The sequence below is a fragment of the Bos javanicus genome, chromosome 6 (assembly GCF_032452875.1).
Source record: "Bos javanicus breed banteng chromosome 6, ARS-OSU_banteng_1.0, whole genome shotgun sequence".
In the NCBI taxonomy this organism is placed as follows: Eukaryota; Metazoa; Chordata; class Mammalia; order Artiodactyla; family Bovidae; genus Bos; species Bos javanicus.
In genome coordinates this window covers 44,919,277-45,160,950 of record NC_083873.1, presented here as the reverse complement: position 1 = coordinate 45,160,950, position 241,674 = coordinate 44,919,277, and the positions used below count along the sequence as shown (strand labels likewise).

The 241,674-nt window shown below is 40.8% G+C and overlaps 2 protein-coding genes, 1 long non-coding RNA gene and 1 other non-coding gene across 8 annotated transcripts; 2 read left to right on the top strand and 2 right to left on the bottom strand.

Annotated features, from left to right (window-relative positions):
- Positions 1 to 17,191: 17,191 nt before the first annotated feature.
- On the bottom strand, positions 17,192 to 120,193 carry PI4K2B (phosphatidylinositol 4-kinase type 2 beta). 3 transcript variants are annotated; one of them, XM_061419828.1, is made up of 10 exons: positions 120,074 to 120,193; positions 37,419 to 37,555; positions 35,488 to 35,688; positions 33,994 to 34,125; positions 31,667 to 31,820; positions 29,769 to 29,830; positions 25,465 to 25,564; positions 22,004 to 22,137; positions 21,384 to 21,443; positions 17,192 to 19,637 (listed from the first exon to the last, which is right to left on the bottom strand). In XM_061419828.1, exons 1-10 carry the CDS (start codon positions 120,156 to 120,158, stop codon positions 19,464 to 19,466), a joined length of 1,239 nt encoding a protein of 412 aa, XP_061275812.1. In that variant the 5' UTR covers positions 120,159 to 120,193; the 3' UTR covers positions 17,192 to 19,463. The 3 variants fall into 3 exon arrangements, with proteins under 3 accessions (XP_061275812.1, XP_061275810.1, XP_061275811.1); XM_061419826.1 differs by lacking the exon at positions 120,074 to 120,193 and adding an exon at positions 52,880 to 53,362; XM_061419827.1 differs by lacking the exon at positions 120,074 to 120,193 and adding an exon at positions 47,331 to 47,751.
- A 1,445-nt stretch (positions 120,194 to 121,638) lies between these two features.
- On the top strand, positions 121,639 to 162,147 carry SEPSECS (Sep (O-phosphoserine) tRNA:Sec (selenocysteine) tRNA synthase). 3 transcript variants are annotated; one of them, XR_009736942.1, is made up of 12 exons: positions 121,639 to 122,044; positions 123,608 to 123,762; positions 125,519 to 125,637; positions 125,952 to 126,110; positions 128,570 to 128,723; positions 132,854 to 132,956; positions 142,108 to 142,237; positions 142,368 to 142,459; positions 154,789 to 154,882; positions 156,335 to 156,425; positions 157,140 to 157,273; positions 157,778 to 157,865. XR_009736942.1 is itself a non-coding variant. In XM_061419825.1 (11 exons), the coding sequence occupies exons 1-11, from the start codon at positions 121,880 to 121,882 to the stop codon at positions 158,079 to 158,081; spliced, it is 1,566 nt and encodes a 521-aa protein (XP_061275809.1). In that variant the 5' UTR covers positions 121,646 to 121,879; the 3' UTR covers positions 158,082 to 162,147. The 3 variants fall into 3 exon arrangements, 2 of the variants coding, with proteins under 2 accessions (XP_061275809.1, XP_061275808.1); XM_061419825.1 differs by lacking the exon at positions 157,140 to 157,273 and having other exon boundaries at positions 121,646 to 122,044; positions 157,778 to 162,147; XM_061419824.1 differs by lacking the exon at positions 157,140 to 157,273 and having other exon boundaries at positions 121,978 to 122,239; positions 157,778 to 162,147.
- LOC133249415 (uncharacterized) lies at positions 149,884 to 164,840 on the bottom strand. The gene is made up of 3 exons (XR_009736943.1): positions 164,752 to 164,840; positions 153,335 to 153,548; positions 149,884 to 150,392 (listed from the first exon to the last, which is right to left on the bottom strand). It is a non-coding gene; the product is annotated as an uncharacterized LOC133249415 (long non-coding RNA).
- Positions 164,841 to 174,116: 9,276 nt separating this feature from the next.
- TRNAW-CCA (transfer RNA tryptophan (anticodon CCA)) lies at positions 174,117 to 174,188 on the top strand. The gene has a single exon. It is a non-coding gene; the product is annotated as a tRNA-Trp (tRNA).
- The last annotated feature ends 67,486 nt before the right edge of the window (positions 174,189 to 241,674 follow it).

Sequence of the window (241,674 nt, the reverse complement as noted above, 5' to 3'; positions counted from 1 at the left end):
GCTCCACAAGAGAAGCCGCCACAGTGAAAAACCTAAGCACCATAACTACAGAATAGCCCCCACTCAGCTGCAACTGGAGAAAGCCTGAGCAGCAATGAAGACCTAGCACAAGCAAAAACAAAGAAATAAATAAAATTATTTTATAAAAAAATAAAGCAAGCATGTACACCTGACAGCTACATTATCATGTAACAGTGTGGTCATGCCAAGCACGTACATGTGAAATATATACTGTATTGTAAGTAACTGTCCTTTTAAAACATTTTGTACACTTTATTAAAAATTAGGTGTTTAGTTAGATTGCCTCATCTATGAATTTCATTTGGAGGGAGTCAAGGGGGTTGGAAAAGTATTTTTATGAAAAGAGGACAAAGGGGAAAGGTTGGGACCATAGAGGTAATCCAACGCATACAGCTTAGCCTGGTGAGGGTGGGTCACTGAACCACACAGAGCCCCCTTTGAATCCTGCTCCACCGTTCACAAATTAATTATGCCACCCACTTCAGGCAAGGTGCTCAGCATCTTGAGTCTTCCTCAGGTTTACTATATGTAATAATACATGTGGCTTCTGAATCGTGGCAAGAATGAAATGAAAGCACATGTGCAACATTCGGATCCTGGCTGGAAACAGATGGCACAATCACGTGGGGTAACTGAAGGAAGTCTTGTAAGGGGACTGTTTACCAGGTTGCGGGCAGAGTTAAGGTGAACTACCCAGGGAAAGTGTGTTCCCATAGGTCTATTAATAGCTGGAAGTTATTTCCACACCAGGTCTACAGGGCCAAGGAAGTTACTGGAAACCCAAAGAGAATAATTATGTGGAAGGAACAGCCCTGCAGAGCGATGGCTTTCAGCAGAGGGCCTCAGCCAGCCATGACAGGCCCACAGGGAAGAAGCTGGGGGAATAAATATCCAACCTCACTTTCTTCCTTTGGCTCTCAGATCTTTCATCTTTTCATCCCCTATGGGCAAAAAAAAAAAAAAAAAAAAGAAAGATAACAAACAAAAAACACAGAAGTGAGATGTGGAGATGCCTGCTGATGGTGTCCATGAAGGTCAGCCTCCCAGAACATAGAGCAGAGGGGGGAAGGTGGAGAGTAGATACGGAGGAGCAAACAGATGTTTACACAGCACAAAAAACATGCAACATAGTACACGGCTGAGTAAGAAATTTCATAAGTGGCAGCACATTAATTAAATAAGTGAACAAACACACACACATACCCACGTATAGTGTATATATATTATATACATATTACATACATGAGAAACTCAACCTCCCCAAAGTATGAATAGAAACTCCACTAGAATCTAGTTCATCTTGTAGGGAAAGAAAAAGAAAAAAGTCTTTTCCTCTACTCACCTTGTGTTCTCTGGCTGAGGCCCTACAAATTAAACTAAAAAAAAAAAAAACCTAGGTTAATAAGATAAAACAAGCAGACATTTATGAACATTTTTTGTCAACCATACACATGGGAACATTAGAAGTGAGTCTTTCACAGAGTTGGTTAGAACCTTGGCTTATATTCAATCTCTTGACAAAAGAACAGTATTATGTTTAGAGACATAAGATATGAGAAGTACTTTGAGCTCCTGTGGATGGCAAATTTCAGGAAGGCAAGGAGATGGTGAAACTAATGGTAAACAAGGATCTAGAATTATCTCTAGTGGTTTATTTCTGTTCTTGATAGAGAAGGGAGGTGGGGGGCGGGGATCAAGGGAGGGAAGGGGGCATCTTTACAAGTTATCTTTACAGAGTATGTCCCCCTTTTAGGTAAATAAGAGGACAGTGAGCTTTTCTTATATCTGCTGATTCTCAATTGCCTTAAGCTCCAAATCATGCTTAAGCCAAAGTGGCATATTCTGTTACTTTCCATCTATTTATTCAGAGTCAAAGACTTTTTCCTACTGCATTCCTCTATATATCAAATTTCCACATCAGCAATGACAACTTGCCCGCTTTGAACCACAGACTTTTGAACTTTTAAAATAAAAAATAGTAATATTTGCCCTCAAAACATAGGGTGGATGATGTCCCAGTAAATGAGCAGCATTTAGGCTAGAGATTGATGAAATTGTGCGTTTGCAATTCCTCACCTGCAGCATGGCGAGCCAGTGTAGCTGAATGTTAAACTGCTTAAACACTGTGCCAGAGTGGTGGTGACCTTGGTTTAAACCAGTGCCTTGGTTGAAAGGCAGTTCCTGATTACCTGTAAGTGTCACAACTTAAAATAAACACTCGAAGGGTAGAGCAGCTTTCTGGATAGTTCCCAAAGCCCCACTGAAATTAAAGACAGGCTTCTACACCCAGACAGGCATTTCTGCACAAGCCTCACTGAATCTGGTTAAACCAGTTCCAGCTGCCAGGGGATCAGCCCTAAATGTTTACACAACTTTCTGACTCTTGCAGAAGGCAAAGCTACCTGGTTTTTCTACTTTCTGAAAGCTTCAGTAGTTTCAGAAGCCTTAACAGTCAGGTGGGGGTTGTGTATCCAGAGCTGAGGAGCAGCCAGGGTTCCTGGAGTCAAAGGAAAAATAAACACATCTTTTTGCATACAGAGTAGATTAGAGGCTCCTTTTTGATATCATGTGCTTTCAATTTTTGGATCTTAAAAAACCCCACAAGGCGACCTGCAGAAGTACCAGCCACCAACTGCCAGGTTAGCATTTCACTGGCTGGAAAGGAGTGTCAGGATTCTGAGCAAATACCTTTTGAAATGCCATTTAATTTCTAGGGAGTCAGGTTTGCATAAAGCTCTCAGTGTTACCCAGTGACCTCAGGTGACTTTTCCTCTCAACCCCAGATCAACCCCAGGTGTCACACAACAGAAAACTTTAAAATAGCCTTTGATTCCCAATCTGTCACCATGCTCCAGGAAACATGATATTCAATCCAGAAATGTATGCAATAATCCAAATCCATAAACACAGATGTGTGCTTTATCATCTGAAACCTAAAATCCAAAAGTGCCATTAATACACACAGACAGCTGCTCGGATAGAAACCAAATCTATAACAAAATTTGTACTGCACTTTTCACAAAATACATATATGTTATGTTTCATCCTCGTTGCAAACTCTGAAGTTAGCATTAGCTCTTGTAATTTACATATGGAGAGAAGTTGTTCTGAGAGGTTGCCCGATCTGCCCAGGGGCACAGAGCTAATGAAAGATGGAGCCGGGACTTAAATACAGGTCTCTCTCAACCTCAGACTCTCAGTCCAAAGAGAACTATGGCCTGCCTTTTAATTATTGAAGATAAGCAATATTAGAATATAAATTTAGTGTATTTCAAAATGACAAAAGTTACATCTGTTGTATTAGTATTAGAACAAAAACTTCAAGCCTAAGGATTTATTTCTCATCAAAAAACTTTTTACATGTGTTCTGAAGCAGTTTTGTTGTTCAGTCACTCAGTTGTGTCCAACTCTTTGTGACCACATGGACTGCAGCAGGCCAGGCTTCCCTGTCCATCATCTTCCAGAGCTTGCTCAAACTCATGTCCATCAAGTCGGTGATGCCATACAACTATCTCATCCTTTGTCATCCCCTTCTCCTCCTGACTTCAATCTTACCCAGCATCACGGTATTTTCTAATAAGTCAGCTCTTTGCATCAGGTGACCAAAATATTGGAGCTTCAGCTTCAGCTGAAGCAGGTCAAAACTTACTGAAAACAAAGTGACACTGATGAATAATGCACTGGTGGCTCAGAGGATAAAACATCTGCCTGCAATGCAGGAGACCTGGGTTCGATCCCTGAGTTGGGAAGATCCCCTGGAGAAGGAAATGGCAACCCACTCCAGTATTCTTGCCTGGAGAATCCCATGGACAGAGGAGCCTAGCGGGCTACAGTCCACAGGGTCACAGAGTCGGACACGACTGAGCGACTTCACTTTCACTTTCACTTTTGCTTAGATACATTTATTTGTGTTATATACTTTCACAGTTCAATCCATGAGCACACTTAACATTTAGGGATCTTCATATAAGAAGCACTGAGTAAAGCAAAATAGCTCCCAGCAATGGATAAATGCAGCAAAAGTTAAACACGACTTTGTTCCAAGTTATGTATTTTGTTCCTGAGATTTTATGCTTAATTACTACCATTCATGAAAATATTCTTTTGATATCATGACAGATTAGAACATTTGTTTGATGGAAATCAACTCATCATCATTATCATCAAAAAAGAAAGCTAAATAAGTAAATCTCATTGATAAAAAAAAAAAAAAAGATGGGACAAGAATTAAGTTTTCAAATAAATGGGAGTGGAAGGAGATCTAGCCATGCTCCATAGACAAGAATATATTTTGATTTGTGAAAACAGTTCTTGCTGCCATGGCTCTCTGGCTTTTTTGGGATTTTCTGTCCTACCATGATGAATTTGTTGATAAAAAATAGTTGGAGAAATATACCATGTTCATGGATCAGCAGAATCAATATAGTGAAAATGAGTAGACTACCCAAAGCAATCTATAGATTCAATGCAATCCCTATCAAGTTACCAACAGTATTTTCCACAGAACTAGAACAAATAATTTCACAATTTGTGTGGAAATACAAAAAACCTCAAATAGCCAAAGCAATCTTGAGAAAGAAAAATGGAACTGGAGGAATCAACCTGCTTGACTTCAGACTATACTACAAAGCTACAGTCATCAAGACAGTATGGTACTGGCACAAAGACAGAAATATAGATCAATGGAACAAAGTAGAAAGCCCAAAGATAAATCCACGCACCTATGGTCACCTTGGAGAAGGAAATGGTAACCCACTCCAGTGTTCTTGCCTGGAGAATCCCAGGGACGGTGGAGCCTGGTGGGTTGCCATCTATGGGGTGGCACAGAGTCGGACGCGACTGAAGCGACTTAGCAGCAGCAGCAGCATGGTCACCTTATCTTTGACAAAGGAGGCAAAAAAATATACAATGGAGAAAAGACAATCTCTTTAACAAGTGGTGCTGGGAAAACTGGTCAACCACCTGTAAAAGAATGAAACTAGAGCACTTTCTAACACCATACACAAAAATAAACTCAAAATGGATTAAAGATCTAAATATAAGACCAGAAACTATAGAACTCTTAGAGGAAAACCTAGGCAAAACACTCTCTGATGTAAATCACAGCAAGATCCTCTATGACCCACCTCCCAGAGTAATGGAAATAAAAGCAAAAATAAACAAATGGGACCTAATTAAACTTAAAAGCTTTTGCACAACAAAGGAAACTATAAGCAAGGTGAAAAGACAGCCTTCAGAGTGGGAGAAAATAATAGCAAATGAAGCAACTGACAAAGAAGTAATCTCAAAAATATACAAGCAGCTCATGCAGCTCTGCTGCTGCTGCTAAGTCGTTTCAGTCGTGTCCCACTCTGTGCGACCCCATAGATGGCAGCCCACCAGGCTCCCCTGTCCCTGGGATTCTCCAGGCAAGAATACTGGAGTGGGTTGCCATTTCCTTCTCCAGTGCCTGAAAGTGAAAGTGAAGTTGCTCAGTCGTGTCCAACTCCTAGCAACCCCATGGACTGCAGCCTACCAGGCTCCTCTGCCCATGGGATTTTCCAGGCAAGAGTACTGGAGTGGGTTGCCATTCATGCAGCTCAATACCATAAAAATAAACAACCCAATCAAAAAATGGGCCAAAGAACTAAACAGACATTTCTCCAAAGAAGACATATAGATGGCTAACAAACACATGAAAAGATGCTCAACATCACTCATTATCAGAGAAATGCAAATCAAAACCACAGCGAGGTACCATCTCATGGTGGTCAGAGTGGCTGCTATCAAAAAGTCTACAAGCAATAAATGCTGGAGAGGGTGTGGAGAAAAGGGAACCCTCTTACACTGTTGGTGGGAATGCAAACTAGTACAGCCACCATGGAGAACAGTGTGGAGATTCCTTTAAAAACTGAAAATAGAACTGCCATACAACCCAGCAATCCCACTGCTGGGCATACATAGTGAGGAAACCAGAATTGAAAGAAACATGTGTACCCCAAGGTTCATTTCAGCACTGTTTACAATAGCTAGGACATGGAAGCAACCTAGATGTCCATCAGTAGATGAATGGATAAGAAAGTTGTAGTACATATACACAATGGAGTATTACTCAGCTATTAAAAAGAACACATTTGAATCAGTTCTAATGAGGTGGATGAAATTAGAGCCTATTATACAGAATGAAGTAAGTCAAGAAGAAAAACACCAATACAGTATATTAACACATATATATAGAATTTAGAAAAATGGTAACAATAACCCTATATGAGAGACAGCAAAAGAGACACAGATATAAAGAACAGACTTTTGGACTCTGGGAAAAGGATAGGGTGGGATGATTTGAGATGATAGCATTGAAACATGTATATGACCATATGTGAAATAGATCACCAGTCCAAGTTCGATGCATGAAACAGTACACTCAAAGCTGGTGCACTGGGACAGCCCAGAGGGATGGGATGGGGAGGGAGGTGAGAGGGGGGTTCAGGATGGGGGACATATGTACACCCATGGCCGATTCATGTCAATGTGTGGCAAAAACCACTACAATATTGAAAAGTAATTAGCTTCCAATTAAATTAATTTAAAAATTAAATCTCTCTTATCTAATTCCTGATATAAATGCATTATGAAGTATGCAGGATAACTTGGGAAATATTGCCAAAAATGTTTAACCTGAACCTATTTAAGCTTTCAGATCTCACTTTCAGTTTAGAGGAAATACAGGGGATAGAGAATCAAGTGGAACACTAAGAGGAAATAATTAGACAAATCCAGAATGGGGGATATCCCAAAAATTAAAGTCATGGGGAAAGTTAAGGGACTGTTCTGGATGAAAAGATACAAAAGACAAATGTAATGTATGAAGTTTGATTGGATCTCAATTCAAAGAAACCCAGCTATAAAATATACACTTGGTGAATAATTGAAGATATTTGAATATGGTGTATATAATAAATAGGAATTTTTTTTTGTTAATTTTCTTAGTAGCAACAACCTTGTGGTAAGTAGAATGACCTTTATCTGCTTCTCTTTCAACATGATCTTTCCACATGATTAGCTTAGGCTTCTTCACAGCATGGTGGACTCTGGGTAGTTGAACTTCTTTACATGGCAGCTGACTTCCAAGGGTAAGTGGAGGCTGCCAGGCTTTTTAAAGTTAAGCCCAAAGCTGGCATTGCTATACTTTTGTTACATTCTGATGATCAAAGCAAGTTGCAAGGCCAGGTCAGATAGAAATGGGGGAGGGGTAGACTCCACTTCCTGATGGATGGAAAAGCACATGCTTGCAAAGAGGGAAGGGAGTGATGACAGCCATCTTTGGAGACTATCTACACCCTTCCATCCAAAAAACGGATTAAATATATCCATTGAATGAAATCCACACTCTCCACAGTACAAATCTAGATGTTGAGTAGATGCTCCTATTATAAATAAGAAAAATGTTGAGTGCTCAAATCAAATCCAGTGAAGCACTTTGTTTACAAAGCATTTCATTCCCCCCACCTTGTATGCATAGAACGCACAATTTAAGAAGCAAAGATAGAAATGTGCACACACAATCAAAGATGAAAACATTATTCCCTAGAAAACACTTTTAGATCTAACCATTTTCTGGTTTTCTTTCTGCCTTTGAGCAGTATCTGACAAACTCATTGTTCTCCGTCATGTCTGACTCTTTGCTATCTCATTGACTGTGGCCCACCAGGTTCCTCTGTCCTTGGAATTTTCCTGGTAAGAATACTGGAGTGGGTTGCCATTTCTTTCTCCGGTGAATCTTCATGACCACATCTCCTGAGTCTCCTGCAGTGACATGCGGATTCTTCACCAGCTGTGACACCTGGGGAGTCCTAGAAGTACATAAAGAGTGATTCCAAGGGCTGAAACTGCTACTGATTTCTGTCTTCCTCCTGCCTGTTGGAGAATCTGGCACACGTTAATACCCATGAATGCTTGTTGAAATCCATGTGTGACATATCATACAAACTGTTGTCCATGAAGGAATTGGAATTTTAGCAAATGAGAAAGAGTAAAGCAAATCCATGTATGTGCCATGTTTGAGAAACAAGCTGGTCTGGTTCACAACTATGTAGAACAGAACCAGGAGGCCAGCAGTAAGCAAGACATTTATTTCAGTTGTCAAAATACTTATAAATCCAAAGGTCAAAAGAGTCCCACATGTTATGAAGAGGAAAGTTTCTCAATCTTCACTTCAGAAAATATTTACAGATGAGTGTTCCTATTATTTCAGTCTTCCACTGAGGATTATGACTAAGCAGGTGGCTGGAACTGCAGCAGTGGCCAAGGGAGAGGCTGATCATGGCCACTTTCAGAGAGACTAATGCATATGGAGGTGCCTAATAATTTTTGGTTTGGATAGGGCTATCAGCTGAATTGTGTCCCTGCATCAAATTCATACGCTGAAGCTCTAGCCTCCATGTGACTATATTTGGAGGCACAACTTTTCAAGAGTTAATTAAGATTAAATAAGTTGGGGGCATACAGGATGAATTCAGAGATTGGGATTGACACATAAACGCTATTGATACGATGTATAAAATAGACAATGAGAACCTACAGTATAGCACAAGGAACTCTAGTCAGTGCTCTCCGATGGCCTAAACGTGAAGGAAATCCCAAGACGGGATGTATGTACATGTGCAGTTGGTTCACTTTGCTGTACAGTAGAAACTAACACAACACTGTATAGCAACTATACTCCAATAAAAAGTAATTAAACATTAAAAAACAGAACAAAAAATTAAATGAGATAGGCCCTAATTCAATAGAACTGGTGTTCTTAAAATAAGAAGAGACATCAGGGACATAAGTGCAAGAAGAAAAGGCCGTGTGAGGATACAGTGGCAAGGCAGCCACATACAAGGCAGGAGAAAGCCCTCACCAGGAAACAAGCTGGCTGGCACCTTGACCTTGGGCTCCCAGCCCTTCCGAACTCTGAGAACATTTATTTCCATTGTTTAAGCCACTCTGTGGTATTTTTTTCATGTCAGCCTAGAAAATTAAGAAAGGTGGTATACAAAGCATTCACATAAATGTTCCCAAATAAAAACTTATTTTAAAAAATGAAATAATTGAAACATATGGAAAACAGAGAATATTTAAAAGCACACCTAAAATCTGCTGCCCAGATTTTAACATATGTGGACATCTGGTCATACTTGTTTCAGATTAAAAAATTTTTTTTTATTTTTAATTTTTTTTACATTCATATGAAAGAAATCTGTTTATTGATCTTCCTTTGCAATTTAACAAGAAAAAAGTTGAGATAATGTTACAAAACAATTAGGCCCTTGTCTTAGAACTCTGTACAAACATTCCAGCCAGAAGCATCTCCTTTGCAAACAGAGCAAACAACAGATTGTTTTTAAAGAAACAAAATGTTCATACTTAAAATTGGTACCCTTTAGATCTGCTTCCATTTCCTCCTCAGATCAGATCAGATCAGATCAGTCGCTCAGTTGTGTCTGACTCTTTGCGACCCCATGAATCCCAGCACACCAGGCCTCCCTGTCCATCACCAACTCCTGGAGTTCACTCAGACTCATGTCCATCGAGTCAGTGATGCCATCCAGCCATCTCATCCTCTGTCACCCCCTTCTCCTCCTGCCCCCAGTCCCTCCCAGCATCAGAGTCTTTTCCAATGAGTCAACTCTTCGCATGATGTGGCCAAAGTACTGGAGTTTCAGCTGTAGCATCATTCCTTCCAAAGAAATCCCAGGGCTGATCTCCTTCAGAATGGACTGGTTGGATCTCCTTGCAGTCCAAGGGACTCTCAAGAGTCTTCTCCAACACCACAGTTCAAAAGCATCGATTCTTCAGCGCTCAGCCTTCTTCACAGTCCAACTCTCACATCCACACATGACCACAGGAAAAACCATAGCCTTGACTAGACGAACCTTTGTTGGCAAAGTAATGTCTCTGCTTTTGAATATGCTATGTAGGTTGGTCATAACTTTCCTTTCAAGGAGTAAGGGTCTTTTAATTTCATGGCTGCAGTCACCATCCGCAGTGATTTTGGAGCCCAGAAAAATAAAGTCTGAGACTGTTGCCACTGTTTCCCCATCTATTTCCCATGAAGTGATGGGACCAGATGCCATGATCTTCGTTTTCTGAATGTTGAGCTTTAAGCCAACTTTTTCACTCTCCACTTTCACTTTCATCAAGAGGCTTTTGAGTTCCTCTTCACTTTCTGCCATAAAGGTGGTGTCATCTGCATATCTGAGGTTATTGAGATTTCTCTTGGCAATCTTGATTCCAGCTTGTGTTTCTTCCTGTCCAGCGTTTCTCATGATGTACTCTGCATATAAGTTAAATAAACAGGGTGACAATATACAGCCTTGACGAACTCCATTTCCTATTTAGCCCTGAGGTAACAACTCTTTCTAAGTTGGAGGCCAATTTGTATGTTTCCTGTTGACTTTTTAATATATTATACTAGATGTATGCATATATCAAAAAGCAACCATAAGAAAGTACCATCAATCTGCTTTATATTTACATAAATGTGTAAATACTTTTGCAACTTAACATTTTTTCCTTCAACATTGTTTTGAAGTTTATGTGTACATTTTGATACATGTGGCTAACATTCAATTATTTTTAGTGCGCTGTGGTCTTCTATTGTATGGGTATACCACAATTTACTTATCCATTTTCCTACTAATACTCAGGTTGTTCTCAATTTTTCAGTATTATAAACACTACAGCATTGACCAATCTTGTATATGTTTCCTTGAATGCATATACTACCAGCAAACTTGTATCTTCAATTTTACAAGAGATTGATCTCAAAAATGATTGTACCAAGCTACAGGCTTTTACTTCTCCCAAATCTGATAGGTTTACAGTAGTAATTCAGTTTTTTGTTTCATGAAGAATACTTTACTTACAATGAGTTGTGTGATTTGATGATCTTTGACGAATGTATTCACCTATGAAATCAGGACCACACTAAAGACACAAAGTATTACCATCATCCCTCAAAATTTCCTCAGGCCCCTGTGCAAACCATCCACCCTCCCACCCCATACCCGACCAATCTCAGTCTCCAAGTAATCACTGGACTGTTTTTTTTAGCAATGAACTAGTTTTCATTTTTAAAAAATTTATGTAAATGGAATCAGATGGTATGTTCTGTTTGTGCCTGGCAGATTATTTTGGCTTGTTGTTCAGTCGTTCAGTCATATCCAATTCTTTGCGACCTCATGGACTGCAGCACACCAGGCTTCCCTGTTCATCACCATCTCCCAGAGCTTGCTTAAACTGATGTCCATCGAGTCGGTGATGCCATCCAACCATCTCATCCTGTCGTCCCTTTCTCCTCCTGCCTTCAATCGTTCCCAGCATCAGAGTCTTTCTAATGAGTTGGCTCTTTGTATCAGGTGGCCAAAGGATTGGAGTTTCAGCTTCAGCATCGGTCCTTCCAATGAACAGCCAGGACTGATTTCCTTTAGGATGAACTGGTTGGATCTTCTTGCAGTCCAAGGGACTCTCAAGAGTCTTCTCCAACACCACAGTTCAAAAGCATCAATTCTTCAGTGCTCAGTTTTCTTTATGGTCCAACTCACCTTTATACATTACTACTGGAAAAACCAAAGCTTTGACTAGATGGACCTTTGCTGGCAAAGTAATGTCTCTGCTTTTTAATATGAAATATAGGTTGGTCATAGCTTTTTTTTCCAAGGAGCAAGCGTCTTTTAATTTCATGGCTACAGTCACCATCTGCAGTGATTTTTGGAGCCCAAGAAAATAAAGTCTCTCACTGTTTCCCTTGTTTCCCCATCTATTTGCCATGAAGTGATGGGACCAGATGCCATGATCTTCGTTTTTTTCAATGTTGAGTTTTAAGCCAGCTTTTCCCCTCTCCTCTATCAAATTCATCAAGAGGCACTTTAGTTCATCTTCGCTGTCATGAGAGTGGTGTCATCTGTATATCTAAGGTTATTGATATTTTACCTGGTAATCTTGATTCCAGCTTGTGCTTCATCCAGCCCAGAATTTCGCATGATGTACTCTGCGTATAAATTAAATAAGCATCCTGAACCCTCCTCCCTCCTCCCTCCCCATACCATCCCACTGGGTCATCCCAGTGCACCAGCCCCAAGCATCCAGTATCATGCATCAAACTTGGACTGGCGACTCGTTTCATATATGATGTTATACATGTTTCAATGCCATTCTCCCAAATCATCCCACCCCCTCCCTCTCCCAAAGTCCAAAGGACTATTCTATACATCAGTGTCTCTTTTGCTGTCTCATAAACAGGGTTATTGTTACCATCTTTCTAAATTCCATATATATGCGTTAGTATACTGTATTGGTGTTTTTCTTTCTGGCTTACTTCACTCTGTATAATAGGCTCCAGTTTCATCCACCTCATTAGAACTGATTCAAATGTATTCTTTTTAATGGTTGAGTAATACTCCATTGTGTATATGTACCATAGCTTTCTTATCCATTCATCTGCTGATGGACATCTAGGTTGCTTCCATGTCCTGGCTATTATAAACAGTGCTGTGATGAACATTGGGGTACATGTGTCTCTCAATTCTGGTTTCCTCAGTGTGTATGCCCAGCAGTGGGATTGCTGGGTCGTATGGCAGTTGTGGTGGATTCATTTTGATATATGGCAAAACCAATACAATATTGTAAAGTTTAAAAATAAAATAAAATTTAAAAAATTAAAAAAAATAAAATAAATTAAAAATAAAGAAATAAAAGGCAAGATAAAAAAAAATTAAATAAGCAGGGTGACGATATACAGCCTTGGCATACTTTTCCAATTTGGAACGAGTCCATTGTTCCATATCCGGTTCTAACAATTTCTTCTTGACCTGCATACACATTTCTCAGAAGGCAGGTATGGTGGTCTGGTATTTCCATCTCTTTAAGAATTTCCTACAGTTTGTTGTGATCCACATAGTCAAAGGCTTTAGCATAGTCAACAAAGCAGAGAAGATTTTTTCTGGAATTCTCTTTCTTTTTCTATGATCCAGCAGATGATGACAATTTGATCTCTGGTTCCTCTGGCTTTTCTAAATCCAGCTTAAACATCTGGAAGTTCTTGTTTCCTGTACTATTGAAGCCTAGTTTGGAGAATTTTGAGCATTACTTTGCTAGCATGTGGAATGAGTGTAACACTGCAGTAATTCTTTCAGTTAGCATAATGATTTTGAAGTTCATCCATGTTGCTGGGTCTATCAGTTTATCTTTTCCTTTTTATTTTATAAATGTATTTTTTGCTTATCCATTCACCTGTTGGCAAATTTAGGTTCTACCTAGCCATTTGCTTTCATTTGTCCTGGGTTAGTAAAAGAAGAGTGCCTGGGTGTTATGATAGGTGTAAGTTTAACTTTATTCATTGTGGGTTTTATTTGTATTTCCCTGGTGATAATGTCAAGCTTCTTTTCATGTACTTACTGGCCATTCATCTTATTTTGTGAAGTGTCTATGTAAAATCTTTTGTTCATCTCTTAAATAAGTTATCTTCTTATTCTTGAGTTGTGCAATCTCTTTATATACTTTGGAATTCTTTATCAGATATATTTGTCAAATATTTTCTCCCTGTTTGTGACTAGAAATTTTAACTTCTGAAGTATCTTTTGAAGAGCAAGATGTTTTAGCTTTGATCAAGACCAATTTATCAATTTTTTCTCTAATGGTTTGTGCCATTTGTGCTCTAAGAAATCTTTATGAAAACAAAGTCAGAAAGATTTTCTCCTGTTTTCTTCTGTAAATTTTAGCTCTCATACTTAGGTCTTTGTATGGGGTTAAGGTGAAAGTTCTGTGAGTGTGTGTTTATGTGTCTAGTTATTGCAGCACCATTTTTTGAAAAGACTACCCTTTTCATTGAAATGCCTTGGCATCTTTGTTGAAAATTAGTTTACTATGTATAACTAATATTTACACTTTTTTTTTCTGGATTCCCTATTCAGTTTCATTGATCCATGTGCCTGCTAAGTTGATTCAGTCATGTCCAGCTCTTTGTGACTTCATGGACTGTAGCCCACCAGGCTCCTCTCTCCATGGGATTCTTCAGGCAAGAATACTGGAGTGGGTTGCCATGCCCTCTTCCAGGGGATCTTCCTGACCCAGGGTCGGAGCCTGTCTCTCTTTAAGTTTCCTGCATTGGCAGGGTTCTTTACCTCTAGCACCACCTGGGAAGCCCTTCATGTCTATCTTCATCCCAATTATCACTGTCTTGATTGTGTAGCTTTGTAAGTTCTGAGACCAAGTAGCCTTTAAGTCCTCCACCTCATAGTTCAGCTAAAACATTTCCATACACCTTTTAGAATTAGCTTGTCAAATTAAAAAAAAAGCCCTGATGGCATTTTGACTGTGTATAGACAAACTTGGGAGCATCAACATCTTAATATTATTTATACATAATCATGGCATTGCTCTCCACTTATTTAAATCTAATGTTTCTCATTTTTTTAAAAATAGCTGGTGTAGAGGGCTTGCTTATATGTCTTTGGTTGAACTTATCCCTAGGAACCTGGTATCTTTTGCTGCTACTGGTATCTTTGAAGATTTTCTAACTGATGTTGCTGGGATATAAACGTTCCAAAATTCACTTATCAATTCTAATATAGTTATTGGTAGATTCTTTTAAAATTTCTATGTGCATAATTATGACAACTGTAAATAATGACAATTTTCTTTCCAATCCTAATTCCTTTTAATTCTTCCCTGCCTTTACTGCACTGGTTAAGCTCTCCAGTACGATACTGAATACAGATTGTGAAAGCAGACATCCTTGTCATATTATTGATCTCAGAGAGAAAGTACTTAAGTCAGAATTCTGGCCCCCAAAGATGCCCATGTTCTAGCATCCAGAATTTGTGAATATATTACACGGCCAAGGGGAATTAAAGTTGAAGACGGAACTGAGATGTAAGCAAGCCTTAAGACAGGGAGATTAGATCAGCTGGGTGGGCCCAGTGTAATAACAAGGGTCCTTAAAAGTGCAAGAAGGAAGCAGAAGGGTCAGTGTCAGAATGATATGATGAGAAAAGCATTCAACCCACTGTTGCTGGATTTGGAGATGGAGGAAGAGGGCTACAACCCAAGGAATATCTAAGGTTCATAGACACAAGAAAGGACAAGCAGATTCCTTCCTAGAGCCCCCAGAAAGAAACAGCTCTTTGACGCTTGTATCAGCCTTCTCATCTGCACAGCTGTCAGATATGGAAGAGTTTGTGTTGTTTGAAGACACTAATGTTTGTGACTATTTATTACAGCAGCAACAGAAAACAAATACAGGAAACTTCAGGTTTTCCAGCACTAAGTATGTTTGCTGCAGAGTTTCTATGGATATGTTGTCTGTTTGCTCTTGGGTTCCTTCTAGTGTTTTTCTTACACATGGTTTCAACTCTAATGTTTCTTCTGATTTCTGTCAACATTTTATTTCCTACTGCTTACCCATCAAATTTTTCTTTATTTTAATGTAGATAATCAACCTCTTTTTTTTCCCATCTAATTTGAGCTTTTCTGATTTTGATGTTGTATTGTTCTTTCTTGGCTTCTATCATTTCTTGAATTTCTTCAGCATTTTAACAAATATTACTGTTTTCCTCTGCTTTGTAAATGTTTCTAGGATATCTTCATTTTCTGTAGGTATGTTATCCTGTCTTCTTAAAGCATGCCTTACCATGTGGTCATATTTAAAATGGGATGAACTTTGTCATACTTTGCTCCTTTATTTTCAGAAGATTTCAGTGAAGGTGGTGAGGTGGGCCTGGAATTTCCTGGTTTTGTGGTTCTAGGCTTCCCTCTTCTGCAGTTACTACAAATCATTAGATAACATTTTTTTTAAAATAACATTTTTAAATTATTATTTTTATTTTTTATCTTTTTGACAGTGCTTCACAACTTGTGGGACCTTAGTTCCACCTAGGGATTGAGCCCAGGTCCTGGGAATGAAAGCACCAAGTCCTAACCAGTGGACCAGGGAATTTCCAGATGATGTGGGGTTTTGTTTTTTTTTTTTTTGCTGTTTTTTTATTGTGGTAAAAGCCACATAATATAAAACATACTATTTTAACCACATTTAACTGTACAGTGGCACTAGGTATATTCCCAGATGACATGGCTTTTTAGGTACCTTCTTAGTACCGTCTGAATTGTCTTATCTGGTCCCCTGTTCCAAATGTATCAGGGCCTTTCTCTCCTTTATCCCCAGGGTCCTCTCCTTGTTGATGTCTGTTTTGTTCCTAGTAGTTTCTCTCAGGGTAGGCCTCTGTGCTCTCACCAGATATTTCTGAGAATGCTCATTACCTCCCTGCAGGCTCCTTTTATAGCTGCCACTTGAATGCTGACAGCCCTCTTCCAATTCTGATTGTGCTTTTGAATGCAACAGTTGATACTGCCTGACAACTGGGGCTCCTCCTTCTGGGGCTGAGGACATGTGGGCAGGTTCTGGGATCTTTAGCTCTTAAGACCATCACAAGACCCGCTCCCTTTCTCTCTGCTCACTCCTCCAACGCTGTTGTTCCCATTTGATCCTACTAGTTTCTTGGGTCCAGAGGGATATTCTTCCACCTAAATTTACTGAAGATGGTGTCACTGTGACTTTTCTTTTGCTATCTCAGTTGCTCTATGAGGATCTGACATTAAATACTCACTGTGGCTGCCATCTAGCCTTTTGTAATTGGTTTTTAATTTTAAAATGTTTTATATTTTTCTATTTATACTGTAACACCTAGGATAGGACAGACTATGGTAAGTTTTAACAAATAAATGCAAAATCTTAGTGACTCAAGCCCTTATTTCTTGCACATGTCACAGTCCAGTGCAGTTGGCATGCTCTACTGGTAGGTTTCCAAGCAGTGACTCACATGCCCTGGGTACTTCCACTTTGCAAATTCTTTGTTTATAGCCAAAGGAGAAGATGGGAGACTGGTCAGTGGTGACCACTGGTGTGATGCAGTGAGTTTTATTGCCAGATATGGAGGTCACGTAACATCCTTGGCCGGACTCCGTCACATGACTCCAAACTAACCACAAGAAAGGACTGGAAACAAAACCACACCGAGAACCTCTTCCTCAACTCTGTACAGCTGCCCAAGCAATTTCGGGAAAGAAAGTGAACTATAAACAGTACCCATCTCTTTGTATATCTGTAAAATGATTTAAGATGTAATCTAATCAAAGAACTAGTCACCACTGTTTTTAATAAGGTTTTAATTCCATTAGTACAAAACTTAAAAAAAATTTGGGAATCAAGTCATTTTCAAGACTACAAAAAAAACATGCCTCCATGTTTGCTGACAAATTTGGAGAATAAGGCAGCTTACATTTAAATAAAAATAAAAATGCCTCTAATTACAAAGATTCCAGTTAAATATCTTTTGGAATGATAACATATTAAATTGTACTAACATATAAAGTAAGAAAATGGTGGTTTGGCATCATTCATAAACATAAACATATTCACATTCTAAATATTCAATATACATACTTCAGGAGAAATATAGAAATCAATCCGTTTTATTACCTTTAGTCTATAGGTTTAACACTACAAATATACTCACTGAAAAAAATTAACGATATTTTTAAAAAAACGAAGTTTATGAAAATTTACAAAACACAACCAATGTATTCTGACTTGTAATCTTATCTTAAATATTTCAGCTTTATTTTTCTGACCTGGTCAGATCATTTAAAAATATATTCACACTATTTAATTTTAGTAGTAGCAACTTACTAAGTTTATGTTATAAAAATTATCTTGCCAGTGGAATCTGTATTATAACAAGAGACTTATGGGTATAAAAAGTAAATCTCATAGCAGAAAAAAAAAATTAATATAGCAATTATCAAAATACTGAAAAAACTGTCTTATGAGGGCAGTATCCAGATCATAAAAACTTATTTCATTAAGAAAACATCTTCAAAAGGCACATTTTAATTACTGGTGTTTATTTAAAGATAGTAGCTTGAGTTTTGAATTTCCAGTCAGTTTTTCATTATCTCAATACGAGGATCATGGAGGGCTGGAGAAGGTAAGAGAACACAGGTTTCCAATGGACATCACCAGGACAGCAGTATTCTTACTCGTCACATCCACAAAGAACAAAAGAAAGATGTAGAGGAAGGGAGGACTTTTGTTCTAATTCAACCTTCAGGAAATACTTTTTACATAAAAATAACTTAGTTTAAAAGATTACAGGACAGAAAGCTTGAAAAACACAAGGCCAAGACCACAGACTGCCCAGTTTAGTCTGAGTGGTGATGTTACTTGTTTGGAGCCTAAGAAGAGAAAGAAGCTTCTGCTTGCTTCTCTGGGATCAAATCTTCATATGGAGCTCATCTCAATTTAAACTACTCAGTGAGTTAAAAGTACTACAAATTCCCAGCATGTCAGACATATTGGTGTTTAAAATAAAATAAAAATGATATTATGGTTATCTCTGTCATGTTCCCCTTTAATTGGGGCTGATATTCTAGAGTTGACTGTAATTATAACATCAGTAATTCAAGTACTCTACAAAACTACTATTATTTTTAAGAGGTTATGTCCTAGGACCTCAAAATGCCATCCAATATACAGTTTGAGTTATGTTTTACTTTTCACTGAAGATTAATACTAATTGAAGTACTAAATTGAACCAGTACTCGGAAGTACTAACTGATTAAGTACTGATCCCATGCAAGAAACAGAAGGGATTTTTTTAATGCTATTTTGGAATTTCAGAATACTGGGGATCCATCTTCATTTCATATTATTTCCCTCAAGTCTCAATTGAGTGTTTCCATTTTTCTTTTTAAAGGTGGGAGACATCATTAGATTTTTTTTTCCTCACTGTAAACAAAATAATTGACAAAAATATTCTGAAGTATGAAAAAAAATGGTCATCAGTTACTTATACAAAATATAATTTTCTGGTCCCTAATAATGGTCACGTTAGGAGTATTTATTCAAGTTCTAAAATAGCAGCTTTTTAAATTAAGGCAACATTGCTTTATTCTTACCTATTTCTTATTAACTACTCTATTATAGCTCATAAGAGCACTTTTATCCTCAAAAGCTTTTTATAATGTAAGAAGAATTAACATGACCATTCTTGTCAATGTTTAAAAAGTATATAAAAAGTTACTGTATTCAAAGTCAACAAACACCTTATTTTTCTGTTTGGAATTCAAGAGTAATTATACTCATTTTAGAATGTGTAAACTGTGAAATTACCTTAAACTAACATCAACAACATAAAATACAATTTTTCTACAAAAATATGATATAAGAAATATATCACTTCTTCCCTGAAATAGAAATTTAATATTTGGACAAAAAACTGTAAACTCTGATTACATTCAAAAGATAGCCTTTTAGAAACTTATATTATTTGAGGCTCTGGCAGCTGGAGCTCTTACCAGCAGATTTATGTGACAGTATGTTTTAACCACACAAGGCCAAACAGTTGTTTCTCTCACAGCTGCTACCAGGAGGAAAAAAATGGCTTCCTGCAGTGGACAGTCTGGGTGAATGAATTGCTGAGCTGGATGATCCGACCCTGCCCTCCACCCTGACTGCGCTCCACAACCACACAAGGCATCTGCACCAGCTGGACAGGAGTCTTCCTGTCTCTCAGTGCCTGAGTGAGGTTTAAGATCTGTGGAAGGAAGAAAGTTTTCATCAGCTCAGAAAAGGTAAAGGCCTCAGTTCACTGATATTATTTTAACTATTCATAACTACAGCTTTTATTTCATCCATTTATGCCCAACAGAGACGGTGATGAGGAGTACCTGCTATCAATACAAATATGTGGAGTTATGTATGCTTGTACCTACACATCCATATATACAAACAAATGCACAAGATTAGAATTAAAAAATTTTTGCCAACCGACAACTCTGAAATATTCTAGAATGCATCTACATCCAGAAGAATTGAATCAGAAATGGAATAAAGTGAATGGTTCCACATACATACTGGTCAATGGTTCCATTGACACTGGTCCTAAACAGATACTGGTCTAAATAGTCTCGTTTTTACTAAATACTTGCCTTACCCACTCACTCAACAAATTTATTGCATGTTCACTGGGATTATTAATAGGACCTAGTATGAAGGCATTTCTTTTAAAATTTGACTAATAATGTTTATTAAGTTAAAACTTTTGAATTTTACATTAAATAGCAGTAGGGTCATGATCAATCTCAAGAAGAGCATTCATTTCCTATTCTGCCTGTGCCTATCTGAAACACTGGACCTCAGAAATACTAATTTACTTGAAATATATTTTTGCACATTATTTGAAAAAAAAAATGGCAGAAATGATGAACAACTACTCCAAGCCCTTCCATGTGGAATCTAAGGCCCTCCAAAATCTGACTCTCTAGCCTGCTTCTCCAACCATTTCACTTACTATTTAAAACTTATGACTCCAACAAAGCCCTGTATAAGCACAACAGTACACCAATAGGCATGCAAACTAATAACCTGTCCTCTTTCCTAGCCCTGGGCCTCATCAGAGCAAGGGCTCCAGGACAGAAGGAACTTGGTTTTACTCACTGCTTTCTCTCAATCACTAGAACAGTTTCTGGCACTGGTTCTGTCAATAAGCAATTGATGAATAAATACAATAGTTATTTAATTATATCCATTTGTTAATGTTGCATAATAAATAGTGCAAAAATAGACTTGTCTTCTTGGTCACAGGTCTGCAGCAGCTACCTTAAATGAAATGCATCTTTTAGAAAGAAAAAATTAATTAGTAAGTCACTGAATGACCATGTTCGCACTATAGTTTATTTTTATTTCAAGTCTTTCTTTTGGAATCTAAATACTAGTAGTAGAGTAGAAGAAGCAGAGTCACCTGTAGGTCAGCCTAGCCTTCAGGTTCATACCAGAAGATGCAATTAATACCCTGTGTTTCTAATTAAAGGAGCTGAAAAGGAATGAGAGGATTGAGTTACAACTAGTACTTTTATGTCCCAAGTAGTGCTCGTCCTTGTTGACATGACTATTTACTGATTGCTCTAGCCAAACATGTTCTCTGAGGAAAATCATCCACAGGGAACAGAACTTGCTATTGAAATATTCAAGCAAGTGGATTTGAGAAGGAGAAAGATACTAATACTCAGGAAAACAGTTATTAAAGTGAGGACAAGAATTAGCAGTAGCAGGAAACTGACTAACCAAATAATACACAACAAAGTAAAAAAAAAATCTAATATGGAAATATGGGGAAAAAAGAGTAATGAAATCAACTTTATTTCTAATCATCTGAACTATTTTGGTTCAGAATAAAGGACAGTACTGAGAGTTGTCTCTGCGTCACAATGGAGGAAAAAAGTTGACTACTGTTTCAGAGAGAGCTATTTTCAATGAACAAGATCTTTAAAAAGTAACCTACCTGACCCCTCATCACAGACATCTGCTTTTCAAAAGTGGCTTTGTCAAAATTCCTGTCCATCTATCACAAACAGAAAAGGAAACATTATTATAAAAATCAAGCTCTTTGAAAAAAACACTTGAAAACAAATGAACTCAACTTAGCACAGAAGATCATTGCAAAGCATTCCTAACAGAAAAAGTTACACAAAAAGATTATTTTTACTTGATGCATTTTTGTGTACCTCTAGAATGACAATAAATACTCTTACACTCCAACTTGTTCCAGAAAGTATTTAAAATGACTTTCTAGCCAACAGCTTTAGGCTCTTTTTAAGAGAATTAAATAATAAGAGATCACCAAACATTTCTTAAAATTCACAGAGTAATTTTGTAAAAGTTCAACTTTTGAAGAAAACAACTTCCCGAATTATAATGTAGTCGCATTTCAAAGAATACTCAAAGTTTAACTTCACAAATTTATGCTCCTATAAAGAAAAATGCTAACTCCTTTCTGTTATGTCAGGTTCTACTGCAAGCAGTGATATCAGAAGCAGTAAACTGCAAATTAGCTCTATTAGGAAAAACTCTTTTAAGATTTATTTCATTTTCTGAAATAGTTAAAACTAAAAATCTATTTACCTTAAAAAGTTCACAAAGATCTTCACATAAATCTTGCACAAAGTTCATGTCTGAAATATATGGCAGAACCAAGTTTTTTATTTCTTCAGAAAAAGGAACTTTTGCTTGAGGAAGCCAAGCCCAGTGAAATGGATCTAAAAAAAAAGTATTCTTATCAGTGAGGGGAAATGGTTTATTTAGACTCACATTTATTCTGTATTTTTCCTCTATAATTCCTGGGTTAACAAAAAGACAGGAGAAGTTATTGGATCACTTATTCTTTGCCATTTAAGTTATTCAAATTTCTAAGTTTAGATGGTTAATTCAGATGGTTTCCTTGGTGGCTCAGAAGGTAAAGAATCTGCCTGCAATGCGGGAGACCCAGATTTGATCCCTGGGTCAAAAAGACCCCCTGGAGAAGAGAATGGCAACCTACTCCAGTATTCTTGCCTGGAGAATTCCATGGACAGAGGAGTCTGGCAGGCTCCAGTCCATGCAGTCGCAAAAAGCTGGACAGGACTGAGCAACTAACACTTTCACTTTCAGATGGTAAAGCACAGTAAGGTATTTACCTGAGCTGGTTAGGTTTCTGAGTTTTAAACAGGAAAATAGTAAGTTTTGATAATGAGTATATCTCCAACAGCCCTATATCATATCTGAATGTCTGGCTGCTGTGTTTGGAAATTGAGCGGTACCTATAATTTGTTCACAACCCCAGATATCATGGCTGAGGTCTCCCTGCAGTTTCAGCCACAAATGGTCAGGAACTGATGACTCATTGGTGTGTGTATATGTGTCTGTGCTTAAAATTTTAAATCACTCGTAGGTCAATAGGTGGGCTTCCCTGATAGCTCAGTTGGTAAAGAATCCGCCTGCAATGCAGGAGACCCCAATTCGATTCCTGGGTTGGGAAGATCTGCTGGAGAAGGGATAGGCTACCCACTCCAGTATTCTTGGGCTTCCCTTGTGGCTCAGCTGGTAAAGAATCTGCCTGCAATGAGGGAGACCTGGGTTTGACTCCTGGGTTGGGAAGATCTCCTGGAAGAGGGAAAGGCTACACCCACTCTAGTATTCTTCTGGCCTGGAGAATTCCATGGACTGTATAGTCCATGGGGTGGCAAAGAGTCGGACACAACTGAGCAACTTTCACTTTCAGGTCATTAGGTAAGCCACTTTGAGAGAGCAAAGATTCATGATTTGGGGCTAACTCTAGTTCTCACCCAAGAAGACCATTAAATATACACAGTGCCAGGACTAGAAAGATTCATAAAGTAGTGAGATAATCTAGATAAAGGGTGCATATTCAGATTCTTACAAGAAAAGGTAAGGTTTATGACAGTATGATCCCGTACAGAACTACAGTTCATTCAAGGAGAATCTCTAGCTCTTTCCACTCAGAAAGCCCCGAGGAAAAAAACTTTGCCTTTAGAGTCATTTCTTCTGAATTCTCCTTTATCTATCTCTTTGAATACTATGGAAAGTACAGTCCATTCCAAAGAAAGCCTTCCCCTGACCAATTATGTAAAAGAAAAGCTCTGATTCTCTGCCTGTCTCTAATTCCAATCCCTGCCCCTCAACTTCTTTTATCACCGTTCACACTCTCCCCTAAGGCCACCAGTCATCTCCTAAGGCTCTTTCCAAAAGTCCGTGTGCAGTCCTCATGCTACTTCGAGTGTCTTTGCAGCAAGCAGCACTGTTCTCTATTATCTCCCTCTGTGAAATGCTCCCCTATGTGGTTTTTGGTGCTACCACTGTCTCAAACTTTACCTTTTGTCTTTTAAGCCATTTCTCTTTTGCTGGCTTTTTTTCCTGGTTTCAACACCACCATTGCCAGACTCTACACTTCGTCTTTTCTCTCCTTCACTTACTAAACATTCATGAAATGTCTATTGAGTACCTACATATCTCACATTGCCCCAGTGATGGCATTTGTTCACCATGATTTTCCCAGGTGCAACACCACCATGGCTTCCACTTACCAAGGTGACAGTTTAAAAATGACATCCTCAATACCAGTATTCCAACCTAGGGACGAATCCAGATCTCCCGCATTGCAGACAGATTCTTTACTGACTGAGCTACCAGGGAAGCCCAAGAATACTGGAGTGGGAAGCCTATCCCTTCTCCAGGAGATCTTCCTGACCCAGGAATCAAACTGGAGTCTCCTGCATTGCAGGCAGATTCTTTACCAGCTGAGCTACCAGAGGAGCCCCACCAAACATTCATGAAATGTTTATTGAGTATCTATGTATCTCACATTGCCCTAGTGATGGCATTTGTTCACTATGGTTTTCCCAGGTGATAGCAACACCGCCATGGCTTCCACTTACCAAAGTAACAGTTTAAAAAAATTACATCCTCAATACCAATTACTCTTTCAAGTTCTAGATCCTTATTTTTTGGTGTTTGTGTTTGGTAAAATTTTCCAGGTGTATTGCAGGCATCTTAAACTTGACACCATTAAAAGGCAATTTATATATAGATTCCAAACCATTAGAGGTAAAAAAAAAAAAAAGAACAAAGACATCTTAAGTCAGTTCAACCAAAGATAGGAAAGGAAAAAAAGAAAAAAACTGAAATTCATGGTAAATAGGAAAAAAAAAGATGGTAGGAAAAGTTCAAACACATCAGGAGTTTATTGAGACAAATTACAGAGTTAAGTGTAGCTATTAAAAGGATCTCAGATTAGGCAAAAAATCTTCAGCTAGGAGCTATTTCTATGTCATGTACTTAAAACAAAATGATGGAACTTGAAAATAAAAGTATAGAATAATACAGGTAAATACTAGTAAAAAGAAATGAGGCATAGCAATATTACAACAGACGAAATAAGAAATGCGAAAAACACTATGAGGGATAAAGAGGGATATATTTTACACTAACAAAAAGAACAAGTCACCCCAGCAAGATAAAACACTGGGACTCTGAGTGTGAAATACAAAGCAAAAAGTGCATAGAAATACAAAAAGAAATTGACAAAATCGCAATCACAGTGAACTCTGTCTCTCAAAAATTAGCAGATTAAGCGGTTAAAAAATGGGTCAAGAATATGATTTGACTACCAAGTTTTCATTAGAAGACAGACTTGGTGCTCAACCACATTCTTCTCAAAAATAATCCTTTAAATTGGCCATAGATCAAGTTAGCAAAGAATGACTAACAAATTTCAAATTTGGAAAGCTATCAAATTTATTTTACAAGGCTAACACAAGCCAAGAAATCAAAATCAGACATAGTCACTCAAAAATAAGGAATGAACCATGGCAAGGCTCACAGAGTGTGTTACACATCTTTGCATCCCAAGTGCCTAGAACTGAGCCCGAATGACTGTAATAGACCCAGCTTTTCCTCTGCTATTTTGATATGCATAAATTTCATTCCCATCCTATTCTGAAAAAGGGGTCACACAGAGTCGGACACGACTGAAGTGACTTAGCAGCTTAGCAGCAGCAGAGATTCTATAAAAATTTCTAAATACTCACATGCTCTCCACTCATCAGGATGTTTAAAAGGAAAAGCTAGACCGTTATCAATTGCAGCTATTTTAATAAGTGTTTCTTTATCATCAGTCCATTTTGTATCCTAAAAGGGAGAAAATAATTGATACAACAATTTACATGCATATTTCCAAAAGAAAAATGTATAATAATTATTGAGCTTTAAAGACATTTTATCTGAAGAGTCTATAAAAATAAAGTTACCAAAAAGTACCAATTTACCATTGAAGGGAAGACAGGGTCTTAAGAACCAGTAAAAACTTCATAATCACTACTTTTTAAATTTGCTATTACAAAGTTATACAGTAATAGTTTCATTCTTTTCATCTTTGGGGAAGTAGGCTTGACATTATTAAGACTTCAGAATGTGTAGTTCTGTATAACAGGCTCTAGGTTCATCCACCTCACTGCAACTGACTCAAATCCGTTCCTTTTTATGCCAAGTAATATTCCATTGTATTACACACACCACATCTTCTTTATTGGCTCACCTGTTTATGGACATCTAGGTTGCTTCCATGTCCTGGCTATTGTTAAACAGTGCTGCAATGAACCCTGGGGAACATGTGTCTTTTAGAATTGTGGTTTTTCTCAGGGTATATGCCCAGTAGTGGGACAGCTGGGTTATATGGTAGTTTTGTATAGAGTGAGGTAAGTCAGAAAGAGAAAAACAAATATATTAACGCATATATATGAAATCTAGAAAAATGGTACTGATGAACCCATTTGCAGTGAGGAATGGAGATGCAGATGTAGAGAAAGGACTTATGGACACAGCTGGGTAAGGAAAGGGCGGGATGAACTGAGAAGGTAGCACTGACATGTATACACTATTATGTGTAAAATAGAAAACTAGAGGAAAGTTGCTATATAACACAGGAAGTCCAGCCTGGTGCTCTGTAATGACCTAGAGGTGAGATGCAGGGGAGGGGAGCGAGGCTCAAGAGGGAGAGGATAGACATATAATTATGATTGATTTGCGTTGTTGCATTGCAGAAACCAACACAACATTGTAAAGCAACATCCCTCCAATTAAAAATTTTTTTGAAAATAAATGTTATGACCATGTATACCAAAAAATGTTAATTATGTGATGGGACGGAGGTGTTAGCTAACCATACTGTGATGGTCATTTCACAATATATACTTATATCAAATCATCATATTATACACCTTAAAACTGCATGCATGTCAATAATACCTCAATAAAGTTGGGGAGAAAAATAAATAAAATGTGTAGTTCTGGATAATTTACTGTTAGATGTGTTGCTTAAATGGATGTGTGCGTGTTAGTTTCTCAGTTGTGTCTGACTCTGTGACCCCCATGGACTGTAACCTGCCAGGTTCCTTTGTCCATGGGATTCTCCAGACAAGAATACAGGAGTGGGTTGCCATTTCCTTCCCTAGGGGATCTTCCCTACCCAGGGATCAAACCTGGGTCTCCGGCATTGGCAGGCTGATTCCTTCCTGACTGAGCCACCAGGGCGTAAATGTATGGCATTTGCAAAATACTGGTATGTTTAAGATAATGATTTACCTTACTAAAATAAAGTCTTTCCTAGGGTCTCATAGAAATAATTAGTTCAAATACAAAATGTTTCTAAATAAAACTCTCCAACAACCATGGCTAAATGTAATAAGGTCCAGTAGAAGGAACCTCAAGATACTCTTGATTACAGAATGTAGGCCATTTCTAACTTCTTCATTCTCCTGTAATGGAAATGCAAGCCTCAGAAGCAAGAAAGTTTTCATGTTGAAGAGTACTTCTTATTATCTAAAAATAGACATTGTCATTATTAAGTGGTCTAGATTTTAAAAAGGTGAAAAAGATAATTTTTAAATTAAAAGTATTAGAGTGAAGGTACAGGTGATACATGCCAGAGTTGTTTCTGTTAGTTTATATCAAATATCTTATCTCAATGAGAATGCACAAAATACTTCAGAGCAAAAGAATAAGGTTTTCAGTAAAATCCAGTTGCTTTAGATATACCAATAAAATATATTTAGAAACTATTATAAGCATGTATATTTTTATATATGTATTTTTAAACCCATTTCTGCTATAACTGTCATTTATTTTTATTTCTATTTTTTCTATTTACAACTTCATTGAGGTATAATTTACACACAATAAACTTTACACATTAAAGTGTACAAGTTGATAAGCACTGAAAGATATGAAACCACCCAGATGTTTCCCTGTGTCCTTTAGTAGTCTCCTCCCTCCCTCTATCCCACCCCAGGCAAGCATCGTCTGCTTTCTGTCCCTAGGGATTAGTTTACACTTTCTAGATCTTTATATAAAAGGAATCAGACAGTATCTTCCCTTTTGTTTAGCTTCTTTCACTCAGCAGGGTATTGAGATTCATCCACATTATTGCGTGTATCAAGTGTGTTCTTTCTTTATTGCTGAGTACTTTGAATATGTAATTTCAAAATTCTTTGATGAACTATGAAAACTACAAACTTTTTAAAGTGATGTAACAGCTTTAAATAATCAGAGTCAGTGCAGTTCAGTTCAGTCATTCAGTTGTGTCTGACTCTCTGCAATCCCATGGACTGCATGCAGCACGCCAGGCCTCCCTGTCCATCACCAACTCCCGGAGTTTACTCAAACTCGTGTCCACTGAGTTGGTGATGCCATCCAACCATCTCATCCTCTGTCGTCCCCTTCTCCTCCTGCCCTCAATCTTTCCCAGCATCAGGGTCTTTTCAAATGAGTCAGCTCTGCAAATCAGGTGGCCAAAGTATTGGAGTTTCAGCTTTAGCATCAGTTCCTCCAAAGAACACCCAGGACTGATCTCCTTTAGAATGGACTGGTTGGATCTCCTTGCACTCCAAGGGACTCTCAAGAGTCTTCTCCAACATCACAGTTCAAAAGCATCAATTCTTCAGTGCTCAGCTTTCTTTATACTCTAACTCTCACATCCATATATGACTACTGGAAAAACCATAGCTTGACTAGATGGACCTTTATTGGCAAAGTAATGTCTCTTTTTTTTTTTTGTAAATATTTTGATATTATTTAATATGTAACCCATATTAATGTCATTCATTTACAATTTCTCTAGCCATCTAGGATACAGTTGACCCTCAAGGATAGACTGATGTTTCTCTTTGACTTTATTATGAAAAATGTACAGTATATAATTAACCATATACTCACCACCTAGATATGCTGTTTAGGTTGGTCATAACTTATCTTCCAAGGAGCAAGTGTCTTTTAATTTCATGGCTGCAGTCACTATCTGCAGTGATTTTGGAGCCCCCCAAAATAAAGTCTGACACTGTTTCCCTTGTTTCCCCATCTATTTGCCATGAAGTGATGGGACCGGATGCCATGATCTTAGTTTTCTGCATGTTGAGCTTTAAGCCAACTTTTTCACTCTCTTTTTTCACTTTCATCAAGAAGCTCTTTAGTTCTTCATTTTCTGCCATAAAGGTGGTGTCATCTGCATATCTGAGGTTATTGATATTTCTCCCGGCAATCTTGATTCCAGCTTGTGCTTCTTCCAGCCCAGTGTTTCTCATGATACACTCTGCATATAAGTTAAATAAGCAGGGTGACAATATGTAGCCTTGACGTACTCCTTTCCCGATTTGGAACCAGTCTGTTGTTTCATGTCCAGTTCTATCTGTTGCTTCCTGACCTGCGTACAGATTTCTCAAGAGCCAGGTCAGGTGGTCTGGTATTCTCATCTCTTTCAGAATTTTCTACAGTTTGCTGTGATCCACACAGTCAAAGGCTTTGGCATAGTCAATAAAGCAGAAGTAGATGTATTTCTGGAGCTCTCTTGCTTTTTTGATGATTCAGTGGATGTTGGCAATTTGATCGCTGCTTCCTCTGCCTTTTCTAAATCCAGCTTGAACATATGGAAGTTCACAGTTCATGTACTGTTGAGGCCTGGCTTGGGGAATTTTGAGCATTACTTTACTAGCGTGTGAGATGAGTGCAACTGTGTGGTAGTTTGATCATTCTTTGGCATTGCCTTTCTTTGGGACTGGAATGAAAACTGACCTTTTCCAGTAAAAAGAATATCAGTACTGAGCTGATGTTATTCTTCTATGTTAATACAACATACAAAATAAAATTGCAGAGATTTCAAAAACAGAACAAAAAATGCAACATAAGCAGGCAAAGGAAAGAAATATGATAAAAACAGAAAAAGGAGATAAAAACCAAGGATCAAGGTGAAGGAAATGAGGAAGTGATGAAGAATAACTTCAAGGAATTTTTAATAGACACTAATAGTGTGTTTATATATGCATATATATTAAAATTCCCTCACCGTAATTTCATCTTCATGTGTCTGCTTTTCACATCTGATTAACCAGTTATCATTTCCCCTGTCTTTCAAAACAAATGAAAAATCTATTACTTCATTTTTTATAGATATCATAGCTTAATATCAAGCAGAAAAATCTTGTCACCTCTTTGATTTTGAGACCTTCATTTGTTATCTGTAGCATATTAACACATTAAAGGCTTCAATTTAATACATACAAACTAAAAATACTCATAAATGTTAGTTAACATTTATTGTTTACTCTGTGCCAGACATTGTTAAGTGCTTAACATGTATTAACTCATCAAATTCTTACAAAAACTCTGTGAAGTACGTACAATTACTGTCAAGAACTTTTAAGTCAGCATTATTAGAAAGGATAATTTCTCTTCACCTTAGGGAGAAGAACTATCTACCCCCGTTTCCAAGCAAATTTCTGGATGGGCTCTTACCTAATGTCACAACAAGAGGACTCTAGACACAAATTTTTTAAAAAACTGGAATAGAGTTGATTTATTGAATACAACATTGTGTTAGTTTCAGGTGTACAGCAAAGTGATTCAGGTAAATATACAATTTATCAGATTATTTTCCATTATAGTTATTACAAGATATTGAATATAATTTCCTATGCTATACCATCTCCTTGTTGCTTATTTACGTATAGCAGTTTGTACCTGTTAATCCCATACTCCTAATTTGCCCCTCCTTCCTTCCTTCTCCCCTTGGGTAACTGCAAGTTTCTTTCCTACGGCTGCAAGTCTGTTCTGTTTTGTGTGCAGATTCATTGGTATTACTTTAGATTCCACATATAATTGACCGTATAATTTTTGTCTTTCTCAGACTGATTTACTTCTCTAACATTTTCTAGGTCCATCCACATTGCTGCAAATGGCAATATTTCATTCTTTTTTGTGATTGAGTACTATATTCCATTGGACGCTACACTAATTTTACCATTAATTTAAGACCGCATGATTTCAAGAGGTGAATGTAAAAAGGTATATAATGTTTTTTCAGAAACTAGTATAAATGAGCAAAAATTCTGAACTAGAGTTTTCAAGCTTCAGAGTACATCAGAATTACCTGGTGGGTGGTACTTTGGTCGCTTCAGCCATGTCCAACTCTCTGTGACCCTATGAACTGTAGCCTGCCAGGCTCCTCTGTCCATAGGATCTTCCAGGCAAGAATACTGGAGTGGGTTGCCATTTCCTTCTCCAGGGGATCTTCCTGACTCAGACTGAACCTGGGTCTCCTGCACTGCGGGCAGATTCTTCACTGACTGAGCTACCAGGGAAGCCTCATAAGACCTGTTAAAACACTAACTGCTGGATCTACATTCAGTAGACTGGGATGGGTTCCCAGAAGATGCATTTGGGCCCACATAACACTGATCCTAAAACAGACCAGGGAACCACATTTGGGAATCACTGCTTCAAGTTATCAACAACGTCACTGCTCTCTGCCAGCACAGAAAAAATTAAGAGTCTGTTGTATTTACAGACTGTACCAACAGTCATCTAATGTCAAAATAAGCATCTAAAACAACTTACACAATCAAGTTTTAATTATTCATATTATGCAGATAACATCTCCAATTTCCAGCAGGCTTTGTATTGCTGCCAAGCAACTCCACCTGAGGGACAGGTACTCACCACTATCACTGGGGCAGGAGTCCGCCCTGAGTCAGAATCTCCAGTATGAGGTTAATTCTGCCTGGGAGAGTCAGCACTACATTTCTGCTTTCCAAGGCAGGCAAAGAAAAAAGACTTTGCCTTTTTCAAAAAGTAGCCTTAAGACTACTGCAGCAAAACTTTACATCTTTGACTTGGATAAACAAGAGTTGAATACAGTTTGAAAGTTAAGAAGATGTGAGTAAACAAATGAGAGAACTTCAATACCTGTATTTCTGATGATGTAATCCAAAACAACTAATCTTTCAAACTGTGACTGAAACTGTTTTCTAATATTCTCAGGCAAAGGGTCAGCTTCAAATTTCCTAAGCCAATATTCAGCCTCCTTGTAACCTTCAACAAATAACTGAAAGGAACCAATCTATAATTTTAAGAATTATAGTTAGAAAAGAAAATACAAGAACAAAGGAATTACTTTTAAAATTTCTCAGCAGTACTGTCATAAAATACTTTATATAAACACAATAAAAAAACTGAAATTAACACTAATTTACATAAGCCACATTTATCAAGAAAACTATTCTTATACATTAATTTAAAATAATCACATAAAGAATACATAGCAAATAAAGAATGATCAATCCTAGACTTTTAAGGAGCATAGAAGCTATTTTAGGATAATTGAAAAATAAAATACACACATGTACCCAAGGTAATATTCTCAACGAGAATGCTATTTTCTAAAAATATTTATTAAAATGAATTCAATTATGAAGAGCAAACCTGTACCTCTCTTGGCTATTTAATAATAATGTAATTTTATCTTACTGGAAAAATACATTAAAATTCTTTTTTACAAGAGAAAATAACTTTATTTTTTAAAATGAATGAATTATTTGACTATGCAGTTTAAAGATCCTATAATAAATTTTAAATAATTAATCATAACCTCTACAGTGGTTTTTAAAAAAGTCCTTTCCTTGAAGATATGTCATAATTATAAGGTTTCGTATCACTAAAATTACGAGCTGTTAACATTAAACAATTTTTTTAAAGAAGGAAATACAAATTTAAAAGCATAGAACACATAGATAATGGTAACCTAGCTGGCCTCCTTTGCCCATGGGATTCTCCAGGCAAGAATACTGGAGTGGGTTGCCATCTCCTCCTCCAGGGCATCTTCCCTACTGAGGGATTGAACCCAGGCCTCCCGCCTTGCAGGCAGGTTCTTTACTGCCTGAGCCATCAGGGAAGCTGGCTTCATAAATACAAGCAAATCACTACAAAGAAAATCTATCTCAGGAATTCCCTGGCAGTCCAGTGGTTAGGACTACATGCTTTCACCGCTGAGGGGCTGGGGGTTCGATCCCCGGTTGGGGAATTAAAATCCTACAAGCTGGATGGTGATGCCAACAATAAACATCTCTTACCACTTTATGTGACTTGTTGCCGGCATGAAATTTTAATGATTTCCTAAATGTTTTCTCTAAAGCACTCATAATGAGGTGTTAGTAGTCATAAATAGGGAAATTATTTCAGCATATGCAAGGAGTAACAAGCCTTGTCAATGTTTTCAAAATTTCCTGCTTACTTGGAGTACAATAATAAAGACAAGTTAACCATGTAGTTCTTACTCTAATTCTTTTATATAAATAAATGCATAGCAACAACAAGACAAAAAAATTGCAGATTAAATATATTAAAAAAAATAATAAAAAGTCTAGTGCTTTTTTTAGAATGCTCTTCCCATAACCTTCACTACCCTTGCTGAGCTAGTTGCTAATCATCCCTTAGGTTTATTTAAAACCTATGATAAGGAAAAAACAAAATTTAATATGTAGTGAGTAAACCTGGTTACTACCATTTACTATGTGCCAAGGACTATACCAAGTACCTGAAATAAACTTTATCACTTTATTCTCACAACCCTAGTAGTTTCTGTCATCCTCGATTTATAGAAACTGGAGCTTGGAATTTAAGAGACTCGCCCAAGGTCTCAGAGCTAACTGGTGAAGAGGCTTGGAGTACAGTCTGGGTCTAATTCTAGGCCTATACTTTCAGCTGCAACTTTATAAAGCCTTAGGTGCAATCTCCTCTTGGAAATTCTCCAGCTCTCCAAACTGGATTAAATATCCCTCCTCTACTCACTCTAAGCTCTCTGCACTTAATCATCATTAACAGCTTTATTATATTGTGTTGAGACTGCTTGTTACTACAAGCCCTTGAAGATGAGAAAACCGTTTTTACTAATATATCCACAGCCGACAGCACAGAGCCTACAGAGCTCTGGTGATATGTGATGAAGTTTGTTGAAGTTTGTGTGTGCTTCGCTGTGTCTGACTCTTTGTGACCCCATGGACTGTAGTCTGCCAGGCTCCTCTGTCCATGGGATTCTCCAGGCAAGAATACTGGAGTGGGTTGCCATTTCCTTCTCCAGGGGATCTTCCTGACCCAAGGATTGAACCCGTGTCTCTTGGACTTCCTGCACTGGCAGGCAGATTCTTTACTGTGCCATCTGGGAAGCCCAATATATGATGAATTGCCCGCCCTCCGTTGCACCCCCACCCTTCCCAAAGCTCATCACAGTAACTTACCTTAGGAGGAAGTCCTATCCGATGAAATTTTCTACCTACTTTTGGCACTTTTTCTAAAGCATACTTTTTGCCTCTAGATTTTGCACGGTCAATTGCACTGTAGTTAAACGTCTCACTGACAAGCCAAACCACCTAGAAATGTACAGTTTAGAGAAATGGCTATTAGAATTTGCATTGTAGTATGTCTATTCACATACACCATGGAACTCACACTAATGCTACAAATCAGTGAAGTTTAATGCTATACTAAATGCCCCTGAGAATCTAAAACAGAAAAGCTAAGAGACTTTGCAAATGGCACATATGTATTTCTTTCTGAGAGAGGCAGCCTAAAATTGGCCAGTGGAAGAAAGAAGTATGTAGAATTAGGAAGGAAGATTTAGAGAAATTTAAGTAAAAATGTATAAAGGCCAAAGAGACAAAGACAGGAATCTTCTGAGTATGTTAGTTATCTCTACCTTCAACAGAATTTCTAGATCACTGATTTTTTTCAGCTTTCTAAATGCTGGTTCTTTCTCTTCTTTTTGTCAGCATCATCTCAGCTTACGTGAGAAAGAGATATTCCCTTGGATATTCTGTGCGTCTACACTCATTGGAAAAGATCCTGATGCTGGGAAAGATTGAAGGCAGTAGAAGAAGGCGACAACAGAGGATAGATGGTTGGATGGCATCACTGACTCGATGGACATGAGTTTGAGCAAGCTCCAGGAGTCGGTGATGCACAGGGAGGCCTGGCATGCTGGAGTCCATGGGGTCACAAACAGTCAGACACGACTGAGTGACTGAACCAACTGACTGACACCAGAATCAATTTACTAGTCATATGTGACTCTGGATTACCAACCACAATTTTAGATTCTGTATACTATAAGTCACTACAGATGGTGACTGCAGCCATGAAATTAAAAGACGCTTACTCCTTGGAAGGAAAGTTATGACCAACCTAGATAGCATATTCAAAAGCAGAACATTACTTTGCCAACAAAGGTTTGTCTAGTCAAGGCTATGGTTTTTCCTGTGGTCATGTATGGATGTGAGAGTTGGACTGTGAAGAAGGCTGAGCGCCGAAGAATTGATGCTTTTGAACTGTGGTGTTGGAGAAGACTCTTGAGAGTCCCTTGGACTGCAAGGAGATCCAACCAGTCCATTCTGAAGGAGATCAGCCCTGGGATTTCTTTGGAAGGAATGATGCTAAAGCTGAAACTCCAGTACTTTGGCCACCTCATGCGAAGAGTTGACTCATTGGAAAAGACTCTGATGCTGGGAGGGATTGGGGGCAAGAGGAGAAGGGGACGACAGAGGATGAGATGGCTGGATGGCATCACTGACTTGATGGACGTGAGTCTCAGTGAACTCCAGGAGTTGGTGATGGACAGGGAGGCCTGGCATGCTGCGATTCATGGGGTCGCAAAGAGTCGGACACGACTGAGCGACTGATCTGATCTGATCTGATCTGATCCCAGAAGTACATGATAGAAAGAATGTCTCCTTTACCCTTGTTTTTGGTACAATGCCCAGATGAAGCTTTTCATCCACAAGGTAGGCACCAGCTTCGGAAAGGTATCCCTGGTTAGGAAGCAGGCAGCCCCTGCCAAAGCAGCAAGGGCAGCAGACCTTGTGAACGTATTTGGTCCATTTCGGATTCAGGTGACCGTAAGGCTCTTCTGATTTGGGTTTAAACACACCAATAATTTTCTATATAGGAAGAAAGTAAAGACTTTGTTAGACTTTTAACATAGGGAGATGATAATCCATAACATACATTCTGGTCTTTTTCTACTCTTCCCACCACAGATTTGGGCATAACCCTTAATAATTAAGAGTTTTAATTCCAGTCACAGTTTTACAAGCATTCTCATTCAACAATCTAAAATCAATAATCTTTTGAGATAGTGGTTTTCAAACTGTGCTCTGAGAAACCCTAGAGAAGGTGAGAGGAGAGGGCTCTGAGACCCCATCCTCTGGTTTCACCCATTTTACATAATGGATGCCCTAGTTAAAAAAGAGTTCTGCTGATTTTATTATTTATTTATTTTTTTGCTGATTTTAAAATGTTTGAAAATCAGTGACCTAGGTCAAACAGTGTTATTATTCAATATCTATTAAATTTCAAATTTTATGCTTATTCATTATCTACTTTCCCAGTAGGTGTGCATTCTAAAAGGGCAGGGACTTTCTCTGTGAGGGCTGTATTACCAGTACTCAGAACAGTACCTGGCATATAGTAGGCATTCAAGCGTTTGTTAAATGAATAAATCCAATGACAAAAAGCCATCTCTAAGATACAAAGGAAATGATAGGCTATAGTGACATCTATGCTGCCAGATTCTCCTACTTTTTTCAATTTTTTTATGAACCAATTTTGAATAAATTCTCTCCTCTTAAAAAAACTGCTTATGGATGTCTAAAAGTCTTTCCCCATCAAGCATATATATCCTGTTAGAACTGTCTTTATTATTGGTCTGATAAAATATATTCATATTAAGTTTAGAAGCTGAATTATCCTTAGATAAGAAATAAAAAATCTTATTATAAGTATATAATTGTTTTATAATGCAGTAAAGTCTCAGTCACTAATAAAGAAGTCAACAAGAACAAATCAAGAAATCAAGCTTGGAATAAAGATTGAGACATTGACACTACCTACATATATATATATATATAAAAATCTCAAAAAGACTGTTATAAAAAATTTAACCTCAGTCTTTGAAAAAACATTTGGGTAGAATTATAATCTGTTTCTCCTCCTGAAAAAAGAACTGCTGGCTACGCATCATTCAGAAAGCTTTTAGAAATGACAATACAGATTTTTGAAAAATTCTAAACTGAGTTGAACAAAGTCCATATCAGGTTCTCTTTTCTGCCGAAGGATTATTCTTTGGTTCATTTCATTTTGTCACATTCCAATGCCTTCAAACTTCAAACTGCCCAGGATCCTTCTCTGGTATAATAATGCTGGAAAAAATACTCTGAGGGTAAAAGAAAACTCTGCTTAGTTACTGCAGAGGATGAGATGGTTAGATAGCACTCGACTCAATGGACATGAATTTGAGCAAACTCCAGGAGATAGTGGAGGAAAGATGAGCCTGGCGTGCTGCAGTCCATGGACTCGCAGAGTCAGACACGACTTAGCAACTAAACAACAAGGACTTGTGAATATAAACCCCACAAATCCACAGCTGAATGTTGAGTATTCAATAAATACTTGAAGCCAAGTATTAAAATAATAAAACGGAAATTGTACAAACAGCTCTAGTTTTAAACAAGAGAGTGCTTTAGTTAAAAATAAACTGACCTTTATTTCTGAAAAGAGGGTGCAACCAGATTTATTAGGAAAATATCTTCAGAAACTCACAATGACTTCACATTTAAATTAGTGTTTTCCAAAAGGTCTGTTATATATAGTACGTCTATGAAATTCTCACCCTCTTAGGATCCTTCACAAAGTAACTTCCACTTGAACCTTGAGAGATTCTTTCTGGATAAACTTCAAATTCTATTGCTTGCTCCGCTTTCAATATAACATCGGCAAATTCTGGATCATCCAAAAATGTGTTCATTTCTGAAGAATCAACAATTATTACATTAAGAAAAACATTACTACAGAATGCCAAAAAAGAAGAAAGACCAGCTATGAGAATAGCTGACAACATATGAGCTCACAACATGGACCTGTAATACTAGATTAGGTTACCAGTGTTAAGACATTTAGGCACAGAAAAATGTAGACTTCCCTGGTGGCTCAGACGGGAAAGAATCCACCTGCAATGCGGGAGACCCGGGTTCAGTCCTTGGGATGGGAAGATCCCCTGGAAAAGAGAACGGCTACCCACTCCAGTATTCCGGCCAGGACAGAGGAGCCTGGAGGGCTACAGTCCATAGGGTCACAAAGAGTTGGACACGACTGAGTGACTAAACACTTTTTTTTTTTTTCCCCCATGGAGTACTTCGATGTCTTTTTTTTTTTTTTTTCTTTTTTAACCCCACTTTAAGTATCAAGTTAAGACACAAGGAAAACAGTATTTCCTATGCTGAAAAAAAATCACACAAATTCTGTGTGTTAACTTGAACTCCTCCCTCCCAGTGATTTTGTTCTTCATCCAACCTCAGCCTGCACTAGCAGTCATTCCTCAGATATATCATCACCAATACCTACAACCACATCACACTTAGCATTTCAGTCATCTTCTATTTTCCTAGTTCACTGCCTCTGGCTCCCTGAGTCCAAAAATTCTTCCATCCCACTAGGACCTTTAAAGCACTGATCTACCAAATACTGTTCAAGGGTCTTCACCTGCTTTGTGTCCCTCCTTGGCTAGCATAAATTACGGTTCATCATCACTAAAATCACTCTCTTCTTCCCACTCCTCATCATAGTTACCTGTAAAATCTCAATCCTGGTTACATCCAACTGTCTACTGACTATGCCTCTGCCTGGACAGCTGAACTTGCCAAACACAACGCCTGGTGTCTCCCCTTTAAAAAAAAAACCCCACAAACCTCAGCTGGACTCTTCATGTTGTCTGGGGAGCATACTACATTCCTGTTAAAGACTGAATGCTTGTGTTCCTCTGAAATACATCGAGGCCTTATTCCCCAGTGTGATCATATATGGAGGGGGACTTAGGGGGAAGTAATTAGGCTTAGATGAGGCCATGAGGGTGGGGATCCCACAATAGAGTTAGGCCATGTGAGGACCCAGGGAGAAGGCTGCCATCTGCAAGCCAAGAAGTGAGCCCTTGCCAAGAACCTGATCATGCTGACACCCTGACTTTGGACTTCCCAACCGCCAGAACTGAGCAATAAAGTCTGTTGTTCAAAAGCCACGTAGGCTAGGGTATTTTATCATAACATCCCAAACTAGGACAACTTCCCTGATACACAGACTCGCCCACTCTTCTGGACAACTATCTCATACACTCTCCTCTCTTCATATTCCCAACAAACTCTTTCATCTCAGTAGATGATCTAGTTTCCTATTTCAAGAAGAAAACAGAAGCAAGCAGGAAAAATGATCATCCGCCCTCAGCATCATATTTACCCCTTCACATTCTCTGCCTTCTGCTTATTACTGTACAGAAACAACCCAAAATCTAAGGTTGACTCTTCCACTTTGTATACTAGTCCTATCTCTCTGACTGTGTGCTTAGTTGCTCAGTTGTGCCCGACTTTGTGACCCCAAGGACTGTAGCCTGCCAGGCTCCTCTGTCCACGAGGATTCTCTGGGCAAGAATACTGGAGTGGGTTGCCATGCCCTCCTTCAGGGGATCTTTCTGACCCAGGGATTGAAGCCAGGTCTCCCACATTGCAGGTGGATTCTTTACCATCTGACCCCTACCAGGGAAGTCCTACCTCAGGACATGTCTTCAGCAGTTTTTCCCGAATCAGTATTTCCCTTGCTATTGGATCATTTCCACAAACACATAAAACTTGACTTGACTTCACTTGACTGCCAAGATGCCATTTCTCCAGGTTGTCCTTCCATTTCATCGGCTCCTCTTTTTCAGTCTCTTGTGGGCTCATTCTCATCTCCCTAGCAGCTTAACTTTGGAAAGCCCAGGTTCAGTTCATGGTCCTCTTCTTCCTCATTAGCACTGATGACTTCCAGATTAATATCTCAAGCCTGGACTTCTGCCCTGAACCCCAGACTACTATACCCAGCTTCTCCACTTGTATGTTTAGCAGACAGCTCAAACTTTACTGCCTCAAACTCAATTCATTTTCTCTCGACTGCCACACTCCCAGTATTCCCTGTATTACTGGCAATCCCAAATCTTCTAGGTGCTCTTGTGAAAAGCTTTGGAATCATCCATGACCTCACTCTCTCACCCCCCACATCCAATCCATCAGCAGGTTGTGTAGCTCCACCTTAAATGAACATCCAGAATCTAACCAGTTCTTACAATCTCCATTCTTTCCATGTGATTCAAATCACTATCAACTCTAGCCTAGATTGTCACAAGAGTCTCTTATTGGATCTCCTCTCTATATTCAACAGGGAAGCTACAGAATCCTTCTAAAACCCAAGTCAGTTAATTGCCTGGTGGTCTAGTGGTGAGGACCCAGCACTTTCACTCATGGGGCAGCCCAGTGATTCTCCATCTTATTCAAAAGAAAAAAATCTAAGTTCTAATATTGGCCCCCAAGACTCTACCCAATATCTCCTAACCTCCACTTTACTTTTCTGCTTAGCACTTATCACCTAACCTATCATATAACTTAGCTATTTTGTGAGCTCCAAGAAGACAAGTATTTCTTTCACTGCTACATACCCAACTCTTTATAGTTCCTGGAACATAAGAGGCACTCAATAAATATTTGCAGAATTAATAATTAATCATTTAAAATGGTAGATGTTAAATACTCACATTTTTCTTTGAAAGGCATATAAATGTTATTACATGTAAATCTTATGAAAATTCAAACTATAAACTTTCCTTAATTTAAAACTTGCCTTAATTCAGACATAGAACTATTATTTACTAATTTTTAAAAGCTTACGCTGAGAAAAATATTGCAAAAAGGGCCCTTGGGCATATTTAACCTACTTAAAACAATAAATAATCCACGTATTTAGTCATGTTCATAAAATTGATATACTATTTTCAGATCTAGTCCATGAAAATTCTTAAGAATGAAGAGGTGGTCTTAGGAGGTGGTCCTAAGATGGTGCAGGAATAGGACAGGGAGACCACTTGCTCCCCCACAAATTCATCAAAAGAACATCTGAACGCTGAGTAAATTCCACAAAACAACTTCTAAATGCCGGCAAAGGACATGAGGCACCCAGAAAAGCAGCCCATTGTCTTCGAAAGGAGATGGAGAAGTCTTGAGGCTACTGTAAGAATAAGACTGAAAACTAGAGGCAGGAGGCTTAAGTCCAAATCCTGAGAACACCTGAGAACTCCTGACTCCAGGGAACATTAATCGATAGGAGCTCATCAAATGCCTCCATACCTATACTGAAACCAAGCACCACCCAAGGGCCAACAAGTTCCAGAGCAAGACATACCACACAAATTCTTCAGCAACACAGGAACATAGCCCTGAGCTTCGATATACAGGCTGCCCAAAGTCACTCCAAACCCACTGACATCTCATAACTCATTACTGGACACTGCATTGCACTCCAGAGAGAAATCCAGCTCCACCCACCAGAACACCAACACAAGCTTCCCTAACCAGGAAACCTTGACAAGCCACCCGCCCAACCCCACCCACTGCAAGGAAACTCCACAATAAAGAGAACTCCAAAAACTGCCAGAATACAGAAAGGCCACCCCAAACACAGCAATATAAACAAGATGAAGAGGCAGAGAAATACCCAGCAGGTAAAGGAACAGGATAAATGCCACCAAACCAAACAAAAGAGGAAGAGACAGGGAATCTACCTGATAAAGAATTCCGAATAATGATAGTGAAAATGACCCAAAATCTTGAAAGCAAAATGGAGTTACAGATAAATAGCCTGGAGACAAGGATTGAGAAGATGCAAGAAAGGTTTAACAAGGACCTAGAAGAAATAAAAAAGAGTCAATATATAATGAATAATGCAATAAATGAGATCAAAAACACTCCGGAGGGAACCAACAGTAGAATAAGGGAGGCAGAAGACAGGATAAGCGAGGTAGAAGATAGAATGGTAGAAATAAAGGAAACAGAGAGGAAAAAAGAAAAAAGAATTAAAAGAAATGAGGACAATCTCAGAGACCTCTGGGACAATGTTAAATGCCCCAACATTCAAATCATAGGAGTCCCAGAAGAAGAAGACAAAAAGAAAGACCATGAGAAAATACTTGAGGAGATAATAGTTGAAAACTTCCCTAAAATGAGGAAGGAAATAATCACCCAAGTCCAAGAAACCCAGAGAGTCCCAAACAGGATAAACCCAAGGCAAAACACCCCAAGACATATATTAATCAAATTAATGAAGATCAAACACAAAGAACAAATATAAAAAGCAGCAAAGGAAAAACAACAAATAAAACACAAGGGGATTCCCATAAGGATAACAACTGATCTTTCAATAGAAACTCTTCAGGCCAGGAGGGAATGGCAGGACATACTTAAAGTGATGAAAGAAAATAACCTACAGCCCAGATTACTGTACCCAGCAAGGATCTCATTCAAATATGAATGAGAAATAAAAAGCTTTATAGACAAGCAAAAGCTGAGAGAATTCAGCACTACCAAACCAGCTCTCCAACAAATGCTAAAGGATCTTCTCTAGACAGGAAACAAAAAGCGTGTATAAACTTGAACCCAAAACAATAAAGTAAATGTCAACGGGATCATACTTATCAATAATTACCTTAAATGCCAACAAAGGTCCATCTAGTCAAGGCTATGGTTTTTCCAGTGGTCATGTATGGATGTCAGAGTTGGACTGTGAAGAAGGCTGAGCACCAAAGAATTGCTGCTTTTGAATTGTGGTGTTGGAGAAGACTCTTGAGAGTCCCTTGGACTACAAGGAGATCCAATCAGTCCATTCTAAAGGAGATCAGCCCTGGGTGTTCTTTGGAAGGAATGATGCTAAAGCTGAAACTCCAGTACTTGGGCCACCTCATGCAAAGAGTTGACTCATTGGAAAAGACCCTGATGCTGGGAGGGGTTGGGGGCAGGAGGAAAAGGGGACAACAGAAGATGAGATGGCTGGATGGCATTACCAACTTGATGGACGTGAGTTTGAGTGAGCTCCGGGAGTTTGTGATGGACAGGGAGGCCTGGCGTGCTGCAATTCATGGGGTCACAGAGAGTCAGACACGACTGAACGACTGAACTGAACTGAACTGAAATAGGCTCAATGCCCAAACCAAAAGACAAAGACTGGCTGAATGGATACAAAAACAAGACCCCTATATATGTTGTCTACAAGAGACCCACCTTGAAACAAGGGACACATACAGACTGAAAGTGAAGGGCTGGAAAAAGATATTCCACGTAAATAGAGACCAAAAGAAAGCAGGAGTAGCAATACTCATATCAGATAAAACAGACTTAAAACAAAGGCTGTGAAAAGAGACAAAGAAGGACACTACATAATGATCAAAGGATCAATCCAAGAAGAAGATATAACAATTATATATGCACCCAACATAGGAGCACCGCAATATGTAAGACAAATGCTAACAAGTATGAAAGGGGAAATTAACAGTAACACAATAATCGTGGAAGACTTTAATACCGCACTCACACCTATGGATAGATCAACTAAACAGAAAATTAACAAGGAAACACAAACTTTAAATGATACAATAGACCAGTTAGACCTAATTGATATCTATAGGACATTCACCCCAGAACAATGAATTTCACCTTTTTCTTAAGTGCACGTGGAACCTTCTTCAGGATAGATCACATCCTGGGCCATAAATCTAGCCTTGGTAAATTCAAAAAAATTGAAATCATTCCAAGCATCTTTTCTGACCACAATACAGTAAGATTAGATCTCAATTACAGCAGAAAAACTATTAAAAATTCCAACATATGGAGGCTGAACAACATGCTGCTGAATAACCAACAAATCACATAAGAAATCAAAAAAGAAAGCAAAATATGCATAGAAACGAATGAAAATGAAAACACAACAACCCAAAACCTGTGGGACACTGTAAAAGCAGTGCTAAGGGGAAGGTTCATAGCAATATGGGCATACCTCAAAAAACAAGAGAAAAGTCAAATAAATAACCTAACTCTACATCTAAAGCAACTAGAAAAGGAAGAAATGAAGAACCCCAGGGTTAGAAGGAAAGAAATCTTAAAAATTAGGGCAGAAATAAATGCAAAAGAAACAAAAGAGACCATAGCAAAAATCAATAAAGCCAAAAGCTGGTTCTTTGAGAGGATAAATAAAATTGACAAACCAGTAGCCAGACTCATCAAGAAACAAAGGGAGAAAAATTAAATCAATAAAATTAGAAATGAAAATGGAGAGATCACAACAGACAATACAGAAATACAAAGGATCATAAGAGACTACTATCAGCAATTATATGCCAATAAAATGGACAACTTGGAAGAAATGGACAAATTCTTAGAAAAGTACAACTTTCCAAAACTGAACCAGGAAGAAATAGAAAATCTTAACAGACCCATCACATGCACAGAAATTGAAACTGTAATCAGAAATCTTCCAGCAAACAAAAGCCCAAGACCAGAAAGCTTCACAGCTGAATTCTACCAAAAATTTAGAAAAGAGCTAACACCTATCCTACTCAAACTCTTCCAGAAAATTGCAGAGGGAGGTAAACTTCCAAACTCATTCTATGATACCAAAACCTGACAAAGATGCCACAAAAAAAGAAAACTACAGGCCAATATCACTGATGAACATAGATGCAAAAATCCTTAACAAAATTCTAGCAATCAGAATCCAACAACACATTAAAAAGATCATACATCATGAACAAGTGGGCTTTATCCCAGGAATGAAAGGATTCTTCAATATCTTCAAATCAATCAATGTAATTCACCACATTAACAAATTGAAAAATAAAAGCCATATGATTATCTCAATAGATGCAGAGAAAGCCTTTGACAAAATTCAACATCCATTTATGATAAAAAACCCTTCAGAAAGCAGAAATAGAAGGAACATACCTCAACATAATTAAAGCTATATATGACAAACCCACAGCAAACATTATCCTCAATGGTGAAAAATTGAAAGCATTTCCCCTAAAGTCAGGAGCAAGACAAGGATGCCCACTTTCACCACTACTATTCAACATAGTTTTGGAAGTTTTGGCCACAGGAATCAGAGCAGAAAAAGAAATAAAAGGAATCCAAATTGGAAAAGAAGAAGTAAAACTCTCACTGTTTGCAGATGACATGATCCTCTACATAGAAAACCCTAAAGACGCCACCAGAAATTTACTAGAGCTAATCAGTGAATATAGTAAAGTTGCAGGATATAAAATCAACACACAGAAATCCCTTGCATTCCTATACAGTAACAATGAAAAAACAGAAAGAGAAATTAAGGAAACAATTCCATTCACCACTGCAACGAAAAGAATAAAATACTTAGGAATATATCTACCTAAAGAAACTAAAGACCTATATATAGAAAACTATAAAACACTGGTGAAAGAAATCAAAGAGGACACTAATATATGGAGAAATATACTGTGTTCATGGGTCACAAGAATCAATATAGTGAAAATGAGTAGACTACCCAAAGCAATCTATAGATTCAATGCAATCCCTATCAAGCTACCAATGATATTTTTCACAGAGCTAGAACAAATAATTTCACAATTTGTATGGAAATACAAAAAACGTCAAATAGCCAAAGCATCTTGAGAAAAGAAAATGGAACTGGAGGAATCAACCTGCCTGACTTCAGGCTCTCCTACAAACCCACAGTCATCAAGACAGTATGGTACTGGCACAAAGACAGAAATATAGATCAATGGAACAAAATAGAAATCCCAGAGATAAATCCATGCCCTATGGACACCTTATCTTTGACAAAGGAGGCAAGAATATACAATGGATTAAAGACAATCTCTTTAACAAGTGGTGCTGGGAAAACCTGTCAATCATTTGCAAAAGAATGAAACTAGAACACTTTCTAACACCATACACAAAAATAAACTCAAAATGGATTAAAGATCTAAATGTAAGGCCAGAAACTATAAAACTCCTAGAGGAGAACATAGGCAAAACACACTCTGACATAAATCACAGCAAGATCCTCTATGACCCACCTCCCAGAATATTGGAAGTAAAAGCAAAAATAAACAAATGGGACCTAATTAAACTTAAAAGCTTCTGCACAACAAAGGAAACTATAAGCAAGGTGAAAAGACAGCCTTCAGAATGGGAGAAAATAATAGCAAATGAAGCAACTGACAAAGAATTAATCTCAAAAATAAACAAGCAACTCCTGCAGCTCAATTCCAGAAAAATAAATGACCCAATCAAAAAATGGGCCAAAGAACTAAACAGACATTTCTCCAGAGAAGACATACAGATGGCTAACAAACACATGAGAAGATGCTCAACATCACTCATTATCAGAGAAACACAAATCAAAACCACAATGAGGTACCATTTCATGCCAGTCAGAATGGCTGCGATCCAAAAGTCTGCAAGCAATAAATACTGGAGAGGGTGTGGAGAAAAGGGAACCCTCTTACACTGTTGGTGGGAATGCAAACTAGTACAGCCACTATGGAGAACAGTCTGGCGATTCCTTAAAAATCTGGAAATAGAACTGCCATATGACCCAGCAATCCCACAGCTGGGCATACACACCGAGGAAACCAGAATTGAAAGAGACACGTGTACCCCAAGGTTCATCGCAGCACTGTTTATAATAGCCAGGACATGGAAGCAACCTAGACGTCCATCAGCATTTGAAGGGATAAGAAAGCTGTGGTACATATACACAATGGATTATTACTCAGCCATTAAAAAGAATACATTTGAATCAGTTCTAATGAGGTGGATGAAACTGGAGCCTATTATACAGAGTAAAGTAAGCCAGTAAGAAAAACATCAATACAGTATACTAATGCATATATATGGAATTTAGAAAGATGGTAACAATAACCCTGTATGCGAGACACAAAAGAGACACAGATGTATAGAAGAGTCTTTTGGACTCTGTGGGAGAGGGAGAGGGTGGGATGATTTGGGAGAATGGCATTGAAACATGTAAATTATCATATGTGAAATAAATCACCAGTCCAGATTTGATGCATGATACAGGATGCTCGGGGCTAGTGCACTGGGATGACCCAGAGGGATGGTATGGGGAGGGAAGTGGGAAGGGGGTTCAGGATGGGGAACACATGTAGACCCATGGTAGATTCATGTCAATGTATGGCAAAACGAATACAATATTGTACTTAGCCTCCAATTAAAATAAATAAATTTATATTAAAAAAAAAGAATGAAGGGAGAAACTTTGTCTTTCTCATTCACTGTGTGTCCTAGCACTTGGAAGAAGGATCAGCATTTAGTGGGTTCTTAATAAACACTTAAATGAATAAAGTATTACTTATATGGCAGAATATGCCAATAATTACTACATTAATCAAATGATACTTCTTCTAGGTCAAGGCTTTTAACAAGAAAGAAGTCGGAAAGTTATTTATCTCAATTTTGCTCCCAGTACTGGTATATTTTCTATAATACACCTCCAGCAGGTGGTCTCTGGGCCAATGTTTAAACACTTCCAAAAAGAGATACTCATTTTTTTGTTGTTGATACTTTTTGTGTTTTTTTTTTTTTAAATATAAAACTTTTCTTTTTCAGAAACAGGTCTCCTTGTAGCTTCACCCAAGGTACTAGACTTGCCACCTGGAGCAAAACAAAAGTCTACTTACTCCTCTCTTCCCAGGGAGAGGCCTTCACATAGCTGCAGACCATTTCATGCTCCCCTAAGATTCCTCTATTCTCTGCCTCCTTCCACATGGAAGTGTTCTCAGGTTTTTCAGCATCTGAGTTGCCCTCCAACTTCATGCTTCAGTTTTCCAATGTGCCTTTTAAAAATATGGTCTCCAGAATCGAGCAACCCATTGCGGAGAATAGAGACAGCTCTCAGTCTTGACACTATACCAAAATAAGAAGTACTCTAGTATTACAATCGTTGTTTAGGAGTCCTGTCATACTAATTCACGTTGAACTGGCTAAACTCTTGGGCCACTTTTGGTCTCTCCCATCCTATACTAAAGCAGTTCTTTTGGAAACTATGTGCAGACTTTGACATTACCATTACGTGTTTCAGGTTGCTTTATGGGTTAAGCTTTATGAGTTCATCATAAGAACCTGCCTTTGTGACTCTCATGGAGCCCAGGATCATACTCCGGACACTTAATAATTCAGCTTCAATCCAAACCTGAACCATTCCTATACAGTCAGCCAGCAGGTTTTCAATCCCTTTCTCTTTAGCTTGTCCCTTCCCTGAGCAATTCTTTTGGATAAACGAAACTATCTCCCTACATGAAAACTGGCGTTATTTGAAGATGGTCTGGATATACCATCACAGTCCAGAAAGGCACTTGGAAGACAACTGGTCCTGTCTAATTACTACCGGAAAAGAAAAAAAAGGAACACGATTACATAACAACTTTTCTAAAAATCAAAATAATTATTTTTCAGTAGATTTTTCTGTTTCATAATTCACAATTACATCCTACAACTTTCAGTTACTTAAATGTATATTTAGCCATGAGTTTAACTTGGAGAATACACTCTTAAGTTATACCACTTCAAGATATATGTGCTATGGATATTTGGTTTGAAGGTTTGCTGTCATTGTTTGGTTTGATTGTTAATAGCTGAGGGGCTTAAATAGCTATATTTTCTTTAAATTTTGTTCAGTTAATATTACTTTTACTCCTTCTAAGGAATAAACTGTGAAACTTTGATTTGTCTCTGTACTAGAAAATATTCAGATTTTCTGAGGAGACTGTCAGTGCTACCTCTGTATACTCCCGTTGGGACTCACAAGCTCCAGTCCTATTCAAATTCCTCACTTTTCACAAGGCGTCCAGCCCACCCTCTGAACTTTCACACATGCTGTTTTGATGTACATGCCAAGTTTCTTTCCTATGGCTAATTTTTATCCATCCTTCAGCTCCATCTGACTACTTGTAATGCTGTAACAAAATGATCTTGGTCCCAGGAGGGCAGAAATCTTTGTTCTGTTCTGTGATATACACCAAGTGCTTAAACCTGTGCCTGACACACGGCAGACCTTCAATAATGTGAGAAGTATTTATCAACAAACCCTTAACCACACTTAAGGGCTACAAGTGATCCTTTGGTAAGTAGAAATGAAAATGGATTAAGAGAACCCATTGCATAACCTGTTAACAATTACTTTTATATAGGTATGCATAGCAACTTATCAAGTTCTCATTTTAAATAAGTAAATCAAGATGAACTCTTCCTCACCTAAGGGCTGGGAATATATCTTACCCACTGGCCAGAATATCTTCTAAAATGTAAAGTAGCTGGTTCACAAGTTTGATGATCCAAACTAAACTGGAAACCTCGGGGGTGCCAGTGTTATTCAAGTCTCAAACTGGACGCTATTTCCTCTGCGAAGTCTTCCCTGGCCCCTATACCCAGGGCAGGGCTCCAAGGAACTGTCAGCTTTCCCCATGAAGCACATATATCCTGTTAGAACTGTCCGTTTTAATTGACTGTTTCCTCCATTAAGTTATAAGGTTCCACGAGGACAGGGCTGGTGACTGGACATCCATTTGGTATCTGGTCACCACTGTTTCCCTAAGGGCTGGATTTCCACTGGCGCCCGAAGGCACTGAAACATTTGCTGACTGAATGCTGGATCTCTGCAACAAGTGCATTCTAATTAGTGGTTTGAGGAAAACTCTCCAACACACTGATGCTCACTACTTTTCAAAAGCTCAGTTTTGGAAGATTGTCAAGACCCCTGAGATTATCTATTCTTCTAATACCTTCCTCTAAATTAAGCCAGACTATCAGCATCTGGAATCTAGATCCAGCAATACCGATAACATCACCCACTAGAATTACTTCCACTGAAATGAACTTCAGGGAAGTTGTATGAGACACTCTTATGAAAGTCATCACTTTTATTACCAAGGTATTACTCAGCATATAGTCTCTTCTCCAAGAGAATACCTAACAGTTTATCCTTTGCCAGTTTTGTCTTGTTTCAAATAACTAGTCTGTTTTAACTTTATGGGCACAGTGATTGTGTTTCTCTCAGGCTGCCAGGTCAGTAATCTTAAAAATCAAATTCATGCACTGCCTGCATCAAGTGATGTTAATTTTGTGTAGTCTTGTTCTGGCCTCCATCTTATTTCATTACTCTTACTTCCCATTCTCATAATTTTCCCTACTTTTAAATGACTTTATTATGTTCATACATTTATAAGCCACCATGAATCATTAAATGGCTTATAAACACACACTTTCTTTTACTTTGGTAGCTTGTAAATTCTAACACCATTCTCTAATCACTAGGCTCTCCAACAAAAACTGCTAAGTGCTTCTGGTTTATATCAACTGGAACCTTCGATTCACCTCTGTGCTTCTTTAAAATGAGAATTTTTAAAAAGTGCTAATATCATAGGGTTGGTTATAAATGATATGAAACACATGCACTTGCCCTGCACGTATTGTTTTGTGGGTATTAACTATTATTATCTTTACTACTCTTTAACTCATTGATTAAAATGACAACTAGCAAAGGAATACCACTAATTCTTCTACTTTGACACTGCTCCAACAACCCGATGTTTACGCTGGTTCTAGACTTTGCCACACGCCTTGTTCAAGTAAAGATAACAGAGCTAGGCCAGTCTTCCACTGGTTAAAGTACATAAAGCTCCTATTTACATACACAGAATAGTTAAGCTTGATAAATGATGCTAATATCAATCTAAAGACAAGAATATCTTGGAACTAGAGAGGTGGCTTCATGGAAATTGGATGGTAAAGAACAAAGGAAATGAATGAATTCAAAAAATAATGACTTATCAGTTAAATTAATCAAACTTTTTAGGAGAATGGTTTGAAATTTTAAAAATAGCTTTTGTAGTTCAAAACTATTTTAAAATCCATTAAAAATAAGACCTTGGTAATAAGTAAATAAAGGTAACAATTATTTTATAACAGTTGGGGATCTACAGCAAAGAACTAGGTTCAGTCTGGCTTTTCCACTTTCTGGACCTTGACTTTGGGTTACAGCTGAAGTTCTATCAACTACTAGTCATCGAAGTTTTCATTCATTTCCCATCATAAGTCATACCCAGGATGACTTAACCCAGCTAACTTGCTGTGCTATTCTAAGAATTAATGAAATATTAAAAAAAAAGTGATAGCTGCTCAGTCGTGTCCAACTCTTTGCAACCCCATGGACTGTAGTCCCCAAGCTCCTCTGTCCATGGAATTCTCCAGGCAAGAATACTGGAGTGGGTAGCCATTCCCTTTTCCAGGGGATATTCCTGACCCAGGGATCGAAACCAGGTCTCCTGCATTGCAGGCAGATTCTTCACCATCTGAGCCACCAGGGAAGCCTTGAAGATCTCAGAAAAACATCAATTGAGATATAAATGTTATTGCCATTTAAAAAGGTTAAAATTCTCTTTCCATTTGTATTCCAATATTATACTCTATCCTCGCTTTTACTTTTTCTAGCTTTAATATCAGGAGAAGGCAATGGCACCCCATTCTTGCCTGGAAAATTCCATGGACAGAGGAGCCTGGTAGGCTGCTGTCCATGAGGTCGCTAAGAGTCGGACATGACTGAGCGACTTCACTTTTACTTTTCACTTTCATGCCTTGGAGAAGGAAATGGCAACCCACTCCAGTGTTCTTGCTTGGAGAATCCCAGGGACAGGGGAGCCTGATAGGCTGCTGCCTATGGGGTCATACAGAGTCGGACATGACTGAAGCGACTTAACAGCAGCAGCAGCTTTAATATCACTTGTTTGCAAAACCTTACCTTCATAGAATAAACACATTTTCAAGGTTTTAGTATCTTTTAAAATCTAGCTACACAGTAACTTGGGGTAGAAAATGGCAAGTTTGCCACACAAATCTCAGTGACTTCACAGACAGGTTTCTAGGTAATATATAGCATTATGATCAATGTAGCTGGGTGAATGTGGATCCATTTGTGATCTGGTTCCAAATCCATGTTTGATTGTTCTGTTAAATGTTGTACTGTCGATGCATCCAAAAGTTAACATTATAATGGTAGCTAGCTGACCTGTAAGTCAGACCAGTCTGTTAAAGCTTTCTTCATTAAAGTCTGCTTCCCTCGGGCCTCTTTGATTCATTTACTCTACCATTTGACCATAATTACAACTAGAGTAACCTACTCTATCAAGTGCAGAAGCCCCATTAATGTACCAGTAGCAGAATATGTAAAATCTACCTACTCCACAAAAACTTCAGCAACATAATGCAAACTACATTTTCTGTGTCTTTTCTTTAAGCTGTCATGTGCAGAGCAATATTCCAGGCAGAATGCAAACATTACCTCATTTAAACCATCCTTACCACCACCGATCAAGTGTTATCAGGCTCATTTTACAAAACAAGCCTGTCCCAGCGCTACCTAGGACGCTTACAAGTCTATTCTATTTTTTAAATTAGTCTAATTCAACCCATCTATGCCAAAAAGTTCCATTTACCAACAAATACCCATGCCTGCAGCTTCGTGCCTAAATTTTACTACCTTTCAACATTTCAATTACCCTCTCTTTCATCTGAGGCTGTCAGTCTGCTTAATAGTGAAACGGTTTTTCCTTTTTCTGTATAAAAATAAGAAAGTCTCGAGAAAGAAAACTTTGCAAGAGAGAAAGCAGGTACAGAAGTTCAACTGCTTCTGCCCCCTCTGGCTAATGTCACAATAACAATATTTTAAAAGTTTTTGAAACGTGTCCCAGTGGCAACCGGATATTCTTGCTATCTCTTGACTGTCATCCACCTTGCAAATTCATGAACTTTCTTGGTAGTTCAGGGTTCTTAAGCCAAAACTTTAAAGCCAAACTTGAGCAAACAACTTAGGTCATTTTACAGTGTTAAGACTTCCTGATTCCAAAAGTTTAGGATTAGTCTTAGGGGCGGCCCCAAGGATCGGAGTTTAATGACCACCTCGGGTGTCAGGAGAAGCAGCCTATATAGCCCCTGGAGAAGGTGCGAGTAAACGGGGGACCGGGGATGGGGGAGAAAAAGGCGAGGTGACACAGCTGAACCCTCGGCCGGTGCTCAGGACGAGATCCCTGGAGAACAGTTTTTCCTACTAGGCAAGGGCTAGCGGGCGACCGAGAAAGAAGCCGGGGGCAGGGACCCGAGGAGGGGCTTGAATGCTGAGCGCGGCGGAGAGGGGCACTTTGGCAGGGCGCGGGAGTAGGGAAGAGCCGGGTCGCACCTGAACCCACGGGGCGGTTCCGGTCCAGATTGGTGGGCGAGCTCCGCTGGCGCCCCAAGCCAGGGGAGGAGGAGAAAGACGCATCCCGGGGCAGAAGCGGCAGTTCCCGGTCGCTGGCCTGGCTAGGGGAGGCCGCACCTTCCTCCCCGGCAGCAGTCTCCAGCCTCACAGCGCCCCCCGGAGCGACCTTCCGCCGCTGGGCCCAGGCGATCCGCGGCAGCAGCGGCTCCCGCTCCTCGTCCTCTTCGTCCTCCTCCAGGCTCCCGCTGCCGGCGGACTCTGGCCTCCCGGGCTCGGAGGCCTCCGCCATGGCTTCCCTCTGTGCCTTCCGCGCTGAGACCGACTCAGAGAGGCGAGGCGTTCGGGTCTGGTCTGGGCATCGCGGGGCACCGGAGCCTCTGGGTCAGACCGAAGAAACCTAGCCAGTGCACTGTCCAGCTCTGTGCCCGCCAGGCAGTTGCCCCGCCCGCCGAGCCCCACCTCGCGCCTCCCCCGCGCCTGCGCGGAAGTGCGGGGGCTTTATGCGGGGCCCGGCCGCCACCTGTCTCCCTAAACTGGGGAAGACGCCCGGCGGGGCTAAAGTTACTGCTTGTGGAGCGCGGGGGTGGATGTTAATCTACCTTTGCAGAGGTGCCCCTCTCTAACCCAAATCGGCATCTCCCTCCCCTGCAGAATTCTCTCATGTTTCCCACAATGTATACCTGTGTATTTCTTTGTATGACTAACATGTTTCCCCCACTAGAAGTCCCGGAGAGCCAGGGCCTCGTCATTTTTTCCAAACATTCCTGATATTGTAGTTTGCATTTTTCTCTTTTTAAACACTGGTTAATCTAGCTAGAAGTTTATATAAATTTTTAGTTTTTTTCAAAAAGCCATCTATGGGTCCATTGATTATCTGTTCTCTAGTTCATTGACTTTTTAATAATTTTCTTCCTTTTTCTTTTTTTAATATATGTACCTTGTTTGGGTTTTGTTCGGTTTCTTAATTTGTAAGTTTACCAGATTTGTAAGTCTACCAAATTTGGGGAAATCTCAGCCATTATTTTTTCAAAAAATTTTCTACTCCACTCTCTTCCCTTTCTGTGATTCTTATTACAGGTACTTTAAGCTCTTCAGTATCGTCTTAAAGATTAGTATAGCTCTGTCCATTTTCTCCAATAGTTTTTATCTCTGTTTTTCAGCTGGAATAATTTCTCTTAATCTGTTTTTAAGTTTGCCAATCCTTCAGCCATTTCTAATTAGCTGCTGGACCCACCCAGTGAATTTTTTATTTCAAAATTTTTACTTTTCAGTTCTAGAATTTCCATTCCTCCCTTCTCTTTTTAGAGTTTCTGTATCTCTGCTGAGTTTTTCTGCTAACTCATTATTATGACCATATACTTTTTCATGTCCTTGTACAGTGTATCAGTTCAGTTCAGTTGCTCAGTCGTCTCTGACTCTTTGCAATCCCATGGCTGAAGCACACCAGGCTTCCCTGTCCATCACCAACTCCTGGAGCTTGTTCAAACTCATGTCCATTGAGTCGGTGATGCCATCCAACCATCTTTCCCTCTGTTGTCCCCTTCTTCTCCCACCTAATGTATAATAACTGTTTAAAACTCTTTGCTAGCCATCATGGAGAACGATATAGAGATTCCTTAAGAAACTAAAAATAGAGTTTCAGTATGATCTAGCAATCCCACTCTTGGGCATGTATCCACAGAGGGCATGTATCCACAGAACACTCTAATTCAAAAAGATACATGGACCCCAAAGTTCATGGCAGCACTATTTACAATAGCCAAAACATGAAAGCAACCTAAATGTCCACTGACAGATGAAATGGTTAAAGAAGACACACACACACACACACACACACACACAGATATACACACACACACAGAGTGGAGTATTATTCAGCCATAAAAAAGAATGAAATAATGCCATTTACAGCACCACAGATGGACCTAGAATTTATCATCCTAGGTGGAGTAAGTCAGACAGAGAAAGAGAACTATCATATGATATCATTTATATGTGGAATCAAAAAAATAATACAAATAACTTATTTATTAAATAGAAATAGATGACAGAGGATGAGATGGCTGGATGGCATCACTGACTCAATGGACATGAGTCTGAGTGAACTCTGGGAGTTGGTGATGGACAGGGAGGCCTGGCGTACTGCGATTCATGGGGTCGCAAAGAGTCGGACACAACTGAGCAACTGAACTGAACTGAATAAAACCAGATGTGAGAGTTGGACTGTGAAGAAAGCTGAGCACCAAAGAATTGATGCTTTTGAACTGTAGTGTTGGAGAAGACTCTTGAGAGTCCCTTGGACTGCAAGGAGATCCAACCAGTCCATTCTAATGGAGATTGGTCCTGGGTGTTCTTTGGAAGGAATGATGCTAAAGCTGAAACTCTAGTACTTTGGCCACCTCATGGGAAGAGTTGACTCATTGGAAAAGACTCTGATGCTGGGAGGGATTGGGGGCAGGAGGAGAAGGGGACGACAGAGGATGAGATGGTTGGATGGCATCACCGACTCGATGGACGTGAGTTTGAGTGAACTCCGGGAGTTGGTGATGGACAGGGAGGCCTGGCGTGCTGCAATTCATGGGGTCACAAAGAGTCGGACACGACTGAGTGACTGAACCGAACTGAACAGAAATAGAAAACAAGCTTATGGTTGCCAAAGGGAAAATGTGAGGGAGGGATAAATTGGGAGTTTAACATATACAACTACTAAATAGAAAATAAGTAATAAGGACTTACTGTATAAGACAGGGAGTTACATTCAATATCTTATAAGAATCTATAATGGAAAATAATCTGAAAAGGATATATATATATATATTTATGTATGTAATCACTTTGCTGTGAACCTAAATAACACAACTTTGTAAATCAACTATAATTTTTAAAAAGTCTTTGCTAATTCTTACATCTGAGTCATCTTGGAGTCAGTTTCTATTGATTACCTTCTCTCTAAACTATGAGTCAAACTTTCCTGTTTCTTATATATTTGCTAATTTTTTTATTGTGTACTAGATATTATAGATGTATATATATGCATATTGTAGAGCCTCTAGATGCTGCTATCCTTCCTCTGATAAATGTTGATGTATTCTAGTAGGCAGTTAATTTTTTACCCTATGTACATAGAGTTTAGGAGTCAACCAAGGATTTTGGCTGAGTATATGTGTCAGCTTTGGAGTTCTTTTCCTCTACTACTCTTTCCTTTTCAGGAATTTCATCTTCAATTTCCAGTTGCTCTGGAAGCCCCAGGCTCCATTCTCTAATTCCTTAAGCCATTAATATTGTAGTTTTCTGAGTTCAGCTGCTTTTCACAATGCAGACTGAGCAATGCCCTCAGATAAAAAAGATGTATGAGCATAAAATCACACTCATTATATTTCAATTCTTTGAACAGTAGCCATCCCTTAAAATTCCACCTGCCTGCTTTGGGTTACTTTTCAGCATCTTCAAATAATTGCTTTTATATTTTATCCAAAGTTTATGACTTTATCTATAAAAGGCTTACTCTGATATAACTTCCTATGGCATATTTTTACAGAAATGTATCTTTTAGTGAGGTGAATGGTGCTGGTGCTATTTATTTTTTTTGGTCTGTAGTTCACGTTAGTGGGCTTTCCTGGTGGCTCGGATGGTAAAGAATCTGCCTACAATTCAGGAGACCCACGTTCAATCCCCGGGTTGCAAAGATCCTCTAGAGGAGGAAATGGCAACACACTCCAGTATTCTTGCCACCGAGATAATCCCATGGACAAAGGAGCCTGGCAGGCTATAGTCCACGGGGTCACAAAGAGTCAGACACAACTGAAGTGACTGAACTCACATGCACACGTTAGTAGAGGAATACTAGTTACTGCTAGATAAGACAGGATTCAGCATCAATTCTATTTGTAGATATGAACACTGAGAAAATATGTTCAAATAAATAGATGATTATGGTGAATGCTTTGAAATAGCAATGTCACTCAAATTTTTGATCTTTCAAGATATATGCTAAAAGTCATATAGCGCTCTATCATCAAAAATAATTTTTTATTATCTATCATCAGGCAATTCATTTAGGTCCTCTTTTGTTTGAGTTATTCACTTTCTTTCACGCAAAGAGTTGGACACGACTGAGCGACTGAACTGAACTGAATTCACTCTTTTGGTTATTCAATTTCTGGCAAGTATACCAAAAAGGCTTTTAAAAGACTTATCAGTTATTAGTAATTGTTCTGTAACCCTTTCAAGACGCTATTTTTTTAACTGAGTTGAGAAAATAAAAATATTAACATATCTATAAATTTTGGCAATAAAATATTACTTGTTAAAATGCTTTTATCTTATCATGAGTTTTAAGTATATTTTTGCCAAAACTTTAGGACTACAGATTTGGTTCATTCAATGTATGTTAAAAAAAAAAAGTCTAACTTAAAAGTTAATTGGTAAAGCCAATATCCACTATCAAATCAGTCACCCAGAGCAAGTATTTTTTCAATTCATGATAGCTCAGTTGGTAAAGAATCTGCCTGCAATGCAGGATACCCTGGTTCGATTCCTGGTTGGGGAAGATCCACTAGAGAAGGGACAGGCTACCCACTCCAGTATTCTTGGTCTTCCCTTGTGGCTCAGCTGGTAAAGCATCTGCCTGCAATGCGGGAGCCCTGGGTTTGATCCCTGGGTTGGGAAGATCCCCTGGGAAGGGAAAGGCTACCCACTCTAGTATTCTGCTCTGGAGAATTCCATGGACTGTATAGTCCTTGGGGTTGAAGAGAGTCAGACACGACTGAGTGACTTTCACAACAACAACAAATATGGTAGACCCTGGAGGAGGGCATGGCAACCCACTCCAGTATTCTTGCAGGAGAATCCCATGAACAGAGGACCCTGGCAGGCTACAGCCCATAGGATTGCAAAGAGTCAAACATGACTGAAGCAACTTAGCACAAGCACACAAACATGGTAAAGTATATCCCTGTTTTATCAGCATCTCAGTTTTAAAATTCTGAGGCTCTGCTGCCTCTAGTATTTCTCACAGATATTTCTTAACTTTGTTCCCACAAAACATTTCCTTAGGAGTCCATTCTTTGATAGTAGTTACGGTTTAGAAGATGCAAGATCTTTATTTATTTTTAAATTTTAATTGGAGGCTAATTACTTTACAATACTGTGGTGGTTTTTGCCATGCATTCACATGAATCAGCCATGGGTGTACATATGTTCCCCATCCTGACCCTCCCTCCCACTTCCCTCCCCAAGCCATCCCTCAGGGTCACCCCAGTGTACCAGCCCTGAGCATCCTGTCTCATGCATTGAATCTGGACTGGCGATCTATTTCACATATGATATTGACATATGATAATATACATGTTTCAATGCTATTCTCTCAAATCATCCCACCCTTGCTTTCTCCCACAGAATCCAAAAGTCTGTTCTTTATATCTGTGTCTCTTTTGCTATCTCACATAGAGGGTCATCATTACCATCTTTCTAAATTCCATATATATGCGTTAATATACTGTATTGGTGTTTTGAAGATGAAAGATCTTTAAATGAAACTTGGCATCATTCTTGCAATCTAACTGTACAATACCCATGTATTCAGAACATCCTAACACAGGACTAAATGTACCATGTCCAATGTCACCATCACCTTTAATGCTCCCTTAATAAGAGAAGACATGAAGCACAGTTGCTACTTCATGGGGCATTCATTAATCAAGGCTTTACCAACATCTGTATTTCAAAATCCAATCTTTGTTGTGAGCCTCAGGTTTTTTATACCCCAGCACAAGGAGCCACTGAAAGATTCCGGATACATTTTTCCAGCACCAACTGGAATTCAGTTTACCACTAACCACACAGAGTTAGCACAGATCTTATAAGTTAAAGGGTCAGTCCTCCATGAGACCATCCTTACTTCAGATGTCAGCTACCCTTCAGGGGTCCTCAGGCCACCTCCAGTTATAACCAACTGGCTGTATATTTGGGGGGCCCATCACCTCCTTAGGTTCTGTAATTTGCTAGAACAAGTCACAGAACTCAGCAAAGATCTGAAGGTTTCTGCCTTAATGGAAATTATGATGAAATGGAACTTACAGACAAATAGGCAGTTGCAATACAGTATCCTAAGAGCTTTGTGGAGGAAGTACAGGCTGCTATGAGAGTATATGAGGAAGACCAATCAGGAAAGAGGGCTAAGAAAAAGAATACAGGGGTAGGGAAGAGACTTGGCTGGAGTAAAATCCCACCTGAAATTTCTGATCATGTTTTTCAGCAATCTAGCTGTTGTTTTTTGCTAGTGGTATTGGTTGGGCTCCATCAACAACCCTCCTCTCTCCCAGGTGCCCCAAATGATCTTTATTTTCACCCCTAAGTAGAAAACTATCCTTACTAAGCAAACACAGACTGAAGAAAGTTTCTATTCCTCCATTCCCTTAACAAATAAATTGTATCACGTGCTATTCTAGTGCTGGGGAAAGAAAAGAGAACACACCTCTGCTCTCATGAGGCTTCCATTCTCATGAGGGAGACAAATAATAAAAAGTAGCCAATAGAAAGTTACAATGTGAAATGATGACAAATGTTATGAAAAAGAATAATGCAGGCTGAAGAGTACAGAACGACAGTAGTATAAACAAGTGGTGCTACTGCATAAAAGGTGGTTGTAATGGTTTGGTTGGTGATTTTCCCCAAAGGATATTTCCATGTCAAATCCCTGGAACCTGTAAATATTATTTGGAAAAAAAGTTTTTGAAGATGTAACTAAGTTAAGGACTGGGGGATTGTATCATCCCAGATGACACTAAATCTAATGACAAATGTCCTTATAAAAGAAAGGCAGAGGGAAGTTTAAGACAAAAGAGGAAAAGACACACATAGAGGCAAATGTGAAGATGAGACACAGATGTGGCCACAAGCCAAAGAATCCAAGAAATGCCAACAGTAACAAGAAAATAATACAATAGTCAAACACTCAAAGACAGAATGGACAATGATATGATAGCTATTAGGCTATCTGAGATGAGTGCTCCAAATAGTTACTTCTAAATCCTGTCTATATGAAAATTCTGGAGCTTCTTCTGTGTATTTTCTGGCTCTGTTCTAATTTTTGTGTGTTTTTTAATTAAAAAGTTACATTACAATGATTTTAGTGCACCTAGAAGGTTTTTACAGCAATAAGGGAAAAAAAACAGACTACTGGTTCTAGGTGAATGTATTAATTAGACTAGGTTGATTTTAAGGTTATGATTCAATTGACATGCCATGTGTAACCCCAGAAAACAGAACACTACTAGCCTTTGAGTAAATCTGATAATAGCTGCTTGATCATCTATATTGGCTTTGTTCAGCTAGCTGCAGTGGACTTTTACTTCATGGGGAATCTATTATTGCCTTGAAGAAACACAAAGATCCTCTAGATGAGCCCTCCAATCTTTGTATTCGGCTCCACTTCAATATTTATATGTATATGTTGTGATTTGAATACAGACATATGAAAGAAAAACATAATCCCAGTTTTCTGTCATTTCCCAAATTTATCTCATACTAATATTGGATCCTGCTTTAAGCAGAATCTGTTCCCAAAAACTTACATGCAGATAAAATGCTTCTGAAACAAATGCTGCTTTAATGCAGTGATAATGAAAGCTACAGTTTATTGAGAGCCAGATGCTATTCCACGTGCTTTGAGTTAATTAGCATATATACCCTCACAACAACCCATTGTGGCAGGGTTCTTATTATCCCCTTTACACACGGGGAAACTAAGGCATATACAGGTGAAAGTGATTTGTCCCAGGTCACCCAGATGTAAGTGGAAGAGTTAATGGTCTGGCTCCACCCTTTCAGTCATTCCATTCTACAGCCTCTCTTGGCTTAGGAAACCAAAAGTTTCTTTCTAAATCACGGTTCTGATCGTTGTCACTAACTTCTTTTTTTCTTCAGGAGATCTTTTTTTTCTTTTAATGAAGTATAGTTGATTTACAATGTTGTGTTAGTTTCAGATGTATAGCAAAGTGATTCATTTATATTGTTATTGCTGTTTAGTCATTCAGTTGTGTCTGACTCTGTGACCCCCTGGACTGTAGCTCTCCAGGCTCCTGTGTCCATGGGATTTCCCAAGCAAGAATACTGGAGTGGGTTGTCATTTTCTCCTCCAAGGGAACTTCCCGACCCAGGGATCGAACCTGCATCTCCTGCATTGGCAGGCAGATTTTCTACACTAAGCCACCAGGGAAACCCTATTCAGTATACAATACATATATATATATATATATTCTTTTTCAGATTCTTTTTCATTATAGGTTATTATAAGATATTGAATATCATTCCTTGTGCTATACAGTAGGTCCTGTTGATAATCTATTTAAATGTAGTGGTGTGTATATGTTAATCCCAAACTCCTAATTTATCCCTTCTATCCCTTCCCCCTTTGGTAACCATAAGTTTGTTTTCTGTATCTGTGAGTCTGTTTTTTAAATAAGTTCATTTTCATCATTTTTTTAGATGCCATATATAAGTGATATCATATGATATTTGTCCTCTCTGACTTACTTCACTTAAGATAATAAATTCTAGGTCCATTCATGTTGCTGCAAATGGCATTACTTCATTCTTTTTTGTTGCTGAATACTCCATTATATATATATCTCACATCTCCTTTATCCATTCATTTGTTTAAAGACAGTCACTAGCTTCTAATGCCATCCTCATTGCTCACTTAAAAATGAAAACAGAAGCAAACCTAAAAATTTACCATGGCATGTAATTCCTCCCCAACTGGGCTCTAACCCTTCATATCAACCCCAGCTGCAGCCATCCTGAATGATTTCCTATTTCTAGGACCAGTTATTTCATGTCTCTGTGTCTTTAATCTTCAGTTTAGTCGCTCAGTTGTGTCTGACTCTTTGTGACCCCATGGACTGTAGCACACCGGGCTTCCCTGACCCTGTCTTTAATCTTGCTGACAGGGTATCTCTACCATCTTCTCCACGTGGCCATCATCTACCTCACCTCTAAAACCCCACTTCCCTAAATAGGGATCATCATGTCTCTATCCTATATTCTCCCTAAATCCTTGCTCTGACTTCCTCCAGTGGCACCCCTCCCACTAAAGTTTCATCATTTCTCTATTCAAAGGTGCTGTGAAAGTGCAAGTCCCCTGCAGTAAAGGAGGTGATGTTCTCTCTGTATTTCTCTCTCACTTCCTCCAGTTCCTAGGAAAGTGACTAGAACATAATGTGTGCTTGACAAAGGTTTTATAAATTCATGAACAAATGAACAAATCAGTAAAATTATATTTAAAGGAGTCTGTAAATAAATTCTGTAATGAAAGCCATTAATCCTCAACTTTTCTTTGATAATATTGATATTTGCTTCCCAAATATCACCAAGAAAGCCTGTGTTGAGAGGTCCCCAAGAGCATCCCAGGTTTGATGATTCAGTGGGAGGACTCACAGGACTCAGCGTGTGGTCATATTTATATCTATGACTTATTATAGTGAAAAGATACAAAGCAGAATTAGCAAAGGGAAAAGGCACCTGAGATGAAGTTGAGAGGAAACCAGGCACTCACTTCCAAGAGCCATCTCCCAGTGGAGGCACACAGGACACTCTTACCTCCCTAGACTACAAGTTATGACAACAAGTGTGAAATGCTGTCTACCAGCAAAGCTCAGAGACTCAGTGTTGGAGGTTTTTATTGGGGCTGGTCATGCAGGCATCCTCTGCCTAGCATCAATCAAAATTCCAGATCCCTAGAAACAATGCATGTGTTCAGCGTAAACCATAATGTTTGCAAAAACATTTCAGGCACAGTGAGTCACTCTTATCAGGAATGGTGGGAAACCAGGTTGTCAGTGAGAATCCCAGATGTCAGTCAAGGGCCATGCAACAATAACACTTGCCAAATGAGAAGAAGAGCTCTCAAAGGAAAGAATAACACCTCAGCAAGAAAAGAGGAAAAGGGCTGGCTAGCCCCATTCTCCAGAATGAGATGAAGGACAGAAGCCCAGTTCCTCAGAGGCCATCTCAGAAGAGAGTTAAGCAAAGAATTGCCAGATTTTCTTTTTCAAAATCCTGGTTGGGAATGGCAATGGGTTCATGGTGTACAAAACTGTGATAGTGGTTACAAATATAGGTACTTGATGAAAATACACTGGTACTGCCAGTTTGTGCAGTTTAATATAATTTTTACGAAATATTTAAATTTTTTATAACTGTATCAGTTCAGTTCAGTCGCTGAGTCACATCTGACTCTTTGTGACCCAATGAATCGCAGCACACCAGGCCTCCCTGTCCATCACCAACTCCTGGAGTTCACTCAGACTCATGTCCTTCGAGTCAGTGATGCCATCCAGCCATCTCATCCTCTGTCGTCCCCTTCTCCTCCTGCCCCCAATCCCTCCCAGCATCAGAGTCTTTTCCAATGAGTCAACTCCTCGCATGAGGTGGCCAAAGTACTGGAGTTTCAGCTTTAGCATCATTCCTTCCAAAGAAATCCCAGGGCTGATCTCCTTGAGAATGGACTGGTTGGATCTCCTTGCAGTCCAAGGGACTCTCAAGAGTCTTCTCCAACACCACAGTTCAAAAGCATCAATTCTTCGGCGCTCAGCCTTCTTCACAGTCCAACTCTCACATCCATACATGACCACTGGAAAAACCATAGCCTTGACTAGACGAACCTTTGTTGGCAAAGTAATGTCTGTGCTTTTCAATATGCTATCTAGGTTGGTCATAACTTTTCTTCCAAGGAGAAACTGTCTTTTAATTTCATGGCTGCAGTCACCATCTGCAGTGATTTTGGAGCCCAGAAAAATAAAGTCTGACACTGTTTCCACTGTTTCCCCATCTATTTCCCATGAAGTGATGGGACCAGATACCACGATCTTCGTCTTCTGAATGTTGAGCTTTAAGCCAACTTTTTCACTCTCCTCTTTCACTTTCATCAAGAGGCTTTTTAGTTCCTCTTTACTTTCTGCCATAAAGATGGTGTCATCTGCATATGTGAGGTTATTGATATTTCTCCCGGCAATCTTGATTCCAGCGTGTGCTTCTTCCAGCCCAGCGTTTCTCATGATGTACTCTGCATAGAAGTTAAATAAGCAGGGTGACAATATACAGCCTTGACATACTCCTTTTCCTGTTTGGAACCAGTCTGTTGTTCCATGTCCAGTTCTAACTGTTACCTCCTGACCTGCATATAGGTTTCTCAAGAGGCAGGTCAGGTGGTCTGGTAGTCCCATCTCTTGAAGAATTTTCCACAGTTTATTGTGATCCACACAGTCAAAGGCTTTGGCATAGTCAATAAAGCAGAAATAGATGTTTTTCTGGAACTCTCTTGCTTTTTCCATGATCCAGCGGATGTTGGCAATTTGATCTCTGGTTCCTCTGCCTTTTCTAAAACCAGCTGGAACATCAGGAAGTTCACGGTTCACGTATTGCTGAAGCCTGGCTTGGAGAATTTTGAGCATTACTTTACTAGCGTGTGAGATAAGTGCAATTGTGTGGTAGTTTGAGCATTCTTTGGTATTGCCTTTCTTTGGGATTGGAATGAAAACTGACCTTTCCCAGTCCTGTGGCCACTGCTGAGTTTTCCAAATTTGTTGGCACATTGAGTGCAGCACTTTCACAGCATCATCTTTCAGGATTTGAAATTCAACTGGAATTCCATCACCTCCACTAGCTTTGTTCATAGTGATACTTTCTAAGGCCCACTTGACTTCACATTCCAGGATGTCTGGCTCTAGGTGAGTGATCACACCATAGTGATTATCTTGGTCGTGAAGATCTTTTTGGTACAGTTTTTCTGTGTATTCCTGCCACCTCTTCTTAATATCTTCTGCTTCTGTTAGGTCCATACTATTTCTGTCATTTATTGTGCCCATCTTTGCATGAAATATTCCCTTGGTATCTCTAATTTTCTCAAAGGGATCTCTATCCCATATTGTTTTCCTCTATTTCTTTGCATTGATCACTTTCTTTCCTTTTCTCCTTTGCTTTTCGCTTCTCTTCTTTTCACAGCTATTTGTAAGGCCTCCTCAGACAGCCATTTTGCTTTTTTGCATTTATTTTCCATGGGGATGGTCTTGATCCCTGTCTCCTGTACAATGTCATGAACCTCTGTCCATAGTTCATCAGGCACTCTATCTATCAGATCTAGTCCCTTAAATCCATTTCTCACTTCCACTGTATAATCATAAGGGATTTGATTTAGGTCATACCTGATTGGTCTAGTGGTTTTCCCTACTTTCTTCAATTTAAGTCTGAATTTGGCAATAAGGAGTTCATGATCTGAGCCACAGTCAGCTCCTGGTCTTATTTTTGTGGACTGTATAGAGCTTCTCCATCTTTGCTGTAAAGAATATGATCAATCTGATTTTGGTGTTGACCATCTGGTGATATCCATGTGTAGAGTCTTCTCTTGTGTTGTTGGCAGAGGTATAGAAGTATATAATTCAATTTTTTGTCTTATTTTTATTTCAATAGACAGAAAGCAAAACTAGCCAAGTGCCAATCTAATTGCAGACACTAGATAAATCCAGGGACAAGACAGACTTCAGGAACTGTGGTTTTAACAAGTTTTATATACCTTGTAATTTCCCTGGTATTCTTACTTGTGTGGTTGCCTGTCCACAGTACTTACTGAAAAATCAGTGAAAGCAGAGAAAGGACTGTTAGCTTGTCAGCAAGAAAATGAGGAGCTGGGAAATCGGGTACCACGCTGCTGCTGGGTCTGGGTGAGGGGAGATAAGCAGATGGTGATGTTGTTGAAAGAAAAGGAAAACTGGTCCAATCCTTAAGCCCCTAGGAAAGAGGAAGAACTAGGGCGAGCAAGTGTGGGCCTGCAAGTGGGGCTCAATCTTTGAAACCTGTATTAGTTTCCTAGAACTTCCCTAACAAACCATCAAAAACTGGGTGCTGTGAAACAACAGAATTTATTCTCTCACAGTTCAGGAGGCAAGAAGTTTGAAATCAAGATGTTGGCACAGCCATGCTCTCTCCAAAGGCTCTTGGGGAAAATCATCCTTATTTCTCCCAGCTTCTGGTAGCTCCTGGAAACCCCTGGCCTTGTGGACACATCACTCTAATCTCTGCTCCAATGTCACGTAGCCTGCTCCTCTCTATGTATCTCTGTTTGTTCTCTTCTCTTTTTATAAGGACACCAGTCATTAGATTTAAGGGAGTACCTTAATCCAGTATGACGTGATCTTAACTAATTACATTTGCAATGACCGTATCTCCAAATAAGGTCACATTTTGAGGTTTTGAATGGACGTAGGATTTTTTTCTTTTTATAAAAAGGGGACACTATTCAACCCACACTAAAACCTCATCACAGTAATTTGCACTTGTCATTGTCAGATGAGAGGTCCCCCACCAAAACCTCAGTGTGCCTATTAGTATAGCTTGCCTGGAATCTGTGACTATCAAAAAAGGAAGCCACTGAGAAAACCTAAGAGGACGTCACAAAAAAGATAAGGAAAATTGCTTCCTATGTGTGACCAGACTTAATGTTATTCCATGGATGAAAAGCCCATGATTTCAAAGCTCACAATGAAAGCTCTTGTTGAAGGAAACCTGCTTATGAGACACCATATGGTGAATGTGGTTGCATTAACTCTCTGGGGCATCTTGAATGTGCTCTGATCTTCCTCACAGGGTCCCCTCATCACAGGGTGTGTGACAGGCCCATCTGCAAGGATCCAGGTACATTCAGAGGACAGGATGCACAAGCTTGTAAACATAGCCAGACCTGTCTGAGCCACCCACAAAGACGCTCCAGCTATGCTAAAATAACCTCTGGCCACTCCCTTCTGAAGACTGCTTCTCTGAGGGAAACCTTTATTTGCTTAAGGAACCTCTGGCTTTGAGGAAACACTGGAGAGTGGCTGCTCAGTCAATTCTGCTTCCAGAATTAGACTTATGGACACTGACATAGGTTTAAAAACAAGTGAACAAACTAACTTACATGCTGATACTATTTTTAACTTCTATCACCAAGTTGGTACTGTTGGTAAATGAATGAGATGCAAAAGAACCTCAAAAGTACAGTTGCAATCATTCCTGGTCCACAAGACATTTTCAAATGGCATATTAAGCTATTAAGTAACTTCCATAGACTGTGTTCCCTCAAAATTCATCAATCAAATCTAACCCCCAATATAATGGTATTTTGGAGGAGATTAGGTCGTAAGAGTTGAACTCCCATGAATGGATTTAGTACCCTGACCCCAAAGAGCATTCTTGTCCACTTCTACCAAGTGAGGACATAGTGAAAAGATGGGCATCTATTAATCAGGAAGCAGACCTTCATCAGAAATTAAATCTGCTGGCAGCATAGTCTTGGACATCCCAGCCTCCAGTCAAGTTCTATTGTTTATAAGCCACCAGTATATGGTATTTCTTTTATAGCAGCCCAAATAGACTAAGAGACTCATTGTCAACATGGTGTATGGCATGGCAGGGGCAGTGGTTTAAGTCACTCAGTTGTGTCCAACTCTTTGCGATCCCATGGACTGTACCCACCAGGCTCCTCTGTCCATTGGATTTCCCAGCAAGAATACTGCACTGGGTTGCCATTTCCTTCTCCACGGGATTTTCCAGACCTAGGGATAGAACCCGGGTCTTCCACATTACAGGAAGTCTCCTGCATTGCAGGCAGATTCTTTACCTACTGAACCACCTGGGAAGCTGTATGGCATGGAACTTTTCTAATGATTTAATCTATCCATCCTTTTATTCATCCACTCCTCACTCTATTGATTCTACTTCTACTGAAACTGGTTTAAAAGAAATTCATTATTGTGCTTTGGAGGAAGGCCAACAAGAGGGCGCGTTTGGGAACTTGTTCACTCAGGGGCTCATCATTGTCACCAGAGACCCAGGTTCTTTCCATCCTTTAGCTCGTTCATGCTTAGCTTGTTGGCTTCACTTTCAGGCTGCCACTCTCATGAGTGAACGATGATTGCAGCTGTTGTCAGCAGCTTCATACCAGACATAGCCACAGAAAGGCAAGCAACCCAATACCTTTCTTTCCAGGTCTTCTACCCTAAATCCCTTCTGTAGAGCAGCCAGCGTGATCTTCCCAACTTGCATTTCCAATTATGTTCCTCTTCTGCTTAAAGATTCAGTAGCCTCCCATGATACTTAGAATATAAACCAAAATGTGATCTGGGGTTATAATGCTGTCCAGCTGAATTTGAAGGAAACTTGATCAGGAACTAGGTTCTTCCCTTGCCCCTCAGCAGCAAGAGTTTCTTTTGCTCTTCTCTTGCTATCAGCCACTAACACCTTTCCATCTTTTCATGCCTTCCTGACCTTGTGGCAGCTGTTTGTGAATAACATGCGGTTACTCATGCCTTTTCTTTTGCATGTTTTCAGAGTCTCTTCTTGAACCTAGCAGATTCTTTCTTCGTATTTTCTAGATCTAATTTCTAACCAAGGTACCCTGGTTGGCTTCTTTTCTTAGTATCCTTCCTGTTTGGGTAGAGCTTTCCAACTGGTCTAATTGGTTTGTGATGGAGAAGATGAGGAGGCAGGCAGATCACATGGAAAAGAACATTTCAGAGGCTGTGGTGGAGGCCTTCTTTTCCCACAGTGACCGAAAGGCAGGTATCCAAACTGATCCGTCCAATACAGGAGAAAAAGGATGACCAGAGTTTTTGGATAATAGTCCACAGTGTTATCTCCTGGCAAGGCATAGTGGTATTTTAAAGAGGCTCTGTCTCCCTCATTTCTGGCATATGGTGGCTCTAGACTTTCTTTTTCACACTGGGGCTGGGAGTAAAACACACTGGGGACAGTATGAAAAAAAAAAAATGGGAAAAAAAAGTGTCAAATGGAAAAAAGTAAAATAACCCTAAGATTATAACATTATTTGACTTGGACAATAACAAGTGAATTTAAATGAAGCTAGATCTCAAAGTGATTTCTATGAAAACAGACAGCTAAGTTTTATTTTTCTTCCTTTCTTTTTTTTTTTATATAAAGATTTTAATCTAATCTGGTCAAGTAGAAGAAAATAACTCAATGTTCTGAAAATAAATTTCCCAGAGGAGGCCATTAAGGCAGCCCTTTTGTTTCCTGTCATACTCGGAATCTGTTACAAGGACAAACTCTATTTGTTTGGGTACATTAATTTTGCTCAATGGCCTTTCTATAAAATGAGCATCAAATTGATGGGACTGGACCTCAGCAAAGAAGAAGTTCCAATTTTCTCTGGATGGATTGTTCTGGACGTGCAGTGGAAAATTATTATTAATAGCGATTCATGTTTACTATCCAGTGAACACAAAACAAAGACGGAGTTAGAAATGCAGCTGTAACCAACTAAGCACTCAGCAACACAGGACACATTACAGGGAGTGATGACCCCAATCTTCGGCTCCTGGGTGACTAGGCTATTTGGACCACATGTGGTATGTTGGACCATAGAACCTGAATGTGCTTTGGTTTAAGAACTTCAGGGAACTAAAACAGGTCTTCAACATGATCTTGGTCATTTGAGTTGTGTTTATACCCTGGATGGATCCACCTGTTTATTTCAGTTATTTAGCTGGACACATGGAGATGGGCTGAACACACATTTCCTTCCCTCATGGAGTTGATATTCTATGTGATAAAATCTGGTTCCTAAGGTCTTCCTGATTTGAACTGTTTCTTCAAAGGTCAAACAGAAGCAGAGGCATATGGTGGCTCTAGAGTTTCCTTTTCAGGTTAAGTAGTTAGGGATAAAGCATGCTGAATGAGGGAGTGGAGAAGGAAAACCAAAGAAGTAAAACAACTTCATCTTCTTGGAGCTTAATCAGAATCCAGCTAGACACTGTGATCAGTGGGGTATGGAGAGTTGCTATAATGCTTATTTCTCATACATGTATATGCCTTTGTCATTTGCATTCTGTGTGCTGTGCTCATTCCCAAGTTCATTTCTCTTTGTCTCCTGTGGAAATAAATGAAGACTAACCAAATGAGAACAGGCAAGATGTTTTTATTTAGAGTTTCGTATAGCAAAGGAATAACCCACCATTACTTGCCTTTTGGCAGAGACTGAACCGCAGGCAAAGGAGTGGGAAAGTTTTATAGTAAAACATGGAGAAAGCTTCAGGTATGGGCTGATTGGAGTCTGTTGGGCTTGGAGAAGCCTGGAGGTTGGCTAACTAGAAATACAACATCCTATATGGTGTAAGGGTGTATATTGGTAAGGGTGTATATCGGGCTGTGTCTGATTGGTCCCAAGTTCAAAGTGAGGACAAATATTAGGGAAGTTCAGTTAATCAAGTCCTGGCCTGATCTGGGGGCAACTGCTTCTGTTCAGTCACTCAGTCATGTCCAACTCTTTGCGACCCCATGAATCGCAGCAAGCCAGGCCTCCTTGTCCATCACCAACTCCTGGAGTCCACCCAAACCCATGGCCATTGTGTCGGTGATGCTTTGCCATCCAACCATCTCATCCTCTGTTGTCCCCTTCTCCTCCTGCCCTCAATCTTTCCCAGCATCAGGGTCTTGTCAAATAAGTCAGCTCTTTGTATCAGGTAGCCAAAGTATTGGAGTTTCGACTTCAGCATCAGTCCTTCCAATGCATATTCAGGACTGATTTCCTTTAGGATGGACTGGTTGGATCTCCTTGCAGTCCAAGGGACTCTCAAGAGTCTTCTCCAACACCACAGTTCAAAAGCATCAATGTAGCTTCCTAGGCCATTTGATAGAGATAGTGGTCTGATTTACACAGAAGATTGGCTTTCCAGTCTGCTTACTATAAATAATATCAATAGATTGGTTTCTCAGGCTGCTTTCTACAGTTTGTGGGTCAGAGCTCTGTTTTTATACATGGTCTGACAATTCTCTGTTTGTATATTCAATCTCTCACTTATTATTTTCCCTAAGTTACTTAACCTATTTTAAGTTTTAAATCTTTTACCTTACACATACCTATTAATATCCATTAATTCTGCAACTTTTATGGTACATTTTCAACAAACTTTTAATTATGAAAATAATGCATGTTCACTGAATGAAAAGTTTTAATGTAGAACTAAACAAAAGGAAAAAGAATTTTATAAATTCCCACCAACCACTGACAGTTTGTGGTATGTTCTTTCTATGCATATTCAGTCATCAATATAATCCCATAGCACTTTGCAACTCTCTTGTAAATGGTAGCTGGTGTGTGTTTCTCCCAGTGAAGATTTGCAGAGATGGGGAGTATTTCTTGATCTTAGCCAAAAGGCTGAGAAGTGATGGGGAGTATTTCTTATCCAACTCTTACTCCCCAAGACTTGAACATGGTTAGCATGTTCAAATAAGTATTCACTGAATATTTTTTATTGAGCCACATGAAGCTGCCTTTCTCTGAAGTCAAAATGATCAAATAATGGTAATTTCATATTTGTTAAACATAGTGGATGGATCGATGAGTGGATGGATGACTGGATGAATGAATGGACAGATAGATGATGGATGGAGGAATGATAATGGATGGATGAACTGTAAAGCCTTTTACCATTGTCAGTTCCATTACATATAACCAATGATTTGAGCATCAAAATTCCAGATCAATGTGTTGTGACCTCTTAAAGATGATGGGGAAGATTCTGACTTTTGCTTTTAACTTGGTTATTTCTTCCATTTATTTATGATGGTTATTTAGCCAATTACCAAATGGTAGTGTCAATCCTTTTCATCCATATATGCATCCAACTCTTTTATTAGACTGCAATCTCCCTGTCATGAGTAGATGGATCATTTTCATTTTTCAATTATTTGAGCTTCAGTTTAGGACTTTGGTTAATGATTTTGCAAGACATTGATTGGAGAGCTCTTTGTCTTTCCTGATTAAAACCATGTATGATGTCTTCTCTCCAGCTCTCTTTTATTTGTGCCTAGTAATTGTGGATCTAAATATATGACTATGGTGATCTGTCACACACTATATTATGTGAATTTTTCAGGAAGCAAAATCTTTTTTATTTTTTTAAAAAATCATTTCAGAAGGTTGTCATTAATCAGACTAAGGATTTTGGAAGTAAGTCTTAAGTAAAATGAATTGTTTTCAATGAAACACTATAATAGCAAATCACTGCTGCCAACTCCTATTCAATATTCATCCTATTATAGTATCTTTGTTTAATATCTGGAGAAGAGTTGCTACATAAATTATCTCTAAGGACTTATCCTTGGGGCTTGGTCTCTAAATGCTATAAAAGTTGGTAGTTTAGTATCATGGGTAAAAATAGAAGGTTGGCTGTTTTGATTTCTCTTTCCTTTCAGTTCTGTCTGGCATAATTCTCTTTCTTCAGGCATGTTATCTTCTCTCTTGGAGTCTTGGTTACCTCCTTTGTAAAATGGTTCTATCTATACATGAATGTTTATGACCTTCCCTTCATACATATGTTAAATCTTAACCACCAAGATGACAGAATTAGGAGGTGGGGCCTTTGGAAGGTGATTAGGTCATGAGGGTAGAGCCCTCACAAATGGGAACAGTGCCCTTACAAATGATACCCCTAAGAGCCCCCTCACCTTGTCTGCCATGTGAGGTTACATCGAGAACACTGCCATCTACGAACCACAAAGGGAGACTTCACCAGTCTCTGAATATATCAGTGCCTTAATCTTAGACCTCCCAGCCTCCAGAACTCTGAGAAATAAATGCGTGTTGTTTATAAGCCAGCCAGTCTATGGCATTTTATTATAGCAGCCTGAAAGGACTAAGACAAATGGGGACAATGTTATCTTGGAGGATATAGTCATTCATTCTTTCATTCAACACACACTTACTCATGTGTCCAGGCCCTGCTCTCAGCAGTGCTATTGGTGTCACAATTTCATGTAAAATATGTTCACATAACACAGGTGACCCTTTGAATTTGTGGGCTTTGAATCCTTAGATTCAACCAACTGTGGATTGAAAATGCTTGGGGGGGAAATCCAGGAAGTTCCCCTAAACATTTGAATTTGCTGCTCAAAGGCAACTATTTATATAGCATTTACATTGTATTAGGCATTATAAGTAATCTAGAGATGATCTAAAGTATTTGGGAGGATATGCTTAGGTTAAAAACAAATACTGCATCATTTTATAAAAAGGACTCGAGCATTCTTGGATTTTGGTATCTGTGTGAGTCTTGGAACCAGTCTCCCAAGGATACCAAGAGTCAGCTGTATTTTTACTTTGCTTTCCGGGTCCTGGGGATGCAATGGGAAAGGAGGAACACTCTAGTATCATATCATTGGCTGGTTTCCCTGGTGGTTCAGTGGTAAAGAATCGGCCTGCCAATGCAGGAGACGCTGGTTTGATCCCTGCATTTGGAAGATCAGCTGGAAAAGGAAATGGCAACCCACTCCAGTATTCTTGCCTGGGATATCCCATGGACAGAGGAGCCTGGCAGGCTACAGTCCATGGGTCACAAAGAGTCTGACATGACTTAGCAACTAAACAGACTAAACAACAACAAATTTCACTGGAAACTTAAAGATAGGAGCCAATTCTTGAAACCAACATGTTGTAGTTGGGAAAGGTACCTGGGTTCAACTCTGCTGTTAATTGATCTTGGGAAATTTCTGAACTCTCTCAATTCTCTCCCAGGTAAAATGTAAACAATGTTTTTTTGCCTCACTTACTTCCCAGAACAGTCTCAGTTACACCTGTTAGTACTTTATATGTATTATCATAATTCAATGAGATTATCAAATAAGATTATTTCCATGATGACCCTTGTAAATTGTAAAGACAGAAATAGTAATTAAAATTCTAACTTAAAAAAATAAAAAACCTCAGGTTGGCTTGAAGAAAGCAAAATTTTTCTAGTGTTTTGGTGAGAGAGTTAATCATTCCCAGAGTGGCTTTAGAACTCTTTCCAGCACTTGTGTGTTGTGTGTTAGTTGCTCAGTTGTGTCTGACTCTTTGTGATCCCATGGACTGGAGCCTGCAAGGCTCCTCTGTCCATGAAATTCTCCAAGAAAGAATACTGGAGTGGGTAGCCATTCCCTTCTCCAGAGGAAACGTCCAGACCCAGGGATAAAACCCTGCATAGCAGGCAGATTCTTTACTACCTGAAACACCAAGAAAGCCATTCTAGCACTTGCATGGAGAATTTATCTACAGTATCTCCCAAAGGCATCACTCTTCTCTCTGCTTATTAGCATTAACTGGGAAACATCTTAAAAGTACCTACACCTGGGCCTCACCCTAAAAAATAGATTTCTTATCTCTGGGGGTGGGCATTAAAAAATTCACTCAGGTGATTCTAATGTGCCTCCTGGGCTGAGAACCACAGCCCCAAGAAATGCTTTTCTAATTTAACACCTGCGGTTTTGCCAGAGAAACTCTAAAGCGTTATAATTGTTCTGAGTGGGCAGTGGTGGTTTGCCCAGCCTCCCTCCCACCTCTGGAAGGTGGCAGCTGCACAGACTTGAGTGCTTGGGCAGCTGGTTAGCGGATCTGCCCTCTGACTTTACAAATGGCATGTACAGCATTTAATATGTTTTACAGTAGTAATGAAAGCACTTCTATAATTGAATTGCTTCACAGATTACAGAGTGCTTTCAAATGCATCATCTCATTGAAATGTTTATCTTTTTTTCTGGTGTAAAGGAACATATGCTCATCATAGAAATCTTAAAAAAGTACAGAAAGGTGAAAGAAGACTTTAACAAAATCTCCCAAATCCCATTATCCAAAGACAACCCATTGTTAATATTTTACAAATTCCCTTCTGGTTGTTTTTAATGAATTAAAATCTCGTCATAAAATGCATCTTCATCATAAAAATAAAATACAGGGTTTGTAAAGCAAAAAATGAAAGTTGCTGTCCTCTCCCTAACCCCTCACCCACCCCAACTCCTACCACCACCTTGCCAAATCATTCTTTAGAGGCAGACGTTGTTAGTGTTCTTTTACATGCAAACACTCTTAGGCTTTTTCCTCTACAGACATAAGTTTAAATTTTTTGGTTTTTCATGGCTGTATTCTTAAAGTAAATGCAATTTCTATTCCGTTTTACCCCATTAAACATTATATCATAAGCTTTCTTGGGCATAATTTTTAATGGCTGCATAATTTTTTATTGAATATATATATTATAATTTGCTTAATTATATGCTGTTGAATAATTAGGTTGTTTCCAGTTTTGTTTTTTTTTTTACTATTATAAATTCTACAATGACTATCTTTGTACATAAAGCCTTTTCTGTTCTACTTAGGCAATTTCTATAGGAAAATCTACACTCTAGAAGAGTATTCCTGGGTCACAGTGATAATTTTTTCTATGACTTTGGGAAGTTGGCTATGCAAGTGCCTGCCTATTTTATGGTAACACAGAGAAAGAATCATGAGCTTTGGAATCCGATAAATTTGTATTCAAATCTCAGCTTTGACACTGATTAGCTGTGTGACCTTGGAAAATAACTTAATCTCTCTGAGTCTCATATCTGCAAGATAGCACTGCCCACTTGATAGTGTGATTATGAAGGTTATTTTGTAAGGCACTTAAGGTAATACCTTCCCGAAATGAAGACTGAGTAAAAAATGTTCCATGTATATCCTTTAAAAGAAATAAACTTTTCTGCTCGTTTAAAAAATTGAAGTATAACATATATATAGTAAGGTACACACATTTCAAGTGTGCAGCTTAATTTTTTATGTGTATAAACCAATATGACCATAATTCAGATCAAGATGTAGAACATTTCTTTCACCTCAAGAGATTCTCTCATGTCCCTACTCCTCAATATTTATCTCCCCTTCCCAGAGGTAACCACTGATTTCTATGAATTAGTTGTTTCTGTTTTTGAGCTTTATTTAATGAAAGCAAATAGTATGTACTTGTGTGTATATTGTTTTCCTCAATATTATGTCTGTGAGATTCAACCATGCTATTGTGAATATTAATAGTTTGTTCTTTTATGTTGTATAGCATCCCAAAGCATGAACACTAACATTTATTTGTCTGTTCTGTTGATGAACATTTGAGTTGTTTCCAGTTTGGTGCTACTAGGAACACTTTTTCATATGTCTATTGTAGACACATGGCACTTTTTTTATATATACCTAGCAGTGGAGAGGCTTCCCTGATAGCTCAGTTGGTAAAGAATCCACCTGTAACGCAGGAGACTCCGGTTTGATTCCTGGGTTGGGAAGATACTCTGGAGAAGGGAAACAGCAGTGACTTAGATGTAAAGGGTCTGCTGTAGTGTGGGAGACCCAGGTTTGATCCCTGGGTCAGAAAGATCCCCTGGAGAAGGAAATGGCAACCCACTCCAGGACTCTTGGCTGGAACATTCAATGGGTGGAGGAGCCTGGTGGGCTACAGTCCATGGGATCACAAAGACTCGGACACAACTAAGTGACTTCACTTTCTAGCAGTGGAATCACTAGGTCCAAGAGTAGATGAAGACTAAGTTTTGATGCTGCATGCTTAACTGTTCAGTTGTCTCCGATTCTTTGAGACCCTTTGTACTGTAGCCCGCCAGACTCCTCTATGGGATTTTCCAGGCAAGAATAGTGGAGTGGGTTGCCATTTCCTCCTCCAGTGGATCTTCCCAATCCAGGGATCAAACCTGTGTCTCCCGCAACTCCTGCAGTGGAGGTGGATTCTTCAACCGCTGAGCCATAGGGGAAGCCATAGCTTTGGTAGATATTTCTTTTAACTTTTATGGACAAATTTTGAAGAGTTAAAACATTCATTTATTCATTCAATAGATGTTTGTTAAATGCCTAACAGGGCTGCGTGGCGCTGGAGCAGCGAGTGGTGGCTGCGTGGCGCTGGAGCAGCCGAGAGGAGATACCCCAAGGTAAGAGAAATCCCACTAAGATGGTAGGTGCTGAAAGAGGGCATCAGAGGGTAGACAGACTGAAACCACAATCACAGAAAACTAGCCAGTCTAATCACATGGACCACAGCCTTGTCTAACTAAATGAAACTAAGCCATGCTGTATAGGGCCACCCAAGACAGTCACGTCATGGTGGAGAGTTCTGAAAAAATGTGGTCCACTGGAGAAGGGAATGGCTAACCACTTCAGTATTCTTGCCTTGAGAACCCCATGAACAGTATGAAAAGGCAAAAAGATAGGACAATGAAAGATGAACTCCCCAGGTGGGTAGGTGCCCAATATGCTACTGGAGATCAGTGGAGAAATAACTCCAGAAAGAATGAAGGGATGGAACCAAAGCAAAACAACACCCAGTTGTGGTTGTGACTGGTGATAGAAGCAAGGTCCAATGCTGTAAAGAGCAATATTGCATAGGAACCTGGAATGTTAGGTCCATGAATCAGGGAAAACTGGAAGTGGTCAAACAGGAGACGGCAAGAATGAACATTGACATTCTAGGAATCAGCGAACTAAAATGGACTAGAATGGGTGAATTTAATTCAGATGACCACTATATCTACTGCTGTGGGCAGGAATCCTTTAGAAGAAAAGGAGTAGCCGTCACAGTTAACAAAAGAGTCCGAAATGCAGTACTTGGATGCAATCTCAAAAATGACAGAATGATATCTGTTCATTTCCAAGGCAAACCATTCAATATCACAGTAATCCAAGTCTATGCCCCAACCAGTAATTCTGAAGAAGCTGAAATTGAATGGTTCTATGAAGACCTACAAGACCTTTTAGAACACGCAAAAAAGGTGTCCTTTTCATTACAGGGGACTGGAATGCAAAAGTAGGAAGTCAAGAATCACCTGGGATAACAGGCAAATTTGGCCTTGGAGTACAGAATGAAGCAGGGCAAAGGCTAATAGGGTTTTCCCAAGAGAACGCACTGGTCGTGGCAAACACCCTCTTCCAATAACAAAAGAGAAGACTCTACACATGGACATCACCAGATGGCCAACACCAACATCAGATTGATTATATTCTTTGCAGCCAAAGATGGAGAAGTTCTATACAGTCAGCAAAAGCAAGACTAGGAGCTGACTGTAGCTCAGATTATGAACTTCTTATTGCCAAATTCAGACTTAAATCGAAGAAAGTAGGGAAAACCACTAGACCATTCATGTATGACCTACATCAAATCTCTTATACAGTGGAAGTGAGAAACAGATTTAAGGGACTAGATGTGATAGACAGAGTGCCTGATGAACTATGGATGGAGATTTGTGACATTGTACAGGTGTCAGGGATCAAGACCATCCCCAAGAAAAAGAAATGCAAAAAAGCAAAATGGTGGTCTGAGGAGACCTTACAAATAGATGTGAAAAGAAGAGAAGCAAAAAGCAAAGGAGAGAAGGAGAGATACACCCATTTGAATGCAGAGTTCCAAAGAATAGCAAGGAGATATAAAAAAGCCTTCCTCAGTGATCAATGCAAAGAAATAGAGGAAAGTAATAGAATGGGAAAGACTAGAGATCTCTTCAAGAAAATTAGAGATACCAAGTGAACATTTTATGCAAAGATGGACTCAATAAAGGACAGAAATGGTATGGACCTAACAGAAGCAGAAGATATTAAGAAGAGGTGGCAAGAATACACAGAAGAACTGTACAAAAAATAATCTTCACAACCCAGATAATCACAATGGTGTTATCACTCACCTGGAGCCAGACATCCTGGAATGTGAAGTCAAGTGGGCCTAAGGAAGTATCACTACGAACAAAGCTAGTGGAGGTGACAGAATTCCAGTTGAGCTATTTCAAATCCTAAAAGATGATGCTGTGAAAGTGCTTCACTCAATATGCCAGCAAATTTGGAAAACTCAGCAGTGGCCACAGGACTGGAAAAGGTCAGTTTTCATTCCAATCCCAAAGAAAGGCAATGCCAAAGAATGCTCAAACTACCGCACAATTGCACTCATCTCACACGCTAGTAAAGTAATGCTCAAAATTCTCCAAGCCAGGCTTCAGCAATACGTGAACCGTGAACTTCCAGATGTTCAGGCTTGTTTTAGAGAAGGCAGAGGAACCAGATATCAAATTGCCAACATCCACTGGATCATCAAAAAAGCAAGAGAGTTCCAGAAAAACATCTATTTCTGCTTTATTGACTATGCCAAAGCCTTTGACTGTGTGGATCACAATAAACTGTGGAAAATTCTGAAAGAGATGGGAATACCAGACCACCTGATCTGCCTCTTGAGAAACCTGTATGCAGGTCAGGAAGCAACAGTTAGAACTGGACATGGAACAACAGACTGGTTCCAAATCGGGAAAGGAGTATGTCAAGGCTGCATATTGTCACCCTGATTATTTAACTTATATGCAGAATACATCATGAGATATGCTGGGCTGGATGAAGCACAAGCTGGAATTAAGATTGCTGGGGAAAATTCAATAACCTCAGACATGCAGATGACACCATTCTTATGGCAGAAAGTGAAAAAGTACTATAGAGCCTCTGGATGAAAGTGAAAAAGGAGAGTGAAAAAGTTGGTTTAAAGCTCAACATTCAGAAATGTTGATCATGGCATCCGGTCCCATCAATTCATGGGAAATAGATGGGGAAACAGTGGAAACAGTGTCAGACTTTATTTTTGGGGGCTCCAAAATCCCTGCAGATGGTGACTTCAGCCATGAAATTAAAAGACGCATACTCCTTGGAAGAAAAGCTATGACCAACCTAGACAGCATATTAAAAAGCAGGGACATTACTTTGCCAACAAAGGTCTGTCTAGTCAAGGCTATGGTTTTTCCAGTAGTCATGTATGGATGTAAGAGTTGGACTATAAAGAAAGAAGCATCAAAGAAGAATTAATGCTCTTGAACTGTGGTGTTGAAGACTCTTGAGAGTCCCTTGGACTGCAAGGAGGTCCAACCAGTCCATCCTAAGGGAGATCAGTCCTGAGTGTTCATTGGAAGGACTGATGTTAAAGCTGAAACTCCAATACTTTGCCCACCTGATGCGAAGACCTGACTCATTTGAAAAGGCCCTGATGCTGGGAAAGATTGAGGGCAGGAGAAGAAGGGGATGACAGAAGATGAGAGTGTTGGGTGGCATCACCAATTCAATGGAGATGAATTTGGGTAAACTCTGGGAGTTGATGATGGACAGGTAGGCCTGGCGTGCTGCGGTCCATTGGGTTGCAAAGAGTCGGACATGACTGACCAACTTAACTGAACTGAACTGAACTGAAATGCCTAATATGCACCAAGGGCCATTCTAAGTCTGGAGCTACAGGGATTCCAGAGTTAGTTAAATGAGAAGTTCAAAGATGTCATTAAGGATCATTCTACATTTCCACCATCTTTAGAATGTTTTAGAGTATTTAACTTCATCCTCAGGCTTGTGTCCTCATAGTCTTAAGAAGGCTGTGACTACTCCAGAAATCACATTACAGGACCTTATCCAAAAACAAAAAGTAGGGAGTGCCCTGTGTCATACAGCAAATTCCCAGTGGTGATCTATTTTACATCTGGTAATGTATACGTTCCAATGCTACTCTCTCAAATCAGCCCACCCTCTCCTCCCCCCACTGTGTCCAAATGTCTCTTCTTTATATCTACATCTGTTTTGCTGCCCAGTGCTTTGTTACAACCTAGAGGGAAGGGATGGGGAGGAAGGTTCAAGAGGGAGGAGACATATGTAAACCTACGGCTGATTCTTGTTGATGTATGGCAGAAACCATCAAAATATTGTAATTATCCTCTAATTAAAAATAAAACTAAAAAATAGGGAGAAAGAGGGTTCTTCTTGTGTGTATATATCTTATTTTTTTAATCAGGGACAAAACTTCTGCTAAATCCCCAGCAGACTTTCCTTCAGGTCCTGTTGGCTAGGTTGTATCAAAGCTCAGGCCCTATTAGCAAAGAAGTCTGGGATAAAGTGTATTCAGCATTTTCAACTTCTTTAAGGAGAAGTATGTTCAAACAGCAAAGAAGAAGAAGGAAATATTTATGCACAAGCAATCAACAGCATCTTTTATTTAAACTTGAGTAAATGACTTCCCTTCTTTGAGGCTTTCCCATCAGAAAAATGGGAGCAATGACACCTGATTTAAAGGCTAGGGTTAGCATTCAATGAAATAAAATAACTTATCATGAGAGGGGCACATAATAGGCTCCAAATAAATGGTAATGCCTTTCCTTTATACTATTCTTATGCCCATGCCATTCAATGTTTGTAGAGACTTCATCAAGAACTGTTAAAATGAAAAACTAGTTGAGATAGAAGAAACAAAGAACATATATTTCTTGTTGTGATACTTCTATGTAATTTTAAATTATATGGTGAGAGAAATTGTAGCTTATTACTTGAGGATACAAAAGAGAATGTGGAAATCTGAATCAGTTACAAGGAGATGTATTGCAGTTAACCAAATTTTGTTGCTTCTCAAATACTTGAAAAAATATGATCATGTGAAGGATATTGGATACCAAATGGGCTTTATTTTTAACTGTTGTTTTAATAGCTCATGAAAATATGGTGGTGTTTTTTACAGCTGTAATGAATTTTAGCGATATGAGACTTCACTGCAGCTTTCTAGTACTAAATCTTTTAGTGGAGATAAGATACTCAGTCTGTTGGAGTCTCTCCATGCATCCTGGTGGTCAATTCCTCCTTCCGCTGCTATTCATGCTTTTCTAAAAGTTTAGGGCTATACGTTTGGGTAGACGGGGTGATAATTTCAGCAACTGGTATCTAGGAAATTGGTATCATCCACCATGAGCTTCATTTGCCTTGAAACCATGAAGGACCCTGTAGGGCTCCAGGGTCTAAAAGTGTTTTTGTCCCTCATTTCTTGTGGGCAAGACTCCAGCCTCCATGACTTTCCCTAGGTTCCAAGGAACAGATTTGAACAGTGGCTAATCAAGAGAGAAGCAGCCATGAATCTACCTGAGGCAAAATTAAAGGGACAAGAGAAACTCATCAGGATCAGGACACCTACCACCTGAGACAAGATTAAGGCAATACAGACCCTCTTCACCAAATCCTCATGTGCCGGGACACACAGTTTTTAAGGGCAGAAGCCTGTTGTGTCTACCTTTGCCTGGCAGAGCAAGAAAGCTATTCTTTTCTTCTTCATAAAAAACTCTGTCTCCAAGATTTGACTTGACACTGGTGCAGAGAAGCTGAGCTTTCAGAATCAGCTTTCCTCGGGTTTATTCTCATTTCTCAAATACAAACCTTCTCCCCTTCTTGTGCTGGGGACATGATGGCTTCTTTGGCACTGGAACTTTAAAAAGAGGAAGAGTATATAGGTGTAATAAGACTCTTGGACTTCAATAGCAGAAACCCAACTTCTTTGCCATAAAAAGGTAATTAATTGGCTCACATAACTGAAAAGTCTAGGCTGTACTGACTTCAGGCATGGCTGGATCCAGGAGCTCAAATGCTGTCAAAGGATTAATTTGCATGTCTTGGGTCTTGCCTGCTTTCCTCATAGTGGCTCCATTCTCAGACAGGCTGATCTCTAGTGTTAACAAGATAACTGTCAATATTTTGTCTTCTCTCAAACCCAAAATAAAAAAAAGCATATTCTTTCTTCAGTAGTTCCAAGAGGATGAGGGAGAAGGACAGGGCTGTTCCTTACAGGTGGGACAACAGTTTACCTTTGCCATCAGATTGGGCAGTGCCTATGCTAACCCACTCCAGTGTTCTTGCCTGGAGAATCCCAGGGACGGGGGAGCCTGGTGGGCTGCCGTCTATGGGGTCGCACAGGGTCGGACATGACTGAAGTGACTTAGCAGCAGCATGCTATACCTGCTGCTCACTACTTTGAAGCAAAGAGAAGTGGCAGAGTCATCTGTTGGGCTTTTAATAGATTTTATTTCATTTTAACCATTTTCGTCTTCATTTTTCCTGACTTTTCTTTGCTCCTCCAGTCTCAAGAAGTGAGTGGGTAAGATTTGATCTTGGCTTGGGGGAATGAGTGTGATGTAATTGTAGTAGTGGTGACTGTGAGTTGGAGGAATGGAGCCTGGTTATTCCAGCTCCTATTTTCCACCACAAATCCTTTTGTCTAAGAAGAAAGCAGGAAAAACTTCAGCTGCACTAAGGCAATTACATAAAGTCTCATTCATCATTATGTTTCCAGCACATCTTAGTCTAGTGTCTGAGGTACTTCACAAGTATTCGTCAAGTATTATTTGAATATAGAAAAAAAAAAATCTTGGAAGAAGCTATAGGATTTTTTCTCCTTTATTCATCACACTGTGAACTTCTTTGGAGTGAAGAATGCTCATCAAATAGTTAACATCTGCCATTTTTTGGGGTTTCAGTTCTGCAGAAGGGCTCAAAGATATTGCTAAATGTATCCTGAGGCAGAATCAGGACCCTACCCAAGGCTGCACTAATGATTATTGGCTGCTTCTCCAATGTCTCTGCATCTCCTCCATTCCCTGATCAATAACTGTTCAAATATGCCCTTTGGAACTCATGGAAGGTCACGGAAGCTGGAGTTTATTCCCTACAAACAAGAAATGGGACACAGAAAGGCTTCTGTGCCCAGGAGCCCCAGAGGGGCTCCTGTTTCAGTTTGTGCTGAGCTCCTGCTACATTTCAGTATGTGCTTTTGTTTTTTCTTCTGCTAGGGCCCTGACAATGTTCCAGACATTTACAGCTCTGTCAGCCTGGAGTTAGATGAAGATGATATGCCGAAACAGAGTCCCCACCCAAGCTGTGTAGCCTGAGTGAGAAATAAACTTTATTTTAAATAAAATTCCACTGATTTGGGATTGTTTGTAGGTACAGTGAAACCTAACCCATCTCAACTAACGTAACATGCCACAGGGCCTGGCACATAGCAAACACTCAATAAATATTAGCTACCAAGTTAGTACTATAACATATACACTTCGGTAATACAAGTGCCTATATATACAGATTATCTATAAATCATAACATAATTTACCAATAGTGTCTATCCTTTGTATCTTGGGAGCTAAAAAGCCCTATTTCCAAAAAATGTTCTGTAAACAACAAATTCCCCTTAAGTATTATACTTCACACAATGAAGACAACTGGTCTTTGGAACTGCTGAGGATATAGCATTTCCAGCAGAGTAGGTATTTTCCTAAAATCCTAAACCCCCAACCTCCACCCAAGAAAATATCTGGAGCAGTTCTTTAAAACTGTAATAACATACTCCAGTACTCTTGCCTGGAAAATCCCATGGATGGAGGAGCCTGGTAGGCAGCAGTCCCTGGGGTCACTAAGAGTCGGACACGACTGAGCGACTTCACTTTCACTTTTCACTTTCATGCATTGGAGAAGGAAATGGCAACCCGCTCCAGTGTTCTTGCCTGGAGAATCCCAGGGACGGGGAGCCTGGTGGGCTGCCGTCTATGGGGTCACACAGAGTCGGACACGACTGAAGTGACTTAGCATAGCACACAGAATATAAAACCTACCATCTAACTTGTAAGTGTTTAGTTCAGTAGAGGACAGCATATTCACACTGTTGTGCAACCAACCTCCAGAATCTTTTCATTGTGCAAAACTGAAACTTTATGTTAATTGAACAGTTCCTCATTTCCCCTTCACCCAAGTCCTGGCAACCACTATTCTACTGTTTCTAAGAATTTGACTACTCTAGATACCTCATATTCTTTGTTGTTTAATTGCTAAGTTCTGTCTAACTCTTGAGACCCTATGGACTGTAACCCGCCAGGCTCCTCTGTCCATGGGATTTCCCAGGCAAGAATACTGGAGGGAGTTGCCATTTCCTTCTCCAGGGGATCTTCCCGACCCAGGGATCGAATGCATCTTCTGCACTGCAGGCTGATTCTTTACCACTGAGCCACCAGGGAAGCCTGAGATACCTCATATAAATGGAATCAAATACTATTTGTCTTTTTGTGACTGGCTTAATGTGACTTAGCATAATGTCCTAAGGCTCATCCATGTTGTAGCATGTGTCGGAATTTCCCTCCTTTTTAAGGATGAAAGACTTTCTACCTAATCACATAACATGTTGTTTATACATTTATCTATCAATGGATATCATAATTGCTTCCACCTTTAGACTACTGTGTAGAATACTACTACTATGAACATGAGTATACAAATGCTTCTTTTAGACTCCGATTTTGATTCTTTTGGATACACACACACATATATATACACACATACACATATATACATCATGAGAAATGCTGGGCTGGATGAATTGCTGGGAGATTGCCAGGAGAAATATCAATAACTTCAGATATGCAGATGACACCACCCTCATGGCAGAAAGCGAAGAATTACTAAAGAGCCTCTTGATGAAAGTGAAAGTGGAGAGTGAAAAAGTTGGCTTAAAGCTCAACATTCAGAAAACTAAGATCATGGCATCCAGTCCCATCACTTCAGGACAAATAGATGGGGAAACAGTGGCTGACTTTATTTTTTGGTCTCCAAAATCCCTGCAGATGGTGACTGCAGCCATAAAATTAAAAGACACTTGCTCCTTGGAAGAAAAGCTATGACCAACCTAGACAGCATATTAAAAAGCAGATACATTGTCAACAAAGGTCTGTCTAGTCAAGGCTATGGTTTTTCCAGTAGTCATGTATGGATGTGAGAGTTGGACTATACAGAAAGATGAGCACCAAAGAATTGATGCTTTTGAACTGTGGTGTTGGAGAAGACTCTTGAGAGTCCCTTGGACTGCAAGGAGGTCCAACCAGTTCATCCTAAAGGAGATCAGTCCTGGGTGTTCATTGGAAGGACTGATGTTGAAGCTGAAACTCCAATACTTTGGCCACCTGATGAGAAGAGCTGACTCATGTGAAAAGACACTAATGCTGAGGGCAGGAGGAGAAAGGGATGACAGAGGATGAGATGGTTGGATGGCATTACTGACTCAATGGACATGAGTTTGGGTAGACTCTGGGATTTGGTGATGGACAGGAGGCCTGGTGTGCTGTGGTCCATGGGGTCACAAAGAGTCAGACACGACTGAGCGATTGAACTGAACTGATTGCTGTGTAACAAATTACTGCCACAATTAAAACAATAACCATTTAATTCCATCTCGTGATTTTTCTGGTCATGAATCCAGGCAGGCTGAGTTAGGTGATAATATTCCATCGTGAGTGTCAACTAGGGTCACCTGATGGTGTTTAGCTTGTGGATGACTGCTCTGAAAGGATTCACTAGCTTCTTTGGTTTCTTGGAAGGGATGACTGGAAGGCAGAATCAGCTGGGACCCTCAACTATGGCAGGCTCTCACACAGGGCCTCTCCAGCATGGTGGTCTCAGGGCAGTCAGACTCACATGGCTTAGGGCTCAAGCCTCCTAGAGAATGCTCCAAGGACAGGAAGTAAATGCTGCCATTCTCTTAATGCCTAAGTCCAGGCACAGAATGAGCTTTTGCCATATTCTATTGATGAAAACTGTTACAGAGCCTATCTAAATGGAGAGGGAGGGGACATAGACCCCATCACTTGATTGGAGAAATGTCAAAGAATTCTTAACCATTTTCAGTCTCTCATACTCTTTACATAAGAAAAGACCGGCAAATACTATGATTCAGGTAGAGTTTGAGTTTCATAGTGATCAGGGATAGGAGGATTAAATGACTGTCATAGGTTTAAGCAGAACTAAGATTGAGGTTCCAAAAAGTTAGCTACAGCCAAAATCCCCAAACTGTAAGTGAAAGATTATAGATTAATAAACTAATTAAACATTAAAACTACTGAATAGAAAAAAATAAACAGTATCCAAGGGAAAATAGCTATACGTTTAGTAGATAAAGGGTTACTATCCTTAACATAGAAAATATTTTTTGAATTAATATTAGAAAAATACATTTGGAAATGGAAGGAGTGCAGACTATTCAAAATGACCCTTAAAAAAAAAAAAACTAGTTTGGAGAAACTTATCCTTTCTCATTTCAAAAATTATTACAAAATTGTTTAAATTAAGACTGTCAAAAATAAAGCTACTGGCTAGAGGATAGAATATAGATCAATAAAACAGAATTGAGAATAAACCAATTTATAGTCAATTAATTAAGGTTCCAAGAACAATCCAATGGTAGAAAGGTTAGTGCTAGGGATACTGAATATCCACATACAAAAGAATAAAGTTGGATCCTGCCTCATACCATATACAAAAAATAACTCAAAATGAACCAGAGACCTAAATGTAAGAATTTAAACTACAACACTCATAGAGGCAAATGTTCTTGACCTTAAATTAAGCAATGGTTTCCTAGATATGAAACCTAAAGCACAGCAAGAAATGAAAAAATAGATTAAATAGATTTCTTCAAATTTTACAACTTTGGTGCTTCAAAGGGCACTATTAAGAAGGTGAGAGGACATACAATGGGAGAAAATATTTTCAAGTCATACATCTGATAAGGGATTAGTACTATCCAGATAAGGATCACTTACAACTCAACATTTAAAAGAAAAATTACCTATTAAAAAATGGGCACAGGATTTGAATAGACATTTCTTAAAAGAAGATATACAAAATGGCCAATAAACACATGAGAAGATATTCACAGCATTAGTCACCAAAGAAATGCAAATCAAAACCACAAGGAGATATACTACGTCACATATAGAATAGCTATCAGTCCAGTTCAGTTCAGTCGCTCACTCGTGTCCAATTCTTTGCAACTCCATGAATCGCAGAACACCAGGCCTCCCTGTCCATCACCAACTCCCAGAGTTCACTCAAACTCACGTCCATCGAGTTGGTGATGCCATCCAGCCATCTCATCCTCTGTCATCCCCTTCTCCTCCTGCCCCCAATCCCTCCCAGCATCAGTCTTTTCTAATGAGTCAACTCTTCACATGAGGTGGCCAAAGTACTGGAGTTTCAGCTTTAGCATCATTCCTTCCAGTAAAAGACAATAACAAATTTGCTGAGGATATGGAGAAATTGGGATCCTCATACATTGCTGCTGGAATATAAAATGGTGCAGTTGCTTTGGAAAACCATCTGACAGTTACTCTAAAAGCTAAATGTGTGTGTGTGTGTACATGTGCTCAGTTGCATCTGTCTCTTTGCAACCACATGGACTGTAGCCCAACAAGCTCCTTTGTCCATGGGGATTTTCCAGGCAAGAATACTGGAGTGGGTTGCCATGCCCTCCTTAAGGGGATCTTCCCAACCCAGGGATTGAATCCAGGTCTCCTACATGCAGATAGATTCTTTAATGTCTGAGCCACCAGGGAAGTTTACCAAATGAGACTCAATTTCACTGCAAGGAATATTCAGGTGGCACAGTGGTAAAGAATCCGCAAGCCAATGCAGGAGACTCAAGAGAATTAGGCTCAATCCCTGTGTTGGGAAGATCCTCTGGAGCAGGGAATGGCAACCGGATCCATTATTCTTGCCTAGAAAATTTCATGGACCAAGGAACCTGGCCCATGGGGTTGCAAAGAGTCGGACATCACTGAGCACACATATACCCAAAATAATAGAATTGATATAAACTGCTATAACATTTCTAGAGAACAGATTAGAAATAGTTATCACAACTTTAAAAATACATACCCTCAACCCATACATTCAACCACTAAGAAGACATTCCAAGGAAATATTAATATATTAAGCCAAGAGTGCAAAATGCATATCTTAGATGTTCATTAAAGTATTGTTTAATAAATTTGGATATAACCAAAAATATCTGTCAGTAGGAAATGAGTTCTAATGTAATTTCTATTAGGCAGTGGAATACCTAGCACTTGTTTCACATGCTATTATGTTGCTGGGCTGATGACTCTCTTAATCTATAATTTTTTCTTTCTTGTGGAAATGGAATGAACAGACCAGGATAAACATCTATATTTCTTATACACTGCCAGAACGTGTTTCCAGAAGATGGACTGTGTATTTTTGAAACAAAGGAGGAGAGTGTGTGATAGTTGTGAATTCCTTTGCAGTAGTTCCTCTTTGTTAGAGGTTGTGCTGAATTGCTTTCTATGTGTCTATTTGGGACCTTTTCATATTGTTCATGGGGTTCTCAAGGCAAGAATGCTGAAATGGTTTTCCATTCCCTTCTCCAGTGGACCACGTTTTGTCAGAACTCTCTACCATGACCCATCTGTCTTGGGTGGCCCTACACAGCATGGAAAAAACAAAGCTAAAAAATGATATATGTTGTGATTTATACTTTTTATATTAAAAAGCACATTAGCTCTTTCATACTCAATGGACATGGGTTTGGGTGGCCTCCGGGAGTTGTTGATGGACAGGGAGGCCTGGCGTGCTGCGGTTCATGGGGTCGCAAAGAGTCGGACACAACTGAGCGACTGAACTGACTGAAGCTCTTTCATAGACAAAATATTTTGATGCACATATTACCAATGTAGTGATGGTGGCTATGCCCAGGTGGTTTTTTTAGAAGTGATCTTATTTTCTGCTGTGTACTCATTAGTGTTTGATGCCTGCCGCATCCCCATGAGCATATATTACTTTTATGAACAAGAAACACAACTATTTAAAAAAAAATATGCCAAAGTGAGAAAGCCAGGTAGATATTATTGGTCTAATCAGGTGGACTTTGGAGCCTGGCAGGTCCATGCAGACACATGGAAAGTACAGAGAAAAAGGTCAATTGCAGATTGTTGGGCAGGGAGCATTTACTTTCTGACCCATTTATACCCCGCATTAGATGCCAGGGGTCATGTTTCTTCCTGAGTTATGTGGAAGTAAAAGGGATGTCAGAACTAGTTTGCTTAATGGAAGAGTGTGGTAGGCTGAATTCTATGCCCCTAAAATTCCTATATTAAAGCCCGAATCCCTAGCACCTCAGATTGTGACCATATAAGGTCTTTATTTTTTTTATTTTTTATTTTATATTGAAGTATAGCTGATTAACAATGTTGTGATAACCTCAAGTGGACAACAAAGGGATCCAACCATACATATACATGTATCCACTCTGCCCCAAACCCATCTCCCATCCAGGCCGCCACATAATATTGAATAGAGTTCCCTGTGCTAGACAACAGGTCCTTGATGGCCATCCATTTTAAACAGCAGTGTGTACCTGTCCATCCCAAACTCCCCAACCAACCTCTCCCTGTAACCTTCCCTCACGCCCCAACCATAAGTTTGTTCTCTGTGTCTGTGAGTCAGTTTCTTTTTTGTAAATAAGTTCATTTGTATCATGGACATAGGGTCTTTAAAGAGTGATTACATTAAGATGAGTTCATTAGAACGGGCCCTAATCTAACCTTACTGGGTCCTTATAAGAAAAGGAAATTACACACAGAGAGACACCAGGAAGGCACCAGCACAGAGAAAAGACCAGCTGAGGACGCAGCCAGCAATCAGCCATCTGCAAGCCAAGAGGAAAGCCTCAAGGAAAAATCAACCTGTCGACGCCTTGCTCTTAGACTTCCAGCTTCCAGAGCTGAGAGAAATAAATTACTGTTTAGCCACCCTGTCTGTGGAATTTTGTTATGGCAGCCCTAGCAAACTAAAACAAGGATATTCACAATTTTAAGTTTTTGCATGCTGCAATGTGTAAATATTTCAGCCCAAATATTTTCACAGATGCTGTCTTTTTTTTTTTTTTTGCTTTCATTCAGAGTGCCTTTCTTCAACAAATATTTCATAAGAAAAACCTCATCAAATAAGTTGTCTCTACTTATGATTGTGCATAATTACAGGCCTCCTAAATTTCATTTTATTCCAGTACAGAACATAAATTTATCCAATTAAAAATAGGTGCTTCAGCAAATGATTCATTCTGCAAGTTGAGATATCCCAAAATGCAATTACAGAATTTTAATATTAATATTGTATACCATTTGGAGGCTCACTGTTTAATTTGTTCAGTAGTTCCTGTGCTGATGAAAGGACAGATTTCAAGTCTTCGTGTTTGCAAACCTTGCTTCTAATAACAGCATTTTGGCATTTCATTTGATAAATATTTTGATTAAACATTTTCATAAGCACACAAAAAGATGTCCAACTCTATTGGCCATCAGAGAAATATCAGTTAAAGTCACAATGAGATACCACTATACACTAGAATGGAGAAAGGGAGAAACAGTGACCCTATAAGTATTGGCAAGGATGTGGTGTAACTGGAACTTTCAGATACTGCTGGTGGGAATACAGTCACTTTGGCAAACAGTATGGCATTACCTTAAAAAGATAAAGAATCATTACCATACATCTACATTATACAAGTAGGAATTCTACTTCTGGGTATTCACCCAGGAGAAATGAAAATATATGTCTAGACAAAACATGTATATGAATATGAATATGTAGCAGCATTAGTCATAATAGTCCCAAATTGGAAACACTTAACATGTCCATTGCCTTTAAGTGAGTGGATACACCACGTGTGGTATAGCCATACCATGGATAACTACTCAGCAATAAAAAGGAAGGAAATGTTAATATAGACAACAATGTGGATACATCTCAAAAAATATTCAAAACTGGTCCCCTTACTTGGAGAACATGGAAAGAAAGAGGCAAATCATTGCAGATTTGGTGGTGGCAGTTTTAATAAGCAAAGGGCCTTGCATATAAGGTTTGTCTTGTTTGGTCACAACACTAAGTAGATCTCCCAAACTACCCACCAGAATTTTAAGAGTTTGTGCAGAAGCCTTAATGGGGTTCAGTTATGTATACTGAACTGTATGCTTGTCTGCAGGCATGCTCAGTTGCTTCAGTCATGTCCAGCTCTTTGTGACCCTATGGACTGTAGCCCCCCAAGTTCCTCTGTCCATGGAATTCTCCAGGCAAGAATACTGGAATGGGTTGCCATTTCTTCCTCTAGGGGATCGTTCTGACCCAGGGATCAAACCCACATCTCCTGCGTTGGCAGGCAGATTCTTTACCCACTAAGCCACCTGGGAAGTCTGATACTGTCTAGATGGTCTCAATAACACATGGCTTTCTCAAGGCTGTGTCCTTAGAGTTGCTCCTAGTGCAGGTACAGTGGGGAAAATGCACATTCCAAGGACGGAGGAGCAGGGGGCAAGGAGCCTTGACCGCTTGGGTCCAGCTTGAGGATCAACTGGGGTCACGTCCTCTCAATGACCTCCTCCAACATGATGTGATTCCAACATTGCTTTGAGGGAGTATGATCTTCATCTTCAAGTTGTTAAAGTGGACTGAGAGAACATGAGTAACCTGCCCAGGGAAAATGGCTAGTAACTGGTGAGGCTGGGATTCAAATTAGGTCTGAGTTCAGAGCTCATATTCCATCTACTACATGCCTTTGATTTCTTAATTGAATCTGACATTAGCGTTTAACATGATTGGGGGGGGGGGGCATTTGGACATGTCATGAATAGAATTTAATGATAAATCTCATGTTTAGCTTGTTTTAAATGTTTTTTTCCTCTCCCATCCTTTACCACAATCACAATGCTCTAGCAGTGGTCTGAGAATGTCTCGGGTGTCCTCCACCCCTTGGTCTCCTCCATCTGCATCACCCTCTCACATTCCCCTTTGCTATCCATCAGTGGTTCATACCCTGTAAAGTACAGCCCTCCAGGCGGTATTTGGAAATGTGGCTGTCAAGGAACATTTTAAATGCCTGGTACTTAGTGGGCAGGAGTCAGGAGTGCCAAGCACTATGTCATGCATGAAGCATGAATGAGTCATTTAGCCCCAAACTGCCAATAGCACTGCCTCCAAAACTTTGGCTAAATCCCATCTTTAAAGATGTAACTCAAGTCATCTCCACAAGGCTTTCTCTGTCCAACCCAGCCCCAAGTCACCTCTCCTTCTTGAACGACTCCTTGCTACCACTGCTGCTCCTGCATAGTCTTTAGTTTTACATTTTCTAGTTTTCTTCTCTTCTTGATGTAAAAGCCAATGTATTGGAGTGCATTGGAGGTACTCTGCCTTTAGGAAGCCAGTCTGCTATTCAGTTGTATCCACTACTTCAGAAGCACAGTGGTTTGCTTGCTCAGTCAGTCCAAAAATGATTGAAAAAGGCTTCTATATGCAGTGCTGTAGGGATTTCTTCAGGGTTTGTAGCTCGGGAGACACCAACAGTGGGCCTTTCTGCAGAATGAGTAGACACATGCATGCTACAGTTGCCAGGGAGACTTGGGGGTGGGGGTGGGTTGAGTAGGGGGCCTCAACCATGGCTGAACTTTGCATGGGGCTCCAGGCAGCATCAGAGATGGCTCTCCCGAAACCTCCTGGTAGCACATTATTCTGAGCGAGCTGTCACCATGATTCATGTACCAGGCCATTAATCCAGTAAGAAGCTGCTAAATGGGCAGACGAACAAAAACAGGAAGCCCTTCTGAGAGCTGTAAATTATCTCTTACAACAGCTTTATATACTTGAAAGTGAAGGGTATTCTGAGAGCACTGTGGAAAGTACCTGGAACCTCAGCTTCTAACAGAAACCTAGGAAATTGATTCAACTACTAACAAATTGAAGACTTATTTTTGTACAAGTGGCTGGGCTGGTACAGAGATGAATAAAAAGACAGTACTTAATCCTTCTGGGGTTCAAAAATGAGAAAGAGAGAGAGTAATTTTAAAAATCTACTTTTCCCTCTTCTTTGACCCCATAGCTAGTCCTAAGAACTAGCCACTTAATACCCTCTCCAGACTTTCTGCTCCTCATCACCACTACTGCAGGCTTTCCAAAAGCCTGGATAGATGGATGCAACAGACTCTCAACATGATTTCCTTGACTACTTCTGCCCCATCCACACAGCAGCACATGAACATTTCCAGAGAGCAATTTGATCATGTGAAAGCAGTAAAAGTATTAGTCATTCAGTGGTGACCGACTCTGCGACTCATGGACTGTAGTCTGCCAGGCTCCTCTGTCCATTAAATTCTCCAGGCAAGAATACTGGAGTAACTAGCCACTCCCTTCTCCAGAGGATCTTCCTGACCCAAGGACCAAACCTGGGTCTCCTGCATTGCAGGTGGATCCTTTACCATCTGAGCCACCAGGAAAGCCCAATCTGATCAAATCACTTAGTCATGGATGAAAAACCCTTTAATGGCACTCAAATGTTTTTAAGGATGAAATCTGAACCCCTCACCAAGGCCCTTCACCATCACAGGTCTGTTTGCATCTTCAGTTCAGTTCAGTTGAGTCGTTCAGTTGTGTCCGACTCTTTGCGACCCCATGAACTGCAGCACACCAGGCCTCCCTGTCCATCACCAACTCCTGGGGTTTACCCAAACTCATGTCCATTGAGTTGGTGATGCAATCCAACCATCTCATCCTCTGTCATCCCCTTCTCCTCCTGCCCTCAATCTTTCCCAGCATCAGGGTCTTTTTAAATGAGTCAGTTCTTTGCATCAGGTGGCTAAAGTATTGGAGTCTCAGCTTCAACATCAGTCTTTCCAATGAACACCCAGGACTGATCTCCTTTAGGATGGACTGATTGGACCTCCTTGCAGTCCAAGGGACTCTCTAGAGTCTTCTTCAACACCACAGTTCAAAAGCATCAATTCTTCAGCACTCAGCTTTCTCTATAGTCCAACTCTCACATCCATACATGACTACTGGGAAAACCACAGCCTTGACTAGATGGACCTTTGTTGACAAAGTAATGTCTCTGTTTTGTAATATGCGTCTTCAGCTTTTCTGTAATATAATTCTCTAATCCACATATACCAACCCAGTTTCCAAGTCTTCATGTTCTCACTCGCTGCTCCCTGATGTTAGGTGCCCCAGCCTGAAATCCATCCAACCACGCTTTCAAAATTCAGCCCAGATTCCATCTCCTCCTCCTCCTTCTGTTCACATAGGTCAGGGATGCCTCTATTTGTGCTCCCATTGCCACTCTGCTGTCTCACTTGTCACATGCACCATAGCTGACTCCTTATTTGTCTCTCCAGGCAACTTTGACTTTTTCAGCTAAACCACAAGAACTATATTTGACTCATCTCTGACTGCTCAGCACCTAGCAGTGAGTCTGGTGTTCGCTAGGTGCATAGTAAGTGCTTGCTGAATGGATTTGAATGAGTCCTATATGAGGTCATAATAAGAAAGACTAGAATGGCTTATTCAGAGATGCTGTACTGTGCTTATTTCTTTATGTGGTTCCTGCTTTGTTTCTAATATTGCACTTGGTAAAGCTGTCATGGACAGTTGAATGCCTCATTGTTCCTGAATGATGTATGGGAGGGGTATGATGCTGAAAAAGAGACAAGGTCTGTTATCCTTGGAAATCAAAATACAGGTTTCCAATACAATTCTGTCTCACAAATGATAGGAACATTCATGTTCACAGTGATATATGCATTTGTTGTTGTTATTTAGTTGCTAAATTGTGTCCAACTCTGCAACCCCAAGGACTGCAGCAAGCCAGGCTTCTCTGTCCTCCACTATCTCCCAGACTTTGCTCAAATTCATGTCCATTGAGTTGGTGATGCTATCTAACCATCCCATCCTCTGCTGCCGCCTTCTCCTCCTGCCCTCAATCTTTGCCAGCATCAGGGTCTTTTCCAGTAAGTCAGCTCTCCGCATCAGGTGGCCAAAGTACTGGAGTATTCAGCTTTGGCATCAGTCATAGAAGATCTATAGTTGAGTGAACCAGTGAAGTTGCTCAGTTATGTCCAGCTCTTTGCGATTCCATGGACTGTAGGCTCCTCCATCCTCCTACCAGGCTCCTCCATCCATGGAATTTTCCAGGTAGGAGTACTGGAGTGGGTTGCCATTTCCTTATCCAGGGGATCTTCCCGACCCAGGGATTGAACCCAGGTCTCCTGCTTTGTAGGCAGATGCTTTACCATCTGAGCCACAAACATTTTAGTTAAGCAACTGACTTTGATTTGTCACAGTTTTGTTAAACAATCTGCTTTGATTTTCACTCCTTTTTTTTTTTTTTTTTGGACTGTCTGTTAGTTTCCTAGGGATACCATAACAAGCCACCACTAACTTGGTGACTTAAAACAACAAAAATGTATTCTCTCGAAGTTCTGGAGGCCAGAAGTCCAAAATCCACATGTTGGCAAGCTGCCTCCTCTGAAGGCTCTAGGGGAGGATGCTTCCCTGCCTCTTCCACCTCCCTTCCTTGGCATAGGGTGACATCACTCCTGCCTTGGCCTCCATCTGTACATGGCCATCTCTCCTCCCAGTGTCTTCTCCTCTTCTGTCTCTTCCAAAGACACTTGCCATTGACTTTAGGTAATTCCCCAGGTAATCCATGATGATCTCATCTTGTGATACTTAAATTATACCAGCAAAGACCGTTTTTCCAAATAAGGTCACATTCACAGGTTTCAGAAATTTGGGTGTGGACATAACTTGTTGGGGGGAGGTGCATAATTCAATCCACTATAGGCTAATTTAAATACATTTATAAATGCCATCTGGATGGAATTCTAGGAGGCTAAAAGATTATTTTGTAATTATAAATTACAAATAACATTTTAAAATGTTTGAAAGGGGTCTTATTTCCTAAAGTAAGGGGCTGTGACTAGGTGAGTGTTCATTATTATTATTAAATGGAGATGCCACCTACTGGTGGCTAAGATCCATAACTGGTAGAGCTTGGAAGTAACAACACAAAATGCAGAGTAATATGTGATAGCACAGATAATACACTTAATTACGTGGTGTCTGTTAGCATTCTTGAAAATGTCAAATGGCTATTCAAATACATTGGATGTGTTGGGATCAGTAAGGACAATCGGCAAGTCTTGGGCTTTGAAGCCCTAAGTTGAATAGGCAGGGTTAGAAGCCTTTCTCCTCTTGGAGCTGATGATATTTCATGCTCATTAAGAAAGAAGCAAGGAGAGGCAGATTCTTTTGGAATCACTGAGTATTAATTCAAAAGTCTACAAGAAAGGGGATAGGAAAAGTAGTGCATAGATATTATTACTATTGTGCCACAAAATCAACCAGTTTATCCAGTCCAGGGGTTGGCAAGCTAGGCTCTTAGGCCAAATCTAGTCCACTGCCTGTTTTTGTAACTAAAATTTTATTGGAACGTTCATTATATGTTATTTATGGCTATTTTTTTCCGTCTTCTTCCAGTTTTATTTAGATATAGTTAACATACAGCACTAAATAAGTTTAAGGTGTACAACATAATAATTTGACTTTTATACATTATGAAATGATTATCATAGCCAGAACATCCATCATCTCATATAGATACATTAAAGAAATTGAAAAAAATATTTTTCCTCAAGATGAGAATTCTTAGATTTACACTCTTAAAATAAAACTTTCATATATAATATAGAGCAGTTTTAATTACATTTATTATGTTGTACACTATCCAGTGGCTCAGCAGTAAGGAATCTGCCTGCAATGTAGGAGACACGAGGTCAATCCCTGGATCAGGAAGATCCCCTGGAGAAGGAAACGCAACTCACCTCAGTATTCTTGCCTGGGAAATCCCAAGGACAGAGGAGTCTGGTGGGCTACAGTCCATGGCGTTGCAAGTCAGACATGACTTAGCAACTGTTAGCAAGCCCAATTACCACAGGACAGGACAGTGAATCCGAGAGACGTGGTATTGAGGCAATGAATACATGGAAACCTTAAAAATTCATAGCATATATGTGACTATATGCTATTGCCCACCTCATGCAAATTCTAACCATCCTTTTAGATAATGGGAGGGGGAAAGTACACTTAACACACTAATAGCCACATATCATATGTGACTATTATGAAAGTAGACTTAACATATTAATAGCCACAGTTCCCAAGTTGTGTTCCCATGCTGTATTAATTTGGGCTTCCTAGGTGGCACTAGGAGGAGGGAAGAGGGTTCAGAATGGGGAACACATGTATACCTGTGGTGGATTCATGTTGATATATGGCAAAACCAATACAATATTGTAAAGTTAAAAAATAACTAGTGGTAAACAACTCTCCTGCCAATGCGAGAGACATAAGAGATGCAGGTTCGATCCCTGAGTTGGGAAGATACCTAGAGGAGGGCATGGCAACTCACTCCGGTACACTTGCCTAGAGAATCCCATGGACAGAGAAGCCTAGCAAGCTGAAGTCAATAGGGTCGCACAGAGCCCACTCTAGTACTCTTGCCTGGAAAATCCCATGGATGGAGGAGCCTGATAGGCTGCAGTCCATGGGGTCGCTAAGAGTCAGACATGACTGAGCGACTTCACTTTCACTTTTCACTTTCCTGGATTGGAGAAGGAAATGGCAACCCACTCCAGTGTTCTTGCCTGGAGAATCCCAGGGACGGGGGAGCCTGATGGGCTGCCATCTATGGGGTCGCACAGAGTCGGACACAACTGAAGCGACTTAGCAGCAAAGTGACTAAGAAGCAGCAGCAGCACTAGATGTTGTGTTGTTCTGTATGCATTGTTTAATGTAATTTTATTTCATATTCAAGGGGATACTCTGAACTGGCTGTTACTACTGACATTTTATAGATGAGGAAACTGAGGCATAGAGGACCAAGTAACTTGCCCCAGATCACAGAGCTGCTAAGTGACACAGGTGGGAATAAACTGTTCTGTTTGATTACTGAACTAGATTTCTCATTCATAAATTAAATGCAAACTTTTTGTATCTTCTAATTATCTAAATTAGCACAGAAAAGTTTTTTTTTTATTTTTTAACTTCACAATATTGTATCGGTTTTGCCATATATAAACATGAATCCGCCACAGGTATACACGTGTTCCCCATTCTGAACCCTCTTCCCTCCTCCCTCCCTGTACCATCCCTCTGGGTCGTCCCAGTGCACTAGCCCCAAGCATCCAGTATCATGCATCGAACCTGGACTGGTGACTCGTTTCATATATGATATTATACATGTTTCAATGCCATTCTCCCAAATCATCCAACCCTCTCTCTCTCTCCCAGAGTCCAAAAGACTGTTCTATACATCAGTGTCTCTTTTGCTGTCTCGTATACAGGGTTATTGTTACCATCTTTCTAAATTCCATATATATGTGTTAGTATAGTGTATTGGTGTTTTTCTTTCTGGCTTACTTCACTCTGTATAATAGGCTCCAGTTTCATCCACCTCATTAGAACTGATTCAAATGTATTCTTTTTAATGGCTGAGTAATACTCCATTGTGTATATGTACCACTGCTTTCTTTATCCATTCATCTGCTGATGGACATCTAGGTTGCTTCCATGTCCTGGCTATTATAAACAGTGCTGCAATGAACACTGGTGTACACGTGTCTCTTTCAATTCTGGTTTCCTCGGTGTGTATGCCCAGCAGTGGGATTGCTGGGTCATAAGGCAGTTCAATTCCAGTTTTTTAAGGAATCTCCACACTGTTCTCCATAGTGGCTGTACTAGTTTGCATTCCCACCAACAGTGTAAGAGGGTTCCCTTTTCTCCACACCCCGAAAAGTTTTATATACCAAGGATCATAAGAAATATAGTATATAATGACATATATTTGTTGTTGCTTTTTGAAAAATACAAAAGTGTTTTTTAAACCTATTGAAACATTCTAAAATAAACTTTACCTTTAGTTATTTAATATCTAGTATTCAGCTATTTAAACTATATTATATGCAGAGGGGCAGTGAATTCACTTGTGGAGTGCACCCTCTTCTCTTGGTGATAAACATGATTAAAGAGAGAGCTCATTCAAAAGCTACACATGGGATGGAACCTTGGCCAACAGGCTTCATATAATACTGTGGTTCTGTTGGTAAGACTGTCTTGGCAGTGAGGACAACTGTCTTAAGCCTTGTCATCTGGGGACCAACTTCTAAAGTCTCCGTACCTGACTCTCCTCACCTGGTTCCAACCAACCTATTAGTTATTCAGGGCTGGTGTACTGCACAGTATGGTGGGGGTTATACCATTCTTACTGCAGTCCACATGAATGGCAGCCCTAGGGTTCTGCAATACACAGCCTGGGATGCTATATGTAGGTGGCTCTGAAAAGAATGGACAAGTCTTTCTGATACCTGCAGTTTGGGTGAAATTTATGTCGCTCATAAAATAAATTGTCATCCAGTTGTCTGCACTGCTGTCTGTGAACCAGAATTAATGTGAGTCCACCTCTCAGACAGGTCCATATTCTCTGTTCTCATACCACCAGAGTTTTGGATTTGGAAGACCATGAACCAGTCCCTGGAGTGCTGTAACACTGCTAAAGAACCAGATGCCATATTATGAGGTCTCTAGGCTTCCTTGGCATGACCATGATTAAACTACATGTCCTCCCATTTGTGGAAGATGTTTTGCTGTGCCACTTGGGAGAGGAGGACTAAATCTCCAGCTGTTAAGATGGCATCAGCTAAGAGGGCTCCCTTGTCCCCTTGGGACAGCTTCTGAGGGTCCATCTGGCTTCAGAATTCCTCGTAAGGTTGGCTGAAGCTCCTACCAGGACTGTCATAGCTCAACTTCTCCCACTGCCCAGTCCTGCTCTCTTCCTTTGCTCCCACAGGTGCTAATAAACAACCTGTATGCTCATCTCCATCTCAGAGTCTGCTTCCTGGGGAATCTAACCTGTGATACCACTCAAGCCTCAAAATTCGAGACCCCCAACCTTAGGGATTGGGAATTGTCATTATGGAAACAGCAATGGAGAACTCTCCACTTATTCATCCGACAGTTATTTATTGGGCACCTGCTATGAGCCAAGTCCTTCCTAGACATTAAGAACAGAGCAGTGAATAGGAAAAGTGTCTGCTTTCTGGAGAACTTTCTAGTGTGGGAGGCAGACAAAAACAAATAACAATTTAATACGTTAGGCAGAGATGTGCACTTGAAGAAAAATAGAGCAGGGTGAAAGGTTGGAGTTTTGGGGTGGAAGGAACTGCCTTAGGATGGTTCAGAGAAGGCCTTTCTGATGTGCTGACATAAAGCAGAGACCCAAAGGAAGTCAGCAGTGCAAAGAATTGGGAGATGAGCACTCTCAGCAGAGTCACCTAAAAAGCAAAGGCCCAAGGTGGGAATGAGTGCTGGGTTTGAGAAACAGCAGGAAGACCAGGACGGCAGAGTGGAGTGAGCAAGGTGACAAGTAGTAAGCTGGAGAGATCAGAGGCCCAGAAGGGTGTCTGAGCACAAGGGGAAGCCTTAAAAGGTTTTAAGCAGAAAAGCAACAGAATATGACTTATGTTTTAAGAAGATCACTCTGACTGTAGTCAGGGGAAGAGTGGAAGCTGGGGACTAGTGAAGAGGCCCTGCAATAATTTAGGAGCGGGATGATGTTGACTTAGACAAGTGTGAGGGTGGTAAGAAGTAGCTGGATCTGGGGGTGTACTTTGAAGGTGGAACTTTAAGACTTGCTGATTGTTATGGACTGAATGGTTCTGTCCCCCTCCCAACAAGGTTCATATGTTGAAGCCCTAATCCCCACCACCCAGCGTGATGGTATTAGAAGGTGGTGCCTTTGAGAGGTAATTAGATTTAGATGAGGTTATGAGAGTACAGCCTCCATGATAGGATCAGTATCCTTAAAAGAACTTCCTCTCACCACCCTGTAAGAAAGCCGCAAGAACTGAGCCTCCAGCAAGCCTGGAAGAGGGTTATCACCCTAACCAACCAGGCTGGTACTCCGATCTTTTATTTCCCTCCTCCAGATTGTGAAAAAGAAATTTCTGTTGTTTAAGCCACCCACTCTGTGGTATGCTGTTACTAGAGGGAGAGCTAAGACACTGATGTGTCAGATGAGGGGCTAGGGGTGGGAAGAGAATCAAGGTGGCTCACTGACATCTTGGCCTGAGTACATGGATGAATGGTGGTGTCTTTACTGAAATACACATTCTCCCCATTTGTAGACTTCTAGAATCTTTTGTGCACAACTCAGAGGGCCCATATGGCGATTTGTATTTGCAGGAAAATCCTTCACTGCATGTCTGAGAAGACGTATGATGAAGAAACTAGAGGAGATAGCCTTTAAATTAAAACAAATATGCACTTATTGTCTTAAAAGAAATATTCCTTGTGGGAAAGAGAGAGTGAGTGAGAGAGGCTGCAGTCAGAGGCATTCTGCTTTTATTATCACCAGGAGAACTGTCATCTCACTTGTAGAACAGAATGTGCTGTGTTAGTCGCTCAGTCGTGTCCGACTTTTTTTTTTTTTTAGTGTTTTGAATGATTAGTTGTTTTTTTTTTAAGTTTTATTTTATTTTTAAACTTTACATAATTGTATTAGTTTTGCCAAATATCAAAATGAATCTGCCACAGGTATACATGTGTTCCCCATCCTGAACCCTCCTCCCTCCTCCCTCCCCATACCATCCCTCTGGGTCGTCCCAGTGCACTAGCCCCAAGCATCCAGTATCATGCATCGAACCTGGACTGGCATCTCGTTTCATACATGATATTTTACATGTTTCAATGCCATTCTCCCAAATCTTCCCACCCTCTCCCTCTCCCACAGAATCCATAAGACTGTTCTATACATCAGTGTCTCTTTTGCTGTCTCGTACGGAGGGTTATTGTTACCATTTTTCTAAATTCCATATATATGCATTAGTATACTGTATTGGTGTTTTTCCTTCTGGCTTACTTCACTCTGTATAATAGGCTCCAGTTTCATCCACCTCATTAGGACTGATTCAAATGTATTCTTTTTAATGGCTGAGTAATACTCCATTGTGTATATGTACCACTGCTTTCTTTATCCATTCATCTGCTGATGGGCATCTAGGTTGCTTCCATGTCCTGGCTATTATAAACAGTGCTGCAATGAACCTTGGGGTACACGTGTCTCTTTCTCTTCTGGTTTCCTCAGTGTGTATGCCCAGCAGTGGGATTGCTGGATCATAAGGCAGTTCTATTTCCAGTTTTTTAAGGAATCGCCAGACTGTTCTCCATAGTGGCTGTACTAGTTTGCATTCCCACCAACAGTGTAAGAGGGTTCCCTTTTCTCCACACCCTCTCCAGCATTTATTACTTGTAGACTTTCGGATCGCAGCCATTCTGACTGGTGTGAAATGGTACCTCATAGTGGTTTTGATTTGCATTTCTCTGGTAATGAGTGACGTTGAGCATCTTTTCATGTGTTTGTTAGCCATCTGTATGTCTTCTTTGGAGAAATGTCTATTTAGTTCTTTGGCCCATTTTTTGATTGGGTCATTTATTTTTCTGGAGTTCAGCTGTAGGAGTTGCTTGTATATTTTTGAGATTAGTTGTTTGTCAGTTGCTTCATTTGCTATTATTTTCTCCCATTCTGAAGGCTGTCTTTTCACCTTGCTAATAGTTTCCTTTGATGTGCAGAAGCTTTTAAGGTTAATTAGGTCCCATTTGTTTATTTTTGCTTTTATTTCCAATATTCTGGAAGGTGGGTCATAGAGGATCCTGCTGTGATGTATGTCAGAGAGTGTTTTGCCTATGTTCTCCTCTAGGAGTTTTATAGTTTCTGGTCTTATGTTGAGATCTTTAATCCATTTTGAGTTTATTTTTGTGTATGGTGTTAGAAAGTGGTCTAGTTTCATTCTTTTACAAGTGGTTGACCACATTTCCCAGCACCACTTGTTAAAGAGATTGTCTTTAATCCATTGTATATTCTTGCCTCCTTTGTCAAAGATAAGGTGTCCATATGTGTGTGGATTTATCTCTGGGCTTTCTATTTTGTTCCATTGATCTATATTTCTGTCTTTGCGCCAGTACCATACTGTCTTGATGACTGTGGCTTTGTAGTAGAGCCTGAAGTCAGGCAGGTTGATTCCTCCAGTTCCATTCTTCTTTCTCAAGATCGCTTTGGCTATTCGAGGTTTTTTGTATTTCCATACAAATTGTGAAATTATTTGTTCTAGCTCCATGAAGAATACTGTTGGTAGCTTGATAGGGATTGCATTGAATCTATAAATTGCTTTGGGTAGTCTACTCATTTTCACTATATTGATTCTTCCAATCCATGAACATGGTATATTTCTCCATCTATTAGTGTCCTCTTTGATTTCTTTCACCAGTGTTTTATAGTTTTCTATATATAGGTCTTTAGTTTCTTTAGGTAGATATATTCCTAAGTATTTTATTCTTTCCGTTGCAATGGTGAATGGAATTGTTTCCTTAATTTCTCTTTCTGTTTTCTCATTATTAGTGTATAGGAATGCAAGGGATTTCTGTGTGTTGATTTTATATCCTGCAACTTTACTATAGTCATTGATTAGTTCTAGTAATTTTCTGGTGGTGTCTTTAGGGTTTTCTATGTAGAGGATCATGTCATCTGCAAATAGTGAGAGTTTTACTTCTTCTTTTCCAATTTGGATTCCTTTTATTTCTTTTTCTACTCTGATTGCTGTGGCCAAAACTTCCAAAACTATGTTGAATAGTAATGGTGAAAGTGGGCACCCTTGTCTTGTTCCTGACTTTAGAGGAAATGCTTTCAATTTTTCACCATTGAGGAAATGTTTGCTGTGGGTTTGTCATATATAGCTTTTATTATGTTGAGGTATGTTCCTTCTATTCCTGCTTTCTGGACGTGTCCGACTTTTTGTGACCCCAAGGACTGCAGCCCGCCAGGCTCCTCTGTCCATGGGGATTCTCCAGACAAGAACGCTGGAGCGGGTTTCCATCCCCTCCTCCAGGGGATCTTCTCAACCCAGGGATCGAACCCAGGTCTCCCACATTGCAGGTGGATTCTTTACTGACCGAGCCACCAGGGAAGCCCTGAACAGAATTAGGTATGATAAATAAGGTTCGGCTTCCCTGGTGGCTCTTGAGAGTCCCGTGGACTGCAAGGAGATCAAACCAGTCAATCCTAAAGGAAATCAGTCCTGAATATTCATTGGAAGGACTGATGCTGAAGCTGAAACTTCAATACTTGGTCCACCTAATGTGAAGAACTGACTCACTGGAAAAGACCCTGATGCTGGGAAAGATTGAGGGCGAGAGGAGAAGGGGATGACAGAGGATGAGATGGTTGGATGGCATCACTGACTCGATGGACCAGGAGTCTGAGTAAACTCTGCGAGTTGGTGATAAACAGTGAAGCCTGGTGTGCTGCAGTCCATGGGGTCACAAAGAGTCGGACATGACTGAGCAACTGAACGGAACTGAACTGAAATAAGCTTCAAAGCCAGAGTACTGCAAATGCAGTTTGGGGTCTCTGGTCAGTTTTGCTGGCATTTATTGATATAATTATAGTTTCCTTAACTTTATGCAATAAATTTTACTTCAGTGAATGTTTAGGATAGTGTTTGGCAAAAACTGATCTCATAATTTTTATAAATTCAAATGTAACTCAGTGTACCATGGGCAGAGAATTGTCCTTGATGTCTTAACCAACTGCTAACCAGAACTCTGCCTCTGTTTGTATTCACTTTTACTTCGATTGGACATCTCCTAAAATCCCAAGAAGGAAATATTTCTAAGCTATAAAGAACTTGGGAACTTGTTTTTCAAAAGTACATTTCTTTTTTTTTTCTTTTTCTTTTTACCAGTCAAGGAATTTTGAGAAATGCACCACTTGCCTAAGGGCAGATAATTTAAGATCTCTCTTGTGATGGCTTCAAATAAGTCAGTGATTGGAAAGCTGATGCATGAATTTAAGACATTATTATTCTACACTGATGCTTCAGAGGAGGAAACTAGTTAAGGGAATATTTTCCTCCCTAACATTTTATCCCTGCTGAAATAAGTCAAAATACCCAACGTTCTTTGTATTCAGAGGTGACACTGGTACCAGCACAACTGTCAGCTGCTGTCAATCCCAGGCTATTGGAAGCAATGTCATGGTACTTTAACTTGCTTTTCACTTTGCTCAGCATGTCTTTGAAGCATCGCCTCTACTCGTCTCTTCCACAGCTCACTGTTCAGCCAAATTGCACTATTTCAGCAGGAACTCAGCGAAATACTTTAAAGCTAGTGGACCAGCCTCCTTCTTGTTGAGGTTTTAAGTCTGTTTTTCAAAGAGAGATCCTCAGACAGGCACCAGCCACACTGCCTGGGGAGCTTGTTACGTTGCCTATTCCTGTACCTTATCTCTCAATGGAAGGATTCAAAAACTGGGAATGGGAGAGCAGATAACCAGCATGTTAAGCAAACGCCCCTGGTGACGTCTATGCACTGATGGTTAGGACCTCTGATACAGTCACCAATTATGTTTTGGTTGAGCCTCATGTATTCCTTTACACACTGGGCTGGGACATCAACAGTCTGTAGAAGCCTATTTCCAGAAATACATCTGGGCATCTTCACAAAAGGCAGGTCAATTCATATGACTCAAAGCTTTGCAGAAAACCCCCATCCCTTAAATATTTAATGGCTTATATTTTGAAAATGTCCCATGTGCAATCAAGTATATGTCTTTCTAAATGGCTAAATAGATCTGGAACAAAGAAAACAAGCCAAATCCAAAACAGTAACTCTGATATGTTACTGATTTACATATCAGTTACTCTCATTGAATAGTAAGAGTAGAATTATGACCTTTGGTGGGAATGGAAGAATGCCTCACCTTGGCTGATACATAGGCAAGAACTCTTTCAGGTATTCATTAAGAAAATGAAAATAATTACAGTATCTTGGGCTTCCTTCCAGACAGGTATCTTCCTCGCCCTGCTCAGGGCAGTCTGCACTTCTGCTCTGGTGACCCAGATGCAGCTCCCTAGGCTCAGAACTTCCTTTCCATCTGTATTGTTTCTGCAACCACTGAGAACATTTCTGCCCATTTTCTAAAAAAGAACTTTTGATTGTGAAATAATTACAGATTTGTTGGAAATTTAAAAAAAAAAGAAGTATAGGGAGCTTTAATATGCCCTGATGAACCCAGCTTCCCCACGGGTAATATCTTGCACAACTGTAGTACAGCATCAAAGCCAGGAAGCTGATACTGGTGGCTGGTATGATCTACGGAGCTTCTTCAAATTTGACCAGTTCTACCCACACTGTGTGTGCTGTGTGTGTGTGTGTGTGTGTGTGTGTGTAGATCTATGCAAATTTATCATACATGTAGATTAGCATAACTACTTCTGACACTAAGCTACATAACTCTTCCATCACCCAAGGCTCCCTTGTACTACTACTTCACAGCCACAGCCAGCCTCCTCTCCCACCATCTCTGTGTGTGTACGTGCTCAGTCACTCATTGGTGTCAGACTCTTTGCGACCTCATGGACTGTAGCCCACCAGGCTCTTCTGTCTGTGGAACTGTCCAGGCAAGAATACTGGAGTGGGTTGCCATTTCCTCCTCCAGGGGATCTGTCCGATCCATGGATTGAAAGCACATCTCTTGGGTCTCCTGCATTGGTAGGCAGATTCTTTACCACTGTGCCACCTGGGAAGTCCACTACGTCTCTAACCCTGAGCAATAGCTAATCTGTTCTCCATCTCTATAACTCCATACAATTATTTTTAATAGCATTTTAATAGCCTTGGAGCAACTTCCAACCATGCTGAGCTTCCTGCCTAAACTGTCCAAGTTGTCTCCCAAGGCACCAATGACTGTTTTTGTTCATGCCCTCGTTATAAACTTGCATACATTTTTAGTGGTCTGACTATAAATATAATATTCCTAAAAGCATTATTTTGAATGTATAATTTTGCTGAATGTGTGGTTTTTCAGCAACGTTTATTATGGGAGAGCAGAAATATTCGTATAATGACTCCAACATAATTGAGTTTATTTTTTACCAAAAGAAGAGTTCAAGGAAGATCTTCTGTTCTGTGAGCATTTCTCCTTCAACTGGCAATCAAGTACCTACACTCTTTTCATCTTCTGACTCTGTCACTTTGATGGTTAATTTTATGTGTCAGCTGCACTGGGTCGAGGGTGCCCAGAGGTTTGGTTAAACATTATCTCTGGGTGTATCTGTGAGGGAGTTTCTGGATGAGATATTTGAATCAGTACATTGAGAAAAGCAGATTGTCATCCCTAATGTGGTCAGGCCTTATCGATTCCATTAAAGTCCTAAACAAAATAAAAGGCTGATTACAAAAGAATTCTTTCTCTCTCCCTCTCTCTATATATATCCTATAAGTTCTGTTTCTCTATCAAACCCTGCCTAACATAGCTACCCTTGGGGGCCATGCACAGCAGCAGCTGTACCTCTCTAGAGGATGGGTACACAGAGAATGGGGCAAGCACAGCTACTTCTTTGAGATTTGACTAGAAAAGGCCTGATTGCTTTCACTTACACCCCATTGAATGCGTGAACTCAGTCATGTGGCCACACTAAATCACAACAGGGGTTGAGGAAAGTTGTCTAGTTCAAAGGACATCTCTCTACTAACTTCTAAAAATTGAGGTTTCCTTAGGAGCAAACACCAGGAGAAGAAATGGCTTTGGGGCAGGCAAAAATAATGTCTGAAATAAGGATGAATGCAAAGATGATGCTATAAAAATGTTCACCACAGAATTGTTTATAACAGTGAAAATATTTTAACAATCTAAATAACCTGTAATAGGAGATTGGTTAAATACATTATAATGAATTCATAACATTATAAAATACGACATTTAAAATGGTATTTCAGAAGAAAACATGCTTTAGAATGACATGGATAATGTTATAATGCATTGTTAAAGTATGAAAGGCAGGTAATGAAACATATACAATATATTTCCTCTTTTGTAAAACAACAACAGAAGTAGCAGATATGGGCACAGAAGAGAGACTGAATGAGTATATACAACAATTTTAATAGAAACGGTTATCTTTCTCTGGAAAACTATAGGTGATTTTTATTTTCTTCTCTTTTTTAAAATCTGAATTTTCTAATTTGGGGGGTATATACCAAAAATGTATTACACTTGAAATGGAAATAATAAAAAGTTAGTTAAAATGAAGATCATGAGTATAGATGACCATTACACTGGTGCCCTGGTTTGAATCCTCACTCTATCACTTACTAGTTATATGACCTTAGATGAGTCATTAACCTTTCTAAGTATTGATTTCCTCATCCACAAAATGAGAAGAGTGGTAATAAAAATACTGACCTCATTGTCTTGTTATGAGGCTTAAATAAAATATTGTTCTTATAGTTCAGTACCAGGCCCACAGTAAGTGCTCAAAAAGCTTAACTATTGTTACCATGATCATTATTAATAGTAATAGTACAGTGTCTTAGGGCAACTCAAAGTCATAGGGTTGGAAGGCACATGGAAGTCATTGATGGGTCTTTCCATTCCTGGGCCAAATATCAATCTTCATAAATAAATTCTTGCTTCCCTCAAATCTACATTGCTTTTCATTCACCTCAGTTTGGTATTATTCTGTTCATAAACTTTCAAACATGTTCTTTGTTATCATTACTATTCAGCCTAAACTCCATCTAATTTTTCAAAATCACAAATTACAATATTATTTCCTTTTAGCAAAAGATTACACCATCAATCAATCATCATTACACATCATTTCTAAAGAATTTGGCTCTTAAGTGACTTCTAAGCAATTAGGATGACAACATTCTTTTTTCTTTCTTTTCTCTGTTGTTATCCAAGTGGTGGTAGGGGCAGAAAATGAAAGTCTCTCAGTCTTGTCCAACTTTTTGCAATCCCCTGGACTATACAGTCCATGGCATTCTCCAAGCCAGAATACTGGAGTGGGTAGCCTTTACGTTCTCCAGGGGATCTTCCCAATCCATGGATCAAACCCAGGTCTCCTGCATTACAGGCGGATTTTTTACCAGCTGAGCCACAAGGGACAGAGAAGGCAATGGCACCCCACTCCAGTACTCTTGCCTGGAAAATCCATGGACAGAGGAGCCTGGCAGACTGCAGTCCATGGGGTCGCTAAGAGTGGGGAATGACTGAGCGACTTCCCTTTCACTTTTCACTTTCATGCATTGGAGAAGGAAACGGCAACCCACTCCAGTGTTTTTGCCTGGAGAATCCCAGGGACGGTGAAGCCTGGTGGGCTGTCGTCTCTGGGGTCGCACAGAGTCAGACACGACTGAAGCGACTTAGCAGCAGCAGCAGCGCCACAAGCGAAGCCCATGACAACATTATACAGAACTTATTTCTCTTACCACCACACACACACATACTGATATCTGTCCCCATTCCCAGAGTTTCTTTTACGCACAAGCAACTCTTCTGGCTCTCTCCAGCACTTCACTAACTCTTCCCCCTCCCCTAGCTAGAACTTCCTTCTCTTTCTCTTTGGGGAGACTGCCCTGGGCCAGCACTCACTACGGTTACTACTACGGCTGCCATTAAGTCACTTCAGTCGTGTCCGACTCTGTGTGACCCCATAGATGGCAGCCCACCAGGCTCCCCCGTCCCTGGGATTCTCCAGGCAAGAACACTGGAGTGGGTTGCCATTTCCTTCTCCAATGCATGAAAGTGAAAAGTGAAAGGGAAGTCGCTCAGTTGTGTCTGACTCTTTGCAATGCTATGGACTGCAGCCTACCGGTCTCCTCCGTCTGGTTAATACTGGATGCTGCAGGGGAATCCCATTTGTGTTTGTGTGGGGGTTAGTAGCTTGTCTGGTCCAACTCTTTGCGACCCCATGGACTCTCGTAGCCTGCAAGGCTTCTCTGTCCATGGAATCCCCCAGGCAAGAATACTGGAGTGGGTAGCCATTCCCTTCTCCAGTGGATCTTTCCAACCCAGGGACCGAATCCATGTCCTTTGCATTGTAGGTGGATTCTTTATGATCAGAGTCACCAGAGAAGCCCATTTGGCATGTCTTTAACCTAGACTTTATCAGTGATAAAGAAAATATTTTATCTCCCTTCTGCTTTATCCTTTGTCTTATTTCCTAATTAGTTCAAAACCTGGATGGGGAAATAAAACACATACATACAGTTTCTTGATAATATCAAAGGATAATGGTGGGTTTTTGTTGTTGTTTTGCAGGGGGGAGGGTTGATGTGTGTGTTTTGTTTTTACTAAAGCTACAGTAGGAAGCAGGCAGGAAGACAGGTATACTAAAGCATCTAGAGAAGTAAAACTATCTGACTAGGAAAGGAAAGACTAGGTTAGTGGTCAATGTGGATTCAGTTTGCATTTTTAGGACACGTTAGTGCTTCTCAAACTTTAATAGTGCAAAAGAATTACCTGGGAATGTTGTTGAAATTAACAATTATTTTGCTTAATCTAATATTTACAATGTGCCTACAATTTTGAAAGCATACATCTATCTGCATAGCATGTCATATTTGCTCACCTGCCCCCACCTCTGAATATCTCTCATTCTCATTGTCAGCAAGCTTATGCTGTTTAACAAGCCACGCCAAAATGCATTGGCTTAAAACAACCACCATTAACATGCTAACAGTTCCCTGGCGTCGGCCCCACTGGGTGATTCCCTCGATGGTGTTGACTGAGCTTGCTCTTGATCTATGGCCAGCTGCAGGGAGCTAGACTGCTGTTCCCCTGGCAGTGCTGACTGTTGACTTGGGCAAAGGAGAGTACTGGACCACGTGTTTCTCATCACCATCCAACTGGCTAAAGCAGGATTATTCACGTGGCAGCAGGGTGGATCAGCCTACACATATCAGCTCTTCTCTACCTCCGGTACTCTTGCCTGGAAAATCCCATGGACAGAGGAGCCCGGTAGGCTGCAGTCCATGGGTCACTAAGAGTCAGACACGACTGAGCGGCTTCACTTTCACTTTTCATTTTCGTGCATTGGAGAAGGAACTGGCAACCCACTCCAATGCTCTTGCCTGGAGAATCCTAGAGACAGGGAGCCTGGTGGGCTGTTGTCTATGGGGTCACAGAGTTGGACACGACTGAAGCGACTTAGCAGCAGCAGCAGCAGCAGCAGCAAGTCTCTACCTGAATCACATTTGCTGCCATCCATCCCACTGGTCAAAAAGAGCTGCATGACCAAGTCCAGTGTCAGTGTGGGATACAATTACCTAAGTTGTGGATGTTGGATGGGGAAGCATTTGTGGTTCCTTTTGCAATCCAACTGCTGAAGTTTGAGTTGGCCTTTAAGGTCCACTTCCCTACCAAAGTCCCATCAGGCTTATTTTTATCTCCATACTATTACTCTTCTACTGCCCTCCTCCTGGAACACTCCTTCTACCTATCACTAGACAGAGACCTGGTCCACTTTCAAAAAGTATGTCCTACTTAAGCTTGTTGTCTAAGTTGGATGGGATCTTGAATTACACAGCACAGCTCATTCAGACATTCAGACTCATTGTTACTTATACACAGGTTGTATATATTAGATCAGATATTTCTAAAGGATTTTGATTATGGCTTGCTCATCTTTGCATTCCTGTGACATTCAGCAAATAATTTAAATTTGAAGTCCATTCATGTCACTGGGAATGGAAAAATTTCATTCTTTTTTATGGCTGAGTTATGAGGTAATATCAAAAGGCTTTTTTAGTTCCTCTTCACTTTCTGCCATAAGGGTGGTATCATCTGCATATCTGAGGTTATTCTTATTTTCTCCCAGCAATCTTGATTCCAGCTTGTGCTTCTTCCAGCCCAGCATTTCTCATGATGTACATTGCATATAAATTAAATAAGTAGGGTGACAATATACAGCCTTGATATACTCCTTTTCCTATTTGGAACCAGTCTGTTGTTCCATGTCCAGTTCTAACTGTTGCTTCCCGACCTGCATATAAGTTTCTCAAGAGGCAGGTCAGGTGGCCTGGCACTCCATCTCTTGAAGAATTTTCCACAGTTTATTGTATCCACACAGTCAAAGGCTTTGGCATAGTCAATAAAGCAGAAACAGATGTTTTTCTGGAACTCTCTTGCTTTTTCCATGATCCAGCGGATGTTGGCAATTTGATCTCTGGTTCCTCTGCCTTTTCTAAAACCAGCTGGAACATCTGGAAGTTCACGGTTCACATATTGCTGAAGCCTGGCTTGGAGAATTTTGAACATTACTTTACTAGTGTGTGAGATAAGTGCAATTGTGTGGTAGTTTGAGCATTCTTTGGCATTGCCTTTCTTAGGGATTGGAATGAAAACTGACCTTTTCCAGTCCTGTGGCCACTGCTGAGTTTTCCAAATTTGCTGGCATATTGAGTGCAGCACTTTCACAGCATCATCTTTCAGGATTTGAAATAGCTCAACCGGAATTCCATCACCTCCACTAGCTTTGTTCGTAGTGATGCTTTCTAAGGCCCACTTGACTTCACATTCCAGGATGTCTGGCTCTAGGTGAGTGATCACACCATTGTGATTATCTGGGTCATGAAGATCTTTTTTGTACAGTTCTTCTATGTATTCTTGCCACATCTTCTTAATATCTTCTGCTTCTGTTAGATCCATACCATTTCTGTCCTTTATTGAGCCCATCTTTGCATGAAATGTTCCCTTGGTATCTCTAATTTTCTTGAAGGATCTCTAGTCTTCCTCATTCTGTTGTTTTCCTCTATTTCCTTGCATTGATCATGCTGCATAAGATCATGGCATCTGGTCGCATCACTTCATGGGAAATAGATGGGGAAACAGTGGAAACAGTGTCAGACTTTATTTCTGGGGCTCAAAAATCACTGCAGATGGTGATTGCAGCCAGGAAATTAAAAGACGCTTACTCCTTGGAAGGAAAATTATGACCAACCTAGATAGCATATTGAAAAGAAGAGATATTACTTTGCCAACAAAGGTCCATCTAGTCAAGGCTATGGTTTTTCCAGTGGTCATGTATGGATGTGAGAGTTGGACTGTGAAGAAAGCTGAGCGCTGAAGAATTGATGCTTTTGAATTGTGGTGTTGGAGAAGACTCTTGAGAGTCCCTTGGACTGCAAGGAGATGCAACCAGTCCATCCTAAAGGAGATCAGCCCTGGGTGTTCATTGGAAGGACTGATGCTGAAGCTGAAACTCCAATACTTCGACCACCTCATATGAAGAGTTGACACTGGAAAAGACCCTGATGCTGGGAGGGATTGGGGGCAGGAGGAGAAGGGGACAACAGAGGATGAGATGGCTGGATGGCATCACCGACTCGATGCACATGAGTTTGGGTGAACTCCGGGAGTTGGTGATGGACAGGGAGGCCTGGCGTGCTGCGATTCATGGGGTCGCAAAGAGTCAGACACGACTGAGCAACTGAACTTAACTGATGAAGTAATATTCCATTGTGTATATATATGGAGAGAGAGAGAGAGAGAGAGAGAGAGCACATCTTCTTTATCCATTAATCTGTTGATGGACACTTAAGTTGCTTCCATATCTTGGCAATTGTAAATAATGCTGCTATGAATATTAAGGTGCATGTATCTTTCTATTAGTGTTTCTTAAAAAAAAAAATACACCTAGGAGTGGATTTGCTGGGTTATCCAGTAGTTCTGGCTTCCCTGGTGGCTCAGACAGTAAAGAATCTGCCTGCAATGTGGGAGACCTAGGTTTGATCACTGGGTTGGGAAGATCCCTGGAAAAGAGAATGGCTACCCACTCCAGTATTCTTGCCTGGAGAATTTCATGGACAGAGGAGTCTGGTGGGCTACAGTCCCTGGGGTTGCAAAAAGTCAGACATGATTGAGTGACTCACACACACACACACACACACACACACACACCACACACAGTAGTTCTACTTTTAGTTTTTTTTGAGAAACTTCCATAGCATTTTCCCCATAGTGACTGCATCAATTTACATGCCTACCAACAATGCAGGAAGGTTCCCTTCTCTGAACATCCTTGTCATTATTTATTATTTGTGTTCTTTTTGACAATAGCCATCCTGACAATTGTTAGATGGTATGGCATGGTGGCATTGATTTGCCTTTCTCTAATGATTAGTGATGTTGAACATCTTTTCATGCACTTATTGGCCATCTGCATTAAAAGTAGGTATTCTTACTGCTTCCTTTTACACATTCAGTTCAGTTCTGTTCAGTTCAGTTCAGTTCAGTCGTTCAGTCATGTCTGACTCTTTGCGACCCCATGAATTTTAGCATGCCAGGCCTCCCTGTCCATCACAAACTCCCAGAGTTCACTCAGACTCACATCCATCAAGTCAGTGATGCCATCCAGCAATCTCATCCTCTGTCGTCCCCTTCTCCTCTTGCCCCCAATCCCTCCCAGCATCAGAGTCTTTTCCAATGAGTCAACTCTTCGCATGAGGTGGCCAAAGTACTGGAGTTTCAGCTTTAGCATCATTCCTTCCAAAGAAATCCCAGGGCTGATCTCCTTCAGAATGGACTGGTTGGATCTCCTTGCAGTCCAAGGGACTCTCAAGAGTCTTCTCTAACACCACAGTTCAAAAGCATCAATTCTTCGGCGCTCAGCCTTCTTCACAGTCCAACTCTCACATCCATACATGACCACTGGAAAAACCATAGCCTTGACTAGAGAGACCTTTGTTGGTAAAGTAATGTCTCTGCTTTTGAATATGCTATCTAGGTTGGTCATAACTTTTCTTCCAGGGAGTAAGCGTCTTTTAATTTCATGGCTTCAGTAACCATCTGCAGTGATTTTGGAGCCCAAAAAAATAGGAAAATAAAAAACAGAGAAGTAAAGTAACTTGATCACAGAGCCAGGAAGCCTAAGATCAGGATTTGAATCCATATCTCTTGAACTCAAGAGCCTAGCCTTTTAATTTGGAGAAGGAAATGGCAACCCACTCCAGTACTCTTGCCTAGAGAATTCTATGGTCAGAGGAGTCTGGTAGGCTACTATCCATGGGGTCGCACAGAGTCGGACATGACTGAAGCGACTTAGCAGCAACTGCAGCAGCCTTTTCAATTAGTTTCCTAATGGAATGAAAATAAATGGTGTTGAATATTCCATATGCAGGTAATTAGGAACTGAACAAAGAGTATATTTGTCCACTTTGGAATGCAAGTCACGCTTTTTAGGGCTTCTCATAGAGATGAGCTCAGAGGTTTGATTCAGATCAGTAGGTTCACAAGATATTCTCACTTCTCTGTACAAAGTTTTCAGACTCTGGAAAACTGAATCATTGATAAAATGATTCCAGCTTCACAAAAAGCTGAAAAAAAGCTAGAATGCTAACTCATTAGTGTCTAGGGAGATAGAGAAGTTACAACCACACCAGCACAGGTGTCAGATGGGTAGCATGGTCTTTTATCAACAGGGAAACCAAGATGAAAAGGTTGCAGAGTGTATTTACTTCCTTCCTTCCTTCTGAAGAAGATTTGAGTCCATTGCAAAGGGAGTGGTTATTTTAAAGCAATACAGTCACTGATGAGGCATGGTGAGTCATTCTTGATGAAAAGGCTAAATCTGCCAAGCTGACAGAAAGACTCATATTGAGTCATTAGTACTCCATCTCTTTTGAGCAGTACTGGGGAAATTCTTCTTTGTCAACAACCACACTTTCAATATTCCATAAGGACATCAGTATTGATTGGGCTCCCCTTTCTTGGTTTGGGATTGTGAAGTCTGCTCTATTCTGATTCTTCTAACTCTGATTACTCCCTCCCCAGCATCACAGTAGCAATTTGGGCAGCTGTCACCAGGAGATGACAATGCCTCAGACTTAGTTACACAGGGATGGGGTAATTGGTCAATCTTCCAGGAGGTATGAATAACTCAGGGAGGATAATGTTACCAGGTAAAGTGAATGATGTTTTAAAAACACTGTTTTTCTTCACATGTGAAAAATGTGACAACTGAGATTGTGAAAGAAATAAATCCAAACACCTAGTGTAGTAGGATTGAGTGCTGGCAGTGGACATGGCTCTAGGTATTTAACTGTGAAGGGACTTAATGTAGGGAATAAGGTGTTTACAAAATCATTGAGGGGTCAAGGGATATGGACTCTAGACTGGGCCTCTGGAAATGCATTCTAGAATACTACAGAACTGACCTACCAGGGGAACTACCACCTCTGTGGCTACTGCTAAGGCTGCTTATGTCAAGAACCCAGAGCTGAGACTGTGTTCCTGGTATCAGGAGGTCATACCACCTCTGGATCCCAGGACGAAAAATTCCATGTCTCTACTGCCTTGTTTGCCAGTGACAATTAACAGTCAGAAAAAAAGCAGGAAATGTCTTCCACCTTCTAAGTCTCATGGAAGTACATCTAATTGGCTAAACTTAATTTGTTTCTATAATGCTAGTTGGGAGTCCAGAGAATGTAGTTTGTAATTGTCCAGTTTTTAGTAAGGGGGCTTCCCTGGTGGCTCAGACAGTAAAGAATCTGCCTGCAATGCAGGAGACTTGGGTTGGGAAGATACAGTGGAGAAATGAATGGCAACCCACTCCAGTATTCTTGCCTGGAGAATTCCATGGACAGAGGAGCCTGGCGTGCTACAGTCCATGAGGTTACAAAGAACTGGACAATGCTGAGCGACGAACACTTTCACTTCTAGTAAGACCAATGAGAAGTAGGCTGAGTGAGACAGTCCACACTCTCCACACTCAGGGTCAAGTGACACACTCACTGCCATGGCCACAAATGGCTGCAACAGCAGAAACCAAGGTCTCCCACTTGCTGAGTGCTCCATCAGTGCAAGTACTGGGCTGAGTTCTTTACACCTATCATTCCTTCCCTGCACTATTATTAGGATCCTTTCATAGAGGAGAGAGCTGGGGTCTTTCTAGAGAGACAGGTAAATTGCACAAGTTTATGCTGGTGCTGACTTCCCTATAGCTCAAATGGTAAAGAATCTGCCTGCAATGTAGGAGAGCAGGGGTCGATTCCTGGGTAGGGAAGATCCTCTGGAGACGGGAACAGCAATCCACTCTAGTTATTCTTTCCTGTAGAATCCAATGGACAGAGAAGCCTGGTGGACTACAGTCCATGGGGTCACAAAGAGTCGGACACAACTGATTGACTAACACACACATGCTGGAGGAAGAGGAGCCAGCCTCTGAGTTCCATCTGCCTGATTCCAGAGGCTCCTTTCTCACTGCTACTTGACCACCAGCCACCCAGTTCTTTATCACTGCTCCCCCACCCACCATCACTCTGAGCCAAGGGCCTCTGAGCGAAGGGCCTCTTCACTCTCTGTTAAATGCAGCAAGCCTCAGGCTCTGGGCCAGTTCACAGACTCCTGAGAAGTCTCCCACAGCTTTCTTCTTGGTCCCTGCTTTTGAAGTTATTGCAATAATCTCAGTTTTCCTGCTTGGAAGAAGCTTTCTCTACCCACCTCTCCTCCTTCTGGAAAAAGAATTGCTTTACTCATCCCAAGGAAGGTCTTCATTTCCCTTCTGCTACATCCACATCTACTTTTATTTCATCTCTCTCCATCTGAAATACAGATGAAGGCAAGACCAGGATCTCTGAATTCTGAGTCTTAGCAAAATGCAATGACTATTTTTCTTTTTTCTTGTTCTAATCACAGGAGACTTCTCTGAGAAACCTAGTTACTGATTCTACCACTCCCTTACTTCCTACTTCTGACTCCTCTTTGAAGCTTGACATTGGTGTGAAAGGTATTTTGCTTCAAATTGCTTAAGAGGTCTCATTAATGAGGTTGACGACAGCCATATCCTGCCATGCTTTGTGAGACTTGTCATTTCCCCCTACCCTGAACATTTAGAACACATGTGAAAGGAATGACAAAGTGATATGGTCATTATTTGTTTATTTGCATCTGTCTTTGGAAAATATCTCCTTAATTTGAAATACCCTCATCTCATGAGGTGTCACTGATTTGTCTCTGGCTCTCTCCCCTCTCTTCATATCTGGGTTCATTCAGCAACCACCAAATGATAAGCAATCTCTGGGACTCATTCTAATTATTTATTCATTCAAATCTGTGAATGCTTACCATGTGCCAGACACCACGCTAACTGCTAGAAAAGTAGGTGAATAAATAGTCATAGTTTCTGTTTTCCAGGAGGTTTCTTTCTAGACATCACCAATGCAGTTTTAAGTAAATATATAAGGAATCTGCCTGCAATGCAGGAGACATGGGTTGGATCCTAGATGGGGAAAGAGCCCCTGGAGAAGGGAATTGTTACCCACTCCAGTATTCTTGCCTGGAGAATCCCATGGGCAGAGGAGCCTGGCAGGCTATAGTCCATAAGCTTGCAAAAAGTCTGACAGGACTGAAGCGATTTAGCATGCACACATGCATGCCCTCTTCCTGCATGAGCCTCCATTTGCATAACAGTCGCCCCTCTAAGAAGTAGGAATGCATCTAAAGTTTACCAACTTGTCCATTTTTAAAATGAGACTTCTAGCACTGTGCTCAAAGTCAGGTACTACTTCAAAAGCTTACATTCAAGTATGTTTACTGTCTGGTCTTCGGTTAATTGACTAGCTCTATTAAGTGCAATAAAGTTCTGCCATTTGGGCTGATTTTTACCTCAGGCAGAGGACTGATTTCCAAAGGAGAGATTAAGTTAGTGATAGTATATCCTGCTTGATAACCTCCAGATTCTGTTTTGAGGTATGAGCCATCAACAAATAATATTAGACCTCAGTTCTCAGTGGCATTCTCTAATACATTTGAGTCATGTACAGAACATCCCCTAACAAAGGCAAGACAATTGTGCTGTTCACCTTCCTCTGGCAGAGTGGCAAAATTCAGTGTTGGAGTGGTGATTAGTTAGTAATGTGAGAGTACAAGAGTAATAATGTCACAGGAGGTTAATCAGCTGGCTGAAAAGTGTTGCATGTTCTCAGCCAGCATTAATGTCTGTCCTATATGAGGAACTATGAGGTCAAATGAGGATCCTAGAGCTAGTTCAGTAAAAACATCAACAATTACTTATTTTTTTTAAGCAACAGATACTACTATGGGGGATAAATCTTTCCAATGAGGTCAAGGGTCTAGCAATAGATTTTTGATGGTTCCCATGAAGTTGAATTAAAACCCCAAGGGTTTGTCCAGATTACTTATGCACATATAGACAAAAGGGATTTTTGTATTTAGAAATGCCAGTAAATGAAGCTATTGAAGAACTTTTTTCCTTTTTCAGAGAACCTTTCTGAAAAAGGAAAACACTTTCAATATACTGACTTATCTTTGAACACTTGAGGTGAGTAAATACAGATAGTTGAACAAAAATGACAGGGTTTAATTTAGTAATAGTAGCATCCCTGTCTACCGGGAATTGATGAGGCTGACCATCCGTATATAAGCAGCAGCCATTTTTCCTGGAGGAAAAGAGATTCTAAGCTTAGACGACCTCAGGAGAGCTGGCAATAGTTGGTTAAAAGAGATGTTTGGTCTCTTTGTGTTTCAAGACCACTCTGAACATAGACCCAACAAATTTTCCACCCTTGGCAGGTGAGTGAATTTGAGTGAACGCCCTCTAGATCAAAGGCAAGCTCTCAGAACAAAAATCAAGATGAAAGTTGAATCTCATCCAGTTTCACTGGTGACTCATGACAAAATTTGTCCAAGTGGATGCTGGTCTGGTAAGAACAGCCCTCATTAGATCAATACTCATCAGTCTGTGACACTGGTTCGAACAACAGTTTAGAGGACCTGTGCCTGTGTTCTACCTTATGATTCTTCTTCCTATGACAACACTTTCAAACAGCACAATACAAAATAGAAGTATTAAAGAGAACCAAAAAGCATGGAAAGGAATGGTCTGATTCCAAGGATGTCAAATATATGGGAACTAATAACAAAACCTGGGTACCAAACTTATAATAAATAGTTGAATAACTCAACACAAAAACAGTGGAGCCCAGATTTGGCACTTACTTACCATGTTGACACAGACTTGACAGCCAGAAGCAGGGGGGCATTGGGGTATCTGTGAGAACCTCATCCGGCTGAAGGCTGGGGTCCATGGTGATGGACAGTTCAGATCGTGTCTCAGTGGAGTCTCCAGGAAAACTATGGAAATGAATGAAAACCATCCAAATAACAGAAACTTCAGAACTAGCAAGTTTTAAAACAAATTCAGAACTTGCTAGTGTAAGAGATTTAGTCATCATCACTTGCATTTGGCAGACTCAAAGGCAGGCAGGGGAGTGGAAAAGCTTTATGTTAGAAAAGGGGAAGGGTTCAGGTGTGCTCTGATTGGAGACCGTTGGCAAGGGGAAGCTGTTGAACATTTATCATATAGATGTTCAGTGCTGTGCTTTGAACACAAGTGTCAAACATAACCCTCATCAATAAGGAGCTCACAGTCTAGCTGAGGAAGACAGAAAATTATCAACTGAAATGCAATCTGGCAAGTATCATGGCTGATAAATGGCAGGATGGTCTGGGAATACACAGTAGGAACAGTGGTTGAGTGTGAAAGCTTTAGTCATTCAGTTGTGTCCTTTGGGACCCCATGGACTGTAGTTTACCAGGCTTCTCTGTCTATAGAATTCTCCAGGCAAGAACAGTGGAGTGGGTTGCCATTTCCTTCTCCAGGGGATCTCTCCAACCAAAGGATCAAACCTAGCTCTCCTGCATTGCAGAAAGATTCTTTACTGTCTGAGCCACCAGGTTACCTGTTAAACAATGAGTCCCAGGGGAGTGGGCTGTGGTGGGTGTGGGGGATTGGGAGCGAAGGGTCTGATTTGTAAAGATTACTGATTTCAGTGGATTTCCATGGTGTAAATACTCCCACCCTGGCCAGTTTTAATTTACCAGTAGGATGCCACTAAACAGGTAGTTGGAAAGAGATGTGAAGTAAGGTGCCATTATATCCTGTTTCCACCATACAGTACAGCAGATGTAAATAATCTCAAGAGCACAGATAATAGTAAAATGTAGAAAAATAATTGGGAAATTACGAGTTTGAGTGTTTAGCATATTTTGCTTTTAAGACAATTGGCTTAATTGTAAACTTACAATTAAGAGCCACTGTATTTAAAAACCAACTCACAAAATTATTGAACATTTGACAATCACCTCTTGAAAGAGAATATGAACTATTGTAAATGGGCCCCAGCATACCACTAGAAAAGAGTAATTTAAAGAATTATTGTAGGCTCACCTAGAGTGAAGACTGCAAGGAAATCAATGGGAGGGATCCTGCCTTTTCATCTCCATCTCAAGCACCTAGTGCTAGGTTGTTGAAAAGTCAAAAGTAACTCATTAATTCAATATTAAAAAAAAAAAATTTGAGCCCCTACTATATTCTGGGCACTTTCCCAGGCATTTGGGGAGTACCACAGCAAATACCAAGGCCCTGCCCTTTAGAGGGTTTACATTCTTTTGGGTGTACGTGTGTGTATGTGTATGTTTGTTATAAACGTCTCATCAGGAGGTGGATGATAAGTGTTATGGACAAAAATTTTGTGGTGCAAAGGAGAAAAGGAGTGGGGGCATTGCTATTTCAAATGGGGTTTCCAGACAACTGTCAATGTTGAGATCTATGAAGGAAGGGATGAACGGGTCTGGAATCTGAGAAACATGGCCTGAGTAAGGCTGAAGAGCAGACTCAGATATCTCACCATTCAACAGGACTGGAATACAGCGTAACCTAGGAAATTTTTTCTTCAGGGAAGACACTCACTTGGCCCTGAATCTCCTCAGCCGCTGCTCTCAGGTGCAAAGTCGTTCCTTCATATCTATGGGCAGGGCTAATTTCCTGTACTGGTTGAAGCCTGCCAAACGACCTACACCCTTGCGCAGGCGCAAATGCTTCGTCTTCAGGCACACTATTAGGAGCGGTTCGCGCATGTGCGAGAGCGAGACGGAGGTTTTTGTCCCAAGGTCTTCCCGTACCGTCCAGGAGGTGAGTCGTCTCCTGGTTCCGGGGTGTATTTGTTGTGTGTCAGTTGTTCTCCGGTCTCCGACAGCTGTCGCCACTACGGACATGAACCGCGAGCTCTTCGCGGCGGGCGAGCGGCTGGTGTCGCCGGCTTACGTGCGGCAGGGCTGTGAGGCCCGCCGCTCGCACGAGCACCTCATGCGGCTACTTCTGGAGAAGGTACTGGGCTCTGGGGTCCCTCCCCAACCGCCGCGCCCCCCAGGCTCCGGCTCCGCCCAGCGCCCCTGTTAGTTCCAGGACATGCCCCACCCGCTCGTATTTGCTGTCTGAACCCTGTCCCCAGACCCTGTCGCAGATTGGCATTGCCCTGTACCGGCTTGCACCGCTCAGGTCCTTCTCAGCTTCGCCAGTGCTGCAAAACCCAGCGTTTTTAGGGGATACGAGGTTTTCGGGATTTTGAGACCCCCCCTCCTTTTTTTTTTTTTTCCCCCTAACTTCGGGTTGGAGAAGCGAGGGGGAGGGGCCACATGATTTAGTTTTTTGTTTGCGGGTAGGGCAAAGTTCGCCTCTTCCAACTTTCACTACTCCCAGGAAACACGTGATGTTTAAATAAACTTAGGTTAATTAACTGGAAGGACTTACCTGGTGACAAAGAATCCGCCCGCCAATGCGGGAGACGTGGGTTCCATTCCTGGGTCGGGAAGACCTCCTGAGGAAGGAAATGGCAACCCACTCCCAATTTTCTAGCCTGGACAATCCAGGCTCCATGGACAATCCAGGCTCCATGGACAAAGGAGCCTGGCGGACTACAGTCCGTGGGGTCTCAAAGAGTCAGACAGGACTTAGCGACAAAACAAGGCACTTAAAATCAGTCAATCCTAAAGGAAATCAACCCTGAATATTCACTGAAAGGACTGATGCTGAAACCCCAATGCTTTGGCCACCTGATGCAGGGAGCCGACTCATTGGAAAAGACCGCGAAGCTGGGAACGATTGAAGGCAAAAGGAGAAGGGGGCGACAGAGTATGAGATGGTTAGGTAACACCCCGGGATGGACAGGAATTTGAGCAAAGTCTGGAAGATAGTCGAGGACCGAGGAGCCTGGAGTGCTGCAGCCCTTGGGGTCTAAAAAGAGTCGGACCCGTTAGTGACTGAACAACATGCTAACTCACAACAAGTATTGCTGAGGAACTTCACAGTTCTCCTGGTTCTTGCCAGCATCCTGAATTTTAATCTCAGTACAGTTTGACAACCCCAGTTTTAACACCCTGGTTTGAAAAATCCTAGTTGAAGATAAGGTTTATTTGTCTTCAGTTACTTTTGTTACAGCTTTAAACCTGAGTAAATCTCATTGTATGCATTTATCATCACTTCTTGGACCAGTCTGTAGATAATTGTAATGGATTGTAACAAACATTTTGCCTCCTGAGGGTTTCTTCATAGTGTTGAATTCATGTCTGAATTTTAGAAAGCAAGGAGCATGGCAGAATTTGCATGGAAAAGTTTTGAAGTTCGTTGAAGTAGAGTTCTAGGGAATGATGTTCTTTTTAATATAGTCATAAGCTTTTTTTCCCCTCCTTTTTTAAGGGCAAGTGTCCAGAGGATGGTTGGGATGAAAGTACACTTGAACTCTTTTTACATGAACTTGCAGTTATGGACAGCAACAATTTCCTGGGCAATTGTGGTGTGGGAGAAAGGGAAGGAAGAGTGGCATCTGCATTAGTTGCTCGGCGACATTACAGGTATGATTTTTTTTTTTAAGTACAAAGCATTTCTTTTTTCTTTGTTAAAAACCATGGTGGCAGTATTAATAATATTAAATTATAAAATGTTCCTTTGTAACCTACTTCTTGTTTAAATGGACATGTGAACTAGCTGCAACAGGGAGATGGAAACAATTTATCTGAATAGGTGTTTTTTAAGACAGTAGGGTAAAAGTTCTAGTATGTGGTGGTTATCCTGTCAGGTCTGGGTTGTTAAAAATACTGGCTGTATGTTGTGTTAACAGTGTTTAACCTAACCTATTTGATTATAAGAGTTTTAAAAGTGTTAGGGTTGTTTATAATTTTCCACGTTTCTTTTCTAACATTGCAAATTTTTTTAATAGAATGCTATATGGATAGAACTTTCCATCATTCACTCACATCTAAATTGAATCCCATTATATGAGTATCCTGCTTTGTTGCAGTAGGTGTAGGAAAGGTATATTATATTTAATTTCAGGTCATTAAATCACTTTTTTCTTTTGTATTATTTCAGAAACATTATTCCATCAATTCTGACAATGATTTAGTTGTCAGTGGTTTGAAATATGATTTCTCTGTTCTCCAACTTTTCCTTGAAAAATAGGTAAACTCTTTAAAACTCATGTGTTCCATGATTTTAAATCATGATGAAATTTTCCTCGGGATAGTAGAATTTTATTTCAGCCCAAACTATTGTCAAAGCTAATGATAACGAATGTATGAACTAGATGAAAAATTCATGGTTAAAAATAAGCTGATAACACGGTTGATAATATATGTTAAAAAAAAAAAAAAAAACTTTGTACCTGAGGTTGCAGAGGTAATGGAGTATGACACTAGTGTTCTGTGATAATTCCTATGTGTAGAGTTTCTAATCTAGGCAACTATAAATGATAAATCAAATTTAAAATGAATGGTTTGTACACTAATTTTATGCTAAGGAGCATATAATTCTTCTAAACTTAAGGCAATGTTTGAAACATCAGTTCATCTCTGTTGGAACTTAGCTCACTGCTCTGATTAGAGAAATAGAAAGAAAGAAGATAAGTTAGTATTGCATATATTCTGGTTTTCCATTGCTGTATAACAAACCACCTCAAAACATAGTGGCTTAAAGCAGTCACTTATTGTTGTCTCTCACAGTTCTACAGGTTACCTGGACTCCGCAGGTAATTACTGCTTCAGGTCTCTCATGTATACGGTCCAGCTGAGAGTTTAGTCATCTGAAGGTTCAACTGGGCAGTTTATCCAAATTCAGTCACTTAGATGGCTGGGAATTGAGATGGCCTCTCCAAGTGGCTTGACTTGGGTTTCCACCAGCATGGCAACTGGATTTGAAGAGAGAAACCCTCTCCTCCTCTCCCCAACCTCCCCTTGAGCAAACCCTTCAAGAGGCCAGGTAGAAGCTTTAAGACTTATTATGACCTAGCTCATAAGTTCCACACCATCATGTCTGCTTGATTCTTCCAGACCAAACAAATCACTGAGGCCAGCCCAGATTAAATCTGGGGAATTAGACTCCATCTCTTGGTGTGGCAGTGGCATATGGGCATAGAGAGAAAAGAAATCAATAGTAGCCATCTTTGAAGACTAGCAGCCACAGCATAATTGATGAATTTGTTTTAACTAGATATTTCCACATTATTAATAGTCAAATATAGTGTTTATTTGGTTATTTGTATTTGTATACTTATACAGTGGATTACTTAACACTGAACATTTTTGTCCAGTTGTTGGCCCATTTTTTGCTTAGGTTCATTCATGGAATTGGACGATCAGGTGATATTTCTGCTGTGCAACCCAAAGCTGCAGGTTCTAGCCTTTTGAACAAAATTACCAATTCTTTGGTCCTGGACATCATAAAATTGGCTGGTATGTACTGTGTTAATCATAATACTTTTGGCTGACCAGTCACACAAACCTTTGCCTAATTTCTTTTATTAATGCTTCTTTCCAAAAGGAGTATAAATGGCTTTTGAAAAGATGTATATAAAACCTTTAGAATAAGATGGAAAATAAGAGCCATAAGCCTGAAGGATGAATTTAGCAGTGAGCTTCCTGAGCAGGAATACAGAAGAAGTATTAAGTCTATAACTCTTTTATTTGATAGAAGTATATAATTTCTTTAAGAAGGATGCTAGTTTTTCAATGGAATAACTAATTTCTGTTTTTCTTCTTATTTGTAGGTGTCCATACAGTGACCAGCTGCTTTGTAGTTCCAATGGCAACTGGTATGAGTCTAACCCTGTGTTTCTTAACATTGCGACACAGAAGACCAAAGGCAAAGTATATTATATGGCCACGAATAGACCAGAAGTCTTGCTTTAAATCCATGATCACTGCAGGTAAAAAAAGAGAAGCAGCATATATGTCTTCAATATCACAGAAAATTCAAACATTTTATATAGAGGCAAATAAGTGAAAAAGAAACTAAAGTGAAGTTACTCAGTCGTGTCTGTCTCTGTGACGCCATGGACTGTAGCCTGCCAGGTTCCTCCATCCATGGGATTTTCCAAGCAAGAATACTGGAGTGGGTTGCTGTTTCCTTCTCCAGGGGATCTTCCCGACCCAGGGATTGAACCTGGATCTCCTGCACTGCAGGCAGACTCTTTACCATCTGAGCTACCAAATAAACCTGTTCCTATTCCTTTTTTTTTTAATTGTGGTAAAACATACATAACAAAATTTATTATTTTAACTGATTTTAAATATATAGTTTCTTGATATTAAGTACATTCATCATGTTTGAACCATCACTGTCATCTCTCTACAGAACTTTTTCATCCTCTTAAACTGAAACTCTACCTATTAAACAATAACTCTCCCCTGCCCTCCACCCCAGGTCTACTTTCTGTCTATGAATTTGTCCTTCATATAGGTAGAATTATAGACTATTTGTCCTTTCGTGACTGGCTTATTTGACTTAGCATAATATCTTTAAGGTTCATCCATGTTATAGCATGTACCAGAATTTCCTTCTTCTTTTAAGACTCCCATTGTGTGTGTGTGTGTGTGTGCGCGCGTGCCTGAGTGCATATTGCATGTATATATATATCTCATTTTGTTTATTCATTTACTGGTGGACACTTGGATTGCTTCCGCCTTTTGGCTATGGTGAATAATGCTGCTAAGAACATGGGTATACATATCCTGTTTGAGTCCCTGCTGTGAATTCTGAAAAGTATACACTCAAGAAGTGGAAGTGTTGCATTTTATGCCCCCGTTCTTTAAAATGGGGATATGATTACCTACGATTGTTTTCAGGATTAAATGGGATAACATATGAAATGCGGGCAATAATCCCTGGAGCATACAAGGTGCTTCAGGAATGTTTGTTGTATGTACATGAGTGGAATACCTATAAATAATTACCATGAATCAAAGTACAGGAATACAGACATCACTGAGTATAGATGAGAAGAAATTTTAAATTGGCATTTTAGTATTTGGCTTCCTGATTAGGACAAGTCAAATTTGAGAATTTAAAGTTATTTTTGAATGACCTCAGTCTGTTGTATGAAATGAACAGTATTGGACTGTAATTAAACTGCTTAAATAATTCTAAAGAAACTCAGGTAAAGGGATTCATAATAAGGTCATATAGCAGAAATAGACTTTTAACTGGCATAAATCTGTCAAGTCTGTTAATTTGCAAACTATTAACCAAAAATCTGATAACCAAACTTATGGAAAGATTGATATATTGAAAAACTGGAAACTTTTTCCAAAAGGTGTTATGATTTGGACTACATTATGTTCTTAGGAAGCAAGATGGCTGTATTCATAGAAAAACAACACAAACTTGCATTGTAGTTGTTTGAAAGCAAAAATAGGGTTGAATCTAGAGAATTTGATAATGGAAAATTAGCTATCCTTAGGATGTTATTTATTTAAGTAAAGTTTTGTTTTAGTAGCTGCTTAGATATGAAGTCTAGACTTCTGTGGACCAGCATGTGAATTGATGATTTTATAGTGGCTGAAGTTTTATATTTCTGTAGGTAGAATGCAGACAACTTGTTGTGGATTCTAAAACAGAAATGAAAACTATTTGCACTGAACTCTGCTTTAAATTGCTGTGTGACCTTGGGGAAGCCACTTAATCTTCCTAAACTTTGGCTCCCTTATCTTTGAAATGAGTAAGTTGAGTTAAATGGTTTCTAAATCCCTTATAGCTTTTAAATCCATGAATCTAGCCTACTGCTAGATCTGGTATTTGGGAAGACTTAAGATGTGAGTACATAATAACTTTATGTGCAAAACAATTTTTATATTTAAATTATAGAAGGCTGTTACAAGCTATGAGATGGGTCTCCTAAAATGTGTTTTATTTTTCTTTAGAGGTAAAACATTAAGTGCATGATTGTGATTTGTTCCAGTACTTGAATTGTATTATTTTTGTTCATCTCTGAAATAAAGTGTACTTTAAAATAAAACTTGTGTTGCCAGAGATTGAGTAGATTTACTTTTTGGTGGACTGAAATTGAACAGGGCTCAGTGACCTCTTTTGTCATCAATGACTGTGTTATTACTTTCCTAGGCATCTATTCAACACTTGTTTTCGTTTCTTCCCAGAATTAGTCTTTCTTGTCATATCAAAATATTAAATGGATTTGTGATCCTAACTGTCCTTCACATTGTTTTGACCTGCCTTTGCCTCATGCCAGTATTAAGCCAGGTCTTTATATTAGAGAAGGGTCCATTGACCAAAATAAATATTTAAGAGTTCTGTATAGAATAGGACTGCTTCCTAGAGTCCAGGATCTCCCCTTATTCTAACATTTTGGTTTCTGGTTGACTTGGTTAGGTTTTGAGCCTGTGGTGATAGAGAACATTTTAGAAGGTGACGAGCTGCGCACAGACCTCAAAGCAGTGGAGGCTAAAGTCCAGGAACTTGGGCCTGATCACGTTCTGTGTGTTCATTCTACCACATCCTGTTTTGCTCCAAGGGTGCCTGATAGGTAAATGATTTGTGAACTTTGTCTTTCACTGTTCATCAGTCTTTAAAATGCACTTATACTAATTCTGAGAGATGTCTAAGTAACATTTGGCAGTTAATGCTACTTGAATGGACTGTTGAAGAAACAACATAATGGCTTCAGAAAATAAAAATATGATATAGAAGAAGGAAAAGCAACTAGTACCAAGTGGAAACCCTTTTTATCACCTGAAAAGACTCAGAGCATCTGTTTTCTTGCTCTTCATTATGTTTCTGGCTTTCTAGCATCCTTTTTGTCATTATTTAATAGAAGTTTCTAAGCTAAATTTTGGATTTACATATTTGGTTTTATTGCCATCTCCACTTACTTGATCTTACAGTTTGTTTTCATATATAGAAACTATCAGTATTATAATAACAGATTTTAAACAGAAAATTTTAGGATTATTTATTGTCCACTGATGCATGTTGATGTATGGCAAAACCAATACAATATTGTAAAGTAAGAAATAATAATAATAAAAATTAAAAAATAAATAAATTGGAAGACTAACCCAGATATACAGTTAGGTATATAATTATCCTTGCATTTAGAGAAAATGCAAATGTTTAAAAATGGCAACTGTTTCCTTTACTAAAGGATGGCCACAAGCTTTTGCTCTGAAAATGTGGTAGGCTTAGGTATAGTAATATATATTTCTAGTTTTGACAGCAACTGTTTGTTTCATTTTAACATTTTTAATATAAGTACTAATAATTTATAAAAACTACATTGACTTTGGACTATTTTCATAGCATCAAGTTACACTTTGATTTTAGTTCATGAAGTCACGTGATTTGACAATAATGAATACATGTTAGCTCTTTATAGGCAGATTTTAAGACTTTTTTAAGACACTTGCTTCATTCATGAGCTTGAGTGCTGTTTTCAGATTATGTTACATATGCTTGAGTTGTTTATTCATTACTTATCAAATTTTAAATTTGTATTGAAATATTAAATAAACATCTTTATTTCTTCATTGATGTTTTTGCTATCTAGAAAAATTTTAATGTGATGGAAATAAATTACATTTCTAAAAACAGCATATGGATATTTGCATTATTATAGATAATTTGTCCTTGAGGATATTTTTGTGAGGATATTTTTGTTTTTGTTTCATTTTGACTTTTTTTTAAATTGACATATGGTTGATTTGCAGTATTGTGTTTCTGGTGTACAGAAAAGTGATTCAGTTATACATATACATATAAAAACAATATACATGTTGTTTTTTTGTATCTTTTCCATTAGGATTTATTAAAGGATATTGAATATAGCTCCCTGTGCTATACAGTATGACCTTGTGGTTTATCTGTTTTACATGTAGTAGTTTGTATCTGCTGATCCCAAACTTCTTATTTATCCTTCCCCCACCCTCTTTCCCTTTTGGTAATCATAAATTTCTTCTCTGTGTCTGTGAGTTGTTTCTGTTTTGTAAGTTTATTCATTTGTATCATTTTAAATTCTGCATATAAGTGATATCAAATTGTAATTTTCTTTCTCTGGCTTGCTTCACTTAGTATGCTAATCTCTAGGTCAGTCTATATTGCTGCAATTGGTGTTATTTTGTTCTTTTTTTATGGCTGAGTAGTATTCCATTGTATATATAGGCCACATCTTTATCCATTCACCTATAGGTAGGCATTCAGGTTGCTTCCATGTTTTGGCTATTGTAGATAGTGCCATTATGAATATAGCTCAGTCACTCAGTCGTGTCTGAATTTTTGTGGCCCCATGGACTGTGTAGTCTGCCAGGCTCCTTTGTCCATGGGATTATCCAAGAAGAATACTGGAGTGGGTGTCATTTCACACTGCAGGGAATCTTCCCACCCCAGACACTGAACCTGTGTCTCATGCGTTGGCAGGGAGATTTTTTTTACCACTAATGCCACCTGGGGAAGCCCTCGTTATGAATATAGGGATGCATGTGTTTGTTTGAATTAAGAGTTTTGTCTGCATGTATGTGCAGAAGTGGGAATGCTGGATCCTATGGCAACTCTATTTTTAGTTTTTTTAAGGAATCGCCATTCTCTTTTTCCATAGTGGCTGCATCAGTTTACATTCCCGCAAACAATGAAGGAGGGTTTCCTTTTCCCCACACCCTCTCCAGCACTTATTATTTGTAGATTTTTTTAATGATGGCCATTCTGAGTGGTGTGAGGTGATACCTCATTGAAGTTTTGATTTGCATCTCTATAATAATTAGTGATGTTGAGCATCTTTTCATGTGCCTGTTGGCCATCTGTATCATTTTGAATAACTTTATTACCTGGTATAGGATAAGTACATTTTGTGTGTATTATCCTTTAGAAAAAATCAGGGTTTTTTTTTCAGTCAGAATTCTCATGTTTATTCTTATGTTAAATGCTACTGTTATTGGTGTTATATAATGAATGTTCCTGATTAGAGTGAACTTTAGGAATATGATGATGCTCAGTTATTAGTAATATGTTTGAATTTCTGATTTTATTAAATTTAAAAATACATTTTTATTTCCTTACATTAAGTTTAATTCCTTTATAGTTTTAATTTGAATGTATATATTATCTTTATTAATTAATTGGACAGTATTATGGAGCAAAATCAAAGAAAATGTTTTTTTAAAGTATCATTTCTTAAATTGATAACTTAAATTGGATTCTGAGTTAGAATGCAGTCCAATTCACGTCAAAAATATTTTTTTGTTTCTCCTTGCCCTCTTAATACACATTGTAAATATTAGCAATTTGATCAATTCAGAATATTTAAAACTACTCACAAGTCCTTTTTTTTAAAGTACTTTGTTATTATGATGCTTTATTCTAAAAGAAGTTTGTTCCGTTATTAAGAAATACTTTCATTAAAATACAAACATGTGAAAGTGTCTTTTATAAAAAAAATACTTGTGTGTATTCCGGAAGGTCTGTTTTTGTTAAAAACAACATCTGATTAGTTTTCTGCCTTGATTTGTGAGGTTTATGAAAATGAGTGATAAAATGAGTTTTTAATTCATAAAACAAAACTTTAGGGATATAAATTGAAAACTTCTGATGTTGAATAGTGTTATTCCTATTTGTAGTTTAAAAACATATTAATGTACATCTACTGTAAAAGGAAGATGTGCTATGGATAAATAGATAGTTAAGCTATTATATATTTATAATACATTCTTATGGGGAAGAATTTTTTTCTTTTAACATGCTTTGCTTTCAAATTTTATATTGTAGAGAGCATTTTTTAATAATTTTATCAAGCCATAAGGTTTTGTTTTAGCTTCATAGCATGAAGACATTTCTGTTAGAGATGACCTCAGTCACAAGTAGTATTTAGTTTTACAAAAGAGCATTATTTATTACACTCCAATTGAAATTTATTACCTTACTTTGCATAAAGTTAGACTCTCAGATTGTCTTAATATGAGAAGTATCAAATGAAAAAGTAAGAGTGAATTTTAAACCAGCAGCTATTTAAAAGATTCTTTAGTATCCAAATTGTTGGAAAATGTTATTTTGGTACTCAAGTAGTTTAATGTTCTGTATTTTTTAATACATTAAAGTCTGTTTGAAAATGTATTTTTTACTTTATGAGATGCTTTATATGAGACTTCTTAGGATTTCAAGATATGCTAATTATTTTGCAGATATTAGCTTTGGAGTGATAAGCAACTGAAAGCATTTAAAAATGAGCATATCAACCTTGTAAGAACTGTATAAATAATCTGCTTCTTGCTTTTCATATCGAAAATTTTCAAGTGATTTAAAAGCTACCGTCTATATAGATTTTTCTAAACACTTGTTTTCTTATTTTTATTGGTAACATTAATTTAAAAGCTTTTTCAGGCTTATCCCTAAGTACCTACTATGTATATTAAAGGTGCCAAATTATATGCTGAAATACTGCTGTAAAAATTTCAGTTTGTCATTTTTTCCCCTAGTATACTTTTTTGCTATTTAGTCGCTAAGTCGTTTGTGACCCCATGATTATAGCTCACTAGGCACCTCTGTCCATGGGACTTCCCAGGGAAGAATCCTGGAGTGGGTTGCCATATGGATAACTTAAATTTTAAAACTTTTTTTTGTAGTTTATTAAGGCAGAGTATGAATACATCTTTCTATTGAATATGTTTATAGGTTAGAAGAACTGGCTGTGATTTGTGCTAATTATGGCATTCCACATATAGTCAACAATGCTTATGGAGTGCAATCTTCAAAGTGCATGCACCTCATTCAGCAGGTAAGAGCTTCAAAAGATATGTCAACAAAAAATGTATTTTAACATCCTTGGGATTATTACTTTGTTTTTCTTGCAACCTAATATAGAAAGACAGTTAGTTTAGCATCTTCATTTTTATGGAGCATTAGGAATTTGCATCCAGTAGTTACTAGTGAAAGTCATTATTTGTTGCTAGTGGCATTGGACTATAGCTATGCTCAGAACGGATATAAAAATATTTTGCCACAGAAGACAGAGCTGAGCTTCCTATGCTATAGAGCAGGTTCCCAGTAGCTCTCTACTCTACACATGGTAGTTGGTAGTGTGTATTTATCCGTCCTAGTCTCTCAGTTCATCCTACCCAAGGTGGGAGGTGGAAGGGAGGTCCAAGGTGGGGGGCTATATGTAGCCAATTCACTTCATTGTACAGCAGAAACTAATACAACATTGGACATTACCAGATGGTCAATACCAAAATTAGATTGATTATATACTTTGCAGTCAAAGATGGAGAAGTTCTATGTAGTCAGCAAAAACAAGACTGGAAGCTGACTGGAGCTCAGATCATGAACTCCTTATTGCAAAATTCAGACTTAAATTGAAGAAAGTAGGGAAAACCACTAGACCATTCAGGTATGACCTATATCAAATCCCTTAACGATTATACAGAGGAAGTGACAAATACATTCAGGGGATTAAATCCGATAGAATGCCTGAAGAACTATGGACAGAGGTTCGTGACATTGTACAGGAGGCAGTGATCAAGACTATCCCCAAGAAAAGGAGATTCAAGAAGGCAAAATGGTTGAGGAGGCCTTACAAATAGCTGTGAAAGAAGAGAAGGAAAAGGCAAAGGAGAAAAGCAAAGATATACCCATTTGAATGCAGAGTTCCAAAGAATAGCAAGGAGAGATAAGAAAGCCTTCTCCAGTGATCAATGCAAAGACATAGAGGAAAACAAGAGAATGGGTGCCGGGGACCAGCCCCGGCTGAACCAGGGTATTCGAAGGAGAGACGGCGTAGGCGAAGATCAGGAAACAATTGCTTAATTAAATGTTAATTAAGGATATAAAGAGTAATAGAATGAGGATAGCTCAGTAAAGTTCAGTGGAGAAAAGAGGCTGAAATAAGGATAGCTCAGTGAGGAAATTCAGTGGAGAAAAGAGGCTGAATAATTCAGCCAGAAGGTAAGAGAAAGAACGACATGGTGAGACCAAGTTTCGGTGAACAAGGCCCGCACTTTATTTTTCAAAGTAGTTTTTATACCTTAAGTTATGCACAGAGGATAATGGGGGAAGGGGTAGAGTCTTGCAGCAAACCAGGCTTTCTTCCTGCAAACTTATCATATGCAAAAGCTTAGGTGATTTGCATCATCTTCTGGCCTGGAGGCCTGTTAACATTTTAAGACCTTTTCTTCAGAAAACTTATTTTTCTCTAAAGGTGATTGGTCAGGAGCCACCCTCCAAAAGCATTAGATAAAGTTGCATTCCTACAGAGCAAAGGTGTGGTGGGCTACAACAAGAAAAAGAATTAACTCAAGGGTCCCAGGTTACAAACATTAAAGCTACTATTTACACCAATTATATTAACCAATACACTGCCAGGGACACAGCAGGTAAGGGATATGGAGACTTAGCAGCAAACATTGGCCCAACAAGTGAAAATCCCTTCACCAATACAATTTCTAATCAATCTTTTAACTACTCAAAAGAATCTGTGTTTAGACAGTTAGAACATCTCCTGCTTCTCACAGTTGGGAGGCTCTGAACAATCACATGTTGCCGGAAAAACCTATTCAGGCAGGCTAGAGGATTTCCAAAGGAGTTTGTAGGTTAAACACTGTCACACCCAGGAATTATTAACTGGAGCTGTAAGCTAACTTTTTTTCAGAGAGGTAGTGGGGGACAGCCCCCCGTAAAGCAGAAAGTAGGCAGACTCTGGTTTTGGGGGTATATGCTCGAGAATTTCCAGGGGGACTCCTGAGGCTCGATCCCGCCTTTGCGTATGCCGAGCCTCCTTCCTCATGACCTTTGTCATGGGCGGAGTTCCTCACGCTGGCTACCGGCAGTGATAGAATTCCAGTTGAGCTATTCCAGATCCTGAAAAGTGCTGCACTCAATATGCAATATGCACTCAATATGCAATATGCCGGCTCCCGGCAAATGGGGAAAGACTAGAGATCTCTTCAAGAAAATTCGAGATACCAAGGGAAGATTTCATGCAAAGATGGGCTCAATAAAGGACAGAAATGGTATGGACCTAACAGAAGCAGAAGATATTAAGAAGAGGTAGCAAAAATACACAGAAGAACTATACAAAAAAGATCTTCATGACCCATATAATCATGATGGTGTGATCACTCACCTAGAGCCAGAAATCCTGGAATGCAGTCAAATGGGCCTTAGGAAGCATCACTATGAACAAAATTAGTGGAGGTGATGGAATTCCAGTTGAGCTATTTCAGATCCTAAAAGATGATGCTGTGAAAGTGTTGCACTCAATATGCCAGCAAATATGGAAATCTCAGCAGTGGCCACAAGACTGGGAAAGGTCAGTTTTCATTTCAGTCCCAAAGAAAGGCAGTGTCAAAGAATGCTCCAGCTACTGTACAAATGTACTCATTTCAACACGCTAGCAAAGTAATGCTCAAAATTCTCCAAGCCAGGCTTCAACAGTATGTGAACAGTGAACTTTCAGATGTTCAAGCCGGTTTTAGGAAAGGCAGAGGAACCAGAGATCAAATTACCAACGTCATTGAAAAAGCATCATTGAAAAAGCAAGGGAGTTCCAGAAAAACATCTATTTCTGCTTTATTGACTATTCCAGAGCCTTTGACTGTGTGGATCACAGCAAACTGTGGAAAATTCTGAAAGAGATGGGAATACCAGACCACCTTACCTGCCTCCTGAGAAATCTGTATGCAGGTCAAGAAGCAATAGTTAGAACTGGACATGGAAGAACAGACTGGTTCCAAATCGGGAAAGGAGTACATCGAGGCTGTATATTGTCACCCTGCTTATTTAACTTATATGCAGAGTATATCATGCAAAATGCTGGACTGGATGAAGCACAAGCTGGAATCAAGATTGCCAGGAGAAATATCAATAACCTCATATAGGCAGATGACACCACACTTATGCAGAAAGTGAAGAAGAACTAAAGAGTCTGTTGATGAAAGTGAAAGAGGAGAGTGAAAAAGTTGACTTAAAGCTCAACGTTCAGAAAACTAAGATCATGGCATCTGGTCCCATCACTTCATGGCAAATAGATGGGGAATAGTGGCAGACTTTATTTTGGGGGGCTCCAAAATCACTGCAGATGGTGACTGCAGCCATGAAATTAAAAGACACTTGCTCCTTGGAAGAAAAATTATGACCAACCTAGATAGCATTTTAAAAAGCAGAGACATTACTTTGCCAACAAAGGTCCATCTAGTCAAAGCTGTGGTTTTTCCAGTAGTCATGTATGGATGTGAGAGTTGGACTATAAAGAAAGTTGAGTGCCGAAGAATTGATGCTTTTGAACTACAGTGTTGGAGAAGACTCAAGAGTCCCTTGGACTGGAAGGACATCCAACCAGTCCATCCTAAAGGAGATCAGTCCTGAATATTGATTGGAAGGACTGATGCTGAAGCTGAAACTCCAATACTTTGGCCACCTGATATGAAGAATTGACTCATTTGAGAAGACCCTGATGCTGGGAAAGATTGAAGGCGGGAGGAGAAGAGAATGACAGAGGATGAGATTGTTGGATGGCATCACCGACTCAACGGACATGAGTTTGTGATGGACAGGGAAGCCTGGCGTGCTGTAGTCCATGGGTCACAAAGAGTCGGACATGACTGAGTGACTGAACTGAACTAAACACAACATTGTAAAGCAACTATACCTCAATTTTTTTTAATCTGTTTTTCTTAAAAAAAAAAAAAACTTCAGTAGCTTATTTTATTTAACTTTCTCAAAATGTTCCATTACCAGTGTTCTCATTTTTCTAATGTACTTGATTATAGTATTCATAAAATGTTGAATATTTATTCTAGCATATAACTGTGGAGTTGGCAAATAGGAAAGGACTGTTTTCTATTAGGGAAAGGACTTTGTTCACTGTTATGTCTTCAGTCCTTGGGACAGAACCTGGTACATAATTGGCACTCAATAATTGATTACTCCAAATTGAATTATATTTACTTACAGTGATTATTCATGCTATATTAGTATATAGATAGATATTATTTAGGTATGATACAAGTTTTATGATTTGTGTTCATAATGATATAAACAAGTACTCAGTTTTGACACGCATGTAATTTGTGTTACGTGGTTAAGAGTTGCTCACAGATTCTCTGCGGTCTCCCACGTGGTGGTGAATGCTTCTTAGATCTGTAGGTCCTATCTTATAAATTTTTTGTTTTCTTTTTTATTCTTTTGAGTGTACTCTGATATAAATATGGTTTATATGATAGTATTAGCCGATTTTCTTAATTTCTTTACTCAAAGGTTGTACCTGTTAAGATGTAATTGACTGCAGGTAACAGAAACCCAACCCAAATTAGCTTAGTCAATAAAGAAATAGATTAGCTTGCATAACAAAAGAGGTCCAGAGGTGGGTGGTATGCCAGGTTTTTTAAAACCTTTGTGGAAAACCGTTTACTGTTTCCTCGATATCCTTTTCCATAACTCCTTAACTTTTTAAGGCTTCATCACAATTTTAGATTAGATTATATCTAATTTGAATAGTGGCAGAGGAACTCTTGAAAAAAACATGATTTCAGTGATTCATTTTTATTCCATCTCCCTTTCCCCCTTTTCCTCTCTCTTCCTCTTTAATTTTTAGCAGCCTCAGTTCTTTTAAAAGTTAAATATACCAGCATTCCTAAAAGTTTAGAAAAATGAGGAAGGAGTAGAAGATCACTCATAAACCTGTTACCCTAACAGTTACCCTTAGTAATTTCTGTATCCCTTTTCTCTCTTTTTTAAAATACGTATATGGTTATAGCTGTTATGTATACTTAGTATTAACATTTTCAAATTTAGTAAAAATATTTAATTTTTAAATTTAAATATTAGTGTTTCTATACTCTCCACATGCTTATGAAGTTTTCATAATAATCAGTTTAATGGTCCCTTAACATTTATCCAGATGTTACATACTTAACCCAGCAATGTTCATGACATATTTTTGAATACTGGGAAATTTGATGGTGTAATTGAAGAGTTTAGGACTCCGAAAGCTTCCCGTGGGGTTATACATCACAAATAGACTACTTTGTCATCACTTCTCTTCATTTGTGAGGTGGTTTTACTAAAATTTTAACCAGAAAATAACATTATAAGATGGTGAATGAATTTTTATGAGGTAGTTGTTGTATTGTTGCAGATACTGTGTTACCTTCTAGAACTGATAGTTCTTTAAAAAAGCGAAGAACCCTACATGAACATTGACCCTTAGAAAAAGAGGTGGTGTCCCTGTTGCTTTCAACCAAATGAATATTTGGGTCTTATTGGTGCTAGTTGTTTCATGACATTCTAAAAAATTAAAATTAACTTTGTTTCAGTAGTTTTTATTCATTGTACGTGCCATTTACTCAGTATACACCATGTGTCAGGCATCCTGCTAGACTTTTAAAGTTTATTAAATTAATCCTAACAGTTTAAGGTATACTTCTTATTGTTTCTGTTCTGCAAATGAAGAAACACACTCAGAGGTATTAAGTGACTTGCCTAAGGAACGAAGCTGCAAAATGGCCCATCTAGTTCTATGTGACTCCAAAGCCCTTATTTTCCTCTAAAAAACAAAGTACCAAAACTGCTAAGCTTTCTTGAGAAGATAGTATTGCAATAATCAAGCAATCAGGAAAGAAAGAGGTATAACTAAAATGTTTCCGAATTCTTTTTTTTTTTTTTCAAGGGCAGTACCCCAGAATGACTTAATGCTGAGCATACTGTGCATTCTGATATGCATATATGGCCAGGAAATTAACTTTGCAAAACATATAATTCTGATATATATTAAACTGACTAATTTAGGAGACTCATAGAATATGGGTGTGAGGACACATTACTAGATAGGGTTGTAGTAGAGTCACAGAATTACGTAGAATTAATTTAAATTTTAGAGTTAGAATGGATTGTTAAGCTCCCAAAGTGTGGGAAGCAGTGTGTGTTTTTATTGAGAATTTGAGAGAAGTAGGTGTTATACTGCTTATTCATAGACCTGTCAATTCATTCAACACATATTTGCAGGGTTCCCACAGATGTGCCAGGCACCAGGGTAGGTGTTGGGGATGCAGTAGTAATTGTAACAATCTTCATCCTCATGGAGTAGAAGCAGACAGTGAGCAATAAGGATGACAGGTCTTCATAAATGCTCTAGCATTTGAGAGGAGGGGTGTCAGATGGAGTGATCCAGGAAGTCCTCTCTGAGAAGTGACATTTGAGCAGAGTCCTGAGTGATATGAAAGAGTGAGTTGGGTGGTACTCTGGAGAGATTCCAGGCAGAAAGTAACGCAGAGGCCAGGGTGTGCTGGGAATGGGTGAAGAAGAGCAAGGAGGCCGGTATAGCTGGGCCAGGGCAACTGAGGGTGGCAGTGAGGGTAAAGAGGTTCTGAGGTGGGGTAAAGGTTTGAGATTTTATTCTTGGTATGATCATCAGGCAATGGAAGGCTTTGGGCAGAATAGCCTGTGACTGACTTTTATAACCATCGTTTTGGCTGTGCTGTGGGAAACGGCCTGCAGGAAGACAAGTATGGAAGGTTGTTGCAGCTGCCCACGTGAGATGTGTTGGTGGCCTAGGCCAGGGTGGTAGCTGTTGAGGTGTTAAGGAACAGTTCGATTCAGATGTATTTTGAGAGTCGATCTTATAGGGTATGCTGATGAATCAGATGCAAGAAATGAGGAAATGAGGATTCAGGGCCTCCAAGACTTTTATGAGCTGCTGGAAAGATGAAAATGCTATAGGATACTATTTAATTCTTTAAACATGAATTCTTCATCGCACTTACCTAGGTTTTTGCCAGGGTGACTTTCAGTGTGTGCATGTATGCTCAGTTGCTTAGTCGCGTCTGACTCTGAGACCCCATAGACCGTAGCCCACCAGGCTCCTCTCCATGGGGTTCTCCAGGCAAGAACACTGGAGTGGGTTGCCATTTCCTCTCCAGGGGATCTTCCCAATCCGAGGATCAAACCCACATCTCCTGTGACTCCTGCATTGGCAGATGGATTCTTTACCACCGAGTTACCTGGGAAGCCCCAGGTGACTTTCAGTAAGACGCTTTAACTACATTTCTGACCTTGGGCACATCACTTTAATTTCTTTGTGCTTTAATTTTCTTATCTGTAAAATAGCTATTATTGTGACATCTGCCCAGAGGGGTATTGCAAAGGTTAAATGAGTTAAGAATGTAGAGTGCTTAGAACAGTGCCTGATGCGTAGTAAGTTCTCTGTAAATTCTAGCCTTAATTATTGTATGAACAATCATCTGTTTTATTCACTGCTGCTGTGTCCAGGACCTGGAGCAGTGTATGATAATAGGTGATAGGTGCCCCAATATTTGTCCTCTGAATTAATGAGTAAGTGAATGAACTGATAAATGGCCACTGTTTACTTCATAGGACGTGCTCCTGTGTTTCCTATCCTGTTTAAGCCCTTCTAGCCTTGTAGTGTTTTTCTTTCCTCCTCAGTAATAGCCTCAGACCTTAGTGTGGAGAGCAAGATCTATACACCATTCCTGGCCTGTTTGTTTTCCTGCCACAGAGTTTGCTGCCCTTTGACTGCTTTCTGTGTTTTAGTAGTGAAAGGATTCTAGCAAAGTCTTGTGGACTGATTGCCCTCTTAGTACTCCTGCTCCCAATTTAAGTTCAGATTTCTCTTGGGACATCTTGGGCAGTACTTAAATGTTGATGAAAAGGTAACTCCGTTCCACTTTATTTTTATGTGTTACTACCTTGCATAGTTTTTAGTTATTTGTTCAGTGACTTTGCATGGTTTTCAGTTATTTATTCAGTTAGTCTCATATGCTTCTCTCTGTTTTCCTGTGGTAAGATGAGATTTTCTCTGATCATGGTTTATGAGGAAATTAGAAAGGAGAATGATGGGGAAGGTTACGATTGAAACAATCACAGGATAGCCTCCAGAGTGGTCTGTGCCCTTTTTCTGATTTTGCTGCTTCTCCCTATTGCCCGGATCTGGTCTCTCAGATTAGGCTACCTATCTGCTCCTTCTATTCTCCCTGAGATATGGATGTGGATATAAAGTGGGAAGATGAAGGTCAAATGTGGTTACAATATTAATAGGAATGTATATTGTGAATACAGATTGAAAATCTGTGGCTATAGATAAAGAAGAAAAACTATCTTAGCTGAAATTTAGATAGTATCTCAGTTTTTAAGAGGAGAAAATTGAAACACATTAGGCAGAAGGTCATGGACTGTGTTGCATGGGACTAGAACTTAGTTTTACATTTCTAGCAAGTATTCCATTTTTCACCAGAATATGAAATTTTCACTTGAAGTTCATTTGCAATGGAATAGGATCATCCAAGATTATGACATTAGGAAACAAAGTTACGTAGAACCATTGCCAACAGTATACTTCCAAAAAATTCCATTAGTTGATGTTAAAAATAGAATCTTTCTTTTCTCTGTTGTTATCCAAGTGGTGGTAGGAGCAGAAAGTGAAAGTCGCGCAGTCGTGTCCGACTCTTTGTAATCCCCTGGACTATACACAGTCCATGGAATTCTCCAGACCAGAATACTGGAGTAGGTAGCCTTTCCCTTCTCCAGGGGATCTTCCCAACCCAGGGATTGAACCCAGGTCTCCCATATTGCAAGCGGGTTCTTTACCAGCTGAGCCACAAGGGAAGCCCAAGAATACTGGAGTGGCTAGTCTATCCCTTCTCCAGGGGATCTTCCTGACCCAAGAATTGAACTGGGGTCTCCTGCATTGCAGGCAGATTCTTTGTCAACTGAGCTATGAGGGAAGCCCTCCAGTTATAAGAAGCAACATTTAAAAACTCTGTTTAATACTAAAAAATATTTTACTGGTGTTTATACAAAGAAAATATTTGATCTGTGTTTTTATTTCTGTGCATTGTTTTAATGACATTTATTAACAGCAGTTGCTGTCCTTTCTTCTGGAAACTAATAATGTAATATTGCATGTTATTCTGTTCTAGGGAGCTCGTGTTGGTAGAATAGATGCTTTCGTTCAGAGCTTGGACAAAAATTTTATGGTTCCAGTAGGTGGTGCTATAATTGCTGGCTTTAATGATTCCTTCATTCAGGAAATCAGCAAGATGTATCCAGGTAAATAAATCAGTTGCTCTTCAGAAAAAGTAACTAACAAACAAATATCCATTTGTGTATTAGTCTACTGTAATAAATCTTACTTTACAAAGCTTTTTCTCCCTAATGTAACATATCATCCTTATTTCAGGAAGAGCTTCAGCTTCACCTTCTTTAGATGTCCTTATTACTTTATTATCACTTGGATCAAATGGCTACAAGAAGCTATTAAAAGAAAGAAAGGTAAGCTTTCCCTGTAGGTATAAAATAATATCCTTGACTAAAACAGTACTCCAGAGTATTGGTGTTTCTGTCTATTGGTTTATCAATTTGGGATATAGATACCTAGCACAGTCCTAGGGGATTGACTTTGATTTGGTTTTCAATTAATCATTGTTATCCCATCTATTCAGATATCCTGAGAAATCTTGGAAAAGCAATTTTGTTTTTGTGTTTGCTTTTTTTGAGAAAGTCCTGTATCAGGGATTCTATTAGTTCGGTAAAATTTAATTCATTTATCACTTATAGGTAAATAGAAGCTCTTAAAAGACAGATGGACAAGTTTTTTTCTTTTTAGTTTTGGAAGACTTGTTTAGATGTGACATGTCATTTGCAGGAGGAAAAATACAGGTAGAAGTTGACCAGCTTCTCTTTCTAAGTAATAAATCCATCTTTTGCCGTTACTGGAATGCTAAACTCATTGATTATGTTGATTATGAAAAGTGACATTTGTGCTTGAAAACTGAACTTTATCTTCAACACTAAAAGCTAGCTTAATTCAGGGCAGCTTCAAAATTGTAGTCAGAGACAGTGTTGCTAGGGCAGGTCAGATTAAGATGTTTTATTCATCTCCAATCTGGGAGGGCTAGAGGTTCCTGGTATCATTTTTGTATCTATAACTTTCTAATACTTAGTAGCAGTTACAGTCCCTAAGATTTATCATATTAATTTACATATTTTAAAATATTTTCATGTATATCATCTGATAGATCCTCTCAACAAACAGCCTTATGAATATCTAACAGAAATTTAAAACTTCTGTGCCCTGTTTTCTCCTAGTCCCTTTCTTCCCACTAATTCAACCCATAGGAAAGTAATTGCTTACTTTTTATTGTTAGGACATCTCTTAAGATTTACATGATATAGGAAAAAGATGGTCAACCTCAGTCTTTAGGGAAATACAAATTAAAGTGAGATGTCACTAATATAAAAAACAAAAACTAATATAAAAAACTAATCAGCAACTTTGATAACGCTTTGGCAGTTTCTTGTATACTTAACATAAAAACTAGTGTCCCACTCTTAGCTATTTAGTCAAGAGAAATGAAAAATTGTATGTGTACAAAAACTTATATGTGAATGTTCATGGTGATTTTATTCATAATTGCCAAAAGCTGGAAACAACTCAAATGTCCATCATCTGGGGTATAAACAAACTGATACATACATACTCTGCAATAAAAAGGAACCAACTACTGACATATGCAACAGCATAATAACTCTCAAGTGCATTATGCTAAATGAAATAAGCCAGACTTGAAAGGCTACATATTGTATGTAGCCATCCTTTTTGTAAAAGGCAAAAAGATATCAGGACAGAAAAGAGATCAGTGGATGCTAGAGGCCTGGGTTGGGGAGGGGATTATTAATGGTAGTGAAATGTTTTGTATCTTGATAGTGGGAGTAGTTCCATGACTGTATGTTTGTCAGAATTCACAGAAGTGGACACCTGAAATTTTACTGTGTGTAAATTATGCCTCAATAGCCCTGAAAAGAAATTCTAGATGATTAGACTAAAACTCCAGTTTGATGAACTCCAAGAAATAATCATCTTGTTTTGAGAGAGAAAACCTCAGCAGAATCTTTCAATGCTCCTTCCCCATAGGACAGATGGAGACTGTTGACTGAGGAAAACCATCACCTGTATATGTGAAAGTTGTATCAGACACCGGGGGTCTTAGCTCTCCTGTCCCTAGTTGTTTCACTATGGTAAAGGTACTTGAACTCACAAATTTTTTTCCCTTATTTATGAAAGAAACAATTGACATCTAGGCCACTTCTAATTCTGAAAGATTATAGAATATTTCTTAAAATGAAATAGCTGCTTTCTGGGCCTTGGGTATTATAATCATGGGAATTGGCCTGTAATTTAGTAATCCAGCACAAGTCATACTTTATATGACTTGTAATTTCTATTAAGCATTTTTTAAGTTTGAAATTTTTAAGATGATCTCTTGAATTTCATGGTTTCTCATATCCATTTCCACCCCTGTTAAGCCCTCTTGACCCACCCCCTCCCCCAGTCTGAACAGTGACAAGCTCATTTAAAATAGCATGGTCTAACGTATGGACCAGTATTTCTATGAAATAGAAATAAATAGTGGAGAACTTTGATTGTAGGATAAGTTTCACTGAGTAATTTACTAAGTATCTGTTGAGCATATATTATGTGTCAAGCCTATAATATTGATATAATAACCAATAAGATAGACAAAAGATACCTGCTCTTGTGGAGCTTACATTTTGTATGAAAGATACCAGCAATAAACAAATAACATAAAATATAAATTATAAAGTTTGTTTAATACATAAATTATACAGGTGAAAGCACTGTGGAAAAGAAGAACAGAGTAAAATAAGGGGGGTTAGGGTTGATGTGAGGGGGGAGATGGTGAGAACTGATTTTTAAAATACAGTGGTTAGTGCAGGCCTCATAGAGAACATGACTTCTGAGTTGACTTGAAGAAGTTTGAGGGAGTATACTCCGTCAAGTGTATGATGGAGAAGAGTATTTCAGGCAAAAAACCAGTACCTGAAATTAGGGCAGAAGACCAGGAACTGACTGTGGCTCAGATCATGAACTCCTTGTTGCCAAATTCAGACTTAAATTGAAGAAAGTAGGGAAAACCACTAGACCATTAAAGTATGACCTAAATAAAATCCCTTACGATTATACAGTGGAAGCAAGAGACAGATTTAAGGGACTAGATCTGATAGAGCGCCTGATGAACTATGGACAGAGGTTTGTAACATTGTACAGGAGACAGTGATCAAGACCATCCCCAAGAAATAGAAATGCAAAAAAGCAAAATGGCTGTCTGAGGAGGCCTTACAAATAGCTGTGAAAAGAAGAGAAGTGAAAGGCAAAGGAAAAAAGCAAAGATATACTCGTTTGAATGCAGAGTTCCAAAGAATAGCAAGGAGAAATAAGAAAGCCTTCCTCAGTGATCAGTGCAAAGAAATGGAGGAAAACAATAAAATGCCAAAGACCAGAGATCTCTTCAAGAAAATTCAAGATACCAAGGGAACATTTCATCCAAAGATGGACTCCATAAAGGACAGAAATGGTATGGACCTAACAGAAGCAGAAGATATTAAGAGAGGTGGCAAGAATACACAGAAGAACTGTACAAAAAAGATCTTCATGACCCAGATAATCACGATGGTGTGATCACTCACCTAGAGCCAGACATCCTGGAATGTGAAGTCAAGTGGGCCTTAGGAAGCATCACTACAAATAAAGCTAGTGGAGGTGATGGAATTCCAGTTGAGCTATTTCAAATCCTAAAAGATGATGCTGTGAAAGTGCTACACTCAGTATGTCAGCAAATTTGGAAAACTCAGAAATGGCCTCAAGAATGGAAAAGGTCCATTTCCATTCCAATCCCGAAGCAAGGCAATGCCAAAGAATGCTCAAACTACCGCACAGTTATGCTTATCTCACATGCTAGTAAAGTAATGCTCAAAATTCTCCAAGCCAGGTTTCAACAGTATGAGAACTGTGAACTTACAGATGTTCAAGCTGGTTTTAGGAAAGGCAGAGGAACCAGGGACCAAATTGCCAACATCTGCTGGATCATGGAAAAAGCAAGAGAGTTCCAGAAAAACATCTGTTTCTGCTTTATTGACTATGCCAGAGCCTTTGACTGTGTGGATCACAATAAACTGTGGAAAATTCTGAAAGAGATGGGAATACCAGACCACCTGACCTGCCTCCAGAGAAATCTCTATGCAGGTCAGGAAGCAACAGTTAGAACTGAACATGGAAGAACAGACTGGTTCCAAATAGGAAAAGTATGTCAAGTATGTCAAGGCTGTATATGTATGTCAAGGCTGTATATTGTCACCCTGCTTTTTTAACTTATATGCAGAGTACATCATGAGAAACGCTGGGCTGGATGAAGCACAAGCTGGAGTCAAGATTGCCAGGAGAAATATCAATAACCTCATATATGCAGATAACAGCACCCTTATGGCAGAAAGTGAAGAGGAACTAAAAAGCCTCTTGATGAAAGTGAAAGTGGAGAGTGAAAAAGTTGGCTTAAAGCTCAACATTCAGAAAACGAAGATCATGGCATCTGGTCCCATCACTTCATGGGAAATAGATGGGGAAACAGTGTCAGGCTTTATTTTTCTGGATTCCAAAACCACGGCAGATGGTGACTGCAGCCATGAAATTAAAAGACGCTACTCCTTGGAAGAAAAGTTATGACCAACCTAGAAAGCATATTGAAAAGCAGAGACATTACTTTGCCAGCAAAGGTCCGTCTAGTCAAGGCTATGGTTTTTCCAGTGGTCATGTATGGATGTGAGAGTTGGACTGTGAAGAAAGCTGAGTGCCGAAGAATTGATGCTTTTGAACTGTGGTGTTGGAGAAGACTCTTGAGAGTCCCTTGGACTGCAAGGAGATGCAACCAGTCCATTCTGAAGGAGATCAGCCCTGGGATTTCTTTGGAGGAAATGATGCTAAAGCTGAAACTCCAGTACTTTGGCCACCTCATGCGAAGAGTTGACTCAGGGAAAAGACTCTGATGCTGGGAGGGATTGGGGGCAGGAGGAGAAGGGGGTGACAGAGGATGAGATGGCTGGATGGCATCACTGACTTGATGGATGTGAGTCTGGGTGAACCTCAGGAGTTGGTGATGGACAGGGAGGCCTGGCGTGCTGCGATTCATGGGGTCGCAAAGAGTCGGACACGACTGAGCGACTGAACTGAACTGAACTGAAAATCACTGCAGATGGTGACTGCAGCCATGAAATTAAAAGACACTTGCTCCTTGAAAGAAAAGTTATGACCAACCTAGATAGCATTTTAAAAAGCAGAGATATTACTTTGCCAACAAAGGTCCGTCTAGTCAAAGCTATGGTTTTTCCAGTAGTCATGTATGGATGTGAGAGTTGGACCATAAAGAGGGCTGAGAGTCAAAGAATTGATGCTTTTGAACTGTGGTATTGGAGAAGACTCTTGAGAGTCCCTTGAACTGCAAGGAAATCCAACCAGTCCATCCTAAAGGAGATCAGTCCTGAATAGTCATTGGAAGGACTGATGTTGAAGCTGAAACTCCCATACTTTGGCCACCTGATGTGAAGAACTGACTCATTTGAAAAGACTCTGATGCTAGGAAAGATTGAAGGCGGAAGGAGAAGGGGATGACAGAGGATGAGATGGTTGGATGGCATCACCGACTCAATGGACATGAGTTTGAGTAAACTCTGGAAGTTGGTGATGGACAGGGAGACCTGGCATACTGCAGTCCATGAGGTCACAAAGAGTTGGACACGACTGGGTGACTGAACTGAACAGTGCATTTGAGAAGCAGAGAAGAGTGCAGTGTGATTAGGGCAAAGAGATTAAGGAGAGTTGTGAGAGTTGAGGTCAGGATGGTAATGGGGGCGGTGCTGGTCACGTAGGCCTTTCTAGGCCATGTAAGGTCTTTGCCTTGTATTCTGAGTAAAATAGCTGTTAGAGGATCTTCAATAGAGAAATACTGCTTATTCTTTTATAACTCTCATCAGACTTGTAATTATTTATTTGGTATGTAAATTTCCCCTGCAGTGTAAGTGCAGGGTCTTAACCACTGGACCACCAGGGAAGTCCCTAGTCACTGTATTTTTAACAAACTTCCCTGATAAATCTGATGCACACCCAAGCTTAAAACCCATTATTTTGGGGTACACAAATCATTTGTATCTATAATGGAAGCTTGGAACAGAAACCTGCAATGTCATAGTGTTGTAGTGTTTATGAAAGTGAAAAGTGAAAGGACATTTGGGAGCACGTAAGTCCACTCTTCAGTCTTGTTTTACATGGAATAAGTATCTTGACATCTCTTATGACTTAGATGTTCTTATAGAGACATTTCTCTATAGGGATATAGTTGAAAACTTGTGAAAAAGGAATGACTTAAAATGGTGATTACCTGTTGTGTGTAGCATTTACTGTACTTGAATAGGGCTTCCTCCCTAGCAGATACTCTTCTTCCAAAAGGACTTTTCTTACCCCTAAGGATTTTGAAATTGTTGATTTTAGGGATGTTCTGTCATTTTTTTGCAGTCTAGGAATTTCTTTTATGCCATGCTTCTTACTTTTGACATTTAGAGTTTGACTTTAAAATTTTAAGTTACTATTAGATGATGCCAAAGTCCCAAGCACGTGTACGTTTTGCTCAGCATGAATGAAAGTCCACCTGCTTTGAGACTGACTTGCAGGAATGTGTAGCTCAGCTGGTAAATGGATCCAGTAGGCAGCCCAGCTCTGATTTCACTGGGACTTTGTCCTTTATTAAACACTGGGTAAATATTTTGTGGGGAAATTTTATTTTTTAGTGTTATGAATTGGATGAGTCCACTTTAGGTGTCAAGAGATCACTCACTTTGTAGCATCCAGAACTTTATTTTTCTTTATGTAGATAGTGTAGAGTGGAAGAAACAGGGACAGGAAAAGAATAGGATTATAGCTTCGGTATAATAGCATGTGTCTGTATGAGTCCTGCTAGCTAATGTTAATTATTTTAGTCTGAAAACTGTTAGGCTAAGAGAAAAGTAGGTGGGTGGGAAACTAATATTTTTATGAACGTCTGCTGTATGTCTAGGACTCTGCGAGGTTCGTTGTGTTCATTATTTCATGCAGCGCATGTAGTACTCAGAGCAAATTTATGAGGTAAATATCATGCCCATTTTACAGATGAAATTGAGGTTAGGAGAAGTTACGCACTTACCCAGAATCACACATAAGTGCCAGAACTGCTGTTGAAACCCGAGTCTGTGTGATACTGAAGCCTCTGCACTTTCTGTCTTCCCACTCTTCCCACTTGCTTCCAGTCACCCATCAACTGTTGTGGAAGTGTTTGCCTGCTCTGTGCTAGGCATCTGAGCCATAAAAATGGTACTCTCATGACCCCTTTTCTTATTAATAGAGGTGTGTAAAATCCCAAAGGCTCTAATGTATTCATTGATTTTATTTAAAATTCTGTGTATTGAATTTACTTAGAACAGAGACTATCTATAGTAGTAATCTTCAGAGTATAAAAATGCTCATTTGAGAACTCTATCATTGTAAGAGAATAAAAGTTTGCTTTTTAACAACTTCATTCAACAGGAAAGTCTTTTTCTTGAAAAACGTGGATGTCCTCCATAAACCATAATTGCATATATGTAGCATAAATATTGTTTTTTTTATTGGATTTGTTGCAGAAGTAAAACCCTCTTTTGTTTAAATGGACTTGCTTTTGAACTGTGAAAATTTAATCGTGATAGTTTATTGGTTCAGCTCTGGAGAAGCTGAGGCATAGCTATTTTGCTCCAGCCAGAGCTATTTTTATACCATCACTGAGAGCTCCTTTTTATATTATTGGTGTTATTGCGTACTAAAAAAGGAGTGTTAAAAGAAAACTTAGGATTTTTTTTAATTCTGTGCCCTTATTCACCACAATGATATTTTTAGAGGTTATTTCATCTAGCTATATCTCTTCCAAAAAGGCTTTATCTTTTTCACAGTAAAAGCAGACAAGAACTCAGCTTGAAGCCATTCCTCCTCAAGCCTTCTTTTTTGAAGAGTGAAAGGATCTAAGAGAGTGGAACTGTGTGTGTGAATTGAACCTGTTCACCCTTAGCCCCTTCCTGATCAACATGTCTGCTTCATTGAGGGGAGAAGTGACCAGGAAGTTTAACTGAAGAGGCCTTTAAGAACAGGGATGAAAATTGCAGAAACTATTTCTTTGAGTTGCTCTATGCAAAAGAATAATCAGTCTTAGATGTTCATCTCTGCTTCAGGTTTGGTTCCAGAGAAGACCATTATTCTGCTTAGCTTTACTTTTTATAAGAGTGCTCTGCTGAACCGGACAGGCAGGTAATCGTTCATTGTTGCAAATATCTGCTGATTTGGGAAAGAGAATATCTGCAGAAAAGGAATGACAAAATGGCTGCTTCAGTGACTGGAATTTGTTTGCTGAAACTTGGAGAGCGTTAGACATATAACTCAAACAAACTTTGTAGCCCTAAAGGTAGAGTAGTTGAATCCCAACGAAAGTGTCAGATTTTAGGCCTGGATATGAAGCATCAGTAGAGAAGTTTGAAAGCTTTAGCCTGTGCGGCATGGAGTATGTCTGGACCTGTGGCCTGGCCATTGTCATGGATAGCAGCATCCCACGTTTAGTATGTGTGTCTTCACTTAGAACATCTGTGTGAGTGGATGTGTACCTCCAGTCCATTGTCTGTCCATCCTTACACATTATTATCATTGAAATACCAGACTACTTGTTATGTTTCCTTTTTGATTTATTACCCACCTTATGAGGCATATTGTAATGATATGTGAAGTTCTCTTTCATCGTGTAACATGAAATAGTTATTTCAAAAGACGTGGTTACCTAAGACCCTTTTCTTTAAAATTTAGTGAATTATGTACATCTTGGATTATGGGAACGGATAAGCTAGATGTTGGGCTTCACAACTGCAAATCAATTTGCAAAAGGCTATATGAAAGATAATGCTTAATGTAATTCAACTTCTCTTCCATTAACATCTTGAGTTATGGTGTAAAGTTCTATATTTTTATTCTAGAAATGTAGCTGACATTAGCATTCAGGTGTACGGTTCAGCTTATCTCTGGTGAAGAATCTTTTAAAATTAAGTTAAATACAGCACAAAAGACATAGAAAATCAATAATATTTCATTTCTTTTAAGTAAGATCTTTCTATATACATTTGTTTGGAGTGCTTATAAATTTCTCCCTTCACAGGAGTATTTTATAATAAATGTCAGTTATAGATTTAACTGTAGGAAAAAAATAGTTCAGGTTTTGAAATACCTTTAATATATCAGGTAAAAAACTGCTTAGCTAAGTATTAGTGTAGGAAATAGTGGTACAGTCTCTTAAATGATATTTTTAAAGTGTAGTGATATTAATGGGAGAGCATTTAGGACCTTAATATGTGAAATACTGTAGGACTCAGTACATTGTGCTTTAAGATATTTTACGCTGCTTTATTTATTGGATTACTTGTCATAACCCTTTATACAGAGTAGAGATACTAAAAACATTTGCAGATGGATGTGAACTTGACTCACAAATATATTCTTTTTGTTTAATTACTCCCATACTAGTAATATGTGATTTAGTTACTTTAGCATTACATTTATAGTCTGAAGATTTTTATTCTAATATTAGCTACCATTCCAGTGGTATTAGCAAGTAATTGATAGAACTGGATAGAATTAATTTGTTAAGGTATTAGAAATTGAACACTGGAAAAATCTGTTTTTTAATAGCCATGTATGCATTAGTGAATTTAAAAGCATCCTCTAAGGGTGTTATTAAGGAACCATTTCCTTTCTTTTTTTTTTTTTAAAGAAATAGCTAAGTACAAATTAAGGAGAAATTACTCTTTTCAGGTTCCTTTTATTCTACAAGTGTGATCACATTGGTGATAACTGTGGCAGTCATACTAGAGAGAATAATATTTTAAATTTGGCCCTCACAATTGAAATAAGTTTTTTGTTGTTAGTGTTAGGGGGGAGAATGTGGGAGTCTGTAAAAGGCATTTCCTGGCTCTCAGATTTGTTTCTGCTTATGCGGAGAAGGCAATGGCACCCCACTCCAGTACTCTTGCCTGGAAAATCCCATGGATGGAGGAGGCTGGTAGGCTGTAGTCCATGGGGTCGCTAAGAGTCGGACACGACTGAGCGACTTCACTTTGACTTTTCACTTTCATGCATTGGAGAAGGAAATGGCAACCCACTCCAGTGTTCTTGCCTGGAGAATCCCAGGGACGGGGGAGCCTGGTGGGCTGCCGTCTGTGGGGTCGAACAGAGTCGGACACGACTGAAGTGACTTAGCAGCAGCATGGGAAGTTAATGAATTTGACAGTAAGAGAGAATTAGATTCCCATTAAGACTTTAATGTATAATATGAAGAATCAGCAGTTAACATCTAAATTAAAATATATGACTTTTTTTTTCTTTTTTAAACAGCACTGAACATTTTTAAAATTTTATTTTTAATGTTTTTGGCCTGTAGGATCTTAGTTCCCCAGCCAGGGATTGAACCCAGACCATTGGCAGTGAAAGCACCAAGTCCTGACCACTGGACCTCTAGGGGAATTCCCAACACTGAGCATTATGATAGTGACCTAGTTACTTTATAGTAAAGGGAAATACGTAAATGAAACCCAGGAATTTTGCTCTTCATTAACACTGGCATGGTACCTAAAAGATATTAAATTATTCCAGTTATAGGAAAAACTCTTGATTTTAAAATTTCATTTGATTTTCTTATAATTTCACCTAGTGAACATCAAAATATTAGTTTAAGACGGAAGGGCCAGGAAATCTTTATATGTCTAAGAAAAGATGCCCACTCTTTTTTCTGTTACTGCAAATGGTGATAACATATGTCTCCTAAAGTATTTCTGTACACTTTTTTTTTTTAATGACAGAAGAGAAAAACTTATTAAATATAACAGTATGTTTACTTATAACTTCATTTGGTATGACAAATGTGGATGTTAACTTTTTTAATATAAAAAGAATCAGTATATTTTAGTGATCTAAGATTTCATAATTCTGGCATGCTGAGAATTGATCTTAAAAGATCCTAAAAATTTAAGAATGAGTATTAAAGTTTTTTTAGGTCAGAATATAAAATATACTGTGTTGACAAGGATAAAAATGCTTGTGGTCTTAAGGAGACTCATTCATAATTCATAAACCTGGTAGGAATTTTCCTCTTCTTTTAATCCTTACCTAACAAAAGACAGAGTTAGTCATCTACTATGTGCTTTAGACATGAAAAAGCTACTCTGGGTCCCAGTGTGGGCTCAGACTCGCCAATCCTTAACCTTAGAGAAAACTGAAGCCGCTTATGTGGTCTTTGAAGTTCAAGTATGATTTCCTCCTGTCTTCACTTAGGTACTCTGTTGGCCCTTGGCTCTTTGGTACATCATTAGAATTTATATGTCTTGACTATGGCTGGAGGAGGTCATTGCAAATGGGTTTGTTCAGCTGCAGACTTACTGGGGCAGATATTCATTTCAACACTTTTTAAAGTCCTTACTAGGAGAAGAAAAAACAATTTTAGGTCAAATAGTTGCCAACTTAATATTTGTTTGTAGCTTCATTAAATTCTCAAATGTGCCTGTGCACATGAAATTTTGTACTTGTAAAATAATATGTATTTTTACTTTTTACTACCAGATATACTTTTCAGAGTAGGATCAACAGTACAGTTTTTAGTTGTTAGCTGCTATATTTTTTTTTAATTGAGTTAAAAGGAAATTGTTAATTTTAAGTTTATAATATTAAAGGAAATTAATTTTTAAACTGTCTCTTCCCAATTCACTTACATACTAAAATCTTGGCATATTTTTCTTGATGTTGGGAAAACAGTGGTGAAGAAGGTAAGGAGTCCCAGCTTTCAAGTTTTTCCATTCTAGTGGGTAGTCATAGGCAATATTTATTTGAGCACATAAAAGAGATAACTTCAGACTGTGTAAGTATAGTGAAGGAACCAAAATAGACAGTGGTGTTGGAGGGAGATTAGGAGCTGGAGGTAGGCAGGGTCTACAGTTACTTTAATAGAGAAGAGATAAGGTCTCCTTAGATTGTGACAAAAGGGACCACTCATGGCATGATCTGGGAGAAGAGCCTTCCCAGTCCTGGAGGAGCAGGCACAAAGGTTAGACGTGTCCAGGGATCAGAAAAGGAGGCTGATGTGGCTGGCACGTAGTAAGTAGAGGGAATGGTTGTTGCCGAGTTGGGCATGTTGGCTTGACTGGATCATGCAGGGCCTTATAGATGAAGAGTTGTTGTTGTTTTTTCTTTGTTTTTTGTTTTTAATACTTACAGGAGGAAGTTGGGAGGAACATGATCAGATTTATGTTTTTGAAAGACCACTCTGGCCTCGGTCTGAAGAACAGATTGTAGAAGGGCGGGAAAGAAGGCAGAGAAGTCATTTAGAATCTATTGCTGTGGTCCAGGGGAGAGGTTGATGGCTGCTTAGACTAGAGTGGTAGCCCTGGAGATTCTGAAAAGAGGATGGATTTCTGATAGATATGTGATAGCACCTGAGCAGGAAATGTTCTGGTTCTTTACCTTTAAATCCTGTGGTTTCAGATCATTCTGGCAGCTCTGAATCTTACTATATTGTGGCAAAGGAAAGAATTGTCCCTAGGGCACATGGATGAGTTAATTTACAGCATAGACTATACACCAGTCAGATTTGTTTTACTCAATCCGGCAAGTTGCAGTGAGTGTTTATTTGATTTTCTGTAAATGTAACATTTTGTTGTTGCAGGAAATGTTTTCCTATTTGTCCAACCAACTAAAGAAGCTGTCAGAAGCCTACAATGAAAGACTGTTGCATACACCTCACAATCCCATATCTTTAGGTAATTTTTTTTCTTTTTTAAAACATTAGTACTTCTGAACCATTTCCAGTGGGAAGCTGGTATTTCTCAAAAGAGTATGAGTTCTTCCTTGTTACAGTGATGTTTCTAATTTCATTACAGTACTGATTTGTAAATTTTAAAAATTTAGTTAGCCTTTTTAAATGCTTTAATGTATTTCAAAGGTAAAACCTATGTGTTGAAAGAATTCAAATCTGTATTATGTTGCAATGAATATATGGAAAAAATACTTTGACCTCTTGCTTCTTACCAGAATAATTTGGTCAATAATAAGGAATCTATATAACTATTTAAAAATTTCTACCAGTTAAAAAAATACCATAACATTGGATATTAAAGTTACTCTTATAATTTTTAATGCTATTATTGTTAGTTTTCCTTAGTATGCCTATGTTAGAGATATCAGTGTTTATGATAATTTAATATTGTCATTGTAGTACAGGAGCTACTAAACAGGTTAATATGAATGTTGATTTTTATGTATTTAACATTTAAGCTTCATAATTACCTCTTTTAATTTGTGAATATATATAGTATAATATGGCTCATATTTATGTATATCTGAGGAAAGTAAGGAAATTAATAATCTGTAGTTGAAGCCTTTTCCAGGAATGAACTTCCTTGGAAAACCTTTTGGCCACTGATAGATAATAAATCACCCTAGTCAGTCCTCTCTGTTGGTTTAAAATCTAGGTAGATGCTATAGAAGGTGATATGGTGTGATCTGAATTTCAGTTCTGCCATGTAGTAGCCTCTAACTTTCTTTTCCCTGTCTATAAGTAGAGATAATGATCCCTCACATACAAAGTTAAGAGTGGTTGAGATTATAACTGTAAAGTATCTAGTATGGTAAGTCATGCTATTCATGTCATTGTTCCATGAATTTAATTGGAATATTCACTCTTTGGAAGGGTTGTATGGAAATTCTTTTCTGAGTATGTTAGCTTGTTTTAAAATATTTTTCTTTGATATGCAAGAAAATCCTTACTATAATTTATTAAGTGCATTAAAGTGAAATGGTGCCATGAGACAATGAATAAAAAGTGCTATCTCCATGGAATAAGCCAGTTGCAAAAGATAAATGCCATATGATTCCACCTGTGTGAGGCACTTAAGAGTACTCAAAATCATGATAGAAAGTGTAATGCCGGTTGCTAGGGTCGGGGAGAATGGAGAATTACAGTTTAATAGGTGTAGAGTGTCAGTTTTTAAGAGAAAAAGAGTTATGGAGATGAATGGTGTAATGGTTGTTTAACAGTGTTTGAGTATTTAATACCACTGAAGTATATACTTAAAAATTGGGTAAGATGGTAAATTTTATGCTTTATGTTTGTTAACACAATAAAAAAAAGTAACGTCTTCATGGTTATTTGTTTCTTGAGTGGTTTTGGGCTGGTGAACCAAGGCTCACTGGAATACTGTTTTCTCTTTCAGCTATGACACTTAGAACCCTAGATAAACACTGTAGCAGAGCTGTCACTCAGCTGGGCTCCATGCTTTTTACAAGACAGGTTTCTGGAGCCAGGTAAGTATGTTTAAAAGGGAATTGGTTTTATTTTGTGTTATAAAGTTAATGAAGTATGTTTCCTTACCAATAAGTCCCTCAAGTATATGGTGAGCTATACCTGAGGATTCATCATGGAGGAAAATAGTGATGAGGTAGAGAATCTGTGAGGCTGTTATGCATCCACCTGTAGTGTGTGAAATAGTCACAAAGGGATATGAATCTTGTTTAATAGATACACAAAAACAAAGTTCATTACCCTCTGTACAAATTTGTATTTATTTTCCTTTGTTAGATAATCTTCACATTATGGTGTTAGAAATAAGTTAGCTTCATTCTTAAGTTTAAGTGAAAATGTTTTTAAGGAAAAGTCCATTTCCTAAACTGAAAACAGCTATGCAGTTCTTGTCTTGCCTTTGAAAAATGTCTTTTTTGCTTTTATAGCTTAAGATGAATTTCATTTTTCATTTTATATTTGATGAGTCAGAGAAAGATGACTTGAAGTAGCTTGCTCTAAGTACTCTTCTTACATGCTTCTACTAAAGAATTTCTCTCTGACTACCAGAGGTCAGAGATTTCACGTCAAAGAACAACTTCCTAAAAGGAAAAAATCTTAGATTACTTCACCGTTTTAACTTGATGAGCTCTATCTGTATGCAGCATAGTTTTGACACTTATAAAATGGTTTTCTTGGCCTTGCTTTTTAGTGTTGCCCCTATTTGTCTTTATGTTTAGGTTGATCTTAATTGGCTGCTTTTTAAAAAAAGTACTGTTAGAAATCTGCTTATATCAAGTATGCCAGTGAAATCAAGCTTTAAAAATGCATGTGCCATTGCTGAGTATTGCTAGTTGCTGACCATCAATCCACTGTAAGCAATTATGCGATTTCTTCTGGAGCCTTGCTCTAAAACCTTCCATGCATAATATGATCAGATAGGTGTAATTTTAGTCTATTGATTACTTGAGGAGATACATGGCAGTTAATCAAAGTGGTTTGATTTACAAACTTAAATATTCCATTGAAGTGTGTATATGTGAAGTGTCAAATTTCCATATTTGGTACAAAAACAAATAATTTTCTTTCTACTTTTTGGAAGATGTGAAGGTGTTTTTGATTTCTAGAGCTTGTAGCTCTTTAATAGAAGATAAGGTAATGGTAAGCATCAGATAGTACCTTCCTGTGTGAAGTGCATTGTATCGTATAATTTTATTTTAAGGCTGACAGTCTGTTTTCATAGGCTACGATCTATAGCTGTTTTTAAACTTTTTAGTAAGTGGGTGTAAGGCTTAGTAACACAGCTTTCTTTTGTTTATGAGTGATACTCTGTTAACATCACCAGACATATTAAATTGGTAAATCTTTTCCCTTTCAGGGTTGTTCCTCTTGGGTCTATGCAGACTGTGAGTGGCTACACTTTCAGAGGCTTTATGTCACATACAAATAATTACCCTTGTGCTTACCTCAATGCTGCGTCAGCCATTGGAATGAAGACACAGGATGTGGACTTGTTCATAAAGAGACTTGACAAGTGTTTAAAGACAGTCAAAAAGGAACAAAATAAAAAGAGTGACATATCTGGAGTTGACAATAATGACAAAACTGAAGATGTGGATATAGAAGAAATGGCTTTAAAACTAGATAATGTATGTCTTGACACATGCCAGGATTCTTCTTGATGACATGTGAAGGGTTTCTTTTTGATAATTTGAAAGAAGTGAGGAGGCTACAGTATAAGCTAACAGTTTAAAGACAAAACGTAAGATTTTTGAATTGAGAATTTCATGGAGAATATTTGGTCAAGGAATAGAATATGGTCTGAGCTAGCCATTGATGATTGTTACATTTGTTGTTTTTAGACTGCTTCAATCATTACCATCCTCAACAGGTCATAATATACAATTAACATTTTTCCAATTGTTAAACATTTGCCAATTAAGCATTATGATTCAGATAATTCTTACTAATAGGTTGATAGTAAAATTACACATGACCTCTGATTCTCTTTGAAATGTGTAGACTGTGTTCCTCTGACCATTCTCTGTCATTCACAAATTACTTAGTTTCTGACCACACAGAATTTAGAAAGATCACTAATGCTACTATTTACTAGATGTTTGTCGATGTGTGTAAGTCATGGTATGCCTGTAAAATGGATATTTCCCAGGAAAGCAGAGTCAAGGTGTAAGCTTTAATTTTCACTCAATAGAAATGGATCTCAACTTCAGGATGATTTGCTTATATCTAAGAAACATTTGGGGATCTTTTTGATTGTCAAAACTAGCAGAATACTATTGATATCCAGTTAGTGGAGGCCAGGCATGCTGTTCAACATCCTACAATGGGCAAGACAACTTCCCAAAATAAAGATTTATCTAGCCCCAAATCTCACTAGAGCTGTGGTTGAGAAACACTGCTCTAAATTCTCTCGTAGCTCAGTCAGTAAAGAATCTGCCTGCGATGCAGGAGACCTGGATTCGATTCCTGGATGGGAAAGATCCCTTGGAGAAGGAAATGGCAACCCACTCCAATATTCTTGCTTGGAGAATCCCATGGACAGAGGAGCCTGGCAGGCTGTAGTCCATAGGGTTGCAAGAGTTGGACATGACTTAGCGACTAAACCACCACCAAAGTAAGAGAACTCCTAAATAAAGAGAAGTTTTCCATAGCAGCTTTACTTATTCACTAGTAACTTAATATAAAGTAGCTCCGTAAATGTTAATGAATTACACAGTATGCAGATTCTTAACTGATAACAGAGGTTACCTCTTCTGAGTATATAATTATAAACTGTTAATATGACACGTGTGCATTTTTCCATTTGGGAAAGTGAAAACTTTATTTCAGTGTTTTTGCCTCAAGCAGTCTTGGTTAGCTTGTTCAGGTGTTTTGTACAGCCATCATCAAGAGTGGTTAACATGGGGATTCTGAACATATTTTTGCTGGGGAGGTGAAAATGGTGGAGTATGATGAACAGGTGTATTCCCTACCCATTGCCCATATGCTTCCTTCCTGAATCTGTAATCCTAGACTTACTGGCTATAACTGTTATTTTTGGTGTTAATTTTAAGACTGATAGCCTAAGGAATTAGTGAAGCTCCTGAATGCACCAAAGTTTCAAAACTGTGTTTCTTAAGACTTGCTCTGTGGAGCATTTATTCCTAAGAGATGCTCAAGGGTATGAAAGGTTCCATGAGCAAGTTGGGAACTTTGCAAACCTGCCTATTGGCATATTAAAGGCTCTAAGAATCCCTTCTATTTGAGTTTGAATATATCCTTGTCTAAAGATGGAACCTGTTTTTTTAATTAAATACTTACTGACGTCCCTTTGAATGTATTTTTGAAAACACTACAGTAGAGAATGCCACTTTTCTTTCTGGATTGTGTTTTTCTTCATTGGTTTGGTACTGTAAACTGTGTTAAACATGAGCTTAGATTGCTGCCACTCCCACTGGTAAATTAGAATATTTTATTGCCAACTTTGGAAGTCCACTGTTGAGATAAGTACTTAATTACAACTATCATAAAGGGTTGCTTTGAAATTTTTGTATGTCAGGGGTTCAGATACTTGAAGTGTCTGGGTTCTTTAAATATTTCTTTCAAAGGTAAATCCTGGATTAAAAAGTTGTATAATGTTTTTAACGTGAATTTGGGACTGAATCGAAGAACTGATTAAGATGAAGAGTTGCTATAGACCCTCTCCAGTCTGTGAAAGGAAATGAAATGATGCTGTGGATGTAGATGCTGGTGATGCAGTATACTGTCCACATAAGCCCAGATCGCTTTATAGAACGAGTGATCTATTTTATGTGATCAGCATTTAACTTAAGGAAGGCCAGAGTCCAGAGACCCGCAAATGTTTTCTCATCTGTGGTGTATCAGCAGTTCTTGGGCTACAGCTGCTGAATAGATAATAATTCTAATTGAAGATAAATTACACGAACCCACATGTGAATGATAGATATGTTATAACATTTCATTCCTGGCGCATAAAATCAGCTGCAGCTTTTACTATTAGCCCTTTCTTTTCAGAGGTTTTAGAATTCCAACTCTATTCCTGCTGGTTTCAATTTGACCTTGAGGTTGTAGAAGTCAAGAATTTTTGAAGGGATATTATAGGTTCTGCACATTTAGGCTTTCCTTTGTCCCCACTCCAGTGTCCTTTGACTTGCTATCTCTCCTTTCCATGTACATACAAGTTATTTATTTTAATCTCCTAGTAATGATTGGTAAGCCTCATAATTGGCTTTAGTTATCGTCTCACTGGGGCAAAGGGCCAACCGATGATATCTTTTCCAATCAGTGGCTAAGATGACCTCCTCTATCTTTGTGCTCCAACTGCCCTTATTAAGACTATCAGGTAGAATTTTGGAGTTTGGTTTTTAAAGTCATTGGGCTGTGTGGTAGTCTGCCCAGAAAAGAAAATTGAATAACATGAAATATTCTTTAGGTCACTACACCCAATGTGTTACTTATTATACACAGAGCAGGAAAGGGTATTTTCAATCCAATTCTCAATTTGGCTCTTAAGTTCTCTGCTGACAAATTCTCCCTCTTTCAGGGAATGATATGTGATACTAGCCTTAGGAACTCTGTGTTCAACTATAAATCTTTTTATTTAGCTTTTTGCAATAGTTGATGAGTTGATCAAATGTGAATAATTGAAAACAGTTATGTTCAGTCAATGGGCACTTGATATACAGAATGATAACTTTAAATTGAGTTTTTTTCCCTGGTATTTTGCCCTAGCACATACCTCTATTGTGGTTCTGTTTCTTTAACCACTGTAGTAAGTGCTGTCATGAGGTCTAAGCTATAGGGCATGCTTTTGGTTTTAGACTAGACAGCCATGGTAGGTCTTAGTAAAATTAAACAGAGATAATTTGTTCAACCAGTGATGTTACTTTAATATTGAATTAGTAGCTCATCCTAAGTTATATTCTTGTCTTCTTTCGTAGAGGAAAAATCCAACAACTGACAGGTATGGCAAACCCTGGTGAATCTCATTCAGGGAAACTTTTATGAATACATACACATTTGGTGCATATAAAACTTGGGTTTTCTTTTCCCACTGTCTGAAATGTACTCATTTCTGCCAAGCCCTTAAATGGTTTTGTGTTTTGCATTCATGAGGCCAGTCCCGTTTTTAAACTAAGTTTGTGTACGTAGAAGTTGAATTATTTCAGAGGTTTGATACCCTCTGAATAATTTGATAAAACAACTGAATATGCTGTGAACATCTTTTTTAAGTTCCTGTAAATAGTCTTTTCTTGTCTGTCACATCGTGTTGATTATTGGTCTCTTACGGCCGCTCAGCATACAGGCCTAAGACTTCCCCACTGTGTTCCTTCGTGCCTGCCTTTCTACTTTCATGCTCTTCTTGGTCATTATGGTGTGTACACGTGTAAGACGATGAGTTCAAGGCTAATGACTATAATTTTCCACCTAATATTTTAAAGTTCAATCTAAGGCCTTAAGCAAAATCTGAAACTATTTATATGGTCTTGTTTTTATCAAGTGATATTGGTGTCAACTTGAACATTTAGAGAACTGTGAAGAAAGACTATGTTTAAATGTATAGTTGTGAGGGATTTTAGCTATTAGAATTGAAGCTGGTGTCAGCCTGCTAACTTATGTGTTTTACTAAAAGAGAAAGATATTTCCAAAAATATTTTTGCTGTAGACTATTTAAAAATAAGACTGAATTGTATAATTTATTATGCAATAAATTTTTAATAAATCATGGCAGTGTGTTACATTATTTTACCTAATCATTGCTACAGATAAAATCTGAAAGTGCAGATAACTAACATTAAATTACTTGCACATATTTTCATTTAATCATCAGTATTAACTTGCCCAGAAATCAGCAAGGAAAGTCATACTTTGTAATGAGACTCATGAGTCATGGGGGTGGAGGCTAGATTATTTTTTTTTAAAAAGGGGAAGGAGAAGAGAATCTTCCAGCACCCATTTTGCAAAGCTCTGTTGACTGTAGACGGTTGGAGGCTTAAAAGTATTTAAAAAGAAACATGTTAATTAAATATAAAATGGTCGTACTTCCTTCTTCAGCAGACTTTGTTTTTAAATTGTACTGTTTGATTTTTGCAGGTTCTCGTTTGATTTTTAATTAAATCTTTGCACTGGTACTTATTAACCCATGTGAATTCACATTTAACCTCTCTGAATCTCAGTCTCATCGTATGTTAAGTGGGTACAATCCTTTAGGATTGAGGATTTAAGTGAGATACAAAGTGATTAACTCAATACTTGAAACATAGCACTTGCTGTTAATAACTACTATGATGGTCTGCATAAATCTATAATGTACCAATTTTTACTAGATTTAAATTAAATTTTAAAAATTAAATGAAAATCTATTTCTTAGCTTATTAGGTAGATTTTTTTTTTTCAGCCACACCATGTGGCTTACAGGATCTTAGTTCCCTAATCAGAGGAACCTTGGCCATGGCGGTGAAAACACCAAGTCCTAAACATAGGAACCCACCAGGGAATTCCCAGTAGAATTATTTCTGAGAGAGAATCATCAATAAAATTTTGTTCATTTCCAGTGGAAATTACAAAGTATTAGTTGATTTTTGATGACGATCTTTTTTCTTTTTCCAGAATTTTTCTATTTAGATTTTTGTGAATTTCTGTTTTGTGTTTATATCTGAGAGTTTTTTTTAAAGAAACATTTAAATATGCATTAATAATTTTGTGTACCTGAAATTCTAGATCACAACCCAACAAAAATGTACAGAGAAAGTTCATTTACTGTGATGCCCACATCCATTGTATTATCTGACCAAAGTTTTTGGTATAGTCAGCAGACCTACCGGCACAGTGGTTTGCTATATTTAGCCCTATTCTTATATAACTTTATAGTAGAATGATCAAATATGGGTCTCAAGCAGACCTCTTTCTTGAACTCCACACCTTTGAATTCTCCTCTTTCCCTTTTTTTCCCACATCCTACATCTAATTCATCAAGAAACTTTGTTGAATCTACCTTAAAAAGTTATCTAGGATCAAACTGCTTCTTACCTCCTCCTCTTTTATCCACTAGGTCTCACCTATCAGTGTTTTTTATCTGAATTATTTCGGTACTTCCCTCCCACCCCTAAAAGTCTCCCTGTTTTCTCACCATGCCCCATTACAATCTTATTCTCAATACAACAGCCAGAGTGATCCTTTTAAGGCGTGTAGTCACTTGCCTGCTCAAACTCTTGTAGTGACTCCTTATATCACTCAGTGTAAGTCATAGTCCTTGTTGTGCCCCCAAAGGCCCGACAGCATCTGGCCATCCTACTCCCACCCCCTTTATCTCTCTGACTTCCTTTATCTCTCTCTTTTTTCTACTCTTCACCTTTGCCCCTTCCAGCCAAACTGGCTATCTTGCTGTTCTTCAAACACTAGGCACAGTTTGCCTCAGAGCCTTGGTTCCAGCTACTTCCTCTGCCTGGAAACAGCTCAACCCAGAGGCTTGGCTAACTCACCTCTTTCATGTTTTTAATCAAACTTTCCCTTCCTGATGAGGTCTACCTAGACTACTACTCTTAATACTGGTGGCTATCTCCCCCACTTTAACATTGCTTAAAATTTTTCTTAAAGTTGAAAGTGGAGCCTCAGTTTTTTTGTGCTTAAAAGTGGGCTTCTTGTTAAAATGCACATTTGAATTCAGTAGATCTGGGGTGAGGCTGGCATTTCTAGCAAAGCAACAGGCGATAACAGATACTGGCCTGTGATACTGGCCCAGGGACCACACTGAAGAGCAAAGATACAACGTATTATGTAATTTAACTATTACATTCAATTGTTTCTCTCTATCCCTCTGGCTAGAACATAAGCTACTTCAGGGCAGGATCTTTGTCCCCTCACATATACCCAAGTACCTAAATGGCACCTGGCACATGAGACATGTATTTGTTGTATGAATGATTCAGTAGGCATTATTAATTATATTTTAACTGTGTATGAAATCTTATCATGTCTGATTGAGTCTATTCAGTGGTTTTCTATTGCTTCTAGGACAGAGCTCCAAAAATCCTATTTGGTTATGGCAGATCCAAAGAGGTCCTGCTCCAGTCTCCCCATCAAGAAAAGACTTTGTTACCTGGCTACAGCAATGTGCTTTGCTGACAACCTCCCTGATATTCACTCCTTTTTATTTTTCCTGGCCTCTCCTTGAGGCGTGTGCTATCTTAGTTCCCTGACCAGGGATTGAACCCATGCCCTCTGCATTGTTTGCTCCTTCAACGTTAGCTCAAACCTCAGTTGTTAGCTCTTTAGTAATTTAAAGTACTAATTACTGTTTTAAACATGGGGCAAGACAGTGGTTTAGCATACCTCTGACAAGTGGTCCATACACTGTGAGAAGAGTAAATCATCCCCTGAACCTTTAGGAAGAGTTCTGTTGTGACCAAAGTACTATAGTGACCAAGGTACTGTGGTGACCATGACATAATTGAGAGACCAGACTTCTACATGTCTGAGTGACATTGCACAAGTTACTTTTGACTCATCTGTAAAATTGGGGTAATGATATCTAAGAAAGTTGAAATAAAGATCAAATGTAATCATGCGTGTGAAGTACCTAGCAAGGAGTCTGATAAACAGCAAGTGCATTCATAGTAGCTATTATTACATGGCAGTTAACAACAACAACAAAGAGATTTCAACAAAGTAGCACCAGAGACAATCTTTTAAAATGTAGCTGTGTTAGACATAGAAAGCAAACCTAACAGTTATCAAAGGGGAAAGGGATGGAGATAAATTAGGAGTTTGGGATTAACATAAATACACTACTATAGGAACAAACAGGACCTACTGTATGGCACAGGAAACTATACTCAATATTTTGAGTATAGGAAAAATAATCTTTAAAAAATATATATATACACACATATCTGAATCACTGAAACTAACACAACATTGTAAATCAACTATACTTCAATTTTAAAAAATGCAGCCAGGTTTAGAGGCCTGATCTTGATTAAATCCTATTAGATCAGATGAAAAAATGAACAGTAAGATGAACTGTATTCAAAGCTGTTGTTCGAGTGGCCATTTTCCTCATGGCCCCCTCCTTCCCTCCTCTCTCCTTTGCTCCCACCTTATTTGCTACTGTTGTATTTATTTATTTGTCTTAAGTCTTTTTTTGAATCCTGTTAAAATGTATTAATAGCTACATCAGGAAATGGATAACTGCTATTTACCCTTAGCAGCAACATCTTAGTTTGGATAAGTTTATCAGATGTTTCCCTGAGAGTGGTTTATTAAAAAACGTTTTTATTATGGAAATTTTCAAACATATTGGAGAGAACCATATAATGAGGGCCACCTTTGACACTTACCAAGCCCTATTTTGTTTTACTTGCACCACCCTCTTACTTTAAAGCAAATATGCATTTTAACGTGTAGCTCACATTTCAATATGAATCTCCTACCTGAAGAATCTCCTTTCTCTTAGGAGGAGAAGGGGGCAACAGAGGATGAGATGGTTGGATGGTATCATTGACTCAATGGACATGAGTTTAAGCAAACTCCAGGAGTTAGTGAAGGACAGGGAAGCCTAGTGTGCTGCAGTCCATGGGGTTAGTAAAGAGTCGGACAAGACTGAGTAACTGAACAACAACTAAAGGACTCATTTTTTAAAAAGTCACAATACTGTTTTCAACCCCAATTATCTTGATATCATCAAATATGCTATCATTGTTCACTTCTCTAATTAATTTCCTTTTTTACATTTGAGTCATGATCCAAATAAGATCCCCTAAGGGTAGATTTTAGTGGAAAAGGGAGAAGAGGTGAGAAACAGATGGCTTGAGTAACCAGAGAAAATTGGACAAGTGCAGAGAAAAGAGATTCACAAGGCTTGAGATGGTATTTTCTAACAACTTTCCCATGGATTAGTAATACTGGATTTATGAAGGATGTTCATATTCCAAATGGGCTCCTAAATATCTTCCAGGATGCTGGAGAAATTCACATTTCACCTGTTCCAAGTTTTCACTGGTTATCATAAGAAATGGACTTCAGTCCATAGTCATGTATAACAATCCAATTTCAATGCCAACTTCCTTAACATAAGGCTGTGAATTAGAACCTCAAATTAGATTAGGTCTATAAGGCAATGGGGGTAATTGTTTCAGATACATAGCTGCTGCTGCTGCTGCTGCTGCTAAGTCACTTCAGTCGTGTCCGACTCTGTGCGACCCCATAGACGGCAGCCCACCAGGCTCCCCGTCCCTGGGATTCTCCAGGCAAGAACACTGGAGTGGGTTGCCATTTCCTTCTCCAATGCATGAAAGTGAAAAGTGAAAGTAAAGTTGCTCAGTCATATCCGACTCTTAGCGACCCCATGGACCGCAGCCCACCAGAGTCCTCCGTCCATGGGATTTTCCAGGCAAGAGTACTGGAGTGGGGTGCCATTGCCTTCTCCGTCAGATACATAGAGGGAACCCTTATTCTAGATAAATGCATTGAAGGCTAATTGAACCATTGTTTGGGGTTCCAGCCAGCCAGGTTTAATGAGCAGTGGAAGGATGCCATCTCAAAACCAGTTTTCAGAGAAGGAATGCAGACAGGGACCCCCTCCGGGATAAATCAGAAGAGCTGAGTATGATGCTCAGTGGGAAGAATGCCTGATGGATCTCACGGACCACTTTAGAGAGACGGAAACTTTTAGAAAGCACTTGGAGCTTTTGACCAGATAGAAAGCTGAGAGAGTGATTTTCCACACTCTCGCCTCCAAAAGATTTGCTCACAGGCAGTAAATTGGTCTTATACACCATAAAGGCAGAAAGTACTTTCAATTAGAAAGCTGCCAAAAAAACCCAAAAATCCAAAAACCCAACAGAACAAAACAAAACAAAAGCAAAACCTCTCCTTGGAGAAGTTAACCTGGAAATAAAACACCCCCTTTAAGTCTTTCCCCAGTAAGAAAACAGGTTCTGAGCAGGACTGACTGCCCAAAGTCGCACAGCTAATTAGGGTCAGGACTGAGGCAGGAGCCCCCAGCTATGACAGGGCATGGACAGGTCTGAAGGAGATAAAGAAAACCCTTTATAAGATAAAGAGTTGATCCAGAAAACATTTTGACAGCTTTTGGGTAAACTTCCTTTAGTCCCCCTGTAAAATGCATCAGTTTCTTTTTGTGCCTTCAATTCCCCATGCCCACTCTCACCATGTTCACTTTATACCCTACTTGCCATCACCTGGTGACTCAAACCTTCTGGGCTGAGGGTGGAGGCAGATGGGAGATAGAAGCCTTTTTGTTTTGCACAGTGACCCCTGCTAACTTTTCTTGAAAGCCAGTAAAAATACTCATTAGTTTTAATCTACTAATTATAAGCAAATGGGCCTTTTAACATTAGGAAATTCAGTATTTTTGTTTGCATTTATGATCATTGTCTATTTTCCATTTATTCCCATCTATTTGCAATAAATGCATTTTGGGGCCAACTTGGTTTATGCTGTTTCCCAGGAAAAAAAAAAAAAAGAAAAAAAGCAAACCCACAACCAACCAAACTGCTTATATAGCCGTCCCCATGGAGCCCAGTGCTTCCTAGGCATGAAATTGACTGACACACACAAAGGCAGCAGGTGCGGGGCCACATGCCACTTGCCGCTTTTTTTTTAGTGTGTGTTTATAATCAGTAAATGGCTGTGGATGTTTAAATGGTTGCCTAATACTGATAGAGTGCGGATGCCATTATAACTTGAACTTGTATTGCCACGCAGATGGTGGAAATAAACATCCAATTCCGCACACAGTTTTGTTTGCCTCTTACTTTTAAAAGATCGACTGAGCATCATGCATCCACAGTGCCAGCAGGGACTCTTGGATGGGTTGGGGTATAGGCGAGCAGGGCTGCTGTCAGATTCCAGATCAGCTTTTGTGTTGAGAGCCCCCAGGACTACAGATTCCTGGTGAGTGGGGGTTCATTGCAGCAGTGGGCCCCGCCCTGGAATTATCAGGCTCCAAATATCCCTTCCCATTCAAGACATGCCTCACACCCTTGCCCTTCTCTATCACAAAGCAATTCCATACCTCTGGAACTCTCATTGTACCTTCCTTTCCTCCTTTCTCTCTCTTAGACACCTTGAAAAGTGGGTGTTCAGTACAGTGGTGATGGCACCAGCTTCAATTTCACCCTCCTGGCATTCTCTGCTGGTCCTTCAAATTGCCTCTTTCCTGGGGGTCATCAGTCTACTTACTGCATGTTCCTTTCTCTGCATGTTGGAGAACCTTAGTAAATGTCCGTTGGTCCAATGATCAAATAACTTGTTCACACTATAGAAATAACCAAGAAGGTTTAATGGTGGTCTATTCCAGAAATAAATATTTAAACAAATGTTGAGTTTGGAATAAAGATAGAAATGAATCTCTGAGATCTTTTGCAAATCAGTGAGCAGAAAGAACTGGGTGTATGTGGAGAGCAGGGAAGATTTTGGAGTGCCTTGAGATTCCCTGGGGGGATAACCCACTCCTTGGGTAGTGGCTGAATCTGGGGAGACCAGGTAGCCCAGTTTTCTGGGGCAAAAGCACTGGCCCCAGATAGAAATGCTTGATGGATGATTCTTCTCTGCAGGGCCAAAGGAACTGCCTGACAAGTGAGGGCCACAGGGTTTATGCCAAAGGCCATTTCTAGCAGGTTTGGTCTGTTTCATTAATAACTCATGCAAAAGCCAAGCAGAACTCCCCCTTCCCCCAAACTGGCTTATTTTCCTCATACCAACCTCCTTTCTCTGAGTCAAATAATGCAGTAATCCTCCCCTTTTCTATAGAGTGCTTTCCAGATTACAAAATACTTTCACATACATGATGTTGTTTTTATCTTCTGTCAGTCCTGGGAGCAGGACCAGGCGTGATGATGATGTGTATTTTGCAGTTAAGCTCCAGAGAGGTTTGGTGATTTAGATGACTTGTCTGCCCTCCTTCCGAGGGGTATGAGGGTCTAGAAACCTAGGCATTCAGGGCTCTGACGCCCACCTTGCAGTTTTCTTGGGAACTTAGAACAAGGGTTAAGATCCTGTGCTTTAGAGCAGGGATAGGCAAACTTGTCCTGAAAAGGGCCAGGTAGTAAATATTTTAGGCTTTGGAAGCCATACGGCCTCCATTGCAACAACTCAAAAACTGCGGCAGACAATATGTAAATGAATGGGTATGGCTGGGTTCCATTAACACTTTATTTATGGACACTGAAATTTGAATTTCATATCATTTTATGAGTTGTGAAATATTCGTCTTCTTTTGACTTTGTTTTTCAATCACTTAAAAGTGTAAAAACTATTCTTAGCTCACAGCCACACAAAAATAGGAGGCTGGTTGTGTTTTTGCTCATGGGCCATGGTGCACTGACCTTCTTTTAGAGCTGGTTCTGGCATTTATTAAGCATACAATTTGGGGCGGATTACCTAAATAAGACTGCTGCTGCTGCTAAGTCACTTCAGTTGTGTCCGACTCTGTGCGACCCCATACATGGCCTCCCACCAGGCTCCCCCATCCCTGGGATTCTCCAGGCAAGAACACTGGAGTAGGTTGCCATTTCCTTGTCCAATGCATGAAAGTGAAAAGTGAAAGTTAAGTCGCTCAGTCGTGTCCGACTCTTAATGACCCCATGGACCGCAGCCTACCAGGCTCCTCCATCCATGGGAGTTTCCAGGCAAGAGTACTGGAGTGGGGTGCCATTGCCTTCTCCACTAAATAAGCCTAAGTGCCCTCAATGACAGGATTGGAAAAGTCATAGTGTTTTCTACCTGCAGGGACTGGAGGATAAAATGCAATAATTGTAAAGTGTTTAGCAAATCTCTTACATAGGTAGCCCTCAATGGATGGGAGGGTGTCATGATTCGATGACGCTAAATTCTAGGGAATCATTTGTCCTCCTGAAATACACCGATAAGAGATTCTGCTGTCTCTCAAACAACTTCAGCCTTTTCTGCACCTGGTCCTAGTGAAAAACTGTGAATTGAAGGGAAATCCAGATATACCTGGAGAAGGCAATGGCAACCCACTCCATTACTCTTGTCTGGAAAAATCCCATGGACCGAGGAGCCTGGTAGGCTGCAGTCCATGGGGTCGCTAGGAGTCGGACACGACTGAGCAACTTTACTTTCACTTTTCACTTTCATGCATTGGAGAAGTTAATGGCAACGCACTCCAGTGATCTTGCCTGGAGAATCCCAGGGACAGGGGAGCCTCGTGGGCTGCCGTCTATGGGGTCGCACAGAGTCGGACACTACTGAAGTGACTTAGCAGCAGCAGCCAGGTATACCCACAGGACAGAAGTACTTTTTTTAAGCCAAAGGTAAGCCTAAGACAAATATAGATAGTGTTTACATGTCTGAAAAGCGGAGACGTTACCCTGTCGACAAAGGTCTGTACAGTCAAGGCTATGGCCTTCCCAGCAGTCACATATGGTTGTAAGAGCTGGACTTTAAAGAAGGCAGAACGCCAAATAATTGATGCCTTCGAACCGTGGTGCTGGAGAAGACTCCTGAAAGTCCCTTGGACAGCAAGGAGATCAAGCCAGTCTATCTTCAGGGAGATCAACCCTGAATATTCACTGGAAAGAGTGATACTGAAGCGGAAGCTCCAGTATTTTGGTCCTCTGATGCTAACAGCCAACTCATTGGAAAAGTCTCTGACGCTGGGAAAGATTAAGGGCAGAAGGAGAAGAGGGCGTCAGGATGAGATGGCTGTATGGCATCACTGATGCAATGGACATGAACTTGGGCAAACTTTGGGAGATGGTGAGGGACAGAGAAGCCTGGTATCCATGGGGTTGCAAAGAGTCGGACATGATTGGGCAACTGAAGAACAACAACAAAGCCTTTAAAAAATAATAAGTTGTAGTGACAAGAAAGCCCCAAATGAAATGAACAGGCTGCATGTTTGGCCTGCTGACAAAATCAGGATAAGGATCTTCTGCCCACAGGCCTCAGTTTTTTCATCTGTAAAATGGGAATAATAACAACGATCTCTATCTCATAGGATGCAGGAGAAGATGAAATAGGATGATAGGTGTCAAAGGTATAGTATCATGCTTAGCCAAGGGTCAACAATCTTCCCGAGCAGGTGGTCTCCCTGTTCTGTCCCTCATAGGTGCCCCACCTCAAGCTTCGATTCTGAAGGGATCGGTGTTGATGTTGATGGTGGCAGTGGGGGAGGGGAGGGAAGTGTCTATTAGCCAAATATGCCCCTTTTATTCCTGAGCACTAAAGAGACTGAGATCTTCAGAAACCCTTTGCTCCAGGCACCCTGAGTATTCAGCCCCAGGCCTGAGGTCATGGTCTGTGGGGCTCCAGCATCACCACGGAGGCTGGGAGCATGATGGGCAGGAGACATCTGCAAGCACAGAAAGCAGCTAAGGAGCTGAATCCAGGAAAAAGCCCCAAGTCTGTCCACTCAGCATGTGCCAACCTGGCCTAGATTTGCTCAAATCTGGCTCCCTGCTCTCCTTGTTCAGAAGTAGAAGCTTGTGACTTGGCATCTGCTTCCAGAATCCTCCATAGACCAACCTTCTCAGATTACTGCTGCTCCCTCGAGGCAGGCAGGATGGATAAGAAGGTCAGAACAGGCCTCTTGGTACCCCAGAGACTGAATCGGGTGTCTGCCCTTTGGGGCCTGAAGTTCCCTGTTCATCAGCGGGAATCCCTGCGCTACCCAGAGGACTGCTGACACTCACACTGACCATGTTCAAGGTGACCCTACGTATCCTGTGGTGATGAATGGTGAGAATCATTAGAATGAAGCAGATGAAGCCCCAGCAGTTGCAAACAAGGATGGTCAGCCCTGTCTTTGGCTGACCCATCCAATAGCCTCGTTGTTAGCTGGTCAGCCTTTTGAGGCCCAGGAGCTGCTCTGCAGTGATGGGGGTATGGGAAGGCTCGGGGTGCCAGAGACTGAAGAAGGGCCACCTCTGCCTGGCCCATCCCTCACTCCTGAACCAGTCTCCTACCTCCTGACTCCCACTCAATCAGACAGTGGTCACAGTCTTGTATAGGCAGAGCTGGCACAAATTACAGCTCAACTGGCCTTTCAGTTCAGTGGGACTCCCCAGGGTACAGTCAGAAAGGGCAGAGGTCCCCATCTGACTGAGATTTACTGAACCTGCTAATTTCTTCTTAATATTTCTATTTATCTTCTAGAACCCTGACTTTAACTAGATATAATGGCATCCTCCCAATGGATTAAATTTCCCAGGCCACCTTGGAGTTAGGTGTAACCACCCAGAAAGGTTAGGCCAATGAGATGTAAGCTGAGTTACTCTGTGGGGTTGCTGAAAAGTTTCCTTAAAAAAGAAGTAATACACATGTCTATACTTTCTTGTTCCTAATACAGAATTTAGATGTGATGGCTGGAGCTTAAGCAACCAACTTGGACCATGAAGTAGGCTCATTAAGCCTAGTGGAGAATCTAGGTAGCAGGAATTTGAGCCTCTGATGATGAGAGCACCATAAAGCTTTCCCTAGGCTCCACACCTGCAGACAATTTTCATCAAAGGTAGAAAAATTGCTACCTTTTAAAACTGCTATTATTTTGAGTTCATTTGTTAACACACAGTCAAACCCAGTCTAAGCTGATACAAGACTCTGCTGTATGCTACTCCTTCAGGTAGTGGTGACAGCAGTGAGCACGGTACATGTGGTGCCCTCCTTGTATACGCACATTGTAGTGGAGAGAGAACCGCAAGTGAGGAAACACACAATAAATCCAGGAAATAATCAGTGATATTAAATAAAGAGTTATACTGAGTGAGACAAGGTTCTGAAACTGTCATGTGTATTAGCCAGTTTCATTTTCATGTCGATTCTATGAGGTAGGGGCTACTAATATTCCCACTGTACAGTGGCCTGTGTGAGGACACATGGCCAGGGAGTGGGAAGGGGCACATGAATCCTAGCATTTAGCCTCCAGAAACCACACCTGATAGGCTAGAGAGAGACCAGGATTCAGCTGGCATTGGGCCATCTGACTCCTGTCCAGTAGTCTTGTACATCAAATGCTGTGAGTCTCAGCATGGTGGTTCTGGAGCATGAGACCTCTTAAGCTACCAGGAGGAAACTGCATGACCTTTCTGATCTGAGTTATGCTACCTCTTTTCTATTGCATCTTACTGGTTACAGATGAGTTACAAATACTGGGGCCCAGATATAGAAGAAGGGGACACAGATCTCTACTTTTATATGTAGGAGTGTCAGAATCTGTGGACATGTTTAAAACCATCACACATATCAATAAGGCATGCACTCAGTAATGGCCACTCTGACTGGGGAGGGCCCTGGGAAGAAAGTAGAGCACAGATGTGATGACTGGAGCTCAAGCAATCATCTTGGACCATGAAGATTCCACCAAGAGACACCAGGCAACAAGAGCATAGCACAGACAATAGGGACCGTGGCTGGGATCTGAGAAGTTGAGGAGGGAGGAGGCCTTTGTGCTGCCCTGGGAATCAGTTTCAGTGTTCAGTGCTGACAAAGTTCCAACCCTCTCCTGAGAATTCCAGGAGCTGCCAACCATTGCACCAGCAGATCTGGGAAGAACTGAGTGGCTATAACCAAGAACAGAGTGTCTATGCCAGATGAGGGTCAGCCCTGGAGGTCTTGCCAGTCCCCAGATAAGCAACACCATTTATAGATGAGCTGGTGGGAATGTCAATGGACTCTCTTGAACACTGACATCTTGGAAGAGGTGGTTTAGGGCTTCCCTGGTGGCTCAGAGGTTAAAGCGTCTGCCTCCAATGTGGGAGACCCAGGTTCGATCCCTGGGTTGGGAAGATCCCCTGGAGAAGGAAATGGTAACCCACTACAGTACTCTTGCCTGGAGAATCCCATGGACGGAGAAGCCTGGTAGGGTACAGTCCATGGGGTTGCAAAGAGTCGGACACGACTGAGTGATTTCACTTTCACTTTCACTTTATTTTTACAGGAATCAGCATCAAATTCAGGAGAACCTACAAACAGAGGTTCCTGGAGGGTCCCCAAAGCTGTGGCATTGCTGAGGTTTGGGGAGTATGAACCAGTGCAACAGAAACTTGAGGCTAAAATCTTCCAAATTCTCCCACTTTATCACCCCCACCTCCCTCAGACCACCTGGAAGACAATAGGTCACTGGCCCCAAGACCATCACTGAAAGGTTCAAGGAATAGCAAAACATAGAAATGAATATATATCACATGTATCATATATGTCATATATTATATGAACATATTGGCTTTTCTGGTGGCTCAGATGGTAAAGAGTGTGTCTGCAATTCAGGAGAGGCAAGAAACACAGGTTTGATCCCTGGGTCAGGAAGATCCCCTGGAGAAGGGAATGGCTACCCACTCCAGTATTCTTGCCTGGAGAATTCTGTGGACAGAGAAGCCTGGTGGGTTACAGTCCATGGGACTGTGAAGAGTGGGTGGGACACAACTGAGCAGCTAAACCACTATCACCACAGAGGTGGATACTGAAATTCAGAAAAACGTCACAAAGCAAGTGGCAAGGACAAGTCAGAAAGCCAGACCTGCCTGGTTTGGAGTCTTATTTTCTTCCCCCACCTTATCCTAACCTTCACATCTCGATGAGATGGAGGGAAAATTAGGCTGGGACATGCTTTGAGATCCTCAAGTGACAGCAGATAAATCTCTGCAGCTGCCGTGAGTCATTTGAGAGTCAGCTCGGCCAGGTTCAAGGACACATCCTACAGGAGGGGGCCTTCTCAGTGCTCAGCACGTACTGGGCATTGCCCTGGAGGCCCAGTGGGTGTTCCACCCAGACACCGCCCAGACCAGCTGCAACTTGGGGCAGCTGGGCTCTGGGGATCGAAGGAAATGCCTATAGAATTATTCCCAGAAAAAGGAGAACAACAAAAAATGTGGTTTATTAGTGGGGAAAAGGTGGGGAGGAGTCTGAAACTAAAGGAAGGATTTGGGTTTTCATGAAAGACTTCTATCCCCTGCCTCTCATTCTCCAACTGGCTTTGACTGAAAACAAAATATCATATTTTCATATGTTGAAGAAATAGTTTATCCCCAACAACATCTTCCCAGGTGGCACTAATGGTAAAGAAACCACTTGCCAACACAGGAGACGCAAGAGATGCAGGACATAAGAGATGTGGGTTTGATCCCTGGGTCGGAAAGATCCCTGGAGAAGGAAATGGCAATCCACTCCAGTATTCTTGCTTGGAGAATTCCATGGGCAGGGGAGCCTGGTGGGCTACAGTCCATTGGGCTGCAAAGAGTCAGACTCAACCGAGCAACTAACACACACAACAGCATCTTGCTGTTGAAGAAGGAATGAATCTAGTTGGCCAATTACCATCAATATTGCTTTTTTTTTTTTTTTTTTGCCTAATACCAACTGTGAGCCAAGCACTGTGGTAGAAACAAGAGAATCACAGGATCATAAAATCAGAAGCAAGCTAGAGACTTTTTAGCACAAGAGCAAAAGGCATTTTCCTGATAACAGGAGTTGCAGAAGTATTTTAATGAAAGCCCATGCTACATAGCCATCCTCAAAAGGTTTGCAAGCTTCCTTACCCTTTGTGCTAGGGTTTTACTTTTGAAATAAAAGCTGATCTCATGGGAGAGGCCATAAAGGCAAAATTGCAGTTTAGGCATTTTTTTTTTTAAAGCAAGAAGAATGTTTGGAAAGGAAATCCTGAGTGATGACATTTGGCCAACCCTGGAAAAGAAGCAAACAAGCCCCAGCCTCCCTCTCCACCCCTTCTGCCCCAACCACTCAAAAACCAAATAGCCCCAGACCTGGAGCGCAGGCTTAGGGCTCATGCTGTGGTTTGTGTGTGGTGGGCCCAACTGTACATACTGTTCCCTGCACATCACAGGGACATTTATGCTTGCAAGTGAAGTGGAACAGTCATGGATCATGGCTGTGACAAGCTAGGAGCTAGCATCCCTGAGTTCTTCCGATTGCAACCACTTTTCGTACTTCATAGTCCTATAAAGTTAAAGAAATGAAAGGCCACATTAGAAAAGGAAGGCGCAGTCTCTGTTTCTCATCTTGCTCATCCCTCCCACCCTTCGTGGGGAGCCGTTAGATCAGATGGCTGTTCTATCCTTCACGGGTTGACTGGATCTTGTGACCCACATGGGGATGTTTAGTCAAGCAGAGGGTTGCCCTGAGTTGCTGGAAATTTGGGAGGCTGGGGTCACATGCTTTTGTACAAGTGGCTAAAAGTGCTTTACAGAGACAGGAAGGACATCTCCATGATCTCATGCAATGGTTCTTTGTCCTGGCTGCCCATTAGGAGTGAGTATCAGTGTCACTAGGACCTACTCCAGACCCAGTGATTCAAATCTTTAAGGACTGGCTTGGATTCCTGGAATTTCTTAAAATCTTCTCAGGTGTTTCTGAACCATGAAGGTGCCAAGAATTTGGGGTTCACCACCAGGGAGACCTGGGTTTGAAACTCAATTTTACTGATAGCTTTGGAGGGGGCAGTCTTTGTGGAAGTTTCTGAAACTCTTTGAGACTCTTTTCTCAGCTACAAAATGGGAGAAAATAGTAACCACCTTTTATGGTTGAGAGGGTTAAATAAGACAAAATATGATAGTATTTGACTCATGGTGAGTGCTCAATGGTTGTTTTTCATATTCTTGTCAGGGTTGTTAATCATTACCAGATGCTTGTGGACTCTGGGTGCATGCTCTGCCTCACAGTAGCCTCCTCCATGTTCTGTGGGCTGTTTGAAGGTACGAGGACCTGTCTTCTCCCACTCCTGTTACCATAACCACTGTGGCACTTGCATCACTGCTGGCCTTAAGTGGTTTGTAGCTCTTGTCATCACGGACCTCCATATACCTCTTTCCAAATAACCAGCCCCCCTCCTCTCTACAACTGCCTAGTGTGAAGTGGATGATCAGTGGTGTTTGATTTCAAGTTCCCTCTCACATCCAGGCCATGTTGTTTGAGTTGTGCATCAACTGATGGAAGGGAGTTCCATCAATTGATGGAAGTAAGCTGTGGGGAGAGAGACATTCACTCTCCTCTTTTCTTTCTCATGAGCAAATCATACCACCATGAAACAACTGAACTATGTTAGAGAGAGGGAGCATCGTTGGCTAGTATTATCTGGTGGTAGGAAAAAGCCAGTTTTCCAAATTCATGATATGATGTTGCCAAAATACGTTACTGTCTCCACTGAACTATGGACACAAAAAGAACAGGGATTGCCAAGGGTGGTGGTGGGTTGAAAGTGAAAGTGTTAGTCGCTCAGTCGTGTCCAACTCTTTGCGACCCCAGGGACCACCAGGTTCCTCTGTCCATGGGATTCTCCAGGCAAGAATACTGGAGTGGGTTGCCATACCCTTCTCCAGGGGACCTTCCCAACCTAGGGACTGAACCCAGGTCTCCTGCATTGCAGGCAAATTCGTTACCATCTGAGCCACTGGGGAAACTGGTGGTCTGTTGAGGGAAGATGAATAAGCAGGGCACTAAGGATTTTCGGGACAATGAACAATACTATCTATGATATTATAATGATGAGGACGTGTCATTATACATTTGTCCAAACCCAGAGAATGTACAACATCAAGAGTGAACCCTTAAGTAAACTATGGACTTTGGATGATTATAATGGCAATGTAGGCTTATCCTTGGTAAAAAGTGGACCGTTCTGATAAATGATGTTGCTCATGGGGAGGCTATATGTACGAGGAGTCAGGGGGTATGTAGGGAATCTCTTCACCTTCCTCTCAATTTTGTTGTAAACCTAAAATTGCTCTGAAAAAGTTATGTTAAAGAAAAATTGAAAAAAAAAAAAAGGCTTTGCTGAATGAGAATAGTTTCTGAAACCAATGACAAGCCCCCGATGAAAAATCACCCCTATTTATTGCAGGTCCAAATAGCTTGGCTCCGATCAGGGGGCTGGCATGGCCTGTGAAGCACAGCTGTGAGATCAATTTGGGTATGAGTTTATTAGCCATGAGTCAAGCTTGGAAGGGTATCTTTGGGGAAAAGGGGTCTTGGGCAGGGGACGCAAGCTACTGTGAATAATCCTGACAGCACATGCGTTGCTGGGGAAGATTTAACAGCCTCAGCTGTGCCGTGTCAGTTAGCCAGTTCAACAGAGCCTCGGCAGATAAGAAACAATGACCCAGGGCCAGGGCCAGAGCCAGCCAGCTCCCAGCCCGATGTTGGGCCTGGATTGATTTCACTTGTGGTCTGATGGCAGCTTCAGCTTCTGAGCTGGTAGAGGCCCGGGAAGGTCACAGAGTCCAACAGTTGTCAGACACATGAGGCTTTCCGGGGGATACTGTTTCATGTCAGGACCCAGCAGGAGGGCAGCAGCCATGCAGACCAGTCACTGGTCACCTACCCCATTCTGGCCCCCGTCCCTACCTCCAGGATTCCAGAGCCTCGTGGGGGAAGTGTGATGGAGTGCCGGGCCTCCTGTGGAGGTTCTTTCCTTTTCCCTGGAAGTTAGTTCCTTGTTGAACTTTGATACAGTTTTGCTTTTTCCTCATTTGTTTATTCATTCACTCATTCTGTTTACAAAGATAATATTTGCATTCTCTGTACATGCTCTTATAGAAAATGTAAATACGGAAATGTAGAAAGAAGAAGGCAAAATACTCCATTGACCAGAAACAAATCCTTTGAACACTCTGACATTTGACAGTGAAGGTTTTGAAACTTTTTTCTATGTTTATACTTGGGTAGACATTTATGTGTCACTCAACACAAGGAGACTTTCTGTTTCCCATCTTGCTTTTCATCACTCAGTGATGTCGCTGAGAGCTTCCCCCAGTGACCACAGATACACAGCAACATTTTAAAGGGCTGCTTAGAATTCTGCTATGTAGCTGAAGCAAAATGTACCCTCAGCTATTCCTGGATGGCCTTTGTGTTGCTATTGGCCTCTTGCTTTGGTAAACTCTGCTGAGGTGACTCTCTTTGGACCCTTGCACACTCTGACATCCCCTCTACTGTTGGCTTTACACTCTGCCCAGGGCCCAGCTCCACACCCTGTGTATGGGTTCTCAAGATGTCTGGGGACTAACCTGAATGAACAGTTTTGTGTCCTCTATTGTCTCCTTAGAAAAAGTTCCTGAACTTGAATTTTAGAATCAAGGGAATAGAGATTTTGATGTTAGTCACACAGGGCCAGATTGCCTTCTAGAATGGTCCTACCAATTTACAGTCCTACAGATACTGTCAGGGCTTCGCCTCACCTCTGCAAAGCGGAAGGTTTTCTTTTTTTCAGACTTTGCCGATCTAATAGGTTTGATGCTTTATACTTTTAGCACCTTTTATAAATTTGGGTTAAAAATAATTTTTCATCTTCTTTCTTCTCATCAGCAGCTAAAGTGAAGATGAACTAAAGAGCCTCTTGATGAGGGTGAAAGAGGAAAGTGAAAAAGCTGGCCTAAAACTCAACATTCAAAAAACTAAGATGATGGCATTTGGTCCCATCACTTCATGGCAAATAGATGGGGAAAAAATGGAAGCAGTGACAGATTTTATTTTCTTGGGCTCCAAAATCACTGTGGATGGTGACTGCAGCCATGAAATAACAAGACATTTTCTTCTTGGAAGAAAAGCCATGAAAATCTAGTTGTTGTTCAGTTGCCCAGTCACGTCTGACTCTTTGTGAACTCATGGACTATATCATGCCAGCCTTCCCTGTCCTTCACCATCTTCTGGAGCTTGCTCAAAGTCATATCCATTGAGTCAATGATGCCATCCAACCATCTCATCCTCTGTTGTCCCCTTCTCCTCCTGCCTTCAATCTTTCTCAGCATCAGGGTCTTTTCCAATGAGTTGGCTCTTCGCATCAAGTGGCCAAAGTATTGGAGCTTCAGTTTCAACATTGGTCCTTCCAGTGAATATTCAGGACTGATTTCCTTTAGGATTGACTGGTTGGATTGTCCTGCAGTCCAAAGGACTCTCAGGAGTCTTCTCCAACACCATAGTTCACAAGCATCAATTTTTCAACACAGCCTTATTTATGGTCCAACTCTCATATCCATTCATGACAACTTGAAAAACCATAGCTTTGACCTTATAGACCTTTGTTGGCAAACCTAGACAGCATAAAAAGGAGACACATCACTTTGTCAACAAAGGTCCATATAGTCAAAGTTATGATTTTTTCAGTAGTCATGTTTGGATGTGACATTTGGACCATGAAGAAGGCTGAGTGCCAAAGAGTTGATTCTTTCAAACTGTGGTGTTGGAGAAGACTCTTGAGAGTGCTTTGGACAGCAAGAAGATCAAAGCCAATCAATCCTAAAGGAAATCAACCCTGAATATTCACTGGAAGGACCGATGCTGAAGTTGAAGCTCCAATACTTTGGCTACCTGATGCCAAGAGCTGGCTCATTGGAAAAGACCCTGATACTGGGAAAGACTGAGGGCAAGAGGAGAAGGAGAGACAGAGGATGAGATGGTTGGATGGCACATTGACTCAATGGACATGAGTTTGAGCAAACTCTGGGAGACAGTGAAGGACAGGGAAGCCTGCCATGCTGCAGTCCATGGAATCACAAAGAGTTGGACACACCTTAGTGACTGAACAACAACAGGTTCTGAAACAAGGTAGGTACTTGATACATAGATAATGCAGTTGGTCAAGAGTATTTAACAAGCTCATTACCATCCTGGGCACCCTCAGACATGAAGGGGAATAGAGCATCATTTCTACCACTGCCCATGTGGAGACCTGGCGTGTGACCTGGTGAGGGGGGCACCTGCTTTAGGAGAGAAGTAAGCCATGCTGTAGGAGGGACAACACAAGGAAAGAAGGGGGGGTCATTCCACGCAATGGATGTGTCCCAGGAGCAGACATGGCATCTAAGGAGTGGAAAGAAGGAAGCACAAAATATCCCACAGTTGGTGTCCCTGCCATAGCCTTCAAGTACAGAGTCAGTGCAGGAGGAAGGGGCTGTGTATGCAACAACGTCTCCTGCATGACAGCTGAGAACTACCTAAAAGAGAGCCTTGCCTAGTACTTGTTCAAAATGCAGTTTTCTGGGTTCATCTCAGAGCAACTTGGAACCACTGGGGATCAGACAGGTCTTGACATGGCCATCAGGAAATTTCTTTACACACCAAAACTCGGAAGCCATCACTCAGGGCATGTTACACATGTCAAAGGTGTTAGAGTGGAATAGAGGAAGGGGATTTAGGATTTTAGAAAAGCACATAACCAGTCTGTCTGGCATCCTAACCTCCCCTGTGTCCCCTCACACGAAAGCAAAGCCCATTGTTCTGATGTTAAGCAGACAAAGGGAATCTCTCATCCTTCCTGATGCTTGTGCAGGCTCCCTCCATCTGAGGGATTTAGAGAACTGGTCAGTGTGCACCATGATGTCAGGCGAGTGTGGGCCCTGACGTGTCTTTCCCACAACCACACTCACCATGATACCCTTGGGAACCTCTGTGTAGCCAAATTGTTAACAAAATGGGCAATTCTCTGGGCTTTCTCAGGAGACTCAGGGGAGAGCCTCCGGACACCGCCTCCGGTAGCCTCAGAGATGAGCACACTTTGAGCCCCTTGTCTGTCCCCAGAGCCAAGTTTCCCTTCCTGGGTGGAGTCAGCTCCCCCCCAGAGGGGTTGCCCAGGGCCTAGCATGGGGAACAGTGGCAGCTGCTGGAAGCTTCTCAGGCAGCTGCCTATAGAAGTGAGGAATGAGCCTCCCAAATGTGCACGCTGTGGAAAATTCAATTTCTGCTTGTTGACTCCTGCAGCTCTCAACTGGCCGGCCACAGGGGTAAGGCCGGGAAGAGCTATGGAAGCATCAGAAAGCAATTGATGCAGCTACGTCACCCCTGTCCTCGTGGAGGCGTCCATCGTCCTGATCTTGCTTTACCGACAGTCTTGGCTCGGGACCCCAGGGCTGATGGAGGGCAGGGTGGGAGATGCAGAGGGAGCTGCAATTTCAAAGAGGCTGCCAGATGGCAGTGAGAGACCCAGCACACACACTTCACGCCGACTGGCAGCATGGGGAATTATGCAGCTAGAGAAGGAGCGCTTTAGCTACAGTGAATGGCATTTCTGCGATTCACCGAGTGCCTACGCAAAAGTAATGCACTTTGATAACTGTGAACTCTTACTAAATGACTGATATGCCGAGACGGGGGTGCCTTTTCCAGCAGGATGATGCCTGTACAGTCAGCATATCAGGATAATGTTCGGTGGAACCGTCTTTCCCTGGAACCAAATAAAGCAGTTTCAAGTTTGCTGACTTAAGGCGCGGCGAGTGAGGAACAGGAAAGGGGTAAATGGTTTTGCCCGTGGACCTCCTACTCTTCCTTGTATTTCTCTGTCCATTCTCACCAAGAAAACATTCTTCCTATCATTTAGATAACCAGGGAATCTACTCCTGCTTTCAAGGAGCCTTTTTGGATTTACTGAGCTCAGATGGCCAACCCTCTTTTCTTAGCATGCACTAAAATCAGGCAGTCTCCAACACTAGAGCCCCAGGTCTTTCTGATACTAATGTCATAGCCTTGGGTAACCCTCGGGGAACCCAAGAGCTGGAATGAGTTAATAGGCAAGCACATGGAGTAGAGGAACACTCACTATAACTAGTATATATGATATGTATATAACATATATATCTATATAACATACAATATACATGTGTTATAGATAAAATATATATCACTATATACAGTATATAATGTATATATACATATAGACAATATAATAATAATTATTATTAGTTCAAAAATATTCATTAAGCACCTATCATGTGCTAAGCATGGTGCTGGCTCCTGAAGATGGGGTAAGAGGTGGGGGAATAAATATAAAGCAAAATGAAATGTCTCTCATTCCCATCAATGCCTAAGGCGTGCGTACTAAGTTGCTTCAGTCGTGTCCAACATTTTGCCCGCCAGGCTCCTCTGTCCATAGATTCTCCAGACAAGAATACTAGAGTGGGTTGCCATTTCCTTCTCCAGGAGATCTTCTGGACCCATGAATCAAAACCGTGTCTCCTGCGGCTTCTGCATTGCAGGCAGAATCGTTACTGCTGAGCCACCAGGGAAGCCCATGGAATGCATAGGCAACTTGATCTAACATAGAGCTGAACAAAATCCTTCCTAAGCAGAGGGCCAGGAGATGAGGGAGAGGCCTGAGGAAGAAAGAAGGAACTTCCCAGATTGCTCTGACAGCTGGAGGGGAAGGGAGCCTTCCTGGAAAGCATGAGAGTGTGCTGGGATCTGAAGGGTAAGTCGGATGTGCCAGGGAGAGCTCGGGATGGAGTGATGGGCCACACACCCCAGGATCAGAGTCAGGGAAGAGAGAAAGTCAGGGAAGGGAGCAAAGGCATTCATTCACCCAAAGCGTACTTGGTGAGTGCCCACTGTGTGCCAGGCACTGTGCTGGCCCTGGGAACCCAGCAGTGACCAGCATGGATCGCAAAGCTGAGCTAGAGTTGAGAAGGAGGAGATAGAGCATAAGGGAGGGGGAATCCCTTCCCCACCTTTCTGACCCTAAGGGGTTGTGGAGGACAATGGCAGCAGAGGGCGAATAAAAAGTTCATATACCCAGATCTTTGCTTTTCTGTTCCCTGCCGGCTGCTGGTGGAGGGGGTAGCTCTAGAAATATCCAGATAGTCATGAGTGTGCTAGGAAACTTGAGTTCAGACCTGTTGTACTGGGTGGTCATGGCTTAGGAGAGGTTGACCTCAGGACAGGGCATGGCCCCAGGGATCCCACCCCTCAGTCTGTGCACACACACACACACACGCACACAACCTGGCCTTGAGTAGATGATGGAGAGGCAGGCAAGCCAGCCAAGCAAGGCTGAGGCAGCCTACTGACTTCCTGGGCTGAGCTCTCTTCTAAGACAGTTGTCCCACAGCTCAAGGCACTGTTGAGGGGGAAAATGCTTTCCTAAAATCCTTTATTTTCTTTCCTCTTTAATGTAGGCAGGTCAGTGAGTGAGCAGTAGCAGGAAAAAGGGGAAGGCAGGACCCTACGATATTTAAGGCCTGAGCTTCTCTTTTGAGAGGGACTCTGGCCATATGGATGTGAGAGTTGGACTGTGAAGAAAGCTGAGCATCAAAGAATTGATGCTTTTAAACTGAGGTGTTGAGAAGACTCCTGAGAGTCCCTTGGACTGCAAGGAGATCCAACCAGTCCATTCTAAAGGAGATCAGCCCTGGGTATTTTTTGGAAGGAATGATGCTAAAGCTGAAACTCCAGTACTTTGGCCACCTCATGCGAAGAGTTGACTCACTGGAAAAGACTCTGATGCTGGGAGGGACTGGGGGCAGGAGGAGAAGGGGATGACAGAGGATGAGATGGCTGGATGGTATCGCCGGCATGATGGACGTGAGTTTGAGTGAACTCCAGGAGTTGGTGATGTACAGGGAGGCCTGGCGTGCTGCAATTCATGGGGTCGCAAAGAGTCGGACACAACTGAACAACTGAACTGAACTGAACTGGCCATATGTATGGCTCAGAGCACATGTGAACAGATCTAGCCTGTGGGGAGAGATACGGCTCTTATTTGGCTAGAAAGAGAGCCCTCCACCAGGAGCTTGGAAGCCAGGACAATGGGGAGGCCAGGGAGCTGGAGGGCATGGTCTATGTCCAGCCATCTGCACACTTACACTGGGAGGCTGTTTCTCTGTCCTCCTGTTCCATGTTTCCAGAGGTTGCAGCAATCCCTGGATGAGGAGACTTGGAAGGGAGCTGAGGTTGATGCCAGTGGACTTGCCAGGGAGTGTGGAAGGCAGTCAAGGCAAAGGGCTGGATGCAGGATGTTTTCTCAGCAGCATTCCCCACTTGTCCACTCCTTCTTCATGCCCCATTGAAAACAGAACCTTGATGTTTTTCAGTTACTAGGTGGAACCCTAAGCGGGGAAGGATGACTGACTTCAGCTTATTGCACGGTCATATCCTCCTTTGCTAGATACTACAGTTACCAACTTCCCTTGCAGCTATGGGCACACTGTTGTCCCAGTCTGGGTCTATGAATGTAAGGGAAAATCTGTTGAGGAAATTTTTTTTTTTTTTTTTTGGGTGATCTCAGAAATCATGTTGCAAGAAGACTGGTATAAATTTCAGGAATCTTGCTGAAGATTCTTCTCTCAAAGGCACATGGGGATATGCAAATTGACTTATTTTACGAAAATTGAGTCTTTGACGTCATCACATGAGATTCTCCTAAAATTTCAGAACTTCCTCTTTTTGCCCTGCTCTATTTACATTGATCATCCAATAAGTAGAGGTGGTGCAAGATAAAAATTAAGATATGTCTAGCATAGTTGATCCTAGTGGTAGCTTCATAGTAACCAGCATGTCTACCTGATTTTTCAATATATCTTTTTTTTTTTTCTCTCTAATTTTATTTTATTTTTAAACTTTACATAATTGTATTAGTTTTGCCAAATATCAAAATGAATCCGCCACAGGTATACATGTGTTCCCCATCCCGAACCCTCCTCCCTCCTCCCTCCCCATACCATCCCTCTGGGCCGTCCCAGTGCACCAGCCCCAAGCATCCAGCATCATGCATCGAACCTGGACTGGCAACTCGTTTCCTACATGATATTTTACATGTTTCATTGCCATTCTCCCAAATCTTCCCACCCTCTCCCTCTCCCACAGAGTCCATAAGACTGTTCTATACATCAGTGTCTCTTTTGCTGTCTCGTACACAGGGTTATTGTTACCATCTTTCTAAATTCCATATATATGCGTTAGTATACTGTATTTATGTTTTTCCTTCTGGCTTACTTCACTCTGTATAATAGGCTCCAGTTTCATCCACCTCATTAGAACTGATTCAAATGTATTCTTTTTAATGGCTGAGTAATACTCCATTGTGTATATGTACCACAGCTTTCTTTATCCATTCATCTGCTGATGGACATCTAGGTTGCTTCCATGTCCTGGCTATTATAAACAGTGCTGGGATGAACATTGGGGTACACGTGTCTCTTTCCCTTCTGGTTTTCTCAGTGTGTATGCCCAGCAGTGGGGTTGCTGGATCATAAGGCAGTTCTATTTCCAGTTTTTTAAGGAATCTCCACACTGTTCTCCATAGTGGCTGTACTAGTTTGCATTCCCACCAACAGTGTAAGAGGGTTCCCTTTTCTCCACACCCTCTCCAGCATTTATTATTTGTAGACTTTTGGATCACAGCCATTCTGACTGGTGTGAAATGGTACCTCATAGTGGTTTTGATTTGCATTTCTCTGATAATGAGTGATGTTGAGCATCTTTTCATGTGTTTGTTAGCCATCTGTATGTCTTTTTTGGAGAAATGTCTATTTAGTTCTTTGGCCCATTTTTTGATTGGGTCATTTATTTTTCTGGAGTTGAGCTGTAGGTGTTGAGGAAATTTTAAAAAAGAGAGAGAAAAAAACAGGAGGATAGAAGGAAGAAGGGGAGAAGGAGGACGGAGGAGGAAGGAGGAAGGGGAGGAGGAGGAAGGAAGAAGGGGAGAAGGAGAGGGAATGAGAGAAATGAGGGGGAAGGGGATGCAGGGAAGGGGAAGAAGAAGAAAGAGGAGAAGGAGGCTCGTGAGACCATAGCTGGGAGTTGGTTTCTTTGGGTAGGAAATTCATGCTTACTATAGTCTCTCATTTGCTCTCACTTCTCTCTGTTGACAGTGTGGCTCCAAGGCATCTCTGAGGCCCCTTCCTGCAAGATCTTTGCTGCCTCCTCATCTGGCTCATTCTGTGCACCTTTATCCTCAGCATCCATTGTCATGGCCTTAAAGCTGTCCTTGATTGGAACCATACTCTCTCAAGATATGCTGAGTTTTCCTATGTAGCACTCATCTCAATTTGTAATTATATCTTTTTTGTTGTGTTTCAAAGGTGCCAGCTCAGCAAACCCTAAATATATTATACACCGAGACTCTATAAGACCTGATGAATAACAACTTCCTAGTTCCTCACCCTCCATACTGGTTTCTCTATAATACTGGTTCTCTAAGTGTGGTCCCCAGATCAGATCAACATCATTTGACGTCATCTGGGAATTTGGAAATGTAAATTCTTGGCCCTATCACAGTTCTGCTGAATTAGAAACTGGGGGTGGGTGGGGCTCAGCTCTCCGGGGTTTAATGAGCTGTCCTGATGTTTGTTTGTTTGTTTTTTTTTGGCCACACCATACAGTTTGTAGGATCTTAGTTCCCCAACCAGGGATTGAACCAGGGGCCACAGCAGTGAACGCACCAAATCCCAACCATTGGACTACCAGGGTACTCCCTGTGCTGACGATTTTGGTGATACCCTGAAGTTTGAGGTCCACTGGTCTGGATAGTAAAGAGAAAGGTGAGCTGGCAAGGAAGCAAAGAACAAGGAGATGGCACCTGGAAAAAAGACAACTCTATGGTGGCTCCCCTCTGCCACTGGTTTGGCCAAATCAGTGGGCAGTGTCAGAAACACCAGATAGATTTGAACGGCATGGGTCTGAAAGTACAAGGACCTTTGTCCAATGAGAGAGAGAGGACCCACCGCCATTTAACAGGTGAGGAACAGTTTTAGCAGTGTTAGGTAACTTCCCAAATCACATAGCTACGAGGTGGCAGAACCCGAACTTGACCCCAAGTCCATCTGTCCCCAGGATCTGCACTGCTAGCCAGCCTGCTCAACTGCCAGCCTCATCATTATTAAGAAACACATTTTACACTTTTCCGAGAGAAGCAGCAAAGAGCATCTCAGCAGAGAAATACCCAGCACGGCGCCTTGGCTTGAAGGTGAAAGTGTGTCAGAGTCTTGGCTGGCGGCTGGCAGGCTCAGCTGTGGACTCCCACGATATGACTGTGTATGTGTCTCTCTCTCAGTCCTTTGCTCCAAGCGCTCAGGGTGAGGCCGGGGGGGATAAACATGCAGCCAGCAATGCATCTCCCCGAGTTTATTTACTAAAACAACATTTTTTATTGCCACGACATGTTCGCAGTGAAAATATGACAGCCTACATTTTATGTTGTCATTGATCTTTAATCGGAGGCTGCCTCGAGGTTTCCTATAAAACCAGGGCTTCCTGCCCCAAAATGTGATTCCAGCACTGGAATGAATGACGGCCAGGGCTGCACTTTTCTCATCTGAAAAGGCTGAAATTGCTTTGTGTAAATGGGTGGAAAATGCTGATATTTGGATTCTATAAATAGCTCGCCTCCAGAGCGGAGCAGCGCTCGTTTCCTCTGCGCGGTCTCCTTGGAGTGTTTCGGGCCTTATCGCTGTTATCCAGGATGCGGCATACAAATGAACCCTGCCTGGTGCCCTCTCTCCCCCGCCCCACTCCCCTGCCCCCTCGCGCCCAGCAGGGCACTTTTGGAACATTCGGGCACCTCTGCAGGTCGTGAGGGAGGGATGTTACTGAAAGAAGCAGGACCGTGCCCCACGAGCGCGGTGTGGGACTGAGATCGGCATGAACCTCCCTTGAGGGGAGAGAGCGGCTCAGCCCCTTCTTCCCACTTCCATTTGCAGCCTGTGCCTGCCTGCGTGGGAGAAGGTTCTATCTATAGCGCGCTATTTTTAGCTCCATCATCTGAAGAACCTGACAGCCAGTTAATGACTGGGACCCATCGCAGCGTGTCTGCCAGGCTGTGGGATGCGCACGCTAGGAGCAGATGTGCTCAGGCTCAAGGTTGCTGCGTCTGGAAAATGTCCTTCCTTCCCTGGGAGGTGGAGCTGTTTGGGGGGCTTCACCCCCTACTCTCTGAAAACCTGCATTTGGCACCAAGGGAGCATCTTGTTCATTTCTGGTGCAGTAAATGACATGTTCCTTTCAGGATCTCATTCCTAGACACAGTTAACACAGCCTGGAGAGATGGAGGAGACGGGGAAGGCTGGGTGGCGGGTAAGTCTGGGCAGCGAGAAAAGACTCCCATTTCACCTCCGAGATCAGAAACCCAGGAAGAAAGACCAGGGTACAGCCACAGTGGTTAGGAAGCTGTAATCTTCCCCAAGGAGGGAAAACCCTGTGTTTTAGAGATTGTGTGCCTTTCAGAGGCTGTACTCTGTATTAGTCAAACCTCTGGTTCTGTAGATCTTGTCCCAGATACTCGGGAGGTCCTGTGACCCGCTGGGACCACTCAGCCTGCCCTCCTTCCTCTAGACCTTCTTCAGCCACTGCATCCAGCACCAAGGTATAGGTCACAGGGCCTGCTTACACTCAGCTAGTGAGCACAGGGATGTGTTCGGTGTTTGTCCGTTCATTCATTCATTTTCTCACTCACTGTCCGTGCCAGAGACCATGGATGGGACAGTAGGCGGAGTGCCAGGAGATCAGGCTCAGAGTTCCAGGTGGCACAGAAATGCCAGAACGAGGGTCCTAGTCAGGCAGCCTCGCTGCAGTCCTGAGTAGGGCTGAGGGGCAGCATGGCAGATGTGTCCCATGAGGGCCCCTCTGGGGGCTTTGGCCCCCATCAGCCCTCCTGGGTCACACTGACAGCTGACATGTATAGCGTGGCATGTGCCAGGGCACCATTCTAAGCAGAATACATGAATCAACTCAGAGTTCTCACTGCAGTCCCAGAAGATAGTACCCTGTTTGCTGCCGTTTAGTCGCTCAGTTGTGTCCACCTCTTTGCAACCCATGGACTGCAGCACGCCAGGCTTTCCCTGTCCTTCACCAACTCCTGGAGCTTGCTCAGTCTCATATCCATTGAGTTGGGGATGCCATCCAACCATCTCGTCCTCTGTCATCCTGTACCCTGTTATCATTCCCGTTTCACAAATGGAGAGAGGATAAGTACTTGTCCAAGGTCACCCACCCAGTAAGTGGGAGACTGGGGACTGAAATTTAAGCTATCTGGCCCCACCATTAGTGACCTTGACACTCCCTTATACTGCCTCCAGGTCAGGCCTGTCTGGCTTGCTTCATTTAGCCAGACCAGATTTAAGGGGCCTTGAGATTCCTAACAGCCTCGCTCACCCTCAGGTTTCTTGAACAGAGCCATCCAATCACAACACCACCTATGACAATGGAAAGTTCTGTATCTGTGGTGTCCAATGGTAGCCAGACAGTATGACTGAGAAGCTACATTTTAAATGTTATTTAATTTTAATAAATTTCAGTTTCAATGACAATAGCCACAAAGGTCTAGCAGCTACCGTAAAGGACAGAGCAGCTCTAGAAGATGGACTGCACATTTTAATCAACTAGGGGGCTTTTAAATATAACAATGCCAGGGTGTATTCCCAGAGATTCTGATTTAAGTGGTCTGGGGTAGGGCTTGTTCATCATTATTTTGAAAGACCTTCAGATAATTTGAATGTGCAAGCAAAGTGTTGAGACCACTGGGTTCCATGATAACCTAAGTCATTCTAGCCTCTTCTGGGCTTTAGTAAATGGTCTTCTCTTCCTATCATGGTAGATACTCTAGGAGACTCATTCAAATCATTCCTAAGCATTTCACCCCTCTCCTTCCTCGGCTGTAGAGGTTATAAAGCCAGATACATGATGACCATGAAGCTGGGAGTGGCCATGTGATGCTGTTCTGGCTGAAAAAACATATGTAGAATTCTGCTGGTATTGTTTCTTCACCGTTCTTCTTCCCGCCTAAAATGCAACTAGACATCCGGAGCTGTGGCAGCCATCTTACAATCATGAGGGAAGAAAAGGAGAATTGTAAACAACCACCTTTACATCACTGTGCTACTAAGTCAAACCCAGCAGCTACCTACCTCTGGGCTTCTTGTTTTGGGGGAAAAAGCACAACCTATTTGCTTAAGCCGCTCAAGTTATGCTTTCTGTCTCTTCCAGCCTAATGCATTCCTAATACAACTATCTTTTGTTTTCTTTGACCTTGAGATTGTTCTAAAGACTGAACATGTTGAGATATGTGAAAATGCTTTGCATAATGTAAAGTCCTCAGCAAATGGACAATATTTGCTATGAGTTGGAAACATTGCCAATCTCTGGTTTAGGCATGAAAACCCAAACTGAGAGCTTGACATCTGTGCTAATCCAGGGCAAGTTGGAAAGAGTTCTGAATGAAGCTTTGGTGAAGAAAGGTGCAGCGTTCTGGGATTAAGATAACCAACTTGTCTTGCTCTGTCTGGGGCTTTCTCAGTTTTAGCTCTGAAAGTCCACAGGAAACTGCTGAGTCCTGGGCAAACCAGGAGAATTGGTCACCCTATGTAGGCACACGGGGTGCAGAGATCTCTCTTCTACTGCAGAGCATCTGCTCTTAGGTGAGGTTACTCACTGACTCCAGGGGCTTGGCTACTCCTTGCTGGAAAATCCATCAGCCAATACTCTCTGGACTGAACATCTTCCAGTCAGCATTTTAATTAGCTGAAAATGAATTAGAAATGCTCACACACTTCCCTTGAAGCCTCCACTTATTCTCTAAGAAAGAAGAAACTGGTACCACAGAGCCAGTCTGTGTCCAGCGCCTTGCATGGTGCCCAGCCCAGAGCCACCCTCCCACACGCATGCTGCTTGGGTGAAGTGCCGAGGGCTGGTCTCAGCTCCCCGTCCCAGCTTCTCTGTCCACAGTTTGTCAACTCCACTACCCGCCTCTGCCTTTCATCTGAATGATACGTTTTGGTTTGCAAAGGAAGTTCATGCATATTATCTCTTGGGATTCTTCCAGAAGTCCCAGAAGACTTCGTTATCCTTTACTTCATCTCCATTATATAGATGAGAAAACTGAGGTTCAGAAAATAAACTGACTTGCCAGTTTCCCTTCAATTTCTGTCAGCTCTTGCAGAGGTGGGAGGAGTGGTCCTGGACAGAGCTTTGGAATGTAACAGATCTGCCTTCGAATTCTGCCTCTTCTCCGCGATGTGATTTAGGGCGCATGTCCTCGAGCCCTACCTCTTGGCTGTCAGCAGAAATAGATGAAATAATGTGTCGGGAGTTCCCAAGACTGGCACAAAGGAGGGGATCATAGGTGACCCCCACTTCTCCCTTCACCATCCCTTCCATCATGTTTAAATGGAAACAAGCTTCTGAAAGGACTAAAAGTCCTTTACCAGCACTAGTCTACAGCCATGTGCCAAGCACCGTTCCAAGCACTTATGAGTTCTCCTGGCTTTGGGGCTCTGTATTATTTTCATTCCCATCCACAGATGAGGAAACAGGCACAGAAGGCTAAACAGTCTGTTTATAGTCTCAGAGACCACCAGCTCCAGAAGGTATGCTGCTAACCCCATACTATCCCACCTCTGCTGACTTCCTGGGGTAGTTTTCTGGAAGCTGACAAGGCAGGGAAGCTAGACAGCCTTTCTGGATCATCCGTGGCTTCTGTTCCATCTCTATCAAGTATGGATTCACTTAAAAATAACACACCTCTTGAAAACATCATGGCGGGTGTGCGCTGGGAGCTTTATCAGTTTTCTTTTGCTGCTGTAACAAATTACCTCAAATTTAGTGGCTTAAAATAACACAGATTTATTATGTTACAGTTTTGGGGGTCTACATCCTAAATGAGTCTCTCCAGGCTAAAGTCACAGTGTTGGCAGAAAGTTGTTCCTTCTGGAGACTCCAGGGTAGAATCGAATTCTTTGCCTTTTCCATTTCTAAGAGGCTGCCTGTCACCTTCAAAGCCAGCAGCATCTTCCCATCTGTGACTCATACCTCCTCTTTTAAGGGCGCTTATGATTGGGCCCAGCCAGATAATCCAGGATAACCTCATAGGAAGATTCTTAACTTAATCATATCTACAAAGTCCCTTTTGTCATGGAAGGAAACATATGAAAAGGCAAAAAGATATGAAACTGGAAGATGAGCACCCCCAGGTCCAGAGTTGTTCGATATTCTACTGGGAAAGAGTGGAGGGCAATTTTTACTAATAGCTCCAGAAATAATGAAGCAGCTGGGTCAAAGCAGGAACAATGCTCAGATGTGGATGTGTCTAGTGGTGAAAGTAAAGCCTGATTCTATAAAGAACAATATTGCATAAGAGTCTGGAGTGTTAGGTCCGTGAATCAAGATAAGTTGGACATGGTCAAGCAGGAGATGGCAAGAGTGAACATCGACATCATAGGAACTAAAATGGGTGGAAATGGGCGAATTTAATTCAGACGACCATTATATCTACTACCATGGGCAAGAATCCCTTAGAAGAAATGAAGTAACCCTCTTGTCAACAAGAGTCTGAAATGCAGTGGATCCTGAAAGGCAGTACGGGATCTCTGTTCATTTCCAAGACAAACCATTAAACATGACAGTAATCCAACTCTATGCCTTAACCAATGATGCTGAAGAAGCTGAAGGTGACTAGTTCTATGAAGACCTACAACAGCTTCTAGAACTAATGTAAAAAAAAGTCCTTTTCCTCATAGAGGATTGGAATGCAAAAGTAGGGAGTCAAGAGATAACTGCAATAACAGGCAAGTTTGGCCTTGAAATACAAAATGAAGCAGGGCAAAGGCTAACAGGGTTTTGTCAAGAAACCACGCTAATCACAGCAAATACCCTTTTCCAACAACCCAAGAGAGAACTCTATGCATGGACATCACCAAATGGCCAATACCAAAATCAGACTGGTTATGTTCTTTGCAGCCATAAATAGAGAAGTTCTATACAGTCAGGAAAAACAAGACCTGGAACTGACTGTGGCTCAGGTCGTAAATTTCTTATTGCAAAATTCAGGCTTGAATTGAAGAAAGTATGGAAAACCACTAGGCCATTCAGGTATGACCTAAATCAAATCCCTATGATCATGTCAAATGCTGGGCTTGATGAAACACAAGCTGGAATCAAGATTGCCAGGAGAAATATCAGTAACCTCAGATATGCAGATGACACCACCCTTACGGCAGAAAGCGAAGAAGAACTAAAGAGCCTCTTGATGAAAGTGAAAGGGGAGAGTGAAAAAGTTGGCTTAAAACTCAACATTCAGAAAACTAAGATCATGGCATCTGGTCCCATCACTTTATGGCAAATAGGTGGGGAAACAATGGAAACAGTGAGAGATTTTATTTTGGGGGGCTCCAAAATCACTGCAGCCATGAAATTAAAAGACTTGCTCCTTGAAAGAAAAGCTGTGACCAACCTAGACTGCATATTAAAAAGCAGAGACATTACTTTGCCAACAAAGATCCATCTAGTCAAAGCTATGGTTTTTCGAGTTGTCATGTATGGATGTGAGAGTTGGACTATAAAGTTGAGTGCTGAAGAATTGATGCTTTTGAACTGTGGTGTTGGAGAAGACTCTTGAGAGTCCCTTGGACTGCAAGGAGATCCAACCAGTCCATCCTAAAGGAAGTCAGTCCTGAATATTCATTGGAAGGACTGATGTTGAAGCTGAAACTCCAATACTTTGGCCACATGATGCAAAGAACTGACTCATTTGAAAAGACCATTATGCTAGCAAAAATTGAAAGTGGGAGGAGAAGGGGACAACAGAGGATGAGATGGTTGGATGGCATCACTGACTCAATGGACATGAGTTTGAGTCAACTCCAGGAGTTGGTGATGGACAGGAAGGCCTGGCATGCTGCAGTCCATAGGGTTGCAAAGTGTCTTACATGACTGAGCAACTTAACTGAACTAAGGGAATATTTCATGCAAGGATGGGCACAATAAAGGAAGGAATGATAAGGACCCAATAGAAACAGAAGAGATTAAGAAGAGGTGGCAAGAATACACAGAACTATATAAAAAGTTCTTGTTGACCTGAATAACCATGATGGTGTGGTTACTCAATTAGAGCCAGACATCCTGGAGTATGAAGTCAAGTGGGCCTTAGACAAGTGGGCCTTACTATGAACAAAGCTAGTGTAGGTGATGGAATTCCAGCTGAACTATTTAAAACCCAAAAGGATGATGCTGTTAAAGTGCTGCACTCAATATGTCAGCAAATTTGGAAAACTCAGCAATGGCCACAGGACTGGAAAAGTTCAGTTTTCATTCCAATCCTAAGGAAGGACAATGCCAAAGAATGTTTAAACTACTATATAATTGCACTCATTTCACATACTAGCAAGGTTATGCTCAAAATGCTTCAGGCTAGGCTTTAACAGTATGTGAACTGAGAACTTCCATGTTCACATGCTAGGTTTAGAAAAGGCAGAGAAACTAGAGATTAAATTGCCAACTTTTGTTGGATCATGGAGAAAGCAAGAGAGTTCCAGAAAACATCCACTTCTGCTTCATTGAAAGGCTACGCTAAAACCTTTGACTGTGTGGATCACAAAAAAGTGAAATTTCTTACAGAGATGGTAATTACCAGACCACCTTACCTGTCTCCTGAGAAACCTGTCTGCAGGTCAAGAAGCAAACAGAACCAGATATGGAACAACTGACTGGTTCAAAATTGGGAAAGAAGTATGTCAAGGCTGTATATTTTCACCTACTTATTTAACTTCTATGCAGAATACATCATGGGAAATACCAAGCTGAATGAGTCACAAACTGGAATCAAGATTGCTGGGAAAAATATCAACAACTTCAGATATGCAGATGACACCACTCTAATGGCAGAAAGTGAAGAGAAACTAAAGAGCTTCTTAATAACAGTAAAAGAGGTGGGTGAAAAAGATGGCTTGAAACTCAACATTCAAAAAATAAAGATCATGGCATCTGGTACCATCGCTTCATGGCAAATAGAAGGTGAAAAAGTGGAGGCAGTGACAGATTTTATTTTCTTAGGCTCCAAAATCTCTGCAGACAGTGACGGAAGCCATGAAATTAAAAGACGCTTGCTCCTTGGAAAGAAAGCTATGATGAACTTAGACAGCATATTAAAAAACAGAGATATCACTTTTCCTGACAAAGGTCTGTATAGTGAAAGCTATGGGCTTTCCAGTAGTCGTGTATGGATGTGAGAGCTGGACCATAAAGAGGGCTGAGTGCTGAAGAACTGATGCTTTTGAATTACGGTGCTGGAGAAGACTCCTGAGAGTCCTTTGGACTGCAAAGAGATCAAACCAGTTAATTCTAAAGGAAATCAACCCTGAATATTCATTGAAAAGACTGATGCTGAAGCTCCAATACTTTGGCTATCTGATGTGAAGAGCTGACTCATTAGAAAAGACCTTGTTGCTGGGAAAAGTTGAAGGCAAAAGGAGAAGGGGGCAGTAGAGGATGAGATGCATAGATAGCATCACTGAATCAATGGAGAAGAATTTGCGCAAACTCCTTGAGGACAGAGGAACCTAGCCTGCTGCAGTCCATGAAGTCGCAGAGTCAGACATAATTTAGCGACTGAGCAACAAGAACAACCATACCTCAGTTTCCTCCTCTCCAAAGTGGGAGATTGATGAGGCTGGTGGAAATACTTGCCTCCTAGCACTGTGAAGGTTAAGGGGGATGATATAAGTTCAGATGCTTGTGAAATTCTGTGAACGTCTACTTTTTTTTTTATTTGTAAAATGGTGCTAAAGAAGAAAGACCAATTCAGACCAGTCTAGACCTGGTTAGATATACTTGCCTTTCTCAGCCCAGAAAAATCCAACTCTAAGAGTACCCACTGTACCTCATGCTTCTATTACCAGACCTGAAGTGTGGGGTAACTGCTCCCTATTTGGTTCAACAAGGTGCTTCTTTCTGACCATAATCAAAGTCATGAGACAGTCCTTTCTAGTTTTGGGTGTGCATTTGGTGAACATGCCCTCCGTTTCTGTGAAAGGCTTGACTTTACTTGGGAGCATAGTCTTCATCCCTTCCCTCAGCAATCCTGAACTCTGGGGCAGAGTGAGAACTGGAAGGGATGCAGGAGAACTGGAAGTTTAAGCCTCTGCTCTTTCAAGGAACTAGCATTTGAATGCGGCAGGGCATTTCCCAAGGGGCCTCCCCAGAATGCATGTAAAGCATCCAGCCAGGTACGTAGTAGGCATGCCACAAATAACCCCAAAGCCTTCTTCTACATGTTCTCCATAAAGCAGTTAATTTAATCCTCAGAATAAGCTTCAGAGGTAGGTATGGTCATTATTTCCATTTTGCAGGTGGTAAAACTAAAGCACAGAGGAGTTAGACCACTTGTTTAAGGTCACACAGCTAGTAAGTAGCAACACAGGTATCTGGAGCTTGTTACTACTACCCTTTACTACCTCTGTGGCCTCATCTCTCTTCCTTCTTTTCAACAAGGTATATTTACATTTAAGAAGACTCTTTTTTCTTCTTTGGCCTCACCATGCAGTATGTGGGATCTTAGTTCCCTGGCTAGGGATGGAATCCATGCCCCCTTCATTGGAAGCGTGGAGTCAACCACTGGATCGCCAGGGAAGTCTGTTAACAAGACTCTTAAGCTTTAGCAACTAAATAATAATGACAGAGAAGAGAGAATGATGATTGCAATAATAATACATGAGGCTGGAGAGGAGGGCTTTTGGGATACAGTGTTAGTCACTCAGTTTTGCCCAACTCTTTGCGACCCGGTGGACTGTGTAGCCTACCAGACTCCTCTGTCCATGGAATTCTCCAGCCAAGGATCTTCCTGACCCAGGAATTGAACCCTGGTCTCCTGGAATTGGGATAAAAAAGAAGACTTAAGGTGGTAGGACATTGAAAGAGGGGGACTGAGCCAGGCTTTGGGGGTGGGTGAGGCTGTGTAGTGGGAGAGGGGAGGTAAGTTCTCTTAAGCAGAAGTCATGAGGCCAGGTATGTTTGGGGGCAGCTAAGAATTCTGTTTGAACAGAGTGAAGAATCTGTGGCCTGTGTTGGAAGTTGAGGTCAGTCCTATGACTCATTTGGGGAGCATTCACTGAGTACCTGGATGGGTCAGGTCAGGTGTTATCTCTGTTGTTCGGGAAGTAGCAATAAATGACAAACAGAGAAGACCCTGCCATCCTAGAGCTGCCACTGCACCAAGAGATAGGTGTGAATAAACTAATGGGAAATATCAGGAAGCTAGATGCTGAGATGAAAATAAAGCAATGGGTATTGGAAGAGGCTCTTCCAATGTGGGTTGATTTTAATCTATATTCTAAGGACAGTTTACATTCCAAGTGTTCTAAATAGAACACTCCAGGGTGGTTGGTTAGCACTTGAAGTCAAAAGTCCAATCCCTTGAGGTGGCTTCCACATTTTTGGCAGTCTTTACCTCAGATCAATATCAGAGATTTTGTTAGTTTACATAATGGATGCTAGAAATTATTAATATCTTTCACTGGTTAAACCAGTAGTATTGTATATGTGTGGATAGGCTATAGATATTATACAGCAACTCCTGCTTTTGCATGAACAGAGTTAAAGGATGCAGGGAGCCCAGCAGTACATGGGTTCTCAAACTTGGCTGTACCTTGTGACCACCTGGCTGAAAGCTTTAAAAAGTACCAATTCCTTAGTTCTTCCTGTAGTGATTAACTGAATTGGTGTACTCCACATTTAGCTCTGTCACTTATGAACTGTGTGAACTTGGGCACGTTACTAACCTTTTGAGGCTCAGTTTTCTCGTCTGGAACATGGGTAAAATAATAGGCCTATTTTATCTGGTGGTTGTGAAGATATAATGAGTTAATTCACGGTGACTACTTAGAACAGTGTAGGAAGTAGCAAGTTCTCAATTCAATGTTAGGCATTATTATATTATTCTTATTCAAACTATTTTTATTTTAATTTTTGGAAAAGTTCCTAGCTGCTAGTTGGCTGAAACTGGCAACCAAAATATTTGCCTTGAATGAACTTTTCAGATGAAATGCTGTAGAAACTCCTGAAAAGACAGAGGAAGCCAGCACTTAATCTCACTTCCAGAATCAGTTGTAGGCACTGCGTTAGTGCTAATTTGCTTATAAATGTTTGTGTGGGTGGCAGGACTCAGTCTAAATGAAACCTGGTGGGAAATTTGTGGTGCAAAGAACTTTAGCCCATACATACCTCTGGTTCAGGGCTTCTTATTCCTTTTTAGGGCCATGGACCCCTTCAGCTGTGTGGTGAAGCCTATGGATACCATTGCAGGAAAATGGTTCTAAATGCATAAAAAGAATACTAGTGTTACAGAAAAAATGAATTATATAGAAGTACAACTATCACAATATTAATACATTATAATAATATATGTACTTCCTTATTAACACCTTAAATAGCAAGGTCTAGCAACAGGTAGTGGTAAGCATGAAATATATTTCAGGATATTTGCTAAAAATTGTACTGTGATATGAAAAAAATTTACTTGTGATTTCCATTAGTGACAAAGTCACAAATACTCATACTGCTGTGGTTTGGTGCCTTATTCACAATTAAAGATAGCGCTAAATTTCAGTAAAAGGTTAATGAAAATAAAGATGTTATATGTGTGAGTGTGTGTGTATATATATATATATATATATATATATTCCACTTTGGGGACCTTCTTGAATTCCATGACCCTCAGGTTAAAAATCCTTGTTGGGAGGCTGCTCAGAGCTGCCCAGCTGATAGTTGGGTGTGACCGAACAGGCTTAGCTGGGTCAGACTCTGATGCTAGACAGTGGAAAGAAAAGGTGTCACAGTAGGATTTTTTCAGTTATTATTGAAGTGAAGTGAAGTTCACTCAGTCGTGTCTGACTTTTTGTGATCCCATGGACTGTAGCCTGCCAGGCTATTCTGTCCGTGGAGTCTCCAGGCCAGAATACGGGAGTGGGTTGCAATTTCCTTCTCTAGGGGCTCTTCCCAACCCAGGGATCGAACCCAGGTCTCCCTGAGTTCTGCAAGAACCCTGGTTTCCAGGCAAGAATCTGCAGGCAGATTCTTTACCACCTAAGCCTCAATTATTATTGCTATATAGCAAAAGACTCCAAACCTTAGTGGCTAAACTAAGTGATACATTAATTTCCTCATAATTTTGTAGGTTAAATATTTTATCAGGACTCCACTGGGCGATTTTCTGCTAATCTCACTCAGGGTTTTTCATGTGTCTCCATTCATTGGGGAGTTTGGCTAGACTTGGAACTTCCAAGTTGATCTCTCATTTTAGTATTAGTCTGCTCAGGCTGCCCTAACAAAATACCATAGACTGAGAATCTTAACAGAAATGTATTTCCTCACAGTTCTGGAGGCTGGAAAGTCCAAGGAGTTTCTGGCAGTGTTTGGTTTCTCATAAGGGTTCTCATCTTGGCTTGTGGACCTTCTTGATGCACATTCATGTGGTCTCTCCTTGGTGTATGTGTGGGGAGAGAGAGCTCTGGTCTCTCCTCTTCCTCTTGAAAGTGAATGTGTTAGTCAGTCAGTCATGTCTGACTCTTTGCAACCACATGGACTGTAGCCCGTGAGGCTCCTCCATCCATGGAATTTTCCAGGCAAGAATATTGGAATGGGTTGCCATTCCCTTCTCCAGGAGATCTTCCTGACCCAAGGATTGAACCCAGATCTCCCACAATGCAGGCAGACTCTTTACCATCTGAGCTACTACAAGGACATTCAGTTCAGTTCAGTTGCTCATTCATGCCCAACTCTTTGCGACTCCATGGACCACAGCATGCCAGGCCTCCCTGTCCATCACCAACTCCCGGAGTTTATTCAAACTCACGTCCATTGAGTCGGTGATGCCATTCAACCATCTCATCCTCTGTCGTCCCCTTCTCCTCCTGCCCTCAATCTTTCCCAGCATCAGGGTCCCTTCAAATGAGTCAATTCTTCGCATCAGGTGGCCAAAGTATTGGAGTTTCAGCTTCAACATCAGTCCTTCCAATGAACACCCAGGACTGATCTCATTTAGGATGGACTGGTTGAATCTCCTCCAAGGGACTCTCAAGAATCTTCTCCAACACCACAGTTCAAAAGCATTAATTCTTCGGCACTCAGCTTTCTTTATAGTGCAACTCTCACATCCATACATGACCACTGGAAAAACCATAGCCTTGAGTGGACGGACCTTTGCTGGCAAAGTAATGTCTCTGCTTTTTAATATGCTGTCTACAGTGGTCATAGCTTTCCTTCCAAGGAGTAAGTGTCTTTTAATTTCATGGCTGCAGTCACCATCTGCAGTGATTTTGAAGCCCCCAAAAATAAAGTCTGACACTGTTGTCAGATCAGGGCCCCACCCTTATAATCTCTTTTAATCTTAATTACTTCTGGAAAGGCCCTATCTCCAAATACAGTCACCCTGGGGATTCAACATGAAATTTAGGGGAATGCGATTCAGCCCATGGCATCTTCCATGGCCTTCCTCCATGCCTAAGCTCTGCCATGCAGTCAGCTAGCCTGCACTTCCTTCCAGCATGGCATCTGGGCTTCAGAGAGAGAAAGTAACGCCTGTCAGTCCTCTTCAGGCCTGGCTTGCAATTTCAGAAAGTTATATCCACAACATTCCACCGATTAAAATAAGTCACAGGCCAGTCCAGATCCCAGGGCAGGGAAAACAGATCCCACCTTTTTTAAAACATATATATACAAATTTTTAATTCTTTAAAAAAATAATTAAGCTGCTTCGGGGCTTAGTTGTAGCATGCAGCATCTTTCATTGGAGTGCATGAACTCTCACTGTGGCACACAGACTGTTGCTCTGCAGTGTGAGGGATCTTAGATCCCTGACCGGGAATTGAACTCACGTCCCCCGCCTTAGAAGGCAGATTCTTAACTGGACCACCAGGCAAGTCCCAGATCCCACCATTTGATGTGAGCAGTGGCATGCAATCACGGAAGGGGAGGAATTACTGGGGCCGAATCTGGGGTCTATCTGCCACAGAGACCTAAAAGCACTGCTGACTGCTTGGACCCAGGGATGAGGGAGTGGATGGGTCAAAGCTGCCTCTGAGGTTTCCTGGTTCAGAACTTGCTTTTTTTGCTCACACATCAGACTTGTTCTCCTAGAGTTCCAGATAGACTCCAGCTAAACCACCAAAAGCTATTCCTGAGGCTTGAGAAGTGTTAATCTAAGTGGAAAAAGTGCCAATTTTATTAATACTCATTAACAGACTTAATTATGCAGTGTGTCCTATACTGTCAATAATATAAGGGGCTGTTGCTTTAGAAATGAGAATTAAATGCACACTTTCCCCTTCATTATCTTAGCGTGTCTGACTCCTGCTGATATCTAAGCCGAGAGAAGTTCCCCTTTGGGAGATTTTGCCGAGTCCAACCCCCATCCCTAGTTGGAATCCGGTAGCCCTCCCTGGGCTCTCATAATCCCCACACTTGCCTATTGATTTGTTTTTAACATCTTTATTGTGATTTAATTCTCATACTGTGTGTCACTTGCCTGTTCTAGCAATACTGAATTGGAAATCATCTTTTATCTGCCGGTCCTATTAGATCACTGGCTCTCTTCTCTGCTTGGCTACACATTGGACTCCTTTGGGGAACTGTAAAAATACTGCCACCTGGGTCCCACCCTGTGAAATTCTGATTTACTGGCCCTGGATGTACTGGCACTTTCTAAAGCTCCCCTGGTGATCATAAGATACACCGAGAGTTGAGAACGCTGTCCCAGGCTGCCATCTCCTTGAGGGCAGGGGGACTGTCTTACTGGCATACAGTAAGTGCTTAGCTTAATACAAAATGAACAAGTGAATAAATGGCCTGCTTTTCTTCTTGGAGAACTGGATTCTCCTTGGGCTCTCAGCTGCTGGTGAAGATGTCGAGGGACCAGTTTTTGTTTGTCCTTGCAATTGTAGATGAGTTGGCAAAAATAAGTTTTTTTTTTTTAGTGAGAAGCAGAGCTTGGAAATGTGGACTCTTGAGGGTAAGTGTTTTTGTTACCCTTGGAACAGAAGGAAGAGGTATTGTTTTTGAAAGCTTAGATTAGTAGGCTAAGGGCTGCAGGGAGGATGGGAAGGCTTGGGGAGTTGCCGAGGGTTGGGGACATTCTGAGGATTCAGCAACATCAACAAGAGCTAGTACATATGCGGCATGTGCTTGTTGATAGGCTCTGTGCCAAGGACTTTACAACAACTCATTTCTTCTTTACTGCAATCTGATTCTCTGAGGAAGACACAATGGCTACTATTTTCCTTTATCAATGAGGAATCAGAGGCACTGATGGTCAAGTGAGTGACATTAAAAGGAAGAACTGGGAGGGAAGTTAACGACTGGAGGGTATGTTTGGGAGAGTGGCAGGAGATGCCTCACCCCAGTTCCTTTGGCAGGGGTAGCACCTTGAAAGTGAGGCACCAAACATGACTTTCTGGGAGGCCCCTACCTACTGGAGGTGCCAGGTGTCTTAGACAATGGGTGCGTCAACATTATCCAGTGAGAACTGGACACCAAAGGGCCCTCCAGAGATGCTCTGGGACAAGAACTCCTGCCTTCCTCCACCTAACCCTCTAAAATATCTTTCCCCAGAAAAGGACTCTGGTAGATGGGGGCTTGACTTATATTTTCAGTTCAGTTCAGTTCAGTCACTCAGTTGTGTCCGACTGAGACCCCACAGACTGTAGTACACCAGGCGTCCCTGTTCATCACCATCTCCCAGAGCTTGCTCAAACTCATGTTCATCGAGTTGGTGATGCCATCCAAACATCTCATCTTCTATCATCCCCTTCTCCTCCTGCCTTCAATCTTTCCCAACATCAGAGTCTTTTTCAATGACTTGTATTTAATTGTACATATAATAAATAAAGCAAAGAATAAACCTCAACCTGCTACAATGTCTGAGAACAGGCAGAGGGTCACAGCATTCTGGCGACCTTGCTTCTGGGCTTCTCCTGCTGCTGTGACCAAGTTGAAGGTCACTCTATCCCTGGGATACCTCCTGGGGCATGTTCCCAGCCTCCACCCCTCAGGGCCCCCGTTGCCCTGACTTTTCCAACAGTACCAGGGGCGTGGCCCCAGCATGCCTCGTGTCTCAGCCTGTCTGAATTGGGTTTACTTAGGGAGATTAGGAACCAGACCTGGCTTAACTCAGATCAGCCCCAACCTGTTACTGCTCCGTGTGTCCTAAGCTTCAAACCAGCCTGAACAAATTCCTGTAAGCCACTGCTAAAGGCACCCCCCCCAAAAAAATTCCTGTCACACTTCTAGGCAAGTGCATGCCAGGAAGACTGTATTTGATTGTTTATATTCATGTTTGGTTTTGCCTAATAGGATTTAGAATGTTCTGAGGGAAAGCAATGTTTGAACGGAGCCACAGGTGACTGGTAGAGGGAGGGGGGCCATTAAGGGACAAAAGGAGATGACCCCTTCCTCAACTTTGACAGAATCTGAGGGATCCCAGTGGAGCAGGCAATAAATTGCAAGATAAATAATTCCTGTAGGATAACAGCAAGTTCAACCCTACCCCAGGAAGTAACAATAACAGATTTCATAATAACATGTATCATCATGTATGAAGCACTTAAAATGAGCACCAGATGAGACACTATCTCATCACTCTCATTGCCTCCATTATACAGATGAGAAGACTAAGGACCAGAGAGGTTATAGGATGTGCCCAAGACCACACAGGACTGACCGAGATGAGACTGAAGCCTGATTATGTCCAAAGCGCCTGCTTTTAGGACCTCTGCAGAAAGGCAGCTGGGAGGAAGCCAGACCAGACTGTAGTCAGCGGTTCTCAGCCAGGATGCACATTAATATCCGCTGGGGAGCTTTTATAATAGCACTGGTGCCCAGGTCCCACCCTAGAGACGCTGAGTTAATTGAGTCGAGCTGCAGCCTGGGCATCAGTATGGTTTTAAAGCTCCCCAGGTAAACCTGATGTGCAGCCAGATCTGGGAACTCTGGCTGGAGGGACTGGAGCTGGGCTTAAGTCCTGAAGTAACCTGGATGGAGGGAAGGTGCAGAGATAGAGCCAAGCCAGCAGTTTGGGGGAGCCTGGGGAAAGGGATGACTGGGATTCCAGTTGCTTCTTCCTTTTTCAGTAATCAGTGACTTTGCATTTGCAATAGACCTTAAGAAATTTAAACACCATTCTTAAGAAAAAAGAGCTAGTCACCTAAAGTTTCCTTAGTATCCTGAGAGGTTTAGACTCAGAATCAAGTTGTCATCCAACACGAGGACCATCAACCAGCCCTCACTCTACCCTGGAGCCAGGTTAACTCAGACCTTGGAGTTATCCAAACCTAATTTAAAAACTATTTATTGAAAAAACTGTGGTAAAATTGACACAACATAAATTTTACCATCTTAACCACTCTTAAGTGTCAGGTTGGTAGCACTGAGTATATTCACATTGCTGTACAAATATCACCACCATCCATCTCTAGAGCTGGTTTCATCTTATAAAACTGAAGAAAGAGAGACGGTGGTTACCAGGAGCTGAGAGGAGCAGGGAGTGGGAAATTCTTATGCCCCTTAAATAAGAACTTCCCATTTTGCCTTCCTCCCAGCCTCTGGTAACCACCATCTTTCTTTCTCTATGAATTTGACTGTATCCCAGACCTAATTTTATGAGAGATCTTTTAAACTTATTTCAGCTCAGTTACAAATAATAGTAACTACCTCTGCATGAGCAGGCAATTACACAGCAGCCATGTCAGCAGGCTGCATTCCCTCCATTGTAAAGATGCTCAGACAGTGTGGCAGAGACCATTTTCTGTGCTCACACTGGAGGACCATCTTCTCGAGCTCCTGTGGCAGTTAGCGGGGGCCATCCCACTGGGCCTGGCCAATGGAAAATGGGCAGAAGTCATGACACCACTTTCAGGTCTGGCCTTAAAACCCCCTGCCTGTCTACCACACTCTCTTCCCCTCCGCAGCAACCTCAGAGGCTGTGTGTCAAAAGATGGGAGGAGCTCGAATCCCTTGAGTCCCTGCTTGGAGCAAAACCATCCAGCATTGGTGTCCAAGCTGGCACATGAACAAGAAATCAGATCGAGCTATTGGGCACATTTGTTGCTACAGCAGAGCCTGTCCTTTCCTGACTATCACAGAGGGGTCCAGTAACTTACCAAGATTTCCTAACTAGTCATCTCTGAAGTCAGAATTCAACCCTAGTGATTTCTGGTCTTCAGTATTATACTCTATTAATATCACATTATCCTGTATTGCTCTCAAACTATTGATTTGAGGTTAAACACATTGTCCTACATTTTAATATTTTTCTACAACATGCCATGCCCCTCCCACCCCAAAAGGAAAAATACTAATTTCACTGACTCAGCTCCATCTCTCCTGTTGATAAAAATCCGAGAAGTCTCTGCTACTCGAGTCAGGCAAATGTTTAAACCTACTCTTCTTTAAGAGATACTTCTCCAGCAATTTATTTTCTGTCACTGCCTCTGTTTCTGCCTATGAAGGATGATATTTTGTTCACCTTTGGTGCCTTTACCCCATCGGATCCTGCAGTAAATGTCTCCAAATAATGCTTGTGCTATCCATTAGGTAAGGCTGTCTTGACAGGCTGTCACCTAGCAAGGCTGCATTTCCCAGCCTTTGGTCTAAATGTAATGCCATCTCTTCTTAGCATTTCACCCACCACTCTCTCCTATTGAGTGAGTGTGTGTGCATTTAAAGAAAATGTTTCCACAGTGTTTCTTCTCTATTCTGTATCATTACTGCACACCACACCACACCAGCACAGGCCCAGTACTTGATAACCCTTTTAAAGCTTTGAAGAAGAAGGCGTAGAAAATTGGCAGAGAGCACATCAATCTGGGAACGTGGAAACAGAAAAACACGAAGTTAGATACATAGCAGCAATAGTACTAAGAGGAAAGATGCCAGAAAACTTTCCTCATTATGAACTTAACAGGGCAGTGAGGCAGGTACTGTTACACAACCATTGAAATAGAGTAAGGTGGCCAGATAGGTAAGTAAGTGTTAGTAGCTCAGTCGTGTTCAACCCTTTGCAACCCCACGGACTGTAGCCCATCAGTGTCCTCTGCCCATGGGATTCTCCAGGCAAGAATACTGGAGTGGGTTGCCATTTCCTTCTCCAGGGGACCTTCCTGATTCAAGGATCGAACCTAGGACTCCTGAATTTCAGGCAGATTCTTTATCATCTTAGCCACCAGGGAAGCTTATCAGTGGGCCTCTCTAAAAGATAAGGACTTCAAAATATAAGAATAACTTACATCTAAAATAAAATTGAACAATATCATCAGAATCAGAAGCCCAGGTGGCCAGATACAGCAAGTAAAATACATACACTCATCAAGGGCCTCAGTGACATTTGGTGTGATGTATCCACTCCACAACTTACTTGCTGTGTGATTTTGGGCAGTGTTACTGTCTCTGAGCCTCACATTCCTCATCTGTAAATGGAGATAATGGCATCTACCTGTCAGGGTTATTGGAGGTGTCAGTGAATTGTGTGTAAAGTGCCTGGGACACAGTAGGTGCTTTTTCTTCATTTTGTATCACCATTCCTGTGGTTAAGTATTGTTCTTCAGCCAGGTCTGTCCTCCTGAAAGGATGGAGTGGCCCAGGGCACCAGGAGCCTCCTGAGATGGCGCAGGAGGGCCAGAGGATGCCCAAGAGGCAGCAGCAGAGGACCCAGAAGAAAGTTCCTTTTCCTTGCAATCTGCTTTGTGGGGAAGGGGCTGGGGTGTAGTAGGAGGTCCTCAGTGAGAATTACTCTCTATTTTCTCCCCACCATCCCTTCTTCTCTGATATGCTGATGTCTGAATTTTTTTCCTAAAGAACTCAACCTCTAAATCAATTCTTCAGATACTTATTGAGCCCCTATCACATACATTCCCGGGTGGCCCTACATGGCATGGCTCATAGTTTCATTGAGTTAGACAAGGATGTGACCCATGTGATCAGTTTCATTAATTTTCTGTGATGAAACGCAAGCTGGAATCAAGATTGCCGGGAGAAATATCAATAAGCTCAGATGTGCAAATGACACCGCCCTTATGGCAGAAAGTGAAGAGGAACTAAAGAGCCTCTTGATGAAGATGAAAGAAGAGAGTGAAAAAGCTGGCTTAAAACTCAACATTCAAAAAACAAAGATCATGGCATCTGATCCCATCACCTCATGGCAAATAGATGGGGAAACAGTGGCAGACTTTATTTTCTTGGGCTCCAAAATCACTGCAGATGGTGACTGCAGCCATGAAATTAAAAGACACTTGCTCCTTGGAAGAAAAGCTATGACCAACCTAGACAGCGTATTAAAAAGCAGAGACATTACTTTGCTGGCAAAGGTCCATATAGTCAAAGCTATGGTTTTTCAAGTTGTCATGTATGGATGTGAGAGTTGAACCATAAAGAAGGCTGAGAGTCAAAGAATTGATACTTTTGAACTGTGGTGTTGGAGAAGACTCTTGAGAGTCCCTTGGACTGCAAGGAGATCCAACCAGTCCATCCTAAAGGAAATCAATCCTGAATATTCACTGGAAGGGCCAATGCTGAAGCTGAAGCTCCAATAGTTTGGCCACCTGATATGAAGAGCCAACTCATTAGAAAAGACCCTGATGCTGGGAAAGATTGAAGGCAGAAGGAGAAGGGGATGACAGAGAATGAGATGGTTGGATGGCATCACCAGCTTAATGGACATGAGTTTGAGCAGACTTCAGGAGATGGTGGAGACATGGAGGCCTGGTGTGCTGCAGTCCATGAGGTCACAGAGAGTTGGACACAACTGAGTGACTGAACAACAAAATTGCATACATTCAAGTGGAAGGTGGGGGTTGGGGGAAGCATGTATAGGATTTAAATGGGATCAGTCTTTGGCTAGAAGGAAAAGCTCTGATGGCAGATTTTAGGAACTGGGAAAGCCATTTATGAAAGTGGGAGGCATTTTCCAGGGACTCTTGTGTTTATACAATAGAATTTCTTTATTCACATAAGCATTTTTTTTTTTTTTTTTTGGAGCATCTATTATGTCCTGTGCTAGGGACAGGAGAATTAGAATGAAAAGACTCAATTCCAGTCTTGCAGTTTCTCATGGTCTGCTAAGCAGAGTGCCATTGCTATGGTAAGTATAAAAACAGAGCGCCATGGGAACACAGAGAAGGGTCACCAGCTCAGATCTGAAGGGGTCAGGGAAGGCTTCTTGGAGGAGATGACATTTGACTTCATCTTGAAGGAGGAATGGGTATTATCAAGGAGGAAGAGACACAGGAGAAAGACATCTCAGGCAGAAAAGAGCAGAGCATGCTAAGACCCACCCAGTGTACTAAAGCAACACCCGAAAGAGTAGCAGCCAGCATTTCCTGAATGCTGACTGCAAGGTGAAGTATCTCACAAGTGTTATCTCATTTAACCCCTGTCCTTGGAGACAGGTGTTACTCATTTTTCTCATTTTTCAAATGAGAAAACTAAGTCATACGGAGTTTGGGTAATTTGTCCAACTGTACACAGCAAGTTAGCCTCTGAGCTTAGAACTGACCCTGTTCTTTTTCCAATTCCCAATTCCCAAAACAAAGCTCTTAAAGGCTCTCCCATACTTTCTCTGAATCCTAATTTGGAGCATTAAAGTCAAGAGCCTCACTATGCATTCCTAGTCATCTTCTTATGTACTCGGGCTCTTCTTTTCTCTTCTCTTTAATGTGGAAGCCTGGCCCAGTCTGAGACACAGCAGGTTGGATGTTATCAGAGTCCTTGGCTTTCCTTTCTGCCCTCTCACTGCCCAGTATTCCAGCCATCTATCTCCACAAAGCACCAAATCAGAGAAAATTCTGGGAAAAACAAATTGATGGTGGATGTCACCCCCGGGTCTTTAATGAAATGGCAGCCATGCTTGATTTGTCGTGGCCAGCCCCACTTCCCGCCCCTGGCTCCCCAGGCACTTAGCCATCCCTATTGATGGCTAGGGTCAGGAGATGGGAACCCATTAGAAGGAGTAGCTGAAGTCTGTTACTTTGCCTTCCATTGTGGGTTGATTTTTCACTTGTTGACTTCCATATCTCATTTCCCTAGTTATTCTATTTAGACATAAATAATATTGTCAAGCTGAAAAAGAATAATAAAAGTGTATCAGTTTTGTTGCTCTAGAATTCACTCTCTTTCTTGGTCTGTTCTGTATTACAGGCTGTGCTTCTCAGACTCCAGTACAGTTGATTCTGGTGGGCTTGAGTCAGTGGGAGGCACTGGTAGGAGCCATGAGAGTGGAAAGAAGACAGATTCAGGTGACTTCTTACCCCTCTAGGCCCCTAATGCTCCCTGAAGTGGCTGCATTTTCTCCATGACATTGTCCTCCAGATGTCTACCATGGTCTTGTGAGAGGACCTTGGCCCTGGGCTTCGGTAATACCACCTCCTCCATTTGTTTCTCCAGCGTAGCTGTTGACTCACTGAAAAGATGATTGGACCCAGTTTCAATGTGTATGTGTGAAGGCTTCCCCACACCAACAAGCAATTCTTGCATACCAGCAAGTGTCCAAGAATATACCTTGTCCTTTACCCAGAGGTAGACTTCCCTGGTGGCTCAGACGGTAAAGCGTCTGCCTCCAATGCGGGAGACCTGGGTTTGATCCCTGGGTTGGGAAGATCCTCTGGAGAAGGAAATGGCAACCCACTCCAGTACTCTTGCCTGGAAAATCCCATAGACAGAGGAGTGTGGTAGGCTACAGTCCATGGGGTCTCAAGGAGTCGGACACGACTGAGCGACTTCACTTCACTTCACTTCACTTTATCCAGAGGTAGAATCAGATTCCAGGTACAGGGCTAGGTCCCACAAGGCCACCCCCCACTTCAAATGCCAGCTTCACCCCCAAGTTGTCATCTGTGCTTCTGAGTGACAGGCTGAAAAATGGAGGTTCTGGTGACTCCCACCTTGGCTTGGGTTAATTTGCTAGAATGGTTCACTGAACCCAGGAAAACCTGTTTACTCACTAGATTACTAACTTATTATAAAAGGACATTAAAAGATATGAATTGATAGCCAGATGAAGAGACACAGGGTCCTGAACAAAGGAGCTCCTGTCCTGGTGGAGCTTGGGGCCCCACATGGCAGCACATGGAAACCTTCTGGTTCTCCACATGAAATCTCTCCAAAAGGTGGCAAAAAGCTATTCTTTGGGGGGTTATGGAGGTTTCATTACATAGTCATGATGGACTAAATCACTGGTCAATGGCTACTGATTCTTCCTCAAACCCCTCACCCTTCCCCAGAAGTCAGGGTGTGGGACTAAAGGTTTCAATCACATGCTTGGTTCTCCTGGCAACCAGTCTCCACCCTGGGGTGGGATCCAGAAGTCACCTTCATTAGCATAAACCCAATTATGCTGGCAGAAAATTCCAAGGGTTTTGGGAGCCAGGAACTGTGGATGAAGGCCAAATCTATCTGAGAAGCACATCTTGGTCATCTGAATGACCACATATGTGTTTCTTATAAATCACAATATTGTGTTCAACCATAGTCTGTTTGGCTTTTCAGCTCTTTCATCAACTGGGCAGACAATCCCTTGCATTAAATCCCTTTTGTTTTAAATACTTAGATTAGTTTCTGTTTACCTAGCTGGAGCCTGAATGATACAGAAAGGAAGCCAATTTGCTGAGAAAAGACATCTCAATCTATAAACTATTAGCAATCTAATCCAATATGATTCAATTCAATTCAATTCAATTTAACTCAATTCAAATCAACAAATATTCATTGAGCACCTAGTTTGAGAAAGACATGGCACTTACTAGGTAATTGGGATATAAAATAATGAATAATAATAAAAAATACCTGATCTCAAGGAGTTGGCAGTCTAGAGGCATAGTCAAGAGAACTAAGAGCTTAGGTATTCTGCACAGTGAATTGTATTGATAATACAGAGTATTCTTAGGCAAACCCTGGGGAGGGGCACTTCATTAGATTAGGGAGTTAAGAGGCACTTCCCAAGGAAGTTCTCGTGAATAAGATTTTTTTTTTAATAAACATAATAAAAAAGGAAAGAAAACATGGCTAAATAAATAATATTGGGACTACTATTTAACTATTGGGTGGGAAACAGATTTCATATTATATTGGGTTGACCAAAAAGTTTGTTTCAGTTGTACAAACTGAACTTTTTGGCCAACCAATACTTTTTTTACCAAAATTACTGATTGAAGAGTTAACCTCTCTCCTCAACCTCCAATAAACCATAAACTCTAGAAGATATTATATGTTAAAGTTTATTGGATTTCAGGGTGGAGATGGACTTTCTAAGGCATGGAATATATGATGAGAAAAAAAGTTTTGTACAAATTAAACTCCCTATGCATATCAAAATTAAACTGAAACAAACAAGGATTAAAACATCACTAAAAGAAATATGACAGAGGATTTATATTCATAATATATAAAGAGCTTTTACAAACAAATATGAAGAATATGTGCTAATGATATAGATGTGCAACTCATACAAAATATAGGTATATGGGAAATTTTTAACCCATGAGTAATTAAAGATAGCAAATTAAAACAAAAAAGTTTTTTTCTGCCAACCACATTGGAAACGTGTGCTTTATTTTCTAAGTACAACTCTATACCACTGAATATGGTATAAGTGGGATGTCTCATCATTACTGGCAGGATTGTGAATTATTCCTTTTTTGGGAAATAATTTTGTGACATGTATCCAGGGCCTTAAAAATGTTTATGAAATATGTTCATATTTCACATGTTTTGTTCACATCCATAATACCACTTTTAGGATTCTATTCAAAGTAAATAAACAGAGATACAACAATCTTAGTATTTCTTACAGTGAAAAATTGAAAAAAAAATGTTTTAGACAGCTTTACTGTTATAGTAAGTGAAATAAGAAAGTGAAAGTCGATTCGTTGTGTACAACTCTGAGACTCCTTGGACTATAAAGTGCATGGAATTCTCCAGGCCAGAATACTGGAGGGCAGCCTTTCCCTTCTCCAGGGGATCTTTCCAACCCAGGGATCAAACCCAGGTCTCCCGCACTGCAGGCAGATTCTTTACCATCTGAGCCACCCTGGAAGCCCAAGAAGACTGGAGTGAGGAGTCTATCCCTTCTCCAGCAGATCTTCCTCACCCAGGAATTGAACTGGGGTCTCCTGCATTGCAGGGGGATTTTTTACCAGCTGAGTTACCAGGAAACTATAGCATCTCATATCATGCAACAAATATGGTACAATGTGATAGATGACTTTTATAACAAAGCTAAGGGCAAAGAAAAGCAAGAAACCAGACAAGAAAGAGACCATTCTGCCAGTGAGGTCCTAAAGAGAGGATGATATTTAAATTGTGTCCTGAAGAATGAACAGGAGTTTACCAGGTAGAGAAGGGAGGGGTCCAGGCAGAAAGAAGATGTGTAAATATGTCGAGGCCTATGAGTACATTTAAGCAACAGTAAGGCATTTGCTGGGGGAGGTAGGGAAGGTGAAAAGGGAGAAGTCAGATGGAGTCGAAGGGTTTTGGTGCCATCCTGAGATTAGACAACAGACAGTCAGTTTGGATTTGCAAGCAGAATTGTGGAAAGATTTGTTCTGTTTGAGGAAGTTCATGAGGTATCAGGAGGCAGAGGGACAGTTAGGAGGCTCTGGAGAGAGGCCAGAATTGCTGAGGGTTGGCCTGAGGCAAAGGTGGGGGAGTATTGGCTGGGTCTGAAGGAGAAGGACTGCGAAGATGAGGAGAAACAAAGGCGTAGAACCTGGATTTCTGATCTTTTGAGACAAATGGGAACAAATCATTAGAATACAGTTGATACTTGCATTCAAGAATTTGATAAGAATCAGGGAGGAAAGAAGGAAAAATAGGAATCTGGGGAGTTATTGCCTCAAGAAGAATATCTTCACACATGATCAGCCTTATCCAATGGAAATAAAACTTCCAGTTTCCCCTGGAAAGGATCCAGGAAGTGGAATCCACTCCCAAGACCCTCAGGTAGCCACACAGATGTCCACGTCAGTTTCTAGTATGTCCCTCTTTCTAGCCTTTTCTCTATCAGTTTTATTCCCCCCCGCCCCACCCCCACCCCCGCAGACTGAAAGTAGGAGAAATGAAAGTTCATGAAACATCACCTTTGAATTTGTTACAGATCAGAGAGTACAGTTGGTGGCCAAACTCAAAATATGGGTTTTCTGGGAATATCTACAACAGTGTGCATGAGTGCTAAGTCGCTTCAGTCATGTTTGACTCTTTGCAGCCCCAGGGACTGTTAGCCCATCAGTCCCCTCTGTCCATGGGCTTCTGCAGGCAAGAATACTGGAGTGGGTTGCCATGCCCTCCTCCAGGAGATCTTCCAGACCCACGGATCAAACCCGTGTTTGGTGCATTGCAGGCGGGTTCTTTACTGCTGAGCCACCTGGGAAGCCCATCTACAATAGCACTGCCTCCAAATGGATGGATAATTTGGAACACTGGACATAGGCTGTGCTCACATCCACTCTACCCTACCTGCCCTGAACATATTTTGCCTTCCTTTAATGGGCGACCATTTGCAAAGCTCATCTGAATGCCCACGAAAACAGTTCCATACGTTACTGTGACATTCTTTACATAATAAGAAAAAAGGAGAGGGCTGGGATGGGCTTGTAGAGCTGCAAGCGATGTCTGGTAATAATGCCCTCAGTTTAGAAGGTTAATTCTTCCATCAGCTGAAGTGGCTGTCTCCTCAGGCAAGTCAGAGAGAGAATGTATTCCCCAAGCATGCTGTCATTGGGAATGCAGGTAAATAACTGCACTGTCATGTGCTGTGAAGAGGACATGCTTCTGTTCACAGCTGGCTGGCAGAGGCGTGCAAAGGGGAGCTCGGTCACAGGGCAGAGGGAAGACCACCCAGCTCATGTGTTTGGACATTTCCCATTAGGGGACGCTGTAACAGTCCCCTGGGGAGTCCAGATGTTCAGCCGTGGTTAAGCCTGGAAGAAAGAGCTGATTGCCCACTTTGGAGACAGTTCCCAAACACACTATCATTCTCTTTTGTTGTTTAGTCTTTAAGTTGGGTCTGACTCTTTTGTGACCCCGTGGGACTGCAGCCTGCCAGGCGCCTCTGTGCATGGGATTTCCCAGTCAAGAATACTGGAGTGGGTTGCCATTTCCTTCTCCAATCATTCTTACTGAGGGCTTTAAACAATCAGTAGCCTGGTGACAAAGGGGTTTTAAATGCCAAGAGAAGGAGCATTGAGGAAAAACTGGCGATTAACTTCTAAGATCCCTATTTTTCACTGGTTTCTAAGAATTAGGTGCTAAGCCAAGAAGTTTTAATCTTTCATTCTAGGCTCACAGTCTGTGGTGACAATGAACATCCTAGGCCCAAGCCCCACCACGCAAAGCTTGGAAAATGTCTTTTCTTGTATTCCTCTCTCCTATCCTAAATTCCATCTTTGGGGATCTCTTCCTGCAGCTTCACCTTGGAGGCTTCCCACATTTTAGGGTAAATACTAAACTATTGCAATGAAATAAAAAAAATACATAGCCTGAAACAAGATTTAAATTCATTTCTGTCTCATATAACACTTTAGTTGTAGGAAGATGGTGCAGGTTGGGAGAGCAACTCATCTCTGCTCTGTTGAGACCAGGTTCTTCGGACCCAGGCTGCTTCTCTCCCAAAGTCAACCATCCTTTAGATCAGGAATCAGCAAACATTTTCTGAAAAGGGCTAGGCAATAATTATTTCCAACTTTGTGGTCCAAATGGCCCTTGTGACTACTCACCTCTGTCACTATAACATTAAAGCAGCTAGAGACTATACAGAAACAAATAGACATGGTTGTGTACCAATAAAACTTTATTTACAAAAAAAGCTGGTGGGCAGGATTAAGCCAGTGGGCTATCATTTTGCTCAACCCTGCTCTAGAGCAATGCTGTTCCAGGCAAATGTTATGGGAACCACATATGTAATTTTAATTTTCTAGTAGCCACATTAAAAAATGCAATGAAACAGGTGAAATTGATCTAATATTACACTATATTCAATATAAAGTTAAAATTTTATCATTGCAACATGTAATCAAAATAAATAAGCATTAAGGAGATATTTTAGTCTTGTCTTTCTGGTACTGAATCATTGAAATCTAGTGCAGATTACCTTATAGCAAATCTCAATTTCACGTGCTTGGTAGCACAGGTAGCCTGGGCTGTTGTATTAGTTCAGCCCTGGAGGGTGGCTCTTGCCTTCTTGATTTAAGTGGTACTGATTCTAGTTCTCAGTGTGACCTGCTGTTTTTGGTCCTGATGCTCAGAGCAGCAAGCAAGCAGACTGTCATGGAGAGATGTTGAGTCTTGGGACCAGAAAGACCTTGACATGAAGCCCTTCCTCAGGGCTGATGTTCTGTTATAGTTCTGCATATTCCAGATGCTCCTTTTTCCCTTCAAATTTTAATGTTTTTGAAAGCTCAATTGATCTTACGACATAGCTATCCATTTAATGAAGTGTATTTTTTGTTGGCCCCTATAAAGCAGTTATGAAATCAGTGGTGAGTCCCATGTCAACAGCATTTTGGAATTGAGGTAATTCTATTTGTGGCCTTGGGTAAAGTCTTTGCTCTTCTGAGTCCTAATTTCCTTATCTATAAAAGGACAGAGTTGTCGTAAATATTGGAGATGTATATCATGAACTCAGCACAGTGGCTGCTAGCTTTAGTTCGTCAACAGGAAGTCTATTAGGAATTTTATAAAATATGTGTCAGATTAGTGTTTTGCTAGAATAACCCATATCCTTGCATGATCAGTCACATATACGGCTACCCACAAATTTAAATAGGAAATGAGAGAGAATATTTTAGGGGCTCATTCTTCTTTCTATTTTAATCAATGCTGCACAAAATCTCTTTCTATTGTCCTATTAGTATTCTACTTCCGGTAAGGCTTTGCCAGCTCCAGCCCCCGGGAGAGAGACGCTGTTGAACCGGTCACTAGGGTGCGCTCTTAAAGCTCAGCTTTTTGCTCTTCTCCACTTTCTAAAGATTTCACAAATATTCTCCATAGGACCTTGCTTCTCCCTTACATTAAAAATTACATGGAATTAGACTCATCTGCAAAGAAAATGTTTTATTTTAACTCAGAGCAATTACTCATTCTATTTCTACATCTAATCCTCTTTCTAGTTTATTCTTGGTCAGCATTAGTCAGTGTAGCTTATATTTTGGTAAAGGATTCTATTTGCTCTAAGCCAGTAACTGGAGTATACTCTCAGCAAAAGCATCTAAAATCTTCATTTACGTCACTGTTTGTCATTCATCAACTTGAGCCAGGACACAAGAGCAACAGTATAAATGAAGCCTTCAGATGATTCTGTGAAAAATTATGCCTTTACAAAGGACCTCCCTTTACCCTTAAAAATAGTCAGAGGAACCAATAATAGCTCTCTGGACCATATTTAACTTGGAAGATGAATGTGTACTAAGAATAAATGAGAAAACATATATTTGGATTGAAAACAGAAAAAAGAAACTGCTGAGTGAGGGCAGAGAAGAGTGTGAAGTAGACTGAACAGACTTTTCAAGTGCAGAGACTTGAATGCCTCTTCTGCTGATTGGAGGAGTCAGCCATTATGGAAGACAGAGTTCAGAATGGAACTTTTCCACTGACCAACTTTTGCGGGTGTCGACAAGTCATTTTTCCTCTCTATTTATGCTGCTATGATAAGGTTTTCCCTATGTGCTCTGGAACACATTACTTATCTTTCAGGAGTTGATTTAATTTTTAGAAAGAGCCAAGAACCCTGAGAGCTAAGTTGGGTGAATGAAGTTGATCAAGCCAGGTAATGAATGTGTGTGTATGTATAGGAGATTTTCCTGATTGGCTATAAAGCAATGAAACTAGTTGTGGGGGGGTCATATGATGTCCCTTCCTGCAAAGTATGTGTATGTCCTAATCTGAGGAAACTTTGAATATGACTGTGTTTAGAAAAAAAGGTCTCAAGTTGAGAGTATCCTTGAATAACTGGGTAGGCTTGAATCTAATGATAAGTATCTTATAAGATAGAGGATGAGGGAGAGAAGGGACAGCAAAGAGAAGGCGACATGTGAAGACAGAGTCAGAGACTGGAGTCATGCAGCCGAGTGCCAGGGGTGACCTGAGCAGAAGCTGAAACAGACAAAAGATGCTCTTCTAGTTCCTTCAGATGAAGCACTGCCCAGTGGCCACTTTGATTTCAGATTTCTGGTCCACAGAGCCAAGAGAATGAATGTATTTTCTTTGAAGCCACCATGTTTGTGGTAATTTGTGGCAGCAGCTCCAGAAAATTAATACTCTGGTTTTATTTTGGGAGCCTGAAAACTTGGTTTTAAGACAATTCTCCAAGAGAAGGAATTTCAGAACTAATCTGAGTAGTAACAGCATCATTGAAATGAGTGTCTCTTTCCCCCAAAGTCTATAATTTCTCTCCATCTCTATCTATCAGGGCCCAACTAGGGAAACAGAAATTTCTTTGGGTATTTACAGAGGGAATCAAATGCAGAACTTTTTATACCACGAAGACATAAGAGGCCAAGGAGTCAAAAGGAGACAGAGTGGTAATCCTGAGATCAGCAGCAGTGGGAAGCTATGATTGGGAGGAGGTCAGAATCACCTAGAAGAAGCTGAAACCATAGTGGGTTTATGTGGGTGAAGCTGGGGCTGTGGGAGATACCATCTGAGATAGATAGGGAGGGAAGAAATATCCCAGCTTGCCCCTTATCCACTCTCCCGTCCCGCTCAGTCCCTCTCATTGGTTGAACTCAGTCAGCAGATCCCTGACATAGCAGCTGAGAAATGGTCTCTGTTGCCTAGAGACAACAGAGCAGGGTAAGGACGTGGATTGAGGACAAAGCAGCCCAGGACCCTGTCGTGGTGATCAGATCAGATCAGTCGCTCAGTCGTGTCCGACTCTTTGGGACCCCATGAATCGCAGCACACCAGGCCTCCCTGTCCATCACCAACTCCCGGATAGGCATCAAGAAAGATGCTCCAGAGGGTGGAATTACATTCTGCTTCTTCCCTAGAAGATTCAGAATCATTCCTTTCTTTTTTGTGTTTTCCTCTCTGTGGCAGACGGGTCCCCCAAAGATGTCCACATTCTAATAGCTGGAAACTGTCAGTGTGTTACCTTATTTGACAAAAGGGATTTTCTTGATATGATTAAACTAAGGATTTGGAGATGAGGAGATTATACTGGATTATCCTGATGGGCCCAATGTCATCACAAGGGGCCTTATAAGAAGATAGGAGGTCAGATACTAGAACAGGGATGTGTTGATGGATGCTGAGGTTGGAGTGATGTTCTTTGAACATGGAGGCAGAGGCCACCAGCCAAGGGGTCCAGGCAACCTCTAGAAGCTGGAGAAGGCAAGGAAAGCAATTCTCCTTGAGGTGCTCCAGAGAAGAACAAGAAAGAAAGAAAGTGAAGTCGCTCGGTCATGTCCAGCTCTTTGCAACCCCATGGACTGTAACCTACCAGGCTCCTCCGTCATGGCATTCTCCAGGCAAGAGTGCTGAAGTGGGTTGCCATTTTCTTCTCCAGAGGATCTTCCCAATCCAAGGATCAAACCCGGGTCTCCCACATTGTAGGCAGAAGCTTTACCAACTGAGCCACCAGGGAAGCCAGAAAAGAACAGAGCCCTGCCAACTCCTCATCTGAGCTCAGTGAGACTGATTTTAGGCGTCTGAACTCCAGAACTAAAAGATATTAAATTTACTTTGTCTTAAGCCACTAAGTTATGGTCATTTCTTTCAGAAGCAAAAAAAAAAAAAAATTAAGCTTTCTAACCTTCTACTTCAAACAGTAAGATTAAGATATCCAATGTTATTATCTCTCCAGTTGTCACACTTTATTTTTTCCACTCATTTCTAAGTGTACCTCTTTGCCAGGAAATTCAAAAGGCCAGAAGAATAACTATACTGATTTCATGCAGTCTAAAGGATTGCCAGCCATTGTTTTTCTAGTAAATGATGTTAGAATTATTTTGTGTCAAAATTGGATTTACAGCTATAGGGTAGTGTTTAATTCAGTACCTGTACTCAACAGGTAATTACATTGCATTTGGACAAATGCCCTTTTTGAACACTTAGGCATAATCCTTTTACTTTGGTGGTTAGTTAGCATTACTTGGTGATATTTATTAAAGCTATAAAGTGTCCTCTGCTATTACTTTAGTGTCTTCATTAAATTAAGCAGGATTGAATCAGATAAATTAAGTGGGAAAGGATCTTTTCTAAAATAATACTTCATGTATTTGCAAAAGTTTTTACAACCTAATTAATGGCAAAGCCCATGGAAGTGACATTATTTTCCTTTCTTATTTCTCCATTCAAGGGGGCAGGGGGAGGGGAGAGAAAGAAAAAGGTAAAAAATAAGGAGCAGGGACCAAGTGATAGACTAATTATAACAGTAGCAATAGCAGTAATAATTCAGTTTAACTATATAGAATCTATGAAGCAATGATTTTGCATACTCTTTTCATATAGCTCTCACAACCTAATGAAAGAAGTATAATTAGCCACATTTCACAGCTGAAGCAGTTGAGTCTCAGTAGATCAAAGTCATCCAGTTGGTTAAGCATCCAAACTAGAACTCCTGAGTCAAATTTTTTAAGTGCTATATTCAGGTGTTTAATTTTTCCCCCTAGCTTATCTGGAAAAGGGAGAACGCCTCTGCTCAACAATAATTTATACATGGTATGCATTTGTTAAATATTTATCACACTCATATATGAATAAATGCATGAAAATTGTCCACCCAGCCACTGCACACCTCCAGGCAAGCTACGTGCTAATTCTATGCCTAAGCCATGTGTTAAAAAGAAGCAAGCCTGCTTCTGGTTTGGAAAAGGATGAATGGCTTGAGTTTGTTTGTTCACCCATTCACTCTTTGCCCCATTGAACAGACATCACCAAAGATTTACCAGGAGCCAGGTACTGGGCTGGCTGGTGGGAGCTACAGGTAAGGAAAACAGTTCCTTCTCTTAGGGATGTTCAGTGGCCTCTCCATAGGGCCAAGAACCTCCACCTACTCTCGTAACTTGGACACCATTGACTTACAAAGTCTAGGCCTGAAAGGAACCAGGGAGGGTGTCTTCACGTGAAAGAGGAATTAGCTGTCCACCTGGACTGTAGCTGACAGTCAGATAGGCCTGGGTGATACTTACCAACTAGACTTCATCCGATGCACTTGCCCATCTAGGAAAATCAGTACAGTCGTCCCTTGTTGTCTGTAAGAGAATTGGTTACAGGACCTCAAAACCCCAGAACGCTTGTCTCTTATATAAAATAGCATTGTATTTCATGTAACCCATGCACATCCTCCTGTATACTTTGAATCATCTCTGGATTATTTATAATACCTAATACAACATAAATGCTAGGTAAATAGTTGCCAGAGCACACAAAATTCAAGTTTTACTTTTTGGAACTTTCTGGAATTAAATATATATATATTTCTATCTCTGCAGTTGGTTGAAACTGTGAGTACAAAACCTGTCAATGAAGAGCCCACAGTTCAGAGGGCTGGGGTGAAGTTCATATGAGATGATATCCAGTGCTTAGGTAAGGATCTCCCCCTAGAATGTGCTCAATACATATTTAAATTCTTACATCACTGTATCTGCCATGCTTGGGTCTGTATGCATTCCATTCTATCATTCTTGAATATTTAACATCTGTATGTCTTATCTGTTTATCAGTATTGTAAGTGCCTTCAAGATTGGTTAAATAACATGTAAATAGAAAAGCGATGAGACTGAATATTTTGGTAATTCTTTAAAATAGAGATGACCGTATGTAGAGAACAGAAATAGATTCACAGACATAGAAAACAAATTTATGGTTGCCCAAAGGGAAAGAGCAGAGGGATAAAGTAGAAGTTTGGGATTAATATATACACATTACATATATAAAATAGATAACCAACAAGGACCTACTGTACAGCACAGGGAACTGTAAAAACCTATAAGGGAAAAGCATCTGAAAATAATGTGTGTATTATATATATACATATTATATATATATATACATGAATCACTTTGCTGTATACCTGAAACTAATATAACATTGTAAATCAACTATATTTCAATTAAAAATAAAATAAAATTTTAAAGTTTGAAAAAAATGGAGATTTTAGGCCACAAATTTCCTGGTGCCACGACTTGTCCAAGCCCCCATGACGTCTTGCAGGGACCGTTCTATGCAAGTCTCTTTTTTACATGCCAGATTTGGCCACTCCCCACCTTCCAGTGAGTTCCCATTTCACTTAAAATGAACCCAAGCTTCCTATCGTGGGCTGCAGGCCCCTATTGACTTCTCTGCCATCAAGCCAGCCAATTCCCACTTTGATCTCTCTGTTTTGACCACCTAACCTTCCAAGCTGGTTTTAGAAAAGGCAGAGGAACCAGAGATCAAATTGCCAACATCCACTGGATCATCGAAAAACAAGACAGTTCCAGAAAAACATCTATTTCTGCTTTATTGACTATGCCAAAGCCTTTGACTGTGTGGATCACAATAAACTGTGGAAAATTCTGAAAGAAATGGGAATACTAGACCACCTGATCTGCCTCTTGAGAGATCTGTATGCAGGTCAGGAAGCAACAGTTAGAACTGGACATGGAACAACAGACTGGTTCCAAATAGGAAAAGGAGTACGTCAAGGCTGTATACTGTCACCCTGCTTATTTAACTTATATGCAGAGTACATCATGAGAAACGCTGGGCTGGAAGAAGCACAAGCTGGAATCAAGATTGCCAGGAGAATATCAATAACCTCAGATATGCAGATAACACCACCCTTATGGCAGAAAGTGAAGAGGAACTCAAAAGCCTCTTGATGAAAGTGAAAGAGGAGAGTGAAAAAGTTGGTTTAAAGCTCAACATTCAGAAAACTAAGATCGTGGCATCTGGTCCCATCACTTCATGGGAAATAGATGGGGAAACAGTGGAAACAGTGTCAGACTTTATTTTTGGGGGCTCCAAAATCACTGCAGATGGTGACTGCAGCCATGAAATTAAAAGATGCTTACTCGTTGGAAGGAAAGTTATGACCAACCTAGATAGCATATTGAAAAGCAGAGACATTACTTTGCCAACAAACGTCCGTCTAGTCAAAGCTATGATTTTTCCAGTGGTCATGTATGGATGTGAGAGTTGGACTGTGAAGAAAGCTGAGTGCCGAAGAATTGATGCTTTTGAACTGTGGTGTTGGAGAAGACTCTTGAGAGTCCCTTGGACTGCAAGGAGATCCAACCAGTCCATTTTAAAGGAGAGCAGTCCTGGGTGTTCTTTGGAAGGAATGATGCTAAAGCTGAAACTCCAGTACTTTGGCCACCTCATGCGATGGTGACTCATTGGAAAAGTTGACTTATTGGAAAAGACTCTGATGCTGGGAGGGATTGGGGGCAGGAGGAGAAGGGGACGACAGAGGATGAGATGGCTGGATGGCATCACCAACTCGATGGATGTGAGTTTGAGTGAACTCCGAGAGTTGGTGATGGACAGGGAGGCCTGGCGTGCTGCAATTCATGGGGTTGCAAAGAGTCAGACACGACTGAGCGACTGAACTGAACTGCACTGAACCTTCCTTCTGCTCCTTGAACACAAGAACCTCTTTTCTGCCCTAAAACCTCTGTCCCCTCTACTTAGAATGCCCTTCCCAACCGTCCCTCTGTTGACTCTGCCTTATTAAATGCCACCTCCTCAATGGCAGTGTTTCCTTCCTAACTCTCCAACCCTTGCCTGGTTGTATTTCCCTCCTGATATTCATCCTGGGTGTTTACTTGTTTATTGTCTTCCTCTTATACTGGAAGGGAAGCTATAAGAACACCGTCTGCCTCATTCACATCTACATCCCTGCTGCCTAGGACACAGCCTGGCACAGAGCAGGTGTTCAATAAACAGCTGTTGAATGAATGACTAAATCTCTCATAAGTGGTTTTTTCAACTTGGGAAAACACACTTTTATAATTCAATAACAAGTCATTAATATCATTTTTATATTGTGCATGCTTGAGCCATGACTGCTTAATAACAACGACAGAAGTAATAGTAGGTAATTCCTTATTCCTCTCCCGTAGCCCTGTGGGCCTCACTGGACAGAGTAGCAGGAAGACATATGTTTATGGACAACATTTCCAATACACTGGTGAGGAGAGTGTGTCCTTAAGGACTGTGATTCCCTGGAGTCCAGGCTAGACCAAACCAGGAAGAGTGCCAGCACCAAGGAAATAAAATTGCAAGCCAAAGAGGGCAGCTTTCAAAGCTTTAAAAAGAGGTACGGGATGTGTCATGGTCAGCATACACAGGACGTGGCTCAGTGCTCTTCAGATCTGCCCCCTTGTTCCCTACACCCTTGAAGAAGACACTCGGGAGTAAAGTGTCTTGTTCAGTGAGTTCTTAGCACTGGTGGTTTGCTTTGAGAACAGACACCTCTGGAACTTTGATTCAATGGCTGAGGTAGAAAGATGGTATGAGATAGGACAGATCGTGCATTCTTCATGTGAAAACTGGTTCTTGGGTGATAAAAAAAATTGTACCATTTTTACATATAAAACACATATATAAATCCACATTTCATGGTAGGGGGAATTAGGAAAAAAATTCTCTAAATGTTACATATAACTCACCTAATAACCCCTGTGAGGTTAGGACTCTTTTGACCACTTTAGGGATGAAGACACTGGTTCTCAGATACAGTGAATGGTGAGCTCAGGTTCACACAACCATAAATGAGGGAGCAGAGACAGGAAGCCCCAAAGTGCCACATTTTTCCAAGAAAAAATTCTCATTAAAAACCCTAGCAGGCGCCTGGGTTCACTCAGGGCTGCTGGAATACTCTGTTCACAGAGCAGGAAACAAAACCGGGAGCTGGTTGTCCTTCCAACTTCCCATCAAGAAGCTCTCTGATGCCTCAAGAGTTCCAGAGCTCTCTATCTGAGACTTAACACTTATGTCATCGGTGTTCACGGGTCTTCTTATGAGAACACAAGGTGGTAAGGCCTGGAGGAGTTAGACTGACAGAACACAGCACAAAGGGAAGACAGAAAGGAAAGCAAGCAAGAAAAACCACTAGGCTTCACAGATTTCTGTGCCTCCAAAGGACAATGCAGCCCAGTTCTACCCCTTGGCACTGTGTGACCTAGGCAAGTTATTCAACCTCTCTGAGCCTTGCTTTTTCCATCCAAAAGAAGAGTGTGAGGACTAGTGAGCTCTTCTATGAGGATGACCTCCCAGCCCCCACTGGAGAACGAGCTGTGTCTCCAGTCCCGGCCTGCCATCCTCCAGGACAAATGCTTTCTTTACCTGAGAGCTCCTCCCTTTCACTCTGATGCTCAACATGTCTCAAATGATTCACTGGGTGAGGGGATGAACCCTGCCAAGCCCAGTGTAAGTTTTCAAATGGATCCACCTCTGTAGATTTCATCACAGCCCACTGGTGACCACAAAGCTGCTCACTGGGTAAAAAACAAATCCAGGAGGAATGCTCAGTTCATGGGTAACTTTAAATTGCTCTCAATACTCTCTAATACTTTGAGAGCCCCTGTTAACACACAATTGACACAGTAGTTTCTAATTATTCTTTAGGTATAGAATAATTATAGCACTTATTATAGCACATCTCCTAGAAGCCTTTACTTACCTTCCTTTCTTAGTTCTTTTCACCCCATGTACAGGAGCGTCATTGATTTCCAGTTTTTGATGCACAGGAAATAAAAACCTCCCCACTACACTTTGTGTCTTGGGTTTGCCACTCCGCTCCGGAACTTACCATTTTCCGGCCTTTCCTGCTTATCTGATTCTTACGTGTCCTTTGAGTAGGAAGCAGTGTTTACTGTTGGAAACTCCACCCTCTTGGAGTCAGGAAGAAATGGCGGTGAACCTAGCGCTGTCATTTCCTGGCTAGGTGAACTTGGGAATGTTACTCCAGTTCTGTAGGCCTCGGTCCCTTTCTCTGTTGGATGGAAATGGTGCTTCCTGACATGAGAACTAAATGAGATCTTGTTTGCTCTCAGTGTTCTAAAGAACACTGGCAAGTGGCAAAAAACTCAGCTCAAAGTGGCAAAAATAAAAAAAGAGAGAATTTATTGGCTCATGGAACAAAAAATCCAGGGGTATAAGAGGTCAAAGACTGGACTAATATGGCAGCAAGGGACACCCCTCACACACAGTGGGACAGAAAAGAGGGGCTGTGACTGATGTGGGTTATTGAGCCTTTACCACTTACCACGTATTCCTTCAAGAGCAAAGACCCGCTGGTGCCTACATACATTCTGTGACTATCAGAGGAAATGTCTTTCCTCTCATGTCAGCAATGAGAAAACTTGGAAGTGTGTTTGGAAACATTTGGATAGGTGACTCTGCTTTTTCAACTGGAAATTTTATGAACACTAGATACAGATAAAGTATTCTGGATGAAAATTTAGTGCTATAAGTATAAACTATTTTAAGTATAAAATATACCACTGTATATTATACTGTAAGTATAAGATTCATTACTAAACTTCAAAGTCTTAATAAGTTACACAGGGAAATGATATTTTAAGTACTTTGATGTTATAGGTTGAATTGTATGTCTCAGGATTCACATGTTGCAGTCCTAATCCTCAGCATTTCAGAACTCTACTTTATTTGGGAATAGAGTCACTGCAAGTGGAATTAGTTAGGATGAGGTCCTACTGAAGCAGGGGGTGTTCCTTATCTGAATGCCTGCTACATGTTAAGTCGCTCAGCTGTGTCCAGCTCTGTGTGACCCCATGGACTATTGCTCACCAGGCTCCTCTGTCCATGGGGATTCTCCAGGAAAGAATATCGGAGTGGGCTGCCCTTTCCTCCTCCAGCAGATCTTCCTGACCCAGGGATCAAATCTGCATCTCAAGTCACCTGCATTGGCAGGCAGGCTCTTTACCACTAGCACCACCTCTGACTGGGGTTCTTATAAAAGAAAGCCATGTAAAAAGGAAGACAAACTGAAGACCCAAGGACAATGCCATCTGTAAGTCAAGGAACACAAAAGATTTCCAGCTAACTACCAGAAACTAGGAGAGAGGCATGGGACAGATTTCTCCTCATAGTGCCCAGAAGGTACCATCCTGTTGATCCTTTATTTCAGACATCTGACCTCCAAAAGTATGGACATTTCTGTTGCGTGGCCCACTCAGTTTGTGGTTCTTTGTTAAGGCTGCCCTAGGAAACTAATACACTGGGCTGAGTAAAATATATTGTCAAAGTTAATTTCACCTTTTATGTTTTTTTTTTTTACTTTTTAAATTTGATTTGTTTGTTGTTTTAGTCACTAAGTTGCAGCCGACTCTTCTGCAATTCTGTGGACTGTAGCCCACCAGACTCCTCTATCCATGGGATTTCCCAGGCAAGAATACTGGAGAGGGTTGCCACTTCATCTTCAAGGGGATCTTCCTGATCTGCTGCTGCTGCTAAGTCGCTTCAGTCGTGTCCGACTCTGTGCGACCCCATAGATGGCAGCCCACCAGGCTCCCCCGTCCCTGGGATTCTCCAGGCAAGAACACTGGAGTGGGTTGCCATTTCCTTCTCCAATGCATGAAAGTGAAAAATCAAAGTGAAGTTGCTCAGTCATGTCTGACTCTTATTGACCTCGTGGACTGCAGCCTACCAGGCTCCTCCGTCCATGGGATTTTCCAGGCAAGAGTACTACAGTGGGGTGCCATTGCCTTCTCTGCTTCCTGACCTAGGGGATCGAATCTCCTTGTTTTCCTGAATTGAAGGCAGATTCTTTACCACTGAGCCACTGGGGAAGCTGCTGTAATGTGATTACTAGAAAATGAAAAGTTACATAGGTAGCTTGCATAATCTCTCTTTGGACAGCTCTTCTCTAGAAGAAAAACACAGGTGTTACAAGTCTATAAGACAGGGAGTCCTGATCTCCTTAGGGAGTTCAGGAAAAGTTCTGAAGAAGCCATGTTTGGACTGAGATCCAAGGATTGTTAGGGCTTAATTAAGTGGGGGAGTGGGTGAGTGGGAGATGGAATGGCAGAGAGCTCCAGGCAGACAGAATGGGTTCTGCAGATACTCACACAGCAACACACACACACACACACACACACCCCACAGCTCTTGCGTGAACCCTCCCCAGTCAGTGTACACCATAAGTTGTCCAAATGATACATTTCTCTGGCTTCGTTGACTTTGATGACTTTGTTGACTTCATTGATTCAACTCCTATGGGGTAAAATACTACCTGCAATCCCACCCCTGGATGCTGAGGGACACTGTAGGAAAAAAACCGAGGACCTGGAATAGTAGAGAAGTATCAAAAGAAAAGTCAATAGTTTGGGAAGAGGGGAACACAGCATATCAGTGAAAGCATTGAATAAGTAATGTGTCTAATAAACACAGATGTGAACAATTCAGGCACACTTGGAAGAAGAGATGAGCCTATTACCAAATTTAATGATTTCAAGTTACTAAAACATTCCCTGAAAGGTGAAAGTGTTAGTTGTTCAGTCATGTCCAACTCTTTGTGATGCTATGGACTGTAGCCGGCCAGACTTCCCTGTTCATGGGATTTCCTAGGCAAGAGTACTGGAGTGGGCTGCCATTCCCTTCTCCAGGGGATCTCCCTGACCCAGGGATTGAATCCACGTCTCCTTCATTGCAGGCAGATTCTTTATCTGCCTTTATCTTTATCGTCTGAGCCACCAGGGAAGCCCAAAATATTCCCTAGTCACCCCTCAAATGAAACTGCTTCCCTGTACCCCTTGACTCCCTTTTCATGGCAGGCAATGGGGCCAGTTTTTAGTGGGTTATAAGAGATAACAATCCCAACAAGTCCACAAGGATTTCACTGAGTAACAGCTAAGAAGAAAGACCCACCAGATTCCAACCTCTGTGCCCAGAAGAGGCATCTGTCCTCCATCCAGACACAGAATGTGAACCCAACACACTGAGCTGAGAACATGGGTGAGCTAACTTTACCCAAAAGATGACAGAATGGAAGGAAGGGGAGAGACAGGCAGATTCACATACTGATTTGCAAGCCAAGCTCCACTGCCTTTGAACGTATCTGTTTCTTAACTTGTGAAGAAATCTCCACGCTTTGAAAAATGGGAATGTAGATGGTGAGCGCTTGAAGCACATCTTTGAGGCAGTCTAATTTTGCATTCAGTCTAATCCCCTTCCACCTCCGTGCTCCACTGAGAGTTCCTATGGCATCATGTTATCATCCATTCACTCCAATAACAATCTGTGGAGCCCAAAGAGCTTAGGTGATTAAGGTCACAGAGTCACTTAGTGAGACAGTCTGTCATTTTTGGCTGTAGCATCACTCCTCTGATGAGAACAGAACTTGAGAAGCCAGCCTTCACACTGTATGATCCTGTATGAGCCTCCTCATCTTAGACCAGACATCCAAACGACTCCAGGGGCCTAGAGCATCCTTGGTGCCTGACTTCTCTGTGTACACTTTCTCCTGTTCATTAGTCCCATTCCACATGCTCCAAATCCTGATGCTGTCAGGACACTTCCTCGGTCATACTGTGGAGATGCTGGGATGGATATTGGTTCTTCCTTCCTACTTTAATTTACTCATCCCACAAGGATTTGAGAGTCAGTGATGTGTCAGAGTCTGTGCTGGGTAACGGGACTAGAACAGTAAACCAAATGAGGTGTTCTTTGCTCTCAGTCCCTCTAGAACGGTACTGCCTTAATAGCATCCACTCATCCACCCATTCTCTAGTATTGATCAACAGGCTATTCCCTGCCAGGGGCTTTTCTGGCTTCTGGAGACAGCAGAGACTATGACAGGCAAGGTCTCCACCTTCATGGAGGCCAAATGCTAATGAGAAAAACATTACTAAACAAATCAGCCAATGAATATATACCATGTCTTGCAATGGGAACTGCTTACAAAGAAGAAAGGTGTATGAATTGATGGAGGGTGATGGAGGGTCCATTTTAGATGGGGTAGCCTTGCCGAAGATGAGACCCCTAGAAAAGATCTGAATGAAATGAGGGGTGAGCCTCTGCTGAATGAAGATGAGTCATGGGTTACTATTCTTCCCAAAGGCAGAACCAACAATGAAGGGACCGACTTCAGGTGGCTCAGTCTCTGTGACCTCTGAGTGGGGGAAGGGTTTATTGGTGCAGAGAAAGAGGGGGGTCTTCCCAGCATCCCTTGGTCTGCCCCACCCCAGGCTCATGATTTTGTGTCTGAAGTTGCCCAGTGTCCTCTCTGGCTGGAGATAGTGCAGCCAGGGGATGGTGGGGAGTCGGCTGGGGAAGTCAAAGTCAGCGAGCCAGAAAGGAGACACAGCACATGAAGTCGCATGCCTGCTGCCTCGTGGACTTCTTCATCTGCTCAGGAGAGGGGAAGGCATCATTTCCCAGAACTGCTTGATCAGAACCAATTATCCCTGGAGCCATGAGTCTGAGCAGTGGGGTTTTGTCACCTGGCGCTGGGAAATGGGTCAGCAGCCAGGACAGACTGTGCCGCCTCGCCAAGTGGGCAGCCTTGCCAACATGCATGTCAGGACACAACTTCAGTACAGGGACACTTACCCAATTGAACACACCTACACTCAGCACCTTTTTGCAGAAAGGAATTGCAGACATAATCTCCCAGACAGAAGGGCAATCTGGCCCTACTTCTTATCCTCCCCAAAGGCATGCCCCTCACCATGGCCACGGCAAGTCTGAGTCCATGGCCTTTTCTACCTCTGCACCTGATAGCCCTGGAAGCCTCCCTGTAACCACCCTCTTTGCACACAGGACATGCAGCTCTTCATGGCACTCCTGCCTGCCTGCCCAACCTTCCCGGAAGTCCACAGGCATCATCAGTTGAGAAGCTCTGGGTTCACAGGGCCTGCTGCTCCCCCAGGGGATGGGACAGGGATGCTCGGCTGGTTTATCCAGCTCCTAATCATCGGTTCAGGGCAGAGCCAGGCCCATGTCCATCTGTGCAGTGTCACTCCTGCCTTTCAAGAGTCTGCCCTTCGCCTTCCCCTCCACTGGACTCAGTCTCCATTGCAGCTTCTCCAGGGGTGGCTGAAGTTCCACCCTCAACCTGCTTTCTCTTAATCACAGCCACCTTGCTCCATGGAAAACTTGACAGATTTGATTTGAATCTCTAGCCTGTGAAAGGCCAGAGCTTTGCCATGATTTCTGTGAATCCCAGGGGCTTTGATTGTTAGGGTCTCTCCTCCTGGGGCCTCTGCTCCAAGCACATAGACACTGTTGGACTCAGTGTGGGCCTGACATGAGAGGATCCTTTGCTGGCTTACACACACACACATACACACACACACACACACACACGAGTCATGTCCTGAGCATGTGAGTTTTAGTAGTTTTCCCAAAGACTGGGGAGTCGTGAGGAAGGGCTCATAGCTGGCAGAGGCTTCCTCACCTCTCCGTGACTGTCCTTCTTCCTCTCTCCCTGTTTCTCTAGCCCACTCTCACCCTGGCGAACATATCCTGCTCCTCTTCTCCCACAGACAAGGCACTTAGCCAATTTGTAGAGTCTCATACTCAGAGTGTTTGCCAAGCAGACCCATTGCTCCCCTTGGTAAATAAACAGGTTTCTCTACCTCCTAACACAGCAATGGCCTCTCCCTGGGTCTCTCCCCAGCGCTTTCGCATTTTAAGTGCAAATTTCCACCTGCTCCTCGGCACATCCACCTGGACGTTCCACAGAGAACCCAGGACTTAGAGCCACTGTTCTTCTCCCCAGAATCCCTCCTCCTCCTCATCCTCCGATGTGCCCTCCGTGGCCACGGGTGGCATTGGTCTCCAATTCACCCACATTAGGGGGCAGTGTAGGGTTGGGAATGGACTTGCAAATCAGACGACTCGACTTTGACTCGAATCAGCTATTGCCTCTGCTGTAGCCTGTCAGGCTCCTCTGTCCATGGATTCTCCAGGCAAGAATACTGCAGTGGGTAGCCATTCCCTTCTCCAGGGGGTCTTCCTGACTCAGGGTTCAAACTCAGGTCTCTTGCATTGCAGGCAGATTCTTTACCATCTGAGCCACCAGGGAAGCCCACTGCCTATGCAACCTTGGGCAAATTTCTCAGCCTCTCTGAGCCTCAGATTCTTCTCCTGTATGTTGAGGATATAAACACCTCCTTGACAGAGATGTTTCAAGCCTTAAGTAAGGCAAACTTAAACCAAGTGCCTAACACAAATAGGCATTGCTGTTGTTATTAATCAGTGACTTGCTCCTTTTATTTCCTCCATGAAAAATGTCCCTCTCCTTGTATCTGTCTGTTCAGATCCTACCCATTCGTCATGGACCAGTGACAGCAACCGGGGGAAGGCTTACTTACAAGTTAGAAGAAATCACTCCCTCTTCTGTGTATTTATGGCCCTCTGTGTTATTAACTCCTGTTAAGCAGTGAATTTAGAAGAAGAAATCACTGCTAATAGTCTCTGGGATCTAAAACAACCTGAAGAGCTTCTGTAAAGGCTTTTACCAAGTTCCTCTCCCACAAATGCCTTTCTTTTCAATGGCAATTGTATGATTTCCTGCATTTCTTTAGTTATTTATCTGCGTCTTAAGTGCCAGCTCTTTGACTGCAGGGCTTAAGCCTCAGGAATCTTTGTAACCTCAGTCCTTCCGTTGCCACATTCAAGGACCTCAGTAGATAAATATTGAAAGTGCTCAACAAATGCTTGTTCAATCAAGCAATGAACTATGAATGCATGAGATTCAATGAGCATTGGTTATCAGCTCCTCTTAAGCAGTACATTTCCCTGAAGAAATCACTGCTAATATTCTCTCAGGTTCAGAAAGACCTGGAGACCTTCTGTAACAGCTTTCACCAAGTCGCTCTCAGTTCATGTCAGTTGGCAAAACCAGAATGTCTTTTTCACCATTTATAGCAGAACCGAAGAATCACAGCTCTGACGACTCTTCGTGAAAGGTCTGGCTCCTCAGCAGCCAGGAGTGGGCTTAGCTGACAGTCTCCAGCTGCCAGCTTCTTCTAGAGCCTTCTCAGCTTGCAAGCCAAGGTCACTCTTGTCTCAGGGAAACCCTGCATTGTAACTGAGCAAGGTGGTGGTACAAGGGCTGGCCATTCCTGCTGAAAGCTGGACCGCTTTACCAGGCATCAAGGTTGGCTGAACGTAGTGGGGTCTGACATCTCCCCTGCCCCCATCTGCTTCTCCCTGTTTTCTTTTACAGCTGTTCCCAATAAAGCCTTTTACAATTTCAACTCTAGCTCAGCCTCTGCTTCTTCTAAATCCCAAATAGCACACCACCGCAGACTAGTGTCCCAAAAGAGCCTAGAAAGAGCCAGAAGGAAGACTGACCTCATTTTCCAGGAGAGATGCACATTCATGGCCGGTGAGAAAGAACAGAATATTGAGTCGATCCGACAGCACCAATTTTGGCCATAGTCTGACCATCGGAGTCTTTCCCAGTGGCCTGCCCAGATAGCACGAAGGACACCAAGGGAATCTTTGGTTTTTAATGGGGAAATCCAACTATAATTACATTGTCCAAAATATAGTGAAATTGATCAGAGAGAATGCTATTCTCACAGCACATTTTTTTATTTCCCAAATGAGTTTAAAAACAAGACATTATTGATGGATTCCATTATTTCTCTCAAAGGATAAAAGATAAAAATAAATAGCACTGTCTGGACTATACACTCCAGGGAACTGCCTTGGCTTGTACTGGGGTAGAGAGGAATGTGGAGGGTGGCTGGAGGGAAATTTTTCCAGCTGGTCCTTTTTTGGTCTGGAGGCTCCAGGATTATTCATGGTCTATAAAGGTGACTCTGCCTTTTCCTCTCTCTGCCCTTGTTACCCTTTGGCAACTCTCTGTTGGCTCCTGGGGACTTTTGCCCAAAGCCGGGCCTCATGTGCATCAAGTAGAAATTTGCAGAGAGCCTTCATTCTGCCACTCACTCTTTTCACTCAGCTGGTGCCTCCTGGGATATTTGGACAGGTTCATCGTGTAGGTCACATATGCCTGGAAATCACTGAGACCGCCCCCCCTTTGAGGGTTTGAGGAATGGTCATATTTGACATTGCTTTCAGACAACAGTCCAGCACAGAGCTGTGCCTTCGTTGTCAGACCCTTAGATGATTTCCATATCTTGGCTACTATGATTAATGCTGCAATGAACGTGAGGTAGTAGGCATCTCTTCAGAATCCTGAATTCATTTTTTGGGGATATATACCCAAGAGCGGGACTGCTAGATCATACAGTAGTTCTATTCTAAGTTTTCAAGGAACTTCCACATCATTTTCTCTAATGAAAACCCACACCAGTTTTCTTTTTCTATGTCAATATAATATTCTATTGTAGATGGATAGATAGATACCACAGCTTCTTTATCCATCCATCCATTGATGGACATTTAATTTGTTTCTATATCTTGGCTATTGGAAATAATGCTGTAATGATCATAGGAGTGCAGATATCTCAAGACAGCGATTTCATTTCCTTTTGGATAAATACCCAGAAGTGGAATTGCTAAATTATATGGTAGTTTTAATTTTAACTTTTTGAGGAACTTTCACATTGGGCTGGCTGCACCAAATTAAATTCCCATCAACAATGCATGAATGGCTGGGGAGATATGCTTTCAGATAACTTATGGCAAGATGGAGGAAGAAATGGCAGGGCTTCTGCTTTCTAGAACACTGTGAAAGGCATTGTTTTTTTCCTCAGTTTATCCCTAACCCTCTCCCCAATACCCTCCAGCAGGCCTGTGATGGGATAGGACAACTCTGTCCACTGTACTCCTTGACATCCTAAAACTGCCTGCCTGATCCTGGTCAGGACACTTAACTTGTCCATGCCTCAGTTTCTTCCTCTGAAAATTCCTTCTGTTCGTGAGGCTGCACTTGAGATGATGATGGGTGAAAGGCTTTGTAAACTGCAAAATTGCTGTGTGAATGTCAGATCTTATCACTGCACCCTTAAGAGGTACTTGACTTCTTCCACCGGGGAAGGTAAATATCCCACACAGGGCTGCTTGAGATAGTAACATTTTCACAACTTTTTTTCAGCAGAGGGCAAACCTTTATTTGACATGAGCTAAGATGGCCTGTAGAGGACAAACTTGGGATTTACAACTGGCCTCTTCCCGAAATGACCGCTCCTGTGGGTCAGCATTCAAGCCAGTGGACACACCTCCTTGCCCTCGCTTAAATGATGGATCACCCGCTCTCCTACTGAACTAACAGCCTTCAGGAGCCACATAAATTTCAAGCTTCAGTGTCATCCTAACAGTCAAGAACAAGGAGTCATGAGGTTTGTTTAAGGGATGAAAATTTATCTCCGTGCAGTGGTGGGTCTGGTCTTGCCCTAGTGTAATGGGAGTGTGTGTGCTGGGAGAGGGGAACAGTGTGCCAGAATCAGCATCTCACCCTTTGGCCAAGCTCCTAAGGTTCTGCCTAGTTGCCTTGGGGCTGCTGATCCAGGCACACAGGATGTCCTTCTGGATTGACTGCATGGACAGGGCCAGCCAAGGGCAGCGACCACATCTGGACCACATAGGTGGACCGCATCTATGGATTGTGCCTTGTCCACCATTATAGTCCCAGAGTCCAGCACAGTTTCTTCTCAATAAATATTTATTGGATAATTAAACTAATCTTTCTTGCTTTCAGATAAATGTACCGATTCTGTCTCTTGGGCTGTGGAAAGGAAGTGGTGGGGAAGAATTAAAACCCTTCTGAGTACTAGTAGGCTTATTTGACATAGAAAAGTCTTATTTGCTTGGGTATGTTTTAAGCTCTCTGAGGAGAATATATTTAAATCTATATCTATCCATATTTATATCAGTTTATATCCATATTTAAATCTACTATGATTTGTAGCTTTCAATAAGCAGATAAAGACCAATCAGCTAACCATGTAATTACCTAACTTCAAATATGAAAACTTCCATATTCTTCAACTGGATTTCATCCTTCAAGCAATCCAGGGTGATGTGTATTGTCCTCTCCCATTTGTAGAAGAGGAAATTAAAGTCCTTTGAAGACAAGACCTGCTGAATCTGGGATTTATATCAGGTACCCTGACAACACATTTGGTGATGTTCCCACGCCATCAGTGGGTCCTTCCCAGCACTAGATTCTGAAGAGCTCAGAAAGGTGGGCTTGAGGGAGGACTCTGAAGATAAGTTCTAGACACTCTTCTTCAGAGCAGCTCTTCCTCTAAGACATGGGTGGGTTACAGAGGGGCTTCCCAGGTGGCCCTGGTGGTAAAGAACCCTCCTGGCAATGGAGGAGACCCAGGTTCAATCCCTGGGTCAGAAAGATCCCCTGGAGGAGGACATGGCACCCCACTCCAGTATTCTTGCCTGGGGAATCCCATGGACAGAGGAGCCTGGCGGGTTACACTCCATGAGGTCGCAGAGAGTCGGACATAACTGAGCAACCGAGCACACACGCACAGGCTGCAGATGGGAGACTCATAGCTGGGCCTGTAGGCAGTAGTGGAAAGCTTAGTCCATCTTCTGATTTCAGGGAAGTCTGTCTGAAGTTCCTCTCTTGGTGTTGATTCTGATTAACTTACTCCTGAAAGCTATATTCAAACACAAAGAAAACATTCCTGGGAAGGGCAGTCCAGTGAAGTAACAGTCATTGAGAAGAAATGTGGATGCATTTTAGATACTTCCCTCAGGATATATTTTGATATGGGCTGTGGTGGGTTGAGCAGAGGGCATAGTGTAGAATAACTGAGTCACAGAATAACTCAGATTATTTATAGAATAAAATATAGAATATTTATAGAATAAAAAAAACATAAGCCCCATATATCTTCAGTCTTAATATTTTTAGTCTTATTTAAAATTGAGACCAGAGGCTGTAGACTTCAACAGCAAGAAACTTGAGAGATTATATGTCCTTTGAGAATGCAATGCATTGAATTAGCCATGGTTTATGGATTAGAGAAGAGCTAGAGAATATTTAGAGACCCCTGATTATACACTGAAGTTAAATCTGCACTCATTTTTAAATTTGTTCTCCTGAAGTAGACTTTCTAAGTCTGTTTGCTAAGAAGACTGAAGCGATTTCCCATAAAATTATTATATTGATCTGTGAGTTTGAGATTGTGAAAATTGGTATGGAAAACTGTCTTTGTCTTACAAGATTGACTTTACTCACAGAGCTACTCTCTGTGACTCACAAATGTACTTCTAGTCAACTTACTGCAACTGAAAGTTGGGCGCATTCTCCTAGAACTAGAAATATAGTTAAAGGCATTCTGATGTAAAGAGATTGATGTATTCATTGGGTTCTCCAGGAAAATAGAATCGATATGCTAGATATGAGAGGATTTAATACAGGAATTGACTGGTGCAGTCATGGAGGCTGAGAAGTCCCATGATCTGCTGTCTGTAAACTGGAGACCCAGAAACACTGACAGTGTACTTTAATCCAAAAGCCTAAGAATTGGGGAGGGAGTGGATGTAAAGGGCGTGGGCACAGTGGTGTAAGTCTTAGTTTGAAACCTAAGAACAGATGCACCAATGTCTGAGAGCAGAAGATAGATGTCTTAGCTCAAGCAGAGACAGCAAGTTCACCCTCCATCTGCCTTTTTGTTCTATTCAGGCCCTCAATAGACTGGATGATGTCCACCTGTAGGTGAGGCTGGGGAGGGTGATCTTTCTTAGTCTATCTATTCAAAAGTTCATGTCTTCCTGAAATCTCCTCACAGACATACCCAGAAATCATGTTTTACCAGCTATCTGGGCATCCCATGGCCCAGTCAAGCTGATACATAAAATTAACCATCACAAGTGACTCTTGTAAAATAAAGTGATTGTAAACTAATGTGATTCTGATTAACTTCTTTTTTAAAAGTGCAAAATTTCAGAATAAATAGTAGAAAACAGATGATAAAGACAAAAACATAGTAATGACATAGAAAACAAAGATCAAATAGAAAAAAAATCTTGGTTCCTTGAGAAAACTAATAAACAAAATTCTGACAGTATTGATTAAGAGAAGAAGAAAATGACCAAAAAACTACAGAATTTAAAAATTTTCCTGACAAAGGGGAGGGAAAGGATATCACAAATCTGGGGAAAGAGCTTTGAGAGGCAAAGCTGGGGACACTTACTGAGTTTTCCTTGCTTCCCAGTTTCATCTTGAAGTTGCTATGTATTGTCCCTGATGTCTGGATGGATTAGTGATGCCTGGATGGACTAATGCTGTCTGAATGAGTTCGTGATATCTGGATCGGCCAGGTAAGATTCATCTGGTTGCAATAAACCAAAACCCATTCTCTGGTTAGTTACAAAGAAAGGGAATTTATTGTCTCACAAAACTGAAGAGTTTACTGGGTGACTTAATCTGAGGCCCAAACAACACCATCGAATTCCTCTCCTAGAGGGGCACCTCTCCTAAAGGGGCAACCTGTGTGGGTTCTCCAGCTCACACTACCCCAACTCCTTGGCGAGTAGAAGGTTAAGACTGCTTCCCCATATGGTAACCATAAGACCTGTCAAGCAGTTTTGTTAGCCCTGATTGCTCGTGTTGGATGGTGCATTCACCACAAAACCAGTCACTGTGGCTAGGAGAGTGGAATGTTCTGGAATGCTCTAGTCTAGAGCCATGTGCAATGGAAAATGAGAGTATTCATCAAATGAGCCACATAGAATTGAATTGAATTGGATTGAATGTTGGGAAGAAATCATTCCCTTCAAAGAAAAATTGTGTCCTGTTGTCATGAGAAGGGATTGTTAATAACTGGTGATGCATATCCCACAGGTGTCCATTACCCTGGTGGTGGGGAGGAAGTGGCAAAGATCATCAGACACCATGGCCAGCATCATGAGGGCCTTTCAGCTGCTTTAGGAAACTGCATGAAATATCCACAGGCAGCTCTTCAAGAATACGATTGAATTCAAGAGGCCAGTTTGGGGCATATTCAGAATGAATTCCAGACTTGTGACACCCACTGAGTTAATGAAGAAAGGAAACGATGGGAAGCCAGAAATATTTGACCAGCAGCCAACCACAAGAGTGGCATATTAGGGTGATGTGGTCAAAGAGAGATTGGCAAACTCTGATTTAAAAAAAAAAGAGACAAGACTGTTTTGGTTTTTTTCCCCCCAGAGAATCCAATTTGTAGCCATTCAAACCAAGTGCCTTTGAGGTTTGGATGAATAATTTTTCTTTGGTTATTACAGCAAGCATCAGAGCCAGTTAGATGTTAGTGAAGGCTTTCTAAAGCTTGTAAGTCTGGTGAGAACGTCAGTAAGGTGGCAAGGTGGGAGTGGGGGTGGAGGTGGGGGGTGAGGGGGTGAGCCTGGGAGGGATGGAGGGTGGGGGGAAGGGAGGGAGGTGCAGTGGGGTTTAGTTGGAAAGTGGGGGAGGGGTATGAGAAGCATGGTAAGGTCTTTGAGATTCTTACAAGATTTACAGATTGGTTTAGAATTTGAAGATTATGTTTGGTTTAAAAATAGATCCCCAAACTGCAGTATTCTTAAATTATCACTCTTCTGCAAGATTTCTGTGATTCCCTGCTGATTAGACCTCATAGATATTTTCTCTTTAATGTCTGTATGTATGAAATATCATCCATTCATTCCCTCATTCATGCATTCAATCAACATTGCTTTGAGGGCTCCCTGAAGGAGCATCAGGGTTTCAGACAGGTTTGAGGATTTCCTATCCACCCCCACCATCTCCTCCTTACCATCTTCACTGGCCATCTAGCTACCAACTCAGCATTACCATGTGGATGGCTCATGGGCATTTCAGAGTCAACATCTCCAATACAAAACCCTTGATACCTCTCTCCCAGCCAAACTCTCTCCTCTTCTAGGCTTTCTCATCTCAAGAAATGGTCCCTCCATCAACCCACTGGATCCAGCCAAAACTGTCAAGAACTGGCATTCTTGACATTTCCTTCAACTTCATACCTAAATCCAACCCAGTACCTAGTAGGCTCTGAATCAATATTGACCTAATGACCTAATATTCAACCTAATGGTTGAATAAGAGGTGAATGAATGAATAACGCTTTGATTTGCCTACACATGACACTTCAGCCTGTGCCATTTCATCCCCCATCGAAATGCATGCTCCTAATGTGGAGATATAGCTTGAGTAAGTGTATGTCTGAACAAAAATTTTTACATTTTGAAAAACTCTTGCTATTTCCTGGAAACAGATTGTGTTTCTCTGATTGTCTATTAAGGTTTTTTTTTTAACCACTGAAGATCTTGGAATCAAACCAAAATAATCTGCATTTCCATTTTTATATCTTAATTTATAAACTGCACCTTATAATTTACAAGCACTCATTTAGTGTCTCTAGCAGAGCTGAAACAAATACCAAGCCTGCCAGCTATGCCACCCAAGTCTTCTCTCTGCACCCTTCCTATCAGGATCTTTCTAGTTTTCCAGGTTGGAGGAAATGGGCTGGAGATAGACCTAGCTTGGAGAGGGTAAGGATAGGAATAATGATGATGAAAGTGAAAGTGTTAGTCAGTCATGTCTGACTCTTTGTGACCCCATGGACTGTAGCCTACCAAGCTCCTCTGTCCATGGAATTCTCCAGGCAAGAATATTGGAGTGGGTAGCCATTTCCATCTCCAGAGGATCTTCCGAACTCAGGGATTGACCCAAGGTCTCCTGTATTACAGGTGGATTCTTTAGCATCTGAACCACTGGGGAAGCCCAATAATGATGATATGTCGCATTTATTTAGGGGATAAAGAGGAAGGTTTCATTATACCCATTTTATAGATGAGAAAATATAGGCTGGAGATGGGAGTGACATGACCAAGGTTTGTTTATGAGTGATGAACCAGGCCTAGAATCTGCATCTCTGGAATTCCTCATGCCAAGTCTTTCCAGGATACTAGACCAGGGTGTTTCCACTCAGCACTTGTGGTATTTGGGCTGGATCATGCTTTGTTGTGCACTGCAGTATGTTTAACAGCATCCTGCAGTATCCTAATAGGTAGGCTCTACCTATTAGATGCCAGTAGCATCCACCCCACTGCAACAACCCAACTATCTCCAGACTTTGCCAAGTGTCACCCCTGATTGAGAAACAATGTGTCATGTCCTTAAGTAAAGCCAAGGGACAAAGGTTAGGAAAATTCATCTCCCTTCACAGCCTCTCACACCCCACCCACTGCCCATTCCCTTCAATCCCAGGGTTTATCTGAGAATTGTCCTGCCCACAATATCACACAGATCTCTGAACAAATACTTAGTACCTCTTGTGTGGCATTGCGTCCATTATAGTCTTGATCACATTTAGCTCACAAAGGTACACACAACTATCCCATTTTACAGATGAGGAAACTGAGGCATCGAGTTTGCCTTAATGTGGGCCATAACTTGCCCACAATCACACACTATCAGGCTGAACTGCAAACCCACAGCTATCTAGCTCTGGGGACAGAGAGCTTACCTTCCCTACCCTACTTCCTTGATCCACTTCACAGTTGAGAACATTTTACTGGGTCAGCAAAAAGGTACTGTGTTTGACAATTCCCATCTCCTCCTCTCTATAAAGCAGTAGCCTGCCTCTCTCAAGGGAGACATCTTTCAGGATGTGCAGGACACACATCCATGGCTGTGGGTCCATGTGCCTATCACCCTCTCCAGGCCATGGTCTGCATCCACATTGCCAGCACTGGGTCTTGCTGAGAAGGGACGGGGGCAATGCATGTCAACACAGTGGTGAGGAGGACTTCTCTGGTGGTCCCATGGTTAAGACTCTGTGCTTCCACTGCAGGTGGCACAGGTTTGTTCCCTGGTCAGGGAAGTTTTGCATCCCCTGCAGAGCAGCCGAAACCAAACAAGAACATGGCAGTGAGGGCTACACACAG

Bases quoted from the DNA above. Each gene is read 5' to 3' on its own strand.
- PI4K2B (XM_061419826.1), bottom strand. From the start codon at position 53,189: ATGGCGGAGGCCTCCGAGCCCGGGAGGCCAGAGTCCGCCGGCAGCGGG. The intron at 31,821-33,993 runs GTAAGTTACTGT...TTAAAATTATAG, and splicing joins GGATAGGACTTCCTCCTAAG to ATTGGTTCCTTTCAGTTATT. The intron at 29,831-31,666 runs GTATTGAAGTTC...TTGTTTTGAAAG, and splicing joins TTACATCATCAGAAATACAG to ACAGGGGAAATGATAACTGG.
- SEPSECS (XM_061419824.1), top strand. From the start codon at position 121,988: ATGTGCGAGAGCGAGACGGAGGTTTTTGTCCCAAGGTCTTCCCGTACC. The intron at 125,638-125,951 runs GTATGTACTGTG...TCTTATTTGTAG, and splicing joins GGACATCATAAAATTGGCTG to GTGTCCATACAGTGACCAGC. The intron at 142,460-154,788 runs GTAAGCTTTCCC...TTGTTGTTGCAG, and splicing joins AGCTATTAAAAGAAAGAAAG to GAAATGTTTTCCTATTTGTC.